The following is a 288,358-nucleotide window of genomic DNA, read 5'->3' as shown; positions in this document are numbered from 1 at the left end:
CCAAATCTCCATGAAAATCTAGACTACTTCTAAAAGCTCTAGTTTGAGTCTAGACAGGTAAAGAGGAGCTGATCCCCATCTAAAGCTAATGAGGAGAGACAACAGACACACAAAAGGACAGGCCCCACCTAGGCATTCTCATGGAAAAGCAGTGGGGCCCATGCTATATGTTGTGTAAGAAAGATGAAAGGTGTGGAATCAGATTGTATTTATCAGGTGAAGGCAAAAAGAGGGAGGAAGGGGAAGGAAGTCACCAAATTCTGCACAATCTAAGAACATTTGACAAACAGCTTTAGCTTCTACAACACCGTTCTTAGTCTAGCCAGCTTGTGGTGGGGACCCAGATCATTCATTCTGAAAGCCATCCTTCCTGCCACAGAGCCTGGAGAAGGATCTTACATGTAAATACTCTTTGATAGCCCTGAAGGAATACGCCTCATTTAGAAAGGAGGAGTGAAACTAGAGAATTGTTATTATTGTGCCTATTTTGCTTTTTCACCGTGGTAAATACAGGCATACCAGGAGTTTCCTTATAGCACACTGAAAAATCATGAAATCTCCTTCACTCTGTCCTTCCCCTCTCTGCCAAAAACAAAATGTGATTGATGAAAAACATAATCTGTACTGGCCACATATTCACTGAAGTTCAAATACTTGGATCGTTGTAGTTTAAAATCATATTTGCTTTTATGTCTTCTGGCCTAGACATAATAATAATTGCTGTAATAATTACACCTGCTGGTAGTAGGTAGCAAGAGAGATGGAGAAGAGAAACAAGGGCAGGGAGGAAGGCGGAGGTAGTCAGTGAATAAAAATAGACTGAGAAAGCTGATCTCTCCTTAGGGACTGAACAAATTCACCCCCCTCATGCTTCGTTTGGAAGAAGGCAGTCTCCTGGGTGCTCCGTTCACCCTCCCTTCTCTCCTCATGCCTCCCTCATCCCCCGTTCAAAAGGAACTAAATAAAAGACCAGGTGGGAAGGGAGAAAGATAATGGCATTTGGTACCAAATCATCTGGGTGTGAGTCCCAACTTCTGCCATTGATTAGCTGTGCAATTATAAATGGAAATAGGTATCTCTTTTGGCTTTGCTTCTTCTCATGTGTAAAACAAGGTTATGAGTATTGTCAATGAGATAAAGCAAGTACTCAGTACATTTCTGTGAATACTTATTAACATTAAAGGACAAAAAGAAACAGGAATGAAGATTTTAACATAAGACCTAAAACTGTAAAACTCCTAGAAGAAAACATAGGAGGAAAGCTTTATGACATTGGGCTTGGCAATGATTTCTTGGATATGACATCAAAAGTACAAACAATAAAAGTAAAATTAGACAAATGGGACTATATTACACTGAAAATCTTCTGTGCAGCAAAGGAATCAATCAACAAAGTGAAAAGTCAACCTATGGAATGGAAGAAAATATTTTCAGTGCATATATCTGGTAAAGAATTACTATCCAAAATATAATATATAAGGAACTCCAACAGCTCGGTAGTATAAAAACAAATAATCTGATTTAAATGTGGGGCAAAGAGCTTGAATAGACATTTCTCCAGAAAAAGATTTGACTTTAAATTGCTCAACTAAATGTGTCAGATTCACATCTTCCCTTTCACCCAGCTCTTCCATTACCACCCAACAAGCACATGCTTATCTTTCTTGTGAGCCAAGCGATTCTACCCATTGACCTGACTTTGTCACAAGCCCAACCAACCTGGGATGGCTGGTGCGGAGGCGTGTGAAAAAGTCTGAGTAAGGAACTCAGGGAGGCCCCCACCTGCCCACAGAATCTCAGTAGCCTGTAGGAAGGATGGTCTGAGTAGGCATGCACTCCTCTCCTTGCTCATGCTCAAGTTTTACTATTTTTGAGTGTTTTGACTCCAAATAGGATGTGGAGAAGACTTCTATGAAACAGAAAGTTGCTTGGTGAAGTTTGCATTTACTATGTCTGGCGTGGATGTATTTGCTAAGACCACTCAAGTAAATATGGCAATGGAATTTCAATAACCTACACAAGGGTGAGCAGACTATGGTCCATGGGTGAAATAATTCCCATTATCAGTTTCTGGAAGGCCTGTGAACCAAGAATAGATTTTACATTTCAAATGGTTGAAAAAATGCAAAAGAATAGCATTTTGTGATATGTGAAAATTATATGAAACTATGTGAAAATTACATAAAATGAAAATTTATCATCCATAAGTAAAGTTTTATTGGAACACATCATGTGCAATCATTTTCATATTGCCTATGGCTGCTTTCCCACTACAACAGTAGAGCTGAGTATCTGCAACAGAGACCATATGTCCAGCAAAGCCTAAAATATTTACGATCTAGCCCTTTATAGAAAAAGTTTGACCCCTGAGCTATGGCACATTACTGCTTATAGGCTACAAATCCATTTATCACCACATTGCAGGTCACCACTAAACTCCCTTTCATTCCAGCCTGACCGGTTTCATCAGCTATGAACTTATTGCCTTCATTCTTGCCCTTTTTAAAGCATATTTTTCATAACCTTCTTCATGCCATCTCCCTGTTCAAAAGCCATCTATATACTTTTACAGTCAGGAGAAAGAATCTTTCACTATGCCAATTGTTCTCTATCATTTATAGAACAAATTCCAAGATAGTTGTGATGCACATATAAAGCCATTTAAATCTAACCTCGGTCTCCCCATCACTTCTGAAGCATCCTGCTGCCAAGATTCCCTCTCTGCAGCAATGCCTTTCACCTTCATCTACCTAACAGCTCCCTTACTGCCATAAAAGTCCAGCCCAAAGTACCACTCCCTTTTCCTCATATCCTCAATCAGAAAACTATATTTTATTCATCAATTGTTCCCCCAAAGCACACGCTTTTTTTTTTAACGTTATTTTATTTTTTTATACAGCAGGTTCTTAGTAGTTATCTATTTTATACATATTAGTGTATACATGTCAATCCAAGTCTCCCAATTCATCCCACCACCACCTCCCCCCAGCTTACCCCCTTAGTGTTCATACGTGTGTTCTCTACATGTGTGTCTCTATTTCTGCCTTGCAAGCTGGTTCATCTGTACCATTTTTCTAGATTCCACATATATGGGTTAATATACAATATTTGTTTTTCTCTTTCTGACTTACTTCACTCTGTATGACAGTCTCTAGGTCCATCCACCTCACTAAAAATAACTCAATTTCATTTCTTTTTATGGCTGAGTAATATTCCATTGTACATATGTACCACATCTTCTTTATCCATTCGTCTGTTGATGGGCATTTAGTTTGCCTTCATGACCTGGCTATTGTAAATAGAGCTGCAATGAACACTAGGGTGCATGTGTCTTTTTGAATTATGGTTTTCCCTGGGTATATACCCAGGAGGGGATTGCTGGGTCATATGATAATTCTATTTTTAGTTTTTTAAGGAACTTCCATACTGTTCTCCATGGTGGCTGTATCAATTTACATTCCCACCAACAGTGCAAGAGGGTTCCCTTTTCTCCACACCCTCTCCAGCATTTGTTTTTGTAGATTTTCTGATGATGCCCATTCTAACTGGTGTGAGGTGACACCTCATTGTAGTTTTGATTGGCATTTCTCTAATAATTAGTGATGTTGAGCAGCTTTTCATGTGCCTCTTCATCTGTATGTTTTCTTTGGAGAAATGTCTATTTAGGTCTTCTGGCCATTTTTTGATTGGGTTGTTTGTTTTTTTAATATTGAGCTGCGTGAGTTGTTTATATATGTTGGAGATTAGTCCTTTGTCTGTTGATTCATTTGAAAATATTTTCTCCCATTCTGAGGGTTGTCTTTTCTTCTTGATTGTAGTTTCCTCTGCTTTGCAAAAGCTTTTAAGTTTCATTAGGTCCAATTTGTTTAATTTTGTTTTTATTTCCATTACTCTAGGAGGCGGGTCAGAAAAGATCTTGCTGTGATTTATGTCAAAGAGTGTTCTTTTTATGTTTTCCTCTAAGAGTTTTATACTGTCTGGTATTACATTTAGGTCTCTAATCCATTTTGAGTTTATTTTTGTGTACGGTGTTAGGGAGTGTTCTAATTTCATTCTTTTACATGTAGCTGTCCAGTTTTCCCAGTACTACTTATTGAAGAGACTGTCTTTTCTCCATTGTATATCCTTGCCTCCTTTGTCATAGATTACTTGACCATATGTGCATGGGTCTATCTCTGGGCTTTCTATCCTGTTCCTTTGATCTAAATTTCTGTTTTTGTGCCAGTACCATACTATCTTGATTACTGTAGCTTTGTAGTATAGACTGAAGTCAGGGAGTCTGATTCCACCAGCTCTGTTTTTTTCCCTCAAGACTGCTTTGGTTATTCAGGGTCTTTTGTGTCTCCACACAAATTTTAAGATCTTTTGTTCTGGTTCTGTAAAAAATGTCACTGGTAATTTTATATGATTGCTTTGAATCTGTAGATTGCTCTGGATAGGATAGTCATTTTCACAATATTGATTCTTCCAATACAAGAACATGGTACATGTCTCCATTTGTCTGTGTCATTTTTGATTTCTTTCATCAGTGTCTTATAGTATTCTGAGTACAGGTCTTTTACCACCTTAGGTAGGTTTATTCCTAGGTATTTTATCCTTTTTGTTGCAATGGTGAATAGGAGTGTTTCCTTAATTTCTCTTTCTGATCTTTCATTGTTAGTGTATAGGAACACAAGAGATTTCTGTGCTTTAATTTTGTATCCTGTAACTTCACCAAATTCATTGATTAGCTCTAGTAGTTTTCTGGTGGCATCTTTAGGATTCTCTATGTATAGTATCATGTCATCCGCAAACAGTGACAGCTTTACTTCTTCTTTTCTAATTTGTATTCCTTTTATTTCTTTTTCTTCTCTGATTGCTGTTGCTAGGACCTCCAAACCTATGTTGAATAATAGTGGTGAGAGTGGACATCCTTGTCTTAGAGGAAATGCTTTCAGTTTTTCACCATTGAGAATGATGTTTGCTGTGGGTTTGTCATATATGGCCTTTATTAATTTGAGGTAGGTTCCCTCTATGCCCACTTTCTGGAGAGTTTTTATCATAAGTTGGTGTTGAATATTGTCAAAAGATTTTTCTGTATCTATTGAGCTGATCATATGTTTTTTTTCTTCAATTTGTTAATATGGTGTATCACATTGATTGATTTGTGTATATTGAAGAATCCTTGAATCCCTGGGATAAATCCCACTTTATCATGGTGTATGATCCTTTCAATGTATGGTTCAATTTTGTTTGCTGGTATTTTTTTGAGGACTTTTGCATCTATATTCATCAGTGATATAGGTCTGTAATTTTCTTTTTTTGTAGTATCTTTGTCTGGTTTTGATATCAGGGTGACGGTGGCCTTGTAAGATGACTTTGGGAGTGTTCCTTCCTCCACAATTTTTTGGAAGAGTTTGAGAAGGATGAGTGTTAGCTCTTCTCTACATGTTTGATAGAATTCACCTGTAAAACCATCTGGTCCTGGGCTTTTGTTTATTGGAAGATTTTTAATCACAGTTTCAATTGCAGTGCTTGCGATTGGTCTGTTCATATTTTCTATTTCTTCCTGGTTCAGTCTTGGAATGTTGTGCATTTCTAAGAATTTGACCATTTCTTCCAGGTTGTCCATTTTATTGGCATAGGGTTGCTTGCAATAGTCTCTTATGATGCTTTGTATTTCTGTGCTGTCCATTGTAACTTCTCCTTTTTCATTTCTAATTTTATTGATTTGAGTTCTCCCCCTCTTTTTCTTGATGAGCCTGGCTAAAGGTTTATCAATTTTTTTTATCTTCTCAAAGAACCAGCTTTTACTTTTATTGATCTTTGGTATTGTTTTCTTTGTTTCTATTTCATTTATTTTTTCTCTGATCTTTATGATTTCTTTTCTTCTATTAACTTTGGGTTTTGTTTGTTCTTCTTTCTCTAGTTCCTTTAGGTGTAATGTTAGGTTGTTTATTTGACATTTTTCTTGTTTTTTGAAGTAGGATTGTATCGCTATAAACTTCACTCTTAGAACTGCTTTTGCTGCATCCCATTGGTTTTGGATCATTGTGTTTTCAGTGTCATTTGTCTCTATGTATTTTTTGATTTCCTTTTTGATTTCTGCAGTGATCTCTTGGTTATTTTGTAAAATATTGTTTAGCCTACATGTGTTTGTGTGTTTTACATTTTTTTCCCTGTAATTTATTTCTAATCTCATAACCTTGTGGTTGAAAAAGATGCTTGATATGATTTCAATTTTCTTAAATTTACTGAGGCTTGATTTGTGACCCAAGATGTGATCTATCCTGGAAAATGATCTGTGTACACTTGGGAAGAAAGAGTAGTCTGCTGTTTTCAGATGCAATGTCCTAAAAATATCAGTTAAATCTATCTGGTCTATTGTGTAATTTAAAGCTTTTGTTTTCTCATTAATTTTCTGTCTGGATGATCTGTCCATTGGTGTAAGTGATGTGTTAAAGTCCCCCACTATTATTATGTTACTGTTGATTTCCCCTTTTCTAGCTGTTAGCATTTGCCTTGTGTATTGTGGTACTCCTATGTTGGGTGCATATATATTTATAATTGTTATATCTTCTTCTTGGATTGATCCCTTGATCATTATATAGTGTGCTTCCTTATCTCCTGTAATATTCTTTATTTTAAAGTCTATTTTATCTTATGAGTATAGCTACTCCAGCTTTCTTTTGATTTCCATTTGCATGGAGTATTTTTTCCATCCCCTCACTTTCAGTCTGTATGTGTCCCTAGGTCTGAAGTGGGTCTCTTGTAGAAAGCATATATATGGGTCTTGTTTTTGTATCCATTCAGCGAGCCTGTGTCTTTTGGTTGGAACATTTAATCCTTTGACATTTAGGGTAATTATCAGTATGTATGTTCCTATTACCATTTTTGTAATTGTTTTGGGTTTGTTTTTGTAGGTCCTTTTTTTCTCCTGTGTTTCCCAGTAAGAGAAGTTCCTTTAGCCTTTGTTGTAGAGGGCTGGTTTAGTGGTGCTGAATTCTCTTAACTTTTGCTTGTCTGTAAAGCTTTGGATTTCTCCATTGACTCTGAATGAGATCCTTGCCAGGTAGAGTAATCTTGGTTGTAGGTTCTTCCCTTTTATCACTTTAAATATGTCCTGCCACTCCCTTCTGGATTGTAGAGTTTCTGCTGATAAATCAGCTGTTAACTTTATGGGAGTTCCCCTGTGTGTTATTTGTCCTTTTTCCCTTGTTGCTTTTAATGCTTTTTCTTTCTCTTTAATTTTTGTCAGTTTGATCACTATGTGTCTTGGCATATTTCTCCTTGGGTTTATCCTGCCTGGGACTGTCTGTGCTTCCTGGACTTGGGTGGCAATTTCCTTTCCCATCTTTTCAAATATTTTCTCAGGTCCTTTCTCTCTCTCTTCTCCTTCTGGGACCCCTATTATGTGAATGTTTTTGCATTTAATGTTGTCCCAGAGGTCTCTTAGGCTGTCTTCATTTCTTTTCATTCTTTTTTCTTTATTCTGTTCTGTGGCAGTGAATTCCACCATTCTGTCTTCCAGGTCACTCATCCGTTCTTCTGCCTCAGTTATTCTGCTGTTGATTCCTTCTAGTGTAGTTTTCATTTTAGTTATTTTATTGTTCATTTCTGTTTGTTTGTTGTTTACTTCTTCTAGGTGTTTGCTCTTTAATTCTTCTAGGTCTTTGTTAAACATTTATTGCATCTTCTTGGTCTTTGCCTCCATTCTTTTTTCGAGGTCCTAGATCAACTTCACTGTCATTATTCTGAATTCTTTTGCTAGAAGGTTGCCTATCTCCACTTCATTTAGTTGTTTTCCTGGGGCTTTATCTTGTTCCTTAATCTGGTTAATAGTCCTCTGCCTTTTCATTTTGTCTATCTTTCTGTGAGTGTGGTCTTCATTCCACAGACTGCAGGATTGTAGTTCTTGCTTCTGCTGTCTGCCCTCTGGTGGATGAGGCTATCTAAGAGGCTTGTGCAAGTTTCCTGATGGGAAGGACTGGTGGTGGGCAGAGCTCAGTAAAACTTTAATCCACTTCTCTGCTGATAGGTGGGGCTGGGTTCCCTCCCTGTTGGTTGTTTGCCCTGAGGAGGCCCAGCCCTGGAGGCTACAGGCTCTTTGCTAGGGCTAGTGGTGGACTCCAGAAAGGCTCATGCCAAGGAGCACTTCCCAGACCTCTGCTGCCAGTGTCCCTGTCCCTGCAATGAGCCACAGCCACCACCTGCCTCTGCAGGAGACCCTCCAACACCAACAGACAGGCCCAGTTCAGTCTCCTATGGGTTCATTGTTCTTTCCTCCTGGGTCCTGATGTGCACACTACTTTGTGTGTGCCCTCCAAAAGTGGAGTCTCTGCTTCCCCCAGTCCTGTCGAAGTCTTGCGATCAAATCCCACTAGCCTTCAAAGTCTGATTCTCTGGGAATTCCTCCTCCCATTGTCAGACTCCCGGGTTGGGAAGCCCAACGTGGGGCCTAGAGCCCCCACACCAGTGGTGGACTCCATGGTATAACTGCTCTCTAGCCCATGAGTCACCTACCCTGCAGCTATGGGGCTCGATTTTATTGTGATTGCACTCCTCCTAGAGTCTCATTGTGGCTTATCCTTTGCCTTTGTCTGTCTTCTCCTTTGTCTTCGTCTCCCCTGCTGAGTTCCAGTGTCTTCCTGTCAATGATTGTTCAGCAGTTAGTTGTGACTACAGTGCTCTTGCAAGAGGGAGTGAGCACTCATCCTTCTATTCCACCATCTTGAACCAATCTGATCAGCACACACCTTTTATAAACTTCTGTGGTGAAACATACCATAGTACCTTGAAATGACTTATGTGTGTCTGTCTGTCTGTATGTATGTATTTCTAGCCTGACCCACCATATCCAGCAACCAGTGAGCCACAAACCACATTTTCTTCATCATTATGACTACAGCATTTGGCATGAAGAAAGAACATATTATGTGTTTATAGAATTTAATAATAATAATAGTTATGATTCCTTTTATTGTCTTCTTTTATTTCAGTAGTTTAGGACATGATCCTTATAAATAAAAGTGGCCATAGACATAAGAGGTCTCTACAGGTTTATCCTAAGTAGCTCTGTGACATGAGATAAGCCACTTGACTTTTCTGAGATGCAAATTTCTCACATGATAGAAGATAAGGATGAGACCTAACTGGTTGACTTTATCTACCTCATGGGAGAGGATGATAATCAATCATAAAAATAACAGCCAGCATGAATTCACATTTATAAACACTGCTAGTTCAAAATATACTCTCATAAATGAGATATTTTATACTGGCAAAAAAAAAAAAATGAAGCCCAAATAACATAATGTCAGTAAAAGCTCTTTATAAATTATAAAGTACACATGTGAAATAAAATGGATTCTAGTTTCTATGATAATAACCACCTGGCACAGCTCAAAAGATCACAATGTAACCTGGCAGATAGCAGAGGCTGTTTGGAGGGCTCATCATACATTGCAGAGGAGCAGGTAATTTTATTTTGCATGGTAACAATATGTCTTCTGGCTTCCTCCACTTCAGCTTCCTCATGTGGAAATTAAAACACCTTACAAGTGTAAGGAAGTTAGATTTACAAGAAACTTGACATCCATTATCACTTTGCAAGTCAGAAATCCATTCTTCAGAGCTGGAAGTGACTTGCCTTAGACCTTCCAGCAAATGAGAGGGAGTTGGAATTCAAACCAGGGTCCTCAGATGGTGAGTCTCTGATTTTTCCATCATACCAAGAGCCTAGAGCATTCGAACACTTGAGATCATCTATACTAACAACTTTAGAGATTAAGAAACTGAGACTAAGAGATTACAAAAGTTGTCTGTCTAAGATCATATAATTAAGGAGAAAGTTAGGAATCTAGCCAGGATGCTCCCCCCACCTCTGGTCCCTACATAGTTATATTTTATCTTCTGTAGTAACCAGCCTCATTGATGACCTCCAATGATCCCTATTCCCTGGCAATCACACTCTTGTATCATCTCCTCCCAAACTGAAGAGGGCTGACGTGTATAACCAATAGGATATTGTGAAAATGATAATGTGTGACTTTTGAGACTTGGTCATAAAAGACATCATGGCTTCTGTCTTACTCTTACGTATCATTTGCTCTGAGGAAAGCCAGCCATTATGTTGGAAGAATGCTCAAGGGCTCTTTGGAGAGGTCCACATGACAAGGAACAGAAACAGCCTGCCTATGTGCATGAGTCTTTTTAGAAATGGATCCTACTGCCCCATTCAAGCCTTTAAATGACTGCAGTCCCTGCCAATATCTTGACTATAGGCTCATGAAAGACCCAGAGTCAGAACCACCTGGCCCAATGGCTCCTGAATTCCTGACATACAGAAACTGTGTGAATAATAAATGTTTATTGCTATTTAAATCACTTAGTTTTAAGGCAATCTGTTATGCAGCAATAAATAACGAATATACTTCCCATTGTGAGCAGTAATTTCTCCAAGGTTTGTGCACATTCACTTTTCTCCTCCTGAATTCCAAGCTTCTCTTCCTAAAATGTAGTCATAAATCCACTTTTTTAGTAGTTCCCTAAACTCACTTTCAGAGACATTAATCAAATGAGAAAAGTTACTTCAATAATCTGATTTCCCCATGGCCTTCACCCAGCTGCCCCAGAGGTTTTCCATCTTGTCCGCAAGCAATTTCCTCACCATATACTCACGTCTAAAGCCTGAGGTAAAGTTGACTAGGCAGTGTGAATGTCACATACTCTATATCTCATCTGTCCTCTGAGGAACGCATAATAAGATCTGAGATGCATCTTGTTGAAAATTGGATGTTGAAATGATAGGATCATGACACTTAAATATATTCTTGTTTATTTGGTCCAGATCCCATGTTTCTCTCGTCTTTAAATACTTCTACAATCCTCCTGTCCTTTATGATTTATCATCCTTATTACTGAGAAACCAAAACCATAGAAACTGGTTGTTTACAATACTCATCCTTTTAAAAAATGTATTTATAAATCAGAGCCCCTTCTTTTTCCAAAGCAAATAAATTGTGAAACCTCTAGTCCCCCAGAGACTTGACTATTTATGCAACTCCCTTGAGAAAAGGAAATAAGAAGTGAAGATCCTGAACTCATCCCGTCTCTGCCCTAGGAAACCTAAGATACTTGTCAAGATGAAGGGAACAAGATGCTGGCCTATCAAGGGATTGATTGTTCCTCATCCTAGCTGTATGGCCAGGAGCAAATGTCATCAAGTCCTTACAGTGGGGATGAGAGTGAAGCAGAGCCAGCAACACCTTCCAGAAATATTCAAAATTATAATGAGAAATAAATTAGTTAACTGCAAGTGCTTCCCAAACTTTCAAGAGTATACAAATTACCTAGGGATTTTGGTAAAATGCAGATTCTAATTCATAATGCTAAAGGATGGCCTGAGATTCTGCATTTCAGCAAGCTTCCAGGAGATGCTAATGCTGCTGCCCTAAGGACCACCTTTGGAGTAATGAGGATATAAAAGAATCGTAGCTCTTAGCAATTATTATTGGTGTTGTTCATATGATCTCCATAGCAAGAGTAGTAATGCTGGTAAGTGGCCGAGTTGAGATTTAAATCCAAGACTAACTCTCCCTCCCCACTCCTATGTTGCCTCTGAAAAGGAGCAAGATATGCTTAGAGCAGGGCTGGGTGACAACTTCATAGAATCATTATGCCAGTGGTCTACCATGCCAGTAACTTTCCTTGTGACAATTCAGCCCTGATATCTTAAAGGCTCCAGAAAATAATTCCAGCAGAGGAGTGAGGAATTCGTTAGAGCCTCCACCACATTATCACATGCTGAGGACTTTCCAGGTTGCCCAGAAAGCATCTGTCAGCAAAGTTAGATTCTATCAAAAATGAAAATTGAGGCTTAATTCAGCCTGGGGAGGAAACTGATTAACCAGAAGATGGGAGATTAATCCCCTGGGCCACATCTCAGGGATGAGAAGGGGCTGACTGTTCTATGTGCATTAGAATCAATTAAGCACTGCCCACCCCAGGAATCACAGGGAGGAAACTCTCTCCCAGGACTGAATAAGCCCGGAGACAGAGGCACAGACCTTCACTCTTATGGCTTCTCAGTGGAGGGTTGGGCCTGAATAAGCAGACTTCTGGCTTTATAGGGGGTGTGACAAGGCTGCTGAGACAAGCCTGGCATTATCTTACACTTACAGCACCTTTGAGGCAGGAGTGCTTGGCATGTTTATATTATTTTGTCTTAAATATGCCAGTAGTCATGGGGAAAGGAAGCAGAAATAAACTCTGAGAAAGGAAGAAGTGGGCCATCCTCATATTCTAATACATTGGAGTCAGACCCTGGGAGCTGGTTACAGATGCATCAGCAACTAGTTGTGGAAGGTTAAGGACTAGTGACGTGCTTGCAATCACAGTAAGTTTAAAATTTGACTAATAAGACTTATGACTAATAATAGCTACTCTTCTGCCTCAGATGCTGCATTAGCATGATAAATGCATCATCACAGGCAATCTTTCCTGTAGCCTTACGGGGGATGGATCTGTGACCCCCGCTTTACCAAGAACTGGAGTGATGTTGCTTGCTGGCTTCCAAAGGCACAGGTGATGCTACAGAGAAATTTGCCTTTCATAGCAGTTGAATATGTTGGTAGAGAAAAGAGATTGAGCATGAATCAGAACACAAGATTTGTGAAAGCACACGAGGGAAAAGAGAATAGAAGGGTCTCGTCATTACTGACGAAGATACAAGCATGATCACCCAATCTTTCCCAGCTATACAAAGCATTCACTAGAATAATTGTGAGCTTTATTTGTGGGCAGTGTGCTGGAGGTTCAGACTCGTTCTAGATGTGGCTACAGTTTCTTAACAATGCTTCTCTCTCGCCTCCACTTACAGCCACATTCATTGGAAGAAGGCAGTGATGATCTGAATTAATTCTCCCTAGGCTTGGCATCACAAAGCCAACATTTATTTTCACCCAGGTCACTGGTGTGCCCTGGAAACTGAGGAATAGAGCTACCTTTTCTGATCCTGTATCCTCATCTGTAAAATGGGACTAACCCTACTTACTCTATAGGACAGTTGAGATGAGCAAACAAAATAATAGTTGTGAAAATTACTTGAGCATGCTGCACAAGTGTTAGGTGTGGAACATGTGGAGGGAAACCACTCTCCTTTCTTCCCCAGGGAAGCGCCCAGCCTCAAGCAGGTGTATTCCTATTTTCTAGTTCTCTCTCAAAGAGAATGGCAAAGGATGCATGAATCAGCCGAGCATACAGCACTGCCTTTTCTTTTCTCAGGGTCATTTTTCCTTTTTCTTCTCTTTCTACTGGCAACATGGCTTTTTGAAGATTGACAGTGATGCTTATTTGTTGGGTCACTTCTTTATGACCAAACAGAAGTTCTCTTTAGGAAACTGAAACATGCCTCCTTCCAACATCCACACTGAGAGAGGGAAGTTGGCATGAAGATAATCAAAAAAATCATAGGCAAACTGGCCAATTCAGTTATATCTGACCTTAGGTCATAGACCAACCCTCCAAAATCTCAGGAGCAAACACAGCACACACTCCTGAGCATGCGCACACAAGCTATGCATCCTCAGTATGAAGGGAAACTCCCTGTCCCATCTCACACCCCATGTCAAAGCAGGGTCTCTACCAACTGTCAGTATCAGCCAGGAGGACCAAAGCTGGAACAGAAGTCAAGGTGGGGCCATTAACTAATGGTCATGGAACCAAAACCTCATTGACAGAGCAAAAACAAGGTTAGGAATGGGCTGAAGTCTTCTCAATATAAGAGCAGAACTTCCTAAATTCTGTGATGCTCCCTCAGGGCTAACGTGGTCTTGCCTCTGAGAGTATTCACTCAAGATCAGCATTCCTGGACATGTTCAGGCAAAGTCTGCAGAGTCATTCCAAGTTGGACGTTTCCAGAGAGGATGGGAAGCTCCACTTCCTGAATAACTTCTCCAGTACTTTCCAACGTTTGACTCATTCCCACAGAAGAAAACTTGGGAAGGAGGAACATGAAACTGGCTTCTACACCTGGTTTTTGTTCTCTTCTAAGTTTGTAATTATTTTCACTTCTTGCTTCTTTCTGACTTTTTTCTTTCCGTTCATTTCAATTCTTACACTTTTGGGGGTAAAATTAATTTGTGCTAATAATTTGAGAAAAGAAGTCCAATATTTTGAAAAACATTGGAGGCACAGAGGTTTTTTTAAAAAAAATTTTTTAACATCTTTATTGGGGTATAATTGCTTTACAATGGTGTGTTAGTTTCTGCTGTATAACAAAGTGAATCAGCTATACATATACATATATACCCATATCTCCTCCCTCTTGCATCTCCCTCCCACCCTCCCTATCCCACCCCTGTAGGTGGTCACAAAGCACTGAGCTGATCTCCCTGTGCTATGTGGTTTCTTCCCACTAGCTATCGGTTTTACATTTGGTAGTGTATATATGTCTCTGCCGCTCTCTCACTTCATCCCAGCTTACCCTTCCCCCACCCCGTGTCCTCAAGTCCATTCTCTACATCTGCATCTTTATTCCTGCCCTGGCCCTAGGTTCTTCAGAACCTTTTTTTTTTTTTTTAGATTCCGTATATATGTGTTTGCATACAGTGTTTGTTTTTCTCTTTCTGACTTACTTCACTCTGTATTACAGACTCTAGGTTCATCCACCTCACTACAAATAACTCAATTTCATTTCTTTTTATAGCTGAGTAATATTCCATTGTATATATGTGCCACATCTTCTTTATCCATTCATCTATCAATGGACACTTAGGTTGCTTCCATGTCCTGGCTATTGTAAATAGAGCTGCAATGAACATTGGGGTACATGACTCTTTTTGAATTATGGTTTTCTCTGGGTATATGCCCAGTAGTGGGATTGCTGGGTAGTATGGTAGTTCTATTTTTAGTTTTTTAAGGAACCTCCATACTGTTCTCCATAGTGGTTATATCAATTTACATTCCCACAAACGGTGCAAGAGGGTTCCCTTTCCTCCACACCCTCTCCAGCATTTATTGTTTGTAGATATTTTTATCATGGCCGTTCTGACTGGTGTGAGGTGATACCTCATTGTAGTTTTGATTTGCATTTTAGAGGCACAGAGTTTGAAATCCTAAATTCTTATCCCAGGAGCTTCTTTGAAGAATATGCCAAACCCCTTGTCTTCCTCTTCTGCCGTTAATTTTGATTTGAAGTCATGTATTAACCTATCATCCATTTCCTTGCCAAGGAATTATGAGGGTGTCTTGAATATATTAACCTTACATATCCTAGGATTCTGTCATAGATTGGACAGTCTTTAGCTCCACAACTTCTAAAAGCGCGATATTCAAAGGGAAACTTGCAGCTTGACTATTCCCAAATTTTGTCAGAGATTTTAAAAAGCCCGGCTGCCCTATTTCGTCTACCACCACGTTGAAATACAAGGATCAACACTAGGGCTTAGAATATATGGAGATAATTAGGAATTCCCTAGGGAAAAAAAGGAAGTAAAGGATTAACCAAGGAGAGCTATTAAATAAGGATTAATTCTTTCTTCTCAGTTATCACACATAGAGTCTTCCTCCCCACTCCAAGCTCCTCCCCAAACCATCCTCAATCAAAGCAGGAGCCTATCAGAGGGAGAAGAATGTCTCTTTTTTTTTAATCCCTTAAATTAGAATTCTCTACCTGAAATTGTGAATGCTAGTTAATGATAAGCAAGGCCCTGGGGCCTTGAAAGGACCTATGAAGCAGAGTTTGAAATACAGAGCGACAGAATGGATTTGCCAGTTGCTTTGGTTATGCATCCAGCATACTTTTTAAACACAATAATATCTATCAACTCGTTAGCACCTTACATGTGTCTAGTTTGGGATTTTCCCATAAACAGAGACTGAGTAAGGAGTTCAGAAGGTGATGCCTGAATACACAAGTGAGGGAATGGAGACAGTGAGGCAGGGAGCAGGACAGGCCAGAAAAAGGTGCATTTTCAAAGTCACTGTGCAAAGCAGCAGGGCTGTGCTCTGAGGAGTGTACAGCACACAGCACAACTGAGCGCTGGGGCACTGACCCACTGCCTCCCCTTCTCCCTTGGATAGGGCCACTCTAAGGGCTATTAACTGCTCCCAGCCCCACTTCCTGTTGCTACTGTGCACTGGCTGAGCCAGCTCCAGATGCCTGTGGCTAAAAGTGGAAAGAGGCTCTGTGCATTGGAGGAGGATTAGAATCGCCGCCACTGGAAGTGGGTGCACAACTGCCCAGCTGAGCCACAGCTGAAATCAGACGTGGACGGCCAGGATGTGACAAGCAACACAAAAGGGTCTGATACACATAGACACACATCATAACCCCTGTCTGCTCCTTCCACCTCATGACTTTTGTGCAACCTCTATGGAGAGCAATTTAGTCATATCTTTTCAAATAAAAAATATACATACCACTTGATCAAGAAGCTCAGATTCTAGGGATTTGTCCCATGAATATTCTTGTTCATGTGTGAAATGTCGTATGTACAATGATGTTTACTGAAGCATTATTTGTAATGGCAAAATATTGGGAGGAAAAATCTCAGTGTCAATCAATATGGAGCCCATCAAATAAATAATGATATATCCACAGAACAATGGAATTAGGGTGATAATTAACTATATTCGATAAGTTGCATAAAACTGTCATTAACAAATCAGAATGGACACTCAATAGACAAGAAGAGCAGCCAACTGGCATGCCCATAATGATGCATAAAATGTCAGTCATGGGGCTTCCCTGGTGGCGCAGTGGTTGAGAGTCCGCCTGCCGATGCAGGGGACACGGGTTCGTGCCCCGGTCCAGGAAGATCCCACATGCCGCGGAGCGGCTAGGCCCGTGAGCCATGGCCACTGAGCCTGTGTGTCTGCAACAGGAGAGGCCACAACAGTGAGAGGCCCATGTACCACAAAAAAAAAAAAAAAAAAAAAAATGTCAGTCATGAATGGCAAACCTTGTAGCAGTTAAAAAATGAAACTTCCCTATAGTCACAGTTATAATTCCCTTTAGATCATTGTTCTGTTAAGAAACTCAAGCTGAAAGTTCAAGCATCGTGCCCTCAATTCCCTTGGCTAAATTCTTCTGCCTTTGATGCTTATTTGAAGGGTGAATGGAAGGATATATTTAATATATTAGGTTTATTATGCAGTTATTAGTAGAGTGGTTTTTCTCCTGTCCAAATCTCCATTTTATTCTAGATGTCTAAGCACTTGATTGAATTAAAAGCAGGAGTCCTGTGTGTGAACAACCAGACCTCACAGAGTTAAACTAATTCCACAGCAGCATCACTTCATCAAGCAACCTGATAAATCACACTCAGCGGGGTTTTTCCTTCTTCCTGGTAGCTTTCTTCTCAACTTTCGTATGCAAACAAAATTGTGTTAGCCTTAAGAAAAAGTATCCAGAATCTTGAATCCTACTTAGTCTTCCCCATGGAAACCAAGATCCTGGAGAGGTATGTCCAGACCCACGTAAAACAAACCTCCCCATCCAGCCTCCTGCATTCTCTGTCTAAAGGCAGAGAAAACTCACAAACCCAAACCACATCATGCTTTTTAAATCTCAAAAGGGGCTCACCTAGGATCCCATGCCTAGAATCATGGCTTAAATTCAAAGTGAAAAAAAGCAATTCCTGGATTGGAGCTTCCTGGGGAGTTGGTTATCCCTATAGGGTCTCTCCTGCACCTATTCAAGCAGCCATCCCGTCCTCTGGCCTCAATACGTGTTCAGCCAAGTGTAGGATATACACACAGTACAATACACCCAAAGCAACCATCATAATTTAGACTGTCAAGGAAGCAAAAAGCAGTCCCTACCTAGAGTTCTGTCTGGCATTCTGCTTTCTTTGCCAGCAGGGAGATATCCCTGGGGATAAAAGGAAAACCTCCTATATCAGGGTTAATTCCAAGAGTGGTAAGGATTCAGCACAGTGTAGGAGTTAAGCCTCTGTTCATTAAAACCATCGTTCTTCGACTGGATGTTTTATGAAGGACTGTGAACAATCCCATAAAACAAAAGCACTTGCCCCTCTCTTTTCCAACCTTGGAGATTACAGTTTGGATCCACAGTAGCTTAAAACAAAGCACATGGTGAGAAGGCTAGTTCATCACAATGACAAGGACTGCAGTAAAATTTCAAGGAGTTGAGCACCATTCAGCTCTGTTCACAGGCTGAATATGATGATAAAACTTGTTGATTCCCTAGTCTTCACTAGGGATTGTGGAGCCAAGGGGCCATGGGGAGTTCTGGGGCTTAAGGGGGAAGCAAAGGGGTTTGTGCGGAAGTGAGTTCTCACAGCAAACAAGACAGGTGTGTATGCTGGCATCTCTTTGGAACATCGGTCTCCAGACAGGCTTGTCCTATTTCCCTGTCATGTCACTGAACCTTGCCCATAACTGAAACAGGGATGCTAAGTTCACTTCATGAACTCTGCAAAGTCCAAAGTGTAGAAACACAGGTTAGTAATTTCCTGTCTAGATTTTGTAGTTAATGGAAGGGGAAACATGAGACAAGCGTTTTTTAAATTTTCTTTTATAAATAAAATACTATTTAAATTAGTAGCATCAAATTTCTCTTCCATTAGGACCCTTATTTTCCATTTGTCGTTAAAAACAAAAATTTCAGGGCTTCCCTGGTGGCGCAGTGGTTGAGAGTCCGCCTGCCGATGCAGGGGACACGGGTTCGTGCCCCAGTCCGGGAAGATCCCGCGTGCCGCAGAGCAGCTGGGCCCATGAGCCATGGCCGCTGAGCCTGCGCGTCCGGAGCCTGTGCTCCGCAACGGGAGAGACCACAACAGTGAGAGGCCAGCGTACCAAAAAAAAAAAAAAAAAAAAAAAATTCAGATAAATAAAACACCTTTACCCCCACCCATTTCATTCCCTTCCCTTTACACATGCCCCACGACAATTACTCAAGTTTGGTATTTATTTTTCTCACATATGTCTCTATAATTGTATATGTATATACTACTGAACAATAACTAGTATTACTTTGCATGCTTTTAACTTTTAAAAAGTATATGTATTTCATTCACGTTTGGTATTTACCCATACTGGTATGACTGCTCCAGTTTAATCTGGCACCATTTAATAATGCATTATATGAATCTACCACAATTATTTATCCCTTCTCCTGCTGGTGTGTAGTTAAGTTGTTTCCAACTTTTCACTATTACAATACTGCTACAATAAACATCAATGAACATCTTTGTACTTGTCTCTGGCACATGTGAAATGGTTGTGGCATGTTTTGAATAAAACAGTACATCTTGGAGATCTTTTTGTGCCTGTTCATCTTGTTATCCCTCATCTTTTTAACGCTTAAACAGCATCCTAGCAAATGAACTCACTAGAATATATTTAAATGTGGATTGCTGAACATTTAGATTGCCCTTTCCTTTACTTTGAGATATTAACAACAATGCTACATGTCTCTATGAGCTCACGTGACAGTTTCTCTATTGTATGGACTTATAATTGCGATTGCTTGGTCAAGAAGTGTGTGCTTTCAATTTTGCCACCTACTGCCAAATTGCTCTCCAAAATAGCTTTACTGATTTGCACCACCACCAGCAGTGCATGAGGATATCCACTACGCTACCACCTCACCGTCTCTTAGTACCATCTTTCCTACAGGTTTTTGCAAGTTGATAGATTTGAAGTGACATCTCAAAATGTTTATTTTCATTTACATGATTACTTGTAAAGTTGAGCATCTTCTCATGTATTTCATCATCTGCTGATTGTGGGTCCATATCCTTTGTTCCCTTTTCTTCTGGGGTGACCGTTATAAAGTCTGTTTCCGATAATCCCTATAGTCTAATAACTTTAGGAGAGGATAGTCCATTGAAAACTTAATTGAGAAAAGTCGAAGTAAATAACAAATAAAACAGCTAACAAGTAAAATAATTCTAAAATCTAGTAAGTAAATGAAATTAATGCATATCTGGTTCTCAGAGCTTTGGAAACTCGACAAGATGGCTGTTCTATAAGTGAGAGATGTCTGCTCAGAAGCATGTAAGTCTCTGCTAGCAGTGGAAACCCAACACTGCTTCATGCCCGCTTTGCATGAATAGGGGAATAGGGAAGGAACTAACATTGTCGAATATTGACTCTGTACACAGTGCTTAACAGATATCATCTCATTTAACCCTCGCAAAAAAACTGAGAAAGAAGTATTATTTCCCCCCCTTCGAGGATGAGGAAATAGAGACTCAGAGAGAATTAAATGCTTACCTTGAGGTCATGAAGCTTGTAATCAGCAGAGCCAGCATTCGAACCCAGGTTTGTCTGCCTCCAAACCACATGCACTTTCCACTGTACCAGAGATTCATAATCCTTATGGATACTGTAGTTTGAAAAGAAGGATGGCATTTGGAATGGTAGCCATCCTTCCAGAAATAATTATTTAGGGAGCTTAATAATGCCCAAATTTTTCTGAATCTAGCCATCAGGGACCTTCAGAGGCACACTTTCCCCACCACACTTTCCCTAAAAGGAAACAGTGGCCATCACATTATTGTTCAAATATTGTACCCTCTGTGGGGAATTGATATGCATTCTCTTCTGCTTGCCTTACACTTGTCCTCCTACTAGGAAAGGAGTGGTTAGTTTTTCAGGAAGCAATATTACCTGCTTCCTCAGGGGGTTGATGACTTGACAAGGCATGCTAAGGAGGACAGATGAATCAGGTTTGAAAGAATATAAAACAAGGTTTTTTTCAGTGAGCACTAGAATTTATGCTAAAAATTTTTGAATTAAACACATACCCATAGAATATATTACACATTTTTTAAACTAGTGGTTTATTTCCCAACTACAGCTGTTGGGTGATTACAGAAGGAAGCCAAATTGAGCCCTGACAGTATGCAATTTGGGGAACTTTACAGGAATTTTTGAAGTAGTTTTCATAGCTCTTAAAATGTTTTGAACTCTGACAGGCTTCCCAGGAGTTTTAGGGCAAAGCATTTTTTAAACTCCCAGTGGAGAGATGGCCAAGGTCCTCTGCATTGTACATTATCACCTGGATGTGATTTCAGCCAAAGCTCTGCTGGACAGTTCCCACTGCATCCTCTCACTTCCCACAAGCACTTTTCCATTTCTGCCTTCAGATTCTTTTGAAGTCAAGGAAGCTTTTTCAGTCTTTATACAGAGCCAGAAATTCAAGAGAGTTAACACCTCTGGAGGCATTAACTCCAGAGGAGTTAATGGAGATTAACTCACCCAATAGGAGATAAAATCAGTAAGTAAATGTCCCATCTCTGGCCCTACAAAATGAAATTCTAAAGCATATTCTACATAGCCATTTACCCATACCCATCGATTCAATAATGAATGCACTTTTTCTTGGATTTCCTTCCTTCCCTCTCTCATTCTCCCTACTTTCCCCATTCCCCCTCCCCGGAGCACTTCCCAAATAAACTACTTACACTCAAGTCCTTTTCTCAGGTTCTGATTTTGAGGGTACCTAAAACAAGGCCCCCAAATTCTCACATATATCTATGTATCATTTTAGATATAACCTCCTCCTTTAAGAAGCCTTCCCTGATTTCTTCTAAGTATTAAAAAAAAGCATAGCTAAACTTCCGTTTTATCACACCATATTTTAATTAGCTACTTATTTCTCCATGTCCCTCACAGACAGTGAGCTTCTTGCAGATAGAGACTGTATACAATTGCATGCCGAATCCCTAGCACAATATCTGGCACATAGTAGGCACTCAGTAAATATCTGATGGATAGATAGAGACAATAATGTGTAGGTACTGGGCAAAGTACTAGACAGTCATATACCAAGATGAACAATATTCAACATTCCCTTTGGTCAAGAGGATTCAGTGCACTGGAAGTGACAGATGTGTAAACAGATAAATTGCAAAGCATCATGTTTTGCTCTCCAGTGGAGACGTGAAACAAGCATTGCTTAAACTCTACCTTGAAAGGCAGAGAAAGGCTCTCAGAAAGATATTTGAGCAAGGACTTGGAGAAACTTGGTGTGTCTTTATTAAATTAATAAAGACAGTTAAAATAAAATGACTCACATGTGTTGAGCCTTTATTTGGTACCTGCTACTTGTACAAAGGGCTTTTCTGGCAATATCTCATTTAACCTCCAGAGATAGATATTGAACAGTTCCATTTCCCAATTAAAGAGACTGGAGTTTGTGAGGTTAAGAACTTGTCTCAATTTGCACAAATAGCAAAAGGTAAAGCCAGGATTCTGGTTTATTTAATGTCCAACATTTATTATAACAAAACTTGCTACTCTGGGGGTTACAATTCAAGATGGTGCTATAAGAGGATCCTGAACTCATCTCCTTCCCTAAATACACTGAGTCTACAGCCTCATATGAACCAACTTTCTCTGGAGAAAAAAAAACAACAACTAAAAACTGACTGAGCAACTCCTACACCTCAGGTGAATGAGAGAAGACCCACATGGAAGCACGTAGAAGAGGCTGGGACACAATCTTGTCATAAATCCCAACCCCAGTGCTTCCACCTACAGTTGGAAAAGAACCCAAAACCTTCTCCCTGAGGAGCAGAACTTGAACCTCACATAGGGCACCACCAACATTTAAGACCTGCACCTTAGAGATGAGCCCCCAAAACATCTAGCTTTGAAAACCAACAAGGCTTGCATCCATGAGACCCACGTGGCTACAGCGACCCGAGAAACAGCTCTTAAAGGACTCAAATGCTCAGACTCACCCACCTCAGGGCCTATTGCAGAAGTGGTTGATACAGGGCACCCAAATTTCTGTGGGAGAGGCTCACTGGCTTGTCTTAGAGCTCTGGCTAGGGGCAGGCACCTGATTGGACAGACATTTGGGGGCATGCTCTTCAGACAGAGACTGGCGGGTCTATGCTCTCTCTCTGCCTTGCTCCCGCTGGAGAGAATCATCTTCTTTTTTTTAACAAAGACTTTTTTCTCTCTTGCTCTTTCTCTTTTTACCCCCAGCAAGCACCGTTTATATTCCTGTCCTCCCTCTGCCTTGCTCCAGCCAGTGGATGCCATTTCTTTTTCTTCTTTTAAATTCTAGACATCTTTTTTTTTCTTTATTTCTTTCTTCCTCTCTTCTTCCTTTCTTCTGTCCCAGTGGGAGCCATTTCTACTCTCTCCCTCTACCTCACACTCCCTCTGCCATTCTCCAGACTACCTGTATCTCTAGGAAAGGAACTTTTACACACATCTGGTTCCCTGGTTTTACATCTGGTGACTGGGTTTTTGTGGTTGCTGCCAGGGGACACTTCTACAATCACCTGGCTCTGGTAGCCAGTAGGGCTTATGCTCATGGGCTCCACAAGACTGTAACCAATGGAGAAAGAGTTCTTAAATGGCTACCACCCCCAGGGCACAGCAAGAGGCAACAGACCTAGGAGTTTGGTCTTTCTATGGAAAAAGCTTATCAGCTAATCATCATAGCTGCAGCCTGAGGGGCAGGCTTCTAATTAAACACACATCTAAAGGCTTACGGTAATCCCTTCCAGAGACTTTGGATGGTGAGCATTATCTTTATGCTCTCCCTCTGCCATGCTCCAGAGCACGAGAATCTCTCAAAGTGAGGTTTTACATGCATCTGGTGCCCCAGTTTTTACTCTAGTGCCCTTGTCTTTGAGGCTTCTGCTCAGGGGATGCTCCTTGATCATCTGGCTCTGATGGTCAGGGGGACTTGCGTTCCTGGGTCCTACAGGACTGCAACAATCAGAGAGATAGTTCTTGGCAGGCCACCACCTGCACCACCAGGGCACTGCACAGACAGCAGACTGAAACACCCCCAGTCTTTCTGTGAAGGAGGATTATTTGCTTGTCCTGGAGCTTCAGTCTAAGGGACAGGCTTCAGGTTTGGCAGACATCTAGGGGCTAGAGATGTGCTCTCAGAGAACGCAGGCTGGGGATGCCATCTTTGGGCTCTACCAGAATGTTGCTTATACAGTCATCTGGAGCCCCAACTTTTGCTACTGCTACCCAGGGGATACCTCAAGGTCACTTGGCTCTGGTGGGCAGTGGAACTTATGCTTGTAGTCCCATAAGACTGTATATATTGCATACTTTGAAAGCTGCTACCTCAAGCTCTGGCTTCAAGGCAGCATGAATCTAGCTGTTGACTGAGCTCCTACCCTTTGGGACACTGCCAGGTCCTGGCACACCTTCAACTACTCTGAGCCATTAAAAATGAAATAGGCTGCTTGGATAATCACAAAGGTTTGAGAGACAACCAAGACCTAGTGCGGAGTTGAATGATGTTTCATCTCCTACATGAGGCCACTCTTTCAAGACTGGGAGAAGTGGCTGTCTTATCTAATGCATAGAAATCAATACAGAGACTCAAGCAAAATGAAGGAACAAAGGAATATGTTCCAAAAGAAAAAGCAAGATAAAACCTCAGAAAAAAAACTTTAATGAAAGAGAAATTAGTAATTTATCTGATAAAGAGTTCAAAATAATGGTCATAAAGATGCTCACTGAATTTGGTAGAAGAATGGTGAACACAGTGAATGGTGAACATCTTCAAAAGAGATGGAAAATATAAGAAAGTACCAAATGGAAGTTACAGAGATGAATAATACAATAATTGAACCAAAAACTAAACTAAAAGGATTCAAGAGCAGATTAGAGGAAGCAGAAGAAAGGATCAGTGAACTTGAACACAGAACAGTGGAACTCACCCAATAAAACTTGCTACTCTATTGGGGTAAAAGTCAAAAGATGGGTTATTCCCTATGTGCCAAGGACTTTCATGTGAATCCAGGCATGGGAAAAAACAAACAAACAAGCAAACAAAGCCTCAGGGAAAAGGGGTATGATGTCATTTTTGAAGAATGACAGGGCTTCCCTGGTGGCGCTGTGGTTGAGGGTCCACCTGCCGATGCAGGGGACACGGGTTCATGCCCAGGTCCGGGAAGATCCCACGTGCCGCGGAGCGGCTGAGCCCGTGGGCCATGGCCACTGAGCCTGCGCCTCCAGAGCCTGTGCTCCACAACAGGAGAGGCCACAACAGTGAGAGGCCCACGTACAGCAAGAAAAAAAAAAAAGAATGACAAACACTACCACATACCCCCACATAGCCTCAGCCACATGCTCACGCCACACCAAAGCTCACGTTTATCCTTCTGCAGTTGAAGAGTTACAGGTTCTGCCTCCCTCTCTAGTTAGAATGGTGTGTACAAGCCTCTTTCCTCTCCCTCCTTTGATTCAACTTTTCTTGAAGAAAAAAATGTATACACACAAACACACACACACACACATATATATGTGTATATATATATATATGTATGTATATATATATATATGTATGTTTTAAAGCAATCCTCAGAACCTCCCAAAAGGTGCATCTGTGCACATCTCTCTCTCTCTCTCTCTCTCTCTCTCTCTCTCTGACACACACACACACACACACACGTGCCAAAGAAAGATCACCAACGATCACCTGAATTATATACATAAGGGTGATTTGGGGATATTACTCAGTAATTAGGAGATAATGTTAAAATTTTAAGGCTAAACTCTCAAGACTTCAAATTTCCTCTCAAAACGTGATCAACTCTGCTGTAGAAGCAAATTATTTCAGCGCTTTCATTCTCAGTAGAGTCATAGTACTATTTTAGCAACTTCGTACAGGTGAAGTATGCTAAACATGATCTATTACAGAAGTCATTTCATAAAGGTGGGAAAGAGAGAAAGGGGGAAGAAAAAAGAAAGAAAGAAAGAAAGAAAGGGAGGAAGGGAGAAGGAAGGAAGAAAAAGAAAGAAAGAAAGAGAAAGAGAGAGAGAGAAAGAGAGAGAAAGGAAGGAAGGAAGGGAGGGAAAGAGAGAAAGGGAAGAAGGGAGAGAGGGGCAGAAATTGACAGAAGGAGGAAAGGGGGAAAGGGAAGGGGAAGGAGAGGAGAGGAAGCTACTTTTCTTCAATGGGAATAAGTGTAGCTGCTGAATAAAGAAAAATAAATGGTAAGGAAATAAAATCCACTTTCCAGGTTTCTTTTCCATTAAAAGAAAACAGGAAGCTTCTTCCATTGCCTCTGTTCTGCAGTACACCAGGCAGGAGGGGAAATTCTAGAGGAGAAAAAATATCTTTGCCCTTATTTGAAACGCAGCATGGATAGATGAAGGAATTGAGATCTTCTAATGGCTCAGAAATAGCATAACTGATTAAGCAAGGATCCTGAGATGAAATGAGTAACTCCACTTTATATTATTTAAAGGAACTGACTCAGAAGAAGGGAGAGAGACTAATCACAGAGTGATGGGCAGTTATCAGTACCATATCAAAGGTCTGTTAATGGGATCTTGGAATGAGAATTGGGCTGTGAGTTGGTCTAGCTGAAGACCGTTAAGAACCGCTTCCGGTAAGACTCTAATCCCCACAGGACTGACGAAAGTGACGGCACTGCATAAAACATGACCACGGTTTATGGCACACTTTCTTGCAAAGATCTCAGGCAGCCTCTGAGGAATTGACAAAGCTGTGATTCCATGTTAATAGATACAAAAGGCACTGCTTTCCAGATGACCTCACACCTAATTGAATAAGGCAGACACACTTACCGCATGTGATCATGTTTATTGCATGCATTATCATCATTTACCATTTATCAGCCTTTACCAGTAGCCTGTAACAGTTAAGAGGGCTGATTCTAAGATCTGATAGACACAACCCCTATCAAAAAAATTAGCTCTGTGAGTTTAATCATCTTTAAAATAGTGACAAAAAAACCCCAGTACCTTCCTCAAAAGGTTGTTGTGGGTGAGGAAGACTAATGCATGAAAAATAAAATATCTGGCACACAGTGAACGTTTGTAGATATCAATATTATTTGCATTTTCTGAAAGCAATGTGGGTGGATTTATTAGCTAGACTCTGCTCCTTGGGCAAAATCAGCTAATAATTTTCAAGCACCTATTTTGTATACAATGCTTTCATATATGCTTTTTATTCCTCATAGCACTTCAGTGAGGTATGCATTATTATTCCTACTTAAAAGCTGAGAAAATCAATGCTCAGGTAAGATAAAATAATGTGCTGTTCATCACTTGACTATAAAGGTGTTTGACTTGAGCTCAGGTCTTCTGACTCCACAGCATGGACACTTATACTATATTATACATTACAGTGTTATGACTTTTTACATACGTGAATTTTTATAGCCCATATCCATTTGTGTTTTGATAAGCCAGTTCTCCCAAAACCAAGCCCAGTTTTATCACATTTGCCAATTTCTGTGGTGTAAATACTTCCACTATGGCCAATGTCAACAATAAGCTTGGAAAAATCTTCTATACTTAACAATCTGCTCTTACTAGCCATTATAAGCCAGCTCCAGCCCAAAATTGACCTTATTCTTTTATATAAAACTCATAGAAACAGAGAGTTGGAAAAGTGGTTTCCAGGGGCTAGTGAGAGGGGAGTAGACAGGAATAGGGAGAGGTTGGTAAAAGGGTACAAACTTTCAGTTGTAAGACAAATAAGGTACAAACTTTCAGTTATAAGATAAATAAGGTCTGAGGAGTTAATATATAATATGGTGACTATAATTGTTAACACTGTGTTGTATAATTGAAATTTGCTAAGAGAGTAGGATTTAAATATTCTCACAAAAAAGGGGGGGTAAATATGTGAAATGATGAATGTGTTAATTAACTTGATGGAGGGAATCCTTTTGCAATGTATACATATATCAAATCATCATGATGTACACTTTAAATATCTTACAATTTTAATTGTCAGCTATACCTCATAAGGACCTACCATATAGCGCAGGGAACTCTACTCAATACTCTGTAATGACCTATGCAGGAGTCAAAAAAGAGTGGACATACATATAACTGATTCACTTTGCTGTACACCTGAAACTAACACAACATTGTAAATCAACTATACTCCAATAAAAATTTTTAAAAACTGTACCTCAATAAAGCTAAAAAAAGTGGGGTAATAATTAAATATTATTAAATGTATGTGTGTGTATATATCCATATCCAGTTAGCACTAAAATAAAACTTCAGACTAGTGGTTCTCATCCTTGACTCTACATTGTAGTCACCTGGCAAGCTTTTTCAAAGTCTTGATTGCCTAGGCTGTACCCTGGCCTAGTTCTATCAAAATCTCTGGAGATGATAGGACAAAGGGCCCACAACTGAGGGAAGTTAAAGCTTGATCCTGTGCCTCTTTCTGCCTATTGCTGGCTGTGTTCTTTAGCTCTCAGGCTCCTGACTTTCTCAGACCTTGTGGGTGCAACCTTGGAGCCTACCTTGGAGAGGCAGAGTGTGTTACAGGGGCCAAGCCCAGACCAGGGCAGAGCCAGCCTGTAAATCAGAGCCAGCAAACAGCAGGGAACAAGGAAGTATAGCACAAGCAATGACTCAGAAACAAGACTGGCAGCTGAGAACAAAGGAGAAGTCCAATTCCAGACCAAGAAGAGGACCTAAGGAACTGAAGGGACACAGAAGCTAAGTAACAGACAATCAAATGGGAGTTGCCAAGGCTCAGGGTGGGAATCACACAAATTGGTTCTACCCTCTGCCCAGCCACTGCTCACAGTGTACCTGTGGGCAGCTCATTTAAATTCTCTTTGCCTCAGTTTCCTCTCCTATGAATGGGAGCGATGGTATCTTCATATAATGGAAGCTAACTCTGCCTCAACCAGAAAATACTTTTTAAATTTTACTTTATCCTATTTTTCGAGCTCAGGTACACAGACCTGATCACCCACTTAAATACATGGCACACTTTTATCATCAGTCCATCTGTGGGTCTCTTTTTAATTTGTTTTTCACTTTATTTCTTGTTCTAATCCCATTCTCTTACCCTCATAAGCACCTTCCCTCCAGTATTTAGTATACATACTTCTAATCTACACCTATGTTTATTGTGTTCCCTTTCTATCTATGGAAATTATAGCTTATGAGTGAACCCTTTAAATTTACATAAGTAGTATGATAATAGTTTACTTGGGCTGCCGTAACAAAATACCACAGATGCGGTGGCTTAAACAACAGACATTTCTCACAGTTCTGGAGGCTAGAAGTCCAAGATCAAGGTACCAGCAGGGCTGGTTTCTTCGGAGGTCTCCTTGGCTTACAAATGGCTGCCTCTCACTGTGTCCTCACATGGTCTTTCCTCTGTGTGAGTACATATCTGGTATCTAAATTTCCTCTTCATAAAAGGACACCAGTCAGATTATATTGAGGCCTAACCCCAAAACCTCATTTTAACTTACCTCTTTTGAGACCTTGTGTTTAAATATGGTTACGTTCTGAGATCCTGGAGGTTAGGGCTTCAACATATGAATTTGGGAGGACAAATAAATTCAGTTTGTTATCAGTCCATAACAATTATTGTTTTATTATAGTAGATTTTTGCAGTCCTGGCACCCAATGAGCTACACACCTCCTTGGAACCATGTTCTGACTCCAGACTTGGCACATAACTTACTCTGGCTAATGGGACATTAGCCAACATGATCAAACAAAGGCTTGATAACTGTTTGTGCATTAGGGCTTGCCTTCTCTTGCTGCTGGCAAGTTCTCTGCCACCATGTGAGAAAGCCCAAGCCAGCCCACAAGTTGTTGCTGACATGAGGCCCTCCCAGACATAAGGAGCCAACATCGTGGCTAGATGGGCAGGTGAAGCCATTGCAGACAACCTAGTAACAATTCTTCCAATTGCCAACCAACTGCAGGGGAATGAGTGAGCCCAGAAGAGACCAGCAAAACTGCCCTGCTCATCCCAACCCCAAATGTTGACTCACAGTTAATAAATAGTGGTTATAAGCCAATAAGTTTGACATGGTTTATTAAGCAGCAACAGATCTCACAGCAGCTATGGATCTCATTCTATTTCTTACTTTTTTTCATTTAACATTATGTATTTGAGACGTTGCTATTTGTAGATCTGTTTCACTCCTTCTGGCTGCTATGTGGCATTCTGTCATATGCACATGTCATATTTTACATATCCATTCTCCTAGGGAAGAACAGTTGAGCTGCCTCCAATTTTTTACTCCACACACATTCTTGGAGATATCTCATTATCTGCCTGTGTGAGAGTTTCTGTGGACACACTACTCAGAAGTGAAATTTCTGTGTTGCAAGGCATATGAATACTTAATTGCACTAAATATTGTTGCATTGGTCTTCAGAATAGCTATAGCAATTTACATTCCTTCCAGAAGTGAAGGAGGGTCAGCCAGGGGACTTTTATGTTTCATATTGGAGCAGGAATCATTCCCTGATGGCAGCTAGCTTTCAGCCTGCAAGAGAAAGTAAGTATAAGTCCTGAGCTGGAACAGAAAGGAATGGTCTAGAAACCAAAGCCCAGCTTCTGCCATAGGCAGATCTTAACACTCTTCATATAATTTATAAAGTCTGTAAACTATAGACTTTAGTTAATAATAATGTTTCAGTATTTGTTTATTCATTGTAATGGATGTTACAATTAATGTATAGTTTAGGGATACATGTAAAATTGTAAAACTATACAGACAAACTAAAAATATATAGTGATTATTTAAAGGGAAGATTAGAGGTTGTGATCACAAGGGCCATGTAGGTATTTTCTGGGATGCCTATAATGCTGTATTTCCTGACCTTATTGAATAAGGGGTAAGTGTGCATTAAAAGAGATGTTTGGTTTAGTAATATTCATTAAGCTTTATTACTATATGTTAGTATATACATGTACATTTTATGTACGTTTATTACCATAAAAATATTTTTAAAGTAGAAATACACTGCAGTAACAAAGGAGATTTTCTCTGCCTGGTGAGATTATGGATATTTTTTCTTTTTCCTACATTTTAAAATATTTTAATTTTTTTTTGCAATGCACATGAATGCTATTCATTATGTGAGAAGAGTAAACTCTACTTATTAAAGAAGGAAAGAAAAGCAGACTGTTAAAGAGCATCTGGCCAGAAATAGCCTTTTTCTTTCCATTTACAGCTTTATGTTGTGCTAAAAGTTGACTAGAAATATACCAGTTAGGGTCATCCAATTGCATGCCAAATGGAAACGTAAGGTAGAGTATCATGCACAAAAAATCTAGAACTGCTATAATATAGTTTTCCATAAGTCATTCTAATGATGTAAAAGATCATTTTTTCATAATTCCCAGTTTGGAAATAGGCTCACAAATAACAAAACTACGATGACTTTGGAGAAAACACAATGACCCACAGAAAAGATGGCAAAAAATTTCTTACCATTTCACAGCTTCCATTTAGAAACAATTAAACATCTGGGCTGGTGATTTCATTTGTGATGTCAAATATCACAGGGGAAATTGTAAGTGAAATAGACAACAGCCTAAGCTTGATTTTGGGCAGGCATTTCAAGGGAGCCACTCACAAGATGTTTATCCTTAGATAAGTCCAACATATGATTGTATGTGAACTTATGCAAGTCATATAAGCCTCCCTGGACCTCAGTGTCCTCATCTGTAAAATGAAGGCTTGGAAGAAATGACCTCTGAGGACCTGCTAGTATTAAAATATTATGACTGAGTCTATCCAACATGCAAGAGGACAGGTCTTATGATAAAATCAATGCTGAAGATAATAGCATTGAATGTTCTATAACATTTTAATCTATAACAATACTTTTCAATCTATGTTCATTTCATCCTCAACAACTTCTCTTTTAAGTAGAAATAGATATATCATTACACCTATCTTGGAAATGAGAAAATTGAAACAAATATTGACATAATGCAATAGACAGCAAAAAATTTCAGTGTCTTCTGAAAATGTAGGTTCTGACCTTGTACACCTGTGGACTCTTGAGAATTCTGGTTCTCAAGGTTTGGGTGTTTTGTTTCTTTTTTGTTCTCATCTGTAAAATGAGAGGTTGATCCAGACTAGATGATATCTATGATTCTTTTATTTTATGACTACAACAAATTCACATTCTAGTAAGTAGACGAGGTCCTGATTATGAAAATAGCCTTCCCCCAATCAATGGTCACCTTATATAGCTCAGAAAACTTCGATGTGTGTGGAAATGGCCTAGAAGTCACTTACTTGGATACTCTTCATGGCCCCTAACAACCAATATAGTGCACACCAGTCTCTTCTCTGTCACTGAACTGAGTCAACAGAGACCCACGCTCTGATTCCAACTCATGATCGCTGAACCTCAGTTTTGTAATCTATAAACTTAAGGGCTTTATCAACAAATTGTGATTCTGGCAGTTTTCGATTCTGTGGCCTGGCCTTCATGACAGTGGGTCTCAAACTTTAAGGGGCATCAGAACCACATGCAGGGCTTGTTAAAACAGAGGGCTGGACGGCAACCCCAGAGTTTCTGATTCAACACACCTGGGATGGGGCCCTAGAATTTGTATTTCTAACAAGTTCCCATGTGACGTTGATGCTGTTGGCCCAGGGACCACGTTTTGGGATGTTCATTGCTCTGAAAGGGATACAGCTCCAAGAGTAGGTGGACATAATAGTCAGCAAGTTTTTCATACTAAATGCTCCCTTTACTTTTCATCCATTGGAGAAGGCTGCCTTTTGTCCACGTGACTGTGCTTCAAATATTTGGAGATAATTTTCCTGCCCAGCTCCACCCTCTTATGGTCGTTTTCAAGCAGGCCATCATAAAAAGTTGTCTGGTAAAATTTAAACTATTTTCTCTAACTTGGTTGAGCAGTAGTGATTGACCATGTCAGCAATAGCAATGCTTTCAAAAAATAAACTAAAAAAATAAACTAGTGAGGCTGGTTCATGTTGTTCTTAAATTTCTTCAAATTCTAGGACATATGTTCGAAAAATAGTCAGTATGCCACATTCTGCATTGCATTATTAGCTGTTAATTTGAATATACCTTCTTTCCCCAGTTTGATTATGTAGGTTGGATTCCAAGCTCCACCACTAATTATCTCTTGACCCTGGGCAAATTTTTTAAATTCCCTGTGCCTCAGTTTCCTCATATGGTTGTTTTAAGGACCAGAATGAGTGTGCATGTGCAGGCACGTGTGCACACACACACACACACAACATAGAACGGTGCCTGTGCAGAGTAAGCCCTATGTGTATTTCCTCTTATTGTAAGTTGCTTAAGGAAAGGATAATGTAAATAGATATGTTTAAATAAATGATTGTCTTATAAAGGAATTGATTTCTCTAAGTAACTAAATTCATTAATAATAGAAGCTAATAGCTCATACGCTTAAAAATCTACAACTGCTCACTTCCTAGGAAAATGGATTGACTTAACTTAGCAAAACTAGTGAATTCAGTGTTTGCTCATAAATACATTGACAAGTTGCTGATTTTCATGCTTATTTTTCATTTTGCCAACACCCTTGCCCTTCTTCTGATACCACCTACCACATCTGATACACAGGGCTACCAGGTAAGTCCTCACAATCAGGCTTACCTCTCCCAAGGTAAGCCAACCAGAGTGCTGGCATGGAAATCTTGAAACTAGAATGGAGAAAGAAAGTCAGTCCTTGAGCGGTTTACTATAGGATGGGAAGCTCAGGCTGGATTTATATTCTATTTTCCTATGACATAGACAGGAGAAATGAAGGAAACATTTGTACATAAAAAGGAGGAAGAAAGAAAGTCGTACGTAGAGAGAGTTGTATGTAAAAGAAATAGAAAGTCAATGCTAAAGAGCATCTGTGTTTCTGATCCCAGGTTTTCCTGAGAACTGATAATATTTGTATTCTCAAGTTCTGTGAGACACCCCGTATCTTTAAAAGAAATCCCGTTTCGGGCTTCCCTGGTGGCGCAGTGGTTGAGAATCTGCCTGCTAATGCAGGGGACACGGGTTCGTGCCCCGGTCCGGGAAGATCCCACATGCCGCGGAGCGGCTGGGCCCGTGAGCCATGGCCGCTGAGCCTGCGCGTCTGGAGCCTGTGCTCGGCAATGGGAGAGGCCACGGCAGTGGGAGGCCCGCGTACCGCAAAAAAAAAAAAACAAAAAAAACAAGAAATCCCGTTTCTGCTTGATTCAGCTGGTGTGATTTTCATCCACTTGCACTTAAATGATCCTAAACAATAATATGTCCTCCCAAGGTGACCTCTTAAGGTCACCATTCATTTAGATGTAATTGAGGCTACACCCAGAACTCTCCAGTAAACTTGGGTTTTTAAATGACAGTAAAAACTACAGGCATAAAAGTATTCCTCTACGAGGTAATACCCAAGATGCTCAGTTCTCAAAAACGAAAAAAAAAAAGATTTAGTGAAATTGCAGGAGGTCAAAGTCTGAATCTTACATAAGGTCACAGTCATTAGAAGAAGAATTCATGAAAGAAACAGGTTTAACCCAGGCATAACTAGGCTCATACTCCAGTTCAGCCCTGAGATTCTGGCTTCAGGGTATAAAAAAAATAAAAATCTCAGCCTTCAATGAGTTCTGCAAATTCAAGGCCTGCCTTATCACATGAAGGAGCCAGACTGTAATAGACAACCTTGATCTGAGAGAGAGAGAAAATAACTCTAAGATAAAAAAAAAAAAAAAAGATAAAGCTTCTTTTTGGATCTTCTTGAAAAGTCTTAAGCCACATTTCTACTCTCTCGACAAAGCAATCAGAAGACAAGCTTCCAGGGTTAGACAGTGATGGATGAGAAAGATCTGCTGGTCAGTCTTGGAGCTGCTCCCGAGAATGGCAGTGTGTCATCGTTTTACAGGCTCATTGTCTAGAATAGTGTTAGAAGCTGCCCTAACACGCACTTCCTAGAACTAACAAACTGTAATCTGGGTTTAATGGTTTCTTTCTTATCTCCAAAGAAAACTTACCAAAAGTAATCAGGAAGGCTTACCATGCAAGTCCTGCTATAATTGATATTATGGCTGGAGCTAATATGGCTTTAGACTCCAATTTTCAAAGGGAAAAGAGGGCCACCCATCTGTTCTCACTGATATGTTCTATCTCACTGCCCCGGCTGACTGAAAACCTGAACCCCAGAAGAGGCTGCAGAGGAAAAATTTCAAGAAAACACAGGAGTGTGAAGCTTTTGCTTAATCAAGGCCTCCTAGGTTGAGACCTTGCTGTCAGTCCCAAGGCCTATAAATGAGTATTTAGTCAATATTAACCTTTTAGCTTCCATTCTGATTAATATCATTTGTTCACTTATTCCCTCTTTGTTGGATCTCTGCCTTCACAAGTTGGACTTTAATTGACCCTTTTAATTGGCCTCTGTAAGATGTGAAAGTGCAAAATTTCCCACAGATTAAGAGAGAGAATAGTCTGTCCCAGGAAAGCATTCTAATGGAGAGAGAAACACAGGGATCATGACAGGGTTGTAGTTGGAGCTTTCCTTTAATTTAAGACCCCCAGAAAATATACTGTCTTATATCAGTTAGTTTAAAAAAAACATCATCACAGTGTGACCCTCTTGATATAACTGCTGAGGTGGCTAGAATATCAGGTGGTTTGTAAACCCTAAGATGCATATCGGTAAGAGGCCATAGCTACTCTTTTCATAAGAGTTCTCTTACTGACCTAATCAATTCTGCCTTAAAAGTGATGCTCCTACAGGGAAGAGACTGGGGAAGAAGTCTCTGAAAACTTAACTCTTAAGCCTGCTTCCTAAAAAAGGCTGAAGCCACGGCTCCACCAGCAACCACTTATATGACCTTGAACAAGTCACCAAATCTCTCTGAGCTTTACTATCTCATTTAAAAACACAAAATAAAAAAAACAAGAAAGAACCAATGCCTACCTGCAAGATGGGCTGCTAAGTACTCATCCGTTCATTCCTTCAACCAGCAATCACCTTGTAATTCAAGGTGATAACTGCAATAGATGGGTTTGTATAAAATCCTGGGGCACAAAGAAGAAGCAATCGATTGCAGCCAGAGGTGTTGGGACAGGATGCTCAGGGAAGGCAAGTTGGAACTTGGAAGATTCATCATGTCATCCATGCCTAGGGATCCATGTGGGAAAAGGTGGGAAGACAAAAGAACTTGGCGGGTTGAGAAAATAGGTCCGGGGCTCCGTGAACGGAGCCTCCCATGGCGGGAGAACTGTGGGAACAGAGGCTGGAAAGGGAGGCTGGGGCCAGATTATGCAGCCTTAAAATCAAATGGCAAACTGCATTGGGAAACACTTTCTAAATGGCAAAATGAACATAAACGTCTGCTATTATGATTACTTCTTTTCCTCTTTCCTTCCCTAATCTCCTTAAGTACTGCAGAGAATGCCAAATTCTCCCATCAGTGTTTCACAGAGAGAAGCTTTGAAACCTTCAGACTTGAGCTTGAAACTGGGCTCTGTATACATGCTGCAGTAAACCTCAATTTCCCCATCTTTAAGCTGGGCTTGATAACACCTACTCTGCAAAAATGTTATGGACGGTAGGAATCATTTACATAAAATGCCCGGCACATTCTAAGTGGTCAATAAATGGTAGCCATTAGCATATTTTTATTGGCAATAATGTATATGAAGTGCCAAGATCAATGCCTGGCAGAGAGGAGGTGTTAATAAATCCCCTTCATTACTCTTGGAGGTGGGAAGGGCAGTTTCTTGATTAGCCTCATTTGAAAAGGGGTCAGAATTCCACTTCTCCCAACAATTCTCATCTGAAAATTTCCACCCTCAATCATTCAACGGATCATGGAAAAACTTCTCCAAAGTGTGTTTTCCAGGCAAAGTAGTTCTATGGTCTGAATATGTAATAGAAACACACACACACACACACACATACACACACGCATGCACGCACATACGCGCGTGCGCGCACTTACATACAAACACAGCTATACAGCATTTCCCAAACTTCTGTGACCACAGAACACATGCCTCTGTAGAGCTGAACTCAGTTGGAGAAAAGACAGGTTAGAGCTTGATAACATGCAGACATCTTATCCAAGAGGAGATAAAACCTGAACAACTTACAGTAGTGGTAGTGATACCCATAATTCAGTGTCTTCTATATGCTTACAATGTTGCATGCATTATCTCATTAATTAATGTTCATTAAAGTCTTAAGATAATAACAGCCACACTTATACAACACTATGTGCCAGGAACTCCAAGCATTTTAATAATTGTTCAATTCTTGAATTAACCCTATGAGGAAAGTATCATTACTATCTCCATTTTACAGGTGAGAAAATTAATGTGCAGAGAGATTAAGGGATTTGCCCAAGGTGACAACTTCTGAGGAGCTGAACCAGGAATCAAACCCAGACAATCTGGCTCCAGAGTCCATGCTCTTAACCACTGCATCACGTATCCATCAATTCAGGGATCCATTGCTAGACGTGCGAACTGAGGCACAGAAATAGAAGAGACACTTCTAGGGAAATCAAAAGATGCTCACGAGAGCCACGATGGATACTCAGATCATTCTCTGAGGTTCCTGGGCAAAGCTAAGAGGAGATGTAGTTATTTCTGGAGAGTTGGTTATGATGCAGTAGAGAGTTTGGGACACACAAGGAGCCAGTCTCACCTCCACTGGACCCCGGGCAATTCACAAAAAAAGTGTTTATCAGACAACCCTCAACAAAAGAAGTCCCTTTTCCTGCCTGAACCAAACCCCTAGTTTGACATGGATCTTCTGGAGTCTAGTCACGGTACTAGTCTCAGCAACATGGCTTGATGCATGGGCCCCAAAGAGACCAGTGGCTTGCAGCCCAAACTTCCCTTATTGGACAAAACCTGCTCAGGTAGCAGGGTCCACCTGCTGCTCCCTGCTGTGGTTTAGCCACATCCTCGTTAAATCCATTCTAGTTCCGCTTCACTTACCGCTTTTCAATTTAACAGATGAGCCAATATGGCTCTTCTGTTGAATTTACAAAGGCGCAGATTCAGTCCTATGTCCGGCTAAAATACTTTAGACACAATCAGCTCGGTGGGACTGGAGCTGGGTACCCTGTGCCATTGTCACTGACAGCACCTGCAGATGGCTTTGTTTTCCTCCCCCAGGCACAGTCACACTAATAGAACATCGAGGACTTTATTATTTTTCCAGCACACTTGCTCGTCTTCTAAGGGAAGAGAGGATTTATGGGAGCTCCGGGACCCCTCAGGCCCTGAGATCCGCCCCACCATCACTCAGCAGGTGCTAGTGCTCTGAAACCAACAGGACACCAGCCCAGGTAACTTATGCTCAGGCTGGAGGCTTCAAAACCTCTCCATGAAATAATTTACCTCCTATGGTTCAGTCAAATGATAAACTATCACACAGCCACACACAGACACACAAACACATACACACACAAAGATTACTAGAGAAACAATGCAGAAGTATAAGACAAAATTTTGATGTAAGAAAATCTAAAATGGCAAAATTCAGACTGGCCCATATGCTCTGGATCCAACTGTGCAGAAGTGTTTATGCAAGTGGTATGTAATAGGCTACGTGAAAGCCAGTCTTGTATTCAAGTGTTGGAGAAAGCATTTTTTTTAAATTATTGCATACACTTTTTTTATTTGATCAATTTGACCAACGTTGTGTGAGATTTTGAACATAAAAGAATCACATATTCCACAAGAGCTTTTGTAAAGCAAGGAAGTTAATAGCCATTGATTATGTACCGCATGCCAAGGGATGTACATACAATATTGCAATTAACCCTTGAGACAAAATTACAAGGTGGGGAGTATTATCTCCTTTTTTCAGATAGCGCAAAGTAACTTGCTGGTAAATGACAATAACAGACAGAATCATGGCTCCAAATCTTTACTCCATCTCCAACAATAGGATCATACATGCATGTCCTTGGCCATGTAAACTTTCATCGCCCCTTGGACTCTGAGTTCAGCCTACATGACTTGTTTTGGCTGACGGCATCTTAGCCCACAGGGTGCACACAGAGACTTTGAAAGCGCTTTTGCACTTGGACATGTTCTCTTCCACCTCTGCCATCACCACCCAAGTCTTCTGGTTCCAAGAAGACACAAGAAGCGGAGCTACCCCAAATGAACCAAGCCCAAATCAGTCTACCCACTACCCGCCCAACTCCCACACTGTCCCACAGACACACGAGCTAAATGAATCCTCATTTTTGTATGCTACTGAGATTTTGCAATTGGTTGTTACTTAGCATTATTGTGGCCATGTTTAAATGAATCTGTGACTAAGTCAGGATTCAAACTCAGACCTCTCACTCCAAATCCACAGTCTTTTGGGGCCATATTACCACATAGTCTAAAACTTTTAATAAAACCACACTCAATATATGGGAAATTGGGCTGAACCAAATGAGATTTAAACAAGTTCATCTTTGTCATCCTTTCTCTTTTCCCACTATGACCTCTCACACCTAATATCCAAATCGGGCTGGTGCACATCCTACAAATGAATTTTATCAAGCCTATTCCAATGCAAGTATTGCCCTGAAATTCTAAAACTGGGCTAGACTTGTTTGCAAAGAAATTTTACATAGTAATGTCTGCTATTAGGTAAACAGAATCATAGCAGAGAAACGGTTGAATTGAGAAATAACTAAATAAATCGTGGTACATCCAAACAATGGATTATTATCCCTCTGTCTTATATATTAAAAAGCTAAATATGTATATGTGTATTTGCTCATTTTTGCATGAGCATAGATAAAAGTATGGAAAGATACATACCAAACTGTTACATTGGTTACCTCGGGGTGGGTGGGGAGCACACGTGTGAGTGAAATATTATCAGCATTTAGTTTACACATCTTTATATTGTTTTGCTTATTACAACAATCTTACATAACTTTCAAGCCATTATTTCTTTGAAAATATTTTCCCTTTTTTTCCCTCCTCTCCTGGTACTCCCATTATGCATATGATGCTGTGCTTGATGGTCTCCCACATTTCTTGGGGGGAGGATTTTTATTCATTCTTTTTTCTCTCTATTCTTCATCTTGCATAATATCTATTGATCTATCTTAAAGTTCATTAATTCTTTTTTCTGCCACTTCAAATCAACTCTTTTTTTTTTTAACATCTTTATTGGGGTATAATTTCTTTACAATGGTGTGTTAGTTTCTGCTTTATAACAAAGTGAATCAGTCATACATAAACATATGTTCCCATATGTCTTCCCTGTTGCGTTTCCCTCCCTCCCACCCTCCCCATCCCACCCCTCCAGGCTGTCACAAAGCACCGAGCCAATATCCCTGTGCCATGCGGCTGCTTCCCACTAGCTATCTACCTTACTGCGTTTGTTAGTGTGTATATGCCCATGACTCTCTCTCGCCCTGTCACAGCTCACCCTTCCCCCTCCCCATAACCTCAAGTCCGTTCTCTAAGAGGTCTGCGTCTTTATTCCTGCTTTACCCCTAGGTTCTTCATGACATTTTTTTCTTAAATTCCATATATATGTGTTAGCATACGGTATTTGTCTTTTTCTTTCTGACTTACTTCACTCTGTATGACAGACTCTAGGTCTATCCACCTCATTACAAATAGCTCAATTTCGTTTCTTTTTATGGCTGAGTAATATTCCATTGTATATATGTGCCACATCTTCTTTATCCATTCATCCGATGACGGGCACTTAGGTTGTTTCCATCTCCGGGCTATTGTAAATAGAGCTGCAATGAACATTTTGGTACATGACTCTTTTTGAATTTTGGTTTTCTCAGGGTATATGCCCAGTAGTGGGATTGCTGGGTCATATGGTAGTTCTATTTGTAGTTTTTTAAGGAACCTCCATACTGTTCTCCATAGTGGCTGAACCAATTCACATTCCCACCAGCAGTGCAAGAGTGTTCCCTTTTCTCCACACCCTCTCCAGCATTTATTGTTTCTAGATTTTTTGATGATGGCCATTCTGACTGGTGTGAGATGATATCTCATTGTAGTTTTGATTTGCATTTCTCTAATGATTAATGATGTTGAGCATTCTTTCATGTGTTTGTTGGCAGTCTGTATATCTTCTTTGGAGAAATGTCTATTTAGGTCTTCTGCCCATTTTTGGATTGGGTTGTTTGTTTTCTTGTTATTGAGCTGCATGAGCTGCTTGTAAATTTTGGAGATTAATCCTTTGTCGGTTGCTTCATTTGCAAATATTTTCTCCCATTCTGATGGTTGTCTTTTGGTCTTGTTTATGGTTTCCTTTGCTGTGCAAAAGCTTTGAAGTTTCATTAGGTCCCATTTGTTTATTTTTGTTTTTATTTCCATTACTCTAGGAGGTGGGTCAGAAAGGATCTTGCTTTGATTTATGTCATAGAGTGTTCTGCCTATGTTTTCCTCTAAGAGTTTGATAGTTTCTGGCCTTACATTTAGGTCTTTAAGCCATTTTGAGCTTATTTTTGTGTATGGTGTTAGGGAGTGATCTAATCTCATACTTCTACATGTACCTGTCCAGTTTTCCCAGCACCACTTATTGAAGAGGCTGTCCTTTCTCCACTGTACATTCCTGCCACCTTTATCAAAGATAAGGTGTCCATATGTGCGTGGTTTTATCTCTGGGCTTTCTATCCTGTTCCATTGATCTATCTTTCTGTTTTTGTGCCAGTACCATACTGTCTTGATTACTGTAGCTTTGTAGTATAGTCTGAAGTCAGGGAGCCTGATTCCTCCAGCTCCTTTTTTCGTTCTCAAGATTGCTTTGGCTATTCAGGGTCTTTTGTGTTTCCATACAAATTGTGAAATTTTTTGTTCTAGTTCTGTGAAAAATGCCAGTGGTAGTTTGATAGGGATTGCATTGAATCTGTAGATTGCTTTGGAGGGCATAGTCATTTTCACAATGTTGATTCTTCCAATCCAAGAACATGGTATATCTCTCCATCTATTTGTATCATCTTTAATTTCTTTCATCAGTGTCTTATAATTTTCTGCATACAGGTCTTTTGTCTCCTTAGGTAGGTTTATTCCTAGATATTTTATTCTTTTTGTTGCAATGGTAAATGGGAGTGTTTTCTTGATTTCAATTTCAGATTTTTCATCATTAGTATATAGGAATGCCAGAGATTTCTGTGCATTAATTTTGTATCCTGCTACTTTACCAAATTCATTGATTAGCTCTAGTAGTTTTCTGGTAGCATCTTTAGGATTCTCTATGTATAGTATCATGTCATCTGCAAACAGTGACAGCTTTACTTCTTCTTTTCCAATTTGGATTCCGTTTATTTCCTTTTCTTCTCTGATTGCTGTGGCTAAAACTTCCAAAACTATGTTGAATAAGAGTGGTGAGAGTGGGCAACCTTGTCTTGTTCCTGATCTTAGTGGAAATGCTTTCAGTTTTTCACCATTGAGGATGATGTTTGCTGTGGGCTTGTCATATATGGCCTTTATTATGTTGAGGAAATTTCCCTCTATGCCTACTTTCTGCAGGGTTTTTATCATAAATGGGTGTTGAATTTTGTCAAAAGCTTTCTCTGCATCTATTGAGATGGTCATATGGTTTTTCACCTTCACTTTGTTAATATGGTTTATCACATTGATAGATTTGTGTATATTGAAGAATCCTTGCATTCCTGGAATAAACCCTGCTTGATCATGGTGTATGATCCTTTTAATGTGCTGTTGGATTCTGTTTGCTAGTATTTTGTTGAGGATTTTTGCATCTATTTTCATCAGTGATATTGGCCTGTAGTTTTCTTTCTTTGTGACATCCTTGTCTGGTTTTGGTATCACGGTGATGGTGGCCTCATAGAAGGAGTTTGGGAGTGTTCCTCCCTCTGCTATATTTTGGAAGAGTTTGAGAAGGATAGGTGTTAGCTCTTCTCTAAATGTTTGATAGAATTTGCCTGTGAAGCCATCTGGTCCTGGGCTTTTGTTTGTTGGAAGATTTTTAATCACAGTTTCAATTTCAGTGCTTATGATTGGTCTGTTCATATTTTCTATTTCTTCCTGATTCAGTCTTGGCAGGTTGTGCATTTCTAAGAATTTGTCCATTTCTTCCAGATCAAATCAACTCTTGAGCCCCTGTAGGAAAAATTTTTATTTCAGCTATGTAGTTTTCAACTCCAGACTTGTCACTTGATACTGAGTTATAACTTCTATTTCTTTATTAATATTCTCTATTTGATGCCTTCCTTACTTCTTAACTCATGGTTTCCTTTAGTTCTGGGATCATATTTATAATGGTTATTTTGACAATGGTTGCTGTTAAAGCTGACATCTGGTCACTCTCACAAGCAGTTTCTATTTGTCTTTTTTTTTTTTTTCCGTATGTATGGGACATACTTTCCTATTTCTTTATATGCCTCATAATTTTTTGTTGGTAATCAGACATTTCAGATTATATATTTTAGCAACTCTGGATACTGGTATCCCCCTCCAAGTCTTGTCTTCATTATTTGCTCGTGTGAAATAAATTCATCTTTTATGGCAAGACAAGAAGAATTTAAACATAAAAATTTTTCTTTGCTCTTTGGCCTCCTCTTTCCCTTCACTGTGCATTCTGTATCTGCATTATGCATCGACCAAAACCTCCCCCATCAGCAGAAATACCTGCTCAGCCATAAAGAGTAACATTCTTCTAGCATCAACAAGACAACTCCTTAAAAGATAACATTCCGTCTTGATCTCGCAAGGGGCAGCTTAGATCTGGATTGTGTAAACTGTCAATAATACATCATTTGGGCTTCCCTGGTGGCACATTGGTTGAGGGTCCGCCTGCCGATGCAGGGGACACGGGTTCGTGCCCCGGTCCGGGAAGATCCCACATGCCGCGGAGCGGTTGGGCCCGTGAGCCATGGCCGCTGAGCCTGTGCGTCTGGAGCCTGTGCTCCACAACGGGAGAGGCCACAACACTGAGAGGCCCGCGTACCGCAAAAAAAAAAAAAAAAAGAATAAATAATACATCATTAAATGTACAGCCTTCTGTCTCAAAAACCTTATATAACTGTGCCTTAACTTCTAACGGTTCTCAGAGCTTTCTGAGATGCTCTTCCTGGGTTATAATTTTTCTGAAACGCTCTTCCTGGGTTATAATTCTCAAATTTGGCTCAAATAAAATTTTCCATTTCTTTCCTAGATCGACTGATGAAATTTTCATCAATTCTGTATTTTTTAGTGACTGATTAGATTTTAGTGAAGTCCATCTCCCCCACAAACACAGAGTGTTAAGCCTTTGGTGTTGTTCTCAGGGAGGTGCAGTTTTGGGGATTCCCACAGTACGCTAAGATGACAATGGTGTTGGCAGGGCTCACTTATCTTTCCATGACCTCACCCAGCTGTTAAACTCTACTAATTGCCTACTGATTGCTCTATTGCTTTCAACAATGCCCTGGGGCATAAATTGCTCTATGAACTAATCCAATCACACTGTGACTCCTCTGGAGGAACAGTTTCTGATATACATGTTTGATATTTGTTCTGACCCCAGGAAGGCTCCTACCAGCTGTCTTATTCCCCAGTTCTCTACTGCAAAGTAGCCTGCCTATAACCTAAATGTGTCTTCATTAAAACCATGAATCTCCACCCAATTTCCTTTTACCACAACCTTCACTATTCTTGAGAGTGTCCTTAGGTTTGAACTTCTCCACATTCTATTGCAACTGAAGTCAGTTCTTTGGGGAAGAGATTAGGAGCTATCTGTTTTATGGTTTACTTCTCTCCCAGGAAAAATCTTAGAGCCACCTCTCTGCAGCTGGAGGTGAGGAAAAATAGCAGAGCAAAGCTTTACTCTGGGTGATAACCTGCTCTATTTGCTGACCACCTGGTTGGGGGTTGAGAGGGAGCTATAACCTAAAGTCCTCTCAGCTTGCCTCTCCTGGTACGGGACCACCACTCACAAACCCTGGCAAAGGCAACAAAGCCCCAGTATTCACAGCATAGCATGCCAAAGGTAGGACATTGCCCCACAAGTGGGGACTGGGACTTAGCCTCAGCATCAGGTAGTTGGGAAGCAAGATGTGAAATATAGAAGACCTTCTTTTCCTGGGAAGAAAGCCCTCCAACTGGAAGCAGGGGGAAAGGAAGCCTGTGTTCCTGGCTGCAGCATCTGGAGTGGAGTCTCCATTTGGCCGAGCAGGAGTCATGAGAAAGGGAGTGGTCTTGGTTCAAATACTACGAACTCCCTTTTTAAATCAAATTTTCATAGATTTTCTTGTAATGCTGTTTTTTTCGCTTATTGTTTGCGCATAGGACCATTTCCAGAGGTTTTACATGGTTAGGGTTTTTTAAGTAATTTTCACCAGTTTCACGGGTGAGTGGATCAGTGGAGCCCCTTGTGCTGTTGTGTCAAAAGTCTCTGTCCAATCGATGGACCTTAGATAACTTTTTTTTTTTTTTTTTTTTTGCGGTACGCGGGCCTCTCACTGTTGTGGTCTCTCCCGTTGCAGAGCACAGGCTCCAGACGCGCAGGCTCAGCGGCCACGGCTCACGGGCCCAGCCGCTCCGCGGCATGTGGGATCTTCCCGGACCGGGGCACGAACCCACGTCCCCTGCATCGGCGGGCGGACTCTCAACCACTGCGCCACCAGGGAAGCCCAGATAACATTTGTAATTAATGAAGATGTAAAGTGAAAAGCAAAAGATCTGGCAGAGGTTTTACTCCAAACCTGACCATTTATTGATGTAGAAGCTGAGGCCCAAAGTCAGTGGTTCATCCTGATCATCCTTTCACTATCTCTCCCCACAGCTGGGATGACCTTGGGAGCCCAGGCAGACCCACAAGAGATGTGGCAGGTGCAGTCCTGGAGACAGATTAAGGGAGGATGATGGGAATCTTCATGATGTCCAGCTCATCCTCTCTAGTTCAACAAGGTGGCTCCCATGAAGGGGAGATTTTATTCACGTGACACAGAGACCCCAACAAGGCCAGACAGATCAAACATCACTGTACAGCCAATATCCAGGTTTCCTTAGAATTATTACATTCAGTCTTTGCTCCTTTAATCTTATGTTACTAAAATAACTCTGCTTTGTTTGACAAAAATGCATCTGGATTACAGAATCTTAAAAGAGGATATGCCCAGATGGTAGCGGTATTTAAGGAAATATAGGTTTCCAATTTGAGAATTTGTAACCCCCTCTGATTTTATTTTGTATGATTTTCCAAACCCCCCTTTTTGCCCATATACTGTTCAAGTTGCCAGGGGAGTTTTCTGGTGTAGTCATGGTAACCATGAAGCCTCATTATGCTACCCACCCTCTACACACACACACACACACACACACACACACACACACACACACACACTTCACACACTTTACCCACCAACCATAAATTGCTCAAACTCCAAAAATCATTTATAGCCCAAAAATGAGTTTAAAATAACAAATCCCAAAGTTGTATGAACCACCACATGTTGTGTTTTTGTCACTCTGTCTAATTACTATTCGCACCATAGGTAAAAAATATAAATGGGATTCAAGAGCAGATTGCTTGTAGCTGAGGACTTCCTCCTTAATAGAGAGGAGAATGTGGGAGTTGTACATTCCCTGCTCTAAGAGGAAAGCTGAAATTGAAGATGACTTTAAGACGTGCTCCTTCCTTATTGTTTTCACTTTCCTTGCAGTCATAATTATTCTTGGCTAATAATGTTGGTTTTTAAAACAGGTAATTAGTGCTTCCAACACTGTAATTGAATTTCCTGAAAGCAAAGGCCTGCATTCTACAATCCAAGACCCAATTATTTGACCAAGAACTGAATCTCGGTGACAAGAGGCAAGAATTCCCCTGCATTTGCTTTAGTCAGGCCACACTTGGTGGGAGGTCCAGAGCTCAGGAGACTGGCTTCAGGAGAACACTGATGTATACTGTCTGTATTCAGGGGCAGGAGACCAAGTCAGTGAGCAGATCTGCCAACCATGACCTAAAATTAAGCCCTGGAGAAACTGAGTCTTTGGTCTAGAGAAATGTGTGGGATTTGAAATCCCAAAGTCTGTGTTTTAGGTAAAATCATCTCTAAAGAGCAGAGGAACTGCTCCTGAAAAAGGAATATCATTAACCAGAGAGATACATGCCCCATGCATTTGCCACCTCTCCAAAGCAAAGGATGGGGGAAGCGCCCTCACTATTTGTGCTGGGGCTCCTGCCTGCCCCTGCTCTCTATGGTCATGTGTTTTGTGCAAGAAGCACAATCCAGGGGAGTGATTCCCATCTCCTTCTCACTCTCAGTCTGTTATTTCCCTAGCCCGGGTTACCCCACGGTAGAGCCTGAGATAAAGGTGTATGCAAGAGTAGTTTATTTAGGAGGGTGATTCCAGGGAGCAAGACTGAAGGACATGAAGAGTGAAAAGGAAATAAAGAAGGAAAACCAACGCAAAGATGCACTTGTGTTGTCTAACTGGTCCTTGCTCTTGAGCCCCTTACTGGCATAGGATCACCTGAGAAAACATGCAATGTGTCTCCAAGGCATCTGGGTAAGAAGGGGGAAGACATTTACCCTGGGCTCCTTCCCCAGTGGGTCCAGGGCTTCCCCACAGGGTACGAACTCCCTCCACGTCACAGCTGAGCATTTGTGGGTCCTGGGAAGTTCTTCAGGTGTGCCCTGCTGTGGAGTCAAAGCAGCAAGTGAGGACTGAGGAAAGCTTGTCGAAGCCTGTGTGGCTTGACTGTCCAGCAGCCATGATGGAAATAGGACGCCAGGCCAAGAGGATTCGAGGTGATGCCTCGAGGTATTCAACCCACCCTTCAGAAGGGTGACAGTCAGGGCAGAGGGCAGGTGGACGAGGCCCCGGACTCCTCAGTCACTCACTGCGTGTGAAGTGGTAAAGACTTTACTGTCCATTTCTGACCCAGGGATGCAGTTTCCCATTTCCTTCTCTAGCATCTTCTCCAACAAGTTGGAGAGAAGAATATAGCATGCTTGATTTACATCCATCTGAAACTGCCTGTGTCCCCAGACAGGAATCCTGTCCCCCTCTGACCAGCTGGAATGCACGGAGCTGACCCAAGCCTATGATTCTGCTAAGGAAAAAAAAGTGTTCCCTGTTTCATCTATTCAGTACAAATAACTCCCTCTGAAACCAAATGAATAGATAGGATACCACTGGGTATAGTAGGAAAATCAGGGTACATTAAGTCTGGCCTGAAGGACCCATGCTTTTCCAGAACGGTCCCCACCTAAAGATGAATCTACAATTTGCCACCTTTTCAGTTTCCCCCGTTGGAGGACTCAGGATCTCTGAACACACTCTCCGTCTGTATTACTAGAACTTCTCATGATGACCTTTTTCTTGCTTCTGTAGGCACCACCTGCTGTCCCCTTGTGACCTGGCCTCGTTCCACATCCTGGCTTCCTCCTCACCTTCTGTGCTCCTCTGTCCCCGTCATCTGATGCGTTCTCTCTCTCTCTCTCTCTCCTCTTCATCCTTTTTTATTCAGGCTAGGTTTCCCCCGAGAAAATCTTATATACAGTGTAAATTACATTTGAGAGCTCGATGCAAATGCAACAGCTATTTTTTTAAGCAAGATTATGTAAATTGTGGGTAGTTTATTAGTTTGCTCGCTGAAATTTAAAATTATGAATTTGAAGTTCTTTAATATGAGTCAGGCCAAAAAAAGTAAATACATAATGATCAAATCATAAAAACATGTGATACTGAAGCAGTCTGTTGGTATCACAGACATCGCATCCTGACTCAAGGAAACCCTAACACAAGAATTTTGGAAGAGACATAATTCTGCTGAACTTCACCCAGTCCTTTTACATCTCTTTTCCATGTAAGAATCCTGAAACTCCCTCAACCATTCTTTCTAGGGTGCATGGCCTACATCAAGCTTCTTATAAACTGGGTCTCATTTACAGTAACCACCCATGTTTCTTAGGATTTTCTTCAGGCTTTTAATATAGAAATTCCAAACACATTAAGAGTTTCTCCTGGAAAACTATAATTCAGAAAGATACATGAACAGCACTACTTACAATAGTCAAGATGTGGAAACAACCTAAATGTCCATCAACAGATGAATGATAAATAAGGTTTGGTATATATATATATATATATATATATATATATATATATTCCAAATGGAAAAATGGAATATATATTCACATATAATAAAATATATATGTGTGTGTGTATATATATATATAAATATATATACACACAATGGAATTTCCTTAGCCATAAAAAAGAATGAAATAATGCCATTTGCAGCTACACGGATGGACCTAGAGATTATCATACTAAATGAAGTAAGTCAGAAAGAGAAAGACAAATACCATATGATATCACTTATACGTGGAATCTAAAATATGACACAAATGAACTTATTTACAAAACAGAGACAGACTCACAGACATAGAGAACAGACTTGTGGTTGCCAAGTGGGGGGAGGGATGGATTGGGAGTTTGGGGTTAGCAGATGCAAACTATTATATACAGAATGGATAAACAACAAGGACCTACTGTATAGCACAGGAAACTATATTCAATATCCTGTAATAAACCGTAATGGAAAAGAAAAAAAAAAGCATTTTTCCTGATTATTTCAAGAAACTCACAAGGGATGCCACACATTTGCATATGTGTTTTCCTCGTGTTCTTCTGCCTGTTCCCCCCATTTGATATTTAGTGCCCCCCACAAAGCCTTTCCCCACTGTCACCATCACCGAGGCTGCTGTGCACAGTCTGTCCTGCAACCTCCTCTCCCATGGGGCTCCCATGCAAGTCCAGGGAGATGGCCAGTGACCGATCTCTGAGATGACATTGTCTTCCTGCCCTTCTTTCCCCTGGGCCCAGTGCACACATCTGATCTCTCCTCCTCTCCAGACAAAAAGAATTCTGCCATGCATACCAATGCCAGAAAGGTCCGTTTCATGAAACACACCAGGCCTCACACTCAGATACACTTCCACATCCTTCACCCATCTGTCTTTTCTGGGGAACATTCTGGAAAAGCACAGTTCCTTCAGGCCAGACTTAATGTACCCTGACTTTCCTACTATACTTGCTGGTACCCTTTCTATCCATTTGGCTTCAGGGAGAGTTATTTGTACTGAATAGATAAAACACACAACACATTTTTTTCCTTAGAACTACAGATTCAAGTACAGTAAAGGCAAAGGGGGCGAGGCAACTAACATTTACAGACATCAGATGAGAAAAAGGAGGCTCAGAGAAGTCCCCCACTTGCCCACGCTTACCCATCTAATAAATGACAGAACAGGATTTGCTTCCATCAATATCTCTTTCCCTCTCTGTCTCCTCTCTCTTCCCCTGATGACTTTCTCTCATAGTTTTCATAGATGTGACTGAATGAAGTTCCCTGTCACCACTTTGTGTGTATCTTAGTTGAGATCTGACTATAAAACTAGATTCCATTTTCTCTGTGGCTACTTCCTTTTTCTTTAAGTTAGCCCTGAGCCCAGATCTCCCTCCATATTACGTTTACAGATCACCTGTCTCTTTTTCCTTCAGCAGAAGATGCCGGTAAGGAATAAGCAAAGTCCATCCTGTCACGTGTCTCCAAATGAAGCGTATCTAACCTTGCAAGCATTCTCTTCCTTGCATCCTACCAAGATTCAGACGCAGAAGATTCTATTTCTGTGTTTTGTTTCGTGAGCCTTCCCTGGTGGACATTGTTCGCATTGTAGAAAATTAGAACTTGGAGAAACCTTACAGCTATTTGTCCACCTCTTCTATCTTAAAGATGAAGAAATTGGGGTTAAGTAACCAACTCAAGACCTCCCAGCCCTTTCCTAGATCACGCAAGTTAGGAGTGGAACCAAGAAACTCTGGGCTCCCAAATTGAGCTTCTCCTAGGACATCCAACTGCCTTTACAGGGATCAGATATGCTGAAAAGATTTGCTCCCATAAGCTCAGCGAGGACAGTGGCTACCTGTGTTTAAACATCGTTAATGTCAGGAGCGGCCTCCAGTACTTGGAAGATTTCAATTTTTAAAGAGACACATTATAAATATACAAACAACACTCCTGCATTCTCATTTATAACGCTTAGTCTTCACAAATTCCCAGCCACCCCCAGAGGCTTCGCCTGTATGAAATTACCCAGCAACAGTAAATGGGGCAGGACTGCTTAAAGAAGCATGGAGTAAATGTCAGTCGTCTGCTAGAATGATGGTAGGTGTTTCCACATGGACATATAATAAATGTTTGCTCGATCTGAATCTAGACGATTGCCGCCAACGATTAAGCAAGTCCTATTTCAGGCCTGAGCATATTACAAATGATTGAAGAACACTCTGGGCCCTTGAGAAACTATTCTGGAATCATCTCCATATTCAGAAACATCCTGAAGAACAGAGGGAAATGTTCATCGTTTTGCAAAAGCTGTCTCGTTCCACTTGACAGAGCAGGACCAAAGGCTAACCACCCTCGGAGTACAAACCTGTTTTACATCTTCAAGGTAGCTACTGCCCTCTAGTGTTCTGGGAGTATAGCAAAAAGTGCACCTGGTAGAATCTAAGCCAACCTCACAAAGTTTTTCAATTAATATGTCTCAGTCACCAGTCACCTTAGTAGGTCCTTAGAAAACAAGGATGCTGCATTGGGATTGACCAGGTGTGGCTCCCAAGGTTTCTATTCAGCCAATTCACAGCGGTACTTCCATGCTCGTTAAAATACTGAAATGCTTCCGTACCACTAGGCAGAAAGCCACTATCCTAAATTCCCTGAGCACCCACACCGTCGCGCCTGGACCAGAGCCTTCCCCTGCACTCCCCAGCATTCTCCACCACCCAGTAACTAAAGCTTTACTGCTTGGCCAAGCAAGTACCTCCAAGACCCTGATCCAGAGACACGGCTGCAGTGTTAGGTCAGCATTCGAATCAATCCAGTGATGAAACATTTTGAATGTGACACTTAATTGCTCTTCTCCATTCAACTAGCATGTTCATTCATCCATCCATTCATCATTTATCGACACCTACTATGTCCCAGACACCATGTTAATCACGATGCATGGGGGGAAAAGGAAGATTCTATTAGATTGCTGTCCTGTGGAATCCTCTGAACTTAATAAAGACATCTAATTTGGTTAATATTGTCCTAGTGGCCTGGAAACCTCTGCAGCTAATTACAAATCTACAACCAGGCTTCTTTGGGTGATTACACTATAGTATATGCCAGGTGATGAGGGGCCAGACTTTGCCTCCACCTCTTAATAGCTCTTTATCTTTCTAGATTTCAGGTTCTCCATCTCTAAAGGGAAGAAAACAACACTTAGATCACTAGATTATTGTGAGTATAAGGGAGATAGTATTTAACATGGCTTGTGTCATAGAGTAAGCTTTCCATATGTGTTTGCTAATATTTGGATCACAAAATATTAACGGTTAAAAATTTATTAGCCAAATCAAATGTTTCTACTAATTTAGTACACTAAAGAACAAAAAAGCTTAGGTCATCAGAGCAATTCTACTTTCCAGGGACAGTGAGATGGAAAAACACTTAAAGGAAAAGAGAAACTACAGCATGAAAAATATGAAGAGAAAACAAAACTGACTTTGGTCACTTCACATTCACCGCATCGGTTTAATCATTCTGTAGGTGCATTCACTACATATGGTATTATTTACAGACTTATCCAGACAGCTCTAAATGGACATACAGCAAAGCTTTATCCAGCCAGCTGTCAAGTCATAGTAAACCAGGCAATGAGTCCCTTTGCCCATCATCTGCAGACTTCCTTTTCGTAGCTCATGGTATGTGGCTCTGTGTCCTCCTCGTGGCCATGGGACCAAGGACTGGTCAGTGTAATTCATGACCGTGAAACAAACTGACTTTTCGTCATCTCCATTTGCAGGTGCTTCCAAAGAAAGATGGCAGGCTTCTGAAGAAACAGCTCCTTCTTCCACAGGCTGTCTATCAGCACATTTCATCAATTACAATAGTACTGCTTCCTATGTATGAATTAGTATAGATTTATGCAATAGTACTGCTTTCCATGTATGTATTAGTATAGCTTTATGCAATAGTGCTGCTTTCTATGTATGTATTAGTATAGCTTTATGCAATAGTACTGCTTTCCATGTATGTATTAGTATAGCTTTAAGCAATAGTGCTGCTTTCCATGTATGTATTATTATCACTTCATGCAGTAGTACTGCTTTCCATGTATGTATTAGTATAGCTTTATGCAATAGTACTGCTTTCCATGTATGTATTAGTATAGCTTTATGCAATAGTACTGCTTTCCATGTATGTATTAGTATAGCTTTAAGCAATAGTGCTGCTTTCCATGTATGTATTATTATCACTTCATGCAGTAGTACTGCTTTCCATGTATGTATTATTATCACTTCATGCAGTAGTACTGCTTTCCATGTATGTATTAGTATAGCTTTATGCAATAGTACTGCTTTCCATGTATGTATTATTATCACTTCATGCAGTAGTACTGCTTTCCATGTATGTATTAGTATAGCTTTATGCAATAGTACTGCTTTCTATGTATGTATTAGTATAGCTTTATGCAATAGTACTGCTTTCTATATATGCCTTTCTATAAATTCCTTCTATACCTATAAAGAATTCTTTACAAATCTTAGAGCACTTCACAGAGACTTGGCAAGATTGTCTTTATTAACTTTGTTCCCAGACACCCATTCAGGAGCAAATGCCATAGTGGACATTACTACTCAACTTCTCACATTTGAAAAGCTAGAAGTACCCCCATCCCATCAAAGGACTGAGATGGCCATGTTTGTAGCAGTGACTATAAAAAATGTTCAAAACTACTGGTCAAATATTCAAGGAAGACTGTGAGTATTCACTCACATCTGGATACTTTTGGTCTCCCACTCCCACAATGGCCCCTTATTAGCCCCCCTCCAGAGGGAATAAAACCTCTTAATCCCCCAGTATTGCTTATTGGAGCCCAGAGGCTTAGTTTGGACTTTCTAAATTTAACCTACTACTTTGGGATTTTTTTGAAAAGATTCATAAGAATAAATCAGATGGAAAGATGGACCAAAAAATCTTGAAGTTCTCTTCCTAACAACTCAAACTTCTTTATATACTTAACCTATCATGTCAAGAAAAGAGAAGTAATAACAAAAGATATACTCTCTTAGTCTGTTAGGGCTGGGGACCTCTAGGAGTCAGACAGACCAAAAAGTTGGGACCAAATGGAAATGTACAGATCAGCTGTTTCAATGTTTGCGCTATTCAAAATGCAGCAGAATTGACAAATCTGTGTTTAACTACCTAATATTCCACACTTTTAAATTTCAAAATATCTTTTGGGTTTTATCACATAAAGTAAAAATAGGCTGAATCAAAACTGACTAATTCATGATGTGTGTATTAAACAATAAAATCGTTTTACTATCTATATATTGTGGGGCGTATTTTTTTATGTATATAATAAAACTTGAGCTACCTTTCAAAATCATCAATTTAAGTTACTAGACACGCATATTCTATTCAGGACTACCAGTAAAATGCTCTTTTCCTGCCTCACTTGTTACAGCCTAGGTTCTAACGTACATCTCAGCAATGTACCACCTATATTCTGATAGCAAATCTTCAGCCTATCATTTGATATTTCAACTGTAAAATATGTAGAATACAGGTTTCTGAAATTATCCTTATTAGAAATCATCAGTACAAATACTAGCAAATTAGCTATTTGCAATCCACTCTAAACACTTGCTGAGTTTTCTTGACTCATCCAGACAAACTTCAAATTGGAAAGAAAGGCGTTATTATAAAACACACTTTAAATAAGTAGAGTTTTGTCACTTCCAAAAATTTTTGAGGTTGGAAAAAATTTGCTGTCTGATTCTTCGGGAGAAACACTTTTATAAATAAGAGTCATTTATAATTTTGCTCATCAATTGCTTGCCAATTTTTTCTGAGCTTTTTTAAAGTAATTCTTTGTGAGATAGTTCAAGGTCTAATTTTCCTGGAAAGCCATTTTTGTTGGCCTTTTGTTCACACCCTATTGAAGTCACACATGCTGATTTAGAGAAATCTGAATTACGGAGATTATATATTGTAGGTGAGACGTAAACAAGACAGTTGGTTTTGAGTATTTGCTCTCCTGGGCAACAGTCACTGAGATTAAACAGATCTCCTTACCTAGTGAAAGGACCAAATGTGTAGACCACATTAACTTGGGGTAGGGGACAGGTCCTGAAAGACCTTTGCTTTCTAGAGGAATACGTATTTATGGCCTCTGAAGTTTGAAGACATTTGAAGCCAGCAGGACCAGAAGTGAATGGACAGCTAAAGCATGTGTTGTCAGGTGACATGACAAGTACTCCTTATTCCTCAGCTCATGGCTTGAACCTTCTGGAGGGTGTAGTATGGTCCTGCTCAGCAGATCCCCTGTTCTTCCTGTAATTAGCAACTTTTATTTCTCCATTTACCTTTGTGGATAGCTCTTGTCTCTGTTTCAGTTCATCATTAATCTTTTTGGAAATCAAAAATTGTGTCAGTGCTGTCACAAGAGCCATGCATATAAATCTCCCCACCGTGCTTCTGCAAATTAAATAAAATGTGCTTTAAGCTTGCCTCAAACACAAAGGCTCCGTGTGATTTATTTCCACACTGTTTTTAGGGCTGAGCCGAAGCATGACTCAGCTACCCACAAAAGCCCAAACTTTGAACAGGGGTACAATCACGTAGAGGCGGGGACCTTGGACAGCATGGGACACAAGTAGCTATTCTGTAAATACGTGTTGAATGAGATCCAAGTGGATGAATTTTTGTACTCCGCCTTTCTCTTTTCAAAGGAAAACATCTTTTCACCCTTTTCAAAACACATTTCCATGCCAAGTTCAAGTTGCCTGTCAGCAGACCAGATTCACACCTAGCCATATCTTCATTGACACTCTTTAGTCACTGATGCACTGCCCCTAGTTGATTGTCTCTGAACTTGAGGAAGATGGTGATTGTTTTTCATGGACTGCCCTTTTTTGTGAGTTTCTTTCTGATTGGGCAAGTTTGAAATTATCCAGGCAATAGAACTTCTCCAACAAGTCAAATTGGCAGATTGTTGGTGCTGCTCAAAATATGACCCAAGAACTGACATCATCACACCACCCGGGAGCTTGTTAAAAATGCAGATTCTCAGATCCCACCCCAGATGGGATGCGGCCTCGCAGTGTGGGTTTTAACACACCCTCCCAGGTGATTCTGACACATGCTAAGCTTTAAGAAGCATGGTCCACCTCTCCTTTCTCCCTTTCTCCATTAGCGCCAAGATCCTCAATTTGTAGGAAGGCTGGCAATGTTCCCAGGTAATCCCAGCCTCTGCTGCAACAAAGGGAGGTCGATGATATACATGTGGAAGCAACCAGAAGGGGCATCCAAGACAGCAGTTGCAAGGGAGGCTGGCTAAGCTGGGAGGTACAGCCCCTTTGCCTCTTGATCTTACTTCTGCTTCCTGCTGAACTGTGGATGTGAGGACTGGTGCTCCAACAGCCATCTCAGTCCATGAGGCAGCCTTGACCATGGAAATGGCACTAAAAACTGAGGAGCCAAAAGGCAGGATTCTGTTCCCAATAATCAGATGACAAAGCAGTCACACTGGCCATGGCTTTCTCTCCTCCAGATTCCCTTCATATGAGAGAGAAATAAACCTTAACTTATTATAAACATATTCTAAACCTGCTTGTTTGAATTTTCAGTTATACGTCACCCAACCTAATCCTAACTAAATCCCAAATGTTGAGAGACTGTTACTCAGCTGCCCCCTAGAAAAGACAAACGTGGAGGTAGAAATGCCTTTCCCAGGACTACTGGGAGCCTTGTCCCACTAACAAATGTCCTGGTTGAATTCCTTGCCCCCATCCCTCTTCCATCTAAAACGTTCTCGCAAGTCGATTAAGCAAAAACAGATTAAGTTCTATAGAAAATGAGCAAGTGTGCCTTTTACCTTACCTGGTATATAAAGAGAAGAGATTGGCACATTCCTTGAGGAAAAGAGAAGGTGGACAGGTACTTGACTGGTAAAGAAGAATCCTCTTACAAACAAAAGGTGCATTTTATTGATTGTAAGATCATTGCACTTTGGATTTGTTTTTTTGGAGGGGGGTTTGTTTTTGCCAATTTAATATCCAGCTTGCCCACTCACTGTAAGCAGAACAAAGCAGGAGGCAGGAACTTTTTTCACCTCTGTATCCCCAGTACTGAGTGTGCAGACTGGAACACAATAGGGACTCAGTAAGGATTTGTTTATTTTTGTGTCTTTGTTTTGTGTTTTTAACATCTTTATTGGAGTATAATTGCTTTACAATGTTGTGTTAGTTTCTGCTTTATAACAAAGTGAATCAGTTATACATATACATATGTTCCCATATCTCTTCCCTCTTGTGTCTCCCTCCCTCCCACCCTCCCTATCCCACCCCTCCAGGCGGTCACAAAGCACCTAGCTGATCTCCCTGTGCTATGCGGCTGCTTCCCACTAGCTATCTACCTTACGTTTGGTAGTGTATATATGTCCATGCCACTCTCTCGCTTTGTCACAGCTTACCCTTCCCCCTCCCCATATCCTCAAGTCCATTCTCTAGTAGGTCTGTGTCTTTATTTCCATCTTACCCCTAGGTTCTTCATGACTGTTCTTTTTTTTTTTTTCTTAGATTCCATATATATGTGTTAGCACACAGTATTTGTTTTTCTCTTTCTGACTTACTTCACTCTGTATGACAGACTCTAGGTCCATCCACCTAACTACAAATAAATCAATTTCATTTCTTTTTATGGCTGAGGAATATTCCATTGTATATATGAGCCATATCTTCTTTAACCATTCATCTGACGACAGACACTTAGATTGCTTCCATGTCCTGGTTACCGTAAATAGAGCTGCAATGAATATTGTGGTACATGACTCTTTTTGAATTATGGTTTTCTCAGGGTATATGCCCAGTAGTGGGATTGCTGGGTCGAATAGTAGTTCTATTTTTAGTTTTTTAAGGAACCTCCATACTATTCTCCATAGTGGCTGTATCAATTTACATTCCCAACAACAGTGCAAGAGTATTCCCTTTACTCCACACCCTCTCCAGCATTTATTGTTTCTAGATTTTTTGATGATGGCCGTTCTGACTGGTGTGAGATGATATCTCATTGTAGTTTTGATTTGCATTTCTCTAATGATTAATGATGTTGAGCATTCTTTCATGTCTTTGTTGGCAACTGTATATCTTCTTTGGAGAAATGTCTATTTAGGTCTTCTGCCCATTTTTGGATTAACTTGTTTGTTTTTTTGTTATTGAGCTGCATGACCTGCTTGTAAATTTTGGAGATTAACCCTTTGTCAGTTGCTTCATTTGCAAATATTTTCTCCCATTCTGATGCCTGTCTTTTGGTCTTATTTATGGTTTCCTTTGCTGTGCAAAAGCTTTTAAGTTTCATTAGGTCCCATTTGGTTTTGTTTTTATTTCCATTTCTCTAGGAGGTGGGTCAAAAAGGATCTTGCTGTCATTTATATCATAGAGTGTTCTGCCTATGTTTTCCTCTAAGAGTTTGATAGTGTCTGGACTTACATTTAGGTCTTTAATCCATTTGAGTTTATTTTTGTATATGATGTTAGGGAGTGTTCTAATTTCATACTTTTACATGTACCTGTCCAGTTTTCCCAGCACCACTTATTAAAGAGGCTGTCTTTTCTCCACTGTATATTCTTGCCTCCTTTATCAAAGATAAGGTGACCATAGATGTGTGAGTTTATCTCTGGGCTTTCTATCCTGTTCCTCTGATCTATATTTCTGTTTTTTGCAAGTACCATACTGTCTTCATTACTGTAGCTTTGTAGTATAGTCTGAAGTCAGGGAGCCTGATTCCTCCAGCTCCATTTGTTGTTCTCAAGATTGCTTTGGCTATTCGGGGTCTTTTGTGTTTCCATACAAATCCTGAAATTTTTTGTTCTAGTTCTGTGAAAAATGCCGTTGGTAGTTTGATAGGGATTGCACTGAATCTGTAGATTGCTTTGGAGGGCATAGTCATTTTCACAATGTTGATTCTTCCAATCTAAGAACATGGTATATCTCTCCATCTATTTGTATCATCTTTAATTTCTTTCATCAGTGTCTTATAATTTTCTGCATAAAGGTCTTTTGTCTCCTTTGGTAGGTTTATTCCTAGATATTTTATTCTTTTTGTTGCAATGGTAAATGGGAGTGTTCTCTTGATTTCACTTTCAGATTTTACATCATTAGTGTATAGGAATGCCAGAGATTTCTGTGCATTTTTTTGTATCCTGCTACTTTACCAAATTCATTGATTAGCTCTAGTAGTTTTCTGGTAGCATCTTTAGGATTCTCTATGTATAGGATCATGTCATCTGTAAACAGTGACAGCTTTACTTGTTCTTTTCCGATTTGGATTCCCTTTATTTCTTTTTCTTCTCTGATTGCTGTGGCTACAACTTCCAAAACTATGTTGAATAATAGTGGTGAGAGTGGGCAGCCTTGTCTTGTTCCTGATCTTAGAGGAAATGGTTTCAGTTTTTCACCATTGAGGACGATGTTGGCTGTAGGTTTGTTATATATGGCCTCTATTATGTTGAAGAAAGTTCCCTCTATGCCTACTCTCTGCAGGGTTTTTATTATAAATGGGTATTGAATTTTGTCAAAAGCTTTCTCTGCATCGATTGAGATGATCATATGGTTTTTCTCCTTCAATTTGTTAATATGGTGTATCACACTGATTGATTTGCATATATTGAAGAATCCTTGCGTTCCTGGAATAAACCCCACTTGATCATGGTGTATGATCCTTTTAATGTGCTGTTGGATTCTGTTTGCTAGTATTTTGTTGAGGATTTTTGCATCTGTGTTCATCAGTGATATTGGCCTGTAGTTTTCTTTCTTTGTGATGTCTTTGTCTGGTTTTGGTATCAGTGTGATGGTGGCCTCATAAAATGAGTTTGGGAGTGTTCCTCTCTCTGCTATATTTTGGAAGAGTTTGAGAAGGATAGGTGTTAGCTCTTCTCTAAATATTTGATAGAATTCACCTGTGAAGCCATCTGTTCCTGGGCTTTCATTTGTTGGAAGATTTTTAATCACAGTTTCAATTTCAGTGCTTGTGATTGGTCTGTTCATATTTTCTATTTCTTCCTGGTTCAGTCTCAGTAGCTTGTTCATTTCTAAGAATTTGTCCATTTCTTCCAGGTTGTCCATTTTATTGGCATAGAGTTGCTAGCAGTAATCTCTCATGATCCTTTGTATTTCTGCAGTGTCAGTTGTTACCTCTCCTTTTTCATTTCTAATTCTATTGATTTGAGTGTTCTCCCTTTTTTTCTTGATGAGTCTGGCTAATGGTTTATCAATTTTGTTTATCTTCTCAAAGAACCAGTTTTTAGTTTTATTGATCTTTGCTATCATTTCTTTCATTCCTTTTTCATTTACTTCTGATCCAACCTTTATGATTTCTTTCCTACTGCTAACTTTGGGGTTTTTTTGTTTTTCTTTCTCTAATTGCTTTAGGTGCTAGGTTAGGTTGTTTAATTGAGATGTTTCCTGTTTCTTAAGGTAGGAATGTATTGCTATAAACTTCCCTCTTAGTACTGCTTTTGATGTATCCCATAGGTTTTGGGTCGTCGTGTCTCCATTGTCATTTTTTTCTAGGTATTTCTTGATTTCCTCTTTGAATTCTTCAGTGATTTCTTGGATATTAAGTAGTGTATTGTTTAGCCTCCAAGTGTTTGTATTTTTTACAGATCTTTTCCTGTAATTGATATCTAGTCTCATAGCCTTGTTGTTGGAAATGATACTTGATACGATTTCAATTTTGTTAAATTTACCAAGGCTTGATTTGTGACCCAAGATATGATCTATCCTGGAGAATGTTTTCCATGAGCACTTGAGAAAAATGTGTATTCTGTTGTTTTTGGATGGAATGTCCTATAAATATCAATTAAGTCCATCTTGTTTAATGTATCATTTAAAGCTTGTATTTCCTTATTTATTTTTATTTTGGATGATCTTTCCATTGGTGAAAGTGGGGTGTAAAAGTCCTGTACTATGTTTGTGTTACTGTCAATTTCCCCTTTTATGGCAGTTAGTATTTGCCTTACGTATTGAGGTGCTCCTATGTTGGGTGCATAAATATTTACAATTGTTATATCTTCTTCTTGGATCGATCCCTTGATCATTATGTAGTGTCCTTCTTTGTCTCTTGTAATAGTCTTTACTTTAAAGTCTATCTTGTCTGATATGAGAATTGCTACTCCAGCTTTTTTTTGATTTCCATTTGCATGGAGTATCTTTTTCTATCCCCTCACTTTCAGTCTTATGTGTCCCTAGGTCTGAAGTGGGTCTCCTGTAGACAGCATATATAAGGGTCTTGTTTTTGTATCCATTCAGCCAGTCTGTGTCTTTTGGGGGGAGTATTTAATCCATTTACATTTAAGATAATTATCAATATGTATGTTCCTATTCCCATTTTCTTAATTGTTTTGGGTTCGTTATTGTAGGTCTTTTCCTTCTCTTGTGTTTCTTGCCTAGAGAAGTTCCTTTAGCATTTGTTGTAAAGCTGGTTTGGTGGTGCTAAACTCTCTCAGGTTTTGCTTGTCTGTAAAGGTTTTAATTTCTCCATCAGATCTGAATGAGATCCTTGCTGTGTAGAGTAATCTTGGTTGTAGGTTTTTCTCCTTCATCACTTTAATTATGTCCTGCCACTCCCTTCTGGCTTGCAGAGTTTCCGCTGAGAGATCAGCTGTTAACCTTATGGGAATTCCCTTGTGTGTTATTTGTTGTTTTTCCCTTGCTGCTTTTAATATGCTTTCTTTGTATTTAATTTTTGACAGTTTGATTAATATGTGTCTTGGCGTATTTCTCCTTGGATTTATCCTGTATGGGACTCTCTGTGCTTCCTGGACTTGATTAACTATTTCCTTTCCCATATTAGGGAAGTTTTCAACGATAATCTCTTCAAATATTTTCTTAGTCCCTTTTTTTTCCTCTTCTTCTTCTGGTACCCCTATAATTCGAATGTTGGTGTGTTTAATGTTGTCCCAGAGGTCTCTGAGACTGTCCTCCATTCTTTTCATTCTTTTTTCTTTATTCTGCTCTGCAGTAGTTATTTCCACTATTTTATCTTCCAGGTCACTTATCCGTTCTTCTGCCTCAGTTATTCTGCTATTGATCCCTTGTAGAGTATTTTTAATTTCATTTATTGTGTTGCTCATTGTTGCTTGTTTCCTCTTTAGTTCTTCTAGGTCCTTGTTAAATGTTTCTTGAATTTTCTGTATTATGTGTCCAAGATTTTGGATCATCTTTACTATCATGTTTCTGAATTCTTTTTAGGTAGACTGCCTATTTCCTTTCATTTGTTAGGTCTGGTGGGTTTTTACCTTGCTCCTTCATCTGCTGTGTGTTTTTCTGTCTTCTCATTTTGCTTATCTTACTGTGTTTGGGGTCTCCTATTTGCATGCTGTAGGTTCGTAGTTCCCCTTGTTTTTGGTGTCTGTCCCCAGTGGCTAAAGTTGGTTCAGTGGGTTGTGTAAGCTTCCTGATAGAGGGTACTAGTGCCTGTGTTCTGGTGGATGAGGCTGGATCTTGTCTTTCTGGTGGGCAGGTCCACGTCTGGTGGTGTGTTTTGGGGTCTGTGGCCTTATTATGATTTTAGGCAGCCTCTCTGCTAATGGGTGGGGGTGTGTTCCTCTGTTGCTAGTTGTTTGGCATAGGGTGTCCAGCACTGTAGCTTGCTGGTCATTGAGTGAAGCTGGGTCTTGGTGTTGAGATGGAGATCTCTGGGAGATTTTCGCCGTTTGATATTACGTGGAGCTCAGAGGTCTCTTGTGGACCAGTGTTCTGAAGTCGGCTCTCCCACCTCAGAGGCACAGCACTGACTCCTGGCTGGAGCACCAAGAGACTGTCCTTCACAAGGCTCAGAATAAAAGGGAGAAAAAGTAGAAAGAAAGAAAAAGGATAAAATAAAATAAAGTAAGATAAAATAAAATTAAAAAATTATTAAGCAACAAATTTTTTAAAAAAGTAAAAAAAAAACAAAAAAAAACGAACGGACAGAACCCTAGGACAAATGGTGAAAGCAAAGCTATACAGACAAAATCTCACACAGAAGCATACACATACACACTCACAAAAAGAGGAAAAGGGGAAAAAGTAATATATCTTGCTCCCAAAGCCCACCTCCTCAATTTGGGATGATTCGTTTTCTATTCATGTATTCCACAGATGCAGGGTACATCAAGTTGATTGTGGAGGTTTAATCCGCTGCTCCTGAGGCTGCTGGGAGACATTTCCCTTTCTCTTCTCTGTTCGCACAGCTCCCGGGGTTCAGCTCTGGATTTGGACCCGCCTCTGCATATAGGCTGCCGGAGGGCGTCTGTTCTTCGCTCAGACAGGACGGGGTTAAAGGAGCAGCTGATTTGGGGACTCTGGCTCACTCAGGCCGGGGGGAGGGAGGGGTGCGGATATGGGGCGAGCCTGCGGTGGCAGAGGCCAGCATGACGTTGCACCAGCCTGAGGCACACCTTGCGTTCTCCCGGGGAAGTTGTCCCTGGATCACGGACCCTGGCAGTGGCAGGCTGCACAGGCTCCCCGGAAGGGCGGTGTGGATAGTAACCTATGCTCACACACAGGCTTCTTGGTGGCGGCAGCAGCGGCCTTAGTGTCTCATGACCGTCTCTGGGGTCCGTGCTGATAGCCGTGGCTCACGCCCGTCTCTGGAACTCCTTTAAGCAGCGCTCTTAATCCCCTCTCCTCTCGCACCAGGAAACAAAGAGGGAAGAAAAAGTCTCTTGCCTCTTTGGCAGCTCCAGACTTTTCCCCGGACTCCCTCCCGGCTAGCTGTGGTGCACTAGCCCCCTTCAGGCTGTGTTCGCGCCGCCAACCCCAGTCCTCTCCCTGCACCCCGCCCGAAGCCCGAGCCTCACCTCTCAGCCCCGCCCACCCCGGCAGGTGAGCAGACAAGCCTCTCGGGCTGGTGAGTGTCGGTTGGCATCGATCCTCTGTGCGGGAATCTCTCCGCTATGCCCTCTGCACCCCTGTTGCTGTGCTCTCCTCCCGGCTCCAAAGCTTCCCCCCTCCGCCACCCGCTGTCTCCTCCCGCGAAGGGGCTTCCTAGTGTGTGGAAACCTTTCCTCCTTCACGGCTCCCTCCCACTGGTGCAGGTCCCGTCCCTATTCTTTTGTCTCTGTTTATTCTGTTTTCTTTTACCCTACCCAGGTACGTGGGGAGCTTCTTGCCTTTTGGGAGGTCTGAGGTCTTCTGCCAGCGCTCGGTAGGTGTTCTGTAGGAGTTGTTCCACGTGTAGATGTATTCCTGGTGTATCTGTGGGGAGGAAGGTGATCTCCGAGTCTTACTCTTCCGCCATCTTCCTACCATCAGGGTTTGTTGAATAAACAAATGAATGTCTGACTGAATGGATGCATACATACTAATCCTTTCGTGTTTATACTGGATCTTCAACTTACTCTATATAAACCAATCATGTGAACTTTCAATGAATGGTCACAGGTAAGTGTTGGTCACATTTTCCCTTTCCTCAAAGACTATGGGAGACCTTGTAGTAACATATCAGTGACTGAGAGATTAGTCCAGAACTAGACGGACAGCATTATCGTAGGACTTGTAACCCACTCCACGAACTACATGTCACCTTGGTCACATCATTTAACCTCTCAAGGTCCCCCTATGCAAAATAAGGAAGTTGAAGGAAATGATTGTCAGCATTCCTCCCAGCTGATCCAATCAATCTAAGAATCCAGAATAGACTGTAGCATCTGGAAATAATCTCTAGTCTCAGTTCTTTAAGGTTTGCTTACAATTATTTTTATTATTATTTTTAATGAACTAATACAAGGTGCCAGGGAACCCTGGGAATGGGGTTATTACATGACCTCTGGGTTGTGTGCTATAAACGTCACAAATAGGCACACCCCTTTCACTATTTATTTCCAGTAAAACAAAAGATCAAAAAATCAGCATCAAGGGATGACACAATACAGCTGAGACCATTAAAAGTAACTACTCCCAAACTGGGCATCATAAAATACGTCATGAACTGCAAACAGATTTACTCAATGAGGGAGAGCCTCATCCCTTTAATTCTCCACGGATGCCATAGGAAATTTCTCAGGGTAGAACATGAAATGAAAAAGAAGCGCCTGGCCAGGAATGCTGTACATTATCCCCCAATGACCTGCCACAGAGACTATTTTTAAAGAAGCATTTATCTCAGCAAGAGTGACAGCATTTAAGAAGTGGCCAGGTCCCAGTGCCAGACAATCCTTCGTGGGAAAAGGCTGCGAGCATGGCTGTACCTTTACAAAGGCCTGAATGATTGATGGGATGCGAATTGCCCTTGGTTGGTTAGGTTGTTGGTATAAAGGAGCCATAAAGATAATGCAGAAGTTAGAACTTAGGAATCAAATGGAGTTTACCCCAAATCGTTGCAGCCATTCCAATGCTCAAAAATTAATCAGGTTTTAGATTTGCAAGATCCATCATAACTAGAAATGCAGACCCTCACTGCCTTGTAAACTTCTTAAGCAGTAACGGCTCATCGAATTGTATTATCCCATTGAAGAATAATGTTATAAGGGATGTGGTAATCCCAGTTTACACAGTTCTGTTTTATGAACCTAGCCAGTGTATTTTGTATCACAAGCAAGTATATTACAGCTATATTACATTGGCTCTCTCATTACTGATGTAGCACTGATGTTAGGTAACTCCTGTAAAACACTGAGAGAAACACTAACACACAATGGTATATTTATATATTTGGGGGAATCAAGATGTCAAATCAGAGTTGATGTGTCTTCCTTCCCTGCACAGAAAAAAAAAAAAAACGGCCAGTAAAGAGGTGGGGAACATGAGAAGCAGAGAAAACCTTTTAACCATTAAAATTGATCTCAAATCCAGGGTAGAAATGTGTTATAGAATATACTCTTTCCTCCTGTCTACCTTCTTCTACTCCAGAGAATAACCAAAAGATGGCCTGAAGTTATCACGGGACTTGGTGTTTCTCCAAAACAGAAAATACACTCAATGCAGCCATCATTTTCTTTAAATTTTTGAGGTTTCTGGTAGAGAAAGTGTGGCACTTTACAGAATTGAGAGCATCGCAAATCAATTCAAAGAACTAGTTCTTGGTGACTGGTGTTCACCTGGCCTCAGCAAGTTCACCTCTGGTGGCAGGGGTTTTACAGCTCACTGTCCCTCCATGCAGGACAGTTCTGATGGGTGAAACATTGTTCTTTTTCTATGGAGTCAAGACTTCAGTCTATTACTGACCTTTGCCAAACAGTTTGTCCTGGGTTCCTCACCCCACCCCCACCCCTATCCCCATTCATGTTTCAAACTGGATCTCAGGAAAGTGTTCTCTTGGAACACTGAAGGTAAACATATGTGACATCCACTACACTCCCTAACTCCCATGCCAATGACTGCTTCAAAAACCCTGAACCGAGACATATCAGGTAGATTTTTCATTGGACCTGACCATTGTAACAAATACGGATTGAGTTTTACTGCTAAATTTACACTTTGAAGATCTGTGGCTACACTTCCCCATCCCTCCCTCAATCCCCCATGTGGTCCACCGTGTTTTATTCTCGCCTACAAAGAGGGTGCCAGAGGTCACGGAAGACTTCCCGTGTTTCTTCTGGGTGAGCAGCAACGTCAAATGCCAGGATGGAAGATGGTGAGCTTGCGTTTCACCAGTGATCTGTGTAAGAAAGGAAAGTAACTCCTCCCCCAACATGAAGAAAAGCGCCTGGATGAAAGGAACTGTACAACGTGAATTTGCTAAGTGCATCCTCTCGACAGCAAGTTAAACGGCTGTAAGAAGTTGTGCTTGCACTTCATTCCATCAGCCCCAATTTTCTGGAAACTCAAACACCAAGTCCTCTCAAAATATGGCTAAATGCTGGCAAATATTTGCAGATATCATTTCTGCAAATGAAACCCAAAGACAGTTATGTACAAAGTTAGTTTACAGGATACCTATCCCATTAAGTTTCTTTGACAAGATCAAAATAGGAATAAATATTATTCTTAAGTTCACCACCTAATCATCATGGAAAACTTAGGACCCTTCGAGGGGGTAAAGTAGATTTCTACAGATATTGCTCACATATTTGGTTTTCTATATCAGAGTATCTTCAATGCTATTGTGCCAATTTTCAAATGGAAACTATGATAAGTAATACTTTAAATGCAAAAATATATGTATCCTGTACTTCAGTATTCATATGATGACTCAACTTCCCTGCCAAGTCAATTTGTCAGGTCCTTGGGCTCCGAGGAACTTTATGGAGGACATTGAGTGTTTCTCAAATTCATTTTGAAATGAATGAAAAAAGTCCTTGCACCTCACTTGTGGAAATACCCCTTACTTAGTTTGGAGGGCATGAGCCCTCCTCCCTCGCCCTGGGCTGGGGACACCATTAGCCAAGCACACAGTTCTGGGACTCTAAGGGAGGACAGCTCAGGACACCCTCAAATCAGTCACCTGAGTTACAAACATATAGACGGCTGAAATGGGTGCTAGACTAGGGGTCACAAATTCAACTTCTCCTCCTGTGCTATCCAGGCGTCCTCTGGACAGTGATGGACAGGAAGTATAGGTGCAGTTAAGGTTCCTGGACGAGGTTCCTCCAACATTTCCTTTCCCTGTAGGTTGTTCACATCAGGACCTGTTCTCGAGTCTCTGGCAGTCGTAGAGCAATCAGGCCACCCCCAACGAGAGAAGTAGCAGCCAGAAGGATGGGGACCACTTTGGTGATCCCAACAAAAGAAGCAAAGATGGTGTTTCCCAAGATGGCACCAAATTTGCATAATCCATTGAGGATGCCAAAGGCTGTTGCCCTGTAAAAGAAGAAGAAAGTAAATCATTCTGGGAGATGCAAACTAGACCTCCTTAGATGTGTGGGACTGGGTTCTTCCTTTCCCTTGTTAAAGAAGAATGGTGAAGGTGTGGGAGGGAATTTTTCTTCCTAAATGTAAAAGTAACACATTCTTATTTTAGAAATTTGGAAGTACAGAATAACATAAAGATGCAAGAATATATAACTTCACCACTGAAAGTAATCACTGTTATTAACATTTTGGAGTATCTCCTTCCCCAACCTGAAAGAATGAAGAAGGATGAAGCAGAAAGTGTAAGTGTTCCCTGTTAATAACACTTCGACCCTCTTGTGGCAGAGACTGTTAGTTCTCCCTGAATAGCATTTCTCCAAATGTAAGACTACATTTCCCAGATTCCCTTGTTTCTGAGTCTGGCCATGTGACTAAGTTTAGGCCAATGGGATGTAAGTACTCCCAGCAGCTCCTGAGAAACTCCCTTAAGAGATGTCAAGAGTGGTCCTTTTGCTCTCTTCTTTTATCCTTTTTCCTCCCATCCTGCTTCCTGGAATATAAATGGTCTCATCTTGGACCATGGCTGAGGTCATGAAAGAGGAAGAAGAAGATAAAAAGAGCCTTTAGTGCCTCTCTTCCTAAGTGTGCAGTTATTTGGGGTCTGTGTCACCCATGGCAGAAGCTAATCTTAATTGTTATTAATCACACTTCCCAGTGATAACTACTGTTAACCATCAATCCTTTTCTGACTCCATCTATATACAGAGACAATATTCCCAGCACTAGTCCTCCTCAGATTAAGCAAAATATCTCTATTTCACACCACTAGTTTATGAAGAATATGGTTATATTTTTGTACTTTAAATTCTTTTTACATTTTTTCTGTAACTATACTACACTATACCTTTATCCATTTTCACCAGCCCCAATCCCAATCCTTTTGTTTTCTGAATTTTCTTAGATATTTTCACATGTGTATTTTTCCAAATAAACTTTAGACTAATTTTTTCAAGTTCCCAGAGTGTGGAAAAATCTCATGGAGTTTTGAATGGACTCTTTAAAAACTAAAGAATACTTGACATTTTTGTAAGATTAAACCTTCGTAGAGTTCCGTAAGATATATCTTGACATATAGTTGAGTCTTCTTTTATATCTCTCAGTAAAGCTTTATGGTTTTCTTCACATAAGTGTTTCACCTTTCTCATCAAATTGACTCCTATATATTTTATGATTTCTTCTATTATTAGATGGATTTCAATTTTAATTTTTTGATATATTTTAAAATCTATAAATTATTAAATTAGTTTTATTATTGACCACCTTACCAAATTATTTTATTGTTTCTGGTAGTCTCTTTAATTCTCTTAGGTTTCCCGGATTTAAAATCACATACCATTGAACTAATGATAAATTTTCCTCCTCTTATTTCTTGTAAAACTTAGAAGATCTTTGATTCACAGAAAAGGCTCCAAATTCACTATTCTGTGCTTTTCCATAGCTACCTCTATCCCAATACCTCTGTCATCAATCTTGGGAATATCATTAAGATTTGATGCAGAATTGCATTTACCTGCCTTCCACACCACTTCACATTCCTTTCTGGCCAAAGAGCCACTTACCTGCTGTCCTGAAAATTCCCCCTCCAAGAGGAGAAATAACTGCTAAGCAATGGCCTTGACCCTATGCCTTTAAACCAGGCCTCTTCCCATAGGGCATGCACAAAATAAAAGGAAACCCTGGGCATCCTTGCCCCATTCTCCACAAATGCCCTAGACCATCATGCCTCATACCCACCTTTATTTCTGCCCCACCCTTTGTTTGTCTAGTTCTGCACCTTTTCACTTCATTTCCCATTGGCAGGCCTGTTCTTACCTCCCTTTGGATTGCACGATACATATGGTTTAGTCCTAGTTCTTCTCTCCGGGACAAGGTTTGCCCTTATCCTTTGCATCTTGCCATCCACCCCACCCTATCAAGCCTTAGCCTTCCCACTCCCGGCCTATGCCAGCCCCCAAGCAGGAGAAACTCAACGACCTAAAAGACATTTGGTCCATGGAACACCAAGAAGACCAAGATGTGGCCATCATCAAAAAATCTACAAACAATAAATGCTGGAGAGGGTGTGGAGAAAAGGGAACCCTCTTGCACTGTTGGTGGGAATGTAAATTGGTACAGCCACTATGGAGAACAGTATGGAGGTTCCTTAAAAAACTAAAAATAGAACTACCATATGACCCAGCAATCCCACTACTGGGCATATACCCTGAGAAAACCATAATTCAAAAAGAGTCATGTACCAAAATGTTCATTGCAGCTCTATTTACAATAGCCAGGACATGGAAGCAACCTAAGTGTCCATCATCGGATGAAAGGATAAAGAAGATGTGGCACATATATACAATGAAATATTACTCAGCCATAAAAAGAAATGAAATTGAGTTATTTGTAGTGAGGTGGATGGACCTAGAGTCTGTCATACAGAGTGAAGTCAGAAAGAGAAAAACAAATACCGTATGCTAACACATATATATGGAATCTAAAAAAAAAAAGGTTCTGATGTACCTAGGGGCAAGACAGGAATAAAGACACAGATGTAGAGAATGGACTTGAGGACATGGGGATGGGGAAGGGTAAGCTGGGATGAAGTGAGAGAGTGGCATGGACATATATACACTACCAAGTGTAAAATAGATGGCTAGTGGGAAGCAGCCGCATAGCACAGGGAGATCAGCTCGGTGCTTTGCGACCACCTAGAGGGGTGGGATAAGGAGGATGGGAGGGCGATGCAAGAGGGAGGGGAGGAGAAGGCGGAAGATGGCGGAAGAGTAAGACGCGGAGATCACCTTCCTCCCCACAGATACACCAGAAATACATCTACACGTGTAACAACTCCTACAGAACACCTACTGAACACTGGCAGAAGACCTCAGACCTCCCAAAAAGCAAGAAACTCCCCACGTACCTGGGTAGGGCAAAAGAAAAAACAGAGACAAAAGAATAGGGACGGCACCTGCACCAGTGGGAGGGAGCTGTGAAGGAGGAAAAGTTTCCACACTCTAGGAAGCCCCTTCGCGGGCAGAGACTGCGGGAGGCGGAGGGGGGAGCTTCGAAGCTGCGGAGGAGTGCACAGCAACGGGTGCAGAGGGCAAAGCGGGGAGATTCCCGCACAGAGGATCGGTGCCGACCGGCACTCACCAGCCCGAGAGGCTTGTCTGCTCACCCGCCGGGGCGGGCGGGGCTGCGAGCTGAGGCCGCAGCGCAGGGAGAGGACTGGGGTTGGCGGCTTGAACATAGCCTGAAGGGGTTAGTGCACCACAGCTAGCCGGGAGGGAGTCTGGGGAAAAGCCTGCACCTGCAGAAGAGGCAGGAGACTTTTCCTTCCCTCTTTGTTTCCTGGGGCGTGAGGAGAGGGGTTTAAGAACGCTGCTTAAAGGAACTCCAGAGACGGGCGCGAGCCGCGGCTGAAAGCGCGGAATCCAGAGACGGGCGCGAGCCGCGGCTGAAAGCGCGGAATCCAGAGACGGGCGGGAGACGTTAAGGCTGCTGCTGCCGCCACCGAGGGGCCTGTGTGCGAGCACAGGTCACTCTCCACACCCCTCTTCCGCGGAGCCTGTGCAGCCCGCCACTGCCGGGTTCCCGGGATCCAGGGACAACTTCCCCGGGAGAGCGCACAGCGCGCCTCAGGGTGGTGCAAAGTCACGCCGGCCTTTGCCACCGCAGGCCCGCCCCGCACTCTGTGCCCCTCCCTCCCCGCCGGCCTGAGTGCGCCAGAGCCCCCAGTCAGCGGCTCTTTTAACCCCATCCTGTCTGAGCAAAAAACAGACGCCCTCCAGCGATCTACACGCAGTGGCAGGGCCAAATCCAAAGCTTAGCCCTGGGAGCTGTGAGAACAAAGAAGAGAAAGGGAAATCTCTCCCAGCAGCCTCAGAAGCAGCGGATTAAAGCTCCACAATCAACTTGGTGTACCCTGCATCTGTGGAATACCTGAATAGACAACCAATCATCCCAAATTAAGGAAGTGGACTTTAGGAGCAAGATCTATGATTTTTTCCCCTTTCCTCTTTTTGTGAATGTGTATGTGTATGCTTCTGTGTGAGATCTTGTCTGTATAGTCTTGCTTCCACCATTTGTCCTAGGGTTCTATCCGTCCATGTTTTTTTTTAAATTTTTTTTCTTAATAATTAATTTTAATAACCTTATTATACTTTACCTTCGTTCTTTCTTTCTTTCTTTCCGTCCTTCCTTCCCTCCTTTAGACAACGAATCATCCCAAATTGAGGAGGTGGTCTCTGACAGCAAGATTTAGGATTTTTCCCCATTTACCTCTTTTAGTGAGGGTGTATGTGTATGCTTCTGTGTAAGATTTTGTCTGTATAGCTTTGCTTCCAACATTTGTCCTAAGGTTCTTTCCGTCCCCCCCCCTTTTTTTTTTTTCTAAATAAGAAGTTTTTAATTCAATAACTTTATTATACTTTATTTTATTTTTACTGTATCTTCTTTCTTTCTGTCTTTTTTCCTTCTTTCCCTCCTTCCTTCCTTCCTCCCTCCCTCCCTCCTTTCTTTCCTTCTTGCCTTCTTTCCTTCTTTGCTTCTTTCTTTCTTTCTTCCTTCCTTCCTACCCTCCTTTCCTTCTTTCTTTCCTCATACTTCTACTAATTCCCTCTACTTTTTCTCCCTTTTATCCTGAGCCTGTGGATGAAAAGCTTTTGGTGCTCCAGCCAGGAGGCAGGGCTCTGCCTCTGAGGTAGGACAGCCAACTTCAGGACACTGATCAACAAGAGACCTCCCAGCTCCACATAATATCAAACGGCGAAAATCTCCCAGAGACCTCCATCTTAACACCAGCACCCAGCTTCACTCAACGACCAGCAAGCCACAGTGCTGGAAAACCTATGCCAAACAACTAGCAAAACAGGAACACAACCCCACCCATTAGCAGAGAGGCTGCCTAAAATCATAATAAGGCCACAGACACCCCCAAACACACCACCAGACGTGAACCTGCCCACTAGAGAGACAAGATCCAGCCTCATCCACCACAACACAGGCACTAGCCCCCTCCACCAGGAAGCCTACACAACCCACTGAACCAACCTTAGCCACTGGAGACAGACATCAAAAACAGGAGGAACTACAAACCTGCAGCCTGCAAAAAGGAGACCCCAAACACAGTAAGATAAGCAAAATGAGAAGACAGAAAAACACACAGCAGATAAAGGAGCAAGATAAAAATGCACCAGACCTAACAATTGAAAAGGAAATAGGCAGTCTACCTGAAAGAGAATTCAGAATAATGATAGTAAGGTTGATCCGAAATCTTGGAGATAGAATGGACAATAGAATGGACAAAATGCAAGAATCAGTTAACAAGGACCTAGAAGAACTAAAGATGAAACAAGCAACGATGAACAACACAATAAATGAAATTAAAAGTACTCTAGATGGGATCAATAGCAGAATAACTGAGGCAGAAGAACGGATAAGTGACCTGGAAGATAAAATAGTGGAAATAACTACTGCAGAGCAGAATAAAGAAAAAAGAATGAAAAGAATGGAGGACAGTCTCAGAGACCTCTGGGACAACATTAAACGCACCAACATTCGAATTATAGGGGTTCCAGAAGAAGAAGAGAAAAAGAAAGGGACTGAGAAAATATTTGAAGAGATTATAGTTGAAAACTTCCCTAATATGGGAAAGGAAATAGTTAATCAAGTCCAGGAAGCACAGAGAGTCCCATACAAGATAAATACAAGGAGAAATACGCCAAGACACATATTAATCAAACTGTCAAAAATTAAATACAAAGAAAGCATATTAAAAGCAGCAAGGGAAAAACAACAAATAACACATAAGGGAATCCCCATAAGGTTAACAGCTGATCTCTCAGCAGAAACCCTACAAGCCAGAAGGGAGTGGCAGGACATACTGAAAGTGATGAAGGAGAAAAACATGCAGCCAAGACTACTCTACCCAGCAAGGATCTCATTCAGATTTGATGGAGAAATTAAAAGCTTTACAGACAAGCAAAAGCTGAGAGAGTTCAGCACCACCAAACCAGCTTTACAACAAATGCTAAAGGATCTTCTCTAGGCAAGAAACACAAGAGAAGGAAAAGACCTATAATAACGAACCCAAAACAATTTAGAAAATGGGAATAGGAACATACATATCGATAATTACCTTAAATGTAAATGGACTAAATGCTCCCACCAAAAGACACAGATTAGCTGAATGGATACAAAAACAAGACCCTTATATATGCTGTCTACAAGAGACCCACTTCAGACCTAGAGACACATACAGACTGAAAGTAAGGGGATGGAAAAAGATATTCCATGCAAATGGAAGCCAAAAGAAAGCTGGAGTAGCAATTCTCATATCAGACAAAATAGACTTTAAAATAAGGACTATTAAAAGAGACAAAGAAGGACACTACATAATGATCAAGGGATCGATCCAAGAAGAAGATATAACAATTGTAAATATTTATGCACCCAACATAGGAGCACCTCAATACATAAGGCAAATACTAACAGCCATAAAAGGGGAAATCGACAGTAACACATTCATAGTAGGGGACTTAAACACCCCACTTTCACCCATGGACAGATCATCCAAAATGAAAATAAATAAGGAAACACAAGCTTTAAATGATACATTAAACAAGATGGACTTAATTGATATTTATAGGACACTCCATCCAAAAACAACAGAATACACATTTTTCTCAAGTGCTCATGGAACATTCTCCAGGATAGATCATATCTTAGGTCACAAATCAAGCCTTGGTAAATTTAAGAAAATTGAAATTGCATCAAGTATCTTTTCTGACCACAACGCCATGAGACTAGATATCAATTACAGGAAAAGATCTGTAAAAAATACAAACACATGGAGGCTAAACAATACACTACTTAATAATGAAGAGATCACTGAAGAAATCAAAGAGGAAATCAAAAAATACCTAGAAACAAATGACAATGGAGACACAACGACCCAAAACCTGTGGGATGCAGCAAAAGCAGTTCTAAGGGGGAAGTTTATAGCAATACAAGCCCACCTTAAGAAGCAGGAAACATCTCGAATAAACAACCTAACCTTGCACCTCAAGCAATTAGAGAAAGAAGAACAAAAAAACCCCAAAGCTAGCAGAAGGAAAGAAATCATAAAAATCAGATCAGAAATAAATGAAAAAGAAATGAAGGAAACAATAGCAAAGATCAATAAAACTAAAAGCTGGTTCTTTGAGAAGATAAACAAAATAGATAAACCACTAGCCAGACTCATCAAGAAAAAAAGGGAGAACACTCAAATCAATAGAATTAGAAATGAAAAAGGAGAGGTAACAACTGACACTGCAGAGATAAAAGAGATCATGAGAGATTACTACAAGCAACTCTATGCCAATAAAATGGGCAATCTGGAAGAAATGGACAAATTCTTAGAAATGCACAACCTGCCAAGACTGAATCAGGAAGAAATAGAAAATATGAACAGACCAATCACAAGCACTGAAATTGAAACTGTGATTAAAAATCTTCCAACAAAGAAAAGCCCAGGACCAGATGGCTTCACAGGCGAATTCTATCAAACATTTAGAGAAGAGCTAACACCTATCCTTCTCAAACTCTTCCAAAATATAGCAGAGGGAGGACCACTCCCTAACTCCTTCTACGAGGCCACCATCACCTTGATACCAAAACCAGACAAGGATGTCACAAAGAAAGAAAACTACAGGCCAATATCACTGATGAACATAGATGCAAAAATCCTCAACAAAATACTAGCAAACAGAATCCAACAGCACATTAAAAGGATCATACACCATGATCAAGTGGGGTTTATTCCAGGAATGCAAGGATTCTTCAATATACGCAAATCAATCAATGTGATAAACCATATTAACAAATTGAAGGAGAAAAACCATATGATCATCTCAATAGATGCAGAGAAAACTTTTGACAAAATTCAACACCCATTTATGATAAAAACCCTGCAGAAAGTAGGCATAGAGGGAACTTTCCTCAACATAATAAAGGCCATATATGACAAGCCCACAGCAAACATCATCCTCAATGGTGAAAAATTGAAAGCATTTCCACTAAGATCAGGAACAAGACAAGGTTGCCCACTCTCACCACTATTATTCAACATTGTTTTGGAAGTTTTAGCCACAGCAATCAGAGAAGAAAAGGAAATAAAAGGAATCCAAATTGGAAAAGAAGAAGTAAAGCTGTCACTGTTTGCAGATGACATGATCCTATACATAGAGAACCCTAAAGATGCTACCAGAAAACTACTAGAGCTAATCAATGAATTTGGTAAAGTGGCAGGATACAAAATTAATGCACAGAAATCTCTTGCATTACTCTATACTAATGATGAAAAATCTGAAAGTGAAATCGAGAAAACACTCCCATTTACCATTGCAACAAAAAGAATAAAATATCTAGGAATAAACCTACCTAAGGAGACAAAAGACCTGTACGCAGAAAATTATAAGACACTGATGAAAGAAATTAAAGATGATATAAATAGATGGAGAGATATACCATGTTCTTGGATTGGAAGAATCAACATTGTGAAAATCACTCTACTACCCAAAGCAATCTATAGATTCAATGCAATCCCTATCAAACTACCACTGGCATTTTTCACAGAACTAGAACAAAGAATTTCACAATTTGTATGGAAACACAAAAGACCCCGAATAGCCAAAGCAATCTTGAGAACGAAAGAAGGAACGGGAGGAATCAGGCTCCCTGACTTCAGACTATACTACAAAGCTACAGTCATCAAGACGGTATGGTACTGGCACAAAAACAGAAAGATAGATCAATGGAACAGGATAGAAAGCCCAGAGATAAACCCATGCACATATGGACACCTTATCTTTGATAAAGGTGGCAGTAATGTACAATGGAGAAAGGACAGCCTCTTCAATAAGTGGTGCTGGGAAAACTGGACAGGTACATGTAAAAGTATGAGATTAGATCACTCCCTAACACCATACACAAAAATAAGCTCAAAATGGATTAAAGACCTAAATGTAAGGCCAGAAACTATCAAACTCTTAGAGGAAAACATAGGCAGAACACTCTATGACATAAATCAAAGCAAGATCCTTTCTGACCCACCTCCTAGAGTAATGGAAATAAAAACAAAAATAAACAAATGGGACCTAATGAAACTTCAAAGCTTTTGCACAGCAAAGGAAACCATAAACAAGACCAAAAGACAACCCTCAGAATGGGAGAAAATATTTGCAAATGAAGCAACCGACAAAGGATTAATCTCCAAAATTTACAAGCAGCTCATGCAGCTCAATAACAAGAAAACAAACAACCCAATCCAAAAATGGGCAGAAGACCTAAATAGACATTTCTCCAAAGAAGATATACAGACTGCCAACAAACACATGAAAGAATGCTCAACATCATTAATCATTAGAGAAATGCAAATCAAAACTACAATGAGATATCATCTCACACCAGTCAGAATGGCCATCATCAAAAAATCTAGAAACAATAAATGCTGGAGAGGGTGTGGAGAAAAGGGAACACTCTTGCACTGCTGGTGGGAATGTGAATTGGTTCAGCCACTATGGAGAACAGTATGGAGGTTCCTTAAAAAACTACAAATAGAACTACCATATGACCCAGCAATCCCACTACTGGGCATATACCCTGAGAAAACCAAAATTCAAAAAGAGTCATGTACCAAAATGTTCATTGCAGCTCTATTTACAATAGCCCGGAGATGGAAACAACCTAAGTGCCCGTCATCGGATGAATGGATAAAGAAGATGTGGCACATATATACAATGGAATATTACTCAGCCATAAAAAGAAATGAAATTGAGCTATTTGTAATGAGGTGGATAGACCTAGAGTCTGTCATACAGAGTGAAGTAAGTCAGAAAGAAAAAGACAAATACCGTATGCTAACACATATATATGGAATTTAAGAAAAAAATGTCATGAAGAACCTAGGGGTAAAGCAGGAATAAAGACGCAGACCTCTTAGAGAACGGACTTGAGGTTATGGGGAGGGGGAAGGGTGAGCTGTGACAGGGCGAGAGAGAGTCATGGGCATATACACACTAACAAACGCAGTAAGGTAGATAGCTAGTGGGAAGCAGCCGCATGGCACAGGGATATTGGCTCGGTGCTTTGTGACAGCCTGGAGGGGTGGGATGGGGAGGGTGGGAGGGAGGGAAACGCAACAGGGAAGACATATGGGAACATATGTTTATGTATGACTGATTCACTTTGTTATAAAGCAGAAACTAACACACCATTGTAAAGAAATTATACCCCAATAAAGATGTTAAAAAAAAAAAAGAGAGGGAGGGGATATGGGAACATATGTATATGTATAACTGATTCACTTTGTTATAAAGCAGAAACTAACACACCATTGTAAAGCAATTATACTCCAATAAAGATGTTAAAAAAAAGAAAACAAAAAACACCCTAAATGCAATGTGGTATATTGGGTTGGATCCTGAAACAGAAAAAAAAAGGACATTAGTGGAAGAACTGGTGAAAACCAAATAAAGTCAGAGTCTAATAATGTACCAATGTTAATCTCTTAGTTTTGACAAATGTACCATAGTTATGTAAGATGCTAATATTAGGGGAAACTAGGTGAAGTGTATGCAGAAATGTTCTGTACTATCTTTGGAACCTTTCTGTAAACTTAAAATTATTCCAAAATAAAATGTTTACTTAAAAAAATGGAAAAAAAAAAAAGAAGAAGAAGCCCAAGATGGCCATGGTGGAGGATCTTGGGGCAGATAGACTTCTGGCCAAAGAAGTCCAAGAAAGTCCCAGAGGGAAGTCCAGAGAGGAACTGACCTCTGGTTAGTGGGATACAGCTCCACCGTGATCACATCCAGAGCATTCCAGGCAGCAATGCTTGTCCCACAGAACAGGCACTGCCAGCCAATCATCGCCGACTCACTGTTGCCAAAAAATAGGAAGAAGCAGCAGACAGCCGAGATGAGCATGGAGCCACCTGCAGAGGGAGATCAGGGCAGAAAGAAACATGAAGCCCGTGGCAGACAACACCTGAAAAAACAGATGCATCTCTACACAAAGAAAGATGTGGACCCCGTACATGGTACCCCAGCCATGGGATTAGAGACTTCTATGTGGGTCATATCACCAGAATTAGCCTCCAGGAAGGATATCGAAAACCTCACCCCATGGTGCTGTCCAGCCCAGAATAACTGAGAACAAGGCAGAGGGTGTGGGTATTAGTAGAGAATTTATTATGCTCCAGACACTGTTCTAAGGTGCCCGAGATACATCAGTATCAAAAGACTCTACTCTCATGGAGCTCACGTTCCACTGAGAACACAGCTGCAAAGGGGCAACAGAAGAACACCTGATCAAGGGCCATGCTGCTTATTTTCATGTATGCCCATCTCCACCCCAGATATCTGAGCTGCCCTTCTCAGCTCTGCTCTGTGCCCCGGGAAGCTAACCCCCATGGACTGCATACCTGGGGGTTCCTTGTCAGTTGTGAGGAGAAAGGGCTTGGCATACTTCTTCCTAATTCCCATCCTGCTTTATAAGCCCTTTATTGGCAAAGGCTGCTTCCCCCCAGGACGACAGTTCCTCCCGGACACCGCCTGCTCCTTGGTTCCAGCTCTCCCTGGGCTCGGTTACTGCTGTTTTCTCCCTTTGTCCCTGCAGCCCTGGAGGTAGAGCCTGCTGCCCACTTTTGCTAGTATCTGGGTGTCTCATCTGCCTCATTTGTTCCCATAACCCTGCCCACACCTCTAAACCCTGCCGCATCATACAGTCTCTTCCCTAGAACTCTCTGGGGTAAATTCCTTTTCCCACCAGGACCTGGGTGATACAGCTAATGATAAGAGATCCCACTGAAAGAAGGCTGTGTCAAATCCTACTGAAATCCAATACATCCAGCCCAGAAGAGCTTGGGAAGCCTGGAGTGAGTGCAGGGCACAGATCAAGAGGACGTCTGGAAATGCGGTGGGACTAGTTAGCAGAAAGGAAGGAAGAAAAGCAGGTCCCAAACAACCAGCTAGGAAACAGGGCAAGAGTCCCACCCAGGCATCAGAACCCTGGAGGAGGGAGGTCTTCAGGTTGCCAAGAAACCAGAAGGCTGGTCTGGCCTCACCCACAAGTGCCTCCCTGGGGGGCCTCCACCTGGAATCTCACCCTCAGACCTGGAGCTGCCAAGACTGGTGCCAAACCCTGCTGAAGAGCTGGGGAATGGTAACTGTCTGCTTTATTTCTATTGATTCTGAGAAGGGCTAGGGCTGTGACTGGGTAGCCTGGTAGCTTCTTTCCAACAGCAAGGAGAGAACTAGAATGGGAGGAGACTGGCATCTACTGGACCACAAGTGCCCTGAGAACTGTATCATCGACATGCATGCATCCCTCAAAGTGGCCAGCCATGGGGCTTGGCGTACAATGTTTGTTGAATACAAAATATTATCATCAAATAAATTCAGTGATAGGGAACTGACCCCTCAACTATGTTAGGTCTTCTCACTATAGGTCCCTCTGGTGCCCAGTTCTTCCACTCTCATCATTAGTTCTTATTCCCTTTGTGATGGAGAGGCCTGAGGTCAAATCCCAGCTCCCCCTGTGTGACCTTGAGTGAGGTCACAACCTCCCTGGGCTGTCTCACTTTCCCCATCACAGGGCTATGGTGAGGATTAAATATGCTAATATTTACAAAATGCTTGGGAAAAAACCTGATAAGCACTTCCTAAGTGTTAGTTAAATGAAATTTCTAGTTTACATCTGTCTCTCCCAATAGATCATTTTTCCCTTAAGCACAAGAATGCTGTCTGTGTCAATTATTGCTGTATTCCCATTGCCAACCATACAGCCTGGCGGAGAATTATGCTGCATAAATTAATGTTTATTGAATGAATAAATGAAGAGTAGCAGGCTCATCAGCAAAACTTTCTTCTCTGCTGTTAACAAGGCACAACTTCTGCCCAGGAAAGGGCACAGCAGCAGAGAAAGCAGGATAAATGATTCTCCAGCAGACTCGATAGGGGATTTGTCTAAGGGTCATGGGAGAGGCAATTTCAAAACAGGTCACCCACATCCCATGGTGACATTTATTGAGCACCTAGTATTTACTGGGCCCTGAGAATATCGCAGTTGATGCACTGTATGCCAGACCTTTTACTAAAGATACAAAGGGGGCACTCTCCGAGCTTTAAACAATCTGGCTCAGAAACAAAATACAGGCATTAATAAAAAAGCAAGATATAAAGAATAATAAATATTAGTTCCAGATATCCAGTTTGGGGGGTATGGCTCTATTTAGCATTAGAGAAATCAATTTTTATCTGGGATACATTCATGATGACAAGAAGGGCTTCAATGGCGAAGAAGAGGCTGTCCACTCTCTCCCTGCCCTGCCTGCTCCCTGTGCCCCGCCCTCCCTCTGTCCCTGGTCGAGGGGGGCCGTCCATTCTTCTTCACAGATGCACCCACCCCACCCTTCATCGACCCTCATCTCCCAAGAACTTCCTCAGCTACTCCAGGACCTGACCACAGAATTCACTGTTCAACCCTGGGACTTAAAATACCAGAGACAGAAATTTACTTTCTGGTATGAAGATTGCTCTTTTCTCCTCCAAAATTGTGTTTTTTTCCCATAAAAATAGGCTTGTCAGAGCTGTTCCAAGTGATTTAGTTCAAGTGCCTAGTAAAAATGTTTGGGTTCGGTCACCTGCTTTTCTTCTCTACGTTGATTAGACAGGTTGGAGAGACTGCTCCAAACACACTATTTGTCTAGCTCATTACATATTAATATTTCCAAAATAAATTTTTAAAAAAAGGGCCAGTGACAGAATGGCAGAAGTGTCACACATCTACTCTCACAGTCTTTGTCTCACTGGAGCAAACAGAGGTATTATTTTAACCATCGTGCTTCCAACTCATCTAGGAAAGAGGTCATCTTCGCTGGCTCAGGTCGGTCCCACAGCATTACTAAGTGGCAACTCAGTGGCAGGCACCGTGCTGGGCACGAGTGTCACAGAAGTTAATAAGCCACCATCTTCCGTCATCAGGTTTCAGGTCTAACCAGGGCATCGCCGCTAACAGGGGACACAGCTCAATCTGCCATGCCTGAGAGATGACCGTCCTCACCACAAGATTAAAGGGCAGAAATCACAGGCATGTCTTGGGCTCACCATTCTGAATATTCATGCTACTACTGATTGACAAAATGATTATGTGATTTATCTTGTTTCCTTTGAGCTTTGCTGCTAGGATCTTGGAATTGATTTTTACTGATCAGCTATATCCCTGGGGCAGAACTCATGGCATGTTTATTAGCATACGGTCTGCTTCCCCTTTCTTGGCCTTGACTCATATTCTAATGGGTGTACAATTTCCCTGGCTCTGGGTGTATATATTTTGTTTCTTGTTCACTATGCCTGGCATGTGTTTCAGTAACAAACTGCTGAATGAGGCAAGGCAGACATGAGAACCTGCAACGCACCAGGCACTATGAGATGCTTTGGGTACATTATGCTCAATCTTCACAAACCCCTACCAGCTCATTATAGGTCTCCTTATCTATAAGATAAGTACCAGAGACGTAAAGGAACGTGTCCAGTCAAACAGCCTTTAGGTGATAGGATTCCAACATGAGCCTATCCAACTCCAAAGCCCAAAATGTTATCACTATTAAATAATCATAAGTAATAGGATTTATTTTAAATCATCAAATGAAACCAATGCTCATTTAAGAGCATTTTACAGAGTGGGTACAGTGGATGTATTTAATATCCTAGTGAAGTGCTAATAAAATAAGTAACTGTCACAGAATTGCTGAGTCAGGAAATGAAGGTGTGTCCCTGGCATGGACCAGACCTCCACGGGGCCCTGGGGTTTTGCAGATGTGCCTCCTTGGTTCTACACCAGCAGATTCCATCTTACCTGTGTGGTTTCCTGTGTGAGATTTCTTTAAGAAAAAGTCCACTGCTTTCATACATTTTAAGCCACTGCCTTAGCACACGAGAGCACGAATGCGGCGTCCCTCACAACTCACCGATCATCTTGAGCCTTCCGACTCTATCCATGAGAAGGGCAGATATGATGTTCCCAGGCAAGACAGACAGACTGCCAAGGAAGCTGACGAGGTAAATCAAGAAGTCGTTATCTTGCTCTAAGTCCATGTGGCAGCCCTCCTTCTGCTCCAGAAAGGTGACGTTGATAAAATGACAGTTGATGAACTTATGCTGGTAGAGGTCTGCGGAGAGAAGGAAACGTTTGGTTCACATGAAATGGAGGGAGGCTGGAGAGATTTGGGGCAGAAACAGGGATAAAGTTATGCCCCTTCCTTGGGCAGGTGGCACCGCCCCCTGGCAATCAGACAGTCTCAAAATTCAGGTGATGCGTGGCCAGGTATGGATGAAGTGGGAAACCTTTAAAAATGTAATGACCTGTTCAAGTTCCTATAAGCAAGGGGAAATGAACATTCACTGAGGGACATGTTTAAGTACAGCATTTTTCAAGCCAGATAATAGTTCTATTTGTATCAACAAGATGACATTGAGGGCCACCGTACCTGGGCTACTCCTCTGAGGCTACCCAGTGTATACGAGGGAAATGACCAGAGAATCGGATCCAGATTGAGCCAATCACTCCAAAGCCCATGCAGAAACCTGAACATGCTTCAGAATAAAAACCATTTCCTCCTTGGTTGTGGAGGAGGGAAAGAGATGACTAAGTAGAGTACAGTGGATTTTTAGGGCAGTAAAAACACTCTGTATGATATTATGATGATGACTCTTATCCATGTGTCCAAGCCCATAGAATGTACAACAGCAAAAATAAACCTTAGGGCTTCCCTGGTGGCGCAGTGGTTAAGAATCCGCCTGCCAAGGCAGGGCAAATGGGTTCAAGCCCTGGTCCGGGAAGATCCCACATGTCACAGAGCAACTAAGCCCATGCGCCACACCTACTGAGCCTGTGTTCTAGAGCCTGTGAGCCACAACTACTGAGCCCACGTGCCACAATTACTGAAGCCCACGCGCCTAGAGCCTGTGCTCCACAACAAAGAGAAGCCACCGCAATGAGAAGCTTGTGTACCTCAACGAAGACTAGCCTCCACTCGCAGCAACTAGAGAAAGCTAGTTTGGGTGATGATGATGCCTAGGTTCATTAATTATAACAAATGTACCGTTCTGGTGGGGGATGATGGTAATGGGGGAGGCTATGGCATGGGAGCAGGTGGCATATGGAAATCCCTGTATCTTTCTTCCAATTTTGTTGTGAACCTAAAACTTCTCTAAAAAAATAAAGTCTTAAAAAATAAGAATAACCACTTGCTTCGGAACCAGTTCCATGTTTTCTGATACCTTCTAACATCAGCTATTCTAGCAAAAAGGTCACTATATAGGCTCTCAGGAAACCTAGGTTTGGGAACTGGCTCTGTGGCTGACCCACTTTAACCTCCCTGAGCTTCTACCTATGAAGTTAGAGGAAAACACCTAATGATCTCCACTGCTTCCCAGCTCTGACATTTCATGACTGCAAGTGTTTGCAAAAGACCTCAATAGACATTTCTCCAAAGAAGATATACAGATTGCCAACAAACACATGAAAGGATGCTCAACATCACTAATCATTAGAGAAATGCAAATCAAAACCACAATGAGGTATCACCTCATACCAGTCAGAATGGCCATCATCAAAAAATCTACAAACAATAAATGCTGGAGAGGGTGTGGAGAAAAGGGGAACCCCTTTGCACTGTTGGTGGGAATGAAAATTGATTACAGCCACTATGGAGAACAGTATGGAGTTCTTTAAAAAAGTAAAAATAGAATTACCATATGGCCCAGCAATCCCACTCCTGGGCATATACCCTGAGAAAACCATAATTCAAAAAGTGTCATGTACCACAATGTTCATGGCAGCTCTATTTACAATAGCCAGGACATGGAAGCAACCTAAGTGTCCATCGACAGATGAATGGATAAAGAAGATGTGGCACATATATACAATGGAATATTACTCAGCCACAAAAAGGAACGAAATTGGGTCATTTGTTGAGACGTGGATGGTTCTAGAGACTATCATACAGAGTGAAGTAAACCATAAAGAGAAAAACAAATATTGTATGTTAACGCACATATGTGGAATCTAAAAAAATGGTACAGACGAACTTATTTGTAGGGCAGGAATAGAGACGTAGATGTAGAGGACAGACATGTGGACACAGGGGGGAAGGGGAGGGTGGGACAAATTGGGAGGTTGGGTTTGACATAAATACACTACCATATGTAAAATAGATAGCTAGTGGGAACCTGCTGTATAGCACAGGGAGCTCAGCTCGGTGCTCTGTGATGACCTAGATGGGGGGGAAGTTGGGGAGGGAGGTCCAAGAGGGAGTGGATATAGGTATGCATATAGCTGATTCACTTCATTGTACAGTAGAAACTAACACAACATTGTAAAGCAATTTTACTCAAATAAAATAAAATAAAATAAAAAGATAAATAAATAAAATAAAAAGTGTTCAAGCAAAGAGGCATCAATGAAACTTGAAAGAAGAAAATAAAAGATATGCCAAAGAGTAAATGTATAGAACTCACTAATATTTTTTTAAGTTCGGGCTAAACATAAATTAGGAAGATAAATCCCATAATTGACTATTTAAAGACCAAGGGATATTTAGAGACCAGATTTTGAACCTTTTGAGGCTGATATCATGGAGGAAAAAGATGTTCTTGCATAAACTGTGCCTTGGTGCCAATGCCAGGGAGAAAGCATGGGTCTGGACATAATGCAAGTATCTCAGTGGAAAGTTCACAGACTTCAGAGCTAAACAAATTAAGAGATGAATCAAAGTCCCTCCAACTTGCTAGCTGTGGCCTTGGACAAGTTGCTTAAGTCCCTGTTTCCTTAGTTGTAAGATGGGAATGATAGTACATTTCTTACTTGAGGCAATATTGGTGAAGCCCCTGGTAAAACTCAATTAGTTTCCTTATAACCCAACTCCACTTGGTATTAATTTATAATGAGAGCAGTAAAAATAATGAGGAGTGAGAGAGTGGTGGAATTTTGTGATTTTTTTTTAATCATGGAAATCTGAAATGGTGTAATTTTAAAATATTCTTATCATCTCATTTCACGCACGAAGCTTGAAAAGATGCAGTTTTCCCTTTTCATTTATTATTGTGAGAACATATGTCTTGAATTTTGTTCAAATTATGCTAGGTCTTCAAGAGTGCACTCCAGGTATAAAATGCAGCCCTCCTGGAATGCTGTTTTTTTCTTTTTTTTTTTAAATATGGGTCATACTTTGTTCCTACCAAAGATCCTTAGCATATAGCATCAGTCTCGTTGAGATCAGAACACTTGTCCAGTACTTTTATTTCCATTTTACATGTGATCAAACTGAGACACAGACAAACTAAATGCCTTGGTAAAGGCTGTGCAACTTCTTTGTTGCACAAGGAAGCCCCAACGTGGGGCTGGAACCCATTTCTCCACATGAAGACTCAGCATGAATATCTGTGAATACTTTACTACTCCTAAAGCTTATGACTGAGCAGTTTGATTCTAGACAACAAGCCCACCCTGTTCGTGCCCTTACCTGTGTTATAAAAGATGGTCGATTCAATGGTGCAGTTTTTGAAATAGGTATCAGTCGATGTAACGTCTTCAAAATAGCACTCGTCAAATAAAGTGTCCTCAAAGAGTACATGTTTAAAGTACATCTTTGTGAACCTGTGGGAAAAAATTAGCCCCTGAATGATTCATCCAGGAAAAAAAAAAAAAAAGGAGACTTGAGACTCAGATGGAAAACACAGAAAGGCAGAAAAAAGGAGAACTGCAAACCCAAAGGTGCTGGAACGTTATTTTCAACCCAGACTAGTTCCCCATTCCTTCACTGTGTGTTTATAAATGGGGAGGGGCCTCAGGACAGTGGAAACTGATGTCTAGTCCAGGTATACAGCCTGTGGTTCCCATATGCAGGTTCATGGACCTTCTACATCAGAATCACAGAAATGTGAAATAGTGTAAAATGAAAATGTTAATAACATCTCACTATAGGAGTTTTAAAAACATGAATACCCCTCAGATGGTCTTAGAAGGTTTAAAGGCAGTAGATGTGTGAGGGCCTCAGAATCTTTGTTGAACCAAAAAAAGTGGGGAAATGGGCACTTTCATCCACACTGTTGGTAGAACATAATTGGTGCAGCCTCTTTGGAGAGGAGTTTTGCAAACTTTTAAATGTACAATCCCTTTGACCTAGGAATACCACCTCTAAAAATTCATCGTACACATACTTGCTCATGCATTCAAAGAGACACATTCACTGATCTTCATTGCAACATTGCTGATAACAGCAATGGATTACTAGATAGATAGACAACAGATAGATAGATGACAGATAGATAGATAAAGAGATAGAGAGATAGAGAGATAGATACCATACAGTGGAATACCACATAGCCATTATAATTATTAGGTAGATCTATATGTCTTAATATGGAACCATCTTCCAGATATATTGTTAACTGAAAAAATTAAATACAATATGGTGTCTATTGCATGTGACCATTCATGTAAGAAAGGATATGGCACATATGCCTGTAAATGCATAGCATATACCTGGAGAGTGATGCAAGACACTGGCAGATGTGGTTGGCCCTGAGGAGGTACAACGGGGGTTGGGCATGAGACAAACGTAATTTTTTCTTTATATCAAGTGTACATAATACTTTTTTACTTAAAAATAAAACAGTCAATAAGAGGTAAAAACCCCTAGATGATTATGAGGTGCAGCCACATTTAGGAGCTGCTGCAAGACTCCAACTCCTACATAAACTTAAAAGAAAAGAACAATATTACATTTAAAAACATATACTGACATATATTAACATCATCCCCTATTGGTTATATTTACCAAGCTTGGTTAAACTTTTAAGCAAGAAACCTTTGGCTATGGCTTCATTTATGAAGAATTACAACCCATTCATTCATCTGTCTATTCATTTATTTAGATATTCAGTCTTCAGCAAATACTTACATAGCTTTAGGTGTTATGAGTACAGAGAAGAAAGACATGGTCCCTGCCCTCAAATCTAATGGGAAAAAAAGAAGCAAACAGACAACTACAAGTCAGTGGGAATCCCAGTGACAAAGGTAGCACGGGGCGCTGAGGGTCATTGTTCCTCTTTACAGCCACCAGATCATTCAATCCATGACCACATGCAATGCGCAGTGCCCCTTACCCTTTATGCTCTGTTGTGTTCTGCTGAGACGCTAAACTAGAGCCACCTCTCATTAGCTTCTGCAAAAAGACCTCCCACCCAATAAGAAAGCCTGGGTCAGTGCTTCTCAAAGAGAAGTCCCCAGACCCCTTGCATCAGAACAAAATGGGAGGTTATTGTGAAAGATACAGTTTTCTACATTCCATCCTGGACCTCTTGAACTAAGATCACCAGAGGAAGATGCCAGATTATTATACTTTAGAAAATGTGAGAGTCACTGATCTAGGAAGCCAAAGTGTTTTCAACAATTTTTCTTACGGTTAAATTTGCTGCAAAAGTTATCACTGGACTCTTCATATTTCCATGGAAAAACTAATCAGTAAGCCTTTGTTACAGGAAGATGGCTCTGCTGTCAAAATTAATGTAATTGGTATGCTGAATGTATTTATTCAGGAAAGCTATTCCTGGAGACTGTCTCAGGTCTTTGCCCTTCTTAATATATCCTTCTCTTTAATACAGTGATAGGCTGGTGATGTGGCCTTCGGTGGTATTTTAATGTTCTACCAAAAGTGGGTGAGGAAGCAGAGCCATAAATCATAATAGGTCTGACACAGACAGACCTTAAAACGTATCTCCAAGTAAGTTATAAAAAGCCAAAATCAGAAAAGAAGAGATAAAAGGAGAAAGGACCAAGGCATATTTTATGAGTCTTTTACATAAATCATCTCCTCCAATCTCTAATTTATATACTAAACTGGTCCAAGATTCTTCATTCAGGAGATTTCAAAGGCTGAAAGAAAAGTTAACAAAAGTATCTTGTGGAACTTTTCCTTTAAGGAAGCAGAAGCTATTGGCGAAAGAAATAAAAGAGTGGACTTAGGACATGGCCATCTTATATCTCCAAACAGTTGAAATATTATTTCATGGAGAAGCAGATTTATAGGATGAGAAATACTGGTGCTAATGTCAACCAAACAGACTCTCTAAGGACATATGTTCTTGTGCCTCAGAATATAAGGTTGATACCAAAGTTGAATAAGAACAGTATAAGGGGGTTTCCCTGGTGGCGCAGTGGTTGAGAGTCCGCCTGCCGATGCAGGGGACACAGGTTCGTGCCCCGGTCCGGGAGGATCCCACATGCCGCGGAGCGGCTGGGCCCGTGAGCCATGGCCGCTGAGCCTGCGCGTCCGGAGCCTGTGCTCCGCAACGGGAGAGGCCACAACAGTGAGAGGCCCGCGTACTGCCAAAAAAAACAAAAAAACAAAAAAAACAAAAAGAACAGTATAAGGGAAATATACACCAATCTCATGTAGATGCAAAAATCCTAAATAGAACCTTAGTTCTATGGGTTTTAGCAAACGTATGATGAGATGTATCCATCGTCATGGTCTCATGCAGACTATTTTCACTGCCCTAAAAATCCTCTATGCTCTGCTTATTTATCCATCCCTCTCCCCTAACCTCTGACAGCCACTGATCTTCATAGTTTTGCCTTTTCCAGAATGTCATATAGTTGAAATTATACAGATGTAGCCTTTTTTAGAGGGGCTTCTTTCACTTAAGAATGTGCATTTCAGGTTCCTCAATGTCTTTTTATGACTTCATAGCTTACTTCCTTGGCCCTGAATAATACTCCATGGTCAGTAGGTACCACAGTTTATTTATCCATTCACCTACTCAAGGACATCTTGGATCATCACTGGATAATATGGTAGTTCTGGCAGAGGGTATATGGGAAATCTCTGTGTCTTCCTCTCAATTTTGCTGTGAACCTAAACTGTTCTAAAAATAGTCTTAACAAAATAATAAGTTGAAACCCAATTTGAAATATTTGCACAAGTTTTTTGTAAAAATAGGACATGTACGTTGCCTCCAAGTTTTGGCAATTATGAATAAAACTGCTATAAACATCTAAACAAACAAACGCAAAATTAGTAAATCAAATTTGTCAATGTATTGATTGCCATTTTAAAAAATTCACACTGGGAGCTTCCCTGGTGGCGCAGTGGTTGAGAATCTGCCTGCCAATGCAGGGGACACGGGTTCGAGCCCTGGTTTGGAAAGATCCCATATGCCGCGGAGCAACTAGGCCCGTGAGCCACAACTACTGAGCCTGCGCGTCTGGAGCCTGTGCTCCGCAACAAGAGAAGCCGTGACAGTGAGAGGGCCGTGCACCGCGATGAAGGGTGGCCCCCGCTCTCTGCAACTAGAGAAAGCCCTCGCACAGAAACGAAGACCCAACACACCCAAAAGTAAATAAATAAATAAATAAATTTAAAAAAAAAAAAAAGATCACACTGAATGATTAAGATATATCCCAGGAATCAAGTATGGTTGAATACTGAAAAAAAATATTATTTTAATATATCATATTAATAGGTCCAAGGAGAAAACAATATGATTATCATAATAGATGCAGAAAAACGTTTGACAGATTCAATACACTTTCATGATAAAAACTCTCAGCATACTTAAAACAAAAAAGAATTCCCTTAACTTTATAAAGGAGGCCAAGCAAAAACATACAGCAAATATCATACTTAAAAGGAAGACACCCAAAATGCCCCCACTGAAGTCAGGATACCCATTAGCATGGCTTCTATCCATCACCAAACCGGATGTCATAATCAGCACAATATTGTACATCAGCTACACCTCAATTAAAAATAGTTAAAATAAAAGAAGTAAATAGCCTAAAAGTAACAAAACTAGTTGAAACATTTATAGTATGAGAATTATACATTCACATCTATAACCTAGTATGATATTTACCTAAAATTTAAAGCACACAAAAGAATGCTGTACCATGTTTACTGATACATAAATATATTGGAAAAGTATAAAAACATACATGAATGTAAAACACCAAATTTATGACCGTGGTGATCATCACTCCTCAGGAGGAAGAATAGCATCAAGAAGGGCAACTGAGTGAGTGATGTTTAATCTATATTAAAATCTGAAGTCAATGTAGCATAGTTTATGATTTTACAAAGCTAGGTGCTCTGAATAGGGTTGTTGGTGTTATTCTCTATTCTCCACATATTTGATATATTTCATGATGGAATAAAAAGGAAAAGAAAGGAGACAAAACAATTGTTATGGGCAGGTGATAGGCTGGTATAACAATAACAAGCGGAAACTATTAGAACTAATAAAAGAGCTCGGTTAGAGACAAAACAAACATCCTCAAATCAACAGGATTTCTATTGATCTTCAATAACCTGGGTAAATGTCTGATGGAGGAACAGCAATCCCATTTTCAGTAGCCAATTAGTTGTAAAATATTCAGGAAGAGGCTCTATAAGACCTATGCCGGACCTAGATTAAATCACAAAATTTTGCTGAGATATTTTATTAACTCTGAAGCCTGATGGACATTACATATCAATATTATGACTTTCAGATGTGGAATCAGAGGCTTAAACAGGTTGGTCAGAGGTGGCTCAGCTATTTACTGACCCATCAAGGCTTGGAACCCAAGTCCCTCAAGCCTTGGCTACTTCCTCAGACCTGAAGCCAAAAGGTACATTTAACACATTTCCCACCCTTGCCAGCTTCGCAGAGATGTACTGTCCTGAAACACACCCACTGCAGGTGAGGAAAATTCCTACTGATGCCTCACTAAAAAATGCTTTTAACAGTGTGGGTAGCATTTCATTGCGATGTGTGAAATCAACCTTCTCTCTTCTAGATACGCATTTGCTTTCTTTCTCTCTGCTCTCCCTGCTAAAAGTAATCTTCCCCCATGTGTGATAGTCAATAAAGTAAATAATTTTATTTAAATTTTTAATCAGCAAAGTGTGGATAAAGTCTAAGGGGGAATACTGGTATGAATGGGGACAATGCCCCATCCAAGCTAAAGAACTTAAAGAATTTAACTCTCCAAAGAGGCTCAAGGTTTCCAAAGGTGGCATGTTTTCTAGTTTATGACCAGCAGATGGCAGCATAACTCAAGAAAAGAAACCAGGTTCAATTCCTCAGATTAGTTTCAAAAGTTCCTAATCTTTTTCCAAGGAGAAAAACCCCATTTTTATTCAAATAAATTGCTGGGGTAAAAATTATGAGCTTCAAGTGACAGTGGTATCCCCTGGTTAAAAAACTGAATTACATATATATGACAAATTAAAATGAACTCATTGCAACTTCTGAAGGAATTTATACTTTAATAATCACACAAAAACATTTGTATGCATTTGAAACACAGAAACATGGTAGAACACCTGTGTGTGCAGAATATTTACATCCACTCCCAGACAATCATTGGCCTGCTTATGCATTTGCAGACCCTTAACAATAACTCTATTTTTCCCTGGGGTCCTTGTTCCACAGATGAGGCCACCGCCTTCCTCAAGCCTTAAGCTTTGGGAGGCTGGGATCTTTTAAAAGGACAGGGTGGAGCAGAAGTTCCCATTTTTTGTGTAGCTAAGTCTTAGAACTCCAAAACCTACTTTTAAAAATCATAACAGCTCTGGCATTGCAATTAACTTTTTAATGCAGAAAGCACCATGTAAAACAGGGCCTTTGTGGGAATGCAGAGTTTCCCAGTGAGACGGTATTTGTAGTTGTCAAGGTCATAGGTTGGAGTCCGAATGCATGAATTGGTGAGAGATATTTCTAATCTATTTACATTAGCTGTGTGATTTGGGCAAGCAACTCAACCTCTCTAAGCTTGTTTCCTGACCTGTAAAAGAGAAAGCACATTTCTTGCCTCCTGGAGTTTTTGTGAGGATTAAACGAGATAATCTCTGAAAGGCACTTAAGGAAGCACCTGGCACACAGAAGTGTCATTACCATCGTTATTATTACTAACACCATAATAGAGTATCACTGAACATTGGAAACTTCATAGATAAGGTCTCTTTTAGTGAATTCGTCTCTGCAGGGAATAACAACATATCATGGGTGACATCTAGCCATCCATAATGTCCCTTCGTTTTCAACATTTCCAAAGCGTTCTAATAAAGAAGGGCAACATTTCTTCCTTGGCAATGCCAACACAAGATCTCTGGGCTTATATTGAAGAGCCCTGATGGTGAGAAATACTGGGGAGAGTTGCCATCCACCAACCACTAGCCTTCGAGCTGCCATCTCTGGAGTGGCCACTCTCAGCAGATTCCAGGAACCGAAGTGTCCCCAAAGAGAGCATGTGCATACATGGGCACGTGAAGGTGGAGATGTTTGTGACTGAGCCTCAGCATTTAAAAAAATCATCTGAAAATCTGAATTCCATGTCCACGGATAGTCGGTCCTAACTTTCCTGCCCCAGAGGCCTTATATTTGTAGAAATAACATTCCCCTTTTTTTTTGCCACACTTTCTTTCTCATCCTAAATAACAGTGAACATTTGCTAAGGTCTGGCCGGTAAGAACATATGGACTAGACTGCCCAAGCCACCTTCCTTGGACTTCACCCAGACATACACTTCTTTCTCACAGTCACGGTCATGGCCACTTAGACACACAGGTGGGTGCAGGCTGGGGAAGTAGAACCGAGTCGGAGGAGAAAATTCATGGTGATAATTCTTGCACAGACACATTAACCTGGGGGCAGTTTATACCACTGACACTGGGCTGTGGTGTTTCTGGTGTATCATGCCCTCGACTGACCCAGTGAACTTGCTAAGGATAATTCAAGGAGGGAAACAGCAGAGGTGAAAATGCTCAGTTTAGTGGAGCATGTGGCCTGGAGGAAACTGTCCTGCCCTGACCCATTTGGGGCCTTCAGAGGGCAACCTCAAAGCGGTGTTCTGAAAGCCCAACAGGCTGGACTATCCACCTCAGTGTCCCAGGAGTAGGAAGACGAGGAGTCAAACAGATTGAGGAGGATGTGGGCAGGACTTTTCTAACACTCCACTCATTTTTGCCCCAAAGCACAACAACATTCTTGATGACAATGGGCCATGCCAATCATCGCTTGGAGGTAATGTTAGGCGAAAGAATAACATAAGATAGTGTTATATTGGCCTCTGGATTCGCTTCTGAAGAAGCATCCAGAATCAGAGAAAAAGCTCAACAGCCAGGCTGTGAGTTGGTGCAGGACCTCACTGGTGAGAGCTCTGGGACCTCTCTCCAGGCAGGCATCACTGAGGGGTTCTCTGCGCATCACCATTAAAGATGTGAGGTCTCAGGAGAGATGATTTGGTTGACCCTCCTTGGATGAATCAACCTTAGGCAGGATGACAGGGGACAGCACAGTACAGACAGAGCCACCAGGGGCACTGTCGAGTCTCTGGCAGCCATGGTAAGCTGCGATGCTCCACCAGCCTTGGAGCTTAATCCTCGCCATACTGAATTCTTATCTTCCCAATGGCTCTCTCCCCAAGACAGTCCCCACACACAGCCCCCTTGATCTGAGGAAAGCCCATGGTCTCCCACTTACTTGTCATTCACAAGTTTCCCACGTTGGTGAATCTGATTTTCCATTGTGAAGTTGATTGTGACACCATACACGTGCTCATCGTGAAATACCTTCATTTTGGACTTGTATGCTTCATCTTGAAAATACCGGATCATATCAGGGAACCAAACTGTCAGTCCATAGTAACTGTAATACAGAAGACAGAATATTTGAGCAGCAACACCATCAGAGACTGCATTCAGGACTTGATGTAAATCAAGCCCATTTTAAATGTATCAGTATGGTTCATTAGAAATATCTAATAATATAACTCATCATATTAATAGATCTAAGGGAAAAAAATCATGACTACATCCATAGGTGCCAAAAAGGTATTTGATAAAAAACGACATTCATTCCCAATAAAAACAATAGATTAGGAATTCATGGACGCTTCCTTAGCATGTAAAAATATATATATCTCAGCTCAAAAGTCAGGATCTTTCTTAATGAGGAAACACTGCAGGCATTACCACTAACATAAGAAACAAGACCAGGATATGCATTATCAGCACTACCGTTTAACACTATGTTGCAGGTCTTAGCTAACTCAGCTACTCATGAGAAAGAACATAGGAATATAAAGTTGCAAAGCAAGAGGTAAAACTACCTGGAAGGCAGACAGCAGAGGCAAGAAGAACTATAACCCTACAGCCTGTGGAACAAAAACCACATTCACAGAAAGATATACAAGATGAAAAGGCAGAGGGCTATGTACCAGATGAAGGAACAAGATAAAACCCCAGAAAAACAACTAAATGAAATGGAGATAGGCAATCTTCCAGAAAAAGAATTCACAATAATGATAGTAAAGATGATCAAGGACCTCAGAAAAAGAATGGAGGCAAAGACTGAGAAGATGCAAGAAGTGTTTAACAAAGACTAAGAAGAATTAAAGAACAAACAAAGAAAGATGAACAATACAATAACTGAAATGAAAAATACGCTAGAAGGAATCAATAGCAGAATAACTGAGGCATAAGAACGGATAAGTGACCTGGAAGACAGAATGGTAGAATTCACTGCTGAGGAAGAGAATAAAGAAAACAGAATGAAAAGAAATGAAGACAGCCTAAGAGACCTCTGGGACAACATTAAATACAACAACATTCACATTATAGGGGTCCCAGAAGGAGAAGAGAGAGAGAAAGGACCCAATAAAATATTTGAAGAGATTATATTTGAAAACTTCCCTAACATGGGAAAAGAAATAGCCACCCAAGTCCGGGAAGTACAGAGAGTCCCATACAGGATAAACCCAAGGAGAAACACGCTGAGACACATAGTAATCAAATTGGCAAAAATTAAAGACAAAGAAAAATTATTGAAAGCATCAAGGGCAAAATGACAAATAATATACAAGGGAACTCCCATAAGTTTAACAGCTGATTTCTCAGGAGAAACTCTACAAGCCAGAAGGGAGTGACATGATATACTTAAAGTAATGAAAGGGAAGAACCTACAACCAAGATTACTCTACCCAGCAAGGATCTCATTCAGATTTGATGGAGAAATCAAAAGCTTTACAGACAAGCAAAAGCTAAGAGAATTCAGCATCACCAAACCAGCTTTACAACAAATGCTAAAGGAACTTCTCTAAGTGGCAAACACAAGAGAAGAAAAGGACCTACAAAAACAAACCCAAAACAATTAAGAAAATGGTCAAAGGAATATACATATCGATAATTACCTGAAACATGAATGGATTAAATGCTCCAACCAAAAGACACAGGCTTGCTGAATGGATATAAAAACAAGACCCATCTATATGCTGTCTACAAAAGACCCAATTCAGACCTAGGGACACATACAACTGAAAGTGAGGGGATGGAAAAAGATATTCCATGCAAATGGAAATCAAAAGAAAGCTAGAGTAGCAATACTCATACCAGATAAAATGACTTTAACATAAAGAATGTTACAAGAGACACTACGTAATGATCATGGGATCAATCCAAGAAGAAGATATAACAATTATAAATATATATGCACCCAACATAGGAGCACCTCAATACATAAGGCAACCGCTAACAGCTCTAAAAGAGGAAATCGACAGCAACACAATAATAGCAGGGACTTTAACATCTCACTTACACCAATGGACAGATCATCGAAACAGAAAATTACTAAGGAAACACAAGCTTTAAATGACACAATAGACCAGAGAGATTTAATTGATATTTATAGGACATGCCATCCAAAAACAGCAGATTACACTATCTTCTCAAGTGCGCATGGAACATTCTCGAGGATAGATCACATCTTGGGTCACAAATCAAGCCTCAGTAAATTAAGAAAATTGAAATCATATCAAGCATCTTTTCTGACCACAACGCTATGAGATTAGAAATCAATTACAGGGAAAAAAACATAAAAAACACAAACACATGGAGGCTAAACAATACAGTACTAAATTACCAAGAGATCACTGAAGAAATCAAAGAGGAAATCAAAAACTACCTAGAGACAAATGACAATGAAAACACGATGATCCAAAACCTATGGGATGTGGGAGGGCAGACAGCAAAAGCAAGAAGAACTATAATCCTGTAGCCTGTGGAACAAAAACCACATTCACAGAAAGATAGACAAGATGAAAAGGCATAGGGCTATGTACTAGATGAAGGAACAAGATAAAACCCCAAAAATACAACTAAATGAAGTGGAGATAGGCAACCTTCCAGAAAAAGAATTCAGAATAATGATAGTGAAGATGATCCAGGACTTGGAAAAAGAAGGGAGGCAAAGATCGAGAAGATGCAAGAAATGTTTAACAAAGACCGAGAATTAAACAAAAGACAAATAGAGATGAACAATACAATAACTGAAATGAAAACTACACTAGAAGGAATCAGTAGCAGAATAACTGAGGCAGAAGAACGGATAAGTGACCTGGCAGACAGAATGGTGGAATTCACTGCTGCGGAACAGAATAAAGAAAAAATAATGAAACGAAATAAGACAGCCTAAGAGACCTCTGGAACAATATGAAACACAACAACATTCACATTATACGGGTCCCAGAAGGAGAGGAGAGAGAGAAAGGACCCAAGAAAATATTTGAAGAGATTATATTTGAAAACTTCAGGGAACGAAGATAGACAAGATGAAGCGGGAAGTTTATAGCTATACATCCTACCTCAAGAAACAAGAAAAATCTCAAATAAACAATCTAACCTTACACCTAAAGGAACTAGAGAAAGAAGAACAAACAAAACCCAAAGTTAGCAGAAGGAAAGAAATTATAAAGATCAGATCAGAAATAAATGAAAAAGAAATGAAGGAAATGATAGAAAAGATCAATAAAACTAAAAGCTGGTTTTGAGAAGTTAAACAAAATTGATAAACCATTAGCCAGATTCCTCAAGAAAAAAAGGGAGAAGACTCAAATCAACAGAATTAGAAATGAAAAAGGAGAAGTAACAACTGACACTGCAGAAATACAAAGGATCATTAGAGATTACTACAAGCAACTATATGCCAATAAAATGGACAACCTGGAAGAAATGGACAAATTCTTAGAAAAGTACAACCTTCTGAGACTGAACCAGGAAGAAATAGAAAATAGGAACAGAAAAATCACAAGCACTGAAATTGAAACTCTGATTAAAAATCTTCCAACAAACAAAAGCCCTGGACCAGATGGCTTCACACGCAAATTCTATCAAACATTTAGACAAGAACTAACACCTATCATTCTCAAACTCTTCCAAAATATAGCAGAAGGAAGAACAGTCATTCTACAAGGCCACCATCACCCTGAAACCAAAACCAGACAAAGATGTCACAAAAAAAGAATACTACAGGCCAATATCACTTATGAACATAGATGCAAAAATCCTCAACGAAATACCAGCAAACAGAATACACCAGCACATTAAAAGGATCATACACCATGATCAAGTGGTGTTTATCCCAGGAATGCAAGGATTCTTCAATATACGTAAATCAATCAACGTGATACACCATATTAACAAAATTGAAGGATAAAAACCATATGATCCTCTCAGTAGATGCAGAAAAAGCTTTTGAAAAATTCAACACCCATTTATGATAAAAACTCTCCAGAAAGTAGGCATAGAGGGAACTTACCTCAACATAATAAAGGCCATATATGACAAACCCACAGCCAACATTGTTCTCAATGGTGAAAAACTGAAAGCATTTCCACTAAGATCAGGAACAAGACAAGTTTGCCCACTCTCACCACTATTATTCAACATAGTTTTGGAAGTTTTAGCCACAGCAATCAGAGCCGAAAAAGAAATAAAAGGAATCCAAATTGGAAAAGAAAACGTATAACTGTCTTGTTTGCAGATGACACAATACTATACACAGAGAATTCTAAAGATGCTCCCAGAAAACTACTAGAGCTAATCAGTGAATTTGGTAAAGTTGCAGGATACAAAATTAATGCACAGAAATCTCGTGCATTCCTATACACTAATGATGAAACATCTGAAAGAGAAATTAAGGAATCACTCCCATTTACCACTGCAACAAAAAGAATAAAATACCTAGGAATAAACCTACCTAAGGAGACAAAAGACCTCTATGCAGGAAGCTATAAGACACTGATGAAAGAAATTAAAGATGATGCCAACAGATGGAGAGATATACCATGTTCTTGGATTGGAAGAATCAACATTATGAAAATGACTATACTACCCAAAGCAATATTCAGATTCAATGCAATCCCTATCAAACTACCAACGGCATTTTTCACAGAACTAGAACAAAAAATTTCACAATTTGTATGGAAACACAAAAGACCCTGAATAGCCAAAGCAATCTTGAGAAAGAGAAATGGATCTGGAGGAATCAGGCTCCCAGACTTCAGACTATAGTACAAAGCTACAAGACAGTATGGTACTGGTATAAAAACAGAAATATAGATCAATGGAACAGGATAGAAAGACCAGAGATAAACCCACACACATATGGTCACCTTATCTTTGATAAAGGAGGCAAGAATATACAGTGGAGAAAAGACAGCCTCTTCATTAAGTGGTGCTGGCAAAACTGGACAGCTACATGTAAAAGAATGAAATTAGAACACTTCCTAACACAATACACAAAAATAAACTCAAAATGGATTAAAGACCTAAATGTAAGGCCAGACACTATCAAACTCTTAGAGGAAAACACAGGCAGAACACTCTATGACATAAATCACAGCAAGATCCTTTTTGACCCACCTCCTGGAGAAATGGAAATAAAAACAAAAATAAACAAATGGTACCTAACAAAACTTAAGACAACACTCAGAATGGTAGAAAATATTTGCAAATGAAGCAACTGACAAAGGATTAATCTTCAAAATATACAAGCAGCTCATATAGCTCAATATCAAGCAAACAAACAACCCAATCCAAAAATGGACAGAAGACCTAAATAGACATTTCTCCAAAAAAGACATACAGATTGCCAACAAACACATGAAAGGATGCTCAACATCACTAATCATTAGAGAAATGCACATCAAAACCACAATGAGGTATCACCTCACACCAGTCAGAATGACCATCATCAAAAATTCTACAAACAATAAATGCTGGAGAGGGTGTGGAGAAAAGGGAACCCTCTTGCACTGTTGGTGGGAATGAAAATTGATGCAGCCACTATGGAGAACAGTATGGAGGTTCCTTAAAAAACTAAAAATAGAACTACCATACGACCCAGCAATTCCACTCCTGGGCATATACCCTGAGTAAACCATAATTCAAAAAGAGTCATGTACCACAATGCTCATTGCGGCACTATTTACAATAGCCAGGACATGGAAGCAACCTAAGTGTCCATCGACAGATGAATGGATAAAGAAGATGTGGCACATATATACAATGGAATATTACTCAGCCATAAAAAGAAACAAAATTGAGTTATTTGGTGAAGTGGATGGACCTAGAGTCTGTCCTACAGAGTGAAGTAAGTCAGAAAGAGAAAAACAAATAGTGTATGCTAACACATATATATGGAATCTAAAAAAAAAAAATGGTTCTGAAGAACCTAGGGGCATGATAGTAATAGACAGAGACGTAGGGAATATACTTGAGGACACGGAGAGGGGGAAGGGTAAAGCTGGGATGAAGTGAGAGAGTGGCATTGACATATATGCATTACCAAACATAAAATAGATAGCTAGTGGGAAGCAGCCGCATAGCACAGGGAGATCATCTCGGTGCTTTGTGACCACCTAGAGGGGTGGGATAGGGAGTGTGGGAGGGAGACGCAAGAGGGAGGAGATATGGGGATATATGTATATGTATAGCTGATTCACTTTGTTATACAGCAGCAACTAACACAACAATGTAAAGCAATTATACTCTAATAAAGATGTAAAAGAATAATAATAAAAAAAATTTTTTAATAAAATACAAAATTTTAAAAAAGGATCAGAAATTTCCTAGTTGTAGAAGCCACTAGAGTTGGTTGCCTGTTACTTAGAGCCAAAATCATCCAATCTGACACAGACTCTGTAAGTTAGAACCAACTGTAACCCTCAGTGTATAGATGAGGCACCTGAAGCACGAGGAAATTAATGAACTTAAGGAAGACAGAGCTTACCTTAAAGCCATGGTGAACCAGACCACGGCCAGAATCAGTGTGTTCATCCTGTAGGGCCCCATCACACAGTACAGTGCATTTTCCCAGACCTATAACACACCGAAGAGATGGGTTGTTAAAGGCAGAAACTTGTGACTTGGAAGAGCTCATTTTTAATATTTTCTATTAAATTGCCTAGGAACCCATTATCTTCCAGAGGCAGCAATTCTGCTCAAATAACAAGGAAAGCCTCTTCTCTTCTTACTGGCTGGTCTCAACTTCTAACCGTCCTGTAGCAGCTGGGAACACAACAATGCTCCATGCATGTGACAAAAAGCACACGGAGTGGAGATGTCAAGGCAGTGAATAGCCTTGAGCGTGAGTTCTGCTCCCCGCCAGTGGGAATGGGTGATATTCCAAACATTGAACCACCTTTTACACCAGGAAGGTTATCCAGGCTCAGAAGACTCTGGCCATTGACTGCCTCAGTGTTCAATAGTTGATTCACCTCACAGGAGCCTTGCCCTTCAAGAAGACTTTCTCAGAAATCACCAACAAATCTCAAAGGGGTCATTTCTTTAACCCACTCCTTTCTTCCTATGGATTATTTAATGAGAAGGTGCTAGAGAGAAAGGTTTTTACTCGGACTAGACATTGCACCTACATTCAAAATCTCTGCCTTGGGAAGGAAGAACAAAGGAAAGAAACAAAGGTCTATAGTTTGTGGCCCAAGGGCTCACAGGTAAGCATGGGCTAGGACCCGAAAGTCCCTATCCAAGGTAGCTTCCTGCCCACCACACTGTCTTGGGCTGATGGGGGTGTTCAGGATCTCTATTCTTCATCCACTGACGTTACAGATTTCCATAGAGCCTCCCTCTCAACAACCCCAGGTCCCCAGCTGTACCTGCTTGAAAGTGGTCTTGAATCTGACTAGCCAGCGCTGGTACCAAGTCCCTGTTGAACTTTGGATCTCAATGAATTCATCCATTTGCTTGGGAGTTTTAATGTTGGAAACCTGTAAAGCAAAGATTGGCTAGAGAATCTTAACCCCACTTTGACTTTTCAATTTTTAGTTTAATGTAACTGACTTTATTAACTTACTTAGGGCTAGAGGAGCTTTCGGTGACCCTACAGTTCAGTAATTCTTAGCCAAAATTGTACATAGCATCTCTTAGGGATCTTTCTCAGGTGGCTATGTCCCACTGCAGACAAAATGAATCAGAGTTTTTTCACTCAATTATGGCTTTGGGAAATACACTGAATTCCTGTTTATATCTGATTTGCCCATAGTAGAGTTGACTCCACCTTAAAATTCACAAGTCTATCCTTAATGGATATTAACATCACAGAAGTCTAGAACCCATATAGGCAACAGTGTGTGTGTGTGTTTGTGTGTGTGTGTTAGGAAAGGGGGTTTGCTATGCAAGACATTTCTAAAACACAGCAGAATAAAAGACATTATGTCCTCCTTCTGCACAGCAAAGGAAATCATCAACGAAATGAAAAGGCAACTTACTGAATGGGAGAAGATACTTGCTAATCATATATCTGATAAGAGACTAATATCCAAAATATAAAAAGAACTCATGCAACTCAATAGCAAAAAAAACAAAACAAAAAGATCCAATTAAAAAATGGACAGAGGATCTGAATAGACAGTTTTCCAAAGAAGACATACAGATGGCCAACAGGTACGTGAAAAAAATGCTCAACATCACTAATCATCAGGGAACTGCAAATCAAAACTACAATGAGATATCACCTCACACCTGCTAGAATGGTTATTATCAAAAAGACAAGAAATAACAAGTGTTGACAAGGATGTGGGGAAAAGGAAATCCTTCTGCATTGTTGGTGGGGGTGTAAATTGGTGCAGCCACTATGGGAAGTAGTATAGAGGTTCCCCCTAAAATTAAAAATGGAACTACCATATGATCCAGCAATTCCACTTCTGGGTATTTATCCAAAGGAAATGAAAACACTAACTCGAAAAGATATCTGCATTCCCATGTTCACTGAAGTATTATTTATAAAAGTGAAGATATGGAAACAACCTAAGTGGCCATCAACAGGTGAATGGATAACAATGTGATACACACCCACCCACGCAAACACACACACAATGGAATACTACCCAGCCACAAAAAATTAAAAAAAAATCTTGCCATTTGCGACAACATGGATGGACATCGAGGGCATTATGTAAGTGAAATAAGTCAAACAGAGAAAGACAAATACTTTATGATCCCACTTATATTTGGAATCAAACAAACAAACAAAACAAAACAGAAACAGAAAACCAAGTTCATAGATACAGAGAACAGACTGGTGGTTCCCAGAGGGGAGAGGGGTTATGGGTGGATAAAATAGGAGAAAGGCATCAAAGGTACAAATTTTCAGTTATAAAATAAGTCATGGGGATGTAACATAGAGCATGGTGACTATAGTTAATAATACAGTATTCATTACTTGAAAGTTGCTAAGAAAGTAAATCTTAAAAGTCCTCATCACAAGAAAAAAAATGTTTGTAAATGTGTGGTGACAGACGGTAACGAGACTTATTGTGGTGATCATTTTGCAATGTATACAAATAACTGAATCATTATGTGGTGCACCTGCAACTAATATAATGTTATCTGTCAATTATACCTTAATTTTTAGAAAGAGAGAGAAATTATGTCTTCCTTGCTACCCCTGGTTTTCCTGGAGGAAATCAAAGAGATAGGGAATGGAAATAAGGCTGTATATCTCAGGGCTCCCCCAAGGGCCCCGGAAAGTGTTAATTTGTCCAATGTCAGCAGGTAGCCCCAGGGAGCAATCCTGACTCATTAAGACAGCGATTTTCAGTTTAATCAATGTTTAAGACAACCACTGCCTTCTATAACTAACCATCATGTTAAGGAGATTCCTGACCACACAAACTCTTAGCCAAGTTATCAAGGTCCGTGCATGCAGACCAATTCAGAGCAAAATAGAAGAGTGTACTCAAAAAATTCAAAACCAGTTTCTATCACCTCCTCCAACAAACCTTTCTTTCTAGGGAGAAAAGGCTTTAGTCGTAAGTGTCTCCATCTCTTCCTTCAGCCAAGGGACTGAGAATGTGAGGAGACAGAGAGAGAGATGCGGCTGGATATCCACAGGGGGAAATACAGTTCCTGAATTAGGGACAATTGCTTCTTTAATTCCCAAGCCCTGAGCCTAGGAGGGCTCGGCTTTGTTTTTCTAAACACTGAAAACAGTGGTTCTCCTCTTGGGAGGGCCGGATACCCTTTTGAGAACCTGGTAAAAGCATAGGTGCTCTTCCTAAAAATCACAGGTATATAAGCATGCCAGAGCCTCCTGGGCTGGTCCTGCCATTCCTGGGTGTGTGGCCTTTGCAAATGGTCTTCTGCCCAGGCCCACACAGGGACACAGGAGAGAGAACGCAGCAGGCCCTCCAGTGTGACTCTTGGCTGGAACTGGTCTTTGTGTTATTAGGTATCCCAGGGAGACCAAGAACCCAGCTGCAGCCGAAAGAGGCCGAGGAGAAGGTTGACCCCAAGTCAGGAAGCACGTTAAGAATCTCACTAAATGGGACTTCCCGGAGGTCCAGTGGTTAAGACTCTGTGCTTGCACCACAGGCGCCGCGGGTTCAATCCCTGGTCAGGGAACTAAGATCCCACGTGCCTGAGGTGTGGGTTGGGGAGAGGGGAAGGAAATACAAATTTTGTCTTTGCTTTGCTCCTGGGGAAAATAACACCCTATTCCCTACGGATCTGGAAGTGGGCGTGTTGACAACTTGCAAAAGCATAATTACTCTAAGTTACAATTAACTAGGATACTTGGCTTTGCTTCAGTCTAAAGTAGAATACAGTCTGTGTGGTCTGTGCTCACCCCAGCCTTGCAGAGCATGGGTTCTCAGGGGAATACTTCAACCCACCCCCTTTCCAAAGGTGTTTCAGTGGACACCTGCCAGGGGGCTGTTCAGAAGCTTGTGAGGTAGCGACAGGGGCTGGTGAAAGCCAGGGCTCTGTAGGGGAGGGGAAAGTATTCCTCTACCCTCTTAGGCTCCCTGGCTGGGTCTGGAAGTTAAACTGGCAAAGAGAGATTAACAGGAGGAAAGCATCCACATTTTACTGAATTTTTACATGTCCGTGGGAGCCTTCACGAGAGAATGAAGCCCCGAAGAAGTGACCAGCCCAGGAAGTTTTTATACCTTGTAGAAACAGTAAATTTGTGAAGAACTGACAAGACAAAGGGATTTGGGCTAGGGTGAAGAAATGGTGAAGAAGTAATTAGGACGATAAGGGTTAGTTTAACAAGGTTTGTTGATACGGCCTTCTTGGCCCTAAGTTCCCCATCTCTGCTGAGAACAATGTCTTCTTTCCTCCTGGTGCCCGGAGAGCACCTTCCATGTGGGAGACTTATGGCCTGTTTCAGGGAAGAAAGGGGAGCAGGGGGAGTTCAGAGTGACATTTCTACTTCTGCTGTTTTCTCAAGCTCCTTCAGCTTCCGATATTCAATATGCCGAGGTGCCATATCTTGGGGTATCATGTCCTGAACCCCTTCAGCTCCAAGGTGGATGTGAGGAGGGCCACATCCAGGGCTCACCATGAACACTAAGAGCCTGGCCTACCCTAAGCTCTTCCTCCAGGCCCCTGAGCATGTTTACTGTGAGTACCATCTACAGAGGGGAGCGCACAGGATCCTAGCAGACGACCCCATTCGGCAGGGCTGAGTATCACTCCTGACTCCAGCCACTGCCCAGCTGTCTGAGGTCAGGAACACTTTCAGGCTGTTTTTCTTTTCTTTTCTTTCTTTTTTTTTTTTTCGGTACGCAGGCCTCTCACTGCCGTGGCCTCTCCCGTCGCGTAGCACAGGCTCCGGACGCCCAGACTCAGCGGCCATGGCGCACGGGCCCAGCCGCTCCGCGGCATGTGGGATCCTCCCAGACCGGGGCACGAACCCGCGTCCCCCGCATCGACAGGCGGACTCCCAACCACCGCGCCACCAGGGAAGCCCCCTTTTCTTTTTTTTTTTCCTGGCCCATCCAGTCATCCTCTTCTACAAAATTACTATGATCATCAAGTCAGTTTGGAAATACTGAGCCCGTGACCTTTTTAATTCCCTTTTCCTGAGAAAGAGTGAAATCTACTAAAAGCAGAGGTTATACCCAAAGACTCAGTAACATCTCCTAGGAATAAGCAGGAGCTTGGAGAGAAGGCTATAGAATGGGTGGGGTGGGAGGCAGGACTGAACCAAGCATACCCAGACCCCAGGGGACAGGGCGCTCCTGCTAGCATCTGGGGTCCAGACCTGCAGTCCAGCTGCAGCATGAAAACCCATCACAGGGAGCGGCAGGGATGGGAGGTTGGGAGAACCACCAGTTCCCTTATCATCTTTCATTTGGAGTAGCTCTGCTAATTGTGCTTCTTCTTCCTTTTTTTTTTAAGTGTGGGAAATTTTTAATAAGAAAGTTAATTGAGGAAGGATTAAGAAAATGAACTAGCTAAAAGTTCTATTTTCAATTACATTTCGTTTATCCAGCCGGAAAGTCTATAAACATTGTTAATGGTGCTTCTTAATAAATGTTTGTGATAAAAGGACTGGTCCCATATTTTAGATAATTTTAGGAGTGTTGGAATTGGGGAAATATTCCACTGGACAACTTTCTATAAAATCTATTATTTGAGTTTATTTATTTAAAAATATGACATAAAATATTTGGATAATAGTTAACATCTATGTAGTATTTACTCTAAGCCAGGCACAGTTTAGGTGCTTGATTTTAATCCTTACTATAACTGTATTCATAGACATTGTTATCCCTCTTTTCCCAATGAAGAAAATAAGGCACAGACAGTACCTTGCCTAAGGCCACACAGCTAGAACATGTTAAAATCAGGATTTGGACCCAGACTGGTCTGGCTTCAGGTTGTAGATTCTTAGCTGCTATGGGGTCCCGCCTGAGAATCAGGGGTTTCAAGTAACAGGTTAACAAGAAAAAGTGTTTTACTCCAGACTCAAATTACGGAAGCCAAAGAAGCAAAAGCAGTGAGTTGGAGTAGGTGGGAGTTAACTCAGGAAGGCTTCCTTGAAGAAATGGATTTGGAGTTGGTCTAAAAGGGGGTCATGCAGACAGGTGCACAGGGACCCTGCCGTGGGTATTCCTCGTGGTTGGCCACAGCTTGGTGGGAAGAGCACAGTTCATGGTAACTAACAGGACCTCCCCGTGGAAACTGCCATTGGCTAGTTTTTCACTTTTTAAACTAGTGAGAAAGAAAATCCAGGCTAACAGCCAATGCTGGTAAGGATGCTGAGAAACAGGTATCCTATCATTGGAGGTATCACAGATCATTGCAACCCTACTGAAATGTAATTTGCAATGCATCTCAAGAGCTATAAAAATACTCATGCTGTTTGAGCCACTCATTTTATTTCTAGGAGTCTACTCTTAGAAAACAAACCCAGAACATGAAAGGAAAGGAACTATGTGCAGGAACAGGTTCATTGCAGCAATATTTGCAGGAACAAGGTAATAAAACAGGGCACATGCATCTCTAACATTGGGGACATGTTTACGAAAACTGTGTTAATGTTTCTAATATTAATGTCCATTAAAAGGATGATTCTGAATACTATGAGACACATATAGAATGCCTATAAGTACTCCTGAATAATCTATATGCATTGATATATGTAAATATATGTACATATGGTTATCCCCATATGAATATAGCTAGGTTTTCCCTTTGCCATATTTGAACACTTAGCAGTACCAAGAAGGTATCCATCAAAATGCAAAGATAATTATGATGCAGTAATAGGAATGTCAGGGGCTTTATTCCCCTTTTGACAAATTTTCTGGGATATGCTTATATAATAAAATTATTTTTTAGCAAACCAAAGCAGTGAAGAGGAGAGGCCCCCTCCTGTTGGCATAGGTGACCATGCACTCACCGTGAACACCTTCTCTGGGGCCCCCTTAGCCCTCATGTTGGTGTCGTGAACGTGCTTGAGAATCATCCAGGCTTCGTCGTGTTTGCCCATCTGGTAAAACCAAGGAGAGAGACATGAACAGTCTTTTGCTGATTAGGGGTGGAAAACCCTACAAGCCCAACAGGTGCTGATACCCAAGTCTGAGGCGATTGGCCATGGATGTGTTACTATCTAGGGCTTGTGAAAGACTAGGACAAGTTTCTGTCGCAGCCCATCTTGGAAGGATAGTAAGGTTGTACCTTCAAGGTGTAAATGCTGGGTACTATTATCATTATAGGCTGTGAGTAACTACTCGTAGGTTAAGGTTGAATAGACTGCAGGGTGGGACCCATGTTCCTCCCTGGCAGGACAAAGCAAAGACACAACATGTGATGGGTTGAACTATGTCCCCAACCCTAAAAATATGTTGAAGTTCTAGCTGCCAGTACCCCAGAATGTGACCTTATTTGGAAGCAGGGTTGCTGCAGATGTAATTAATTAAGGTGAGGTCATACTGGGGTAGGGTGCACCCCTAATCCAACATGACTGGTGTCCCTATAAGAAGAAGCCCATGTGAAGAGCCAGAGACACATAGAGAGAACACCATGTGGTGACAAAGGCAGAGACTGGAGTGCAACAGCTGCGAGCCAAGGAATGCCAAAAAATGCAAGCAACCCACCAGAAGTTGAAAGAGGCAAGTAAAGCTTCCCTAAGGGCTTCCAAGGGAGTGTGGCCCTGCCAACACCTTGGTTGGGGACTTTTAGCCAACAGACCTGTGAGACAATAAACTTCTCTTACTATGAGCCCCTCGGTTTGTGTGCCTTTGTTAGAGCAGCCCTAGGAAACTCATACACAATGAAGGGTAGCTTTTGAGATAAGCATGGATAAAAAAACTTTTTGCTGCATCTGGAACCTGATCAATGGGATGAAAGAAGAAACTCAACAAGGAGGGTCAGTCTGCAGAAAGCTAGAAGGAGGCTTATAAGTAGACTCTGAGAATTGGGGCTGTAAGAGCCTTCAAGTCCTATCGCCCCTCCACCAGCCCTGCCTGTCTGACCACCGCAAGCACGAGAGCCTCACCACCACCACCACCAAGCTGGAAACCTCACAGGACTCTGGGAGCAGCTTTCTGGAGGAGAGAGGTCCTGCAAAGCCAAGAGTCTTGAAGGGCTTGGGAGCAGTGACAGATTTACAACCCAGCTCACAGCCGTAACATGGAAAAACTGCATGCAGCTTTGAAGTGCCTCATCATCAGGACCTCTGGGGAGAGTGGGTGCCAGAAGAATCCTCAGCAGACCCCCCTTCAGCTCCACCCAGCCTCCGGGAACAGTGCTGCTGCTCTGTGCTCAGTGAGCTCCTGAGTCCCTCCGGCTCTGGCTGTCCTTGAATCCCAGGCGTGCAACCATCACGATGGATTTAATGATGGGCCAGGTCAGCCAACATGGGACCAAGGGGCTGGAGCAGCAGGGCTAGCTCCTGTCGCAGTTCCATTGCCCTCACACGGGTTGGGGGCGCTGACTCACCTCTAGCAGAAACCTCGGGCTCTCTGGCATGAACTTCAGGGCCACCATGGACACAGTGCAGGGCAGAGCGCAGATGATGACAAACACTCTCCAGCTGTGGAAGTGGTAATTGGTGCCCATGCTGAAGCCCCAGCCTGTGAAGAAGCAGTCAGAGGATCTCTGACACACGGTCTTAGAGTGACCTTCAAGAACTGGCTTTCAAACCATGGGGCACAAGAGAATCACCTGGGGAGCAGGTTAACATGCAGACTTCCTGGCTGTGTCCCCAAAGCCTCTGATTCTGAAAGGCGCTGGGAATCTGCATCTTGTCAACCCCAGAGGCAGGCCTGGCCTGACACTTATGGGGCCTTGGGTAGGAGTACAAATAGAGGCACCATCCCATATTTCTATATATTCATTAAAATTTCAGTTAAACTGTTAGATAACAGATGTTCCATCCTCCTGCTCAACAAATAAGGAGCTGGAAGGCCAAGCCCTGACCTGCCCAAGACCCACCTTTACAGGACCCCCTTCTGTCCCCCCACCAGCCCCTCCTGTAGAATGAGGGGCCTCATGCCAACACGTGTGGTCACACCACACACACCACCGTAGTAAGAGTGGGTGTCCTTGTCATGATCCCTTGAGTTTAGTGGGGAGTCCTAGGTCCTGAGTAGCCAGAGCATGATCTGGATGGAGTGGGATTGTGGCCTTAGGGACGCACGTTGCCTCATGGGAAGAGGTACAGCTGGAGGAAAGCCAGAGCAAGGCCTTACGTGACCCAGGGTTTTGATGGGGCATTAGTCTTCCCTAAGTCAAAGGGCAATACCAGCTCTAGGTGATTCCAATGCACAGGGTTCAGGACCACACTTTGAAAAAACACTGTCAGTGATAATACTAATTTTTTTTAAAGATACTGAGCTTCTACACTCAAATGAATTCTACCATCATTGAAATGGAGAGGTGAATAGCTCCTACTCAGCTTTCATTATTCAAAACATTTCTAAAATTCATTTTCCGAAATTGCCTTCAGGATCTACAAAACATTCCTTCAAATATCTTCGTAAGAAGCAAATTTTCCTCTTGCAAAGGACGATAACACAGTGAAAAGTGCCTGGACTTTTGCAGTCATGTAGATCAGAGTTCAAATCCTGACTTTCTCACATCGTTATTGTCATGTTGGTGGGTTTTCACAGCTGTAGAAGGCAGGCAATGGTACTTCCACAGATTTGCTGCATGTGAAAGCTCCTGGCAACCAAAAGTAATTCACCTGCTTTGAGGGTAGATTTGATTTGTTTTGAAATAGTTACATGACAGTTAGTGCCAAAGATGTTGAGTAAAATAGATGAATATCAGCAAAAGGATTATTTTCTTTTAAAGCCAAGGTTATGAAATAGACTGGTTCTCTCATGTCACTCAAAACGATCTCTAAAGACAATTCCAACAGCATTTCTGAAAAAGACCAAACTTTATAAATAAATATATTGATTTCTAAAGTTCAAACGGTGAACATTATTCGGCTGGAAAATCTCTATTTCATTTACTTGAAAATATACTATATGGCCAACTCCGGAGGTGGGCAGTTTATGTCTTGAATTCTCTCTTACCATCGCGGTTCAATTTGTTCTACTTGCAGGGGACTCCTAACCAATATCTGCTGTTTCTGCAGATATTTCTTACTCTAGTTGCACAATGGAATGACTGGCCGGAGGGAATCCCAGGTGAAAAAAACATGGGGCTGTGGCCGCTTTTACACAATGGCCACAGAACATAATACACATAATACATCCAACATTCTCAATCACAATCAAATCTCTTTTTTGCACAGCCTGTCCTGTTCTCCTTCCATCTCACAGGAGTTTTTTCTTTTATAAATTTATTTATTTATTTTTGGCTGCTTTGGGTCTTCGTTGCTGTGCACGGGCTTTCTCTAGTTGCGGTGAGCGGGGGCTGCTCTTCGTTGCGGTGCATGGGTTTCTCATTGCGGTGGCTTCTCTTGTTGCGGAGAAGGGGCTCTAGGCGCATGGGCTTCAGTAGTTGCGGCGTGTGGGCTCAGTAGTTGTGATGCACGGGTTTAGCTGTTCCGAGGCATGTGGGATCTTCCTGGACCAGGTCTCGAATCCATGTCCCCTGCATTGGCAGGCGGATTCTTAACCACTGCTCCACCAGGGAAGTCCCTGTTTGTTCATTTAAATTTTAAGTAAGAAGTCTTTCCTCTCTTGAGAGTGACAACAGAAAGAAGAAGGCAAAACCATAGTAAGATTTCCACATCCTCAGCTCATGTCCAAAAACCACTCTGGCGTAATCAGAAATAAAGCTGACCAAAGCTACGTAGCAGTCAAACTCAGGTGAGTAACAAGAGAAGAAGGGCAGAAGCAGGTATGTTTAGAGAGTATTCTGCCTCAGAGATATTTTTTTTCTTAATGAAAATATATGCAAATTATCCAAAATCCATTATTCCCTCATGCCTCTCTGGTTTTTATGGTGATTTTAGTAATCTGCACTTATCACATTCATTAGGCACACCTTTGGGGCCTTAAATCAATTAAAATTAAACAGTGAACTGCTTCCAAATATATAAGACTACTATTAATTTGGAGACAGGGATTGTTCTGGTCACTGATCTTTTAGCTTGCCCTACTTTTCTCCATCAGGATTTCTCAAATAGCTGGTGCTGCTGACTACAGTGGGAATTAATCTTCCATAATATATCCATTCTGGGGGGGCTATGCCCATGAGTTCCCAGAAAAACATTCTGAGGTTTGTAACTTTCTTTCTCAATGACTCAGTCACCCAAATTCCTGGTGCCAAGACCTCCCATCACTTCATTCCTGCAAAACCAGTTAAATGGTTTGCACAAGCTACATACAAACATCAAGTCTCCTTTCCGGATCACCCTTGCATTTGTCCCTGCTGAGTGGAGGGGTTTTTAGAGGATTAATGTCTTAGGTCTGTTGGGAAATATCATCAAATGTCTCTGTTCACTGTGGACAGAACATCTGGTCCTGGTAAAATGAGGTTTAAAATAAATAATCACTCCTGTTGCACTGTGATTCTAGTCCACCATATTTCTAGGATGGGTTGCCCTCAAGTTAATGCCTGTTTCAATTAAGGCTAATCATCCAAGAGGCTGGTATTTTTAAATGGAATGTAAAAGCCATAGATTTCTTATAGGCATACAAATAGGAAAATATCCTATCCATTTGGAGTAAGATACTTAACCACAAGCCCTGCTATCAGCCAGGAGCTATGTGGCCCCTCTGCCATGGGCATCCCCCTTAGTCTTGGTCAATGTGTCCCCAGCCTGAATTCTTTTATTGCTTTTTTAGAAACCAGACACCCAGACATTGTGTGTTTGTGTGTGCAAAGTGAAGTGAAAAAATGATGCAGTTTGTAGTGACTATTGTGGGTTGCTCCCCTCACAACATCTTTCCCATCCTTCCTCTCCACTGGGTTGCAGACTTGTGGTTTGGATGGGACTGACCCCATCCCCAGTGCCAGGGATGGAGAAGAAAGTATATGAAATGCCCAGGACCTGGCATCCTCTGGGGTTTAGTGATTGGCTGAGGTGAGCACATGACTTAAGCTGATCCAATCAGAGGGAAGCCAAGGACCTTTGCTCATTGGTTGGTTGTGGGGGCAGTTCCCTTGTGGAACAAGCAGTCTGAAAATAGGGCTAGAATTGCTAATGCAGCTTGGAGGGAAACCAGCCCAAATACTAGAATTGTCTCCAAAATTTTCTCACCATTATTTGCCTCCCAAGAACTGCTGGATGTTAGGGCTGGCACAGATCGGATCTCCACAGTCTATTCTCTTTGCTTCCTTCTCTCCATTTTATAGATAAAGGAACCAAGGCTGGACAAGCTAGGTGACCTGTCCCAAATTACATAGAACCACTATTTTGACTCAGCTTTTATCCAGAGTCTATTTGTTTCCCCCCACCCCAACAAAACTGTCTAACTCAGTTTATATGTAGAAATAGTTTCTTAGTGTTAACACGTTTGGATCAATTAACAGGGGAAGTGATATTACAGCAAGAATTGTGGGGACAAAAGCAATTCCTTGGACCCATATAACCAACGGCCTGGATAATTAATGTATGCCTTTTGGGGAAGGGTAGAATGCAGAGCCTGATATCAGGAGTAATACAATTTTGTATCTAAAATTATGTAGAATTACCTATGGTAACAAAATTATCTGGAAAACCCTTCAACTCTTTATTTCATTATTTTTGTTTGTATTTCTTCTCTGTTTCTGATACAAAAATCCAGTGGGATATGGCAAAGGTAACATGATGGTCCCAAACCCATTTCCTCTACCTTGTGGGCACACAGCTAGGTCACATTTCCTAGTGTCCTTTGCTGTAGTGTGTGGTCATATTACAGATTTGGGGCCAATGGGATGTGAGCAAAGAAGATGTGATCCAATTCCTAGCCTGCCCTTCAAAAGCACCCACATACAACTGTCCATGCTCTTTCACCGAACCAACATGTAGGTTACCTGTTGAAGAGAGTAGATCACATGCTGGAGGGAACCTGAGCCCTGGGATTACTGATAGAGCAGAGCTGCCTGCAGATCAGAAACACCAGCCGGGCTTTGCAGGAGGGGAAAACTTCTTTGGTATTAAACCACTAAGATTTCAGGGTTTATCAGGTTCTCAGGGTAATACACCCAGCATCCCCTTAACTAATAAAATAGGGATTGTCTACACCAAAGCTTCTTCTTAAAAAGATAATACAGAAGCCTCCATTAACCCAGAACACACATCAGAGAGGGTCAGATTTAAAACAAGCATACCAGGAGAAAAAGGAACCCTGCTACACTCTTGGTGGGGATGTAAATTGGTGAAGTCACTATGGAGAACATTATGGAGGTTCCTTAAAGAACTAAAAATAGAGTTGCTATATGATCCAGCAATCCCACCTGTGGGCATATATCTGGACAAAACTCTAATTCAAAAAGATGCATGCACCCCTATGTTCATAGCAGCACTATTTACAACAGCCAAGACATGGAAGCAACCTAAACATCCATGGACAGATGAATGGTTGAAGAAGATGTGGTACATATATAAGATGGAATATTACTAAGCGATTAAAAAGAATGAAATACTGCCATTTGCAGCAACATGGATGGACCCAGAGATTATCATACTAAGTGAAGTAAGACAGACAAAGACAATTATCATATGATATCACTTATATGTGGAATCTAAAAAATGATACAAATGAACTTCCAAAACAGAAATAAACCCACAGACATAGAAAAAACTTATGGTTACCAAAGGGGAAAGAGGGGGGAGGGATAAATTAGAAGTCTGGGGTTAACATATACACACTACTGAATATAAAATAGATAACCAATAAGGACCTACTGTATAGCACAGGAACTATATTCAATATTGGGTTGGCCAAAAAGTTCGTTTGGGGTTTTCTGTAAAATGTTATGGAAGAACCTAAATGAACTTTTTGGCCACCCAATATTTTGTAATAACCTATAAGGGAAATGAATCTGAAAAGAAGAATTGAGCTGCACAGTGGAAGATGGTGGTGTGGGAAGACACGGAGTTCGCATCTTCCCACAACTAGGGTGCCTGCCAGACGCTGGTGGGGGACCTCAATGCCTAAGGAGACGGGAGGAACCCTGAGTGACTGGGTAGGATGTGGGGGGAGTGAGGGGGAAGGAGAAGTTGAGGCCAGACAGGACCTGTGCCCCTGAGGGGTGGCTGGGAGGGGGTAGGGGTTCCCATGCCTGGAGGGACCCTTAGAGGCTTGAAGGATCGGGGTGAGCATGCCTAGCATTTCCCCTGCCCAATCGGTCCCTGGGAATCCTGAAGGGCTCCCAAACTGGTTACTCCACCCTCCAAGGCCCCCTCCAGGCCTCACTGGTCCTAGGGGCATAGGAGGGAAATGCGGGGGGTGGTGCAAAAGAGGAGAGGCAGACGGAGGGGGAACCCTCCAGGACTGGAGGATCAGGGGAGGCATGGCAGCTGTTTCCCTCAAGCCCTGGGATGCCTGCTGGGCTCCCAGGTCTGATCCTCCATTCTCTGAGGCCCCCTCTGGCTGTTGGGGTCCTAGGGACATAGGAGGGAAGGAGTGGGGGAAGAAGAAGAGAGGCCAATGGGGTGGGGCCCTCAAGGATCAGAGGATGGGGAGAATGCACCTAGCGTTTCCCCCACCCACTCGGGCCCAGTGAGCCTGCTGGGGTCCTGGACCTGGTCCTAAGACCTCCAAGGCCAGGGGCACTCCTGGGCCCCTCCTGCTGCGTTGAGCCTAAGCCCCACCCCCCACCCCCCAGGGCCTTTTCCAGTCCTAAGCATAGGCCACACCTACCACCTAAACCCTGCCCCTGCCTAAGCCCCACCCCCCCACAGCCAAGGCCTTTTCTGGCTTTTTTTTTCCTCCTCTTTTTTACTATTTAGGGTCTGTTTTACCTTCCAGTTGTTGCTTCATCTATATATATATATTTTTTCTTTCTAACATATGTTAGTTTTCTAATCTTATTTTATTTTTTACTCTTTGTTATTGTTCTGCTCTTTTTTTTTTCTTTTTCCTCTTTCTTTTTTTTTCTTTTTATTTTGCCTCCCCACATGGCTTGCAGGATCTTGGTTCACAAGCTGGGGGTTGGACCAGAGCTCCTGTGGTGGGAACTCTGAGTCTGAACCACTGGACTAACAGAGAACCTCAGATCCCAGGGAATATTCATTGGAGTGAGGTCTCCAGGAGGTCCTCATCTTGGTACCAAAACCCAGCTCTACCCAACAGCCTACAAACTCCAGTGCTGGAAGCCTCAGGTGCAAAAACCAGAAAGACAGGAACACAATCCCACCCATCAAAAAAAAAAATTAAATGACAAAAAAAATATGTCATAGATAAAGGAGCAAGTCTTGTAGGATAAAAACCTACAAGAGTAAATAAATGAAGAAGAAATAGGAAACCTACCTGAAGAAAGGATTCAGAGTAGTGATAGTAAACATGATCCAAAATCTCAGAAATAGAATGGAGGCACAGATTGAGAAAATACAAGAAATGTTTAACAAAGATCTAGAAGAACTAAAGAACAAACAAACAGAGATGAACAACACAATACTGAAATCAAAAATACACTAGAAGGGCTTCCCTGGTGGCGCAGTGGTTGGGAGTCCGCCTGCCGATGCGGGGGACGCGGGTTCGTGCCCCGGTCTGAGAGGGTCCCACGTGCTGCGGAGTGGCTGGGCCCATGAACCATGGCCGCTGGGCCTGCGTGTCCGGGGCCTGTGCTCCGCAGCGGGAGGGGCCACAGCGGTGAGAGGCCCACGTAACGCAAAAAAATAAAATAAAATAATACACTGGAAGGACTCAATAACAGCATAACTGAGGCAGAATAATGAATAAGTGAGCTGGAAGACAGAATGGTGGAATTCACTGCCCAAAACAGAATAAAGAAAAAAATGAAAAGAAGTGAAGACAGCTTAAGAGACCACTGGGACAACACTAAACGTAACAACATTTCAATTATAGGGCTCCCAGAAGAAGAATAGAAAAAGAAACGGTCAGAGAAAATATTTAAAGAGATTATAGTGGAAAACTTCCTTAACACGGGAAAGGAAATAGTCACCCAAGTCCAGGAAGTGTAGAGAGTCCCATACAGGATAAATCCTAGGAGAAACACACCAAGACACATATTAATCAAACTAACAAAAATTAAATACAAAGAAAGCATATTAAAGCAGCAAGGGAAAAGCAAAAAATAACATACAAGGGGATCTCCATAAGGTTATCAACTGATTTTTCAACAGAAACTCTGAAGGCCAGAAAGGAGTGGGAGGATATACTTAGTGAAGAAGAGAAAAACCTACAACCAAGATTACTCTACCCAGCAAGGATCTCATTCAGATTCAATAGAGAAATCAAAAGCTTTTCAGACAAGCAAAAGCTAAGAGAATTCAGCACCACCAAACCAGTTTTACAACAAACGCTAAAGGAACTTCCCTAGGTGGGAAACACAAGAGAAGAAAAGGACCTGCAAAAACAAACCCAAAACAATTAAGAAAATGGTAATAGGAACATACATATTGATAATAACCTTGAATGTAAATGGATTAAATGCTCCAAACAAAAGACACAGGCTGGCTGACTGGATACAAAAACAAGACCCATATATATGCTGTCTACAAGAGACCCACTACAGACCTAGGGACACATACACTGAAAGTGAGGGAATGGAAAAAGACATTCTATGCAAATGGAAATCAAAAGAAAGCTGGAATAGCAATACTGGTATCAGATAAAACAGACTTTAAAATAAAGAGTGCTACAAGAGGTAAGGAGGATACTACATAATGATCAAGGGATCACTCCCAGAAGATATAACAATTATAAATATTTATGCACTCAACTTAGGAGAACGCCAATACATAAGGCAAATGCTAACAACTATAAAAGGGGAAATTGACAGTAACACAATAATAGTAGGCGACTTTAACACCCCACTTACACCAATGGATAGATCATCCAAACAGAAAATAAATAAGGAAACACAAGCTTTAAATGACACAATAGACCAGATAGATTTAATTGATATTTATAGGACATTCCACCCATAAGTGGCAGAATACACTTTCTTCTCAAGTGCACATGGAACATGTTCCAGGATAGATCACATCTTGGGTCACAAATCAAGCCTCGGAAAATTTAAGAAAATTGAAATCATATCAAGCATTTTTTCTGACCACAACGCTATGAGATTGGAAATCAATTACAGGGAAAAAAACTGTAAAAAAACACAAATACATGGAGACTAAACAGTGCACTACTAAATAACCAAGAGATCACTGAAAAAATCAAAGAAGAAATTTAAAAATACATAGGAACAAGTGACAATGAAAACACGATGACCCAAAACCTATGGGATGCCACAAAAGCAGTTCAAAGAGGGAAGTTTATAGCAATTCAATCTCACCTCAAGAAACAAGAAAAACTCAAATAAACAATCTAACCTTACACCTAAAGCAACAAGAGAAAGATGAACAAAGAAAACCCAAAGTCAGTAGAAGGAAAGAAATCATAAAGATCAGAGCAGAAATGAATGAAATAGAAATGAAGAAAACAATAGCAAAGATCAATAAAACTAAAAGTTTGTTCTTTGAGAAGATAAACAAAATTGATAAACCTTTAGTCAGACTCAACAAGAAAAAAAGGGAGAGGGTGCAAATCAGTAAAATTAGAAATGAAAAAGGAGAAATCACAACTGACACCACAGAAATACAAGGGATTATAAGAGACTACTACAAACAACTATATGCCAATAAAACAGACAACCACAAAGAAATGGACAAATTCTTGGAAAGGTAAAATTTCCCAAAACTGAACCAGGAAGAATTAGAAATATAAACAGACCTATCACAAGTAATGAAATTGAAACTGTAATTTAAAATTTTCCAACAAACAAAAGTCCAGGACCAGATGGCTTCACAGGTGAATTCTATCAAACATTTAGAGAAGAGCTAACACCTACCCTTCTCAAACTCTTCCAAAAAACTGCAGAGGGAGGAACACTCCCTAATTAATTCTATGAAGCCACCATCACCCTGATACCAAAACCAGACAAAAATATCACAGACCAATATCACTGATGAACATAGATGCAAAAATCTGAACAAAATACTAGCAAACAGAATCCAGCAACACATTAAAAGGATCATACACCATGATCAAGTGGGGTTTACCCCAGGAATGCAAGGATTCTTCACTATATACTAATCAATCAATGTGATACACCATATTGACAAATTAAGGAATAAAAACCATATGATCATCTCAATAGATGCAGTAAAAGCTTTTGACAAAATCCAACACCAATTTATGATAAAAACTCTCCAGGAAATGGGCATAGACAGAACCTACCTCAACATAATAAAGGCCATATATGACAAAGCCACAGCACACATCATACTCAATGGTGAAAAATTGAAAGCATTTCCACTAAGATCAAGAACAAGACAAGGATGTCCACTCTCGCCACTCTTATTCAACATAGTTTTGGAAGGCCTAGCCATGGTAATCAGAGAAGGATAAGAAATAAAAAGAATACAAATTGGAAAAGAATAAGTAAAACTGTCACTGTTTGCAGATGACATGATACTATACACAGAAATTCCTGAAGATGCTACTAGAAAACTACCAGAGCTAATCAGTGAATTTGGTAAGGTTGCAGGATACAAAATTAAGGCACAGAAATCTCTGGCATTCCTATACACTAACAATGAAAAATCAGAGAAATTAAGGAAACAATCCCATTTACCATGGCAACAAAAAAAATAAAATAACTAGGAATAAACCTACCTAAGAAGGAAAAAGACTTATACTCAGAAAACTATAAAACACTGATGGAAGAAATCAAAGATAACATAAACAATTGGAGAAATATACCATGTTCGTGGATTGGAAGAATCAATATTGTGAAAATGACTATACTACCCAAAGCAATCTACAGATTCAGTGCAATCCCTATCAAACTACCAATGGCATCCTTCACAGAATTAGAACAAAAAACTTTACAATTTGTATGGAAACACAAAAGACCCCGAATAGCCAAAGCAATCCTGAGAAAGAAAAATGGAGGTGGAGGAATCAGGCTCCCCAACTTCAAACTATACTACAAAGCTACAGTAATCAAAACAGTATGATACTGGCACAAAAGCAGAAATATAGATCAATGGTACAGGATAGAAAGCCCAGAGATAAACCCACTCACCTGTGGTCACCTAATCTATGACAAAGGAGGCAAGAACATACAATGGAGAAAAGGCAGCCTCTTCAATAAGTGGTGCTGGGAAAACTGGACAGCTACATGTAAAAGGATGAAATTAGAACACTCCCTAACACCATACAGAAAAATAAACTCAAAATGGATTAAAGACCTAAATGTAAGGCCAGACACTATAAAACTCTTAGAGGAAAACATAGGAAAAACACTCTTTGACATAAACCACAGCAAGATCTTTTTTAACCCACCTCCTAGAGTAATGAAAATAAAAACAAAAATAAACAAATGGACCTAATTAAAATTAAAAGCTTTTGCACAGCAAAGGAAACCATAAACAAGAGGAAAAGATAACCCTAGAATGCGAGAAAATATTTGCAAATGAAGCAATGGACAAATGTATACTCTCCAAAATATCCAAACAGCTCATGCAGCTCAGTATCAAAAAAACAAACAACCCAATTAAAAAATGGGCGGAGGACCTAAATAGACATTTCACCAAAGAAAACATACAGATGGCCAAAAGGCACATGAACAGATGCTCAACATCACTAATTATTAGAGAAATGCAATTCAAAACTACAATGAAGTATCACCTCACACTGGTCAGAATGGCCATCATCAAAAAATCTACAAACAGTAAACGCTGGAGAGAGTGTGGAGAAAAGGGAACCCTCTTGCACTGTTGGTAGGAATGTAAGTTGATAGAGCCACTATGGAGAACAGTATGGGGGTTCCTTAAAAAATTAAAAATAGAACTACCATATGACCCAGCAATCCCACTAATGGGCATATACCCTGAGAAAACCATAATTCAAAAGGACACATGTACCCCAATGTTCACTGCAGCACCATTTACAATAGCCAGGACATGGAAACAACCTAAATGTCCAACGACAGATGAATGGTTAAGGAAGATGTGGTACATATATACAATGGAATATTACTCAGCCATAAAAATGGAAAGTGACTGGATCATTTGTAGAGATGTGGATGGACCTAGAGTCTGTCATAGAGAGTGAAATAAGCCAGAAAGAGAAAAACAAATATCATATATTAATGCATATATGTGGAATCTAGAAAAATGTTAGAGATGAAGTTATCTGTAGGGTAGGGATTGAGACGTAGATGTAGAGAACAGACATGTGGACACAGAAGGGGAAGAGGAGGGTGGGACAAATTGGGAGATTAGGTTTGACATAAATACACTACTACCATGTGTAAAATAGATAGCTAGTGGGAACCTGCTGTATAGCACAGGGAGCTCAGCTCGGTGCTCTGTGACAACCTAGATGGGTGGGTTAGGAAGGGTGGGAGGGAGGTCCAAGAGGGAGGGGAAATAGATATACATATAGCTGATTCACTTCATTGTACAGCAGAAACTAACACAACATTGTAAAGCAATTTTACTCCAATAAATAAATAAATAAGAATAACTGTATCTCTTTGCTTTACATCTGAAACTAACAAAACATTGTAAGTCAACTATACTTCAATAAATACACACACACCAAGGAAGGGAATGGGTAGAGAATTGTTGGTCAGTTTCAGGGGCAGTTTCTGTTCCTTCCTATGGTCTGCAGGATTCTGAATGATGGCAAAGCCTACACCCATAATCAGTGGTTCACCAAACATAATTTTGAAGGGTAATGATGATATTACCCAGGATACTCAAAAGGCATAATCAAATTCAAAACTGCTGCCTTCTCCCTACTTTACTCTTAATAAAATCCAATAGTGAAAGTTAATGTTGCCAAGTGCCTGCCCAGAAAATCCAGTTTTTGCAATTATCCAAGATAATAAAATTGTCTCAGCTGAAACCAAGACCTTGTCTGTAAGGGCTGCTCCACGTTTGCAGCTGAAAGAGTGACAGCAGGCACTAAAATGGAAGGTATATGAGAGCACCACACTGAGGGGGAGGGGGCATCATGATCCAAGGTCAGGCCAAGGCCAAGTCATCAATTTGGCCAAGTCACCAACTTCTTGGCTTCTGTTACAACATCTATAAAATGGGGTTACTGAGCCTAACTTGCTATGAGGAGGAGGGGTGGAGGAGATGAAGGTTGAAGTCCTTTCAAAGAAAAGGAAGGAAAGGAGAGAAGGAGCGAGGAAGTGAGGGAGGGTAGACTGTATTATTTCCAGGAAGACATGTGTACTGAAATTAGCCATGTGTCTCCAGTGTTAGAATTTCTTTGGAAAGATCAAGGTCATACACAGGAACTGTGAGTGAGTGTGGGAATAAGGCTGAGGACAGGGAATGTTGTTCGGATGCAGGTGTCATAGTAACAAGGGCCCCTGGGTTCTTTTAAGCCAGTGCACTCACCATAGTGTGGAATGATGCTCCAGGCCATGGCAGATGCATAGATGCCTCCAGTCATCCAGAAGATGCCTAACCAACTGAGATGCTCTCCTCGTTTCTCCCGGGACAAGAATTCAGAAAAATAGGCAAAAACAATGGGCAGAGAACCCCCAATACTGCAGAGAGAAAATGCCAGAAAGTAAGAACCAAGTCAGACACTAAAAATGGTCATAGCAGGAACCCAATTGCCTTGTCCCACCCTTAGGCTCAGTGGTGAAATAACCCAGTGAATTCGAAAGACCAGCCAAGGCAGTGTCAGATTATTTTGACCTTATGACTGACTTTACAACCTAACCCCTTTCTAAGGTTCAACTTTAACACAGTATCTTGGAAGTCAAACAAAAACTCAGTTCAAAGTTTTCTGGAGGTACCACTCAGAGTCAGGGTATCAGGATGGATGGACCACTGGTCTAGGGGTTGGTGTGGGGGGAGGTCCAGCTGAACCTCTGTAATTACGCACCCTATGCCTGAGATGAGCCTGCAGAAGAGGAAGGCGCCGTATCCCTGTACGAAGGAAGAGAGGGAGGCGAAGGAGGCGTTGACGGCCAGGGACATGCTGAGAACTCGCTTCCTCCCCAGCTTATCAGCCAGGCCCCCCAGGATGAAGGCTCCCCCCATCATTCCTAGGTAGACTATCAGCCCTGTGAGGAGGAGAAAGAGAGAGGAGAGGGTGGAGAGAGAATACAAGCGATTAGAGACCATGCAACATTTTAGAAAATCTGATGCCCATTTTAATGCATCCTAGAAATTCTGTGTCACAGACATAAAAGGTGGAATGTGACAGATGTTGGTGGCCAATTAGAAATGTTGGACAAATGTGACTTCTTAGGAATGGTATTCAAAAAATAATAGTCTCACCAGGTTTACATATATGTATACATACTAAAATAGATCAACCATAGCTGAGTTTGATGTATCTTTTTTCAGATGCATAATCTTCAGATGAGGGAAATTCTGTCATTTTATTTTTAAGCAAAAAAACTGTTGGTGGGCTTCCCTCGTGGCGCAGTGGTTGAGAATCTGCCTGCCAATGCAGGGGACACGGGTTCGAGCCCTGGTCTGGAAAGATCTCACATGCCGCGGAGGAACTGGGCCTGTGAGCCACAACTACTGAGCCTGCGCGTCTGGAGCTTGTGCTCTGCAATAAGAGAGGCCGCGACAGTGAGAGGCCCGCGCACCGCGTTGAAGAGTGGCCCCTGCTCGCCACAACTAGAGAAAGCCCTCGCACAGAAATGAAGACCCAACACAGCCAAAAATAAATTAAAACAAAACAAAACAAAACAGCGTTGGTGCTACAAAAGTCCTTGTGGGGTTATGTTTAGAGAAATTTTCCAGGGAAAATTGTGGCCAAGCAGGTATGGGGAACAATGGGAAGGAAAAACATGGTGCAAGTGAAAACAGCAATTCCCAACAAGACAGCTTATTTTATTAAACACCCAAGAAGGACCTTTTCCAAGCCACAGCCAACGTTCAGATTTCTTAGGGGAATGTGGAAGAGAGTAGCAATGAGCTATCCGTTCTTCAACACATGTAACTACTATGTGCCTTGTAATAGAATCAGTTAATTTATGATATCATTTAAATACAGTGTTGTACACACATTTATGGAATTCCAGTGAAGCCAGCAAGCATCCTCATAGAGGTGGCAAATCTCCCGAAGCACATGGATAATTCTTTCCTACTAAATATTGAGTACTTACTAATTATCAACGACTGTGCTAGTACATCATTTACTAAACCCAAGAAGCAAATTTTGGAGAATGTCTTTCATGCAGTGGAAATACTGAATACGAATTAGGTAAGTGTTCTTTTGCTCAGCCTTGACTGTAAATCAAACGAAGAACATCATTTGTCTTTCACAGAAAGGAAGCTTCTCCTGACCTGCGGATGCTTTATGTATGCAGATGTGTGCTGGGAAGGGCCAACGTAAAGCAAAGAGCTTCATTAGCTGGTTAATCAACTGGCAGGCAGGTCCCCAAAAGGAGCAATTCAACTATGCTCTGCTTTATCTTCCCAGTGGCAGATTTCCTTCTTTTATTATTTTTATTCCATGAGATGAAAAGAAATGATAACTTTGGTGCTGTCAATGGTTTTCACTAACTAGGATTCCCTTCCCTCATGTGAGTTGTAACTTTTCACCTCTACATCGCTCAAAGTCATGAAATATGTTATTTCCTTTTTCTTTTCCGTATATGTCACTTCATGAAATACACCTGAGTCTATAAGCATTCATTAAATGCCTCTTATTAGGTAAGTGCTATTTTTGTTAATGGGGATACAGCAGGGTACAAACACATGAAAATCCCTGCCTTCATGGCACTTACATTCTAGTTGAGGAAAAGAGATTATAAATGAGTAAAAGATACAGTAAGTGGGATGCTGATAAGTGTTATAGAGAAAAGGAGAGTCAGGGTGGGAGGTGACAGTTCTAAATAAGATGGTTCAGGAAGTCCTCAGGGAAATGGGACATTTTGGCAAAGATCTGCAGGGAGTCAAACATGGGGATGTCTCGGGGAAATTGCTGGACCTGTGCTTCTAGACCCAAGGTTTCTCTCCATTACAATTTTACCAGTTTCTCAGCCCATAGCTCAGAAAATGCAGTGAGCAATTTCCCACTGTATTAGGTCACTGTGTTTGAGAAAATGAGTCAAGACTTGCAAACCCAACTCAGACCTGGGTCATGCTGTACTGTAATAACGTCTGGGTTAGTCTTCCTGTTAGACTGTGAGTTTATCTGCCTGATCCAGCCCTGACTGGCCAAGGGCTTTCAGCATCTGGTTCCCAGCAGACTTAATCCTGCCCGGTTCTTAGCCATCGGGTGTTAAGTGGGATTGCCTTACTCACTGATGAGGGTGTCTTAAAACCATCTTCTGTTGCCATGACCCATCTCCAGCAAGAATGAATTCGGTCAGGTGCTTGGGTGAGCCTCAGGCTGTAGCTTCCCTATTATTCTCACCAAGTGGTTCTAGTTTGCAAGACTGGCTTTGTGTTTGGTCCCCATGCTAGTTTCCTACCAGCATCTGATGCCCCAACCAATTGGAAAAGTCCCAAACCCTGTGTGTGTCCACCCAGGCTTTCCCCAGGAAAGAACTGGGTTCTACTTCCTCAGACTTAGACAACCCACCTAACACCTTGACCACGGCCAAGAGCCCCACATCTGAGATGCCCTGCCCTTCCTCCCCACTCCCAGTTAGACCCCTGGGAGCTCACCACCAGTCCAGTTCACACTGGAGTTTCACACAATTCCTTATACTTGGTAATTCAGACTTCTAGACCAGAGCAGAGAGGGAACTTTTTTCTCCAGTTAGGTCTGTTAGGCTTCCAACATTTTTTGGCCTCAGTTTAGTGCAACTCCCCGCCAAGAATTTCCAACATCCCATTCAGCCAACAGAAAACTTGTGTTTCTCTCATGATACTTGGTCAGTAAACATTTGGAATAAAAAAATATATATATTGAAAGGGAAGAAGGAAGAAGGGGGAAAAGGGAGGAAGGAGGGAAGTCCCACCTAAATTGCAGCTCCATGAGCAAAATAGATGCTATGGTTGCTTTAAGCCACTGAGTTATACAGCAATAAATAATGGGACAGTAAGTGCCGAACAAACTTAAGGAGCCTAATATATCATATAATAGCAGCAAAACGGCAAACGTGGGGTGAGCACTAGCCACTAGACAGGCTCTGTGATAAGCATTTCACAGGCATTGTTGATCCCCTTTCATGTTTACAACAATCCAGTGAGGGAGATACTGTTATTATCCTTATTTTATACAGGAGGAAACTGATCCACAGAGAGATAAAGTAGCTCCCCAGTGTCAACAACTGACGGAAATATCAAGATTTGGGACCAGTACTTCTGACCTCAGAGTCCCTGCTTCAACTACTATATTTCACTGCTCTTTATGGATAAGCATTGGTCAGACTTCGTAGCTCTGCATCAGTTCATTCTTTCTTCATTGGCTCATCCCCAGGATGGCTTGCTCAGTGGGGCATGGTTCTTTCCATTCAAGGAGATAAACCACAAAATCTGTGATTATCTCCTGGTGAGAAACAGTGCTCCAATAAAGGTATATGTCAGGTATTTTAAAATCACAGAGGAGGAGCACAGCCTGGATACACCTCACGCAACATGGGAAGGCTTCCAAGAGAAAGACATTGAGCTGTTGTTGAAGGACACATAGAAGTCAGTCAGGTCTCCATCTTGGTGATGGGGGTGTATCACAGGCAGCAGCAGACAGCACGTGCAAAGACAGGGAGGCTGAAAGAACAACTGATGTGTTTGGGCAACTACCTGCAAGTAGTTCAGTGTGAGTAGAACACAGTACTCGTGGGACACCTGGTGAGGGATTGGGGCTGGAGGTTAGGACAGAGGCCAGATCATAAATGGCTCAGAAGTTGTGTGTGCATGTATGTATGTGTGTGTGTGTGTGAGAGAGAGAGAGAGAGAGAGGGAGCACGTGCATGCACATGTATGAGTACATGCACATGTGGTGTTTGCATGCCTATATGTGGGCCTACAAATTGGGGGGAAGAGAAGATAAGAATCAGAGGAATGGTCAGGACATTTGCTAAGAACCAAGCTGCACGCCCCATACCCTGGTCCCACCCCAGAGAAAAACACTAGCGTCCAGTAAATGTTCTATTTTTTTCTTACTTCAATAAAGCTATCTTCAGCACTTCTCGAATTTCACTATGTACAAAAATCATGGAGGTATCTTTTTAAAATCAGATTCTGATTCTCCAGTTTGGTAGGTCTGAGTTGGGGCCTGAGAGTCCACATTTCTAGCAAGACTTGTGCTGCTGGTCCACAGACCATACTCTGAGTGGCAAGAGGCTAGAGCACACCCAGCTTCAGGACAAGACAGGGAGGGGAAGTGGTAAGAATCCTGACTTTGGAACCCAAAGATCTCATTCACTGGTTGTGTAATTTGGGAGAAAATCCTCTCACCCTGTAAGGGCCTGACCTTCACATCTGTAAACTGATCATTGAGATAGCTAATCTCCAAGCTGCCTTCCCATTTGTTTGTTTCTAAAAAGTATAAATCATGAAGGATGAAATTCTGTGGAATTTCTCAGGAAGAAGATTGTCAGACTAAAAAAACAAACCCAGACACAGATGCTTGATTAAACTTTTGTGATAGTCACACAAGACATGTTTATGGATCAGATGTGGCCCTAAGTGGCTTCTGGGCCACCAGTCTGCAATCCCAGCAGTGAACATTGTGCCGGTTATTGAGCTGTTATCTCTCAGCTCCAAAGCCATCCTTCCAGCCCCTAGTTTGTCCACAAACTAATACAAGTACTTTGCAGGCTGCTCCCTGCTAGGCCCTGCCAGTAGGGGGCACTAGAGGGAGGCTTCAAGGAGGGAAACCTCTGCTTTTTGCTCCTGTCGTTTCACCTGTGCAACACTTTTTCTCTCTGGCCGCAGCAATTCCCTTCCGCAGCAGCAGCTGAATCCAAAAAGCAGAACCAGACACATCCCGCCTCCCCTCCCCTCCCCTTCCAGAGCAGCACCAGCCAGCCTGGGCCCTCTCTCCAGAGATCTGAGCTAGCTCCAAAGGGCCCCCTTTCCCTGAGCTTCTAAGTTATCATAATTCTAATTTATTCCCCCAGGTCCTAAGGGTGGCAGCTGCTCCTTGCCTTCACTACCTCAGTATACTTTTTACAAACATTTCACTTACCCAGTTAATAATTTTTTACATTAAATTCTCTCTGTTCCAATAATTGCCATGATTTCTGTCTCCTGACTACACCCTGACTGATCCAGACACATAAGCAAATGGATGAATCTTAGAGATTAGACATTGAGTTCAATCCCTTAGCTGTACTGGTTGAGGAGACTGAATACCAGAGAAGGTCAGGGACTCTCTCGGAAGCTCTCTGCTGGCCCGGGATCTGCTGGCACTACACTCTGGTCTCCTAGCTCCAGGCCGGGTGCTTTTGCTACCAAACCTCACTGTCCAAGGCAAAGGAAGAACTAGAAAGAACAAGAAGGGCTTCTCAAAATGCTGTCGTAGGGGGATCAGAATATGCAGCCTCCAAATGGGCCGCTTTGATATAAGGATTATTTTGAGCTGAAGACAGTTAGAAAGAGCAGACCCCAAAATAAAGCTCTGCCCTCCCTCACATTTGCCTAAAAGCAGGCTTAGACGCTAAATCACCAGAGACTCTTATCAACATAGTGCTGCACAAAGAGGAATCTACATAACAAACCTCACTAAAGCAATTCTATATTAGTTTGCCCCACAGATTGATTTACCTTCCCACAGTTTGCCACTCTAGGAAGCCTAAAACCCTGTTAGTTTGTCTTGTCACTTCTCTACAAATGTATTATTCTTTGTGAAGATGCTATCTAAGCCCAGATTCTAACCATCCTTAGAGTTACTCACAAGTATATGCACTGTGCATGGCAATAAAGTCTGTTTGTTTTTCTCTTGTTAATCTGTCTTTCGTCAGTTTAATTCAAAGGGTCCCCAGCCACCAAACCTAGGAGGATAGAGGGAAAAAGTTTTTCCTCCCCTGTACTGTTTTGGGACGCCATGAAAAGGAAGAATGGAAGAAAGATGAGCCTATCCAAGGAAAATCACTTTAGCATGAAGCTGATAAGGGACTAGTTAGAAAGCTAGGAAGTCTATCCTCCTTCAATGCTATTCAACAAGCTCAGTGGCATCTTGAGGCAATGTCCCCCCTAATAACACCAAGGTTTTTGAGGTAGTTAAAAACCATGATTTAGAGTCTAAGCCTGCTTTTAGGCAAATGTGGGGTAGGGCAGAGAGCTCTTTTTTTTTTTTTTAAGTCTGCTCTTTCTCAACTGTCTTCAGCTCAAAATAATCCTTATATCAAAGTGGCCCATTTGGAGGCCACATATTCTGACCCCCTACGACAGCATTTTGAAAAGCTCTTCTTGTTCTATCTAGTTCCTCTTTTGCCTTGGACAGTGAAGTTTGGTAGCAAAAGCACTCTGCTACTTGCAGAGCAGGGGCATGGAGGTGAAAGGAGGGGGATGTGGTGGGGTGAGAAGGGCTTTCAACTGGTGGTAACACCACAAATAAAATGGAAAAGAGGGAGGAACCCACACTGATAGGTGCCCATAAAAGGAAGAGCTCAGTCTTGAGACACAAGACTTGAGCTGGTTGTGGTCACAGTCCTGGCTCCATGGGTTACCAGCAGCATGACCATGGGCTCCCCACTCAGCTTCTCTGATCATTGCTCCTTCTTTGTAAAATTCAGATACTAGTGATTATCTTGCAGAGTTGTTAGGATTATGTAGGACATTGGGTTGAAAGTACGTAGCAGGATGCTTGGCTCGAAAGTAAATACATAACTGATCAAAGTTGCTACTGTTGTTATGAGCAATGCAGCTTAGAATGGGCTGGTACCTGAGAAAGCCACAGGATTGGAAAAATGACAATAAGTTGGTGGTATTTTAAAATCAAATCAACCATATATTAGAATTTGAGAAAAGAGGATCAAGACAAGCCTAAGAAACTTATTTATAGGAGTTTTTTTAAAAAACTTATTTATTTATTCCCTTTAAATGTACCTCCCTCTATCTTTACCTGAAAAGGAAGCCAACTTCCAACAAAAAGCTTTTTTGGACTAAAGTTTTTTCAAGTTTCTTCTAACAAGACTTTGGTGGCGAGGGGGGGGCACTTCTTTCCCCTAACTCTTCTGTTTCTTAAGTTCCCAGATTAAATGTCATCTCCTGAGAGAGGCACCCCTGATGTCCCAAACTAGGACTCAACAAACTTTTTCTGTAAAGGGCCAGAGAATAAATATTTTACTTGCAAATAATTTACTCTGCAGAAGTCTTGTGGTCTCTGTGACATATCCTTCTTCCTTTTTTCTTTATAATCCTTTAAAAATGTAAAACAAAAATACGGTAAGTCTCCTCCATACAAACAAGTTCCATTCCAAAAGCATGTTTGTAAGTCCAATTTGTTCATAAGTCCAACAAAGTTAGCCTAGGTACCCAACTAACACAATCGGCTATAAAGTACTGTACTGTAATAGGTTTATAGTAATACTTTTCACACAAATAATTCATAAAAAACAAACACAAAAAATAAAGAAAACATTTTTAATCTTATAGTACAGTACCTTGAAAAGTACAGTAGTACAGTACAACAGTTGGCATCCAGGGGCTGGCATCGAGTGAACAGGCAAGAAGAGTTACTGACTGGAGGAGGGGGAGGAGGTGGGAGATGGTAGAGCTGAAGGATCGTCAGCAACAGGAGATGGAGGGCAAGCTGTAACTTCACACACATTCGAGAACTTGAACGTTCGTATGTAGGGGACTTACTGTAGGCCACAGACCTGTAGTCCATAGTTTTCTGACTCCTGTCCTGTTCCATATGAAATTCTGTCATCTCTGCTTGTCTTTCGGCACCATACTACCATTCCTTCATATAACATATGTCTATTTGCTATTATGTATTTATTGGCTCAACGTTTGTCAGATGCCTTTGACTGCCATGTCCCAGAGGAGGGGGAGGAGGGGACCTGTCAGTTCTGTCCGAGTGGAGTTCCCACTGTGTCTCTAGCACCCAGCACAGAGAATGACACCTTGTAAGCACTCCATTAATATTTTTTCAAGAAATAAACAAAATAATATTAAAATAATTCACACCTACTGTAGAAAACTCTGAAAAATACATTAAAAATGTATAAAAGGTAAAGTCAAAACTATCATACCACCACTCAAAGACAGCTGTTATTAGCGTACTTTATTCTTTGTATTTGTATTTGTACACATACAATTACATGGTGGAGACCATTCTGTCTTGGAAGTTCCATAACCTATTTTTTCCACTGATAAGTAACTCAGCAAAGAACATCTTTGTGCATATGTCCTTGTCTGCGTTGCTAGTTATTTGCTCAGAATTAATTCCTAGAAATGAAATCATGAGGTCAAAGGGTTTCTTGAGACCCAGCGTTGAATTTCCTTCCAGAGAGCTGGTATGTAACACAAACCTCTTGCCATCTTTAGAGATGCTCTTCACACAGACAGAATACACCCGCAGCACCAGGGGCAGCACGTTGAGGAGATAAACAATCAGAATGTGTTGGCTTATATGTAATGGGAAAGAAGAGCCTCCTGCAGGATAATCTTCTTTATCTAGCAATTAGCCAAGGACAAAGAAAGCATTTCTCACATTTTTTTCACTTGAATACATAGAAATTAAATGCATTAATATCCTAGGAAACTTCTGAGCTCCCTTTTTCTGCAGCCACTCCAGTATTTATTTGACTGCATGCATGTGCCTTGCAAGAATAAAAATCAGCATCTCCAGAGGGAACCATTTCTATTCCACTTCTTTATTATTCATCCAAATATACTTTCTTGAAGGGTAATGTTCTCTTGGACTAGGGTCTGGGAGTCACAGATCTATAAAGTTTACTGCTTTATCACGTGGTAAACGTGATAAAGGTTGAACACATAAATGAACCCCTGGGAGAAGTCTCACTTTGGTACTAAGTCATGGAAGAACATCAGGGTATCTATCTGCATACCCCTATGAAATCAGATGCCTTGGGTAGTTTGGCCAAGTGCTTTGTTTATATAACATCTGGATGCTTGGAAACTTCTGGGATAAATAAATACTTCCTTTTGGGTCTAAAGCATTTATCACAGAAAAGGTTTGGTTTTAACAGTATGTCTAGTGGAAACCAACCTGGCAGTCACTGTATTGGACTCTTCTAGTACTTATGTGTCCGATAAACTCAAGTGAATGAATCTTTGGAAGTAGGTTAACTTTCCCAGTCTACTGAAAGTTGGAGCTCTCCAAAAGGTCACATAAGATATTTGGAAACAAGTGTGGAGAAGAGAAAGGAAGGGACAAAGGAATTAGCATCTTTTAAGACCCTACCATGTGTTAGATACTATGCTAGGTGATATATAGAATAATTTTAATTTGTCATTCCAACCCTGTGAGGGAAGTATTAATGCTTTCATTTAATAGATGAGGTTAGGAGCTTTCCTCTCTGACCACAATTATTGAAATATCTGAGTAAATTGTTCTAATATCTGATAGAAGAAATCCACATTTACAGTTGGGTGATTCATCAATGCCCCAAATTATGGAGTAGCTCATGAGAAAAGGTACACTAATACTATTCAAGGACACCAGGGTTGGAGGTATTTGTCACTCTGCCTGAGGATGCAATACATTCACTCATGCTTGGGCCTTCAGCTCGAGAGAAGCCACAATGCTATGGAAGAGCAGAATCATCCCTCCTGGAAGGTCTAGGTTCGGCATGTGGCCAATAGATCCAGAGGTAGGGGTCTGCAGATGGATTGGGGAATCAGAGACAGAGCCACTTGCTTCAGCAACATGGTGTAAGGATAGGGTCTTAAACCAGGAAGAGGTTCTTTCTCCAGCAATACTTAAAGGAAATTAAAGACCCTGCAAGGCAGCCCAGAGACTTTATCAACCCAGGTGACGCATAACCAAGCTCAAGCCACAAGGCAATATTCTGAGCCAAGCAGTGAGCCTGTAAGTATACCCAGACCCCAGATCTCTAGCCATGTCTTTGGTGAGTAGAAGATAGGCCTACAGCCATCGTGGAAGCAACTGTAACAGAAAACTTTCAGGACACTAGTGAGGTTTCTGCCCTGGGCTAGCCCTGGGGCAAAGGGGTATCTGTCATGTCCCTTAATCTTCTCTCAGGATGCTGTTCTCACAACATCCTCAAGGAATATTTCTTAGTGCCTCTTCTTGATAAGAAGAGGCACTAAGAAATATTCCTTGAGGATGTTGTGAGAACCCTGAAATTGCCTTGTCCACATACCACCACACTAGAGCCATCTTAGAAAAGCAGAGCTTTCCTTTTGGTACCTCTCAGTGCAGGTAAGAAGAGGTGTCACCTGGACTAAAACCAGTAGAGGTGTGACATCTCTGATAGCTCTCCTGGACACCGTGGGCATCTCAGACATGACCATTACCCAGTGAGCCTCGGCAGTCCCTCAACCATTCCACTAAAGCCCAAGTTGAGGCTGCCATTGTGGTCACTTCTAGAGGATGGAACCATGTATCTGATGACATCTAGGACCAGTCCAGGAGAATCACGGTAGTGCTAATTAATTGCAGGGTATGGCTCAGAGTTAACAGCTGAGACAGGAGTAGTTGACATAAAATCAAGAATGGAAACCAAAATTTTTACAAGGAAATTTGCTCAGCCCCATTCTCTATGTATCAGCAAGTGTGGGAAAGGGGCATAGAGATTAAATAAGTCCAGCCCAGTCCTCCGGTTTCAAAAACACTCACAATATAACAGAAATAAATAGGTGGAAACAAGTGAAGTGGTAGAGCAGGGCAGGGGCCAGAGAACGGCCACAGCAAGAACTCTGGCAAGCTGATGACTAGAAAGAGGGTGGGGGCCAAGCTTTGCTATCTTAGAATAAGCAGATGGTTGGGGGTGGTAAAGGAATGGTTGGATGGGGACAGCAGGACTGAGCCTCACACAGGGATCAGAAGGTGATGAGGCTGGTTATTGGCAGAGGTCAAACTCACGACCTTACAAAACTTGGATGCCTTTTGGTACAATGACTCTGAACAGGCTACCTTGTCTTCAAAGAACATTATCTTCTATATTAGCATAGAGTTGATTTAAAGCCAGACTGGAAAAGATCTGTCTTTCTCTCTGGGACACCTAGACATCTGGTTCTGACTCATGGCTAAGATAAGGGTAATGAGATTTGTGATGTGCTGTTTAAAGTCTGAAAGTCCCCTGGTGATCCCTAGAGACAATTTGTTTACTCATGGTTTTCAGTGTCATAACTGGTTAGTCAACCTGGCTCTGCCACAGAATCAGAGGGACAAGAAAATCCCTCTGGGAACTTCTGCCTTGAGGTCTCCTAAAGTGAAGATTTCTTGCACAGATCTTGGTCGTTTTATCTGGAGACAAGCCCATATGAGAATAAGAAGGACCTTGGAGAGTGTGCCTGGATGTCTTTTCAATGTCCAGTTCTTGCCTACAATCTCTTTCTCTCTTTCTCCCTTTAAATAAGAGCCTATGTGACTATACTCAGAGGAGTCTTGTGAGTCCTCTCAAATATCCAAACTGATGAAATCTTTTCACCTCTTAGCCCAAGGATTTCAAAATCAGATGCCTACAGGGGCCAAGCAGTAAATGCAAATGAGTGAAGTTGAGCAGGCATATTTAATGGGGAATGGTAGGAATGGCGGAATACGGGCCCATCTAAAGGGAGCAGCCATACTTAACTTCAGCCAGTTGTTGTGCTATCGAATATACACTCTATTCCTAGAGTTTCAAAAAGAGCCGGAAATCTGATTTCTAAATAAAATTCCTTGCTTTTTAAAACACTCAACTAACAAAACAATTATTTTCATCCATTGTTTGCAAACCGTATGTGACAGAGATCGGCACAGGTTTTAATATTAGTATGTTAGGAAAGTGGGTATTCACACTTCTGTTGAAATAAAATGTATCTCGTGGGTCAGATCTCAATTTTTTTATTCCTATGACAATTACTCTTAATTTTCTCTTTACCTTTGTATCAGGTATTGAGTACTCCCTGGATAGTGATGTTCTATGCTCTTTCCTGTCTGTCTTCACATTGCTTGTTTCTCCATCTGGCATGCTCTTTGTTCAGATCTTTGCATGGCTGGCTCCTTCCAAAGCTTCCATGACCACCCATCCACACCATCCACAGTGGTCTCTCCCTCTGACAGGTGGAATCACAAAGCCCAGTTAGAAGGCCATTATATCCCAAGTGAGTGACACTGACAGCTTGGAGTGGAATGATTGGTGGCAGTGGAAATGGTAAGAAGTGGCTGGATTCTGGTTGTATTTTAAAGGTAGAGTCAAGAGAATAGATGGTATATAAAGCAGAGATTGCATCAGCTCTCCAAAGAAGTGAGTGGCAATAGAGAGGAGCTTCATTGGCTGAGTATTGAAATGTTCCAATGTTTAAGGGTCAGGAAGATGAAGAGAAACCAGCAATGGAGAATGAGAAGGAGTGGCCAGTGGAACAGCAGGGAGACTGGAGGCAGGGGTAGCCTAGACATCCAATAAAAAAAGTGTTTCAAGGAGGCGGGAGGGCTGAACTCTTACAGTTGCTGCTGACAGGTCCGGAATGTGGAGGACTGAGATTGGACCACTCAATTGACCAAGTGGGGTCACTAGTGATCTAGACAAGAACCGTTTTCTGAAGTGTTGGGGACTAAATTCTGCTCAAAATCGAGCAAAAATGGAAAGTGAGGACTTGGATTTAGTGAGTTTTACTGAAAACAGAAGAGATGTGTGTGAAGTCAGGATTAGAGAAACTGTATCATGTTTGTGTGCTGATGGGAATGACTCGAGATAGACAGAAAAACAGATGAGGGAGAGGAAGGTGAGAATTATGAAAGAGGTACCCTGGGGAAGTGAGAGTGGATGAGAATCTAGCCTGAGAGTAGACAGGTGAGCCTCACAGCTCCTCCACAGCAACAGGAATAAGATGTAAGCCCAGGGGCAGTTAGGAACGTAAGTGTGGAGGTAGGCACTGTGGGAGTTCTTTTCTGGTTGCTTCTGTTTTCTCAGTGAAAGAGGAACTGAGTTCATTATGCTGAGGTTAAAGATGGGGAGGAGGCGCTGGGAACTGGAAAACAGAGGATGAGGCATGAAATTGTCATCAAGGAGACTGGGAAAGTGAATAATTCAGGGGAATGAAGGATGATGGCTGGCAGCACAAGGGCGCCCTTGAGGTTATTGACAATAAATTTAAAGTGAGACCAGTGGACAACATGGTGTGTATCTCACCAGCCGTGTTCCTACAGGGTACAGGGACAGACTGATGAAGAGTGAGGTGTAACCAGAGCTGAGGGACATGACAAAAAAGAGAGGCACAAGGAAGTTGATGGCGGTTATGATTCTGGCTCACAGAATTTAAGTTCAGTGAAGAATGGGATGAGGACAAAAGCGTGGTGAGTGACAGACCAAAAGGCTGTAGGTCTCATGAGGTTGAACAATTGTGGGAGCTGGAGGACTGGATAGAGTGAGCTAGAAAGACAGAAGAAGGGGTACTTGAAATTGGGATTGTGGAGGGGTTGGAGTAATTGATAACAATAAGACCTAGGGTAAGACCAGGACAGTAGGTGATTAGGAGGGGGGGATATCATTGCAGAAGACTTTAAGGAAAGAAACTAGGATATTGGAAAGTGCTTACTGAAATCACCAAGAATTATAATGGAAATAGTGACAGTAAACCTGGCACTAAATTCCTCAAGGAATGAGGGGGCATGACACAGGGGGCCAGTAGATGACTGCAACAAGGATGCATGCTAGGTGATACCCTCTGAGGACAGGAGATGCAAATGAGGAATGTTTTAAGGAGGAGGAAGGGAGAATGGTCTGGAAATGTCATGGGGGAGCCAGGAGGAGCAATGGTACAGGGGTGTGGAATATGAAAAAGGAAACAGCCACCCACTAAGACTGCAGGGCTAAGTAACATCCTCAGAGGAGAATACATTTCAGTTGTAGCAAAAAGGCAAATGACATTAAGGGAAGAGGTGGGAGATGAGATAGGGAAAAAAAAAGGATGCACAGTGCCATAGGGGAATGAAAGTCTGGGTGATAATGAACATCTTGGAAGACATGGACCTCTCATGGTGACCAACACGTACAGTGACAAAGGGTGTAAACATGCTCCCGAAGGTCTCAAAACCAATTTTGGTAGCACGGTTGGTAGTATTAGGGGGAAAAGAAGTATTGAAGGACCTACCTAGAGCACCCTGAGTTCTGGATCACCCCCTGCTCCTGCCAATGGAAGAATGGAGTTTAGGAAGGTGTGGGGGGGGGTGGTAGAATCATCTCATTTATTGTCTGTTTCCCCCTAAAACGTTACCTCCATGAGGGAGGCACTTGTATGTCATTCATCAATGAGCCACTCAATAAATAATTGATTCCTTAAAGAGTTATTCAATAAGATAAAAAATATATATATACAAAGCAAGATCATATTTATTGGGTCCTTATTGGGCACTTTGATGAGCCCTTGATGTACACTATCTTATCACCCCTCACAATAGTTCTGTGAGGTAGGTACTAATAATATCTTAATCTTATAGATAATGAAACCAAAGTTCAGGGAGGCTAAGTGACTTGTCTAAGATGGTAGAGGTAGTTAGTGATAGAGCCAAAATATTAAGTCAGACTGTCCACCTTTAAAGTGTTTACACATATGGTAGACTCTGTTGGTCACATTCCCAACAGGACTTTTTCCCTCTTCTTCCTTGTTAAAGGAAGCGTGGTTTTGTTAGGTATTAAAATGTGTTCAGAGAAATTCACACACACACACACACACACACACACACACACACACACACACACACACACACCCCTAGGGGACGAAGCATAGTTAACTTAAGATGGTCTTCTGAATCCAACTCTTAATTGAGGGAGAGCACTAAGACATACAGGGATGTCTGTCAAAGGCTACTAGGCAATGTTTTTGTGCAATAAAAGAGAGAACATTGCAGAAGAGGCACTTTCTTGCCACCCTCGCTCTCACTTCCTGCTTGGAAAGCCATCATGGGAGGATGTAGAGCATGGAGCTATGGTGGTCAGCTTACGACCATGACGGAAAGGCCAGAAGAATGTCCTTGCCTAATGTCCTGACATCAGTAGGCCATTGACCCAACCCTGGAACCACCTACTTTAAGAATTCTTGATAAGTAAAGAATAAACATCTTCATGATTCAAAGTCATCGTTACCGGCAGTTGAATACATCCTAGACACATATCGCCTCCTAAAAAAGAAAGCATACAGATGAAAGATCATCTGATTGATTTACATAGTCATTCGTTAAGAGCAAAAGGCAAGACAACTCTGTGTAGAGGAAAGACCTCTGTGCCAGTTGTCGGGGGCCCAGGTCCTGCTCTCAGAGCTTGTGACCCTGAAGAACTCGCTTCCTCCTTGGGGCTCAGTTTCCTCCAGTTAGAAATGAAAGGCATGTTACGAGTTCTCCTTTATCCCTTTCACTTCTAATATTAGATGATTCTATAATGTTGTAAGTAATGGCTTATGCCTTATAATCTGTCGTTACATCTCCTTCGAAGCATAAGACTTTCCTTTCTAGGACCCAAGGAGAGGTGAGGCAGAGAGGCCAAGGAAAGGATGCGACTTCTTTAGGCTATTTGCTGAACGTCCCCAGTGGAGACTGATATATGCCTCTGAGTCAGCAAAATCTCCGGTGTTGAAACAGATGATGCTCACTTTGCACATTTTAGCAGCCTGGGCCCGTCTGAACGGAGAAAAGAGTGTTCACATTCAATCTGTTCAGTGGACCCCAGGGGGCATGTCAAAGGCTATTACATTTCCAAGACCATCTATCTGACTCTCCCTTCCCTCCTCCCTGCCCTGCTAATATCTGAGACTTCTCTGGAAACGAAATCAATCCTTTCCAAAGAAAAACCCAACTCATCTGGGCTTGTGCTGCACAAGGGTTATAAGTACAGAGAGATTTTACACCTGCTGGCCTGCAAAGGGCCATGATAGCTGTATAGTCATGAACTCCACATTGGACAAGAGTGTTCCATTGTCTGATGTGGTTCCTGGCAGAAGGAGGGTGGGGAAGTCCTTTGTGCCTCTGCTGCTCTGGTCTAAAAAGGTGATGGAGCATTCCTTGGGACCCTTTTCACGGGTGGATGGCAGTGTTGCTCTTCAGCAATATGACAGCCTATTCTGAGCTCACAATCTATGCCTCAGATCACTGCAAGTCCCTGGTGAAATCGGCACCTGGCCTTTCTGGTCCAGCTGGCTGGGATGTGGACTACGTCATACTCTCACCTACAGAGATAAGCTGTAACTGACTCTAGCACTCTGATGGAGGCCCAGTGCCTACTTGGCAACTGTATCTTATCAGAGTCATGCATTTAGTGTAAAGGTTGCTCAAGGTTACTTATGTAACGGTCACCTAGAGACATCTTCCATAGATGGGACAGCAAGGTAAAGGAGCAGCAGTAGACTTTGCAGGCAGACATAACTGGTTTCAACTCCTAGAGCCATCACTAACTAGTTTTGACAAGTTACATTAACCTCTTAGAGACTAAGTTTTCTCATTTGTAAAACAGTGAAAATAATGCTTCCCTTGCACGTTGTTATAAGGATCAGAAATGTCATATATAAAATGCTTAGTATAAAAGAGTTTATCAAACTGTAATTTTTGGTGGCGGTAGTAATATAATTATTATAATTTGATTTTAATTTAAAAGAAAGGTAACAGGTTGTACCAGTCCTGGTAAATAATGAACTCTTAAGCATTAGTTCTTTGCTTTTTATGAAGAAATCCGTACATGAAAAAATAAACCTTCCAACCTCATTACTATAAAGTAACCCACAGTGAACACGAGTGGCAATGAGTGACAACGCAAGACAAGAAAACTACCTTAGGAACCATATGCATCACTTACGGTCTTCGAGCAGCACTTCCTTCAACCTATAAACTTGGGATTACCACTCTGACCACCTCACAGTTTCACTTCAAGATCAAATGTGAGTATCTATGAAAATCATTGATAATCTCTTGGATATCAAAATCCATTGATAATCTTGTTTGCAAATGTAAACAAGATTTTTGGGTACAGCCCCATTTTCCTTACACTGGTCAAGGTGTATGCAAATATCCCATCCATCACCACAAACTCAAGAAGGAAGCCGTCTGGGCAGAACTCCTAGGTAGCACAATAAAAAAACCCTGACAACTCAGTAGCTCCTAATAACCCTGAGTCGCTGTGTAAACTACCTAGTTTTCTAGCCCGGCTGCACAACAGAATCACCAGGCAGCTGTGAAAAAATGCCTATGCCATACCTCACTCACAGAGTCCCTGACAGCATTATTCTACAGCAAGGCCTGTTTTTGTTTTGTTTTGTTTTTTAAATAATATTTACTTATTTATTTGGCTGAGCTGGGTCTTAGTTGCAGCACATGGGATCTTCGTTGCCTCGTGCAGGATCTTCATTGCAGCATGTGGGATCTTTAGTTGCAGCATTCGGGCTCTAGTTCCCTGACCAGGGATTGAACCTGGGCCCCCTGCATTGGGAGTGAGGAGTCTTAACCACTGGACCATCAGGGAAGTCCCAGGGCCTGTTTCTTTTTTTAACAGCTCCTCAGGTGACTCAAATGGGCAGATAGAGGGGAGAAGCCCTCACCTGGAGCAGTGGTTCTCAACTGGAGGTGACTTTGTCCCTCCAGGGGATATTCTGCAATATCTGGAGACATGCCCAACCCTGCAACTTCCCCTCCATTCACAGTAAATATAACAGTTTACTTAAGGATTTCTCCCATTCATTCCTGCTGTATTTTCCATGGTCTGAAGATTATATTTTCAAATATGTGGATTAACAGCCCTATGAGCTTTTTCTAATTCACTAAAGTTTTCCATGGTGGGGACAAATATAGGGGAATACATATAAATAAGTAACTAGCACATTTTTATTCCCCAAATTAATAAATCATTAGTTACCAAACATCTTTTATTTAGGTCTCAAGGAGTGTGCTTACAACTGTGGAGAAAAACAAAAGCAAAAACAAAAAACCTTCAAGTCTTTGAAGGTCTCATGGCCAAAGACGTTCTGCAAGAAGTGTAGACAGAATGTACTGAGACATCTTCGCTACAATGAAAGTTCAAACGAGTTAGAAGCTGAACATCATCAGGTTGTTGGATCAGAAGATCCAACAGATGGATCAGAAGAGCAGAATGAGTATTAACTGAGGACATACTGTGTGCAGACCCTGAGCTGGACAGTTAGAAGGGTGATCTCATTCAATTCTCCCAACAGCCCTGAGAGCTAAGTACCCCTCTCCCCCTCCCTCTCCCCCCCCTTTTTCCAGACAATGCTATTTACTCCATGTAAAACTAAAACCTACACACATAGAGCTCCAAATAGCTTAGATTCAATCTTGATGAAAATCAGAGTAGAAATCCAGGATCCATAAGTTCGACTAAGTGGTTAATAGTTGGTTTTTGACACAAATGCTTTCAGACTGAGGTAGGCTCTATCCTTCGATGTAGGACTAAGTTGAAAGGCACAAAAAAAAAAACAGCTGTAGACAAATGGGAAAAGTGCCTTACTCAAAGCTAAATCCGTACTTAACATGTAGCCCGCATCATAAAACTGAGGGTTTTGTTTCAAGAAGGTCTCCTTGCAAGATTTTTCTTAACCCCGTTACAATTAACCCAAGGGTTAATTGTGAAATAACTTTTAATCTTGAAATTACGATGCTGGTTTTTTGGTTGCTTGGTTAGCTGGTGGGTTGGTTGGTTGTATAGGAAATTGTTTTTCTTCCTTTATGTTTGTTACAGAAAATTGAATTTACTCATCAGCTTTGTCATAGTCAACCCTCTGACTATGAATTCACTGATTTTATTGCAATAAACACAGCCAGCTGTGTAAAAATGTCAATCTCTTGAAGTTAGGAAGGGTTGTCTTCTTTGCATAAGTCATCGGTTTTCTTTCTTGCATATATTAAATAAGAAAAAAAAGGTGCTTATAGCAGAAATATTTTGAAGCTCTATATAAAAAAATCTCAATTTTTCAAAACACTCAAACAGCTTCTACTGTTTCCTCTATGTACTAGTCCAGGAATTGCATATTTCTCCCTTGGAGTACTCCAGTAAACTTCTGTCAGATCTCCCACCTTAGTCTCTCTCCCTGACAATCCATTTTTCGTCAATGTGGGGATTTTGCCAGTTGCTAAATATGTCTACTCCAGTTAAGCACTCCAGAACTGGGGAAATAACCACAGGGTGGATTTGGGGACCTACTGGGCCCTCTGTGAGATGGGCCTGAGCCAAAACTCCATTGATCACCTGGCCTCCATTAGTCCCTAATCTGACTGATAGAACACAGTGATGTTTTGAATCTCCTGGAATTAGTGCCAGTCCAGATCCAGTGTCTGGTAATCCTCAAAAGGTCTGATTATTTCCTTTTCTCCAACGCACAGTCATGCTGGTAAAAAGCCAAAGGTCCCTTGGGGAAGACTGGAAGAAAGATGAACCAGTATAAATTTTTGGCAGCGGCCTGGGATCCTTCCTCAAGGGAACCCAGCCTCCCCTTCACTCATGGATTTTGGGTCTATAAACTGGCTCAAATCTGGGAATCAATTGAGGGGCAGTGACTGTTTTTATGAGACAGGTTAGACTTTTGTTCACTTGACCTGGAATTTTTCTGCTCATACAGATCAAATAAAAATTTAGTAGGCTTCCTATGTATTTCACTTCTGGGAATACCACAGTCTCTTAGAGTCAGGTACTGCTTTGACTCTGCTGTCCATTACAGTAATCACGCCCACCTTGACTTTGGTGGTTAAGTACTGTCACTTGGCCCCTGCCACCCAGGGTCCAATTACTCTGCATTTAGGTTTCTCACTTCAGTGACTGAAGTCCCCACTGCGAGGTCTGGCTTACATTTAAGAGTGATCACAGAGCTCTTCAAGGATGCTGGGGGTCCCCTCACAAATTTATTTCTCATAGTCACGGTGAAAGGTGTGTCCTGTGTAACCCCCCAAGGCAGGTGAGTAGGTTTTAAATGACAAATTCACTCTAACATTCCAATCTCCCTAAGCCTTTGAATCTCTTCCTCTACATTAAACCAAGGCAGGTCTGGCATTCAAGTTCATTTACTGTGGGCCAACTTTTGGTCCATGTTTTAGCCAACCAACCAACCAAACTAGTGGAGCCCTTTCTAACCCCCCGAGCTTCAACATTAAACGCAGAAATCTCTGTTTATCGGGTCCATATCAATTAATGTGGCCCAATCCAAATTTATGTTCCTTCCACCATTACCCCACCCCCCTAATATCCATTCCCACACATATTCCCTGAACTTCTGTGTAAATTAGATAAACCAAGTAGTTCTTTTGCAGTGTAGCAGAACTCCTCATGGGTCACATTTTGACCCTCACTTTTAGGGACCTGCAGGGACTTGAGTTTAGTTATAAGTCCAGAAGAAAAGAGGGGTGGGGGTCCTGAGGAGAATCAACAATGTCTTGCAAGGCAGGTGCCTTAAGGGGAGGCCATTACAGCTTCCTCATCAACGCAGGGTTAATCCCCTCAAGACGAGTGGAGGGCCTGCTTCTATTGGCGAAGAGAACTGATCAAAATTTAGGAGTTCAATGTCCCCAGCTGCATAAGGGTCTTCCCACACATCCCCATGCCAACTTCCAGGATCCTATTTCTTCCCTATCAATGCCTTTACTTTAACAGTGGACATGCTGTGAGGCTGGGAATTCAACCTGCACTGTAATTCAGCCACTCAGAGGATGAGATCCTGGGTTTGGTTGTCAGCAATCTCAGGAGATAAAGGTGTCCTTCAGGGCAGACATAGAAGATTTTGGGTCATTTATGCAGTGCTTGTGCTGGGAATTCGAGTCCTCAGTTCATTAATTTCTTTTCCCACTTTGTCAATGATATCAGGAGCAACCAGCCAATCTCATACTCGTTACTTTGACAGCAGTTAGTTTGACAAAAATGCTCACCTAGATCCTTGCCTCTTGTAAGTATTTGAATAGGAGTATCCAATGATGATATCTTGTGTATCCCTATTGCCACATCATGTTGTGAACAGGAAGTGCTCTCTTTACTACAGGAAATAGAGTCAATAGTGTCTTTAAATCTAACCAGATTAGAGAACTGATTCCAGAAGCTCCAGAACCAATTCAGTAAACTCATCCTTAAGATTCTGTTCCTCTAGAACCACTCCCAGTACCAAAATCACAGGAGTAGAGTCATCATCCTAAACCACCTTGTCACTCCCTTCCTCAAAGCCATTTAATAGCTCCCCATTTAATAGCTCTTGCATTGCCTGTAGAACCAAGTCCACACTCCTAAATATGGCAATCAGTGTAGACTCTATTAAGGGAGGCCTTGGCTTTCATTCTATTCTGAAGAATCCCATGATCTAAAAAATATAAATAAGGACAACTGATATCATCAAACACAAAAAGATTATATGAAAATTCTTAGTGGTGGATTTCACCATCACGAGTATTTGTTTCCATGAGGCTAAGTAAGTATTTATTGAGCACGTATTTTGTGCCAGGCTCTGGGGTACAGGTGGCCCCTCCTTTCAGGAACTGACACACTGAATTCAGGGCTAAAGAAAAAGTGGCTCATAAATCAAGTGCTCTGCCCTGATGTTCACTTCGAACTTGCATATAAAACAATTAAAGGATAATCTTTCATGACAGCAGAGTAATACATCCATCTCCAAGCTGCTATGGAAATTCAACACGCAATTTATTCTAATGAATCCACTCCATCTGACATTGCTCCATGTCCTCCCTTAGCTCATAATGACACCAAGCCCCAGGGGTCCCCTGTTACGTTCTAAATCACTATCTGAAGCGTAGGACTCCCTGAGCCTTCCCGCTGCAGATAGCAAGGAAAACTAACAGCCAACAAAATACCCACTGAGCAACTAGACCCTTCCAGGAAGTCAAAATTCTGAAGGCAAAAGTGGAACTCTTACCTAAAAATGAGGCTCTCTTTCTTTTGATCAGCATGAAGGTAGGAATCACCCACAGTTGCAGCCTAAGGGGTATTTTTACAATTACGAGAAAACTTTGGTGGCAATTTACCAAATGCAGGCAGAGAAGGATGCTGTTGCTTTGGTCCATGTGTCATCAATACTAAGTGGTATCCTAGCTATAAGGAAACAATGATTAGAGATGCCAACAATTTGATGTCATTTGAAAAAGCAAATGTCATGCCAGACAGTCCTAAACTTCCTATCTTTAAGTCATTTTAAATGATTTTTTCTACATATAGCTAGAAAATACATAAATAATATTGATACCTGAAGGGGATTAAAAAGAAATATATTGATAGATTCATTCATCAACCACCTAAAATCATGGAAGACTCTGAGAGGAAGAATTCAGATCAGCACAAGGTCACACAACCACTAGACAGCAGAGCAGATATAAAAACAAGCCACTTAACTCTACAACCTGCCAACCTCAAGTTCTATCCCTTACACTGTCTCTGTTTTCTTCATATTTGAATAACAGGGATAATACTGAATATTGTATTGCATAATTGCATAGTGCTGTTTGGTATTTTATATTTCTTGTATGAACTCTATTTTCACCATTAGAATAAAACACACTGAGTGCTGGAACCTGCCTGTCTTGCATTGCCATAGAGGGAATACAGGCATGCGGAAATGTCCAGCAATTCTTTTAAAAATAAGAATAAAGAGTCTAATTAACAAATGAATGCATTCTTTTTGTCTTAAAGGGGACCAACCACTTTATAAGAAGCAGGGCTGACCCTTCGATGCTAAAAACATTTTCACAGGACTTCTTCTTCCCCAACTGAGACAGTTCTAGACAAGTGACTCACTAAAACACAACCCTTCAAGGAAGCAAACTTTCATCTTTCTAAAACCTCAGCAAAGTGGCACAGCGGTACCCAGATATTTTTGTTACCTGGCCTGGGGATGCTTCTTTTATTTTCTGAATGGTTCATCCATTTCCAGGAAGAAAATAACAAAATAGTCTATAATTTGAGGCCCGTATTTGGGGGTAGGAAGAGTTCTCCTTCTGAATTCTTTCCCTGGAACATCAACTAGGAGTCAAGTCCAGAGGCATATCACTTTCAGTTTCCTTTTTTTTTGCTGAACTGCAGGTCTTGAGGGATCTCAGTTCCCCCACAAGGGATTGAACCCAGGCCACGGCAGTGAAAGCACTGAGTCCTAACCACTAGACCACCAGGGAACTCCCCCAGTTTCTTTTTAAAATACAAGAGAGTTAAGAGAATGAGGTCACAGACTGGTAGAAAATATTTGCAAAAGACACATCTGATAAAGGACTGTTATCCAAAACCTACAAAGAACTCTTAAAACTCAATATAAGAAAACAAAATCCTTCTTTAAAAATGGGTCAAAGACCTTAATAAACACTTCACCAAAGAAGGTATACAGATGGCAAATAAATATATGGAAAGATGCTCCACACCATATGTCATCAGAGTAATGCAAATTAAAACAACGGGCTAGGGCTTCTCTGGTGGCGCAGTGGTTGAGAGTCCGCCTGCCGATGCAGGGCACACGGGTTCGTGCCCCAGTCCGGGAAGATCCCACATGCCGCGGAGCGGCTGGGCCCGTGAGCCATGGCCGCTGAGCCTGCGCGTCCGGAGCCTGTGCTCCGCAACGGGAGAGGCCACAACAGTGAGAGGCCCGCGTACCGCAAAGAAAAAAAAGAAAAAAAAACAACGGGATATCACTTCACACCTATCAGAATGACCAAATCCAGAACACTGAAGACACCAAATACTGGCGAGGATGTGGAGCAACAGGAACTCTTGTTCATTGCTGGTGGGAAAGCAAAATGGCGTAGCCACTTTAGGAGACTTCAGCAGTTTCTTACAAAACCAAACTTTTTCTTACCATGCAATCCAGCAATCACACTCCTTGATACTTTCCCAAAGGAATTGAAAACTATGTCCATACAAAAACCTGCACGTGGACATTTATAACAGTTTTATTCATAATTGTCAAAACTTGGAAGCAACCAAGATGTCCTTCAGTAGGTGACTGGACAAATAATCTGTGGTACATCCAGACAATGGAATATTATTCAACATTAAAAAGACATGAGCTATTAATCCATGAAAAGACATGGAGGAAACTTAAATGCATATTACTAAGCAAAAGAAAGCAATTTGAAAAGGCTACATACTATATGAGTCCAATTATATGAAATTCTGGAAAAGAAAAAACCTTATGGAGACAGTAAAAAAAAAAAAATCAGTTGTTTCCAGGGGTTGGGGAAGGGGGGAGAGATGAATAGGCAGAGCACAAAGAATTTTAGGGCAGTGAAAATTCTCTGTATGATACTGTAATGATGGATATATGTCATTACACATTTGTCTGGCCCATTGAATGTGTAACAGCAAGATTGAACCCTAAAGTAAAAATAAACTATGGACTTTGGGTGATTATGATGTGTCAGTATAGGTTCATCAACTGTAACAATGTACATCTGCTAGAGGATGCTGATAATAGGAGGAGATGATGTATGTGTGTGGGGAAGGGGCATAAAGAAAATCTCTGTACCTTCCTCTCAATTTGTCTGTGAACCTAAAACTTCTCAAAAAAATATTGTCTTAAAAAAAAAACAAAAGAAAAACAGCTAGGAAGGGGAAAGAAAGAACTGGGTTAGCACTTGAACAGAAAAGGCCTTTTTACCAGCCAAGGTAGGGAAGCTTGACCTTAAAAGCCTATTATAAATAACTTTGGGTTAAAGAAATATGCAATGTCACCTGAGAAAATCTAGTCCTGAATTTGGATGAGTCATCATTATCAAGCAATCAACTTAGTAATAATAACAACCTCAACAATAATAACTAAAATGAGCACCTATTATGGGCAGGCACTGTTTCAGGCAAGTTAAATGCATTAAATCCATTTAGCCCTCAAAAACCCTATGAGGTAAGATACCATTAGTATCTCCATTTTGCAGAGAAGGAAACCAAGGCACAGAGAAGCTAAGTAATTCCCAAAGTCACCCTCCTAAGAATTGACAGAGCAAGGGCTCATACCCAGGCCACCTGGCTGCAGGGTCCAGCCTGCTCCATTGTCTCACTGCAACTATAATTCACTGTAAATGCTGAAGGGAGACTGTCATAATACAAAGTAACAAGAACAAACAGTAGTTTAGGGGCATGGAGAGCTGATTGCTTTACCAGCTTTATCTCACTGAATCTTCACAACAGATGTATCATTACCCTATTCCATATATTGGAAAACTGATAATTAAAGAAGTGATGACTTGCCCAAGGTCATTGGAAAATAAATGATATAGCCAGTTGCCAAACCCTAGTGGCCAGACACCAGTGTCCACACCACTATTCCCCACACCATGCTATGTCTCTGTTGGAAGCAATCCATGGTGCTCAAGTAATCTATGGGATGCTTGATGACTGGAAAGAAGTCTGCCCCATGGCATGACCTCTTTCCTAAAGACCATGTGTGAAAGAAAGGCGGTATGGTATAGCAGAATGAACACAGACCCTGAAATCAGAAAGATCTGGGTTGAAATCCCAGCTCCAGCAATTACTATGTGACATTAAATACAGCTCTCTGAGCCTGTTTTCTGATGTGTACAAATGGGATAAAAATCCTATAAGCACCATGGTGACTATGAAGCTGACATGAGACAGCACATGGAAAAGCCGGCCTCACGAGACCCTCCAAACACCCACCTCCCTGGATCCATACAGGGGGCCCCAAAAGTGCACCGGGAGTCCATCTCTGCTCAGGGGTCTGCCTGCCCCTCTTGGGCTGAGTCATAGCATCTTCATGATAAACACTGAAAGTAAAATTGCACAAATGTGGGCTCTCCAGATTGGGACCATGTTCCCTCAACTCCTAGCATTTGCCCTGGGAGCCAGCAGGAGCTGTTACCATGCTGTTAATGAGGTTACTGGGCACCAGGGTGGCAGAGAGAACAAGAGGGAGTGAAAGCGTTACTGACATACCAATTTGGACTAATAGGGACCCAAGGTTTCAGTTGAGAATGTTACAAAACAAAATAATGGTCTTGGAAATATTTAGATCAATTGGGGACGGTTTGGTTTGATCAGGACGTTGGGGTTTGTTTTGTTTTGGTTTTTGCCCTTTTTAAAAAATCTATTGAAACTTAGAGAAACATAGCGGAATTTTGTTGATAAAAAAATAATAAAAATAATTTTTAAAAAATAAAATTTTGTTGGTGTTTAAAAACTCTGGGTGATGTCTTGCTTATTGAGTCATTTCTTTTGTTTGCATATACTTGGTCTCTTCTGGTTTCCTGATGGCCATATCTGACAGAGTTCTCATCATTTTAAATGTCTCTTTAATTAAGCAGGAATGGATAAAACCATTTGTGTGTGTGTGTGTTTGTGAGTAGTATATTTCACTTATCATAATTCAAGTTTCATCCACGTTTTAGCATGTGTCAGAATTTACTTCTTTAAGGCTGATTTTGGGGGGGGGGCATTTATATTCATTAAGGATATTGGCCCGTATTTTTCTTTTTTCTTTTTTTTTAAATTTTATTGAAGTATAGTTGATTTGCAGTGTCGTGTTAATTTCTTCTGTACAGGAAAGTGACTCAGTTATACATATATTCTTTTCATATTCTTTTCCATTATGGTTCGTCACAGGATATTGAATATTGTTCCCTGTGCTATACAGTAGGATCTTGCTGTTTATCCATCATATATATAATAGTTTGTCTCTGCTAATCCCAAACTCCCATTCCTTCCCTCCCCTACTCCCCTTCCTTGGCAACCACAAGTCTGATCTCTATTATCTGTGAGCCTGTAAAACCATTTTTAAGAGCCTCCAGGGACAATTCTCTATGCAGATATTTTCTTTATATTATATCCCAATCTTATTTATTGTGGCTCAAAATCAGGGGCCAACAAACTATAGCCCATAAGCTAAATTCAGCCTACTGCCTTTTCTTGTAAATAAAGTTTTATTGGAACCAGTTGTGCCCATTAGTTTACAAATTGTCTATGGCTGCTTTTGTGCTAGAGGCAAAGTTGAGTAGTGGTGACAGAGGCCATCTGGAGCTTTAGAGAAAATGTTTGTCAATCCCTGCTCTACAGCAGGCATTGGGACCAGAATGGCACAAAGTGTTTCATAGCAGGTATCCCTACCATAATCAGATAATTCTCTATGTTCGTTAATGCTTGTTTGTCCTACTTTATGTAAGTTCTTTGAGAGTCAAGGACTACATCTACCTTGTTCAATATTTTCTCCCCAGGGCCTGAGCACAAAGACTAAAACATGGTACACAAGTAAGAGATATCTTTTGAGTGAATGAACTAAGTTGTTAGATGGATTTTGAGTTCTTGTGGGTCATAACTATGTCTCTGTCTTGAGGAAGAACCTGACTCACAGTAAGCTCTCTGTAGCTGTATATTTGCTAAACAATCAATTGCATGGACTCTGAAATTAGAGAATGAATATGTTTTGCAGGACATTTAATGACCAAGACTATTTTGTCTATATTTTGATGAATCTCTTCTATGTCACACAATTTATGCCCATCCTCTCTCTAACTTCACAGAATCCTCTGTGCCGCAAGCCCTGATATCTGATGTTTGGCTCTGATGGTGCTAGTCTCATCAATGATTTGCAAAGCTGGTCCTCCATCCCATGGAATCCATCTGTGCTTCACAGCGTGATCCCCAACAGCCTGAAGGGGCTCTGTGGGTGGCTCAGCCCAGTATTCATCGCCAAGGCACATGGGCATTCAGCCCACTAACACTTATATACAAGAGAAACCAGGAGCAGATGCTATCAGGTTCTGGAAAGACATAGAGAGAAGTACTGAGTGGAAGAGACCCCTGGCTTGCCACACACAAAATGAATTTGTCATTTGGCTATGGAAGATGGTTTAACATGAAAAAGAGAGAAACCAGACTCTCAAGGAGGCAACAAGACTTGGAAAAAAGAACATAACCTTTAAAAATTGTGAATCACTATGTTGTACACCCGTAACATACAATATTGTACATTAATTACACTTCAATTTAAAAAAAAAAGGCTTGGAAAGAAGAACTAAGAGCTTGGGACTCAGACAGATCTGGGTAGGCACCCAAGCTCCAATACTTACTAGCTTTGTAAACCTGTGCCTATTAATTTCTCTGAGATAAAAATACCTTAGTGACAAAATGGATGTAAAATGATAGTGTTGCAAGGACACTATGATAGATTTAAGATACCTAACAGTGACAGGTGCTATACAAATTTTACTGCTCTTTCCCCTTCAGATTTTAATGCCACAAAGAGAATGACCTTTGAAAATTTCTACTTACCAAGCATTCCTTTCTTGGAACTAGACAGACACATGTCCTTCTCTGCACTGGGCAGGGCAAAACTCACCACAAACACTTCCACGCCATCAGCCATCAGGGCCAAACCCAAAACAAAAAAGAGGGTCCACTGGAAGCGTCCGTGGCCACACTCATCAATGATGGTCTCGTACTGGTGGGCCAGCTGCTCTTCTTCTTCCATCCTCTCGGCCATCAGGTCTGCCTGGCCCCGAAGACCATCCACCCTGGAGGGCGCCATCTTGGTCTGCTTGGCCTTGATATCATCTGGGTGAGGGATGCCCTGGTACTCGCCCTCATAGATCTCATCCTCCTCATCATGGCCTTCTGTAACATCACTCTGTGCATCTTCTTCTGGATTGGATTCATTACCACGATAATAGCCATCACTGGGGGCATAGCCCTCATAGTTGTCATGATATTTGTAGTCATCCATTCCTTGGTTCTGGGACTGCCTGCTTGCCTCTTGAGCTATATCCCTTGCACTGTGAAAGAGGTTTGGGCTGTTTCAATAAACATCATCCATTCTATGTACAGAGTTGTTTAAATGTAGACTTCTTGGGTGAACGTGACACCTGTATTCTTCGCCTTGGTCTCAAAGGCGACCTAAGTATCCATGTGCACTCAATGTCTATTGGAAGTCTTTGGAAAGTTTCAAATCCTGGTCTGGTCTCCTGCAGCAATCCAAGGGTATTGTGTTGGAGACGTTGATTAGAAATGGGTCCAGCTGTTCTCCTTGACAAGGAGTCTGTGGGACTTGGCAACTTGCTGACTGGCCTGGTTTGTTCTGTTACTGAAGGTTATACCCTGGAGTACAGAGAAAGGAAAGAGAAGAATGTTATGAAATGTGGAAATTCTGACAAAATACTCTCAGAATTAAACAAATATGTTTATTAGTGCCAGTGCTTCATGTGTAATGTGGAGGAAATCTTGGTTAGACATCAGATTCATACCAAATGAAGGAGCCTTAAACCGGTGAAAAAGAGCAGTGGTCAGAGAGGCCCTTGGAAGCATTGATTAACCCATGAAAGGGGTCAAGTCTTATACAAGAATGAAATATAAAGCGAGCAAGAGATTTTCAATACAAGACGATTTTGTGTCATGGGTTTTCTGTTAGGGTAGATCAAGCTTTTGGCAACAGGGCAGGTTTATTACAGCTCAGCTTCTGTTATGAGGAGGCCAGCTTTTCTAACTTTGGCATGAAGTGGCTGTACAATTTTACATCTAGAAATGTATGGCAAAGAAATATCCAGGACCATTTTTCCCAGGGCTCAGCTTACTTCTGAAACTCAGCATTGTGTGGTTCCAGGGCCACTCTGACCTTGTACTTGTCTTAAATAGGCAAGAATAGTTGCTGAAGACCCAGAACCAGAGAGCTTGTGCCTGAAATTTGATTCTGCCACATAATGGCCATGTGATCATGCACATATTTTTCTGAGCCTCAATTTTCTCATCTGTAAGATGAAGATAATAATAGTACTTAACCCGTAAGGCTGTGCATAAAGTACTTAGAACAGCGCCTGACCTGCTTGGTAAACACTGTTTAAGCATTGATGTTATTTTGCTCTTTTTCTTTCTAGCTCCAGTTCTGGAAACCAAGACCCAGTATTGTCAGAGCCAAGACCCTACCTTATATCCCAATTCCAATCAGTGGGTCCATCTGTTGATTTCCATGCCCAACAGACCCTGTCCTAATTACATCCCTAGAATTCCAGTTCTCACAAGGTATGGAGTCACCATTTAACAATGCCTCCTGGGTACCAGAAACTGTGTAAATGTGTCACATCCCTTATCCCTAATTCCTACAACAATCAGAAAAAGAAAGAAAATGTGTTTGCCTCCTTATCTTACAGATAAAGAAACTGTGTCTCAGGTGGAGTTAGATCAAGGTCACAGAACCAGGACTCAACCAGGTCCACTGATACCCAAAGTCAGTTCTTTCCATGGCTGTCGTTCTTCCCAAATGCTGTTCCAAGGGCCTGTCACACTAGATCCCCCGGGGAGTTTAGAAAACAGATTCTAGAATGCATGCAGAGGGACTGGTTCAAGCTCAGAAACTGAGTTTTCACACGGTTCCCCGAGTGGCTCTGAGGCCCAGCTTCTTACTGAGCAGCGCCCCCAGGTGGAGGCCAGACCCCTCTTGGACACCTTAACTCACTTCAACTCTCCCCACTGCCAGACCCTCGGACTAAGATGGATGCTCAGATCTCTTCATCAGGGCTGCCAGAAATCCACTCCCCAGCTCAACCCACCTGCTGTGAAGTACATACTCGTTCCCTCAACCTTTCCAGGCCTCCCTGTCACACCCGAAACCCACATTGTCCTTTCACCAAGCTCAGCCGACGCCACCCCACAGAGGACTGGACACGCTTGCCCTTGCCGTGCCCACAGGGTATCCCTGGACCCCCTGCCCTACACCTGTCTGCCTGACTCTCCTCGCCCTCAGCCCTGGACAGACTCCAGCTCTGGAACTCATTTGACTCCGAAAACACAAGGGATATCTACTGGGGGATGCCAGACACTAGTGGTTCTCAAACGCAGGGTAGGCCAGAGCCAGTCAGGGCATGAGGGGCTCATTAGAAATGCAAATCCAAGCACCCCTCCCCCAAAGACTCTGAACCTGCAGAGCTGGGATGGGGTCTGGAAATCTGCAACTTCCACAAACGTCATAAGGAATCCAGTGGACTACGCTTTGAGAAACAGTGAGGTAAAAAGTCAGCAAGAAATATTTACTGAGAACTGATTCTCACTTCATCCTTTCAGATTTTTCACCATCCCCAGTAAATAAATTTGTATTAGGCCATGCTGGCCTGAACCATGTCAAATTAATATTCTAAATCTGTTTTTATTATATGCATTTAGGACCACAGGAGGAATATAAATCACATGTAAACAGCATGAGAGCTTTGCAGAGTGCTATAAAAAATGGAGAAAGAACGCGCCAACTGCCTGAGATCTGGTGTGTTATTTCCATCCTGGGGGTTCTGCAAAAATGTCATGAACTAAAAATGATAGATTTGCAATTCCAAAAGCACATGTGGGAAATACCACTCGGGGCAAAGGTCCTGGGACTTGCTTTGTGGAAAGAAGCAGATCTTTGTCAAAACAAATTCCACTCGTCTGATCCAGTTAAATGAACTGCTGTGAATGTCAGGTGTCGTGGAGTCGGGAAGACTCACTGTCAAGTGCTGTGGGGGTTTTTTCTCTTTCATTGAGAAATGCCAACTCATTTTTCCAGCGAAGTATTTTCTAGAGAGTACAGCTATTAATCCTTTATGGGTTGAATTGGGACCCCTCCCCCCTAAAAAAAAGGTATATTGAAACCCTAACTTCCAGTACCTCATAATGTGACCTTATTTGCAACTACGTCTTTATAAGGATAATCAAGTTAAGATGAGGTCATTAGGGTGGGCTCTAATCCAATATGACTGGTGACTTATAAAAAGGGGAAATTTGGATGCAGAGACAGACACACATAGAGAAAAGATGATGTGGAGACACAGGGAGGGTACCATTGACAAGACAAGGGATGTCTGAGGCCACCAGAAGCAAGGAGAGAGGCCTGGAACAGATTCTCCTTCACAGCCCTTGGAAGGAATCAACTCTCATCAGGATCAATCAAAACCAACACCTTGCCTTTGGATTTCTAGTCTTCACAACTGTGAAATGATACATTTCTTTCTTTAAGCCACCCAGTTTGTACTCCTTTGTTATGGCAGCACCAGGAAACTCATATATTCAAAAACATCAGCAAGTCTAATGATTATGAGCTAAACAGCAATAATGAAACAACCAGAAGAGCAGCTGTTACCTGCGGACTAAGATGAGCATGTTACAAGCATTACCTCATTTATCCTCACAGCCAATAGTGAAGCAATGTTATTCTCTCCATTTCACAGATGAAGAAACTGAGGGCTAAGAGGGTTAAAGAATGTGCCCGATGTAACACAGAGAATCAATTTCAGGGCTTGGATTTGAAGCCAGCTTCAGAGAGAATGTTAGGGATGATGTACAGTGGAAGAAACTTAGGAGTCCAAGGAGACAAGTCAGGGTCAGACAAGGAGCTGCCTGCAGAGCTAGGACTGACATTGGGCTTCTGACTCCCAGGTTCAAGTTTGTTTGCGCATCCTCAACAAACATTCCCCAGGATCTCTGGAGCTTAAGGCATTGTATTAGTTATGACATGACCTGATCCCCATTCTCAAGAGGTCTACCCCTCATGAGAGAGTCAAACAACAGAAAGCATCATGCAGTCATAAAAATTAAATGTTAATATTAACTCTCACTAATATTATCTTTCATTTATTGGGCACTTGCCTTGTGGCTTTGAGCCAAGTACAATGCTAAGTTTATCGTGTGCTCTACATATTCCAACTGGGACAAGAACCCTATGAGGCAGGGGCTGTTTTTTGTGTGTGTGTTTTTTGTGGTATGCAGGTTCTCCAAGGAGGTTCAGAGAAGGGAAGGATCGCTATGAGCTGAGTTCTGCTGAAAGAGCATCTTAGAGATTGGGGGATTTTCAAGGGTAGGAAAGGGCTCAGAGAAGCAAACAACAGAGAGGAGGGCACTACAGGCTGGAGAACAGGGAGAAGCAAAGGCACAGAGGTAGGAATGGCTTCACTTGTTTTGGCAGCAATGAAGCATCTGCCCACAGCAGAGGATCCAAGAAGGGGCGATTATGGGAGACAGACTGGGGAGGGAAATAGCAATCAGTCTGAATGCCCTGCTCAGGGACTGAGAATTTTCCTTTGAGCAAGGGAAGCCCTTGCTTCCCTTGAAGTTGTTGAAGCCCTGAAGTTGTTGTTGAAGTGAGTAAAGTAGCGTCATGCAGAGCAGGGATCTGGAAAGATTTTCCTGGTGGGAATGCGTGTCCTGGTTTTTAAGTGAAAATCTAGAGACAACAAAACCAGGTAGAAGTTTTCGTGTGTGTGTGTGTGTGTGTGTGTGTGTGTGTGTGTGTAACTGAAGATATTGCATGCCGCAATGAAGATGCCTCATGCTGCAACTAAGACCCAGTGCAGCCAAAATAAATAAATTAAAAAAAGAAAGCCAGCCAGACAAGTCTTTTTTCAGGCTGATCTGCCTTTTTGGAGGGTGGTAGGCTATATAGCAGAATGGTTCAAGAACACAACCCCTAGTGTTAAGGCCCCAGGTTCAAATCCCGACTCTGCCACTTCCTGCTACCTGTGCGCAAGCTACTGGCGACTCTGTGCCTCAGTTTCCTCACCTGTAAAATGGTTGTAATACTAGTACCTACGTTGAGGATTTGGGGAGATAATCCACGAAGAGTGCTTAGCACAGTGCCTGGCACGGATGTGATCAATATAAATTTGATTTTTTATTATGATTGTTGTTGTTGTTATGATTATTATCTGAGGATTGATAAGGAAAATGTAGCCAGGATCTCAGCTTGAGCCTTGCCTAACTCCACTTGAGATCTGGGGCCCATCTGGACTGGGCTGGGGAACAAAACACAGAGAAAAACAAACTGACATTTAGTTATTCATGAAAACCACTGCTTCTCCAAAATGACCCAGCACAAATCTCTTAAGCATCCTCCTTTAACTCTTACATCCTGTTAACCTCTGCGTCTATGCTATCTGATTCAAAATCATCGCGTGGTAAACACTTGTTCATGATTAAATATCACATAGAACGAAGCTAAAAATAATGTTATATTCAAATGATGTAATGCTTCCCAAAATGTGTTCTGCAGAACATTAGGCCTTTTAATGTGTTCATTTAAGGGGAAAAAAAGAATTTCAAGAGCAAATAAGTTTAGGAAATGTTGCATACTCTATTCACCATTTTCTTTCAGAGATTCATAATGCACATGGCTATGTTAAAAGCTGTGAGAAGACCTGAATAAAAACCTATTTCACACCACAATGAGCTACCACCACACACCCATCAGAATAGTTACAATCAACAGACAGACGATAGCAAGTGCTGACTAGGATATTATGAACTAGAACCCTCATACATTGTTGGTAGGAATAAGAAACGGTTCAGCCACTTTGGAAAACAGTTTGGCACGTTCTTAAAATGTTAAACGTACACTTACCGAACAATTCCGACCTAAGAGAAATAAAAACACATGCCCACACAAAGACTAATATGTGAATGTAAATAACAACATAATTTACAATAGCCCCAAACTGAGAACAATACAAATGTCCATCAACTAATGAATGGATGAACAAACGGTGGTATATCCATGCAATGGAAGAATAACCAGCAAGAGAAAGGAACAAACTACTGGTGCATACTACAACATGGAGGAACTTCAAAACCATTACACCAAGTAAAAGAAGGCAAACACAAAGGGTCGTGTAGCGTATGACTCCCTGATATGACATTCTCCAGAACAGGCAAATCCACAGAGACAGAAAGCAGATACGTGGTTGCCTGGGGCCAGGCTGGGAGCGGGGAGTGACTGTCAGTAAATTTGAGGAAAGTTGAGCCAGAGAAGTGCTGTGAGTGTTCTAAAACTGGATTATAGTGATGGTTGTTGCACAACTCTATACATTTACTAAAAATCATTTACTCTAATGAGTGGATTTTATGCCATGTATATTTTAATAATAAATTATTTTAAATAATTTTATAATTTATATTATATAATAAAGCTGCTGTTCTTCCCCCCAAAATCTATTTAACTGGTGGAAACCAGTGTTACCCGTGATTATGGACCTCTTTTTCCTTGGAACCCGTATTAACATTAGGCTCTTCTAAATAGTGAAGTATGGATTTAGAGTCTAAGCTTTATTCAACCTAGGATTTTGTCATGTCTTGAAAGCCAATTTGGCAAGCATCACAGAGTCTATTTGCATGCAGGACCCATTAGAAGTGAGAATTAGAGAAAACAGCCTTGTTGTAGCCCAATGGGCCACAGGTGGAGGGAAAGATAATTCTGAGATTTTCCACCAGATTCAATCAAATCTTGGTGGTGTATCAAGAGCCCAGAATGTGGCAAGTTGGATGCAAACAATAATGGAAGATGGTCCCCTTAGCAAAGATGCCAGTAGACTCAGACCCACCCCTAGAAAGCTGAGTGCACTCGTTGGCCTCCTTGGCAGGAGTCAGTAGCAGCTGTGGCTTCAGCTGCAGTTGGCCTTGATGAGACATTCACCCCAAAGAGTCAGGGCAGAAGAACATGGCAGATAACCTACACTTAGAAAGGCTAGTGCACCAACACAGGAGATGGCCTTGGGTACTCCTGAAACTATTTGGCAGGCATTAAGGGGGAACTGAGGCATAGAGGGGCAAAGCCTGAGAAGATCGTATTTAGAACCTTAGTGTAATTCTATTTCACATGAACAAGAGCTAGGAAAGTCAGCAAACTCAGATAGGCATTAATGAGATAGCCAATGTGTCAGTTAGCTTTGCAGACACCTCTTACTTCAGTTCCCATCCTAATTGTGCAGGTCATGCCAATAATGAGTCCAAAGATAGGACAAGAGGGCTCAGTACAAAATATTGTCAGTTGTTTAAGAGAAAGACCACTGGACCACTAGATAGAGGATGTGAACTACAGCCCTATGCCTGCCATCGAGTCAGGGTGGGACCCTGGATGCAGCCCTCAGTTCCATGCATCTAAATGACAGGCTGTACTGGATGACTTCTTAAGGTCCTTTCCAGCTCTCTGATTCAATATTTTCTTCTATATCTGTGACAATGCCTTGAACCATCTAGTAATATATAAAACATTATTATTATTATTTTAATATCTGGGATAGTGTCCATTTTAAGCTAAGAGCAACAATTTCCAAACTGATTAACCATTTTCTGGCAATGTGATGACTCTTTATTCTTAAATATTTAGAATTACTCCAAGAGGTCCCATGGCATTCTGCACATATCTCTATAATCACATTATACTGTGACTGTTTATGTGTCTCTCTGCCAGGAGATTGTGAGTAATTGTAGGATATGTAAAACATGGGATTTTACTAATTTTTTAATCTCTAGAACCAAATACAGAGTCTTTAAACATAGAAGGTCCTTGAAAATCCTTGCTCGATAAAGGAGGTTAATAGTTATTCAGTGCCTGCTTGAAAGCAAGTCAAAATGGCATCTGGGCCAGAGTGCCCCTGCCCTGGCTGTAAATAGACCAATTGGTTTACCTTTATTTACCAAAAAAAAGTCGGATCAGCTGACATCCTGAAGATGCCACCTTTTACAAGAAGTCATTCACTCTTTTACTTCCCTACTGGCCGAGGTCCCGGCTTGGTGCAATGGTCCTAAGGACTACTTGAGTTATTTGTTATCAACTTTCAGACTATAAAATATGTTTTAACCACCTGCTATGCTTCCTGAAATACGCTGCTTGATGTTTCTGGAGTAGGTTACATCTACCGTGAGCCGAAAATAACAAGGCTTAATCTGGCTAGTATCGGAAGATGTGTTCTCTGAGGCTTCCAACCTCAGATGTCCTACTTAACACAGTGTGGGCTCATTAGTGTGACATTAAAAGTACTTCTCTCTTCTTAGCTGAAGCACCCAGCTGTTCTATTGTGTTAAAACAGAAAGCCAGTTTCCAAGGTGTATTGGTTATTAAACAAGACCCAAACTACATCATCTTTTTGTTGGAGAAAAACACAAATACTTTAAAGGAATGCCAGCCTTAATTTGACTGTTCAGAATGGTTCTTTATTTTAAACTACAAAAGCAAAATAACAGTTTATGGAGAAGTACATCAATCAAAGCATCATTTAGAACATCAAGCCCAGAAAACAACCCATATGTTAAGTAATAGGGGCTCGGTAAATGCAGCTTATACATACTTATATAGTTAAATATTATGGGTTTTGAAGGACTTATTAAGAAAAAAATGATCACACTATAATAGTAGGTGAAAATATAGGTAAATCATATATTACATCATTATACCAATAGTTTCTGTAATATTATATATTGTAAATATGTATTTATTTATCCTACACAAATGTATACGGTGGGATGATCTGTTAAGACGTTAATGTTGACCTAGTAATCCCTGAAATGCTAATTCTCTCCCTCTCTGCTCCTCTGTGTTCTAAAGCCAGGTCAGGGTTTTTCACAGTGTGGTCCTCAAATCACCTACAGGAGGATCACTCGGTACCAATTAAACACAGATTCTTGGACCCCATTCCAAACCTTCTGACACAGAAGGGGGAAAGAAATCTGTTTTATTAGCAAGCTCTCCAGGTAATTCTTGTGATCACTCAAAGTCAAGAACCTCTGGTTGATGCTCTTCTTACCCCAAGAAGCAGTTAATTTCTTTTTTTTTTTAAACAAGTTTACTGGAGTATAATTGCTTTACAATGGTGTGTTAGTTTCTGCTTTAAAACAAAGTGAATCAGTCATACATAAACATATGTTCCCATATCTCTTCCCTCTTGCATCTCCCTCCCTCCCACCCTCCCTATCCTACCCCTCTAGGTGGTCACAAAGCACTGAGCTGATCTTCCTGTGCTATGCGGCTGCTTCCCGCTAGCTATCTACCTTACGTTTGGTAGTGTATATATGTCCATGCCTCTCTCTCGCTTTGTCACTGCTTACCCTTCCCCCTCCCCATATCCTCAAGTCCATTCTCTAGTAGGTCTGTGTCTTTATTTCTGTCTTACCCCTGGGTTCTTCATGACATTTTTTTTCCTTAAATTCCATATATATGTGTTAGCATATGGTATTTGTCTTTCTCTTTCTGACTTACTTCACTCTGTATTACAGACTCTAGGTCTATCCACCTCATTACAAATAGCTCAATTTCGTTTCTTTTTATGGCTGAGTAATATTCCATTGTATATATGTGCCACATCTTCTTTACCCATTCATCCGATGATGGGCACTTAGGTTGTTTCCATCTCCGGGCTATTGTAAATAGAGCTGCAGTGAACATTTTGGTACATGACTCTTTTTGAATTATGGTTTTCTCAGGGTATATGCCCAGTAGTGGGATTGCTGGATCATATGGTAGTTCTATTTGTAGTTTTTTAAGGAACCTCCATACTGTTCTCCATAGTGGCTGTACCAATTCACATTCCCACCAGCAGTGCAAGAGTGTTCCCTTTTCTCCACACCCTCTCCAGCACTTACTGTTTCTAGATTTTTTGATGATGGCCATTCTGACTGGTGTGAGATGATATCTCATTGTAGTTTTGATTTGCATTTCTCTAATGATTAATGATGTTGAGCATTCTTTCATGTGTTTGTTGGCAGTCTGTATATCTTCTTTGGAGAAATGTCTATTTGGGTCTTCTGTCCATTTTTGGGTTGTTTGTTTTTTTGTTATTGAGCTGCATGAGCTGCTTATAAATTTTGGAGATTAATCCTTTGTCAGTTGCTTCATTTGCAAATATTTTCTCCCATTCTGAGGGTTGTCTTTTGGTCTTGTTTATGGTTTCCTTTGCTATGCAAAAGCTTTGAAGTTTCATTAGGTCCCATTTGTTTATTTTTGTTTTTATTTCCATTTCTCTAGGAGGTGGGTCAAAAAGGATCTTGCTGTGATTTATGTCATCCCAGTCTGCTGGAGCCCCGCCCTGAATCCCTACCCCTGGGCCAGTGTCCTGACCACCTCTCCCCATCACTCTGTACCAGCTCCTCTCTCTGGAGACCCCGACCCTGACAAACATCCCTGTAATCACCAGATATTTTGCTCCTGTTGGGGTTCAGGGTGGGCCCCCCAAAATACACCACAATGGCATATTGATTACTTTGAATTACAGTTACTTAAAAAACAGCCAAGGCTGTAGGGTCACTCTGATCCTCCTTTCTATCTCTCTGAAAACAGGAAATAAATCTCTCATGTAAAAAGTACACTCCCTATATCTGGAGGTAGAAGAATACCCTTATTGCCAGAGACAGGGAATTCAGGCTGAGAAGCCTACGTAAAACAACCTTGTCACTACCCCAAGCCCAAACTCTAGATTCTTCACTAATTCAGCGCCCAAAACCTAAGTCTTTATGTCCTGTAAATTCCTCACAAATGCATTGTTTCCTTGTCTAAAAAGTATAAAGGCCGCCTGCTTTGGACACTTCTTAGGTCGCATTTCTACCAGACCCCCTTATGCACAAATTAAAATTTGTTTCTTTATTTCCTGTTCATCTGTCGTGTGTCACTTTTATTATTAGTCCAGCCACAAGGACTCAAGAGGGATTGAGGGGGAAATTTCCCCTTCCCCGACACTCCCAAATGACTGATGCCCAAGGCCAATTTCCCAGAATGGGTGATGCTACATTTCTTGGTATCTGACATGATTTCAAGATATGTTCAAGCATCGCATTAAATAACATTGAATCACATAAAGAAAAAGTTCATTTTTAATGTTCAATCCCTTTCAATTGTCAAAGGAAAAGTCTCCTTTGGGGGGCCAGCACAGCTCTACCTCTTAGTTGCTAACTTGCTAACTGCCCTTTTTAACAAAGTGAAAACAAGCCTTAGATTCCGAGCTTTTAGCAAGGCACGGTATCTGGCTAAACATCAACAACATAACATTGTATTGCTTTCACTGTGTTTGTTTTTATAGTTACCCTATATTTACAAGAGTGGTATAGTTTCCTTCCTAAATAAATGTATTCCTTTAATAAGAGTGAGTTGACTGTTCTTTAAAAATTAAGTAAGAGTATGATCTTTGCCAGGGATATGGTAAAAATCTTGAGGATCATGCATGAATGATGCAAGCTTGACAAATACCACCCAGACAGAAAACACTGCCTTCAAGGTAGAATGAAAGCAACATTTTCTTATCTGAGTACTTCAGATTTATCATCTCATTTCAACTTCACCACACTATGAGATAGTTATGAAACAGAGCAGGACTCTATAGTCATTCCCCTCTGTCCTCCACCTGCCTTTTGCCTGTGGAAAAACTTTAGCCAAAGAATAAGTTTAATCAGAGAAGTGAGAAAATGCAGAAACAAAGGAAAACAGTAGAAGGAGACCAAATAATAGTTCAGTCATGAAGCAAACTCAAGGACCTTTAGTTCCTCCTCAAGGGCTATAGATAATATTCTGAGCCATATCCTGTGTGCTTGTAGATACCGAAACTCCCACCAGGTGGAAGAAGTTAGCTACACGATGACCAGACTGTAGCTATGACATAAGCTGCCACAATTCCGAGAACTGGCCTCAAAGAAATGGAACAAACCAACGCTGGAACTGAAGACTAACTGTACTTAAAACAATCAAGATGACGCTGATCAGACCACTGATGACCAATTTCAAGATGACTGTCAGAGCTGACTGTGCTGTTTCTACATGTAGCCCCTCCCTCTGCCTATAAAAGCTCTTGTGCCCTGGTTGTCAGCGGGGGACGGAGGCGGGTAGTCAGCCTTTGGACAGGAATCTGCCCTCCCCACCCCCACAGTTGCTGGCCTCCAAAATAAAGCAAACTTTCCTTTCCACCAACCTTGCCTCTTTATTGGCTTTTGAGCAGCGAGCAGTCGGATCCCACTTTGGGTTATAGTTATGCTTGTTTTTCTATTCCATAGATAAGAAAACAGACTCAGAGAGGTCAAGTCACTTGCCAGGGTCACACAGCTAGTAAGTTTGAGAGTCAGGATTCAAACCCTCCATCTTTACTAAGCTTCCTCCCCCACACCCTTATTGCCTCTCCTGCTGCCAGATGGGTACCTCTCAGAAACCAATGCTAGCTTGAAGAAAAATTAAATGTTGACTACCACTGAGAGGGCCTGTCTGCCAGATAACACAGACCCTCCAAACCAGGCCCTGGGATCCTCTATTCCTCCACAATCCCACTTCATCTTACAATCAAATACACTCAACAAAGACTGTACACTGTAAGCAACAACTGAAAACATCCCTGTATGTTCACTTGGGAACAGATGTGCCCTAAGTAAATTCACAGACTGACAAAATTACACAGCAAATTTGGGTAACATAGGGGCAGAAAAATGTTCTCTTCTTCCCTAGGTTCTTTGGCTGGCCTAATAGTTAAACTGCCACAGTACAAGTGAACAGGAGAAAAACAGATTTAACTTTATACATACAGGAGTCTCAAAAAAATACGAGACTCAAAGAGATGACTAACACAGGCAGCTTTTATACCTTCTAGACAAAGAAACAACAAATCTATGAAAAATTGCCAAGACAAAGGGGATTGGACTTCGGGTAGTAAATTAGTAAAGAAGTAACAAGGTTCGTTTATACAGCCTTCTTGGCTCTAAATTCCCTAGCTCTTGTGACAAGGATGCTCTCTACCCTCCTGTTACAGGGTAGGTACCTTTCATGTGGGAGATTTCTTTCCTGATTTCAGGGGAACAAAGGAAGATCATAGTGTTCTTCTTGTACCGGCTGTTTCTTAAGTACCTTTAATTCAAAATAATCAATATGCCAAAGTGGCATCTTTGGGCGTGGCATATTCTGCTTCCTTTCAGCAATGTCAGATTTTCTAATGATGGGATCTCCATGGAGGCCAGTGAGTCCAGAGGAAGTTAAGGGGGACTTTGGGAGGATAGCTGGAGATATATGTGGAAAGGAAGGTAGAGCCAGATTAGGAAGGACCTTGAGTGACAACAGAGGGTGTTGAACTCATTGACACCTCGAAGTTTGAGGAGTGAAGAAGCACAGGTACATTTTAGACTAACCTGGAGGAAAGGAAAGGAATGGGGTCAAGCTTTTTGCTTTTTGGAAAATTTTTGTTTTGTTTTTTTCTGAGAAGCAATATTTCCTTTGGAACGAAAAGTAAGAGCTATTAAAATGGAGCCCTCTGTGCTGCCCACATCTACCTGGAAACTCATAGAACACAGCACAGGCTTATCTAAGGGAACATTTAAAGATCGGTCCCACTGCTGGTGGACTTCCATCCCCCAGAGCAAGAAGAGATATTAGAATCTGCTGGGCATTTAAAATACACTTTATTTTCCTTCTCAAAATAGATTTGATTCAAAAATAGTCCTACTGGTTGAAAGTGCAGCTTAAAGATAAACAAATTGTTTAGAGCACTATGCCAATAACAGAATTGAATATAAGCTTGAAGACTGCAGTGGTCATCATCAAGAAAGCCAAACACCCAGGACCCTCTTCTTGTGTGGTTTACAGATTTTGCCCGCTGAGCCTACTAGACTTTACATCTTGACACTATGCCAAAGAAATAAGGTCTGGAGACAAGCCTTCATCCAACTGACACTGCCTCAGAGCATCCCTCACCTGAATCACCCCAACATGGTCAGCACACTTCCTCACAGCCTAACATCTCCTAGTGGTTTCTTCAAACCACTGTCCTCAAATTTGGCCTTGAAGGACCCTCACTAAACAATGCCCACTCCACCTCCCCAGCTGTATTTTCTCCTTTTCTGATAACTCCTCCTAGGGGACTAGCCTTACTGAATTGTCATCACTATAGTCACTCATGTGTTCCACAAATACTTTGGGGGGGAGGCATACCAACTACACAGCAGGTCCTGTATCAGGTGCTGGGGACTCCAAGGGGGATATAACAAGCTCCTGCCCTCATGTCCCTTATAGTCTAGTTCATAGACATTTTACTAAACCTAAGAACAACAGATTTCTGTAAGAAGAGGGTCCTTTCTTCACACATAAGATAGTCTCCATCTTCTGGTGTGTTACAATCTTTAGAAGTAGATCCCCCCCCAAAAAAAATACAGAAATGGCATTAAACTTAAATGGTTTGATACTCCACTGGGGGAGGGGGCATTGGGTGAAAATTTGGGTCTCTTCCTAAAAGACTAAAAACTTTGTGGATACAGATCTATGAGGAAAATGAAGAGTGGCATGGACAGATTAATATAGTTGATATCCAGGAGGATCCAAGACCTCCCCATCGTGCCCCAAAGGCAAGTCTGAGGACCACTGGCAGGGCTAAAGGAATTCTTCTTCATGTCTTTATTTACCTCTTCTCTCATCTTAGCCCTCGTCCATTTTTTTTCTTAAAACGATCCTGCTCTTCTACCATATGATCCTGTAATGCCACTCCTGTGCATATATCCAGAGAAAAACATGGTCTGAAAGGATACACGCACCCCGATGTTCATTGCAGCACTGTTTACAATAGCCAGGACATGGAAGCAACCTAACTGTCCATTGACAGATGAATGAATAAAGAAGATGTGGCACATATACACAATAGGATATTACTCAGCCATTAAAAAGAATGAAATAATGCCATTTTCAGCAATATAGATGGACCTAGAGATTGACCTACTGAGTGAAGTAAGTCAGACAGAGAAAGAGAAATATTGTATGTTATGCTTATATGAGGAATCTAAAAAGAAATGATACAAATGAACTCATTTACAAAACAGAAACAGACTCACAGACTTAGAGAAAGAATTTATGGTTACGGGAAGGGGGGGAAGGATGTGGGGAAGGGATAGTTAGGGAGTTTGGGATTGACATGTACACACTGCTATATTTAAAATGGATAACCAACAAGGAACTACTGTACAGCACAGGGAACTCTGCTCAATATTCTGTAACAAACTAAATGGGAGAAGAATTTGAAAAAGATTAGATACAGGTATATGTATAACTGAATCACTTTGCTGTGCACCTGAAACTAACACAACATTGTTAATCAACTATGCTCCAATATAAAATAACAAGTTAAAAAAAAACCCAAAACTAGCCTGCTCTTTGCTACATTCCAGCCTTGCAATAACCCAGCCACGGAAGAGTCCCTCCTCTAGGGTTGCCTGCAGGTAGCAGCTTCTGCAGCTCAGGCCTATGGACTTACCACACGCTGCTCAGCTAGGGGCCCCTGATTTCTGCTGCCCAGTTATGGCTCCACCCTGCATCCCATCAGCCCGCTGCTCTCCCAGCCCCTGGAAACCTTCCCCACATTTCTCACTTTGAAGAAACTATAAGTAGAGGCCTCCCAGCTTATCTTGCTCTTACCAGTCCCCTGTAGTTCCCTGAAATAATATATATTTTTTAATTTACCCCAGTACATTCTAATTCTTGTCTTCACCTCCTAATTATCCTGGAGTGACTCAGTCTCCGGGTGTAACTGTCCCTATGGTTCTCCTCTGCCCCCTACTCCAATGTATGACATCTCTGTAATTAGTGTCCTCCTTCTCTCCATCCTCGCCTCTAATTCAGCTTTGGCAAAGTATAAACTTTGTAATTAGAAAGAGCTCAAATGTTGCCAGGAATGCAAACACATTTAGTGCTAGAGCCTAGAGTTTTGTACAGTTCTGGGCTGCACTCCAAATCCTAGAGTAACAGCGAAAGAAAAGGGGAAAGAAAGGGACCCTTTAATGAGCTTGTAGTACATGTCAGGAGCTTTCTCACATACAAGCTCATTTAATCCTTTCAAAGACCTAAGAGGTGGGTTTAGGTAACAGGAGCTAAGTGAGGCCAAGAGAATCGCCCAAGATCACAAACCTGGAGAGAGGCAGAGTCAGACTCACACCCAGGTCCATCCCTGGCAGCCTCTGCTGTGGTCTTTGGGCTTCTCCACTGTATTACTGAATGTCACAGATTATCTCAGTCTGATACCTGACAAGCCTGGCTACTTGCGTGATGAAATTCCTTCACATGCCTCTTTCCACCGTTTGGCTTTCCTGTTGAAATTACTCCCACCTATTTGGTAAGGAGAGATTTCAAATGATGTCAACATCTTAAAGAACTCTGCTTAAGCTATTCGAAGCAGTATTGCCACACTCACGCACTCTTGCAGCTGACTGCCTAGATTGTCAGCACCTTGAGGGCAGGATCCACCTTATATTTGTCTCCCAGGTGGTAGGTTGCAGGACTTTGCACTAAAGGCACTTAATAAATACTTTGTTACAAAAGAAAAATAAAGAGAAGATTGGACTCCTGCCCCACTGAAGCCCAGGGCAGTGGAAAACCAAATAACCCATCGGAGCATCCTTTCATTTGTTCTTGGATACCAAAATGAACTCTGAGAGAGCTATGTCCTGGAGTCCTGAGCAGGACAGAAGAAGGGAGGAGGTGGGTAGGAGGGAACCAAACTAGGTAACAGGAAGCTTATTTTTTTAAAAGATGTATCTTCCTTGTCCTCCTGTTTCTAGATTACCTTATTACTTAGAGGGTTATCAGATACCGTCTACAGGGAAAAGATGAATTTTAAGAAGACCTGGCAGGGATATTTTCATGGGCTCCTCAACAGCTATTGGAATCATCCTAGAAACAGATGGCGCGTCACTGCAACATGCTGTGTGAAGGACAGTTCCTGCTCAGGTGTCATCTGGGATCCACCCCCAGAGCTGCCGGCTGCCACCATTGGGAGCCTTAAAACCAAAGAAACCATGTCTTTCTGTGTTCCGTGAATAAGGGACTGTCCCTAGCAAAATGATCTTTGGAAACTTTCACCTCTGAAATCAGCTAACCCAGTGTTGTTTTCTTTCAGAAGGAAAAATAAAAATTCTTTCCTCTTCTTCATAAACCACACAGTCATGATTTGCCCTAGAGATCTAAGGAAAAAAAGAGGTAATTTGCAAGCTGTTGGGCATATAAATAGAAGTGTACATACAAAGGTTTTTGCAAAATGGGAGGGGTCTCTGCTGGGGTATTGGAAACCAGCTGTTCAGACACCAGTCAGTTTGTACTAGATCAGAAATGTTGCCATTGCTTCCTGTGAGCTCAGGGACCCTGGCTTGACTGGTGATACCAATCAGGCCAAACAGACTTGATGGACATGCCGCGAAAAAATTAGCTCTCAGTTTGCATGAACTGGATGAATCGCTTCTCTGGTGAGCACCTCACAGGACACACAGGCCATTTTCAGGGACAGGGACTAAAAAGATTCCTTACAGAAGCAATACTTTGCTTTAGACACAGGAGGCTTTCCACAGAGGAATTCTTCAGTCCCACCTTTTAAAATCTTCAGCAGAAAAAAATGTTTTAAAGAAAACTGCTTGTGGTGCAATTTCACAACTTTTATAGAGTTAGCGTCTTGCCCCGGGCCTCCACCAAATGCTCCCTTCTCACTGTCTCAGGTCTGTCTGGAAGATGCACACACCCAGGGCTGGATCAGAGCCTTCTTTCCTGTTTGGGGTGATGTAGTTAAATAAGAGATCCTAACATCAGAACACTAGCCTTTCAATCTTCTAAATGGATCAGAAGATCCATTTTCCCTCCTCTGGACACCCCTGACTTTAAACTCACTCTCTCTATAATACAAGCAAGTCAAGAGGAAAGATAACATTTGTATCCTTATGAGCCCGTCGGCTGGCAAACCAGAAGATGGGGGTGAGAATGGGCCCCCTCACTCCCACCCCCACTCCCTCAAAATGATTGTGTGATTATTCGCTTTCAAGCAGGCCTTGCCCACAACACCCCCAGATGGACAGCTCTCCTCAAGTCCCAAGCAAACTGGAAGTGTTCCATCTGATTCTAATCCACAGAAATTCCTGAGGGGGTTTCTGACTTTTACTGAATTGAAATTCAAAGTAGCAACCATAGTGAGGCCTTCGGAGAGCACCCCTATGTGGCTCAGTGCACCATCCGTATACGAAAACAGTCTACATATGGCTCTATGCATGGGGAACCTTCTGCAAGGGTGAACTTCCTTAACAAAATATTAACAGTAGTTACCTCTGGGAAAGGGGAATCAGGTACACTGTACCCAGACAATGAAACTTTCTAGAAGAAGAGAAGGAAAGGGAGCAGCAGCAATAAGGGACTTGTGAGCTTCTTTCTGAAGCATAGTGAGTTGGCAATATTTTAGCATATGCTTCTTCCAGAAAACGAAAACTGGGGTCCATACTTCAGCCTTTGGCCAACTTGGGTTTGAATCCAAGTCCAGATCTCCCGCAAGTTTATTTAACTCCTCTCAGCCTCAGTGTTTCCTACCTTATAGGGCGGTAGTGAGGAATAGAAGAAAGTAAGTGGATGGATAGATAAGCACAGCAGATGTGTGTAAACCTCCATAACTAGGATTGATCTATTACCGTAACTCTCAACACATCACAAATGTGAGTTAATTTTTCTTCGAAATAAATAACCCTACTCAAAACTAAAAAAGTTAGAAATTTAAAAGAAATGAAGGCAGAACCTTCATGTGCTGTCCAGTAGAACTTTCTGGGCTGCCCACGACATAGCCACCAGCCACCCATGGCTATTCAAAGCAGGAAATGTGGTTAGTGTGACTGAGGAACTGAATTAAATTTGGCTGGTGTTGGACAGCGCAGATCTAGAGGTACCCCGCTTTCACCAAGAGGGTAATGAGTTCCCAGTGAGGACTAGATAGATGTTCTCGGTTTGTTAGAAGAGACCTCACACTAGACTCCAGCTCCCCAGACCCAAGCCCTGCTTCTACTGCATCTCAACTCTTCTCAAAGAAAATGAAGACGTCTGGACTGTTTTCACTGAACGGCATGTGAAACCCAAGTTGCACCATAACAGGATCACCACATTTAGGATACTTTAAAATAAAAAAGTTAATAGTGTTTTTGAATAAAGATAGAAAGGCATTTCATCACAAAGCTTAAGTCTTTCACTTTTACAGAGTTATTTGCATTTCAACGGAACACTCTCAATGCTTCTTAAAAATGCTTCAATACTGAATGGAATTGTAACAGTAGGACTCCAGGCAGTGGGGGAATTTCCTTTAAGTGGAACTGTGCACTTGCCTGGTGACCTAGACTACTCAGAAGGCTAGCCCTATTTATTTTTTTTTAAAATTTATTTCCTTGTTTTTCCTCCACATATATTTTTTATATAATTTTTAAGGGTTACACTCCACTTACAATTATTACAAAATATTGGCTATATTCCTTGTATTGTACAATAAATACATCCTTGTAGCCTATCTTATACCCAATAGTTTAAACCTCCCACTCCTCTACCCTTATAATGCACGCCCCCGCAAACTGGTAACCACTAGTTTGTTGTCTGTATCTGTGTTTGCTTCTTTTCTGTTATATTCACTAGTTTGTTGTATTTTTTAGATTCCACATATTAGTGATACCATACGATATGTCTTTCTCTGTCTGACATTTGAGCATAATGCCCTCCAAGTCCATCCAAGTTGCTACAGATGGCAAAATTTTGTTCTTTTTTATGGCTGAGTAGGTTTCCATTGTGTGTGTGTATATATATATATATATCACATCTTCTTTATCATTTCATCTGTTGATGGGCACTTAGGTTGCTTCCATATCTTGGTTATAGTAAATTGTGCTGCTATGAACATTGAGATGCATGTATCTTTTCGAATTTACTATTGTTGTTTTTTTCAGCTATAAACCCAGGAGTGGAATTGCTGGGGCATATGGTAGTTCTATTTTTAGTTTTTTGGGAAACAGTATGGAGGTTTCTCCAAAAACTAAAAATAGCCTTATTTTGTTCTGAATCACCCGGATCACAGGAAATAGGGTAGAACCCGCTGACACCTCAACCATGGTCTAAGCAAACTGGCCAGCTGGGCAAAGGCTCCCCACCACCACCACCAAATCCATAGGGAGAAAAGCTTATAGACCAAATCCAATCCTGAATCTTTACAAGCAAGCCAAGATTCTCAAAGAATAGTATGTGCTCTGTTCTCAATGGGCACTAGAATAGCTAGAGGTGCTTAGAAGGAACTGATTGCTGGGTTAAGGCAGTGCAGTAAGAAGGTGTGATTCCCAGCATTTACTGAAGTTTATTGTAGGGGTGTTGGCACGCTCCACCCAAGCCTCCACTCACAACTGGTCTGCAGCCCTCATTTCCCCGCTTCTCCCTAGAGACTGGCCTCACCCACGGCCATGCCCTTTTCCCAGAGACACCTGAAGCCAATGACCAAGTGACATGGGCGTACAAAGGCCAGGCCCACCTGCCGCAGGGCAGGCCAACTCTATGGGTCTTTCCAGCTCCTGCACTCCCTGGAGAGATGAGACTGCAGCCCACCTTCTCCCTCTGGCCAATCCTGCTTCTTTTACTCCTTTAGGTGCTGCTCCCAAGAGCACTAATTCTGCGTACCAATCTCCCTCCACTTCCCAGGAAACCCCCCCTGCAATAGGTCCTGTGTGCCAAACACTGTCCTCAGGACTAACATGTACTTACTCTCAGAAGTAAGCACTGTTATTCTCCTCTTTTTAAAGATAAAGAAACTGAAGTTAAACAGAGATAAGTAATGTTTCCAAGACACCCAGGTAGCCTTCGGAGATCTTGTGAAGATTAAGAAATGATGCATGTAAACATGCTTATAATAGTGACTAGCATGGAGTGAGTATTCACTTCATTCATTACTGTTTTTCATTCATTCTGTAAATATTTATTGAGCATCTACTATATGCCAAGTGCTCTTCTTGGCACTACAGATACACCATTGAGCAAAAGAGTCCAAGTCTCTGCCCTCATAGAGCTAGCATTCTAGTGGGAGGGGCAAGAAATATACAAATAAACAAGTAAATATAAATGTCATGTGAGTGCTGTTAAAAAAGAAAGAAGCCCAAAATGGAGTCACTTATGCTAGACCCCACCAAGAGTTAATACCTAACCTAATTACAGTTTCAACCTTCGCCAGGAACGTGCCCCTTAACCAGCCAACCTGGAATTTCCTGATCAGCACTAGGAAATCCTCTGATAGACTCCCTCCAACCCCCTTAGGAGGGCAACCTTGCCTGAAACAATGAATTCTTTGCTAATTTCTATCCCTCCACCCCACCACACCCTCCCTCTCTACATTTATAAACCTCTCCTTTTCTGCATCTCAGTGTAGCTTCTTTCTATTGCTCGATGAGATGTTGCCCAATTCAGTGCTGCTTTTGGAGCTGATGATTGGAACCTAAATATTTACTTCAGCTGCACAGATTCCAATGCAAGTCGAGAGCGATGCAGCCTGCCATTCTCCTGCTGTACTAAAGACCCCACAGAAGGTGTCATCAACGTTCAGTGTGGCTATGATGCCAGGCAAAAAACAGAAGTCGATCAGCAGTTTGTAATCTACACGAAAGGCTGTGCGGCCCAGTTTGAGATGTGGTTGCAGGATAACTTGATCATCATGGCTGGTACTTTCGTAGGTATTGCATTGCTACAGATTTGGGTGATGTGCCTGGCCTGGAATCTGGTGAGTGATATTGAAGCTGTCAGGGCTAGCTGGGAGAGCCCCTGCAACAGCTGCTTCAAGACACTGGACAGACGCAGCCTTCCTGACCCTCCAGTGTGCCCAACTGATATCCATGCTGCAAGGACCCTAATCACAGAAGCGACCTGCAATGCCACCTGATGGAGCTGCCAAGAACTTAGTTTGGGGGCGGGGAGTGTAAAACTGGGAAATGCTGCTCACTGACAGAATTTTTTTAAAAATAACCAGTAAAAAAAACAATTGAATTGTTTTTAATAAAGCCAATTAGGTCTTCACATTTACTCAGTTGAACTGTTGTTATTTAACAGTGCCATGTATACAAACCAAGGCAGGTTAAAAGCAACAGGAGACTACAGCAGTGAAAATGGGCTATTTTAGGTAGAGAAAGAGGGAAGAACTCATTGATAAGTTGACATTTGAGTAAAGAATAGAAGGAAGTAAAGGAGCGAGCTGTGTAAATACAGTCAGCACTCCCATATCCGGAGGGTCCACGTCCATGGATGCAGAACCCACAGATATAGGAGGGCTGGCTATACTACACCATTTGATAGTATAAGGGACTTGAGCATCCTCGGATTTTTGTATACACGGAGGGTCCTGGAACCAATCCCCTGCAGATTTTGAGGAACAACTGTAGTTGCAGAAAGTATTTCAAATAAAGAGGGCAAGTGCAAAGTCAGGAACAGTGAAAGATACTGAGCAGAGGTGTGACATGATCTGACAGATTTTAAAAGGATCACTCTGGCTGCTGCTGTGTTGAGAATAGACTTGGGATGGGCAGACAAGGAAGGGAGCAGGGAAGCCACAGAGGAAGGGGCCTTTTGCCGTAATCCAGAGCAGCAGCAGTACTTTAGGCTGAGATGGTTATGATGGAAGTAGTAGGAACTGTCAGCCCTGGCTCCATGCTGGAGGTAGAGCCATCTGGATTTGCAGATGGATCAGATGTGGGGTGTGACAGCAAGAGAAGAGTCAGATGACTCCAAGATCTGGGGCCTGAGCAGTTGGAAGGATGGAGTAGCCATGAACTGCGGTGGAAAAAGAAAACCTGCAGGAGTTGCAGCTTTGGCTGAAGATGGGGCAGGATCAGGAGATGTGGATTGATGCAAGTTAGCTATGATTAGGCAGAAGCCTTTAGGGAGAGACAATATGGAATGCTGGTGATGGAATTCAGGGCAGGCTGCCCCAAAATATGGCACTTGTTTGGCATTAATGAATTAATGAATTAATGTTATTTAAGAAACAGCTGGCGCAAAAAGAGCACTCTGACCCTCCTTTGTCCCCTTGAAAGCAGGAAATAAACCTCCCACGTGAAAGGTACCCTCCCTGTACCAGAAGGAAGAGAGAAATCCTTATCACCAGAGATAGGGAATTCAACGCCAAGAAGGCTGTGTAAACAAGTCTTGCTACTTCTTCACTAATTTACTACCCTGCCCCAAACCCCTTTGTCTTGTCAATTCTTCACAAATTTATTGTTTCTTTGTCTAAAAAGGTATAAAAGCTGCCTGTTTTGGCCACGTCTTTGAGTCTCTCTCTCTCTTTTTTTTTTTATGGTTTCCGGTACATATGAAATTAAATGTATTTTTCTCCTGTTAATCTCTTTTATGTCTATTTAATTATTAGACCAGCCATAGAACCTGGAAGAAAAGAAAGGAAACGTCTTCCTCCCCAACACTGGTTATGAACACATATTCTAGAGCCAGACTACCCAGAGTTGAGTCTTAGCTCTACTACTATTAGCTGTGTGACTTTGGGTACTTAACTGCACCTCTCTGAGTATCATTAGTCTTATCTGTAATATAGGGAGAATATCTGTATTTACCTCATATGGCTGCTATGAGACTTAAATGAGGAAAGATATGTACAAGTGTTAAGGACTAATAAACACCGTATTAGTGTTTAAAAGTAAAAACTAGGCCTTCAATCAATATCAAAGTTGAGAATTATATAATATGTAGTGGAGAAAAAAGTTGTCCTCAACCCTCTTAGGGTCCCTGACTGGGTCTGAAAATTAAAATGACAAAGACATTAACAGAAGACAAGCAAGCAAATTTATTTAATATAAGTTTTAGGTAACACAGGAGTCCTCGTAAGGAAATGAAAACCCAAAGAAACAGTTAGACCTATCTATACCTATACTGGATTTGATGAAGAGTATGTGGTCATGGAGGAATATGACAGGTTAAGGAGTATGAGATGAGTGCAGTAAACTGGGGGAAACTCAGCAAGGCCTGCTTGTTGGGATTGTTCTCGGGGTCCCTTTGCCTTAAGAGATAAGGATGCTCCTTTCCTCTGGGTATAGGGAGGACATCTCTCACGTGAGAGTTTTTTATCACCCATTTCAGGGGACAAGAGCAAGGCAGCAGATGGTCAGAGTCACCTCCCTGCTTCTGCCATTTTACTCAGACTCCTTCAGTTTAAAATATTCAACATGCCAAGGTGCCATATTTGGGGGGAGCATGTCCTGAACCCCATCAGGTACATGTTGGTACCCAGGAGGAGTGATTCACTGTATCTGAAGACTTGCTCCCCTGAGGAGGTGAAGCCTGGGCTTGACTTTGAAAAATGCATAGGAAGTAGCCAGGGAGACAAAGGGTGGAAAGAGTGAGAGCATTCAAGACAGAAGGGCCAGCATGTCCATTTCCCTGAAAATATAGCCGATATGCAGTAAAAGTGAAATGTGAAATGGTTATCTTATGCCACCTACGTTAATCCTTCTCCCTGACACTGTATAATCCACAATATGTCTAAAGAGAATGAGAATGGCTTTCAGTTTATTTATGCAAAATAAATAAACTCTAGTACAGTCCCTCTGACCTTCTCCTGCACCTGTCTTTGCTGAGTGGTGGGCTGGCACCACTGGCCACGTGAAAGCCTGTGTTGACATGTTAGAGCCACCAACAGCTACCCAGTGGCCCCTGTCCACACAGGGGCAGGAAGTTTCCTTCCTTAGCCCCCAGGCAAGTGTGTTCAAAAAGTAATCAACAGGGGCTTGCATTTGCCTTTCTTCTAATTATATGTGAACAGATTTCAAGGCCATATGGCTCAGTAAATATCCCGAAACTCTCTGTCCCTTACCATTCCTATCAATCCTGCTGGAGAAATATCATTTCTAAGGTCAAAAGCTTGATTTGGGCAGAGGAGTTCTGTCTGGATCTCAGTGAAATGGGCCACAAAGACCAGACACAGAAGGAAGGCATCTGATTCCCTCAGCAGAAACCTTCCCTCTTGGTAAATGATCAAATATCAGAACATAAGCAACAGGAGAGAGGCTTGAACTTGTGTGGGATCAAGGCACTTCCTGGATTTTTTAATACACCTTAGATACATAAATATGGAAAATCTTAACGAGTGATGACAGATACTTAAGAAGAAAGCCAGATTCTGAGCTGTCAGAGCTTGCCTCTCTGGATAGGCCACCCATCTGAAGCCCCTTGGCCTGCAGACGTAGCCCCAGCCAGTCCCCAGTCAGACAGAAGCAAACTTAGCCATCCCGCTGCTACACCGTCCTGACAGCAATGTGTTCTGAAGGGTAGCAGAATACATCACTTTGGCATACTCATTATTTTGAGCTGAAGACAATTGAGAAGAAGCAGATATAAGAAAAGCTCTCTGCCCTCCCCTGAAAGCAAGACGTAAATGTGTAAAGGTGAACCCCTCTCCTCTCTACCAGGAAGGACAAATTCTAGACCCTTATGAGCACAGAGGCAGGATCAGGGGACCCTACATAACAAGTCTTCCTAACTAGCCCTTATCTTCCATTAGTCTCCCCCATATATTTGCCTTTCCATGATTTGCCACCTTTGAAACTGAAAGTCCTTTTCCTTTGTCCTGTCACTTCTCTAAAAATTTATTGTTCTTTTGTTGAACAGCTATAGAAGCCCAAGTTCTAACCACCCCTTGGAGTTTCTCATCTCTGAGGGTTCCCATGTATATGTGCTCTGCACATGTTACTAAACTTCAGTTTGTTTCTCTTGTTAATCTGTCTTTTGTCAGTCTAATTGACAGGACCCCAGCCAATGAACCTAAAATGGGTAGAGGAAAAGAAAAGTTTTCCTCCTTTGCAGTTTAAAGCTGCTTCCTCATCAGCAAGTAGGCTTGAAATTAATAGCCTTTATTTAGCCCAGAGTAACCTGCCAAGCTCTCATCCCCACGGTGAATGTCCAGAAACTTCGACTGGGCCTCTGCTCCATTACCTGGCTTACCTATCGCCCCACCTGGGCACTGAAACCTGGGTGCCTCGGTGGTTCCTCTCATCTCTTATTGCTCGTGGTCCCGATTCAACACTGACAGGTTTGGAAACAAACAAGCACCACCACGGCCTGCAACTGGGATTCTCAAAGCATTTACTCTGCTCCAAGAACCTGAGGGCCTAACATCTCCCCAGAGGCACTAGGGTTCAGGACAGCAGTATTCAACAAATAGAGCCCAGGCCCACTCACTCCCACTCCAGGTGGGGAGATCTCGGGGAGATAGAAGCTATGCTTTGCTTGTCAAACTCATCACCACCACCAAGATGCTGGTCCCCTGAGCACACCAGCCTAGAGCAATGTTATCAACCTTTTTCACCTATGCTTCCCCTCCTTCAGCAAATCTCACAGCCATTCATTTCCTAATCCTCATTCTTCCCCCTAGGGAGTGATGGCTCAGTTAAGAGTCAAATTATTTTCTGAAAATTCTTCCCCTGAGATTTGTTGAGTTTAGCTCTCTGTCGTTTACATGGCCAAAAACAAGGTTCTATATTCAATATAGAAAATACATTTTATCATGCCAAATATGCTGTTTCAAACTCTAAATCCACATGCAAAACCACAGGAGATTCTGCCAGTCCTAGAGAACCATCTCCACGTCATTACAATCACTGTGGTTTATGTCCCCTCCACCAGATCAGGCCACGTGCACACAGCAAGACTAGTCTGGGTCAAACCAAGGCTGGCCACATAGCTTTAAAGATTATAATTAAGATCTCCAGCTACCCTTCTTGGGCAGTACGACCACAGCCAAGTGATTGCTTTCCCCCATGGCGTCCCCACTTACCCCTTAAATTGTCCTCATCTCCTGTGGTCTAGGCCCCGTTACCCATAACATAAGCCCTTCTAATCATTAAGGTAGCATAGTCTGCATTTCACATAAAGAAAATATATCTTTTAGGTTTCTGATACAAACATAATACTCTCTTTTAACAAATGTGCTCACCTCCTCTAACAGACCTCCAAACACACACCTACGCACACACATGCATTGTGGATGAAAACCCAAAGCCGTCAACTGGGAAGAAAAAGCAACTAGAATATTCACTCAATGCCAAAAGTAATCTCTTTGTTGGAGTAGGCCTGGGCGCCTTGATTAAAGCATTGCCTTTTAAAATTTAATCGTGTTATAAAACTTCTCTTCAAATACAGAAATACGAAGAGAAAATGATACAACGTAATGAAGAACCACCAACTGACAGCCCAGATTTATCTGATCTTAACATTGACCTTGTGGACTTTTTGCTTTCAAAACAAAGGGAGGTCTATGGATGAACTTGAAGGTGCCCCCCGGCACTCCGCAGACCTTTCCCATGTTGTCTCTCTCTCTCTTCCTCCCAGAGACTCACCAGTTTTTATATCTTCCCACGTATTAATGTATATGTCCAATATGTTTTGTGTGTTTTTTAAACTTTATGTAAGTGATATCCTATGGTAAATATCCTTGCTTCCATCTAAGACCAGCATCTGTGGGCTGAAGGCTGCCACAGCTGACAGGCTGAGCAGAAGAAGGGCAAAGTCCCACAGCCCTGGGATTGGGTATCAACCTCCCTCTGCAGTAGGGCCCTTTGTCACAGCCTGGCATGTGACTAGTGCCACGTAAACAACGGTCATCATTCTTATTATCATCTGCCTGGCCCTGTGCTTAGCTAGAATCCCAGCCCTTTCCTCCTCAGTCTGCCCTTTAGACTCACCCCACAGTGACACTTTTACTCACTAACAGTGCCCAATGGCACAGCACTCATGTCAGTGCAATTTCATTCAGCAGGCAAGAAACTTCCCTTGATCCTCTATCAAGGGAACTTCCCTTCCCTTGATAGAGGATAATTCATAACTTTGCTGATTTTCCTTCCTCTCTGTCTCTGGTGTTTATCCACGGCATAGTTGCCAAATACGTATTTCCCCACAGTGTCTCCCCTTTGCCTGCAGAATCAAATCCAAATTCCCCAACATAGCATCAAGGGCCTTACAGTCAACCTCAGCTCTTCGTCTCATCTTTAGCCACATCCCACATCCCATTTTTTTTTTTAATTGTCATGCTGGTTACTTGTTAAAATTCTATAAAATGCATTTTTCATTTTCCTACTGTATTTTTATAATCATTTTTAAATTGAAGTATAGTTAATTTACAATGTTATGTTAGTTTCAGGTACACCACAAAGTGATTCATAGATAGATAGATAATATACATATTCTTTTTCAGATTCTTTTCCATTATAGGCTATTACAAGATATTGACTACAGTTCCCTGTGCTATACAGTAAGTCTTTGTTGTTTATTTTATATATAGTAGTGTATATGTTAATCCCACACTCCTAATTTATCCCTCCCCTCCCCCACAACTGCTATCTCCTTTGGTGACCACAAGTTTATTTTCTATGTCTGTGAGTCTATTTCTGTTTTGTAAATAAGTTCATTTGTATCATTTTTTTAGATTTCACATATAAATGATATCATATGATATCTGTCTTTCTCTGTCTGATTTACTTCACTTAATATGATAATCTCTACATCCATCCATGTTATAGCATCTTATTTTAATTCTTTGTACACAGTGTTCGTCTCCTAGACTGTGAGCACCTCAGCACAGGGGCCCTAGTTTATGCTTCATTTTATACTCATGCCTTGCCCGGCACATAGAGTGAATAAATGTTTCACAAACACATCAAATGTAATTTTTTTCCATGACTAATTTCTAGCAAGAAGAAGAGAATTTTAGTATCTTAGCCTGTGTGTGAACTATTGATTTATTTTTGAAAAACAAGACTCTTTCAGCAGCAGATCTTTAATAAATAATTATGAACACAAAGTCTAAAGCACTTAAGCAGTTTCCCTCGTATGGATATTTTCCCTGCCTGCAGATTTTTTTAAAAAGATAGACACATTTTGTTCTAGTTGTAATAGAATAGAATTGCAGAACCCCAGCCCTCCCCTAGACCCTTTGATCCCCAGGCCCTCCAATCCTGATGCCAACAGAAAAGGTATCTATATAATAACATCAACATCCTTAATACAGCCACGGCAACAACAGCAAGCGAACTTCCTCCGGGACCTACGTGTCAGGCACTGTGCTATGCCTTATCTGTACTTCAGCATTTAACCTGCCCACCACCCTATAAGGTGTGATGGGTCATTTTATGTGTCAACTTGACTGGACCACAGGGTGCCCACATTAAACATTATTTCTGGGTGTGTCTGTGAGGGTTTTTCCAGAAGGGATGAGTATCTGAATCAGTGGACTCAGTAGAGCTGCCCTCCTCAGTGTGGGTGGGCACCATCCAATCCAATCCACTGAGGGCCTGGATGGAACAAAAAGTGGAGGAAGAGAGGAATCATTCCTTTCCTGCCTGCCTGCTTGAGCTGGAACATCAGTCTTCTCCTACCCTTGGACTAGGATTTACGCCACTGGCTCTCCTGGTTCTCAGGCCTTCAGACTCAGACTAGAATTATAACAACTTTTCTGGGTCTCCAGCTTGCAGACAGATGGCAGATCATGGGACTTCTCAGCCTCCACAATTCTGTGAGTTAATTCCTCATAATAAATCTTCTCTCTCCATCAAGCATTTGATCAATCGATAGATAGACAATAGATAGATAGATAGGTAGATAGATATAGGTGAGATAGATATAGATAAATAGATATAGGTGAAATAGATAGATAGATATAGATGATAGATATAGTATCCACCTGTTTGTGCATATAGACAGAGTATATATATACATGTATATATATGTTATATATGTATATATGCCTGTGTGTGTGTGTGTGTGTGTGTGTGTGTGTATGTATATATATATATATATATACTGTGCCTCCCTACACTCCACAGGGCCCTACATACCCAAGGAACATATATATTCTACCCAAAGGCATTATCCCTACTTTATCAAAACAGGAAATTAAGCTCATGAGGCCCAGAGACATGTGTGGGCTGGCCCAAGGTCACACGTTTGCAAGGTAGAATTGAGGCAGAGTGACTTGTGCATCACCCTATCCGTCACTCCTCAAGTCACTGAGCCAGAGCTCCCCACTTCCCCATCCTACCATTTCTGCTCCACTGAAACACTTTCTTCTCTCTCGAGCTCCCCTAGTACAAGACACTAATCAAAACTGCCCTTGACTGATCCCAGCTGACTTTGCCTAAATTCAATCTCTCCTGTGCTGGCCATCCACTGCAGCATCTCAGTGTCTTGTCCAGGATCCTATAAGAAAGAACGACCTCTGATTCATCTATACGCTGATGATTAGCTGGCACATACCAACACAGGTTTGCAATTCCCACATTTACACTGTAAAAGTAGGGGAAAACTTTGTGGGCCCTTATGGTTATAATTTAGGTTTGATAAACCTAAACATGCTGGAAGATAGAGGAAAACAAAATCTTTTTCTGGCCTGCTGTCTCTGAGACAATAAGCACATTCACAGCATTTAAATCTACTCCATTGATCTCTTTTGTGGTCATTTTACGAGCACTTCACTTGAGAATTAATCCTCAAGTTAATATAAATGGAACGATATGAAAGCTGAGTGCTTCCTAGAACGAGGAGCATTGAGAAGATGAAAGCTGCTTTCATTCTGTGTTGGCAAACGTCCTTGCACTTTTCTCACATATTTGGAGGTCTTCAAAGGCCCTAAGATTTTTAAAATGCATAGGGTGGGTCTACTTGCTTAGACCTGGCAAGTGAAGCCACCATCTGCTCTGCTCCAGGAAAGAGAAGGAAATACAGACAGTCTGGGTCTTCCTAAGGGGGTTCCCTGGCTCTGATGTTGTGGGGGATTTTTTTCATCTCCAATTTGGAAAATGTCAGGGCAAAGCAAAGTGAACCCTGCTTCCTTGGAAATGAGAGGCTAACCGTATACCTCAAGGTCAACAAGTACATTTTTCAACAAAAGTTTGTTGAGGTACTACTATGTGGTGGGGTACCAGGCAGGCATGGCGAATACTCCCTGTACAGATTCCCCTCCCACAATACTTGCAGGGGCTCCTTTCCATCCTTCTCAGGCTCACTTCTCCTGACTACCCCCATCACTTCCAAGAGCTGAACAGGGTACGATATTGAGCAATCACAGATGCCTAAGAAACAGATGCCTTAACAAGACAGAAAACGAATTAGTGACCCGATTTGTTTCTCTTTTTTTGCACTTTAAATAAGAAAACTGGGGGGTGGGGGGAATAGTGTAAGATATGAGAGCAGCCACGAGACTGAAAATGACAGCTCAGGCCAGCTCACTGCCTCAGGAGCAGCATCCACCCTGCCCAGCCTCGGAGCCTGCCAGCAGATACCTAGAAAATAGCACAGCTTGGTTTCAAGGTAGGAATCACACACTAGTCCCTAAGGCCCACCTTGTTAAAAGCAGCTGCTGAAAGCCATTAATTTGTCCACAGCAAGAAAAACCTTCTGTGATTTTTAAAAATGGAAAAACAAAATCTCAGTGAATTCCCTGACCTTGTGAAACAGGAGGAAATGTTACCTACTCTCCCCTTTTCTTCCCATCCTTTCCAAAAGGGGAAGAATTTTGTCAAAAATTTTAAAGCCATAGTAGAGGCAACTCAGTGACCATTTTACTTAAAGTTCAGAGTGACCAAAGGTCACTTTCAAGGTGGACCTGAGTCCTCACAACAGACACTCAAGAAGTCATATTTGGGACTTCCCTGGTGGTGCAGTGGTTAAGAATCCACCTGCCAATGTAGGGGACATGGGCTCAATCCCTGGCCTGGGAAGACCCCAGATGCCGCGGAGCAATGAAGCCCGTGCGCCGCAACTACTGAGCCTGAGCTCTAGAGCCGAAGAGCCACAACTGCTGAAGGCCATGCACCTAGAGTCTGTGCTCTGCAGCAAGAGAAGCCACCGCAATGAGAAGCCCGCGCACTACAATGAAGAGTAACCCCCGCTCGCCACAACTAGAGAAAGCTTGCACACAGCAACGAAGACCCAGCTCAGCCAAAAATAAAAATTAATTAATTAATTATTTTTTAAGTCATATTGACAAAGACTTATTAGAGAAAGAAACTAAGACAGCTTAGAATCTTATGTCAGCCAAACTTTCAATTAAATGCAAAAGTAAAAAGAGATATTGTGAGTCATTCAAGGCCTCAGAAGGTTATTACACAAAGACTCACTTTGAAAATACGTTTTAAGAGGAATAGTGCTACAAAAAGAGAAAATAAATTCTAGAAGGACACTGCTAGATACAGGAAAGAAAAGTGAGTAAATATACTAACAAATTTTATTTTCTAAATAAATTATGACTCAAAATATATATATTTTGACCAGAGTGAGGTGATACCAGATTGAGGTGAGACCATGATAATGTATTTGCTTTGTTTGTAAAGATAACTGTAGTTTTAATAATCTAGAGGTAACGAAAAGAAAACTAAAACTGTAACTTGAAAATCTGTAAAGGGACTTCCCTGGTGGTGCAGCAATTAAGAATTCACCTGCCAATGCAGGGGACATGGGTTCAAGCCCTGGTCCGAGAAGATCCCACATGTCACGGAGCAACTAAGCCCATGTGCCACAACTACTGAGCCTGCGCTCTAGAGCCCATGAGCCACAACTACTGAAGCCCATGTGCCTAGAGCCTGTGCTCTGCAACGAGAGAAGCCACCATAATGAGAAGCCTGCGCACCACAACGAAGAGGAGCCCCCGCTCGCTGCAACTAGAGAAAGCCCGCACACAGCAATGAAGACCCAACGCAGCCAAATAAATAAAATAAAATAAATAAATAAATCCAAAAAATAAAAAGAAAATCTATAAAATAGAATTCAACATATGTATTAGAAAGTAGGAAGGGAGGAAAAAAAGACAAAAGCTATGCAAAACTAAAAACAGAAGACAAGATAAAGCAACAAATACTAATATAATAATAATTACAATTAAAGTAAAAAGTTGAACAAAGCAATTAAAATATTCTCAGGTTGTATTTTGAAAAATATCCAGCAAAATGTTGCCTATAAGAGATTTATTTAAAATAAAAGTGCAGGGAGAGATCATATAAAAGAAGTATTTTGCACCACTTGTTAACAATGGCAAGAGAAATGTTATTTGAGGTATTGCAGTAGAGCAGAGACTCCAGTGTAGAGCTGAGGTCAACTCCAAATGCAGCAAAGACAGCTGAAGCTTGATAGCCAGAGAGCAGAGAGAGGGAATCAGTTAATGGAAAATCACTAAGAAGAACCTAGCAAGATAAGAGGGGTGGGGGGATTTTTGCTAAACTGGTCTAACAGGATTCTTGCTAAAGGCAGGTCAAGGACTTGGATATCAAGGATGGTGGATGAGGAACTTGATCAGATATGAAGGATGGGGGGAGGGGGTTCTCCCTAAACTCACCTAGAAGGATTCTTTGCTGAAACTGGACTCAGCAGGCCAAGGTCAAGGTCTAGTCAAGAAGAGGATTAAGAGGAGCCTGACAAAAATTTGGTCAAAGAGGGAGTCTGTCAGTTGAAAATAAAGTAATGGAAAAATAAGAACCCAGGGAAATTCAGAGTAACAATCCTAATATCAGACTAAATAGAATGTAAAGTAAAAAGTATCATAAAGAAAAAGACTATGATGTATACTGGTAGAAGCAACATTAGATCATGAAACTATAACAATCATGAACATAATGCTCTAAATAATACAGTATCAAAATACATGAAGTGGGCTTCCCTGGTGGCGCAGTGGTTGAGAGTCCACCTGCCGATGCAGGGGACACGGGTTTGTGCCCCGGTCCGGGAGGATCCCTCATGCCGCGGAGTGGCTGGGCCCGTGAGCCATGGTTGCTGAGCCTGCGTGTCTGGAGCCTGTGCTCCGCAATGGGAGAGGCCACAACAGTGAGAGGCCCACATACCGAAAAAAAAAAATATATACATGAAGTATAATTGATAAAACCATAGGGAGAAGTAGACAGATCAACGATTGTAGCTAGAGATTTTAATACTTCCTTTTCAGAAAAAGATAAAGCAGACAAAAAGAAAAATCATGTTGTAGAAGAACTACATATGTGTATACGTTTGTTGACACTTATGAAACATTTGCAGAAATTTATAATGTACCAGGCCACAATAGAAGTTTAATAGAGATTAGTTTCTGGCCATAAAGCAGTAAAATTAGAAATCAATAGCACATGTCTGAAAACTAAGAAATACTCTGCCTTTAGGAGAAAGAAGAAATAACAATGCAAAGTTGAAGATACTTAGAAGTGGTGAAAAAGAAAGCACTAGAGGTATGTATTTCTGACTATAAATAAACATTGATTGCTAAAAACCTCCAGCAAACATCATACTTATTGAGAAAATTTTACATGCATTCACTTTAACATCAAGAACAGGAAAAAAAAAATGCACACTTTTACCACCACTGTACAACACAGTACTGGAGGTCCCCACCAATGCAACTAGGCAAGAAAAAGAAATAAGGAAAAAATAGAAAATATTGGAAATGAAAAGGCATAACAATTATTATTGATGAATGATATGATCACTCATGTAGACTATTCATATAGATGTAATAATTTATTTACATATTTATCTTTTATTTAAGATAAAATAATTTATCTTTTATGGATAAAAGATCAACATACTATAATAAATAGCATTTTCCTTTATTAGCAATAACTAACAAGAAAATAAAATATGAAATAAGGTAACCGACACAATAGCAATAAAAATCTAAAAAAGTATCAATGAGTTATTCTAAAAATGAGTGTACAAGGCCTGTATGGAGAAAATCTAAAACTTTGTCAAAGAAAACTTTTAAAAGATCTGACTATATGGAGAGATTTACTATATTCCTGTAATGAGATTACAACATTATATATAAATGGAGAATTTTCTTAGAATTAGATTGTGTTGGTAAGTTAATTTGGAGAAAATTAACTTCTTTATAAAGTCAGAAGCATTGAAATACATATAAACATATATGTGTATATATATGCAAGAAACAGAACAAAACTATGGTGTAATGTCATCCATGTATAGAATATGTATAAATAAAACAATATATTTTAAGAATATATGTAAATGGGCTTATTAAGCATGTTGGAGTGAATGCCTATGGGAGGAGGTAAATAGGGATGGAGCTAGAAAAAAAAATGGCAATGCCTAAATGAACACAAAACACAGGGCATCTTTCTAAGGATCAATTACGACAGCGTGCCAGGAACTAAATATGGTCCAATAAAAGGAATAGAGGTGAAAAAAGACATTTTCAGAAAAAAACAAAAAAACTAAGGTAGGTAAGAGAATGCAGATAAGCCAGGGCTTAGTACTAGAAGCTATCAGATCATGAGAACAGTAAGAAAGAAAACCTAGAATATGTGATGGGTCATAGAAGTAAGAGCTTTCAAATTAACTTTTTTCCAAAAAGTCTTTAGATAACTTTCACTATTCAAACCACACATCCATGCTCAAAGGAAAAGGCACTCATTTGGCTTCCAAATTCTCTGGATTCAAGAGGCTAAAGCACATAGTGAGCTGACAGACTTCTTCCTGGGACCCCTCTTGGCCTCTGTAGAAGGCAGGTTGTAGAACTCTAATTAATTGGTCTCTGATTGATCTCTCTGTAATTATTCTTTTTTAAATAAGGTGAGTATAGGAAAACTTACTGATAAAATAAAATAATTAAATGAAAGCTAATATATAGTCTTAATAAAATATGTTAAGCTTTCAGTTCCAAATGTCTTAGTAATTTGTATTTGAATATTTTATGCGTATAAGATAGCCTCATTATTATTGCTTATTATGGCATTGAAGCTTTAAATTACATCCAAATACAGTAAATCAAAGCGAGTTTAACTTTCAAATATGTGGTTCAGTTCTTCTCAAAAGCTCTAAGCACCAGAACACCAGTCTTAAAAGAAATATAGTCAGTGTTTTGCAAAATGAAAATCCACAAATCACAAGTGCTGCTTCCTAGTAAATAAATATAGAAAATTATTGTTAGATATCATTTACACTCAGTAAAAATTATACAAATCCACTTATCTTTGCAATAAGGAGAAATTTTCATTCGTTGCCACAATAAAAAACATAGATAAAATCAAATGATTTCAGGATTAACACTATTTTTCTAGGTATCAAACTAGTATCTGTTGACAGATGTTATCCTACAAGCCTCATGAAGCTTTACTTTAATTACTGTGAGGTATTTTTAAATATTGGATTATATATTAGAATGAGGTGCCTTCTAGAAAACAAACCCATAAGCTGGAGCAGTTTTTCAGCACATTGGACAGTGACCTTTACCTGCGGTTTTCCTATGCTGGAGACCAAGCTGGTTGGAATGCTCCACTCTGCTGCCAAGTGAAAAATTATTGATTAAATGTGAGACTCTGAAATTCATCTCTTACTAAGAAACATTTAAGAGCGTTATAGAATTCATTTTATCCATGCACTAAGTCTACTGAGAAATGAGAAAGAAGAATCCACTTGCAAATATGGAAATATTTCCTTGAGCAGTCACATCAGAAAAACTATTCACCTTCAACAATATGCCATAAAATGTAATGCTGGTAGATTTGGTTTAATGCAGTGTTCATGCATCCAGGGAAGGATGCCTGGGAAATATTCATTCTTGTCAGTTTTTGTTAAAAACATGTCTTGTGCGTGACTCAGGTCTGCTCCTGCACTCATTATAGGAATAGAGCGTGTTCAAACTGTCCTCTCTTTCTAATGCAAAAAAACAGTGTAATTTTTAAAGATAAAGCTCCCCCAAATAAACCTCTTTTGTGTATTTGATTGATGTATCATGCTTTCAAGTTAATTGCCTAAGAAAGGCTTGAATTCTCTCTTATTTTTTAAAGTTTATTAAGCATTTAGGATCTTTTCACATTTCTACAGCTTTTTCAATAACTCCAGTGGTAGGTGTGATTACCTCCTCTTAAAAATTAGAAAACCAGGGCTTCCCTGGTGGCTCAGTGGTTGAGAGTCCACCTGCCGATGCAGGGGCCATGGGTTCGTGCCCCAGTCCGGGAAGATTCCACATGCCGCGGAGCGGCTGGGCCCGTGAGCCATGGCCGCTGAGCCTGCGCGTCCGGAGCCTGTGCTCCGCAACGGGAGAGGCCACAACAGTGAGAGGCCCGCGTACCGAAAAAAAAAAAAAAATTATCAAACCAAGCCTCAGGGAGGTCAAGTGGCTTGCTAAAGAACGCACAGCAAGTAAATTGTGGAGCTGGGCTTTGAAACTAGCTTTGACCGATCCCATGTATAATTATGCTTTTCCTACTTGTCATAATGCTGCTCCACTATAATGTTTTACAAATAAAGTTTGCTCTGTGGCTTATCTCACTTACAGACAAACATAAAGAAATAAATTTAAACTCTATCATTAGTTCTATTTACATAAAAGAAAACATGTTTATGACAGTAATCTGTCAAGTAGGTCTCCTGAGGACCTGTAGTTACTGGCTTTGGGTGTAAAAGAAATCAGTCTCAGCTTTCTTCATTACACATCTCACTAATAAGCAGATTGGCCAGGGCCTATCTTTTTGAGAAAGTAAATGCGTAATTTCATGCCAACACCCACATCCTTTTTCAAAGAAGAAAAAATACCATGGTGTAATACAGTAATCTCTTATAAAGAATCCTCCTGTTTATAATGATAAAGAGAGAAGAGAGAAGGAGCAGGCTGTCCAAAGACAGCCTCAGACAGGTAGCAGCCCATCTCAGGAAGGGTCTAGTCGTACCCATTGGGGTGTCAGGATACACTGAGGATAAAGCACTGGTCAACCTCATAGAGTGGTGAAGCGGTTATGAGTGTGTGATTTAGAGCCAGGCCACAGCAACACGACCTTGGGCAAGTTACTTTACCCCCGAGCTTTAAGTTTCTTTATCTGGAAAAAGGAGATAATGAGCTCTACCTTGCAGAGTATTCTAAGAGTTCAATGAGTCCCTGAGTACAGGGTAAGAACGGAACAAATGCTAGCCATTATCATAATCCTAATCATCATATCACTTTTCCAGTTCAGCAATTTGACCTTCTTAAGTGCTCAGTATTATTTTCTTCAGGAAACCTCAAAGGACACCGACCTGTGGGTGTGAAGGGCAGAAACATCTATGTTCCATTCCACCTATTCCCATATGCTTTGCTGGGGAAAATCATAATATTCTCTCAAATAGCTATAAGCTTTGGACCAACAAGACCAAGACACTTATCATCAATGTACTGGAGACAGTTGCGTACCTTATAGGTTAAGCAGTGCTCACTGACTGTTTAAACAGAAGGAAGGAAAATATCACCCATATCATGGATGCGAAAGAACTTTGCAAAAGTTCAAAATTGCAAACAGACACACACACCCAGACATACACAGAAATGTGCTGCACATCTTTGTAAATTAGAAAACAAAATAAATTTGATTTTGAAGAGGTTAATTTTTTTCTCAAATGTCTTTTATTTGATATTCAACTGGATGGACAGAACATCTGTTTCAGAAGAAAGTTCCAGTGACAGGATAAAATGATTTCCAATATCATACCTCTTTAAAAATGAAAGACACCTTTATAAATATTTACCTTTTTAAGTATTTTTATTGGAATATAGTTGTTTATACATATTTGTCTTAACTGAAGTAGATTCATCACAATTTTATTATACTAACATTAATCAACCAAGTATATATGCAGATTCTCTTGTGTAAATTTATGCCAAATAGTCTGAGAAATATTAAAATACTATGATAACATTTTGACTTTAAGCAATCATTTGAGGAGATGAAGGGCAGTGGCTCTGACTGCATGAATTCTGAATAAAGTGGTGAAGATCAGATACATAAGTTGGATCCCAATGATAAAACGAAGCATATGGCTTTGAAGTGACAGATAAGTCTTGAGCAGTCACTTTTAAGCTCACAAAGAAAGAAACAGCTGACGAGCAATGGAAAAAAACAAGGTAAAGAAGAAAGAAATTGGGGAACAGAAAGTGCTGGGTGATGAATCAGAAGGCAGTATAGGTTCCAATAGCAGGATCTTTGGGAAGACGCCAAGAGAAAGGGACATTTTAGAGAGCATTACCAAAGTCAAACTTTTCCCCCAAGAAATAACTGGTATCTAACCATCAACTCTCACAACATCTGACACCCACTTGTGATGCTCAATAGCATAGGGTAGCATTTATTGAAATAGGTAGCATTTATTGAAAAGTTATTATGTGCTAAGCATTGCAGTAAGCATTTTACAAGCATTCTCTAATCCTAGGAGGTGGGAACCAATATCATCCCCATTTCTCAGATGAGAAAACTAAAGCTCTGAGAAATTAAGTGACTTGCCTAAAGACATGTAGCAAGTCAATTGTGGTGCCCAGGTATGACCCAGGAAATGTAACTCAGAGTCCATGCTCTTAACTTCAAAATTACACTTCTGTATACACAATGGAATACATTTCTTGAAAGTTAAAAAAAAAATTCATACAACTCAATGAATGAATGAAAAAGAAAGAATTCCATGTGCAGCCCCTCTTCCTTCAGTAATAAAATCTCATTATATGATGATTGATTCAAATTCTCACCAAGCCATACCTTGCTTAAAATAGAACTGACATCACAGGAGAGTCCCAGAACCTTGGGGATAAGAATTTCATAGAATCAGGAACTTTCTTAAGCTAGGTAGCGTTTTCTCCTTTTCCTCTTTATACTCACAAAAGAATACTACTTCTTTTTTTTTTTTTTGCTCTAGCAGCATTTTTATACAAACAGCAATTTCCATTGACTTTATACCATAAAAAAGCCATTTACAAGCAAGAAACAAGAATTCAGAACAAAATTAAGCAAGGAACCCTACTTCTTACTACCCTAAAGTTTTTAAAAATTATTTTATTTCAGCTCATTGTCTTTAAATAATGACACCCAATTAACCAATTAGATAACAATGAACAAATGGAATAATCAGTTTGATGACCATCATGAGGTTGTCACTTCCCTGAGTAAAGGACTTGTCACATGTCACTTCTTTCATGTGGGCGTCATGGTTGAACCTGTATTGGGTTATTTGTAAAGTAACGTAAGAAACTTCGTAGCATCTGGTCTCTTAGAAGGAGAAAGATTTTAGTCCAAACTAGACTGTAGGTCTCTGCAATCTATATCTAGACATGACAGATGATAGATAGACAGGCAGACGTGTATGTATATTTACACCATAGGTATTTTTAAGAGCTTAAGTCTAAAGACAGAGAGAAAATGGACCCTTGGAATTGTGCACTTTCATTTTTCAATTTGAAATACTTGCATATCTCAAATGTTAGATTGTCTAGAACCACATTATCACTGGCCTTCTAATAAAAAAATGCATTCAAATGAAAAACATACTGACACTGCAAAATAAATTCAAGTGGGAGAAACAAGCCTTGTACAAAACAGAAGAGGAATGTTTTTCCTATGAATAATTTAAAGCAAGGATCAGTTCAAGCAAGGAGAGCTTTCCTTTTAAAAACCTCTCAAGACCTGATGTGTGACCATCCATCTAACTGCCACAGTGATGGAGCGCCTGCAGTGAATGGAGTGCCTTGCTTTGTGGCTGGCACATAGCAAGCGCTCAATTAATATTTGTTGAATGCGTGCATACATGAATAACCAAATAAAAGGTGTCTCCAAAAGCTCAAAAGCTAGAAGCTCCTATTTCAAGAGTTTGAAATAAGATCATAAACCTGAGTATAAATCCAAGGATGATGATAGCACCGATGAAAGTCTTCAGGCCAAGATCATGAACTTGACTCCCCTGGAGGCCAGTCAGTTTTGGTTATTCTGAGCCGCCACACTGTGCCCTACGCCCAGTCAGCCATGTCTCCAACGCATGTCACTGATCACAAGGACATCTAAGATGGGTCAGCACTGAGTCATAGCTGGATAAGCAATTCCAAGGGTCTGTTCTCATGGCAGAGGTCATGAGGATCTCTTTGGGTCCTTCATTTCAAGGACTTCATCCAAAGTTTCTTTCCCTACCACCTTTAAAAATGCCATTTGTGAAGGGGAAAAAAATCCACAATTCTGCTGGATATTAGTTAACCACAAACCAACCTCAAAAGCATATAGAACTCTCAAGTTTGGAAACTGTTAGGGAGAATTATCATTCATATGTATGTCCAGGGGCTCTACGAGGTGCATGATCATCTCACAGGCACTCATTTAACAGCCTCTATGGAGCACCTATGTGCCAGGCACTGTAACAAGGCTGAAGAGACTGCAGACCCTGTCCTCGAGGAGTACATACTCTAGGGAAGAGATAGACGTTGCAAATATATAACGCTATAAAAGCAAAGGAGAAGGCATCATTTGGGTTATCAAATATGAGGACCCTACCTAGTCAGAGGAGGTGGCCTTTAGGTAAGCTTTGGGTAAGGCTGAAAATTAGCTAACAAATAGCTATGATCGCCATGTATTCCTGACCATACAAATTGGGATTAAATTACTTAGATAAATTGGGGAAAGTCAGCCTTCATTTGAATTACCCAGACACTGAGATTTTATTTTCTATTCTGAACTATTGAAATATCAAGTGAAAAAATCAAAGCAATTGACCAAACCATCAACCAGAAAACACTTTTTCCTTAATTTTACAGACTCTTCCTGAAAAGTAGTTCAACAGCAACTGTATGAACAGTGAGGTTCTCCACCTCAGCTGGTGCCCTTACATCCGGTTTTAAGATCCGGCTTAAGATTTTTGACTTGTTATAGGTCAAAACTCTGAGGCAAATTTCTTCAAAACTCTTTGCACAACATGGTAGATGCCATCATAGGTTATTTCCTCGCTGGTAGAATGTTAACTAGCCTTCCCCATAGACTAAGCTCCACTGCTGAATTGGTTTCATTGTACTTCACAGCCATTTTGCTATGTAATTGTGCGGGCATTCATCAAGATGACAAAGGAAATGAAAACTCCAGTCCCAAAGCTGTGTGGATGCCAGTGAGCAAACAGATCCAAGAAGTAAACAAGCCAGGTTCACATTCACTTGTGATTAACAGGAAAAGGGAGGGGGAGGAAACTGACTATTTGCCAAGGACAGGATGGAACACAAATTGAATTTTCCTCCTGGCCTTTGAAAATGTTGACATTTCATCTGCTCATTATTTCTATGTGTCTTACGTTGCAACTTGCTTAACACCCTAAATAACTGCCTGGGGCCAAAAAAATAACTGCAATAGCATCAGGACTTTTTAAATCACTGGTCTTGTTAAGAAGTTACTGTATTTACCACCTTCATCTTTTATGAAGTGTCTAGAACACCTACCATTCACAACATTGTGAACTCATAATGCATGAGAGCAATTTGAAGAATATATGTCTCATTTATCTCTGTAGCCCCAGTACCTAGCCAGACCAGTCACAAAGTCTCATTAACTAGATGCTCCCTAAAACCCTTGAGCAGGAAAGCAACTTGCCAAAGTTCCTATCATGAGTAGGAAAGGTAATTCAGTGAGTGGAAATTCATGGTCTCTGGAGTCAAACAGGTGGGATTTTGAATCGACCCCTGTTTCCTAGTCACATGACCATGGACAAATGGCTTAAATCTTCTAAACCTTAGATCCCTCATCTATCAAGTGGAGATAAGTATCCCCAACATCACAGGGATAAGGTACGAAACAAACCAAATCATGCACATAAAACATCGGCACTTACTAGGAAATAAGGAAATGTGTTCTCTTTCCTTTACTAAACCATTCAATAGGTCAGCTTGTGGCATGTCAGTGATGTGGAATTTTTATTTTACTTTTCCTAGTGGGAGCAAGGTGAGATGAGGGAGTAGATCCTGTTACTTTTGATATGACAAATAATATTGGGAAGTTACTCTTTTCCAGACTTGCTTCATTCATGCCAGAACAGCACACTATATATTCATGTCTGAAACGTGTTCCCCTATGGTGACAGAGCTACAGGGCTGATAGAGAGGATGCCACACACCCATGGTCTCAGAGGCCCTATCCCATCATTATTCTCACCTTCTCTGATGCAATGAACACAGAGAACTTCATGGCCATCCACCTCCTCTTGGCATCTCTTCTATGAATTACAGGTGGGAAAGTTCTCCCCCACCTCCAGATGGAGACAGCTGGGTCTGAACCCACCCTCACTCTGCTCAGCATCTACAACTCAAGCTGAATCCTACACTGGGGACATCAGTCAGCTCAGAAGTCTCAAGGCTGAGAGACTGGCCCATCCAGTGGCCTGAACCATCTTTTAATGAGCTACATAGAAGTGTCACAAATTTGGAGAACTATCTTAGAAAAAGCTTTTCTTCCATTATCACTACAGTAAGCTTCCTTTTGCCCCCTGAATTAAAATCCTCTCCATGGGCTGCTCCCTAAGGTATAAACTACCTGAGCTAGCCAGCACCTTTAGGCATACTGGATCCCATCTAATGAAGAATATGATTTAATGAGAAGATAAAGGAAAGAAGGATGCAATAGTGCAGGGGGCTTGAACTATTAAGAGAATGTGATCTTTGGCTTTAAATTAAGTCATTTTCACCCTAAATTAAGTGATAGCACAGCACTCAACATTCAATTTCCTGCTAGGAATGGAAATAAAATGTATAGAGTACCTACTACACACCATCGGACAGTTTACCTAACTATCACATGCAGAACCATCACACTAAGAATGAAAGTAACTTGCCTAAAGCCACAAAGATAGTCAGTGAAGCTGAGATTCAAAGCCAGGTTTCTCACCTCTCAAGTCAAACTTTCTCAACCACAGAATCTTCTACTGTTCAGGCGTTAGTCCAAATGTACCCACTTCACAGAGGCCCACTCCCCACCACATCAACCAGAGTCCCTCCTCTCCTCCAAAAATAACTACTTCCAAGCATATTACCTTCTTTGTTCCTTTCATAGCAGTTATTGCAATGTGGCCTCATCTTGGTATTGATTTGTTCACTTGTTGATTATCTAAACTTCACTAGAAAAAAAATGGCCCTTCAAGGAGGGCTCTTACTCATCTCAGTATACTTGGTGGACAATAATGATAAAAGCAAGATTTATATAACCTTTATTATGAGCTACATACTGTAATTAGTACTTTACATATATTAATTCACTTAATCCTCTGAGGTGAAAACTATTATTGTCCTCTTTAGCTTACGGATAGGAAACCAAGGTACAGAGAAGTTAAGTAACTTGCCCAAAGTCACACAGTTAGTAAGGACCAAGCTGGCCACCTGGAAAGACTGTCTCCAGAGTCCAAACTCTTAACTCCTCTGCTCTCTTGCTTCTATTTGTTACAGGGCTGATGGGAGACTTCTTAAGAAGGCACAAAAGAGAGGCTTTGGAGAGCTTATTTACATCACTTGCCAGTATCCAGGCCCTTCTACCTGCCTATGCCTCCCCTCCTTTTCCTTTGTTCTGAAGATCCCATGTGCCAGAAGAAGTAAAAAAAAAAAAGACTCACTGCAGACAAAAACGCTCTGTAAGGGCAGGAAATAGGCTTGCTCAGTGTGACTCAGGGAGGCTGAGCCGCGTTGTCTCCACCTTTGTGGCTCTTGTGCACAGCACAGAGCCTGGCACAAAGGGGATCTGGAAAGGAAGGGAGAGAGGGAAATCCCCTCACTGGGAAGGGCTGAGAAGAGTTTTCCTAGAAGAAATAACAGTACATGCAATTGATGGAGCTCCTGACTACTTTTGTTGTATTGAGGTGTAGTTTACATATGATACAAATGCACCACTTTTAATGATGGGATGTCAATATAGCACTTGATGAGTTTTGACATTTAACCACCACTGAAAGCATGATAATCAATATTTCTATCACCTCCCCCCAAAGTTTCCTCACCACTGAAGATTTTCAAGCAAAAGAGTGACACAACCAGATTGGTGTTTCAGAAAGACGATCCTACATCAGGCATGGAGAGGGAGGTAGATCAAAGAGGCAATGGTATCTTAAAAACCCAGTCATTTGGTAGTGTATATATGTCCATGCCAATATCATACATCAACTACACCTCAACAAAATAAAGAAAAAAGAAAGAAAGAAAAATAATTATGTTTACAGAGAAAAAAAAAGAAAAAACCCAGTCATCTCAGTTTCTGACCCATGGAGCAAGAGAGATTCACTGACAGACAACCACTTTAAAACACTCACTGGAACAGTTCACAAACTTGGTTAAAATGCCAAAAGGAAAGAGAGCACAAAACGACAAAACTGGTCTGTGTGTGTTAAGCATAGAGTTTTTCTTAAGAGCAAGATTGCTGCCCAATCAATAAAGCTGCAGCAATCCGTACGCATCACAAGGAGATGTGATGGCCGTTTAAGCTGAGTCTGGGTGTTTTATGACTTTGGGCACAGCCTCGGAGTCCCATTCCAACCAACTGCCCTGAGAAAATTAGCTGCCAGCTTGACACACAACCCAAACCAGCAGACCAGGTGAGGGTAGCGTTTGACAGAAACTGCAGTCTAGTGCACAGAGTGACTGCAGAAACAGGAAGGCAGCCTGGCACCAAAGTTCAAGACCATAGATGGCTCCAGCCTGGTATTCCCACCAGCTCAAAAGACTAAACACCCAAACTCTCTGTGCTCAGAAATGATGATAGGAAGTTCATCCCGTGAACTGCTTATTATATGCTTTCCTTAAAAACTTAATTATCTTAACTTATTAGGTGAGGTCTATACTTATCTCCATTTTAGAAAGGATGAAACTGAGGCACAGAAAGTTCAAGCCACTTGTCCAATGTCACACATCAGGGCCAGGATTTAAAGCCAGGAAACTCAGCTCCAGAGACCCAGAGACTGATCCCCATACTTCCTGCCTTTCCAGAGCATAATGGTTTAAGAGAACAAGTTTCAGAGTTGGACTGAGATCCAAATTCTGGATCTGCTACCAATCAGCTGCATGACCTTGAATCTCTCTCCATCACAGTTTTCTCATCTGCAAAAAAGGCAGAGTTGTTGAGGATTTAAATGTGGAAAGCTGCTGGCACAGAATGAGTCCACAATGAAGTGTAGATGTGATAGTATTATTTCAGGAGCTCACAAACCAAATTCCAGGATGCATATGATTCAAGCTTCACTGTCAACTAACCACCAAAAAAACCTGAATACTAATGAATCATGCTGGTTTTAATTAAAGCCTTATTATTGCATTAGATCAGGAAAACTTCCCCAGAAGCATGTATTCATTTGACAAATGTCAAATACTTACTTGGTACCAAGTGCTGTTCTGGTTTCTGAAAACACACTGGTGAATGTAAGAGAAAAATCCTTGACCTCACAGGCAGGGACAGTTACAATTTTTAACGTAATTTAAATTATTGCCGACCAGGTATTGAACCCGGGCCCCAGCAGTGAAAGTGCTGAGTCTTAACGACTGGACCATCAGGGAATTCCCTGTTCCTTTTAATTTTAAAAAACTCGAACAAACCAACATGTTTACCTCCCATAAGGCTATACAGGCAATCTAAAAAAAAAAGTCAAGCATCTTTATCTTTGTCTAGAATTATTACCAACCTTGTCTACAGACATTGCAATCCCGTGAGAAATCAACTTAATTAATTAAGGGTTGGGGTTTTTTTGGTGGTAAAACCCTGAAACCATGGACCTAGGAGACAAATTAAATTACAATTCTTTCTTTAAATTAATCTTTGATTTAAAAAAAAAATCTGGGCTACAACAAATCACTGGGTGGACTCTAGGATCCCTTTAATAATATGAAAGGGACTGATTCTCCTTAGCCTTTTTTAAAACATTTCTCTTAGAGTGCTATTTACACTCCTAATGGTCTCAGTGAAAACAATGAGCATGTTAAGCAAGAGGAAAATTCCATGTTGGGATGTGACCTGCAGATGAATGATTGTCTGAAGGCTTCTTTCTCAAAACTCAGCTCAAACGTGACCTCTGCAGAGAACCTCCCTGACCATCCAAACTAAAGCAGCCCCACACCCCCAGGTTCTATCCATTACCCTCTTTTATTTCTCCCTATCCCTTATCACCCCCTGAAATTATCTCATTTGTTTATCAGTTATTTCTTTTCTGCCTCTCACACATCAGAAGGCAAGCTCCGTGGGGCTAGGATCCCATCTGCCTTTCCTCACTGTATCCCCAGCAGACAGTATGCTGCCTGGTGCACATATTTGTTGAGGGAATAGATGAAGTGCAAAACTGGTGTGTTTCTTTGAAAGGGTCTCTCCCTTCAGCTGCAGTGAGGAAAGAGAAGCATGTACAAATTCCTAGGTTCTCCTCAAGTAGGCTATAAAGCAGTGTTGGGGTGGGGGGTGGTCTTGCATCCATTCATTCACTGAGCACATATTTACTGAGAAACTACTATACACCAGGAACCAGGTTAAGTGCTGGGTAAAAGAATGAAATAGACATGGTCCAGGTTCTTAAAGAAGCCATTATTGAACAAGCCCAAGCCTGGAACATCTGCAAAGTATACACTGACGGGGCTACTTCAAAGATACATAATGTATGTAAGTCCTTAGCGTGGGTCCTGGAAAATAGTAAGCACTCAAGGACTGAGGAGAAACAAGAGGAAAACCATCATGATGATGATGACTACTATTTCATATGCAGAAAGATAAAGGAACTTCCTACAGACATCAAATGAGCAAAAAATATTTACCGGGATCAATTAAAAAGTATTAATAATCTGCCCCTAGACGAACTTGGAGAATTCAGTATAGGTTCTTTCTGCAGATAAGAAGAATCATCATGTCCAAGACTAGTGACGTATTTCACTTTCTTATCTAAAGCCACAGCCACTTCGTCATTTATGTTATTACTAATCTACCTAGGTTATTGGTTCAAGATGGCGGAGTAGAAGGACGTGCTCTCACTCCCTCTTGCAAGAACACCGGAATCACAGCTAACTGCTGGAAAATCATCGACAGGAAGACACTGGAACTCACCAAAAAAGATACCCCACATCCAAAGACAAAGGAGAAGCCACAGTGAGACGGTAGGAGGGGCACAGTCACAATAAAATAAAATCCCATAACTGCTGGGTGGGTGACTCACAAACTGGAGAAAACTTATACCACAGAAGTCCACCCACTGGAGTGAAGGTTCTGAGTCCCACGTCAGGCTTCCCAACCTGAGGGTCTGGCAACAGGAGGAGGAATTCCTAGAGAATCAGACTTTGAAGGCTAGCAGGATTTGATTGCAGGAATTCAACAGGACTGGGGGAAACAGAGACTCCACTCTTGGAGGGCACACACAAAGTAGTGTGCACATCGGGACCCAGGGGAAGAAGCATTGACCCCATAGGAGACTGAACCAGACCTACCTGCTAGTGTTAGAGGGTCTCCTGCAGAGGGGGGGTGGTGGCTGTGGCTCACCGTGGGGACAAGGACACTGGCAGCAGAAATTCTGGGAAGTACTCCTTGGCGTGAGTGCTCCAGAGTCCGCCATTAACCCCACCAAAGAGCCCGGGTAGGCTCCAGTGTTGGGTTGCCTCAGGCCAAGCAACCAACAGGGAGGGAACCCAGTCCCACGCATCAGCAGACAAGTAGATTAAAGTTTAACTGAGCTCTGCCTACCAGAACAACAGCCAGCTCTACCTACCACCAGTCCCTGTCATCAGGAAACTTACTCAAGCCCCTTAGATAGCCTCATCCACCAGAGGGCAGACAGCAGAAGCAAGAAGAACTAAAATCCTGCAGCCTGTGGAACAAAAACCACATTCACAGAAACATAGACAAGATGAAAAGGCAGAGGGGTATGTACCAGATGAAGGAACAAGATAAAACCCCAGAAAAACAACCAAATGAAGTGGAGGTAGGCAACCTTCCAGAAAAAAATTCAGAATAATGATAGTGAAGATGATCCAGGACCTTGGAAAAAGAATGCAAGCAAAGATCGAGAAGATGCAAAAAATGATTAACAAAGACATAGAAGAATTAAAGAACAAACAAACAGAGATGAACAATACAATAACTGAAATGAAGAATACACTGGAAGGAATCAATAACAGAATAACTGAGGCAGAAGAACGGATAAGTGACCTGGAAGACAGAATGGTGGAATTCACTGTTGCAGAATAGAATAAAGAAAAAGGAATGAAAAGAAATGAAGACAGTCGAAGAGATCTCTGGGACAACATTAAACGTAACAACATTCGCGTTATAAGGGTCCCGGAAGGAGAAGAGAGAGAGAAAGTACCCAAGAAAATATTTGAAGAGATTATAGTGGAAAACTTCCCTAACATGGGAAAGGAAACAGCCACCCAAGCCACCCCACAGAGAGTCCTATGCAGGATAAACCAAAGGAGAAACACACTGAGACACATAGTAATCAAATTCGCAAATAATAAAAAGAAAGAAAAATAATTGAAAGCAGCAAGGGAAAAATGACAACATACAAAGGAACTCCCATAAGGTTAACAGCTGATTTCTCAGCAGAAACTCTACAAGCCAGAAGGGAGTGGCATGACATATTTAAAGTGATGAGAGGGAAGAACCTACAACCAAGAGTACTCTACCCAGCTAGGATCTCTATAAGATTCGATGGAGAAATCAAAAGCTTCACAGACAAGCAAAACCTAAGAGAATTCAGCATCACCAAACCAGCTCTACAACAAATGCTAAAGGAATTTCTCTAAGTGGGAAACACAAAAGAAGAAAAGGACCTACAAAAACAAACCCAAACCAATTAAGAAAATGGTAATAGGAAAATACATATTGATAATAACCTTGAGTGTAAATGGATTAAATGCTCCAACCAAAAGACATAAGCTGGCTGACTGGATACAAAAACAAAACCCATTTATATGCTGTCTACAAGAGACCCAATTCAGACCTAGGGACACATACAGACTAAAAGTGAGGGGATAGAAAAAGATATTCCATGCAAATGGAAATCAAAATAAAGCTGGAGTAGCAATATTCATATCAGATAAAATAGACTTTAAAATAAAGAATGTTACAAGAGACGAGGAAGGACACTACATAATGAACAAGGGATCAATCCAAGAAGAAGATATAACAATTATAAACATATATGCACCCAACATAGGAGCACCTCAATACATAAGGCAACTGCTAACAGCTCTAAAAGAGGAAAATGACAGTAACACAATAATAGTGGGGGACATTAACACCTCACTTATACCAATCGACAGATCATCCAAACAGAAAATTACTGAGGAAACACAAGCTTTAAATGACACAGCAGACCAGAGGGATTTAATTGATATTTATAGGACATTCCATCCAAATGTCCTATAAAGAAAGATTACACTTTCTTCTCAAGTGTGCTCGGAATACTCTCCAGGATAGATCACATCTTGGGTCACAAATCAAGCCCCAGTAAATTTAAGAAAATTGAAATCATATCAAGCATCTTTTCTGACCACAACACTATGAGACTAAGAATCAATTACAGGGAAAAAAAACCGTAAAAAACACAAACACATGGAGGCTAAACAATACGTTACTAAATAACCAAGAGATCATTGAAAAAATCAAAGAGGAAATCAAAAAATACCTAGAGACAAATGACAATGAAAACACGACGATCCAAAACCTATGGGATGCAGCAAAAGCAGTTCTATGAGGGAAGTTTATAGCAATACAAGCCTACCTCAAGAAACAAGAAAAATCTCAAATAAACAATCTAACCTTACACCTAAAGGAATTAGAGAAAGAAGAACCAACAAAACCAAAGTTGTTAGAAGGAAAGAAATCACAAAGATCAGAGCAGAAATACATGAAATAGAAAGAAAGAAAACAGTAACAAAGATCAATAAAACTAAAAGCTGGTTCTTTGAGAAGATAAACAAAATTGATAAACCATTAATAAAATTGATAAACCACTAGACTCATCAAGAAAAATAGGAAGAGGACTCAAATCAGTAAAATTAGAAATGAAAAAGGAGAAGTTACAATAGACAAGGCAGAAATACAAAGCATCCTAAGAGACTACTACAAGCAGCTCTATGCCAATAAAATGGACAACCTGGAAGAAATGGACAAATTCTCAGAATGGTATAACCTTCCAAGACTGAACCAGGAAGAAATAGAAAATATGAACAAACCAATCACAAGTAATGAAATTGAAACTGTGATTTAAAATCTTCCAACAAATAAAAGCCCAGAACCAGAGGGCATCACAGGTGAATTCTATCAAACATTCAGAGAAGAGCTAACATCCATCCTTCTCAAACTATTCCAAAAAATTGCAGAGGAAGGAACACTCCCAAATTCATTTTATGAGGCCACCATCACCCTGATACCGAAACCAGACAAAGATACTACAAAAAAAGAAAATTACAGACCAATATCACTGATGAATATAGATGCAACAATCCTCAACAAAATACTAGCAAACAGAATCCAAAAACACATTAAAGGATCATATACCATGATCAAGTGGGATTTATCCCAGGGATGCAAGGATTCTTCAATATACGTAAATCAATCAATGTGATACACCATATTAACAAATTGAAGAATAAAAACCATATGATCATCTCAATAGATGTGGAAAAAGCTTTTGACAAAATTCAACACTCATTTATGATAAAAACTCTTCAGAAAGTGGGCATAGAGGGAACCTACCTCAACATGATAAAGGCCATATATGACAAACCCACAGCAAACATCATTCTCAATGGTGAAAAACTGAAACCATTTCCACTAAGATCAGGAACAAGACAAGGATGTCCACTCTTACCACTAGTATTCAACATAGTTTTGGAAGTCCTAGCTACAGTAATCAAAGAAGAAAAAGAAATAAAAGAATTCAAATTGGAAAAGAAGAAGTAAAACTGTCACTGTTTGCCGAAGACATGATACTATAAATAGAGAATACTAAAGACGCCACCAGAAAACTACTAGAGCTAATCAATGAATTTGGTAAAGTTGCAGGATACAAAATTAATGCATAGAAATCTCTTGCATTCCTATACACAAATGATGAAAAATCTGAAAGAGAAATTAAGGAAACACTCCCATTTACCATTGCAACAAAAAGAAAAAAATACCTAGGAATAAACCTACCTAGGGAGACAAAAGACCTGTATGCAGAAAACTATAGACTCTGATGAAAGAAATTAAAGATGATACAAACAGATAGAGAGATATACCATGTTCTTGGACTGAAAGAATAAACCTTGTGAAAATGACTATACTACCCAAAGCAATCTACAGATTCAATGCAGTCCCTATCAAATTACCAATGGCATTTTTTACAGAACTAGAAGAAGAAATCTTAAAATTTGTATGGAGACACAAAAGACTCCAAATAGCCAAAGCAGTCTTGAGGGAAAAAAAATGGAGCTTGAGGAATCAGACTTCCTGACTTCAGACTATACTACAAAGCTACAGTAATCAAGACAATATGGTACTGGCACAAAAACAGAGATATAGATCAATGGAACAGGATAGAAAGTACAGAGATAAACCCACACACCTGTGGTCAACAAATCTATGACAAAGGAGGCAAGGATATACAATGGAGAAAAGACAGTCTTTTCAATAAGTGGTGCTGGGAAAACTGGACAGCTACATGTAAAAGAATGAATTTAGAACACTCCCTAGCACCATACACAAAAATAAACTCAAAATGGATTAGAGACCTAAATGTAAGACCAGACACTATAAAACTCTTAGAGGAAAACATAGGAAGAACCCTCTTTGACATAAATCACAGCAAGATCTTTTTTTATCTACCTCCTAGAGTCATGGAAATAAAAACAAAAATACACGAATGGGACCTAATGAAACTTAAAAGCTTCTGCAAAGCAAGGGAAACTACCAACAAGACGAAAAGACAACCCTCAGAATGGGAGAAAATATTTGCAAATGAATCAACAGACAAAGGATTAATCTCCAAAATATATAAACAGCTCATGCAGCTCAGTATCAAAGAAACAAGCAACCCAATCCAAAAATGTGCATAAGACCTAAATAGACATTTCTCCAAAGAAGACATACAGATGGCCAAGAAGGACATGAAAAGCTGCTCAACATCACTAATTATTAGAGAAATGCAAGTCAAAACTACAATGAGGTATCACCTCACACCAGTTAGAATGGGCATCAACAGAAAATCTACAAACAACAAATGCTGGAGAGGGTGTGGAGAAAAGGGAATGCTCTTGCACTGTTGGTGGGAATATAAATGGATACAGTCACTATGGAGAACAGTATGGAGGGTCCTTAAAAAACTAAAAATAGAATTACCATATGACCCAGCAATCCCACTACTGGGCATATACCCAGAGAAAACCATAATTCAAAAAGACACATGCACCCTGATGTTCACTGCAGCACTATTTACAATAACCAGGTCATGGAAGCAACCTAAATGCCCATTGACAGATGAATGGATAAAGAAGATGTGGTACATATATACAATGGAATATTACTCAGCCATAAAAAGGAACGAAATTGGATCATTTGTAGAGACGTGGTTGCATCTAGAGACTGTCATACAGAGTGAAGTAAGTCAGAAAGAGAAAAACAAATATCATATATTAACACATATATGTGGAATCTAGAAAAATGGTACAGATGAACTGGTTTGCAGGGCAGAAATTGAGACACAGATGTAGAGAACAAACATATGGATACCAAGGGGGGAAGCGGCAGGGGGTGGGGGTGGCAGTGTGATGAATTGGGAGGTTGGGATTGACATGTATACACTAATATGTATAAAATGGATAACTATTAAGAAACTGCTGTATAAAAAAATAAACTAAAATTCAAAAAAAAAGAAATAGCTAATCAAAAGAAAAAACAACTCAGTAAAAATTAACAGTCTTAAACCCAAAATATATTTATTAAAATAACTATTCTTATAGTCAAAGGAAACCATGACAGACAGCAAAAGAAATACAATTTTTAACAATAATGTTTTATATTAAAACATGTTTTAGATTTAAAAGGCATGTGTACCACTAGTAATATAATATAGCTCCTTAGATGTCTAGTACAGTGTTTTTAAAGCTGTGGGTTGCAGTGTATTACTGGATAGGAACCAAAAATGTTTTTGCAGATTAAATTTAGCACAACAAAAAAATCAAACACAAAATAATGAAAAAATAATCTACCTGGGACATCCAGTTCTGGGGAAGATGGAACGAGTATGCTCTGCTCTCTCTCTCTCTCTCTCTCCTCCCGTTTACTGATAAAATCTCTGGACAAACTAGATAAAGAAACTATATGAGGATTCTAAAAAGTAAATAATAGCAGGCTTGCTGGGAAGGAAAATGAAAACTCAAAGAACCAATATAGCAGTGAATTTCCTGATTTAATTTTTTGAGCCCAAATTCTCCAGCTTAGACTTAGATTTAGGGGTCCTAAATCCCAGAGCTGTATGGCAGGCACAAACGGAAAAAAAATCTCCAAAAGAAACTTTATTTTTCTGGCCAGAAGACTGGAAAGAGGGGGGGGGGGCGGCTGTGAGACAGAGACTGTGAGGGCATCTCCATCTCTTTTCCTCCTTTCCTCTCTGCTGGTCCTCGGCAAACCTCCATCATGAGCTTGCACTTCTACAGCAGGTGCAGCACTGTCGCCACACAGGCACCAAAAACTGAGAGAAAATCCTGCTCTTTGGCCAGAGGAATGGGCTTAGTTTTTTTAAATTGAATTATAGTTGATTTACCACGTTGTGTTAGATTCTGGTGTACAGCAAAGTGATTCAAATAGATATAGACATATATAAGAATATACATATATTCTTTTTTCAGATTCTTTTCCATTATAGGTTATTACAAGATATTAAATGTAGTTCCATATGCTATACAGTAGGTCCTTTTTGATTATCTTTTTCATACATAGTAGTGTGTATCTGTTAATCCCAAGCCCCTAATTTATTCCTCCCTCACTTTCCCCTTTGGTAACCATAAGTTTGTTTTCTTTGTCTGTGAGTCTGTTTCTGTTTTGTAAATAAGTGCATTTGTATCATTTTTTAGATTCCACATATAAGTGACATATGGTATTTGTCTTTCTCTTTCTGACTTACTTCACTTAATATGACAATCTCTAGGTCCATCCATGTTGCTGCAAATGGCATTATTTCATCCTTTTTAATGGCTCAGTAGTATTCCATTGTATATGTGTACCATATCTTCTTTATCCATTTCTCTGTTGATGGACATTTAGGTTGCTTCCATGCATCAACTATTGTAAATAGTGCTGCTGTGATACAGGGTTGCATGTATCTTTTGAATTAGAGTTTTCTCTGGATATATGCTCAGGAGGGAGTGAGATTGCTGGATCATATAGTAGTTCTATTTTTAGTTTTTAGGAAACTCCATACTGTTCTCCGTAGTGGCTGTACCAATTTACAGGGGATGGGCCTCTTTGATGTGAAGCGTGTGGGAGGAATCCTGTTATTTTTCTGTGTCTCTTCTTTCTGACTGATTTACCCCAAGGTGCAACCATTCACATAAAGTGTGGAACTGTGAAGGAAGACTAAAGTCTCAGATTTTTAAACAGAGAGAAAAAAAATGGAGACCTGGAAGCCAGAGAGTATGGGGACAATCACAAACTGGAAAGGGCTGGGAAAAGCTATCCTCTAAATTGAAGTATGAAATCCTAGGCTCACTCTCAAGCTGCTCATATGTAGAATCAACCAAAGCAGCATAGCAAAAGCTCTAAGAACTGAACTGTGGTATAGACCATCTCCCAGATCCCCGACTGGTACCTGAGTAGGCAGGCCCAAATAGTGATACAGTGGCTTTGAAAACTAAATTGGCATTGGAACCAGAGCCTACAGAACACAGGACTTGCAGTCTGAACCTTACAGAATTGATTAGCTGCTTTAGAAAAACAAACCCCCTCCCCACCAAAAAAACCCCACAACATTCTCCAGAGGGTTTTAACAAAATCCAGAGGCTCATAACACAATATTCAATATGTACAGGATGCAATCTGTGGTAGGCTCAATAATGTCCCTCCCAAAAGACACCCATGTCTTAACCCCCAGAACCTATAAATATGAAGTAAAAGGGATGGTGAATCCCCTACATGGTAAAAGGGATTTCACAAATGTGATGAAGTTAAGGATATTGAGATGGGAGATTATCCTGGATTCTCTGGGTGTGCTCAATGTGCTCACAAGAGGTTTAATATAAGAAGAGCAGGAAGGGCTTCCCTGGTGGCGCAGGGGTTGAGAGTCCGCCTGCCGATGCAGGGGACACGGGTTTGTGACCCGGTCCGGGAAGATCCCACATGCCGCAGAGCGGCTGGGCCCGTGAGCCATGGCCGCTGAGCCTGCACATCCGGAGCCTGTGCTCCGCAACAGAAGAGGCCACAACAGTGAGAGGTCCGCGTACCGAAAAAAAAAAAAAAAAAAAAAAGAAGAGCAGGAAGATTGGGATCAAACAAAAAGTAGATGTTATGATAAAACCAGAGGTTGAAGTGATATATTTTGAAGATGGAGAAAGAGGCCACAAGCCAAGGAATATAGGAACTTCCAGAAGATGGAAAAGACAAGAAAAGACATTCTCCCTTAAAGCCTCCAGGAGGAATGCAGCCCTGCCAACACCTTAACTTTAGACTTCTGAGCTCCGTGACTATAAGAGAATATGTCTGTGCTGTCTTAAACCAATAAATTTGTGGTAATCTGTTACATCAGCAATAGGAAATGGATATAGCATTTCAAATTACTCAACAAAAAACTGAGAAAATCTCATTAATTCTCAAAGAAAAGATAACAGATGCCAAACCTGAGTAATTCAGATGTTGAGATTATTAGACAAAGATTTTAAAACATCTACAGTAACTATGTTCCATGAAGTAAAGGCAAACACCCTTTAAGTGAATGAGAAGAGAGATATTTTCAGCAAAACAATAGAAACTACAAAAAAGAACCAAGTAAAAGTTTTAGAACTGAAAAATACAATACTATAAAACTGAAATTTAAAATTCCCTAGATGGGTTCAACAAAAGAATAATGACTCAAGAAAGAGTCAATGAACTAGAAGATAGATCAATAGAAATTATCTAATCTGAACAATAGAAGAGAAAAACTGAAAAAAATTAACAGGTTTCAGGGAGCTGTGGAACAATATCAAAAGTTCTAAATATCTGAGGCTTCCCTGGTGGCACAGTGGTTGAGAATCTGCCTGCCAATGCAGGGGACACGGGTTCGAGCCCGGGTCTGGGAAGATCCCACATGCCGCGGAGAAACTAAGCCCGTGAGCCACAACTACTGAGCCTGCACGTCTGGAGCCTGTGCTCCACAATGGAAGAGGCTGTGACATGAGAGGCCCGCACACCGCGATGAAGAGTGGCCCCCGCTCTCTGCAACTGGAGAAAGCCCTCGCACAGAAACGAAGACCCAACACAGCCAAAAATAAATAAATAAATTTATTTAAAAAAAAAAGTTCTAAATATCTGTATCATTTTTGTCCCAAAAGGAGAAGAGAATGAAACTGATGCAGAAAAAATAAATTTGAACAAGTAATGGTTGAATACTTCCCCAATTTATAGGATATAAACTTACAGATTCAAGAAATTCAGTGGACCTCAAATAGGATAAGCTCAAAAAAACCAGGACCAGATACACTATAATCAAACTGCTGAAAACCAAGCAGAGAGAGAAAAAGAGAGAGGGAGAAAGGGAGGAAAGAAGGGAAGAAAGGAAGGAAGGAGGGAAAGAAGGAAAGGAGGAAGGAAGGGAGGGAGGAAAGAAAGAAAGGTGTTTTTTTTTTAATTACACATTATATAAAGGACATAACAGTGGTTCTCATCTGGGGTGGTTTTCTCTCTCAGAGGACATTTGGCAGTGTCTGGAGACGTTTTTATTTGTCACACTGAGAGTGGGATGCTACTGGCATCTAGTAAGCCAAAGATGCTGCTAAAGATCCTACAGGACACAGGACAGCCCCAAAACAAAGACTCATTCAGCCCAAAATGTCAACAGTGCTAAAGTCCAGAACCCTGATATAAGGGAACAACAATTCAAATTACAGCAGAGTTCTCATTAGAAAGCATGGAGGCCAGGAGACAGTGGAACAACATTGTTAAAGTGCTAGAAAAGTTGTCTACCTACAATTCCATATCCAATAAAAATATCCTTCAAGGATAAAGGCAAAATAAAGACATTTCAGATGAAGAAAAACAATTTGCTGGCAGCAGATTTGATCTAAAATAAACACTAAAGGAAGCTTATTAGGTGGAAGGGAAATAATATCAGAAAGAAATTAGAAATGGTAAATATAATAGACTATTTATCTCCTCTTAAATTCTTTAAAATATGTATGACTGTTGAAAACAAAAAATTATAACATTGTCTGATGTTATTTCAATGTTCAGTCTTTTGATCTCTGAGTAGCTTTTTTCTAAGATGGCCCCCAATATTCTCAGGCCCTAGTGTATACACACCTTCTCCCAGTTATTCAATCAAATAAATCTATGCATTATTACTATGAAGGACTTCTGAAAATCAGTTCACCTTAAGATAGAGAGATTACCCAGGTGCACCTGACCTAATCACATGAGCTCTTTAAATCTGGCTCTAACATTCAGAGACAGAAGCCAGAGATTCAGATCATGAGAAGGATTTGATGATGCTCTCCTGACTTAAAGATGGAAGGGGACATGTGACAATGCAAGTGGACTCTAGGAGCTGAGAGCAATCTCTAGTTGGCAACTAGCAAGGAAATGGGCGCCTCAGTCCTAAAACCACAAAGAACTGAATCTGCCAAAAATAAGGAGGAAGCTGGAAGCTGTTTTTTTCACCAGAGTTTCCAGATTAGAACTGATTCCAGTCAATACCTCAATTTCAGCCTGGTGATAACCTGAGGACAGAACCCAGCCATGCCAGACTTCCAACCTACAGAACCATATGCTAATGAGTAGGTGTTATTTTAAGCTCTTAAATCTGTGGTAATTTGTTACAGAGCAATAGAAAACTAATACAATATATATATAATATACAGATTTCCAAGTCAATTCAGATAAATATTTCTACTTCTTTTTAAGGCTGTATGATATTATATTGTTTTGTTATTATTTTGAGGTAGCAAAACATATTCAAAAGTAGCCCTATTTACAGAAATTCACCTGGTTCCTAATTCTTGTTATTTTCAAATAACCCAACAAACATACTGATGCATTTGTCTTGACATATCTGCGCTATTTTTTTCTGGAAGGCAGATTGCAGGAAGAGGGATTATTTTACCAAGGGCATGCACATTTTTTATTTTAAGAGCTATAATCCAGTTAATCTCTAAATGTGTTAAATTGATTTACACTCCCCAAAACAGACTTCATTTCCTCACACCCTCACAGATAATACTAAGTATTACCAAATGTTAGAAATTTTGTCAATCAGTAAGTTTTGTTTTCATTTCCATGGCTACCTAAGCAAATTTTATTGTCTATTTGTATTGTCATTTGTGAATATCATTTGCTAATTTGAGATTAGATCGTTTGCCTCTTTTAATTTTTATGAGGTTTGTATAAAGAAAAATTCACTTGTCTTTTACAAATGATGCAAACACTTAATCCAAGTCTATTATTTGCATTTTTTACATTTTAAATGTGTCTTTCACCATGAATTTTGTTAATTTTATGCTACCAAATGTATATTTTTCTTAACAGCTTTTCTATGGCTTGCTTAAGAAAGTATTTCCCATCACAAATTTATAAACAGTATTTTCTGATATGTTACTCCAATGTTTTATTATCTTATACTTTTTCTTTTTTTACTCTTAACACTGTTAGTAGCTTTACTGATTGACAATGTACATACCAAAAAAATCACTCATTCCAATTCTACCGTTTGATGAATTGTATAGTAAATGGAGTTGTACAACCATCCAGTTTTAGGACACATATATCACCCCCAAAATTTTCTTCATGCCTGTTTTCAGTCAATCCCTGCTCCTATTCCAGCCCCCAGGAAGCCACTGACCTCTATAATTTTTGCCTTTTCTAAAAATTTCATATAAATGGAATCATACAAGGTATAGTATTTTGTGTTTGGCATCTTTCATTTAGCGTAATGTTTTTTTCTTTTTTCTTTTTTTTGCAGTACGCGGGCCTCTCACTGTTGTGGCCTCTCCCGTTGCAGAGCACAGGCTCCAGACGCGCAAGCTCAGCGGCCATGGCTCACAGGCCTAGCCACTCCGCGGCATGTGGGATCTTCCCGGACCGGGTCACGAACCCGTGTCCCCTGCATCAGCAGGCAGACTCTCAACCACTGCACCACCAGGGAAGCCCTAGCGTAATGTTTTTGAGGCTAATCCAGGTTGTTGAGGGTAGCAGTAGCCAATCCTTTTTACTGCTGCATAGTATTCCACTATATGAATAAGCCACTTTCTGTTTACCCAATCACCAGTTAACGACCATTTAGATTGTTTCCAGTTTGGGGCTACTCTTAGACAATTATTCCATATGAAATTAATTCTGATTATAAGATTTGACATAGGGATCTATTTTTTTCCAAAATGGGTAACAGTCCTTCCACCTCTTTTTAATGAATAATATTAACCCCAGTGATTTGAATTACTATATTTATCACACATTAATTTTCCATTGATCCTTAGATCTATTTCTGGACTCCCTCTTCCAGCCCTCTGATTATTTTGATCATAGTAGCTTTATGTTACATTGTAATGTATAGTATGGTAGGTACCCTCTAGTTATTTTTCTTCTTTTTCAAAGTCTTCTTAGCCATTTTCACACATTTAGTATTTGATGTGAAATTTCAAATATATTTTTCAAGTCTCCACCTCTCCAAAAAAAGGTGATATTATGATTCTTACCAGAATTGCAATAAATGTTTATACTGGTTTCAGAAGAATTTTTATCTTTATGATGTCACTCTTCTGTCCAAGAATATGGTATACCCTTTCATTTATTCCTTTGATAAAATTTATATTCATCTGTAAAAATGTAGTTTTCTTCATATAGCTATTACATTTCTTATTTCATTTATCATTAGGTATTTTATAGCTTTGTCATTAATTTTTATTCCATTTTACTTTGAAAATCATTTTAATAGTGGAAAAAGGAAATTTTATTTTTGCATATTCATTTTATTTCCAGCTAAACTCTCTTAATAGTTATAACACCTTTTTATTCAAGCTCTTAGATGTTATAGGTATTCAAGTTTTTAGATTTTATAGGTATAAAGTGACCTCAAAGCATATAGTGGTAATTTCCTCCTTCTCTTTCAATATTTAAGTAACCTATTTTTTTTTTTCTTTTGCAGTACACGGGCCTCTCACTGTTGTGGCCTCTCCCATTGCAGAGCAACAGGCTCCAGATGCGCAGGCTCGCGGCCATGGCTCACGGGCCCAGCCGCTCCGCGGCATGTGGGATCTTCCCGGACCGGGGCACAAACCCATGTCCCCTGCATCGGCAGGCGGACTCTCAACCACTGTGCCACCAGGGAAGCCCTTAAGTAACCTATTTTTATTGTTGTATTCTATCAATTAGAACCTTCAAGTTTTTTGAATGATAGCAGTAACAACAAATACCTTGGCCTTATTCAAAACTTGAATAAGGATGTCTTATGCTACTTGGTATAATGCTTACTGTTGATTTTTAATAAATTTCTTTGTCCTCTTTATGAAGTTTTCTTCTATTCTTACTTCACTTAATGTTTTGTCAGAAATTGACCCTAGTGGAGTTAAGAAAGCACCTCATCTACTGAAAGTGCACACAGATGCATCCACAGGGGACGAGGTAGGTGAGGCCCAGATGGTAGAAGACACTGGCTGCCAGGCTAATGAACTTGTTCTTCATCCTTCAAGCAGAGTGGATGAGGGCATGGACTCTTGATTCAGATCCCAGGTTCAAATCCCAGCTCTGCCACATATCAGCTCCCTGACCTGGTACAATAATTAAGTCCTTCAGGTCTCAGTTCCCTCCTCTCTAAAATGGGGCTGATTATAGTATGTACGCCACAGTGTTGTTGTGAGGAATACATGAACTAGCATGCTCAAACTGCTCAGAACTCTGCCCAGCATATTGTCAGCAACGAAAAGTATTTGCTTTATTATTATTTTTGACCAAGAGAGAGTCATGAAGAAAGCTGTTTTCAGATTGTTACTCTGGCCAAAATTATCCGGGAGCCAGGGAGAGATGAGGGAAGTGTTAACATCTCTTGTGGGAGATGGGAAGGGACAGAAGAGAAGAAAAAAGGGAGCAGGATGTCTGGGTCTCCCAAGGGTGAGAACACCTCTTCAGATTTCATGCCTCTTTCTTGATACTTTATGGAGACAAGCTAACAAAGAAATCATTTATGCTCTGTGCATGCAATGATGGTACAACCATTTCCTCCAGAATAGGGATGGAAATGGGGGAAAGGAGAAAATCCTCCCTGAATCGTATTCTCATTTCCGAGCTCAACTCCCCTGCCCCTAACCTGCCCTCATGACATCAGTGTTCAATACACACAGGGCCTTAACCACACCCCGACTATGGCCTGACTGACCCTACAGCTGGGGCCAAGTTCAGCGACAGAGAGCCCCGGGTATCAAACAATGGGTTCGCACCTGTACCTGTTCACCTGAGGTTTTAGTTTCCAGATAAAGCATCTCTCCCTGTGCTTTATGTAAACACAAAAATCACAATTAGCAGCCCACATAAAGGAGGCAGAGTCTCCATATGACTCACAAAGCAGGGCAGTGGGGGTTATATATGGCAACAATGGGATTAAAGGACATTACACCTGGAGATTTTCCAGGCAGTGTTAGAGGCAGGTAATACTGAGCTTCTTGGGAATTTTGGTTGTCACTCTGGCTTAATGATGAGTCTCCATCTATCTGACTTTGCCTTTGATTAGAGATTTCCCAGTAGGAATGAGTACATGTCCCTGTACGTGTAAGCCAGGCCAATGGCCATTAAAGGTGACAGTGCAGAGCCATCAGCACCATATGTTCTGTACATCTTCCCATCACTAACCCGACTCCCATTCTCCTTCATTTTCTCCCATCACCTTGCCCTCAGCCTCAGCTACTGGTCCCCACTCTGCTCCAGACATTTTGTTTAGGGCTTTGGCTTGATTTTTCTGAGCTTTGATTCTTCTGATGCTTAGATACTCCTGCCCACCTCCAACTCCAGGGCTCATTTAGCTTCTGGTGTCTTGTGTAGTGTCCCCTGCCATAGCTGCATCCCTGAGGATTATAATCCCAGCAGACCCCACACTAGCCCCTAAGAAGGATCACTAGGAATAGGAAGGCTATGCCCAAGTGTCCGAGTCTCTCATCAGACTTTCCCAGGTGCACACATTCAACACATGACCTCACACAAGAGAACCCATCTCCAAGAAGTCCCCAGTAATCACACTGGGCTTCTCATGCCATTCCAGGGAAGGATGGCGATTTGCACCCTTTCCCTGAAATTTGACAGAGACAATGCAAGCTTACTGGGGCCTCTCCTTTCCCTTGGGCATTGCAGCCAAGTTCCCCTGAGACATTTTCACCAAGCCCCAGCCTGGAGTTACCTGGAGGTCCCTATGACATGAACATAAAACATTCCTCCATTCCTGTTTTCCACTTGACCTCTTTGCTTCTCTACAACCAAACCCTTGAGTTTGAAATCCATGTCTACATGGGTACAGCAGAATAACAGTATCTGGGCCCATCATTCCTTGGAAAGAGGGAAGGCGGCATTTAGAGTTAGGGTAATGTGGGTCTTTGGAGTGGCCACATGGGTTTAAGGAACTGCTTAAAATATACGAGATGGACGATGGTTTTAATGGTTTAGAACAATGACCACCATGCAATATCAAAAGATCTGTGATCTAATCCTTCCAGTTTTGTCCAATGGCTCAGATTATTTTAAGGCACCTCTTTAGATTAAGTGAAACTCAACTGATGAGTCTTTCTTTTTTTTCTTTTCATAAAGGCTATTGTGAGGTAGAACAGGAACCTATTCCTGGAACAGGTGGGGAAGGGAGCAATCAGTCCCCAGCCCTGACCATCAGGTCTCAGGTTGAACTCTCAATCATTAGCTAGGCTTCAGGCCCCATGCCATGACCCAGGGCCCAGGCAGAAAGCCCTCTCCTTCATGCAGGGTCCAGAGGAGGCCAGGGAGCCAAAGGACACACAAAGAATGCTGATCACACTCCCAGATCCAGATGAACAATGACTGCAATTAGCTGCTTCTGTGCTTCAAGCAACAAATGTCTTTAAAGCCATGTGCTGATGACCAGGCAGAAAGGATGGCCAAGCTGGGACAGAGCTGGTGTGTTAGTATCATGGCCTCCTGCACTTAGCACTCACTGGGAGTGACTTCTGCTCTGGGGCCTGGGACCTGGGGCACCAGTGGTCTGCTCTTGACCCTCCAGGAAGGGATTCTGTTTTTCACATCTCTTCCTCCTTCCCTGCATGTTGCCCCTCCTATCATGCCCCTCCCTGTCCCCTATTTTGCTCCAGGGCTTCTACCTTCTACTTTCAGTGGCTCTTCTTGAAAGGTGGAAACTGAGGGGAGGGTGGGAAGAATCAGAGTCCTGGAGAAGGGGCATGAAGCAGTACTTTGGGATATTCAGGCACATTGAGGACAGGTAACTCATGAATAACAGGGAATCAGCAATAGCCACAGAACGCTGGGCCCTCACTCCACTCGATCACCCCCATTCTACTGATGGTGCATGCTCTTGGATCAGAGGTATGTAAGTTTCCTAGGGCTGCCATAACAAATAACCACAAACTGGGGGGCTTTAACAACAAAATTTTATTTTCTCACAGTTCTGGAGGCTGGAAGTCCAAAATGAAGATGTCAGAAGGCCATGCTCCCACCCAGGGCTCTAGGAAGAGTCCTTCCTTGCCTCTTCCAGCTTCTGGTGGTAGCTAGTGTTTCTTGGCATACCTTGGCTTGCAGTTGCATCCCTCTAGTGTCTGCCTCTGTCATCACATGGCCATCTTACCTCTGTGTGTGTGTCTGTGTTCAAATTTCCCTCTTTTTATAAGGACAGTCATTGGATCAGGGCCACTCTAATCTAGTACGACTTCATCTTAATTGATTATATCTACAAAGACCCTATTTCCAAATAAGGTCCCATGCACAGGTACTGGGGCTTAAGATTTGAACATATCTTTTTAGAGGACACACTTTAACCCACAACAGGAGAGTAAAGACAGACCCTGAGACCACTAACCTGAGCCCAGTGGGCCCTGGCCTCTGTCAGTACTGTGCCCTTGTCTGCTCTTCGCAGCACAGTTGGCCTCTCTAATACTCAACTTCAGGTGCTTAATCTCAGGTCTCCAGAACTCTGCATTTTGAGCCTTCCTGGACAACCACATCTCTGTGCTACCATGCCTAGTGCCTTGCACTATACCCAGCATGCAGTAGGAGTACAAAAAAATGATGATTGCATGACACCCAACTAATCTTGTTCCAGAGATAAGACCAGGGACCCTAGACATAATTGTCTCAGCGTTGCTGAGGATTAGAGAAGCTAGGTCTCCCTTAATTTGGACAGCCACCCACACAAAGAAAGATGGAGGGCGAGATCAGACACACTTCAGCACTGCTTGCCTACATTTTGGGGGGCCTCTCTCTTGCTCCCACCCTGTTCTTGGCAGATGTTCTATTTTAAGAACCTACCCAAGGTTCTTACCTATTTTGCTTTGACCTTTGTCTCCAGCCCTACTCGTATGACCTTGACCCAATAGGAATTATCCCTCAGCACTCAGCTTGCCCTTCTCCCTTGACCAATTTGGATGGACTTCCCTTGTGACCTAAATCTGACCTCTAGGACCTACCCAAGCACCGGCTATTTAGCAGATACATGACACAAGCTTGTCTCGGCATCCTAGCTCACATCTATGGAAAACTTTGTATCTGCCAGACATGGAGCCATTGGTTTTCCGTGGATCAGCTCATTAAATTCTCAGAGCAATCATGAGAGGTAATAACAATTATTATCCCCATCGGACAGATGAGGAAACAGCCTTGGAGAGGTTAGACACCTGTCCCGAGGTCCCACACATCCCACACCCAGGATGGCACTTGATTCCATCCTGGGTCTGGGGCTGTGTAGCCAGTGGTCTCAGAGCACAAAGCCAGTTTCCCAGAGTGTGGGTCACAACGTCCTGTTGGCACCACAGATGATTTGTGGTGGTACACGAACCCAGCCCTAATAGTGAATTCTGGAGTGAGATTCCTCTGTTAACTCTCATCTTTCTGATCATATCACGGAGAAAGTCTCAGTTTGGTGCTGAATGGGATGTGATTTAACACCTTTCTGACATGTGTTATTATCCTCTCTACCACCACCCTGTTCTTTAAAGGCAAGGCAAGCCTCGAGCTCAAGCAATCTGACAGGAAATCGTCTAGAAAAAAAAAAAAAATGATACTAGTCATCCTCTTATTTCTTCTTTACTTTGAATTTATGCAAGTGACACTGTTTCTCCTTTTATGGTAGTGATTAAAGCCTTCGTTTCATGATGCATTTATTTAAGTACAAGATGTGAATCTACTTCTTAAAAATTAAGTCAGTAAGAGTACATCTGATATACCCAACATGGAAAACCCAGGAAGGTGGGGCACAGGAGACTCCAGAGTGGGGCAGGGTCCTATGTTCTGTCACCTGCCAAGACTGGGGGATCCCAGCTGTCCTATCAGCTGAGCTGGCAGCTCCCACCTAGCTGCTCTTCAAATACTGTTAATGGTTTGTTCTCATTTAGAATAGCTACGAGTTTTCACAGATTTTGGAAACATTGGCAAGCACTGACCCACTAACCATCACATTTTCCTCCAAAGAAGCCCAGAGTTTTGAGAAAGTAAGAATTAGCTCAGACTGAGAAAGTAAAAATCTGCCCCCTGCCATTCATCGGGCTGGGATAACAGATAAAGATAAAGCCAGCTGCAAAGTAATAGGAAACAATATTTCTCGCAAGGACATTCCAACATTATAACCTTCTTTGAGTAACTACTGCTTTCTTACATCCTGAAAAGCCTTGATCTCTAAGAGCAGAGACTACCAGAATGGTTACTAAGGGAAATATTATCTGTAAGAATGAAACATTTCCCTCTTGCCTGGTGGAGGATCTTAGCCACTTTGACACAAAGAGCCAGCCTCGATTACCAGCCCAGATGCAGAGCTTCCAGAGAAGGAGGTTCTAAAGACAACATTCATATTTATCATAACTTTGTCATTTCCAAGGGAACAGGAGCCTGGGGCCAATTTACAGTCCAGACCTGACATTGACACCCTCATACACAGCTCTTTTTTGCTTTGAACCTTTATTTCCATTTCACTTAAACTTTACCCTTCCTGAAAATCCTATAACAACTCTATCTTTTCCCATGTTTGCTGAGATGCCCCCCTCTGAAGTGTGGCCTCCCCCACTGCAATGGGCTGATAGGTCTTTTTCAGACCACAGATGGTGGTCTTAGGCTGATTGGGTTAAGAGAGTTTATATTTAACTTTTGTCATTCCAGGTTTTTCTGGTTATTGTTTACCTTTTCAAATAAACACGCAAATCACAATTCACCCCCAGGGTATCAAAACAAAATTATAAAAACTGAAATTTAACTCTTCTAAAGAAACCACCTAGTTATTCTACTCGACTTTTCTGGGTAACCATTACCGTGATGGTTGTCTTTTTTGATGGCTGTGGTTTTGTTTTGTTTCAGTTAGGAGCTGGCCTTGATCAATGTTGCAAAAAAACCACACAGGCTTATTTCCAACAACATGGATGGACCTAGATATTATCATACTAAGTGAAGTAAGTCAGAGAAAGACAAATATCATATGATGTCACTTATATGTGGAATCTAAAAAAAAAAAAATTATGCAAATGAACTTCTTTACAAAACAGAAAGACTCACAGACATGGAAAACAAACTTATGGTTACCAAAGAAGAAAGCAGGAGGGAGAGGGATAAATTAGGAATTTGGGAGTAACATATACACATAACTATATATAAAATAGATAAATCAACAAGGACCTAATGTATAGCACAGGGAACTATACTCAATTTTTTTTTTTTTTTTTTTTTTTTTTTGCGGTACGCGGGCCTCTCACTGTTGTGGCCTCTCCCGTAGCGGAGCACAGGCTCCGCACGCGCAGGCTCAGCGGCCATGGCTCACGGGCCCAGCCGCTCCGCGGCATGTGGGATCTTCCCGGACTGGGGCACGAACCCCTGTCCCCTGCATCGGCAGGCGGACTCTCAACCACTGCGCCACCAGGGAAGCCCAATATACTCAATATTTTGTAATAACATATATGGGAAAAGAATCTGAAAAAGAATATATATATATATATATATATATATATATATATATATATATATATATAACTGAATCACTTTGCTGTATACCGGAAACACAACATTGTAAATCAACTATACCTCAAATAAAAATTACTTAATTAATTAAAACACACACACACACACACACACACACACACACACACACACTCAGGCTTGAACTTCCACAAGCCTGCTTAGCTGTCCTTGTTCCCTGTCAGCACAGAGCAAAGGCCCATGCCCGTCATGAGGCATGCCCACTGCCTGTTACACAAACCCTCTGGACTGGGGATCATCTGGATGGAAAGAAACCCACATCCCCTCCCAGCTGCATGTATCAGGGAGCTTTCTTTAAGCAGAATGACATGGTTGTCTTGGGCAAGGGGAAAAGAGTCTAGCCCGGGGAGGGATAGAGGTGCAGGGTCCAAATTCCTTCCCTCTGTTCTCTTGTGTCTGCTTCCCAGAAAGCTCCGCTTACTCTCTGCTCACTCCCAGCTCCTCTGCTTCCCCATATCTGAGGTACAGACTTGACTTGGCAGTACAGTTGGCCACCCCATGACTACTTCAGACTCTCACAGCCTTAGAACTAGATTCCCAGGACAGAAAACATAATGAGATTGTTTACCGCCAACCCTGTGCTCATGATAGCAGACACAAACACAGACCCCTGGTCCTCGCTTCAGCAGGGGCTGTGGGTCAAGAGTAATTCCAAAGGCGAGGACGTTATGGGTCCATTTATGTATTAACTCAGATATTGCAGCTATCTGAGGGCTTTATAGGGATACGTCAAGGGCATGGGATACCCAGTGTGAGCTGACTTGGTTGCCTCAGGAATATGATGCCACATCTTACTAACAGAGGGTGAGGGGGGGATGGGAGGTGAAGGGACAGGGGACAAGGAACAGGAGAAAAAGGAAAGGAGAGACAAGAGAAGAGAGGTCAGAGGGTCAGTGCAACTCATTCCCCAAACAGAAAAACAACTTTCCACCACAAGCCTGGATGTGAGTCAGCACAAGAAGAAGTGTAGAAGTGTACAATTATACCATTATTAATTCATACTGTGCTCTTGAAAGGTCATTTTCCTGGAGAGAACAGCTGGGTATCATGGAAAGGGCACCAGATTTATGGTCAGGTGGCCCTGGACTCCACTCCGTGTGACTTTTCCAGCTGTGTCACTAGGGCAAATTCCTCCCCCTTCCTGAGTCTCAGTTTTCTCTCTTGAGGACAGTAGGTAGCACCACCTTGCCCAAGGTTGAATTTGAATGTTGCCTAAGATAATGTGATTTGCCCTCCCTTTGGTCTCCAAACTGATCCAAGATGGAGAGACTCTCAGTGATCCAGGTTGTCACATCAACAGTTCAATCACTTGAGATTCTGTCTGTAGAATCCTCATTCTTTCTTTTGGTAGGTTGTTCCCAGAGGAAAATGTCACAAGAGCACAAGCTTCTCTTCTGAGATAGAGTCCTAGAGGTTAAAATATCTGGGACTTAGAATCAACCTCCAGCTTTAAACATGTTAAAGATAAGAAAGCATCCAAGTGCTTTACCACACTCTATGTGGCAGACTTTGTTGGTTGATGTAGCTGATGCTGTCCGAGCCCACCCATATCCCCTCATCTTATCAGAGTTCCTGCCAGACTCCCCATGCCAGCACTTATTTCCTATGCCCGAACCTGTTTGCCAGTTCGCAGGCTGGACAGAAGTGTCAGGGACTTAAACTCTCCCAGCAGCCCTCAACCAGCGCTTGCTGGAAGTGTGATAACTCCCAAGGGTATGTGTTACTCTGGCTCCCAGAGATGCTCCAACAGGACTAGGCTCCAGCTGTGCACAGTGGTAGACAGCTTGACAGTGCCCCCTTTCATGGTGTGATGGTTAACTTCAGGTGTGAGCTTGACTGGGCCACGGGGTACCCAGATGTTGGGTTAAACATTATTTCTGGGTGTGTCTGTGAAGGTGTTTCTGGATGAGATTAACATTGCCTGGGTAGCCTGAGTAAGGCAGATGGCCCTCCCCAGTGTGAGTGGGCTTCATCCAATCTGCTGAACGTCTGAATAGAATGAAAGGCTGAGTAAGAAGGAATTCTTTCCCTCTGCCTGTCTTTGAGTTGTAATCAGTCTTCTCCTGCCTTCAGACTCGGACTCAGACTGGAACTTACACCATCAGCTCTCCTGGGTCTCCAGCCTGCTGACTGCAGAGCTTGGATGTCTTGGCTTTTCATAGTCTTTCATAGTCTGTGTGAGTCAATTCCTTATAATGTGTGTGTGTGTGTGTGTGTGTGTGTGTGTGTGTGTGTGTGTGTGTGTGGATATAGATGTGTATAGATGTCTGATTGGTTCTTCTTCTCTGGAGAACTCTTACTAACACACATGGCTATTCTCTTTGCCTACCTTCCCCACCACTCTACCAGGGTTTACTTCACTACCCAAACACAATACTAGCATTCAAATCTTTGTGTCAGAAGCTGCTTCAGAGGGAACTCAGACTAAGGTTAACCCGACAGCATCCCTGACCCCCTTCTCTCTGGCTGCCTCCCTGCACTGAGGCTAGAAACCCAGCACTTGCTTTCTCAGCTTCCTGTACAATTAGAGACAGCCGTGTGACCCAATCCTGGTCAATAAGACATACAAGTTAGTCTACTGGGGAAAATGGAACTCTAAAATGCTGTTTTATTTATATTTCTCGTTAAAATGGGAAAATCTGAAAAGAAAACTTTTGTCTCTTCCATTCTTCTTCCTGCCTTAAATGCTGAGAGGATACCTGGAGTTTCATTACTACCTTAACAACCACAGTGAATTAAGAGCTCCTAAAGTCCTATAACATTTGCCGTCTTTAATAAGACCGGTCCCTAGAATCTAATTATTTCTTCCTAGGCCCTAGGTATATAACATTTTCAGACATTAACTCTCCTTTGCCGCATTCAAGCACGTAGTCAGTTTTGCACGTTGGCACTTGGGAGAGGCTATGGCAGAGCAGGAAATAAATCGCCTGAAAGTGTTCTGGGTTATGTGTTCCAAAGACTGAAAGCCTTTGGGAAAGAGGAATTCTGCGCATGGACTGAGTGTCTTAAAGAGCAGAAAGGGAGAGTTGATCTCACGCAAGCTAAAAAGAGACCCCCTGGGGTGGGGAAAGAACAAAAGCAGAGATTGGAGAGAGGTTGCTGAGAGCAGAGGTGACCTATGCCCTGCTGCCTGTCATGCTCTGCTTGTCTACAGCGCTGTCACTGGCTGATGACAAGACTCAAGAAAGGAGCGATGGCATGGCACGTCTGAGCAGGCTGGACCACTGGCATCTCTGTAAAGTTCTGCAGCCACCTCACATCTCAGGGAGCTACAGAAGGGGACTCCCAGACCAGAAGGACCATGCAGGAAGGGATAGTGCAATTCTCAGGGTAGACTTTGTTGACTGGCAAGACCTAGACTCTGCCAGTGAGGCTGAGAAGGTCTGACTGATGGGTTCAAACTCCTTCAGGGGCAGACATTAAGAGGTTAGGGCTGTAAAGTTTGTACACACTCCAGCACTAGCCACTGCACTGTTGTGAAGGTTACTAATCAAATAAGACCAATCCATCTTTCATTCTTTGAATAAACATGAGTTCCTACTGATACTAGGCATTGGAGACAAGAATCAAAAAGGACAGTCTCTGCTTCCAGGGAGCTTACAGTCTGACAGGATAAATGCTCGCAGCCAACTTGTAGACTCATGAATTGAGTTACTCATCTGAGAAGCTTCCCAAATATTACCTGAATTAAATCTGACAAAAAGAGTGTTTTGTGCCCCATTTATAGATGAGCAAACAAGACTTACCAAAGCTCACACAGTCGCTATGGTGTGGTGTTAAGACTCAGACCTAGGTCTGACTGATTTCAGTGGACAGGTCCCTTCCACCTTTCTCATCATCCTCAAACGCTCACAGGGAGCCCTAGAGAAGTCTGGGGACCACTCTTTCTACCCTTGACCTTGACAGACTTTATCAAGTAGAATTAGTTATGTCTTGCTATTTAATGTGAATGTTTCCCAAAGCCAATTGCTCCATCTGCCAAAGCGCTAGGTCATTTCCATGAAAACCAGTTCTATTCATCACACCTTAAGGGAAAACAGCAACCTCCTGTATGCACACATTAATTAACACAGCAAAAATAGGCTTGAGTTAATTATAGAGGCTTCCTACTTAAAAAATGAGGAACAGGCCGACTGCCAAAGAAGGCTCAGCATCACGGAACAAAGTGAGGAAAGTGGAAGAAGGCATTACTTTTTTACACTGTGTCTTTGCCCGAGAGATACCCCTGTTGAGAAACAAAAGTTTAGTGGCCAGTGCCTCGGAGCTGGCCACAAACTCTGAAAGTATCTCTCAGCTTTGTTCATGTTACATATCCCTTTAAGGAAAGATCCTCTGTCACTAGAAAAGCTGTGTGCATCAATTATTAAGAAGGGTTCATATCAAGTAGGAAGGAAAAATTACATGTCATTTTCCTAGCATTTGATTTTTTTTTTCATTACTTATTACCAGCATCCATCTATTTGGGGAAGAATGAGCCAAAGTTTTTTTTAAAAATCCATAACAAGAACTAGAGAGATATTGAGCAATAGATTTTCCAAGGCTCAGAAAATATAGATTTACCACTGAATCTCCTGAGAAGTTTTCTTTTTCTGCTTCAAATATGCCAAGGAAAAGTGTACTTAAGCATGCTAATACATTTCCCAAACCACACTAGTCCTGTGTTTACCCTTCCATTTTTTTAAATAAATGTGGTATCAACTAAGCATCTCATCTTGATCCCTCTAGCTAGTTCCTACAGATGTAGAAACATTATCCAGCTTCTTCAAAGTAAACTCTGTGTGGTCTGCTGGCATTATGAAAAAGTATCACTAGAATAAATAACATTTTCCATTACAAAGAGACGGTGCAACCCAGATATTTTAAAGGTAGCTCAGTATTCTATCTTCTCCAATAATGAAATAGATATCACATTTGACCAGTTGTCACTGCCCACATGAATAGAACATTGTGATTTAAAGAATACAAGACAGGGAAGACCATGACTCCCCCACCCCCAACAGAAGACAGAATTTATAGAATCTTGTGATAGAGGGGATTTTAACAGCAACCTGTTCCAACAGTCCCCAAACTTGGGTGTGCATTAGAATCAGCTGGTGAGTCATTTTGAAATGCCATTGAGCCATCTCAGACATACTGAATCATCTCTGATAAGATGCAAGCATCTGGGTATTGAACATTCCTTCTCCAAATGACTCTGATGGGCAGCTCTATTTGGGAACTTCTCATCCAACCCAGAATCCTCACAACAACATCCCAACCAAGTGGTCCTACAGTCTTTCCTTAAATGCCTCCTCCCATGAGAGCAAGCCAATCAGTCTATCCCTGTATGGCACTAATGTTGGGAAGTCAGCCCCCCTGGAATACCCCACCGCTGGCCCTGCTCTAACATGTAAGTCAGAGAGGTCTCATCTGCACTTACGAAAGGGCAGATTTTTGTTGATTTCACCTGAGAAACCATATAAAGAAAGATTTACACCAAGATCCAAATTGCAGACTATAAAAAATAAGGATATATCCTAAACTTTATTATTATCAAAAATGATTTTGTACTGAATTAGGTTAGCATAAGAGCTGGACTAAATATCATTTCAGAATGAAGCTTAAGCTCTCTATGATAGAAGCATAAGTGATTCAGAATACAATGCAAAGAATGCAGATCTTTCCATCATACCTGGGTTGGATCCTGGATCTTCCACTTACAGTTTGAGTGGCTTGGGCATCTTATTTAACCTCTCTGGTTTTCTTGGAAACTTTGGTTTTCTTGGAAAATTGAGATAAAACCAATATGATAGGGTTGTCATGGGATTACACGAAATACTGGCATTCAGTAAATGGTCCTTCCTTCCCCTTCCTTTTGTGTTGCTTCTCTGCTCAATTTGTTGTGAGCTCTTTTATATCTCTTGCATCCAGTCTTTCTCTTCATTACCAACACCACCACCACCATCCACATTATTGTGCCTATATTTGTTCAGCATCTCATTGCTTAAATATTTAGCTTTGGATGGGGATAAGAAGTAAATTATCATCTTAAAAACATGTTCCATAATTCCCTCCAGGGAGTAAATCTCTTTGTTCAGGAAAATATCTTGCAAGGCCACATGGGACAGCAGAAACCCTGAGATCTTGGGTTAGCCACAGGAAAAAGTAGCAAAAGAGGTAGCTAAATTGTTCTGCATTTGAAATAAACTGGAAGACCTAAGCATAAAAGAGAGGGGAGGGGAGAGAACAGTGAGATTGGGGGTAAGCAACAAGGAAGAGGGATCTTATAAAAGAGATGCTTAATATTTGAGTTTAAGTTGTTACCCTGCTGTGATATAAACTCACATCCATTTCTCCAAACTTAGGTAAAATTTGCTGCACATACAAAGAGGTTTTGTGGCAACCAGGGAAAGGAGCTGCACAAGACAGAGTAAAGGACAAGAATCAGCAGAGGAAAGAAGTCAGAGCTGATCTTGGCATGAAAGTCCCCAAGAACTACAAGAAATCTTGAATTTTTCTACATTGTTGATCGGAGTATGAGCTAACCACATCCAGCTCTGAAGAATCAGAGTGCCTCCAGCTAACACAAAGGCTACATTAAGATGTCTACAAAATTCACCTGCACCTTTTCCAGCTCAGCTCCCTTATGCCATTCCTTTGCTTGGAAGCTCTGAGGGAGCCTTGCACTGACGTTGGGGGGACTCTATGTTCTTTATTACCAATTTCTGTCAGAAAGTGTCCATCTTTTAAACATACACTCTTGGGCTTCCCTAGTGGCGCAGTGGTTGAGAATCTGCCTGCTAATGCAGGGGACACGGGTTCGAGTCCTGGTCTGGGAGGATCCCACATGCCACGGAGCGACTAGGCCTGTAAGCCACAACTACTGAGCCTGCGCATCTGGAGCCTGTGCTCCGCAACAAGAGAGGCCGCAATAGTGAGATGCCCACACACTATGATGAAGAGTGGCCCCCGCTTGCCACAACTAGAGAAAGCCCTCACACAGAAACGAAGACCCAACACAGGAAAAATAAATTAATTAATTAAAAAAAAAGAGAGAAATGGTCATATAATTACCATTATAAAAAAAATACACTCTTTATGCTCAACATCACTAATTATTAGAGAAATGCAAATCAAAACTACAATGAGGTACCATCTCATACTAGTCAGAATGGCCATCATTAAAAAATCTACAAATAACAAATGCTGGAGAGAGTGTAGAGGAAAAGGAACCCTCCTACACCATTGGTGGGAATGTCAATTGGTGCAGCCACTATGGAAAACAGTATGGTGGTTCCTTAAAAAATTAAAAATAGAGCTACCATATGATCCAGCAATCACATTCCTGGCCATATATCTGGAGAAAACTATAATTCTATAAGATACATGCACCCCTATGTTTATAGCAGCACTATTTACAATAACCAAGACATGGAAGCAACCAAAATGTCCACCGGCAGATGAATGGATAAAGATGTGGTGGGACCTAATGAAACATAAAAGCTTTTGCACAGTAAAGGAAACCATAAACAAGACGAGAAGACAACACTCAAAATGGGAGAAAATATTTGCAAATGAAGCAAATGACAAAGGATTGATCTCCAAAATATACAAGCAGCTCATGCAGCTCAGTATCAAAAAAACAAACACAATCCAAAAATGGGCAGAAAACCTAAACAGACATTTCTCCAGAGAAGATATACAGATTGCCAACAAACACATGAAAGGATGCTCAACATCACTAATCATTAGAGAAATGCAAATCAAAACCACAATGAGGTATCACCTCACACCGGTCAGAATGGCCATCACCAAAAAATCTACAAACGATAAATGCTGGAGAGGGTGTGGAGAAAAGGGAACCCTCTTGCACTGTTGGTGGGAATGTAGAATGATACAGCCACTATGGAGAACAGTATGGAGGTTCCTTAAAAAACTACAAATAGAACTACCATATGACCCAGCAATCCCACTACTAGGCATATACCCTGAGAAAACCATAATTCAAAAAGAGACATGTACCACAATGTTCATTGCAGCACTATTTACAATAGTCAGGACATGGAAGCAACTTAAGTGTCCATCGACAGATGAATGGATAAAGAAGATATGGCACATATATACAATGCAATATTACTCAGCCATAAGAAGAAACGAAATTGAGTTATTTGTAGTGAGGTGGATGGATCTAGAGTCTGTCATACAGAGTGAAGTAAGTCAGAAAGAGAAAATCAAATACCGTATGCTAACACATATATATGGAATCTAAAAGAAATTGTTCTGATGAATGTAGGGACAGGACAGGAATAAAGACACAGACATAGAGAATGGACTTGAGGACATGGGGAGGGGGAAGGGTAAGCTGGGACGAAGTGAGAGAGTAGCATGGACATATATACACTACCAAATGTAAAATAGATAGCTAGTGGGAAGCAGCTGCATAGCAAAGGGAGATCAGCTCAGTGCTTTGTGATCACCTAGAGGGGTGGGATAGGGAGTGTGGGAGGGAGGTGCAAGAGGAAGGGGATATGGGGATATATGTATACATATAGCTGATTCACTTTGTTATACAGCAGAAATTAACACAACATTGTCAAGCAATTATACTCCTATAAAGATGTTAAAAAAAGCAAAAAAAGATGTGGTACATATATACAATGGAATATTACTCAGCCATACAAAAGGATGAAATAATGCTAGTTGCAGCAACATAGATGGAGCCAGAGATTATCATACTAAGTGAAGTATGTCGGAAAGAGAAAGACAAATACCACATGATATCACTTATATGTGGAATCTAAAAGATGACACAAATGAACTTATTTACAAAACAGAAGCAGACTCACAGACACAGGAAACAAACTTATGGCTACCAAAGGGGAAAGGGGGAGGGGGAGGGATAAATTAGGAGTTTGGGATTAGCAGATACAAATTACTATATACAAAATAGATAGACAACAAGGTCCTACTGTATAGCACAGGGAATTATATTCAATATCCTATAATAAGCCATAATGGAAAAGAATATATATATATATTTATATATAACTGAAGCACTTTGCCGTATACCAGAAACAACAACATTGTAAATCAAGTATACTTCAATTTTAAAGATAATAATAAACATACACCCTTTCAGGTATAGCATTCACCTCTCTTAATGAAGCTTTCTATAATCTCCTGTAACAACAACAACAGCAAAAAAAATGTTGCAAAAATGTGACCTCTGTCCAAAAGAAAAAGCTGTTTGGCCACTTTATAGACTTGAACCTCCAAGGAGAAAAAGGTTTTTTATATAATATATAAGTAAATACATATATAAAAAATATATATCTATTTATTGAGTATATACTATGTGCCAGATTATAGACTCAATATTTACTTATATTCTCTCATTTAATCTTCACAAGAGCCCTCCCAAGTAGATGTTATTCTTACCATTGTTCAGACAAGCAAAGTGAGCCTCATAGGAATTTGGTAATTTGCCCAAAGAGTCAGGTGGTGAGTGGCAGAGCCAGCCTTACCTTGCCTGTGCTCCCATCCAGGCCACCTTGATGGGCTAACCCCTCATTTGATTAGGACTAAGTTTGCATAGCAAGCTGCAAAGATGCTCCTGAAGACCTCAAGTCTTCCTGAAGAAGACCGTGTCCCTACTCTGCAACAGACTCTAAATGACACCAGCAGAAGATGTGGAAAAACGTCAGGTCTTTGCTACAACAGCTCTAACTTGGCATTAGCAGTTCCAAACTCAAGCTGTGCATTAGAATCCCCTAAGAAGCCTCCCGAAATTGGAGGTTCTCCATGCAGATCTGCTAAAGCAAACTCTTTGGGGCATGGGGTACAAAAAAGATTGTATTTTAAAGTTCCCAAATAATGTAGCCAATTCCAGAAGTGGGGTTAAGAAACACTGATTCTATGCCCCTCTTAGGTACAAGAACTACCACTTTAGTGGTAGTTGTAGGACTTCTAGTTCCATCACAATAATAGGTCTATTTTTAAGGGAAGTTAGAGGAAGTGAGGGAAATCTTAGCATTAACACATGTCCATCTAAGGCTGGATGGGTTTCTGTTTGCTGCCTGTGGCCATAAGACTCTATCTCTCCATATGAGATAGTTTATCAACTCCCAGCAAGGCTGTAATTAATGGGGGAAGCATCCTATTATGCTTAATACAGAGGTGATAAACAGCCACTGAGGCATGCCAGAAACTGGTTCAGGACAAGCACAAGCATGCCTTTGAGAGAAGAGAGTATTGTAAGCCACAGAAATATCTGGTACCCAAACCCAGTCTGGTTAGTATACGAAGCCCAGTGGAGAAAAACAAACTAACATCAGCCACGTTCTACAATTTTTGTTGGAAGAGAACAGAGAACAGACAGGAACATCTGCTGCTCAGGTCCCAGGTTAAGTGAGACCAGACCTAAATGAGCCAGAGCTGTTTGAGAACTTGGAGGAAGATTCCAGGAGTTGACACACAGGCATGTACCTAATTAAATCCTCCTTTGAGAACGTGATATTTTTGTCCTAATTCTCTGGGAGAATCACTAGACCTTTGAGATAGAAAATGTTTACATAAAATGCTAAAAGGCATTTTTATTAGTTTAAAATCCTTCTTAATGGATACTTGCTGAATGACTTTCACTAGACTTTCTTTATAGAATTACCTGGTGTCATTAAAATGTTTATTATGGGGAAAATGTAACTTTTTTCCTGTCTGCTCTTTCTTTTAAGAAAAATATCATTGGTATTGTGATGCTCATGGAATTTTGTTAATAGCTGATAACACCAGTTAAAAAATGTTTACCTAGGCCAGTGGTTCTCAAATTTGAGGCATTAGAAACACCTAGAGGACTTGTTCCAAAACAGCTCGCTGGGCCCCACCCCTGAGTTTCTGATTTATTAGGGCGAGGGTAGAGCCCACAAATTCACAGTTCTAACAAATTGCCAGGATGCTACTGGCCTGAGGACCACACTTTGAGAACCACTGACCCAGAGCATGAGATCAACTTCCAGATGATCTGGGGTGAGATGCAGCCTCTCATTTCCACCAAACTCCAGGAACAGAAGAGGCTGGATCATCCTTCCTTCCCTGTTTGCCAGGGGGGACCATTGGTTTCTCCAGGACAATCCTGGTTTATCTCTTTTGCATTAATTTAATTATTTTAGCACTCCCTTTCATCACCAAAAGTGATAATTTTTATATTCACCCTAATACTTGTTCATATTTGCTTGAACTTAATCTGTAAAATCCCACATACCTAATTGGAGGATGCTCTCCTCTGGAGAGAATTTGCTTTTGCTTTCTCTGAGAACCAGGGACACTATAGACCAGGAATCACTTTAGCCGAGTTTGCAGCTTAAAAAGAAGTCCTAGTACCAACTCCAGGCTTACTCTCCTTATTGCAGTGTTGATAGTGGTGTTTGCCTTCAGGGGACCCTGCCTTTCCTTTTGGGTACTATGTGTACATCCTTCATGGCCCCCAGTTCCCAGCTCAGATTTCGGCTCAAGGGAGAAATTTTTCTTGCTGCTGCTGTTATTTAAACTTGGAGAGAGGTTTCTTGGAAATTTCCCTTACTTCTTTTAGTTTTTCTCATTTTATTGTGAAAATTTTCAAACACATTCAAAAGTAGAGAGAATAATATAATGAACTCCCATGTACCCACCAACCAGCTTCAACAATTATCAACTCATTCCAATCTTGTTTCATCTATACCACCCAATTCTCTACCCACTTTCCCTCCTCACATGTACACTGGATTGTTCTGAATTAAATTCATACATCATATGATTTCTTTTATAAAGATAGCAATAGTGTCTCTAAAATAATAGGACTCTTTTTTAAATAATTAGTATTCTGTTATCACACGTAAAAAAATTAACAACTTTGTAATATTATTGTCTCATAATTTTTTTAATTTATTTGTTCAAATCATGATTCAAGTAAGCTCCATATCTTGTAATTGGTTGTTATCATTTTAATAATTTACATGTTCCCCAAACTATCTGGTTTTTATTCACTGTATCTTATTTGGTGGTGAAGACAGATAGTTTGTTCTACAGATTTTACTTTGGAGTACGTTTTGCTGTTTGTATTCCTATGGTGTCATTTAACATGTTCTTCTGTCCCCTGTGTCTCCCCTAAGTTCACAGGTAAGTCTAGAGCTGTGCAGTCCAATGTAGTAGCCCTTAGCCACATGTGGCTACTTAAATTTAAATTAATTAAAGTTCAATAAATTAAAAACAATCATTTCCTTAGTCACATTAGTCTCCTTTCAAGTTCTCAATACCCACATGTGGCCAGTGGCTACTACGTTGGACTGCACAGATATAAAACATTTCTGTCATCAGAGAAAGTTCTATTGGACATTGCTGCTCTTGTTCATAATCAGATTAGTTTTTTTCAAAGCTACTTCATAGGCAATGGTATGGTATTTCTATCAAGAAGCACATAAAATCTTGTCTTTTTCTCATCACGTTAGTAGCCATTGGTGATCATTGCCTAGACCCAGAAATTTGGGATGACAAAATTCCAGTTTTATCACTCTTTTTACATATTACCTGGAATAACTCTATAAGAAGAAGCTTCTTCCCCTCATCTACTCTTTGACTGTCCTGAGCTAGTTTGTATAGGAAAGACAAGGTAACTATCTAATCCTTTCCCCTCATTTACCAGTTCTCAAAATAATAAGTTGGCTCCCTAACATTTTCTAAAAGTGGCCAATGAGGCGTTTTATTCTGAGAACCATCATGAACCTATGGGTCTAAACATATTTGATATGTTTGAATCAACCGGTGCTCTTAACTACAATTAATAGCCTTGTGTAAATATTTTTTCATATTTTTGCTACAGTATTTTTGGAATTAAATCCTAGAAGTAAGACTTCTGAGTCTAAAAGTAAATGCACATGTAATTTCCTGGCATGTGGCTACTCACTAGTTACTTGCTGTCTCTTCATCCACAGGAAATCCAATTATAAGTTTAAAATAAGTAATAGTTTTGTGGTAAATGCTTTAATGCCACTCTCCTCTTCAATCTCACGTTGAGAATCACACAATTTTTTTTTAACATCTTTATTGGAGTATAATTGCTTTACAATGGTGTGTCAGTTTCTGCTTTATAACAAGGTGAATCAGCTATACATATACATATATCCCCATATCTCTTCCCTCTTGCATCTCCCTCCCTCCCACCCTCCCTATCCCACCCCTCTAGGTGGTCACAAAGCACCGAGCTGATCTGCCTGTGCTATGCGGCTGCTTCCCACTATCTATCTGTTTTACGTTTGGTAGTGTATATATGTCCATGCCACTCTCTCACTTTGTCACAGCTTACCCTTCCCCCTCCCTGTGTCCTCAAGTCCATTCTCTAGTAGGTCTGGACCTAGAGTCTGGCATACAGAGTGAAGTAAGTCACAAAGAGAAAAACAAATACCGTATGCTAACTTGTATATATGGAATCTAAAAAAAAAAAAAAAATGGTTCTGAAGAACCTAGGGGCAGGACAGGAATAAAGAGAATCACACAATTTTCAAAATGATTGAGATGGCTGGATTCTGATATAAGGATGACTTAAACACTCATTAGTAATTGGGGTGATTAGTCATTGGAGCCTGGAGGGATGTCCCACCATCATATTCAAGTTTTCAATAAAACAATTTAAAAATTTTACAAAGCCAGAAAAAAAAAAAAAAACTTTAAATGGGATACAGAAGTTATCTGACCCAAACCTCTCATCTCACACCTGGGGAAACCAAGGCTCAGCAACGGCCTGATTTTCCCAAGTCGTCCCTACAACTGGTTTCTGAGTTGGGCCTTCCATTCCCTGAAAATCAGAGGCACTTTTGGTTTCCCAACAGACTGTCTTCTGCACAGGATTCCATCTTTCCTTTAAGAGCAGCTATTTATTCCTAGTCAGGTGAAGTGGCCCATGACCAAGACAAAAGGAATGAGTAGCCCCCTTAGAGCCATCTTTCTTCTCTTTTCCAGCCAAAACTGCCACTCTCAGTTTCATCACCGCCAGCCCTGGATCCCTGTGAACCAGCCTCCAGATGCCTCTCAGCATGGCAGAAGAGCCAGCCAGCCCTGGCTGTCACCGCCCCTACCTTCCCCTGGGGAAAGAGGAAGCCATCCCTGCTCCTAGAGAGACAGACATAACGACAACTAAAAAGAAGGCATTTGCCTACCAATGCCTAGAGCTCCTTCCTCCCAGATTGTGAAAGGAATGGTTGGTCCTACTTAACTGTCAGGTCAGGACTCAGTGAATCTAGCCAGTGATGAAATGAAAGATGTAAGGAGGTTGCTGGCAGCTGCCCCCAAGATCCCTTAATCCACTGCACAGTTCTCTGCCTGGGAAAAAGCATCCAAGGGGGTTGGACCCTCCCACTGGTGCTCTGGTGGCCGGGATCAACACATGGAGATAAAAGTTTTCTCTCCAAAAATACACCAAAGGTCCCTAGAGCGTAAATCCCCACAACCTGAAACCTTGTATTCTGGAGTTGTCAGATGCATGAACCCTGAATCAAAACTCCCAACAACCCGCTGAAATCAGCCCACTCTCTTCCTACTTACTGAGATTCACACCTAAGCCCCAACGTCCACCTACGGCTGCCTGAATGCCATCCTGCTGAATTATCTCCAGAGAACACAGGTCACTCTTTGGTGTAGCGGAGACCAGTGAGTTAACCTGGATTCCCAGATCCCTCAGAGTCTGTGAAGGTAGCGATATTTACAGCTTTCAAAACATTATAGTTTAGGGACTTCCTGGTGGCGCAGTGGTTAAGAATCCCCCTGCCAATGTAGGGCACACGGGTTCCAGCCCTGGTCTGGGAAGATCCCACATGCCGCGGAGCAACGAAGCCCGTGCGCCACAACTACTGAGCATGCTCTCTAGAGCCTGCGAGCCACAACTACTGAGCCTGCACGCCTAGAGCCTGTGCTCTGCAACAAAAGAAGCCACCCCGATGAGAAGCCCGCGCACCGCAACAAAGAGTAGCCCCCGCTCGCCGCAACTAGAGAAAGCCCACACGCAGCAACAAAGACCGAATGCAGCCAAAAAACAAAAAAATTATAGTTTATATTTCTCTTCATATCTAAAAAAAAAAAATTAAGCATAAAAAAAATCGAGCATGTGTGTTGGGGAAGGGGAGTTGAACACGTAAAAAACTGGCCATGGGAGAAAGCAGGGGGTTCTCTCACCTGCCTGCAAGGCAGAGGCTCAGAGCACTTCCTTCTGGGCATCTGTTTCATTGTGGCCACAGAGAGGGGTTTTAGGAGCAAGCGGACCTGGGTTATAATCCAGCCTTCGTCATGAACACTGGCCACGTGAACTTTAACAAAATTATCACTGCAGACCCATTTTTCATCTCTAAAGCTGGGAACATCCCACCCACTTCACAGAGCAGAGGTGAGAATCAAATGAGATAAAGTAGATGAAGCACAAAAGAGAGCCCCAGGCATAGAGTATGAGCTGGTTTCCTTCTACCATGACCTTCTCCCTTTATGAATGAAGAGGCATTGTGGCATAGAAAGACAGAGTCAGAAATTCTTTTGACAATCAACAGGCACATGGCCATAGGTCATTCAACCTCTCTGAGCCTGAGTTTTCTTATCCAAGAAAGAAAGTTTTTCTTGCAGGGTTGCTGTGAGGATTAGGGATCATGTACCTTGAAGCATGTGCTCAACAGACGGTAGCTCTTACTGGTTTTCATGGTTCCCCCCGCCCATCCCACCATGTGATTTCAACTGAGAAGCACCCTATACAACGCATGGGAGAATCTGAGATGGCATGGGAAGGGTAAGAGATGAGCATGCTATGTGCCATGCATTCTCAAAGGGGGTGGTGATGTTACCCCCAAGGGGGTGAAAAGCACTTCTTGGAGGAAGTAAAAATTGGTTCTGCAAGGGGGTGGAGGGATCTTAGATATCACAGTGGTTTGTGGCTTCTCAAAGGGCCATGGTATATCAACAGATATGTGGTGTATCTGTGGTATTAAAATTTCACGATGGGGAGCAAGGGGTTGGTAATTAGGGGGGATAAGTGTCAAAAATCTCCTTAGGGGCTTCCCTGGTGGCGCAGTGGTAGAGAGTCTGCCTGCCAATGCAGGGGACACGGGTTCGTGCCCCAGTCCGGGAAGATCCCACATGCCGCGGAGCGGCTGGACCCGTGAGCCATGGCCACTGAGCCTGTGCGTCCGGAGCCTGTGCTCCGCAACAGGGGAGGCCACAACAGTGAGAGGCCGCGTACTACAAAAAAAAAAAAAAAAAAAAATCTCCTTAGGAGGTAATAATGAAAAAAAAGGGGGGGGTGTTGATAAACACCACTGTATAGAGATGAGAATCATCTGAGAAGAAAAGAAAATGGTTGCGTGAAAAGGCAATACTCTACCTCTGGATTAGAAGGAAGGCTGGGGGTGGGGGAAGTGGTGAAAATAGGCCGAGTTCAATGCCACCTGCTGTAAACCTATAAAAGATTTTTTGGTACAGAGCGGCTTTTGTTGCCACTATTGTCTTTATTGGGTTTGTTTGTGTTTTTTTAAGAAAAAAATAAAGAGCCAATATATATTGAACACTTCTGTGCTAGGAATTGTGCCTGGCATATGATATATGTCACTCCAACATGATCGTGAAAAGTAGATTTCGGTTCGACCAATGAGAAAACTGAGGTTGTTTGAAGATAAGCAAAACACTTAATGGCAAAGCCCCTGATCCTTCTAGAGTGGCCATCCGTTCAAATTGCTCTGGACAGTGCCTAGTTATTCCTGGTGTCAGCAGAGTCACTATTAAAGAGTACCCCTTTTCACTCTCATAAGCGTCCGGGTTTGGATAATAAATTAAACAACCACCCTACATTATTGTCGCTCTGTCCAATCCTCCAGGGATTTCCACAGGGAGGGTCTAGAATCAGAACAACGCTGAATGGCCTCTTGCAGGAGCATCCTCATCAGAGGAGGCAAAGGAGTTCCCAGAGGAGAGGAGGAGGAACGATGAAAAGAAAGTGGCAGAGAGGTATGAGAAGAGTCCCACGTTGAGAAATTGCAACATGCCCGACTTCTGGAACCTTCCTGAATAACACCTTGATGCGCACGTGGACCTTTTGGAGCTCAGAGAAATGCAAAAGCACGGATGTGATCGCAGCAGAAGGGTGAGGCTGCAGTTGCAGCTTCTGGGGGATCGCACACCTGGCAGGCTTAGGACACCCATGAGGAGGCGGACGAGGGGAACCCCAAGAAGCCCCAACCAGGGCCTCGTCACCATGGAGCCACGCCCTTCTCTGGGGTCCCTGCAGCCTGGGACTGGATACCAACAGGGTTTGGAGTCTTGGCTCCAGATGGCAGGCAGCCTGCAAGCACTCGCTTCTGGGCGGCAGATGAAAGCCCTGCTGCCGGCCACCACCCGCCTCCCGCCTGGGCATCATCTTCAGACCCTCGCAGGGCCCAGCAAATTGACATCTGCAGGTTCAAGCAGGAAGTCGAAGCTGCGGAAGACTTTCTATTTGTGCCTGCGTCTGAATAATTTAACACTCCCTCCAAAATAGACTATCATTAGAATTTGTCAATTCCTGTGCAGACAGCCTCAAAAAAAAAGAGAGAGAGAGAAAGGAAAAAAAAGTCCACACATATGTTGTCTCAGAGTAGTGGAACAAGGGGCTGGAGGTTCCGTGTTGTTCTTCTTTTCTAGGAGCCCACAGGAAATGCTGCCCTCCCGTGTCTCCTTGGCCCTAAACCCAAGTCTACTGCTGCATCCACCAGATGGAGGAGAAAAGCCAAGTTCTTACAGATTCACAGGCGTCCGTTCCAACCTCCCCCACTTATTTTGTGTGGGGCTATATTCAGGTCACTTTTATACCCTCAGTTTCTTCATCTGCAAAGTACGAATAATTACATGGCCTCCCTCTTAGGGCTTTTATAGCATTAAATGAGCTAACGGGGGTAACGTGCCTCTTTCAAGGTCTGGCGCACAACACATGCCCTATAGTCCTTAGTCTACTGTTCTATAATAGGCACTGACCTTAAAGGAAACGGTGCTAGTTCCCACGAGGTCCCACAGACAGGCACAACAGCCAACCCTGCATAATCCCACTTTCTTCCCATTGCTTAGCCTGCCAATGCTCATGGGAAAACAAACAAATCAAAACAAAACCTATATGTGTATATACAAATATACCTATACATATATATACATACGGAATACACACATATGTACACACATACACACACGTGCTCATCAGCTCAGCCTCCAGTCCGGATGCTCAAATCAACTGAGGCCCAGTCCTGTTTCTCAGTGTTCCTCGAGCCCCTGGTTAGTGCCTAGTTATCCCCAATGAGGGCTGTTCCTAACCTTTTCTGTAAATCCCCCCCCACTTCCAAAACCTTTCCTCTTACTTCCTGACCTCACCCCATTCACTGAGTATTGCAGCCTTCTCTCAAAAACGTCTCCATCCTCCCTCACTGCTCATCTCAAAGGCTAATCTCCCCACTGTGCTCAGCCCCACCCCCTTCCATCGGTTCCCAGACTTGGCTCCATCCCCCTCCTCCTGCCTTTGCATCTTCAAGGTCTTTCTCCTCACGCTTAGTTTTTATCCTATAAAAATGCTCAAGTTTCACACATTCTAAAAAACACTTGTCTCCACTCTGTTTCCCACTAACGCAGTCTACATTTTCTCCTTCCTTCCACCACCACCATCTTGAGGAATGTCTGCGTTCGCTGGCCTGTGTCTTCATTCCTGGGGCTGCACCTCTGTTCTCACCACTGTGCTGGTAGCTTGTCCTCCAGACTCATTCATTCTGTCCTAATTACCATTCAGGTGCCTCTTCTGGGTCCCCATCCTCCTGGACCTCCTCCTTGGTCAGACCTCTCCTGCTTTGGGGTCCATGACACCAGCTCTCTCCTGGCTCTCTCCTTCCTCCCTGAAGGCTGCTTTGCTCTCTCATTTCCTCCGTTTCTCTCCCTCTCTCATTCCGTGTTCCTTATCCTCTACCTTCTTTTTAAATGGGAATGTTCCCTAAGGTTCTCTGCACAGCACTTTTCTGCTTCTACTCTGTCTCCCTGGAAGACTGCAGCCACTTCTCCCACATCACATTTCGGCCCTAGTCAAGCACATAACTTGACCCTGACCTTGCCCCTGAATTTGCAATCAGCTCATGAGCCTGCCCACCCAGACGTCCACCAGCCTCTGAAATGCCCAACACGGAATTCAGGATTCCTCAGACACACCTCCCACCCTCCCTCCCAGTTACCCTAATCTAGGGACCCCAGCGCTGACTGCGCCCTCTTTCCTCAGCCCCATTTCTCGTAAGTCCTAGCCCTGCAGTCTCAGCATCCTGCCGTCTCCAGTCCCTCCTTTCCCCTCCCCCACCACCATCCAGGTTCATGCACTGACATCCCCCACCTGCCAGCACACCATCCGCCCACGTGGCCTCCGCCCCCCCCCCGCAGTCCCTCATCTCCCCAAGCCCCCCACCCCCACTACTGTGGAGTCTCTCCTTGAATAGCTGTTGATATGCACTCCCTTTGCTGAGCCTTCCAAGTCCCAGTCACTGAGCTGAGCATTCTCCCCATGTCATCCCAATGTACTCTCCCAAGATCCCTGTGTGGGTACCATTCCTGCCTCCACTTTACAGATGACGAAGCAGAGGCTGAGGGGTGCACAATTAGCTAAGAGTTTAACCAGGGAAGGGGCCTAAAACCACACAGTCTTATAGCCTCCAATCACAGACCAGATCAGACCAAAAGAATCCCCTCCAAAGAAGCCTTGGGTAGCTCCCTACTGCCTACCAATTTCCCCACGACCATGGTCCCCAAAGCCCCCTCAACAGCCATGTAGCCGTCACACACTGGAGGCTCCTCGTGTTACTCTGTTTGGTTTCTGTCCACCTCACGGCCACATCTGTGCACTCAGACCACATTCCAGTTCTGGGCTTCTCCTAAACTTTTCACCATCTCACTTGGTTCAGCCACAGTGCTCCCTCCTCCCCGCCGTGACAACTCCTGCAGACAATTGATTTCTCCTTCTTTGGCACACCCAGCACTTCACTTATACCTTTGCCACAGCCTTCATTTCCACTGACCTTATGTGATGGTCACGTGCACGTTCATTTTCCCATGGTCTTGAGGGCAGATACCCTCAACGTACTCATTTCTGTACATGGCACATACCTAACCCAGGGCATGTTAAATATTTGTCGAAATGACTCGACCCCAAGGATCTCACATATACACTGTCACCGTGATTATTTTACCCATTTGTAAAGCAGCAGGACAAGAAACTTGCACAAGGCAACATCGGGATCTCATACTCAATTAAGTGGACGATGGGGGGTGGGTTCCAGACCCTGGCTCGCTACCTGGTCCACTCACTTGTTCTGGGTCCGTGCAGAAAACTCACTGCTTGCAAGCTGCTCAGTTAATTTTCAAGGAAAGAACAGAACAGCTTTCGCATTCTGACACCTCTTCCTGCTCTCCCATCCCACCTTCTTGAGAACCAGGCTCTGAGGATGACTCACTGGTGGGAGAGGGTGAAAACAGCTCCCAGGAGGGGGCCGGCAAGCTCTGCTAGACACAGAGCAGGGCTGGTGACAAAATTTGTCCCCAGAGGGTGGGGATGCAGTTTCTTTCTCCACAGTCTCAGGTTTGATTTGAGCCCTTGGGATAAACCTAAGAAAGATAAGAGCATTGCAAGTGCATTCACCTCCTTCTGTCTGTGGAATGTGCTCGAATGCCTGCAGGATGTTTTTCTGTGCAGAGAGCACCAAATGTCACTCATTCTTCACTCCCGCCACTCAAGTCTCCTCCCAGCCCATAAAATGCAAGTCACTTTAATGAGTCTAATGAGAAAAAGAAAAGGAAAGCTCAAAGAAGTACTCCTGAATCTGCATGGCTTGGCAGAGTTAACAGAAATCCTGGACTGTATAGCACGGGGAACTATATTCAATATCCTGGGATAAACCACGATGGAAAAGAATATAAAAAAAGAATGTATATATGTATAATATATATATAACTGAGTCATTTTTTTGTACAGCAGAAATTAACACAACATTGTAAATCAACTATACTTCAGTCAATCAACCAATAAAAAGAAATCCTGGTGGGCTTCCCTGGTGGCGCAGTGGTTGAGAGTCCATCTGCCGATACAGGGGACACGGGTTCGTGCCCCGGTCCGGGAAGATCCCACATGCCGCAGAGCGGCTGGGCCCGTGAGCCATAGCCGCTGAGCCTGCACATGCAGAGCCTGTGCTCCGCAACAGAAGAGGCCACAACAGAGAGAGGCCCGCGTACCGCAAAAAAAAAAAAAAGAAAGAAATCCTGGTGACACCCTGGGACTATTTCTGCACCCCAATATGCAGGGATTAAAACCTGAACTCTGCCTACAAAGGTATCATGCAGAGCCTGGCAGGACTGTTAGAGCAAATGTCTCGCTCTTCCTTCCCTTCAAACCACCCTACCCACCTCCCCACTGGCATCTCGGCTCCCGACACACAAACACCCTTCTGGGCTGTCCCTGGGTCTATTCTGTACCTGTTATACCTCTGGAGTATTTCTTTTCTTTCTTGTTCAAAAGGTTATTTGTTCCACAGAAAGAGCTTTTCTTTTCCAAAATCAGAACAGGGTGGAAAATCTGCTTTCTAAATACCTACTGAGCCTTTCTGCCAGAGGATGCTGCTGGACAGTGCCACCAGCATGACGGTTTGGAGCACAGAACGCCTTCCTGGCAGCCTCAGAGGGTGCAGCCAAATGAGCTTGCTCTGGATCTGCCGCACAAAGGGCACAGCTGATCTCTTTCCAGCCTGGCCTCTGCCCATTAATTAGAACATCCCACAAATGCTTAAATTCACCTCCCATTCTCCCCACCCCGTCTCATCCACACTCTTTTTTTCTCTCTAATGATAAAGCTAAGCGCCCAGGGGAAGGAAGGGCAGAGGACATCTCACGAGCATCTGCCGTGTGCTCAACTCAGAGCTGGAAGCTTGACATTCATTCAGTCCTTACAAGGACCCTCCAAGGTGGGTACAGTTATTGTTCCATTGTAGAGAAGGAGGAGCTGAGGCAGGCTCAGAGAGGTTAAGCAACTTTCCCAACATCACACAGCTAGTGTTTGACAAAGCTGAGCAGTTGAGTCCAAGTCTTTCGATTCCAAAGCCCATGCTATGTGGCCTATAGGACAAAGGACCAGATTGAACTGCTCCACTGTAAACTCCTTGAGAACAAGAACCACATTTTAAATATCTCTATATTGCCCGCAACACCCACCAAAGAAAAGGCACTCAGTGTGTGATGAAAGAATACAAGCATGAACAATTTTAACAAAATAAGAGATTCTCCTTCTTTCTTCTTGAGGTGGTCTGTACCCTGATTTGTTAAGTTTTACAATAAAACTAAATGCAGAGAGACCCCAGCAACCAAGGAATGTTAGCTTTTAAAACAGAGCAATCCCTGGCACACCCCATGAAGAGCTACACCCGTATGCTTTAATTTCTACCTTTCCGCCACCTGGTTAGGAAACTATATTCCCTCTTTTGGTCCTCCATTTATTTATCTTAATGGAAATAAGTCTTGGTGTCCCTGTCTGTTACATGGATTGGAAAGGAAGCATGGTGCAATGACAAGGACCAGGCTGCTGGCCAGAATAGGTTCCAATCCCAGAAAACTACTCAGTCTTTGTGACCTTCCTGAACTTTCACATGGGGTATTACACCATCCTCCTTGCCTCACCAGGTAGGGAGGACCAACTTCAAAAATTAAGAGTGTACAGCCAGTGTTATTCGTTCTTAAAAGGGGAGTGTATCAGTTTGCCAGAGCTGCTATAACAAAATAACACAGACTGGGCGACATAAACAACAGCAAATTTTCTCCCAGTTCTGGAGAATGGAAGTCTAGATCAAGGGTGTCACTGAAGTGGACAAGCTGACTGTCATCCAAGAGTTTTCCCAAAAGGGTGTTCTTATCTCAGTAAGGATAACTGTAGAAGGCAGAAGAATGGCCTCCCAAACATGTCCTAATCCCTGGAACCTGGGGATATGCTACTTGACATGGCAAAAGGAGCTTGCAGGTGTGATTAAGGAAAGGATCTTGACATGGGGAGGCTATACTGGGTTAACTGAGTCGACCCATTGTAATCACAAGGGTCCTCATAGAAAAGAAGAACACAAGGAGAAATCTGAAAATGGGAAGCTGATGGATTTGAAGATGGGGAAAAGGCCACAAGCCTGGGAATGCAGCTGGCCTCTAGAAACAGGAAAAGATAAAGGACCAGGTTCTCTCCTCGAGCCTCCAGAAGGAACACAGCCCTGCTAGCACCTTGATTTTAGCCCAGGGAGCCCCACTTCAAACTCCTGCCTCCAGAACTGTAAGATAATACATTGTGTTATTTTCAGCCACTAACTATGTGGCAATTTGTTACAGCAGCAACAGGAAACAAACATAATAGCCCAGCCCCAGGTCTGGCTGGCACCCTAAATCAGGTTTCATCAGTCCTGCAACACAAGTCTCTCTCCCATTCCCCAAGGGTTCCAGATAGCAAGCAGAGTGCTTGACTTATCTGCAAGGAGAAATCTACCTGTAAGTCCTCATCTTGGCACGGCCAGCACCTCCTATCCCACATTAGGCAGACCAGCACCTCCTATCCCACATTAGGCAGACCAGCTGCACGCATGCCCACAGTAGGTACAGCCATGCCAATAACTGGGTCTGTTGGCTAGAACGTCCTCTTTCTTGGACAGTATTTGGAAGGTACTGACAACATTGCCTTCTGAGAAGCTCCTTTTTCTGGGCCTACTTCGCTGTCCAACACCTCTTAAGAGTGTTAGATGTGTTCTTTCTTTAGAATTGTGACTATTAAATAAGTAATGCATTTAAAGCACTTAAAACACAGCAATGGGGGCTTCCCTGGTGGCGCAGTGATTGAGAGTCCGCTTGCCGATGCAGGGGACACGGGTTCGTGCCCCGGTCCGGGAAGATTCCACATGCCGTGGAGCGGCTGTGTCCGTGAGCCATGGCCGCTGAGCCTGCGCGTCCGGAGCCTGTGCTCCGCGACGGGAGGGGCCACAACAGTGAGAGGCCCATGTACCGCAAAAAAAAAAAAAAAAACACAGCAAGCACTCAACAAATTTCAATTATTATCACTATTATTATCATTATTGTTAATAGATTCAATCCAGTTACGTTCAAGTACAGTGGGTTTGGGGGTCTTTTCTCTCTTCAATGTGGCTTCATTTTGTCACTCTGCTCTTTATCCCCTGGTGTTTAAATTTCAAGTATTATCACTATTATTATCATTATTGTTAATAGATTCAATCCAGTTACGTTCAAGTACGGTGGGTTTGGGGGTCTTTTCTCTCTTCAATGTGACTTCATTTTGTCACTCTGCTCTTTATCCCCTGGTGTTTAATTTTCAAGTTCTCAAGGGAAGCCTCACCCCTTGTGCTGACTGCTCAGTGGTAATTATACAAAGATCAGCTGGAATCGCTGTTGGATGATCCTTTTCAATAAATGAGAAAATGTATGTGAAGCTGCGAGTACAGTGCCTGGCACAGAATGGAAACTCAACAGTGTTTGTATTCTCACTTATTAATTCTCTGTTGTAGGTTGAATTGTGTTGCCGCAGAATTCATATGTTGAACCTCCAGAGCCTCAGAATGTTGACTGTATTTGGAGACAGGGCCTTTAAAGAGGTGATTAAGTTAAAATGAGGCCCTCAGGGTGGACCCTGACCCAATCTGATCGGTGTCCTTATAAGAAGAGGAGAACCGTGTGGGGAGGCATCAACAGGGCAGCCGTCTGCAAACCAGGGAGAGAGCCCTCAGAGGAAATGAAACTGATGGCACCTTGATCTAGACTTCCAGCCTCCAGAACTGGCAGAAAATTTGCTGTTGTTTATGTCACCCAGTCTGTGTTATTTTGTTATAGCAGCTCTGGCAAACTGAAACACTCCCCTTTTAAGAACGAATAACTTCCATATCTCTGGACAGCAGGAAGCTGCTGTAGTATGACTTAAAAGAAGTCCCTGATCCCTATATGGGCCTGGAAATCTCTGTTTTGTGAGGCAAGGATGTATATTTTCCCAGCAAGGCTTGGCTGCTGTGCCTGGCACTCAGGAGAGGGCTTCTCACTTCCTGAGGAAGGAGGTGTCATTAGTTGCACAGACAACCCCCCTGCCCCCTGCCCGCAAGAGCCCTGCACGGAGAGGAGAGTCATGCATCGTAACCTTGCAGAGGAAACACCGCTGGCACCTCGGATATGGAGAACTGTAAAATTGCAAATGACAGATTCGTGACTCCCCTGAGGGAATAAATAGTGAGAACAGATGGGCCCCAAGGCTGGGAGATTTCATTTAAATCTTAATAACATTTTGATAGTTTAATGGATGTGGTGAGAAAAGAATAGCAAACCAGTACCAAACACAGTTTGCCCACCCTGATGTTAACCCAGGAGGATGCCTCATGAGGAGAGGCATAACAGGGATACAGGGACAAACTATTTCCTGTGGGGTTTAAAGCATCCTCTCTGAACTGGCAAAGCTTGTGATGGGGGTGATATCCAGAGCAACACAATGCACCCCATTTTCCCTATGCAACAGTCCTCCGCACGGTCCTGGGTGACTTCCAGGTAAAGGAGTAACCTAGGAATAGGCAGGGGACACAGACCATGTGTGCTCAGAGCTCAGGAGGGTCTCGCCTGGAGATGGCTTATCTAGCGAATCCAGCCTGTTCCCAATTCATCTCTCCCTGCTCATCTCTGGAGACTGCCAGTGAAGACATGCCCAATATAGAGAAAAGAATACTGGACGAGGAGTCCAAAGGCCTGGGTCACAACTCTACCACACATCAATCATGAGACATTGGATGAATGACTCAGCTTCTCTGTAAAGTGGAAATAATACTTCCTACCTTGCAGGAATTTTTGATAAAGTGCAAACGAGGTCTAGTCTTTGGAAACGGTAGGCAAATAACTGGTACTCAACACAGGCAAATCCCCCCATTTGTGTCTCAGAAATAGCACAATGTGCACAGACGCCCATGAGTGTTACCGCATGGGTCTTGGCTTTCTAGGTTATTCCTGGATAAACAAATGCGGGCTCTATGGTTTGATGGCCCACCCACACCATCTCTTGCTCAGGCTCTTATTTAAATAGGTGTCTTGGAAAGTACAGGACTGAGAAGAGATGAAAGGTTGGGGAAGATGAGCCCAGATACAAAGTGTCTTAACTGGGACGTCCAGTTCTGTTAAATCACTCAGAGAGACAAAACAAGCAACTGGAAGCAGCAGAAAGGATGGACAGCGAGCCAGAACTGGGGGTGCCAGCTCTGCAGCAAGTGTGCCAGCAGAGAGCAAGCAGGGGACTGGTGCCCAAATGGCTCACAAGGCATAAGGATGGAGCAGAACCAACCCATCAAAAGAAAGCTGAGCAGTTAAAGATGATTCAGATGGGGAAATCAACCTCAGGCACCCCTGCTTTCTCAACTGAGTCCTCAGGGAGGATGTCTGGCGACCCCACTTGTGAGCAGCATGACTTAAGCCCTGATAGAGGGGAGGGAGGGCATCTTTGATGAACACCTACTCTGAATCAGGCTCTGTGCTCATCTTACCTGCATCCACAACACCACTGGTCTTATATCTATGAAATATATTTATGGTACCTGACATAATGGGGGTTTAAGCAAATGGGGCTGTTTAGCACATATTGGGAATACAGTCTTTTGTAGTCAGACTCCTGGACAAGCATTACTTTTAAAGATATTAATATAAATAGATGCTTTCTTGAGGTGGGTGGAGAAGGAGAGGGAGGGGCAGAGAGGAACAAATCCCCTGATTGCGATGAGGCCTGGCGTGTTTCAAGAGAGCTGATGCTCTGATCTCAGCTGTTTTCATTTTTAAGCCAACTCTCTCCCCTTCTAGCTAGTGGGTGATCTGTCTGGTTTGCCCAGCTGTTGAGTCCACCTTCAGAAAAGAAAGTTTTAGAAATTAAAAGGTAAAAATTATGAGAGAATACGAGAGATGTGAAAGACAAAGAAATGAGGGAATTCTCTGGTGGTCCAGTGATTAGAACTCCATGCTTTCACTGCCGAGGGTGCAGGTTCAATCCCTGGTCGAGAAACTAAGATCCCACAAGCCTCATTAAGTGATACTGAAGGAACTGATTTACAACAGTTAAAACAGACTAAAATAGAGATAGATCCCTACCTCACACCATATGTCATAATAAAGTGAAAATGATTAATAGATTACATGTAAAATTAAAATAATAAAAACAGTCAAAGTTTACAGATGAATACTTTTCGGATAAGGAAGGACTTCTCAGCATGAAAGAAATTTTAACTGAAAATATTGGCAATATATGAAAATTAGGTTGCTACATGGTAAGAAGACCATATAAGTGCAAAATTAAAGGCAAACAGATTGGGGAAATGATTACAGTAATTATGAGAGTCACTGATTTAATAACCTCCATATACACAGAGCTTTTACTGACAAATATGGAAAACACTAACTCTCAATTTTAAATGGACAAAGGACATGGAAAGACGATGCTTAGAAGAGGAAATACAATTAGTCAATAAGCAAAAGTGCTCAATCACATTAGCAATCAAATACACAAAAAGTAAAATATTTTCTCAGCTAACAGATTGACAATGTTTGATCTTTTTAATAATAATACTGCAAGCAAGGATACATTGAGGGGCGTTCACACATTGCTAGTTGTAGGGTAAATTAGCACAGACTTTCTGGAAGGTAAGTTGGCAGCATGAATAAAGAGCTTTATCATTTATAAGTTTTATTATTTTCCAAATCTTATTCAATAACAAGTACTACTTTTCAAATCAGAAAAAAAATTAGTAAGCATGAGGAAACCAACCACCTGATGACAAACTTGAATAGTCACTAATTTCACCAATAGATTTGGGTAATTTCAAATTTCCTTGCTAACACAAATTTTGGAATAAGTCACATTATGTGTATTACTGAATATGTTCATAACAACCAGAGCCAGAAGTGGGATTTGTCATTTGTTAAATTCAGGCAGCTCACCAAACAGCCCAGACTTAAACATGAGAACAAATGAATTGCTCACCATAGCTTTGTACTCACATCTCAAATGACTGACTACCTTAGGTACATCTTACCTTCTTTCCACATCCACTTTAGCCATTGAATCTCTCCCTGAGATTAAGAAAATATTTATGATGAAAAAGATAGCTCTTACCATCGGGAAACTCTTCCTCCCCTAGAAATGCCAACCCTTTGCTCCTTGCAAAGATATGCTCTGTACCAGCATTTTATTTTGGACCCCACCTTATCCTAAAAACATGGAGCATCTTGGCTGAGCAGCCCACAGAGGATTCCATCTGCTGCTGGCCAGACAGAAGCTGGGGATTAGGAGTAAACACTGGGAGCCCCAAGCGGATCAGCCAGTGTGTCCCTGCCCCTCCCCTAAGCTTTATGCTTCCTCCCGTGGAGCCTTCTGTACCTTCCAAAGCCCTCAATGAATGGGCTAGAAAAAGGTTCTTTTCTTCCCTTGGCACTTTACTGCCATGCATGTTTCCCTGCTAGCATGGGCTACTCCATTAAGCCTCCTGCCTGCCAAAATTTCTAGACTCAAAGTAGGCACCAGGCTGTATATCTTCATTGCCTCAAACTCCAGAGGACATGTCAAGCCCTCCAAGTCCAATCCACTCCATCAGTACCACAGGGGAGTGGAATGTCTGCTGGTACAAAATGCCCCACATCCCCTCCTTGCAAGCATCCCCAGTCTCCACAAGGGAGTCTCTCAGGGTCCCTTCACTTGACTTCACGGGGAGCAAAAAGTCTTTCACCTCAAGCAAGTACTTCCTACAGGCCAAGATTCCAAAGATTATGCCTTCCTTTCCATCTCTATAATTATATAGACCTGGGGGCTTAGAGTTGAGGGTTCCATGACCAGTTTTGATACCTCTTGGAAAGTCATGAGAATGGGACAGGGACCCCAGTTATTTGTGGCTCAGTTTAAAAGGCAGAGTACCTAAGACTTCTTATTTTCAGATTTGCACTCTAAATGCCTATTCTGGGACAACAGAAAATTCCCACTAAACATCCTGTTACGTAGTTAACTTGCTTTGATACCTCAAATTATTAGTCCCAGTTCTCCTCCCCCACATAATATAATTATAATCCACATTCTTAGCCATGTAATGTTGCAGTGTTTTCCACTGTGAGAGGCATGTACTTCCCCACCTCACTGATGTGGGGTTTGGCCATGTGGTTCGCTTTGGCCAATGAAATGTTAGCAACAGGATATGCACAGAGGCTTTCAATGTGCTTTTACAGTTTGGCATCTCTCATGTCCTCCTATCATTTGCCATGAGAAGGACATGTCCCTAGCAGCTGCTAGTAGCATATACATAGCTGGATGAGAGTCACACGGCGCAGACCTGCACCTGAGCTGCAATGTGAAGGAGAGCCCCTCCAGCTGACTGGCAAACTCACGAGTGAGATAAATAATGTTTGCTGTGTGAGCCACTGAGATATTTGGGGATATTTGTTACGCAGCTTTATTATTCTCACACAGTAATAGCTGACTAATATTCTTGCTATCTGCCCAACATTATGCTAAGCACTGTAGTACCTCATTTAGTGTCTTCCTTTTCACAACTGTATGAGATAGAGCACTATTAATATTATCTTTATTCTATAGATAAGGAAATTGAGGCACAGAGCGTTCAAGCACAATTAGTAAGTGAAGGAGATAAGCTTCAATCCAGTCATCTGACCACCATGGAACATAAAACAGAAGGAGAGAAAGGTGTAGCTCTGTGCTCTTCAAGGTCTGTCCTCCGGGGCTGATCTTGGACTCAGAGCCACAAGGCCCTCAGCACAAGACTGACCAGATCCCAAAAGCTGAAGCAACTTTTCTAGCTTTGTCAGTGCATACAGAGAGAATGAGACAGGCTTCCCTTCCAGAATGCATTACCTGTCCCTGAACTTTGAGGAGGGGAAGTCCCACGGGGAATTCTAAGCAAGGAACAATCCTACCTTTGTGAAGAGCAGCCATCCAATGTTCTGCACGGGATTGCACAGCACATCTCATTCTCTGCCTGTTATTTGATTCTCTCTAAGCAGATATCTCCGGCTTTTTTCTTTTAAAAATGATTACACAATTGCCAGCTGCTGGGATTATACAAATAACCTGATAATAGCAAAGCAATATGCTGTCCAGTGTTCAAACACTGCCACACAGCAACAAAGCAGCCTGGGGTGCCACTTCTCATTCACAGCCTGCAAACAGAAGTAGCACAGGTGAAAGCCACCCACTCTCTCTGTTTCAGGGGAACAGAGTAGCAGGATGTTTGGTCCCAAGATGGATTTTTTTTCTCTTCAACTTCCATGATGTTCTGTGCACAGGGAGAATGCAAAGTCACGTCCTTTGGCAGAATAACTCATCAATATAATTCAATGATGCACTCCCTTCTTTAACCAAAGTTAGTACCCCTGATGGGCAGCAACAGGTCTTCAAGTTACAGGCAAGTCAGCGATTCAGAGGACAAGGATTGCATCTTCCTTGCCTACCACTAACCCCAATGCCTAGCACGGTGGGCAGTCAATCAATATTTGTTGAATAGATAGATGTAAAAGGGATTTCGGGGGTGGAGGGGAATCCACCTTTGAGTTTTGCATATTTTAATTCTTAAAAAGCAAGAATAGGGCAAGCAAGGACAGGGTTAAGAAAATCGGAACCCCTTAGAAAAGAAGGAACGTTGAAGACACAGCCAGACTTTAAAGTCTTTGACACTCACCAACAAAGCTAATACTTTATCATCTTTATTTCAGCAAAAGTCAGCTCAGTGTTTGTGGCAGACACCTGGGGTTCCCTGCCCAGCAACCACGTCCCCTTCTTTTTGGTAACAAGTCCTCAATTTCCCTTTGAAGAACTCCCCATTCCTCACTCCATGTGGAACTCATAGGGTGGCCTCCAGGACAGGGAGGTGACCCCACCTGGGCCAGGCAGATTTCCTTCATCCCTGAATGGGAATCTTGATCCGGGCACCCAAAGCCAGAAAATGGTGGGGAACTCAGCCCCTTGGGAGGGTTTCCAAATAGCCCATCTATTTGCAAGGGAGCAGGCTGGACTTTCCACAAACAGACTGCAGATTTCCCCAGAACACAACATGGAATTAACATCAGTACTCCAGCACTGCATTCCATCGTTTTTGTTCTTTCAGCTAAGCTCCTTCTTCTGAATACTTATTAAACACTAGCACAGAGCAGAGGAGAGAATTCCAAGCTGGAAATAGGGTCTCTGATCATAAATCTGCCATGGGAAATAATAAGTTACCTCCCCTGTTGGGGCCTCAGTCTCTCCCTCCATAGTATTAAGGGGCTGGGATTAAATAAACACAAAGGAGCCTTGTGTGCTGGGTCAATAAAAATTGACCCTTGGAAGCCCTGGTTCTTGGCAACACAAAACTCACATTGTCAGGGACAGTGAGGCTTGGAGTTTAAAGCAGTTAATCCGCTGGCTGGATGACTCAGACAAAGAGGATTAACCCTCAGAGGAGAGAGTCATCATCCAAATATAGAGCAATCCCAAGCACACACATTAGAAAGGGGAAGCACCCCCGCCTTCTCTTGCAAATTCCTGTTCTCTAGCCCTGTTTGTGAGCTGTTCGATTATCCCTCCAACACCCCAAGGCCAAGGTGTTAGACCCTCTCTATGTTCCTCCACCACACTTCTCAATTCTCCAATCCAGGGTTACAGCATTTCTCCTTTGAAATACACAGGTTTGTTAAAGGTACTCCAAGTTTGTTAAATAACTAACCATTGAGCACCCAGTGTGCCAGGGACTCTTAAAAGCCAGAGCTATGGAGGTAGACAAGATGATACAGTCCCAGCTCTCAGGGAGTTTTTCAGTCCAGAGGGAAAACACCTATTGAGTGCCACATACCCTACGAAGCACTAGACAACCATCATCTCCTCAATAAATGCCCCTCAATAACCCCTGAAAATAGATCTTACTATAACCATTTTACAGATGAGGAAACTGAGGCTCTGAGAAGTTAAACTAATTGCCCAAGGTTATACAACCTACAAGTATCAGACAGAGCTGCTTGGTTTTAAAATGCAATGGGACATAGAATGTGCAACACCAAGAGTGAACCCTGGGCTTCCCTGGTGGCGCAGTGGTTGAGAATCTGCCTGCCGATGCAGGGGACACGGGTTCGAGCCCTGGTCTGGGAGGATCCCACATGCCGCGGAGCATTGTGGCCGTGAGCCACAATTACTGAGCCTGCGCATCTGGAGCCTGTGCTCCGCAACGGGAGAAGCCGCGATAGTGAGAGGCCCGCGCACCGCGATGAAGAGGGGCCCCCGCTTGCCACAACTGGAGAAAGCCCTCGCACAGAAACAAAGACCCAACACAGACAAAAACAAATAAATTAATTAATTTAAAAAAAAAAAAAAAGAGTGAACCCTAAGGTAAACTACATACTTTGGGTGATTATGATGTGTCAGTGTAGGTTTATCAATGGTAACAAACGTACCACTCTGGTGGGGATACTGATAATGAAGGAAGCTATGCATGTTTTAGGGGCCGAGGGATGGGAAATCGCTGTATCTTCCTCTCAATTTTGCTGTCAACCTAAAACTGCTCTAAAAATAAAATCTGTTTTAAAATGATAGCATCATTTGTAAATGAAAACAATCCTATTTACAATTGCATCAAAAAGAGTAAGTACCCAGGAATAAATTTAACCAAGGAGGTGAAAGACTTGTATACTGAAAACCACAAGACGTTAATGAAAGAAACTGAAGAAAACATAAATATATGGAAAGATATGCTGTGCTCATGGATTGGAAAAATCAATATTAAAATGTCTATTACTACCCAAACCAATCTGCAGCTTCAATGCAATCCTTATCAAAATTCCAATGGCATTTTTCAAAGAAATAGAACAAATAATCCTAAAATTTGTATGGAACCACAAAACAACAACAACAACAACAACTCGAATAGCCAAAGTAATCTTGAGAGAGAAGAACAAAGCTGGAGGCACCACCTCCCTTATTTCAAACTATACTACAAATCTACAGTAACCAAAACAGTATGGTATTGTCATAAAAACAGACACATAGATCAATGGAACAGAATAGAGAGCCCCAAAATAAACCCACGCATATACGGCCAATTAATGTACAACAAAGGAGCTGACAATATACACTGGGGAAAGGATGGTCTCTTCAATAAATGATGGTGGGAAAACTGGACAGCCACATGCAAAAGAATGAAACTTGGACACTGTCTTATACCAGACACAAAAATTAACTCAAAATGGATTAAAGATTTGAATGTAAGACCTGAAACCATAAAATTCCTAGAAGAAAATATAGGGGATGAGATCCTTGACATAGGTCTTGGCAATGATTTTTTTAATCTGACACCAAAAACAAAGGCAACAAAAGCAAAAAAAAGTGGGACTACATCAAAATAAAAAGCTTCTGTACAGCATAGGAAACTATCAACAAAATGAAAAGGCAATCTACCAAATGGGAGAAAATATTTGCCAATCATATATCTGACAAGGGACTAATATCCAAAATATACAAAGAACTCATACAACTCATTATCAAAAAAACCAAACAATCTAATTTTTAAATGGGCAGAAGATCTGAATATACATTTTTCTAAAGAAGACATACACATGACCAAATAGGCACATGAAAAGATTCCCAATGTTACTAATTATCAGGGAAATGCAAACCCAAACCACAATGAGATATCTCCTCATACCTGTTAGAATAGCTATTATCAAAAAGACAAGAAATAACAAGTGTTGGTGAGGATGTGGAGAAAAGGGAACCCTTGTGCACTGTTGGTGGGAATGTAAATTGGTGCAGCCACTATGGAAAACATGCTGGAGGTTCCTCAAAAAAATTAAAAATAGTACTACCATATGATCCAGCAGTTCTACTTCTAGGTATTTATTTGAAGAAAATGAAAACGCTAACTCAAAAAGATATATGCACCCCCATGTTCATTGCAGCACTATTTACAATAGTCAAGATATGAAACAACCTAAGTGTCCATCAAGAGATGAATGGATAAAGGAGATGTGGTACACATATACAATGGAATATTATTCAGCCATAAAAAAGAATGAAATCTTGCCATTTGCAACAAAATGGATGGGCCTTGAGAACATTATGCTAAGTGAAGTAAGTCAGACGAAGAAAGGAAAATACTGTATGCTCTCTCTTACATGTGGAGTCTAATAAATAAATGGCCAGTGAAAGTCTGGCCACGTCCCACACCAAGCCCTTTGGGTATCTACACTACAGCAACAGGGACCAAAAGACCAAATTCACCTGTTAGTTACTTTGAAGTTTCAGTGGATGGTCAAATCTACAAACTAGGATACACATAACCAACTTACCTGGACAAGTCAGCCTCATCAAAGGCATATATGCTATGTTATGTGGTGGTCAGGCACATGCCACCAAAGGTAGAACTTATGTCCTGGAAGATTTCCTCACTTGCCCAGCACTGTTCTCAGCGCATAAGATGCTAGATCATACTGCATAATACAAATAGATCCAACACTCTTAATTATTTATGTAATTTATGTGGCAAGAACTTCCCAGGTTTTCAGGATAAAAAATTATTATTTTTTAATTATATGGGATGCTACAAGATATCCCCATCGTTCTGTAGAATTCAGAAACAATGTGGAAAGAAATGGAAAATTTTGAACTTCAGTCTTTTCAGAGTGCATATGCTCCTGGAATAGTCATCAGAGGAAACACTGGCTGTTTAACCTGCCACACTTTTCTGCATCAAAGAAGCTCCTAGTTGCTTATCCGTTCTATATATAAAAGCTTACATCTGCTAACCCCCCTCTCCCACTCCACTCCTTCCCCAAACCCTTCCCCCTTGGCAACCACCAGTCTGTTCTCCATGTCCGTGATTCTGTTTGTTTCATAGATAGGTTCATTTGTGTCATATTTTAGATTCCATATATGTGACATCATATGGTATTTGTGTTTCTCTTTCTGACTTACTTCACTTAGTATGATAATCTCTAGTTGCATCCATGTTGCTGCAAATGGCATTATTTCATTATTTTTTATGGCTGAGTAGTATTCCATTGTATATATATACCACATCTTCTTTATCCATTCATCTGTCAATGGACATTTAGGTTGTTTCCATGTCTTGGCTATTGTGAATACTGCTGCTATGAACATAGGGGTGCATGTATCTTTTTGAATTATAGTTTTGTCTGGATATATGTCCAGGAGTGGGATTGCTGGATCATGTGGTAATTCTAACTATCTAGAATTATTGGACTCTTTAAATATTGTGCAGTATAACTATTTTAACTATTAAAAATAAATTTAAATATTAAAATAAATGTTAACAAATAGGGATACAATGGTTTTTAAATATTTATTTATTTATTTATTGGGTTGTGCCAGGTCTTAGTTGTGGCTGGTGGGCTCCTTAGTTGTGTCATGCAAACGCTTAGCTGTGGCATGTATGTGGGATCTAGTTCCCTGAAACAGGGATCCAACCAGGATCCCCTGCATTGGGAGTGTGGAGTCTTAACCACTGCGCAACCAGGGAAGTCCCAATACATTTTAAGAAAAAGAAAATAAGCTCCTAGGAAACAGGCAACCCAACAGTCAGCCCAGAGGTACCTTTTTAATATTTATGTTATCGAGAAGCACTCTTCTTGATCCTCCGCAATGTGTTCCCATAAGCTAATGAGAAATTGCTAATTAAAATTTCAGGCTCTGTATTGATGAAGGTGGACTAACCACTGTAACAAACTCTAAAATGTCAGTAGTTTAACGTAGACAGAGCTTGCTTCTCGCACATGAGACAGCACCAAACAGGGCCAGCCAGTGGATGGGAAAAGAGCCTGGAGGAGGCAAATGGAGGTTCACCGGCCAGGCCTGGAAGTGATACCCATCACACCCATTCTCATCACATCAGCAGATCTGTCACAGGGCCATACCTACTTGCAAAAGAGGCTGGGAGATGGAGTCTGTGTGCCTAGAAAGAGTAGGAAGCAGGTTTGATAAAGAGCTTGCCAGTATCTGCCACTGGCTGCAAAACCACATACAGTTGTTACTCAGTATCTGCAGGGGATTGGTTCCAGGACCCCCATGGATACCAAAATCCAAGGATGCTGATATAAAGTGCGTAGTATTTGCATATAACTTACACACATCTTCCTGTATACTTGAAATTGTCTCTAGATTACTTTTAATGCCTAATACAATGTAAATGCTATGCAAATAGTTGTAAACTTGATGTAAATGCTGTGTAAATAGTTACCGGTGTGCAACAAACTCAAGTTTTGCTTTTTGGAACTTTCTGGAATTTTTTTTCCAAGTGTTTTCGATCCATGGTTGAATCCATGGACGCAGTACCAGCAGACCCAAAGAGCCGACAGTACTTAATATGGTTATTTCTAAATAAAGAACATAATTCAAAATGCTTACATAGATGGTGAGATTATAGGTGGATTTTCCTTTTCTTTTCCCAATTTTCAGGATTATCTGTAATGTGGTTATAATATATCCAAATGGTGGTGAGAATAGGAAAGTGAGGAAATCCCCTAATTAGTAACTCATGAAACAGTTATGGATGGACCCACATTACCAAGGCAACTGCCTGAGAAGTAGTGGCAACACTGCTTCCCTGGTCCCCTTGCAGCTCTCCTCTACTCCAAATACGGAAAACAGAACTTTCTGCTCTGTTTGTTCTGGGCAGCTATGGTCTAGGACTTCTTTATATTTACTAAATATTTTCCACACTCTCTTGGGTCTTTGTGTACCTTAAAGCATCTCCGAGACATCAATCAGAATTTCCACAGGTGTTGTTTCTCTAACTGGATGGATGTCTGTGATGGAAGCTATATCAGACTTCTGATCCACTCAATTCACACACGGCCAAGCCTTGTAGAGGAAGCACAAGACAGTAATTATCTCACCACTCAAAGGACCCTTTCAAGGAGCCAAGATAACAATCAGCTCTTCTGAGTATGTTAGCGGTTCCTGAGTTTTTTTCCTCCTTGGCACACATGATGATAACCTTTAAACACCCAAAAGGAACTAACACAACATTGTAAACCAACTGTACTCCAATAAAAATAAAAATTAAAAAAAAAAAAACAAGAGGCTCCAGTGGGTGTCCATGCCACTTCCCACCATTGCCCTCTCCCCCCTTTACCCCCCAGCCAACACCACCGTACCACCTCATCAGACTGCCTGTTGTTCCCAAATCAATCGAGGACTTTCAGGTCTAGGTGCCTCTCAAACTATTTCCTCTATTAGGAATACCCTTCTCCTCCCCAGCACTCACCTGGAAAACTCCTACCCATCCTTCAAGGCTCAGTTAAGCAATGTCCCTTTATGCTGTCCAGTAGTGTTTTTGGCTCTCCGTCTTCTCTCCTCATGCAGCAATAACCACTGCTTATAGTCTATGCTCCCACAAACATTCACTCAGTATATATCTCTGTGACATCATCTTCTCACCTTATAGTCTAATTATTAATTAATGAGCTCCCCAACAGCAGAGCCCAAACACTGCAGCCCTTATAGGTCCTGGCAACGGAGGAAACTTGGTCCCCACCCAAGTCATGGTCCTACTTCCCTAATGAACCAGAGGTGCAGGGCCAAGAATATGTGACCATGTGAGTTCTCAAGCTAGGAAAAAATGATATGAAGATGTTGTGGTCTGTTCCCTACTTTTATTGTGTAAATTACCCGGGGATCTTGTTAAAATGTAGGTTCTGATTCAGCAGGTCTGGGGTGGAGCCTGAAATTCTACGTTTCTAACAAGTTCCAAAGTGATGCTGGTGCTACTGGTCCAGGGCACATACTTTGAGTGGCAAGGGCCTGAGGTTTGTTTGCATGGGCACATGATACACCTGGGGCAGCAAGACAGGCAAACCTCAGAGACCCCTGCTTCCAGGGGATGGAAGGTTTTGGAGACAGAAAACAGATACCCTTCCAATAAGAGAAAAGCTTAAGAGACAAGGCCTAGAATGTAGCAGTGGCTCAATAAATACTTGGAAAAGAGTCTAGAATAAATGAAGCCAGACTGTGCAGAGGGACATAAGCAGATTTCTCTCAACTCATCCTTGGGGAACACAGGAAACTGGTCTCAAAGTTATAGAAGAAACTGAGTTATAAGCCATGGAGTACTGAGTTGGGGACCATTACCATCAAGGACGTTTTCACAGTTAAAATATCTCCAGCTTCAGGTAAGTACTGGCCCTGAGGATACAGGTAGGTCAGGTGGACACGTGAATGTAGGAAAATGGCTCAGAGGCTGGGAATCCATTTGGATCCAGTTCCTTGTTTAAGCCCCTCAGGTAGTAGCCAGATATTTGCAAACTCCCTCTAGGAGACTGTGGGTCATAGCAGCAGAAATGGGAGAGGACGGAGTCAAGGTCATGGGTTGAGGCCCGGGGCTGCGCCTAACCAGCCTTCATGGACTTGGTGAGGAGGGAACACAGGGCACAGGGCAAAGAACATGTTCTAGAGATTAAGCAGCCCTGCATTTGAATCCACTCTGCCCCTTAGTAAGTGCTAACCTTTGGGCAAGTTATTTAACTTCTCTGAGCCTCAGTTTACTCGATGATAAAATGGAGACAATAAACCCCCATTTCATAGGCATTGGGAGAATTAAACGAAATCATATATGCATCATAATCGTCATTATTGCCACATGATCAGACTACAAGCTCCAAGAGGAACCACATATAATGCACATATGTGTCCTCAGTACAAAGCTAAGTTTGCTGTAAAATTAAACTTCTCTGCTGTCTCTATTTCTTTATCTGTAAAATGGGAATAAAACAGATTTACAAGCTGCTTATTTGAGGGTTGTTGTGAGGATACTGTTGTTGGAATTCCACAAATGTTGAGCAAACGCTGGTGGTGATCCTTATAACCTCGGGGTGACTTTTCCCTCTGATTCCCAGATGGGCAAGCCCTAAGCATTCCCTCGTGTTTCCAAGGTGAGACCAGAGGGGGCAGACCAGAGACCTGAGCAGGCTACAGGGCATCTGGAGGTGACAGGCTCAGTCTGGAGCAGCAGCTGCTGTAAATGGACCTCAGCCAGTCATTGGATTGAGGATGTGGCATTTAATACTATCTGCCATCAGTGAGCTCTCACTAGGAGACAGGTACTGTTCTAGGCCCTTAATGCAAGTTAACTCATATCTCCTTCCCCATAACGCTACAAAGTAAGACTATCATCATTCTGATTTTACTGACTGGGAACCTGAGGTACAGATTGTGAAATGACTTGCTCAAGATCTCACGTGAGTAGGAAGCAAGGCCAGGTCGGGAACCCAGGCAGACTGACGCTGGAGCTCTTTGCTCTCTACCTTCTCAAAGAAGCTCAAGAATCCAGGAATGACTAGAAGGTCGAGCCAGTCAGAAGGGACCTTACTTGTCTAGAGGAAATGGGCTAAAAATCCCAGGATATCAACCTGGCAGTGACACAGATGAACCTGAGAAACTTGATGGGAATAACCTGGCCTGTGAGAGCTCTACCTGGTGCCCCCAGATCCCACACACTGGGCCACTGTGGAAACAGGAGGCCACCAACCCCGTGATGTAAGGACAGGGGCCCAGCACAGCTTCTCTGCCAGAGGTGGGCTGGCACCACCAAAAGAAGACAAAGTCACCCATCATGGGGAGTGAGAGGAGAGCTCAGCTCAGCATCCCACCTGTTTCCATACTGCTCCTACCCTTTCTCATCAACCTCTTCATCGCCTCAGGTGGGCTTATCTTCTACCACTTTAATTTTGAAGCTGCCACTTTTACATTGCTTTCCCAGAGCTTCCCTTTCCTTAAAGCTTAATTTTTATGCTTTGCTTTAAAAAAAACTCAAAGTGGCTGCATTTAACCCACGGACATTTAAGCAACCACAGGTGGGTTGCATTCATCACTCATCCTAGGGACAGGAGTGGAACCGAGCCCCTTCAGCCCTCCAGGGCCAAGGTCAGGAGCTCCTGACATGGTCGTGACCTCTTTAGCCCTATCCCCAGGGCCCAGGACTCTGCCCGGAGCAGGGCAGACCCCACAAGGCCATTTCCTCTCTCTTGGAGCTGACCATGTGCCCGCTGGGCTCCATTCCAGCACCATCTGCTTCACCCCAGATCAGGAGAGAGGCCACTGTCAGATTCTGCGCACTGCAGGAGAGCAGGGCCCAAAGGCAAACCAGGAGCCGCTCTCACTGGGCCTGGGCTTTGGTCACTGGCAAGGGAAACCCCAGAGAATTTTTCAGAGGAAGTTGTTGGGGAGCCCAACCAGGCTCTTACCTGCCTGAGAAAACTAACTGTGCTGTTTCAGAGGGCTTCTAAGCATGACAATGAAGGGGGCCCAGGCCTCATTTCCTGTTCTCTCTCTTTTTAAAATTTTTTTAACTGAGGTATAGTTGATGTCCAACATTATATAAGTTTCAGGAGCACAACATAGTGATTCACAATTTTTAAAGCTTATACTCCATTTGCAGTTATTATAAAGTATTGGCTATATTCCCTGTGCAGTACAATATATCCTTGTGGCTTATTTATTTTATGCCTAGTAATTTGTACCTTTTAATCCCCTACCCTTATCTTGCCCCTTCCCCTTTCCCTCTCCCCACTGGTAACCATGAGTTTGTTCTCTATATCTGTGAGTCTGTTTCTTTTTTGTTATATTCACTGGTTTATTTTTTAGATTCCACATATAAGTGACATCATACAATATTTGTCTTTTTCCATCCGACTTATTTCATTAAGCATAATACCCTCCAAGTCCATCCACGTTGTTGCAAATGGCAAAATTTCATTCCTTTTCGTGGCTAATATTCCATTGTATATATGTACCGCATCTTCTTTATCCACTCATCTGTTGATGGACACTTAGGTTGCTTCCATACCTTGGCAATTGTAAACAATGCTGCTGTGACCATGGTCTCTCTTGATCTCTACCCTCAGACAAACATATTGCTGCAGGCCTGACTTGGGCTCTGGTCCTTTCTCTAGTGTTAACTGACTGTAGGACCTTAAACAAGTCATTTCCTTTTCTAGACTCAACTCCCTCCTTTGCCTAGTAAGGAGTTTAGATTCCTGCTGTCCCTTCAGCTCTGAAACACTAAGATCCTAAGTTCAAGTAAATCCTTCCATTGTCCTAAATTTGTGCTGGGCCCAGAAAGGAACCTGACTATGAAATACTTATTAAAACAAACCTGAACACTTGGGGGTATTGATGGATGGACATGTCTTCGTTTGCAGGTTTCTGTCCTGGGGACAGACTTGAAAACTCACGCCTCTCCCTGCTTACGTGAGTTTTAGATGCCAAAGTGCCTGCCAACACGTGTATCATCTGGGGTTGACGTATGAAGCAGTTAATGGTCCCCAGCTCCCAGCTTGAACAGCCAACTGCTACACCCAGGCATCTGTAATGCAAGAAGGCCCCAGATGTCTGGCAAAATTACCTTCTCTTGCATCTATGCAGAACTGGAAGAGAAAGAAATGAGGTTGTTCAACCACTTGTCCAAGGGTACTTTTGTCTGTGATTTCTTTGCTCTGGGCCTCAGGTTTCCCATCTGTAAAGTGGAAATGGGAGAGAGGACATGGCCTACATGTTCTAGCTCCTGAAAGCAGTTCAGAACTCTATTTCTGGGGGGTTACAGAGTCACCAGGTAGGGGACAATTTTCAATTGCCTTTTGGGGGAAAAGAAAAGTCAATGCTACTCTCTACCCTGCTGCCCAAGACAGAAGCAAGCTCTAAAGACTGAAGGAAACACGAAGTGGGTGGGGCAGGAGCTTCCATAGAAAAAGAGAAATTCAATAGGACCACAGGCTTCTGTGTGGGCAGCTGAAAGAGGGAATACATGGTGTGGGTGTTCATTGCCAGGGTAGGAGACACTGTTGGGTGGGCTATAATCAATGGTCAAGACAACAAGGGAGCTTTGGCCTTTGCTCCTGATGCATCTGAGAGCTCCAAAGGAAAACTGACTCTGTTCCTTGATCTAGAGGAGGCCAGAATGGCGGCGAAGGCAGGGAGGTGGGGGAAAGAGAAACCGTGAGCTGCTGAGTACTTACTAGAGGCCGAAGGCTCATCACTGTCACTCACATTCCCACTTCTTGCCCAGGCCAAGAAGAAGAATAGAGAGAGCCTCAGCTAACCGAGCAACCACAATAGCACTGACTCACTCATGTATCAAATAAATATTTATTGTGTGCCTACTATGCACCTGGAGCAGGGAGAACAGCAGATTTTCCAGTAGAAAACATCGTGGAGCAGATATTATGGGAGCGAAGCCCAGAGGCATCTGACAGCAGAGTTTCTGCACCTACATAATCCAAGTGACTCAAAAATTTTGATCATGGAATTCCAACAAAGTATGGGACAGTGCAGAGCTGAGCTGGGGTGGGGGTGTGTGGCCTATTGCCGAGAATAGAAGGTTGGTTTCCCTCTGAGGCACCTTGGAAATCTCTAGTTCATAAGGATGATTATTGTCCAGTTGTCTCATCTGGAACATCATGGGCCCCATGCAAATAATCTTCTCAATAGCACTGGCAACTTTAAATGACAGGTTCTAAATTCTCACTACACTTAGAATTTTCAAGTCTTTCATCAGGTATAGTGATCCTTTAATCAATTTTTAGACCAACATATTTCCAAGTCCGGGAGCATGAAGGAAACTGCAGAGCACTTGGGTTTTATTACTACCACCATCATCACCATTATCATCACCACCACCACCATCATCAACATCATCATCATCATCATCACCATCAACATAATCATCACCATCATCATCCCCATCCCCATTACCATCATCACCATCATCATCATCATCACCATCATCATTTTACAACTGAGGAAACAGGGGCTCAGAGAAGTTAAATAACTTGCTAAAGTTTACACAGCTAGAACGTAATGAAGCTTGAGTTCAAACCAAGTTTTGTTTGTTCCCAAATCCCACTGCTCCATCCGATCCCCAACATGGTCAATCCTGGTACCCACATAGACAAATGGAGGCCAACTTGATACCTCTTCCTCATATTTCCTTCTGGGCTTCAATTCCTTTTTTCCCACTGTTGCTCCTTTCTCTCTCTCTTTCTTCCTCTCTCTCTCTCCTTCTCTCTCTCTCTCTCTCTCTCTCTCTCTCTCTCACACACACACACACACACACACACACACACACACACAGGAAACCACTTGCCATTGCGATACCTGCTTTTTCTTTTTTTCACTCCCCACCCCCTCCAATATCATTGCAAAGAAAATTCACACTCACATGTATTCAGTCACACCACAGGGAGGAAATGGTCAGTACCTGGAGTCTGAGATTTAAGTCATTCCAGCCTCCCCTTTTCCTGTAAGGCTATTGCCGATTTCTCTCCTTTTATAAACAGGAACACATTATGCAAGATGCTGTAGATGTGGGATTTTTCAAGCAAGCTGGTGACACTCTTTCACTTGGCATAAAATCGATTTAAATAAATGTCTCCCTTTTTCAAGATTCTTTCCTGCTCCTGCTTAATCTTAAATTAAGAGCAGTACAATAATAACCCAAGAACATCACACCCCTGAATTTCAGCCACCTCACCCGGAGGATCTTGTCTCCTTTTTTGAAAGTGTGAGCTATTTTTTGGTTTCCACTTGTTTCTCTTTCTTGTCACCACACATTGTTTTCTATAAGATATAAGCAATTGGAGCCTTCACATTTAAAGCCTGTTTTTAGTCCGTGTGATCCACAATAAGGCTCTCATGAGACCTTGGAAAGAAAAGGAATAACTTCAGGGAGTTACACTTCAAGATCCACTGAAGCAAAGATCTGCAGTCACCTCCAGTAATTAAATGACTCTATTCACTCATTCAGTAAATACTCACTGAGTGCATACTAGGTGGCAGGCAATATTCAGGGCACTGGTGATACAGCAGTGACTCAGCTCACTGAAGGGACGAACTAGAAACATGCTAATGATATTCAAGTTTATGTCTCCTTCTAGGACCTCTTCCTTCAACTCTAGACCCACATATGTAACTATCTAATTAACATCTCCCATTGGATGTCCAATTGAACCCCATAACTGTCCCTTCTCCATCTCAGTAAAGGGCCACTCTTTCTAGCTGTTCAGGTCAAAATATGTGGAGTCATCCTTGACTCCCTTCTTTCTCTCATCTAACCCATCATCAGCAAGATATATCCAGAATTTGATGACTTCTCACCATCACCACTCTCCACCCTGGTCCAAACCACCATCATCTCTTGCCTGGATTATTGCAGTAGCCTCCTGACTGATCTCCCTGTTTTCACCCTTAATCTCTAAAGTCTATTCTAAAGTCTAAAGCTCAGGTAATCATTGTAAAACCTAAATCAGATAATGTCAATGAGTGCTCAATATTCTCCAATGGCTTCCCATCTCACTCAGAGCAAAAGCCAAAGTCCACACAAGGCTAGACAACCTTGTATTACCCAGCTCTCCACCATTTCTCTGATCTCATCTTCTCCATCCCCCTCTTCTCTCAGTTCCTTCTACATGAATCCCCTTGCTGTTCCCAGAACACGCCAGTACACTGTTCCCTTGGGGCCTTTGCACTTGTTGTTTTCCCTGCCTACAAGGGTCTTTCCCCAAATATCCATGTAGCTCACTCTTTCACTTCCTTCATGTCAGCCTGACCACACCCACCCCACTCCCCACCCCCATTCAACCAGGCACTCCCCATCCTCCTCTCCTCACTTGATATTCTCTCATCACATAATATTACACATTTACTTATTTACATATTATCTCCCCAACTAGAATAAATCCTTCATGAGGATGAACCTTGCTACCCTGACTGCTGTATCCCCTGCCTACAATGCCTGGCATGTAAGGAACACTCAAGAAATGTTTGGTGAATGAATGACTATCTAAAGATACCTATGTCTGAAGTTGGTCAGCCATGGAAACAGAGAAAAATACAGGAAAAAAAAGAAAAAAAGAAAAGAAAAAGGGCAAGTTGCAGGCATTTGCAGAGTTCAGGAGAAAAGGAGCCTTAGCCAAGGGGACTTAAACTTTAAGGTCCCTATGGTAGATTGATTGCACAGATATACCAATTCCTCCCCCGTTCCCTGTATCCATGCTCTCTGCCATGTGACTACGTAGCTCCTCCCATCAAGAAGTGTACTCTATTCCCCACGCCTTCACTCTGGGCTAGCCTTGTGACTTACTTTTGTCAATAGACAAGACTGAAATGACAGTGTGCCAGTTATAAGCTTAGGGCTCAAGAGGTCATGCAATTTTCCACTCTCCCTTGGATTCCTGAGATAACATGTGAACATGCCAGGCTAGCCTGTTGGAGGACGAGATACCACCTGGAGCAGAGCCAAGTCATCCCAGCTAAGGCCATCCTAAAGCAGCCAGCTCTTAGCCACTCCAACAGCAGACAAAAATCACATGAGCAAACCCAGCCGGGATCAATCAAGCACAACCTGGATCTGCAGAACTGCCTGGATGAGCCATAGACAAGTGAGAAAATGAGAAATGGTTGCTGTCTTAAGCCACAAGTTGTGGGGAGGTTTGCTCTGTAGTCCCATTGGCAAGGTCATCCCTAATGTGTGTGATCAGCCCCTAGGGGAGGCATCTCATCTGCTCTGCTCTGAGTATGTGTTCATCAGGAAAGCTTCTCCTTATGATTTAGCTCTCACTAAGGGGGGTCTGCAGGAAGAAAACACACCACCATGCCACACAGTGTCCCAGCCATTACAAATCAATAGACTGGCATGGGAGTGAGCAAGGTCACCGTGATGTAGCCCAGAGGGACAGATTGGCTTTCTGAGGCAGCAACACCTTGGATGGGGAAAATTCACAGAGGTGAATGTCACCTTCTGAGCTGACTTGGGGGACACCCAGCCAGCCACCCAACCAGGAGCTAGCCTCATCACAGCCTGTTCCACAGGAGCTTTGACCAGGTTCTCAGGCATCCAGCCCCATTTCTGTCCAAGGAAAACACTGCAGGAGCCCTGCAGCACCAAGAACAGCAGTGGGGTGGAGCTCTCAAATCCTAAAACCATGCTCTTTTTTTTTTAAATTGGGTCTAGTTGATTTACAATGTTGTGTTAGTTTCAAGTGTACCACAAAGTGATTTTGTTATATATATATATACACACACACTTTTTTTTTTCAGATTCTTTTCCATTATAGGTTATTACAGATACTGAGCTATACAGTAGGTCCTTGTTGTTTACCTATTTTATATATAGTAGTGTGTATACATGTATCCCAAACTCCTAATTTATATCTCCTCCCTCCCCCCACGCTATCCCCTTTGGTGACATTAGTTTGCCAAAACCATGCTCTTTAGAGGAACAAAGTCTCAGAGGGGCAAAGCAGCAAACTGTGGTCTTCATATTCAGCCTACAAGACAGAAGCCTCAAATAAATGCATCATATGATATTATGTAAATGCACCCCGTGGTACACCAATGGTCAGTATATTTCCACTTGATTCTAACACCTTTCCACAGCCATAGAAACTACTGTCATTCTCAAAGAATAAAGAATCAAAACTAACAAGGACAATACCTGCAGGACTATTCACTAAAGGTGACCCTTTCTTTCATTGTGGGAAAGGAAATGAACATAAGACTAAGGTTCAAAAGAAGCACTAAAATAGTCCTTGATCTGGAAAGGACTGGAAGGATAGCTGAACACTGTTTGGCACAGAGCTTCTCAACACCTTGCAAAGATTTATGCCTCTGTTGGCTGCATTTGCTTAGGCTGAGTGACCACAGGAATCTATGTCTCCCAACCAGCCTTCTTCTAAACATAGAGTGTAGGATTTCAGCCAATTCCTTCCGCAAAAGCTCAGGATATTAATCTTAGTGACAAATAGAAATCATAAGAGGCAATACCCAAGTGACCTTGCCGTATTACCCCTCTGACCTCAAATCCTACTGCTGTTCCCCTCACTCACTCAACTGCAGCCTCCCTGGACTCCTTTCTGGTTTTCTTAGGAACATACCTCTCTCCTGCTTCAGGGTTTTTGCAGGTGCTGTTACTCTGCCCAGAATGTTCTTCCTCAGACATCTGCCTGGCTCGCTCCTTACTTCCCCAGGGGTCTGGTCAAATGTCACTTACAAGCAAAGCTTTCCCTGATCAAACTGTATTAAAAAATAACTATCCCCACCCCACCCTCTGGCAAGATTCCCCCTTCCTCTTACTCTGCTTCATTTCTCTCCACTATAATGCATCACTATCTAGTTACTTATTTATTTGTCCATTATCTTATACACATATTCACACACACACACACACACACACACACGCATGCACGCACAAGGTGAGCTCTTTGACGGGCTTCATTTCGTTCAGTTCTGTATTCCCCCCACATAGAGCAGTACCTGACACGTCGTAGGTACTCAATGAATGAACTGCCATTTCTTAAGCACCTACTTTGTGCCAAGCAATTTATATGATGATCATTTCCCAATAAACACATATTTTTAAGCATCTATGATGTAATTATATTATAAGAACTCCACTGTTATCTCCATTTTACAGATCAGGAACCCAAAGCTCAAAGCGAGGCTAAATAACCTGCCCAAGACACTCACCGAGGTCTGTTTGAGCATCAGAGCCCACGCTCCTTGCAGTGTGCCAACCTGCTTTTTAAATACCTTAGTGATGGTCTAGGTTACAAAACGCATGTGATACGCATCTCTGGCAACATACATAACACAAGAGCTCATCATCCTACCATTTTTCATCACCCACTACAGCTTTTGTTCAGGAAAAAACATCCATCAGATTGGATTTTTATTTCCCAGAGCACATTGGTTGAAACAGCTTTAGCTTTCCTTTATCCCACCTATTTAGAGACAATCAAGGTTGGAGCTTTCCTTTTGAACTGAGCTGGGACAAGCACAGACAGGTCAGGGACCCAAGGGAGATGAAGGTAGTTCATCTGCTCTGAGAATCCCTCAGAATTATCCAGAATCCCTGCCTCTGTGTACTGCTCCCAAACCTTCCTGGTCCTAGAATTTAGGAAAATGTTCCATTAAAAAAACAAAAAGGCTGATCTCCTGCATTGGGCACACTCTTCCCTTGGTGTCATCCTATGTCTGTGTCTACTGGGATCGATCTGGTCACGTACTGCAAATGTCAGCCCTGTTGTGACTTGTAGAGCTCTGACCATCCAGTAGCCTTGATGCTGATGAGGTGGGAGAGCGATGGGGGTCACTCACAGACCAAGGGACCAAGACAGGGACCCCGTCCCTACTGAAATCCATGTAATGCCTCAACTAGGAGAACTTCCTTTTAAAAATAATCACTGCCACAATTAATTCCTTCCTCCTCCCTGCTCCCACCACTCTTTTCACACCTGCATTACTGAACTGATCACAGCTCATTGTTACAGGTGTTTCTTCTTCACCAGGTGTGAGCTTCTGGGGAACTGGACTTTGTTTTCATCACCTCTGCACCCCGAAGGATTAATCCAGCCTCTGACACATACTGTGTGTTCGACTAGTATTTGCTGACTAAAGAAAGATGCAGAATGAGCCTGTACTACGTCTGCTGCACCCACTGGAGCAAGCAGGGTAAGTCTTCTAGAAAGGGAAAGAAGCAGAAGCATCTTCTAGAAAGGGCAAGAAGCAGAAGAGACCAGGGTAGACCAGAAGGACCGCTGAGCTGGCTACAAGACCCAATTCTCCCGCACAGGTATATACCTCATCCTTCACCTGTCACTCTCCGAACCTTAAAGCCGCCCACATTTGCCTCTGAACAAGCTTTTGAAAAAATGAGCAGGCACCCCCGGCACCCCCTCCCCACCCCAGTACCCCACCCTACCCCACCCTACCGGGCTGCTCTTTTCAGAGCCCCAGACATCGACGTTAAGTTACCTTTAGAAAGAGCTAGTTTGCATCTGTGGTTTCTGGTTAAAGGATCCTGTTTCAGCAGCCCGGCTGAACCCTGGACAGCAGAGATATCTAACACCCGTCTGCGGAGGAAACGGCAGTGCCTCGCTCCTCCCTGGCTAAACGCATTTGCTCACCTGTCCCTGCAGAACAAATCATGTTCTTTTCCTTGCGCTAAAATCCCTCTATAAACAAATCCTCTCTGTGTCCCTAAGAAACGGGTCCCACACCCGCGGAGAGCGCCCTCCACATACAGAAATACACGCAAACCCCAACCCAGAACCACCAGGTGTAAGCCTGGTTTTGATGTCCTTTAAGAACAAACCAACAACAACAAAAATCCATCTAAGAATTGAAACTAAGAGCAGTGACTAGAAAGCTTATGCACAGGGAGTTATAAACGTCCGTAGCCTAAGTTGCAAAACTATGCATGGCGCTAACAGTTGAAACACGCTTTAAAAACAGCCCTTGGGGATGCCACCTTCAAAGAGGCGCGCAGCCCCGGGCAGCGGGCAAGTCCTTGCTTTTCTGCGCCGGCTTTCCAAGTCTCTCCCCTGTCTTTCGTGCCATTTACTATAAACAACATTCGAAGGTAGCACCGTGTACGTTTTCAGCCCTGGCAGGAGAGCCTGGGAGCCCCAGGAGCGCGTGGGGTCCGCGCCGCGGCCGGGTCTGCACGCGCCGTAACGAGCAACACAGTCCCCTACCTGGGTGGGAAATCCGCGGGCGGCCGCCTCCGGGTGCGGGCGCAACGGCGTCCGCCTTGGTGGCCCCGCCGGCAGCTCCCGCGAACGCTGCGCTGGGGCGATCCCCGCGGAGGCAGGAGTCCACGGGTGTCACACATGCATCACGGCGCCCGCGCCGCCGCAGCCGCCGCCGCCGCCCGCCCTGGCGCAGCGCGCAGCGCGCAGCGCGCCGCCGCCACACCGAGCACCAAGGGCGGGAGGCTCCTGCGTCCTCTATTCAGTGGGATCAGATCCTAACCCGCTTTCTACCCGGCCTGAGCATTAAGGCATTCGCGGCGGGCAGCTCTTCGCTTCTAAATCTCCTTCTGATTGGAGACGGAGTGTTTGGGATAGCTGGGTGGGAAGGGGACCCAGCGGGACCCCAGGCTCCCTGGATTTGCAGAGCAATAGATGTTAAACATCTTATTCCTCCAGTTTCGAGTTTCATCCCCCACTGATTATTGTCATCTCCTTCGCGCTCTCCACCTCGCCTGGGGCAAGGGGGCGATGTGTACTCCACACCCCTTTCACCAGCCCCAAACCAGGACACGTACTCCAGCCATAACAAACTTATAATTTCTTGCACATGCCTCACTCTCTCACCTCCAGGCCTTTGCATGTTCTTTCCTGTCTGCCCAGAATATTCTCTTCCTCCTAAGCTTCTTATCCCTGCCTAATGACTAATGGTTCTCAGCTGAGCCATCTCTTCCTTGAGGAAGTCCGCCCTCCTCCCTGGAATAAGAGAGTTCTCCCTGCTCCATGTGCATGGGGCCACCACTGCTTCCTCTACCACAGCACCCAACACCTGTTACTAAAGTTGACTGCCTGGTGTCTGTCTCCCTCACTAGAACATAAGCTGTGTAAATGCATGGTCTCTTGTTTGCTGCATGTGCAAAGGCATATAGTGTCTCTCAATGTATATTAGTGCAGCTACTATCCAGATTAAGGTATAGAACAGCTCTGGCATCCGGAGGTTTATGACCCTTACCAGGCAATAACTACTCATCTTCCATATGTAACCACTATTCTCGCCTCTTCCAGCATCAATTATTACTGCCTGTTCTTGAACTACATATGAATGGAATCAACAGTTTTATATTATTTCAGATTTTGAAGGTATATAATATATCTACCTATTATATATATAATATATATGAATAAAGACAAATTTTCCTTTTCCTTTTCCAATGCTTATATCTTTTATTTAAACTTTTTCTTGCCTTGTGGCTCTGGCTAAGACTTCCATACAATGCTAAATTGAAGTGTCAATACCTAGTCTTATTCTTAGATTCAGGGAAAGTCTTCATACTATTAAGTATGATGTTAATTAAAAAAGTGATGATAATGAAGAGCCTTGTTTTATTTCTAATTTCAGAGGGAAAGCATTTTTACCACTAAGTATGATGTTAGCCGTTGGTGTTTATTTTTATAACGTTTATCAGATTAAAGAATTCTGAGAAGGAATATCAGGGAATAACAGATTCCCTTCTTCTTTTAGTTTGCTGAAAAGTGTATAATAGGGCTTCCCTGGTGGCGCAGTGGTTGAGAGTCCGCCTGCCGATGCGGGGGACGTGGGTTCGTGCCCCGGTCCGGGAGGATCTCACATGTCGCGGAGCGGCTAGGCCCATGGGCCCGTGGGCCATGGCCGCTGAGCCTGCGCGTCCGGAGCCTGTGCTCCGCAACGGGAGGGGCCCCGACAGTGAGAGGCCCGTGTACCGCAAAAAAAAAAAAAAAAAAAAGTCAATATTTTTCTATATATTTAACCAGTTCTTCATTCCTTCTTGGAGTTCTGTGTATCTATTTGGAGGTTCCTTTACTTCACTCTGAACAGTTCCTTTTAGTATTTCTTGTAGTGAACATCTACCAGAGACTATTCTTTCAGCTTTTATACAACTTAAAATGCCTTTATTTGACCTTTCTTTTTGAAGATTATTTTTCACTATGTATAGCATTCATAGATGAAGTCTTTTTTTCTTTCATCACTTTGAAGAAGTCAATCTATTGTCTTCTTGCTACCATATATTCATTTGAAAACTCTGCTCATAGTCTTGTTATCACCTCTCTGAAAGCAATCTTTTTGCCTTTCACTGCTTTTAATATTTTCTTTTTATATTTTCTTTCAGAAGTTTAATTATGATATTCCTATATATGGTTTTCTTTATTTTTTTTCTGATTCTGAGCATCTTGAATTTGTGGGTTAATATCTTTTATGAGTTTTAGAAAATTCTCAGACTATCTTTTCAAATGTTGTTTCTGCCCTATTTTCTCTCTCCTATGCTCTTAGATTGAGAAAGCACATGTTACACATAATTAAATGGTTTTGATATTATCCCACACATCTTTTCTGTTCCATTTTTTCTATTCCTTTTTTACCTTCTTTGTACTTTAGCTTGAGAATTTTCTATTGACCTTTCTTTGGGTTCACTAATCTTGTTTTCTGCTGTGATCAATTTGCTGTTAAACCCATCCAATGAGTTTTTAAGTATAGATATTACATTTTTCAAATGGCTACTTGATTATTTGACATAAGCTTTGTTGAATTTTTCTTTTTATCCATTCTGTCCATCATTTTCTCTATTTTCTTTAACATATTTATAAGAAAATCTATTAACTACAACATATGGATAATTTATTTTATTGCCTTTTCTGTTGGTTATTAGCAAACATTTTCTTGCCTTTTTGCATGTATCCTGTTTTTTTCTTGTACGCCAGATATTGTGTAAAGGAACCACTGAAAACTGAAGTTACTCTTGTTCTCCTCCAGAGATGGTTCACCTTGCCCTCTGTTATACAGATAAGATGAGGGGTTGATCACCTCAATCCACTCAGGAATCAGCTTCCAAGGAACTGGATGTCAGCTCTACCTAGACTAATTTCACCTCTGTGTTCGTATGTCTCAAAGATGAGCGCTATCATGTGTTTATTGTAGGACATAGCCTCCAGGGAGAATTTTTCTCATCAGCACTATGACACTGCAAAATATTTCACTCTGCCTTTCCAATCCAGCACCTAGCTTCTTATACCCCCCAACTCAGCATTCAGCAAAGATCCCATCAGGCAAAGCTGTCTGTACATTTGGGTGTTTTCTAGATTTTAAACTGGCAGACAAGCCATATGGTGGTCTAAGGCTCTGCCATTTTCTCTTCCCCTAGTATAGCCCCCTCTGCCTGATCCTCAGCCCATGCTTGGACTCAGCAAATGCATAAGGAAGAAAAGAATAAAATCAGCTCACCTACCTAGGAAGAGCTCTTCCTTTTTTGGAATGTTAGTTCATTTAGTCCTTTTTGTTTTCACTATTCTCAGATATCTTTTAAAATGTGATTTCTGTAATTTATTCTTTTTTTCTAGTGGAAGTGCAAGATGAATGGCATGCCACCACCTATTAAATACTACTGGAAAGCAGAAATTGATTTGCTAACTGTTTAATCCTCACAACACTTTTATGAGGTAAGTACATTTTTCAGACAAGTTGTGTAACTTGCCAAAGATCACTTAATAGTAAGTAATGAAGACAGGAGATGAACCTAAGCTATCTCATCCTAAAACCAGGGGTGACAATAACCATGATGATACATTGCCTCCAATGGATGGGAATATTCTTTTTCAATAGGTAAAAAAATGCTAATTCTGACTTCTAACTGAAAATCTGAAGAGAAGATCATTTTTAAAACTTCCTTTTGAGACTAATTTTGAGTCAGATATGTAAGTTATTTAAATTCAAGGCACATCTCTCACCAAAATTTTTCTGTAGAAACCAAATGACCTTTTCCTACCCCTCAAGCCCCAAGAGATAAAACTCACTTAATCAAAAGTGGTTTTGGTCATATTTTCTTCAGGAAACATGAGTGGCAACTGTCAAGTTTTCTGTGTCCTCCTCCCACAGAATTCTAAATTATGACAATTCACTTCAGGAATACAAATGCATTGAGGGGAACACTTTCACTTTTTATTTTCATTTTTGGAATGTAAGTGCAGTGGACTCCTAAATTGCTTGCCTAGAATAGCAAAGGTTAAGGTAATTAGAGTAGAAATGGGAAAATCCATAATCAATTTGTGTTTTAAAAGGTCCAAAGAATACCAAAATGAGAGCTGAGAGGGCATCAGGCAGCCGGTGGTTTGTGGCTGCAAAGGGTGAGTCACAACTGAAGCTATAAAACCAGCACATTCTGAAAAGCACTGGTGTTCACCCTTTTCTTTTTCACTTAATGTTTTTTTTTATTTTATTTTTATTTTATATTGGAATATAGTTGATTTACAATGTTGTGTTAGTTTCAGGTGTACAGCAAAGAGATTCCATTATACATATACATGTATCTATTCTTTTTCAAGTTCTTTTCGCATTTAAGTTATTACAGAATATTGAGCAGAGTTCCCTGTGCTATACAGTAGGTCCTTGTTGGTTATCTATTTTAAATATAGCAGTGTGTACATGTCAATCCCAACCTCCCAATCTATCCCTCCCCCCCTCCTTCCCCCTGGTAACCATAAGTTCGTTCTCTAAGTCTGTGAGTCTGTTTCTGTTACGTATATACAATGGAATGTTGCCCAGCCATTAAAAAGAATGAAATAATACCATTTGCAGCAACATGGATGGACCTAGAGAATGAAATAATACCATTTGCAGCAACATGGATGGACCTAGAGATCATCATACTAAGTGAAGTAAGTCAGACAAAGACAAATATCATAAGATATAAATGCAGAATCTTAAAAAAAATGATAAAAATGAATTTATTTACAATACTGATGTTTACTCTTTGTGGGCCTTTGCCTAAGAATAATGTGATAATGATAAAGTCTCTTCTAGCTACAGCTTTATCAGTAGAAATAATTAAGATGCAAAAGAATCAGAATCTCTTCCACTCACTCTACTGACAGGGAAGAACTTCGGACTTGACCATGGCAAAAGTCAATATATGAACTTACTGATAAAGACTTGATTGTTGGCTTTTAGAAAGGAAAGTGTCACCTGATACTGCAGAAAAACCAAACAATTCCATAAAGAAAGCAATTGTCTGCCTGAAAGCAGAATTTTAAAACTAAATCTAAAAAAGGAATCCACAAAATCCTATCACAGGATTTTAAATATTTCCATTACCTTCTGCTGCTTCCCAAAGAAGGCAGTGATTTCCATGCATTGGCCGTGTCTGCCAGACTTGCTGGTTCATTTCCTGGATTTTAGCACTCCGTAAATTTTGATGGTTCAATTATACTATCAAACGATGTTAAAATGCCACCCTTCCTGTATTAAAAAAAAAAAATTTAACACTACCTGCCGGTATAACAATCAATTTAACAGCTGCTTTTATCATGTGCTTACCATCTGAAAGGCATTCTATGTATATTTTTGCTAATTTTCCCCCAAACACTGCAATTTATGCACTTTATTTTCATTTTCCAGATTAAAAAAAAAAAAAAAAAACAAGCTTAGAATGGTCAGGTAATATATCTAAGGCCACACAACCGGTAAGCAATAGGGTTAAGAGTCAAATCATGGTAAAATTCCAAAGCTTGGGTTCTTTCCATAAAATCACTCTTCTCCTATTGGAATAGTCTCATGTCCATTGCCACACCTTCCATTCTACCCAAATCGGTCTGTTCCCTCAAATATTTGGTACTTATTTTCTCTTCTGTATCTTTACACACACAATTCCTCATACTAATATTGTTTCTAATCCTCAACCTTATAAAAAGCTAATTTATCCTTCATGTGCCTGCTGAGATTCCACTTCTTCCAGTAAACCTGCCCAGACCACCTTACTTCCTCCCCCAGCTCTCCACAGCAATCTCTCCCTTCCAGATATGTATATGACATATATTCTATTTGTTCATTCATTCATTCATTCAGCAGATCTTTATTCACTTCAAGCACTGGAAACACAGAGATGACTGGAAGTGAAATCCAATAACAAATAGATAAATATAAAATGTGTTTTAAATATACTAATATATATGCGAATGTATATACACACATTTATATGTTCAACAATATTAATAATAGCTGACATTATTGAGTGCCTATTATGTGCCAGGCACTATTCTAGGCCACTTAGGTGTTCTAACTTATTTAATCTTCACAACAACTCTTCAAAGTAAGTACCTTTTTATTTATGAGAATACTGACACACAGAGAGGTTAAACAAGTTTCCCAAGGAAGATGAGACGTTCATCAAAGGGACCAGGAGAAGAAGGGTGTAGTGAATATTGTAGGTGATCCTCTAACATCCAATCTAGTCTCCTTCGAAACTGTGAAGTTTGGAAACATTTGGAAAAGATGTGAACCCCATAAGTGGCCCATGAATGACCTAAGTAAACCCAATCAGTAATTCCAGTAAATAATTTCCAGTGCCCTGGTCCAAGATCCATCCAGAAACTCAAGCCTAACAGCATTTCTTTGCAGCAGAAATTGGCTCAAGGAGGTCCACAAGATCACACTAAAGAAAAAATTACTTTTTCTCTTCTGGACATGAATGAGGAATCATTAAATAGCCCTGTTTGCTACCAGCAGCCATTTTACAACCATGAAGAGGACCAGCATGAACACAAAGTTTACTGTCTTAACCTAGATTTCCCTCACTTAAGCCAGTGTTTCACCTTCCACCTGCTCTTCATCCCAATTCTCCATCATAGGAGGTTTTACTAGTCATAATGATACTGCATGCCAAGGCCTAGCACCATCCTACTTTCTACCAACAATGGGGTCCTCATTGCCATCTGACCAGTGAACGATGCAGTCATAGAATCCATCCTGAGTGACTCGTTTCCAGGGCCCTTTATGGTGCCAGCTGTCATAGCCTAGGTTTTCCCCTGAAAGCAGAGCCTGAGGCAAGGGTTTACACGTAGGTAGTTTATTTTGGTAAATGAGCCCAGGGAACAAGAGTAGGGAGACTCTGAAGAATGAAATAGAAAAGTAAATTCAAGGGTACGGTATCAAACTAGTCACTGTTGTTGGCAACTGGACATTGGTCCTGCTGGGAAGCTCTGAGGAATTGTATAGAATTGGACTGAGAAATGTCACCCAAGCATTGGAGGAGTGAAACGCTTATCTGACAGTTTCCATCTCCTGTTGGTCAAAGGTTGGAGCACTGAAGGTTAATTTCACACTTGCACATTTGCGTATGCAAAAGTGTCCAGCTGGTCCTCCAGTTGGTTTAGCTGCCTCACAGAGGCTTCACAAAAGAAGTGATGATTCTGTGACTGGACCATTCACTGGTTCACTAGTTGGACAAGCTTGTTCCCAGAAGAGTCCCATATCTGGTATCAGAGAAGCAGAAAGTAAAAAATACACTGTGCAGCTGAGGCAAGGTGCTTATACACTTGGGCAGAACTGACTCCTGCATCCATGGCTAGATTAAAGGTGGACTCAGAGGATATGAGGTGGGGCACAGGAAGTGTCCACACATAGTACCAGTTGTCAGAGAGAGACATGAAAAGCACCTTCAAGCTCAAGGCCATCATCCAGCTGCTAGAATCTGGCTACCTCTGTATTTCCAGTAATAGGAACACATTAACTTCCTTATTTTTTAAGCCACTTCTTTCTTCTTAGTCCCCCCTTTATTAAAAGAAAACTACTAGAAAAAAATATATATATATATATTTATGAATTGTGACATGTCAGGTAGTGGTAGGAAAGCAGCCAGAGATATAGAATTTGTTTTCCTTGAGTATAGGATTTGCTCACATCATTGGTTGTGAAGCCTTATTGGTATCATATTGGCCATGTTCAAAATGTACATAAGCTACTCATTTATGTGAAATAAAGCAAGCTGTCTTTTCTGTAATATGAAGCCTAAATCATGCCAACTTTTAAGAGAGGATTCTCTACAGAAAAAAAAAAAAACAGTATTTACAAAAGAAGTAAGAAGTTTGTTAATAAGCTCAGTTTTTCACTCAACAAATGTAGGGTGCATCTCATCTACCTGTCATCATTGTTGTCTTCCCTGGGGATACAGCAGGGAAACAGACAAAATTCCCCACCATCAAGGAGTACTGTCTAGTAGGGGAAACAGACAGTAAACTCAGGGGAGGAGGAAAGGTAAGACCAGACCAACATACATTTTTAAAGGACCATCTGGTCTCTGTAAGGGGCTGGGGTGGAAGCAAGGAGACCATTTAGATGTTGATGTAGCAATTTGGGCCGGAATGATGGTGGCCCATCATTGGTGAGGGTGAAGGTGATGAGAGGTGTTCATTCCTATCGCCTTTATTGTGCAAAGCAGTACAGTCTTTGAAGAAGGAAATACCTGAGGAAGAAAATGGATTCTAGAAGGAAATGGAGGAGTAAAATATAAAAGGTCACTGGATAGGTGTTAGGGAGGACATTTGATTCAGCTGGAAGGACAGTTGCAAAGTGTGAAAAAGCCATAGATTGAAAGAAATGTAGGTGATGAATTGAATCTACTTTGGTGTTAATCAATAGGCATATGATTGATAACATTGGAATATTCTAATTACTTTTCATTTCTAGGTTATGTTTCTTTAAATACAACACCCGGCAGAGCCTGGACTCTGTGAGACCCAATATTCATAGAGTTACACAGACTTACACAGAATGAAATTTGTCCTGTTTAACACATTTTGAAAGTGATTTTTAAATATTTTTACTCTTATGATTTTTACTCATAAATCTTTCCCTCTGAGATATATTAAGTTCCAACTCCTGCAAAGAAAATTAGATAGAAGACAGTTTAGCTATGAATAAAACTAGAATCATGATCAAAGAGAGTCTCAGTAGATAGAATGTAGTATAGAAATTAAGTTAGCTAAGTTTGGACCTCTCATATTAATCATTTCATAATTCATATTTTCAAATATTTACAGCTCATTGAGCAAGCCTATTTTCTTTCCCTGTGGAAAGATACTTGGTGCTTAAGGGGCCCCGTGATTTAATAAAGATAATTATGTGAAGCAAAGTACAAATGACAAGTGACTATTTTTGTGATTTTCTTTGCCTCCTTTCCAAACTCAGTAGAATGGTGAAGTAGGGGGGAAACTGGATGACCGTTTGAGCAGGGAGCAGGGGTTGATCTCTTTATTTAAAAATATGGGCAACAAATTATTCCTTTAAAATGCAAGTGTATTCAGAGTGTAAGCTCCATCACACCTCTGTGTGATGATAGTAATACCTCAGTTACCTAAAACAGTGGGCAATGGGGCACTGACAGAGAATAGAGGGGAAGTCCTAAAAACTTGGAAACAGGGAACTGGGGTTTGGACCCATCTTTGCTACCATCTAGCTGTGTGGCTTTAAGAAAGTCACGTGGCTTCAACAAATGATGTTGGGAAAACCGGATATCTACATGCAAAAGAATGAAGTGCAACCCTTACCTTACACCATATACAAAAATTAACTCCAAATGGAGCAAAGACCTAAATATAAGAGTGAACCCTATAAAACTATTATAAGAAAACAGAGGGGGAAAGTTTCATGGTATTGGTTTTGGCGTTTATTTCTTGGATATGTCACAAAAAGAACAAAGCAACAAAAGCAAAAAAAAAAAAAAGATTAACTGGACTACATCAAATTAAAAGCTTCTGTGCATCAAAGGACACAATCAACAGAGTGGAAAGGCAACCCAGAGAACGGGAGAAAATATTTGCAAGTGATCTATTTCATAAAGGGTTAGTATCAAGAATACATGAAGAACCCTTACAACTCAACAACAACAACCACAAAAGCAACCCAACTGAAAAATGGACAAAGGACTTGAATTGGTATTTCTCCAAAGAAAACATACAAATGTCAGTAAGCACATGAAAAGGTGCTCAACATCACTAATCACTAGAGAAGTGCAAATCAAAACCACAATAAGATACCACAGCACACCCATTAGGATGGCTATTATTTTCAAAATGAAACAAAATACCAAGCGTTGGCAAGGATGTAGAGAAGCTGGAACTGCTGTGCACTATTGGTGAAAATGTAAAACGGTGCTGTTGCTATGAAAAACAGTAAGGTTGTTCTCTAAAAAATTAAAAATAGAATTACCATTTGATCCAGAAATTCCATTTATGAGTATATGCCTAAATTCTTAGAAACAGGGACTTAAAGAGATGTTTTTAAACACATGTTTATAGCAACATTATTCACAATAGCCAAGAGCAGGAAGCAACCCAAGCGTTCATCGACAGATGAATGGATAAGCAAAAGGTGGTATATACGTACAATGGAATATTATCCAGCCTTAAAAAGAAGGGAATTCTGATACATGCTGCGACATGGATGAACTTGGAGGATATTATGCTAAGTGGAATAAGCCAGCCACTAAAGGACAGATACTGTATAATTCCAGTTATATAAAGTACCAAGAGTAGTCAAGTTCATAGAGACAGAAAGTGGAATGGTGGTTGCCAGGGGCTGGCAGGAGGGGAATGGGAGTTGTTCCTTAATGGGTACCGAGTTTCAGTTTTTAAAGATGAAAAAGTTCTGGAGATGGATGGTGGTGATGGTTGCACAACAATGTGAATTACCTAATGCTGTTAAACTGTATACTTAAAAGTGGTTAAGATGAAAAATTTGTTATATGTATTTTATCACAATCTTTTAAAAATTTAAGATAATGAATAGAAAATGCTTTCACAATATAGGATATACAGAAAGTGCTCCAAAAATAACAAACTTTATACTTGGTATTTTATTAAATTTCCTGAATTGAGGCCCAAGATGGTCCCATTATGTCAAGTTCCTTTCTGGGCAAAAGAAAGCATGTGGTGAAATTAAGTCATCAGAATTTTTAGAAGTGCCTGACACATCATTTGGTCTCATTCCCCGGGGGAAAAAAAAGTTACAATGCCTTGCCAACTCTTAGAATTCTTATTTCTAACATGAAGTGTCTGGACAATTCATTAAATCATCTGTAAGTTCCTTCATCTCTCATAGTTCTCTGTTCTAAGTCAATACTTTGTAAACTGTGTTCTGTAACTCTAGTCCTCCAGGTAAAGGACACGCTACATCACTTGAGTTCTGGATGCTTAGGTACACGCACACGCACGCACACACATACGTACACACCCTTGTTTCAAGCAGAGATTTTCTATATTGAGGTTATGTTCAATATTTACTGTTATACAACATTTTTCTAATTTTAAGAAAATGAAAGCTCTGTTTCTACGGAAGCCAGGTAAATAAATTTTTCAGATAAATGAAATTTATCTTCTTCAAGTACAAAACTTTCATTTTAAATTCTACGTTTCATGAAAATCCTATAAAAACTGACCCTTGTGGGCTTCCCTGGTGGCGCAGTGGTTGAGAGTCCGCCTGCCGATGCAGGGGGCACGGGTTCGTGCCCCGGTCTGGGAAGATCCCACATGCCGCGGAGCGGCTGGGCCCGTGAGCCATGGCCGCTGAGCCTGCGCTTCCGGAGCCTGTGCTCCGCAACGGGAGAGGCCACAACAGTGAGAGGCCCGCGTACCGGAAAAAAAACAACAAAAAGAAAACTGACCCTTGTCCCATACCTTCTAAAAGAGGATTCCTGGACCATAGTCTGATTGGTAAGGCTTGGCTTCACCAGGGACTGACCTGCAGTGGACTATGCTTTTACATAGAATTATAACCATGAGTTTCTATACTCTTTTCAGGAAAACACAAGACTTTGAGCCCAAAATGAAAATAATAACTCCTACTAACCCAGTTCTTAACTTTTCGTCTGTCAGTGCGCCGTCAATCTTCATGGTACTGCCATCCAGTACCCTGCCTGGTTCCATGCCTCCAGCTCTGCCCAGCTGTTACCTCCCTTAAGACTCCCTTCATCTGGCTGAATACTTATCAGCGTTAAAAACTCAGCTCATGGCTCTGCCGCCCGCCCCTCGCCGTGAGGAGGAAGCGGAGGAGGAGGCGGCTCGGGGAGCTGGAGCCGCGAGCTGGAGCGCGGAGCGTGAGTGAGGGAGCAGAGCCGCCTACCTGCCCGCCGCCGCCTCACCTCAGTAAGCGGGAGCCCGGCACGCAGCCTCAGCCCCTCCCTCGTCGTCAGGCCGCGAGGGCAGCGCGCGCGAGCCAGGGGGAGGGAAAGCAAGCGAGCGAGCACGGGGAGGAGGCGGCCGGACGGAGCCGGCGCCCGCGCGTGTGGCGTGAGGGGAAGCCGCGGCCCTCCCCCTTCGCCTTCCCTTCTCTCCCCTCCTCGCTCCCCCCGCCCCCTCGACCGCTGAGCAGCACCGTGTCGGCGCTCGCGGCCAAAGTCAGTAAAAAGGTGCTCAACTCCAACCACGACGGGGCCAAGGAGACCTCAGAAAAAGAACAACAAGAAGCAATTGAACATATTAATGAAGTACAAAATGAAATAGACAGACTTAGCGAACAAGCCAGTGAGGAGATTTTGAAAGTAGAACAGAAATATAACAAACTCCGCCAACCAGTTTTTCAGAAGAGGTCGGAATTGATCGCCAATATCCCAAATTTGGGGGGAGCAACGTTTGCTAACCATCCACAAGTATCTGCACTGCTTGGGGAGGGCGCTGCGTTATTTGACAAGAGTCGAAGTGACAGAATTTGAAGATATTAAATCAGGTAACAGAATAGATTTTTATTTTGACGAAAACCCTTACTTTGAAAATAAAGTTCTCTCCAAAGAATTTCATCTGAATGAGAGTGGTGATCCATCTTTAAAGTCCACTGGAATCAAATGGAAATCCGGAAAGGATTTGACAAAACGTTCAAGTCAAACGCAGAATAAAGCCAGCAGGAAGAGACAGCATGAGGACCCAGAAAGCTTCTTCACCTGGTTTACTGATCATTCTGATGCAGGTGCAGATGAGTTAGGAGAGGTCATCAAAGATGATATTTGGCCAAATCCATTACAGTACTCCTTGGTTCCGGACATGGATGATGAGGAAGGGGAAGGAGAAGAAGATGATGATGATGATGAAGAGGAAGAAGGATTGGAAGATATTGATGAAGAAGGGGATGAGGATGAAGGTGAAGAAGATGCAGATGATGATGAGGGGGAGGAAGGAGAGGAAGATGAAGGAGAAGATGACTAATGGAACACTGATGGATTCCAACCTTCCTTTTTTAATTTTCTCCAGTCCCTGGGAGCAAGTTGCAGTCTTTTTTTTTTTCTTTTCTCCTTCTCCTCTTGTGCTCAGTCGCCCTATTTCTAAGGTCTCTTTTCTCCTTTATACCATGGCTCACAACTTATTTGGGGGGGAAATACCTTGAGCAGAATTCAGTGGGAAAAGAATCTCTACCCCTTTCTGTTCCAAATTCATTTTTATCCCTTCCTGTCTCAACAAAAACTTTATGGAATCAACACCACCATGCTCTGTGGGAAAAAAGAAAAACCTTCTGCTCCCTTAGCTCTGCTGGAAGCTGGAGGGTGCTAGGCCCCTGTGTAGTAGTGCATAGAATTCTAGCTTTTTTCCTCCCTTCTCTGTATACTGGGCTCAGAGATTACACTGTGTCTCTATGTGAATATGGACAGTTAGCATTTACCAACGTGTATCTGTCTACTTTCTCTTGTTTAAAGAAAGAAAAAAAAACTTTTAAAAATGGGGTTATAGAAGGTCAGCAAAGGGTGGGTTTGAGATGTTTGGGTGGGTTAAGTGGGCATTTTGACAACACGGCTTCTCCTGTGGCATGTTTAATTGTGATGTTTAACGGACATCCGTGCAGTTTAAGATGACATTTTTAAAACAAAATTCTCTCCTAAAGATGACTTGAGCCCTGCCACTCAATGGGTGAATCAGCAGAACCTGTAGGATCTTATTTGCAATTGACATTCTTTATTGCAATTTTGTTCCTGTTCATTTTTAAATTTTTCTTTTTGTTTCACTGGAAAGGAAAGATGATGCTCAGTTTTAAACGTTAAAAGTGTACAAGTTGCTTTGTTATAATAAAACTAAATGTGTACACACACACAAAAAACTCAGCTCATGTGTTCCCAACTTAAGGAAGCCACCCCAGCTGGGTGAAGTGCTTGTCCTTTCATCCCCAAATATCCTGTCCATCTGGATACCGTATATACACATGTATGCCCAGGCACTTACCATTTTTGTTATCATTCTCTCTTTTTCAGTCTTCTCCTTAACTAGGTATATGCCCCTCAAGCCAAACTCTATGTTCTCTTCATGTCTGTATCCTCAATGCAGATGACAGGGCCAGAGTATTCAATATGTACTATTTAACTGAACTAAAATAATTTTATGTCATCTTAAAATTTCATGGATAATTGACCCTTTTTTCATAGCCAACTCTCCTTGATGTCACAGATGAGTTTTCTACCATGCTTCATCTTTTAGTTACACCTAGATAATTGAATGTTAACTCCTGTTAACGAGATTATTTAATGATATAGAAAAATACAAATGGGAATGAAGTATGAAATCTCAATACAAAGCTGTACAAACTTCAGTAAAATTCTGTGAAAGCAGTAGTATATATTGTATATGTATGTAGAAATGATATGCACACACAATATGTATCTATATGCATATACATGGAAGTGCATCAAGACTGTTAACAATGTTCACATCTTGTAAGGATGTCTACAGACACTTTAAAAATACATTTCTGAGACTTCCAGTTTCCAGTCCAGCATAAAAGGAGTTTGGAAGTCACCACTCCATTCTAACAGGTGAAAAGCTGAACAAACTGAAAAATTAACAACTCTTCTTAGATTCATAAAAGAAGTGAGGTCACAGGACAAATTGCTGCTCCCAGCATTGGAGAGACATGCAGATACCGAGAATCACAATTTACTGAAGCAGAAACGCTTGAGTAGAAACCTCCACAGGAACCAGTGCTGGGGCTGGAAAACCTGAACTATAATTGATGAATTGCTGGAGGCTCAGTGTGGACCCGTCTGTGAGATAAAAACTCCAGGGGGACCCAGCCTTAGGGGGTCCCCACATTGGTGTGAGTTTTGCCTCCAGAGGCTTGACCAGGTTCTCACAGTGAAGATCGGAGAAAAATCCACTCATGCTTCCTGTAGGAGGAGGGGGAAACTGGCTGTTTTGAAAAATGCCAGAGCATTCTATTCTTCTTAACAAGGCCTGCCCTCAAGAGAAACTACCTTGCCAGAGACGAACCTATTGGGTTTTTGTCAGAGCCTAACTAGCCCAGGGGAAGGGAAACACCCAACTCTATCTCCCTCCAGTCCCTCCTAAGCCCCCCACCCCCACTTAAGAGGGCTGGGACTGAGAGGCACTTGCAAAGTTCACAGCCAAGGAGCACAGCCTCACGGAAAGCCTGAGACCTAATCACAGGACCACAGAACACCTCCCCTACCCCTACACCTCACCACCACATCACCAAAGGTCTCTTTCCTGCCATTCCTTCTACCCAGTATATCATGTCCAGCTTTCAACAAAAAAATTACAAGGCACACTGAAAGGCAAAAGGCAGTTTGAAGAGACAGAGCAAGCATCAGAACCACACTCATACATTGCAGGGATGTTGAAATTAGCAGATATTGAATTTAAAACAGTTATGATTAACATGATAAGGGCTCTAATGGAAAAAAGTAGACAACGTGCAAGACAAATGGATCATGTAAGCAGAGAGATGGAAATTCTAAGAAAAAATCAAAAAGAAATGCTAGAAATCAAGAACACTGTAATAAAAATAAAGAATGCCTTTGATAGGCTCACTGGTAGACTGGACAGGGCTGAGGAAGGAACCTCTGAGAGTGATGATAGAGACTTCCAAAACTGAAAGGCAAAGAGAAAAAAAGACAAAAAAACGGAACAGAAGATCCAAGAACTGTGGGACAACTACAAAAGGTATAACATCCAAGTAATGGGAATACCGAGAAGAGAAGCGAGAAAGGAACAGAAGAAATATTCAAAGCAATGATTGTAATAGGGGTGGGGCAGGCGCACGCGACCCTTAGCGCAGGCCGTTTGGAATTGGCTGTTAGCGGTCCTGCTCCCACCAATGGGTGACATTGCGGTGGGCCCCGCCCCCTCCCCTTCCTCTGTATAAAAGGAGCCGGAATTCTGACTGGGGGAAGATGGTTCTTTGAGGCACTCGAGTGTCTGCCATCTTCTGGGCCTGCTGGCTTTCTGAATAAAGTCATCATTCCTTGCTGCAACTTATCCCACAATATATTGGCCTGTCGGGCAGCGAGCAGATTAAACCTGGGCTTGGTACCATAATGACTGAGAATTTCCCTAAATTAATGACAGCTACCAAATAGCAGATACAGGAAGCTTAGAGAACAGACAGGATAACGGCGGGGGGTGGGGGTGGGGGGGCGGGGGTTATTAGGCATATAATATTCCAACTGAACAAAATCAAAGATAAAAATCTTAAAAGGAGCCAGAGGGAAAAAATGCCTTCCCTCTAGAGGAGCAAAGATAAAAATTACAACCACCTTTTCTTCAGAAACCATGATGAAAGCAAGAAGAGCATGGAGTGAAATATTTGAAGTGTTGAGAGAAAAAAATGAATGCCAACCTAGGATTCTGTATTCTAAGAAGTTAGCCTGCGAAAGTGAAGAATACCTTTTACTTTCTTTTTTTCTTTTTTTGGCCACACCGCACGGCTTGTGGTACCTTAGTTCCCCGACCAAGGAACAAACCCGGGTCCTCAATAGTGAGAGCTCGTTGTCCTAACCACTGGACCACCAGGGAATTACCAAAAATACTTTCTAAGGCAAACAAAAAATTGAGAGGTTGTGTTGCCAGCAGTCTTGCTTTGAAATGTTAAAAGAAGTTTCTTCAGAGAGAAGGTGTTGGTTCAAAACCAACAACCTGGAGCTTCCCGGGTGAAATCTGAAAGGGGCCCTCGGACACAGAGGGTGAGGAGAGACGGAAGGAAGAGGCAGACACTCCAGTCTGGTAGGCGGTAGGTTTAACAAGCACGGGAACTTGGTACCAAGGCTGTGGCCCCAGAACCATACCCCGGCCCCTCCCTCCAGGTAAACTGGCAGAAAACCACAACTAACCATATCCTCTAGCTGTGTTCAGAGCACAGGAACAAGACTCCAACCACAGGAAAACTGCGACAAACTGGTTCAGCTTCACAAGCGCGACAAAGCCGCCCTGCAGCTCATTACCATCTCATTATAATACTAGGATCTCAGCCATCCGCACCAGAATGCTTCGACCCCGCTTCCCACCCAGATGCCAACAACCATACAAGGGCAGAAAGGAGGTGGCAGCCCAGTTCCAGGAAGAATCACGGCTATTCCCGGAAAACCAATGTAGATGCCTCGCCCTCATTAACCTTGCCCTTAAGATCTTGCCTGAATCATCCCCGTGGGCGAGAAGTTGATTTGCGAACTAAGTTCCTGCTTCTCCATCCTCTGGCCATTGAATAAAGGTTGCCTTGCTTGCATCTCAGCTTTGGTTTCGGTTTTGGCTGCACGAACTTGAATGGAAAAAGAACCTTCCCCTCTGAGGCCAGCTAGGGCTCAAGTAGGGGTCCACGCGACCTAACTCGGTAAGAAAGTTATCTTGAGGCTTGTCTGAGGCTTTTCTTGGGCACCGCAAGAGAAGTCCATCTCCACACCTGCCCACCATAATCTTAAAGTTTATATAGAAGCCTGAACAGGGTTCTGTCACACATACTGTCCAGATGGTCTCAGCAACAGATCACGCTCAAAGCTACATCCTTGAAAATGGCTCCCACTGTGGGAACGGTGGGCAGAGCATACATGCCAAGGCCAGGGGTGGGGTGAAGAGCCTCCCATTTCCCTGGTCCTGTTCACACATCATCCTGTGGTCACATCCTTTGGATGACCTCCTCCAACAGAAGGAAATCGATATGGGTCAGAAACTCAGATCCACATAAAGAAAGGAAGAGCGTTAGAGAAGTAATACATGCAGGTAAATAAAAATTTTTACTTTTCTTATTCTTTTTTTTTTTTTTTTTTCCAGTATGCCGTCCTCTCACTGTTGTGGCCTCTCCCGTTGCGGAGCACAGGCTCCGGAAGCGCAGGCTCAGCGGCCATGGCTCACGGGCCCAGCCGCTCCACGGCATGTGGGATCTTCCCGGACCAGGGCACGAACCGTGTCCCCTGCATCGACAGGCGGACTCTCAACCACTGCACCACCAGGGAAGCCCTTACTTTTCTTATTCTTAGCTGATTTCACAGATAATAGTTTGTTACAAATAACAATAGCGACAATGTACTTGATTATGTATGTTTATTATACATACAATATAAGCATATGCAATTGTATATATAAGCATATACACTTCCATATGCTTCTGTATGAGTGAGATAAATGACAGCAGTAATATAAGGTACAAGCAAGGGACAGAAGGAAGGAATTAGGAATATTTTGTTTTTATAAGGTACTTGCACTACTTGGGAAGCAGTATAGTGTTGTTTGAAAGTAGACTTGCATTATCTGTAAATGTACATTGCAAATTCTATCCAGGGCAACCACTAAAAAAAAAAATTGAAGAAATATAATTGATATGCTAAGAAAGGAGAGAAAATGGAATCATATAAAATGCTCAATTAAAACCACAAATAACAGAAAAAGAGTGGAAGACAAAAATAGGAATAAAGAACAAGGGCAAGGAATAGAAACAAATATGGTAGATATTAATCCAACTATATCAATAATCACTTTAAATGTCAATGGTGTAAACACACCAATTAAAAGATAGACTTTGACAAAGTGGATCAAAAAACAAGACTTAAGGGAATTCTCTGGTGGTTCAGTGGTTAAGACTCCGCGCTTCCACTGCCAGGGGCCAGGTTCCATCCCTGGTCAGGGAGCTAAGATCCCGCAAGCCACGTAGTGCAGCCAAAATAAAAAAGATTTAGCTATAAATTGTCTACAAGAAACCCACTTTAAATATAAAGACACATGTAACTTAAGATTAAGGGATGAGTAGACAAAGCACAGAGGATTTTTAAGGCAGTGAAACTAATCTGTATGACAGGTGTACAGTAGACCTATGTCTTTATACATTTGTCCAAACCCATAGACTATACAACACCAAGAGTAAACCCTAAGGTAAACTAGACTTTGGGTTATGGTGACGTGTCAGTGTAAATTATTGACTGTAACAAATGTACCACTCTGGTGGGGGATGTTGATAATAGGGGAGGCTATGCATGTTGAGGGGGCAGAGGATATATGGAAACGCTGTGAACTTTCCACCCCACCGTGGAGTGGAAATGGGAAAAACTTTTTACTGAATAATTTTAATATCTTTCTACACTCTCCAAATTTACTGTAATGAGTGCGTGTAAACAAAGATAAAATATGTTAAAATTCTACCACATCCCTTTTCCTAACATTTGTATGTGGAAAAATCGGTGACCTATCGGGCTTCTCCAAGTCTTGAGTTGTTTGATGAGTAACACGCTCCTCTTCTTTGACACTGATTGAACTTGTTCTGCAATAAAAACATTGAGAAAAGGGACT

At 41.6% G+C, this 288,358-nt stretch overlaps 2 protein-coding genes across 4 annotated transcripts; one reads left to right on the top strand and one right to left on the bottom strand.

The window, feature by feature from the left end:
* Positions 1–65,493: 65,493 nt before the first annotated feature.
* Positions 65,494–269,450, bottom strand: SV2B (synaptic vesicle glycoprotein 2B). 3 transcript variants are annotated; one of them, XM_049707016.1, is made up of 14 exons: positions 268,296–268,500; positions 256,232–256,352; positions 151,070–151,891; positions 122,716–122,896; positions 122,220–122,371; positions 109,178–109,311; positions 107,637–107,726; positions 101,602–101,712; positions 100,719–100,807; positions 94,134–94,298; positions 86,129–86,262; positions 82,574–82,774; positions 78,379–78,538; positions 65,494–67,527 (listed from the first exon to the last, which is right to left on the bottom strand). In XM_049707016.1, exons 3-14 carry the CDS (start codon positions 151,518–151,520, stop codon positions 67,344–67,346), a joined length of 2,052 nt encoding a protein of 683 aa, XP_049562973.1. In that variant the 5' UTR covers positions 151,521–151,891; positions 256,232–256,352; positions 268,296–268,500; the 3' UTR covers positions 65,494–67,343. The 3 variants fall into 3 exon arrangements, with proteins under 3 accessions (XP_049562973.1, XP_049562971.1, XP_049562972.1); XM_049707014.1 differs by lacking the exons at positions 256,232–256,352; positions 268,296–268,500 and adding an exon at positions 269,018–269,450; XM_049707015.1 differs by lacking the exon at positions 256,232–256,352.
* Positions 268,741–282,893, top strand: LOC101270262 (uncharacterized). The gene is given in 3 exon segments (XM_033414842.2): positions 268,741–269,393; positions 280,818–281,480; positions 281,482–282,893. Coding segments are annotated over 3 exon segments (1,845 nt in total). The 3' UTR covers positions 282,011–282,893.
* The last annotated feature ends 5,465 nt before the right edge of the window (positions 282,894–288,358 follow it).

Source organism: Orcinus orca, chromosome 2 (genome assembly GCF_937001465.1).
Source record: "Orcinus orca chromosome 2, mOrcOrc1.1, whole genome shotgun sequence".
Taxonomy (NCBI): domain Eukaryota; kingdom Metazoa; phylum Chordata; class Mammalia; order Artiodactyla; family Delphinidae; genus Orcinus; species Orcinus orca.
Note: the sequence above shows the minus strand (reverse complement) of the source record. Positions and strands in the feature narration are given on the sequence as shown.

Excerpts from the sequence above, each read along its gene's own strand:
- SV2B (XM_049707014.1), bottom strand. The coding sequence starts at position 151,520 with ATGGATGACTACAAATATCATGACAACTATGAGGGCTATGCCCCCAGT. Across the intron at positions 122,897-151,069 it reads TTCCAAGAAAGGAATGCTTG|GGCTGATAGTCTACCTAGGA; the intron begins GTAAGTAGAAAT and ends TCCTCCTCACAG. Across the intron at positions 86,263-94,133 it reads GGGAAACTTGTGAATGACAA|GTTCACAAAGATGTACTTTA; the intron begins GTAAGTGGGAGA and ends TTTTTCCCACAG.